Source organism: Sus scrofa, chromosome 13 (assembly GCF_054392235.1).
Source record: "Sus scrofa isolate SSC_HxYL_T2T_F1_AM1 chromosome 13, Sscrofa_HxYL_maternal_Yorkshire_Landrace_v2.0, whole genome shotgun sequence".
Lineage (NCBI taxonomy): Eukaryota > Metazoa > Chordata > Mammalia > Artiodactyla > Suidae > Sus > Sus scrofa.
In genome coordinates this window covers 219,908,114-220,121,520 of record NC_139395.1, presented here as the reverse complement: position 1 = coordinate 220,121,520, position 213,407 = coordinate 219,908,114, and the positions used below count along the sequence as shown (strand labels likewise).

General features: G+C 48.5%; 1 protein-coding gene and 2 long non-coding RNA genes across 8 annotated transcripts; 1 reads left to right on the top strand and 2 right to left on the bottom strand.

Moving 5' to 3' along the window:
- Positions 1-25,409: 25,409 nt before the first annotated feature.
- Positions 25,410-146,233, bottom strand: BACE2 (beta-secretase 2). Of its 5 annotated transcripts, none has more exons than XM_021071005.2 (10): positions 145,510-146,233; positions 107,939-108,027; positions 96,254-96,470; positions 91,834-91,962; positions 90,149-90,283; positions 87,900-88,001; positions 81,569-81,718; positions 75,463-75,631; positions 26,422-26,500; positions 25,410-25,437 (listed from the first exon to the last, which is right to left on the bottom strand). In XM_021071005.2, the coding sequence occupies exons 1-10, from the start codon at positions 145,807-145,809 to the stop codon at positions 25,425-25,427; spliced, it is 1,383 nt and encodes a 460-aa protein (XP_020926664.2). In that variant the 5' UTR covers positions 145,810-146,233; the 3' UTR covers positions 25,410-25,424. The 5 variants fall into 5 exon arrangements, with proteins under 5 accessions (XP_020926664.2, XP_020926665.2, XP_020926663.2 ...); XM_021071006.2 differs by having other exon boundaries at positions 25,410-25,434; XM_021071004.2 differs by lacking the exon at positions 25,410-25,437 and having other exon boundaries at positions 26,382-26,500.
- On the bottom strand, positions 62,831-68,122 carry LOC146397908 (uncharacterized). Its single transcript, XR_014825219.1, has 2 exons — positions 67,595-68,122; positions 62,831-65,572 (listed from the first exon to the last, which is right to left on the bottom strand). It is a non-coding gene; the product is annotated as an uncharacterized LOC146397908 (long non-coding RNA).
- On the top strand, positions 145,941-149,827 carry LOC110256492 (uncharacterized). Of its 2 annotated transcripts, XR_002338079.2 has the most exons (5): positions 145,941-146,501; positions 147,645-147,755; positions 148,133-148,254; positions 148,880-149,042; positions 149,472-149,827. It is a non-coding gene; the product is annotated as an uncharacterized LOC110256492 (long non-coding RNA). The 2 variants fall into 2 exon arrangements; XR_002338082.2 differs by lacking the exon at positions 148,133-148,254.
- The last annotated feature ends 63,580 nt before the right edge of the window (positions 149,828-213,407 follow it).

Here is a 213,407-nt window from a genome sequence, read left to right as displayed (position 1 = left end):
TAACAACTGTGGCTTGGATTCGCTCTCTGGCCCAGGAACCACCACGTGCTGTGGGCGTGGCCAAGAAAGAAACCAAGTGTGGTTAAAAAGAGGTCTAACAAAATGTATCACCTTTCGCCAAGTTAAAATTTTCACTTTTACACACACACTTCAGCAGTGCTAAGTATGTTCGCACTGTTGCACCACAGAACTTGGCAACGTTTCATTCTGCAAAACTACAACTCTGTTCCCACGAACCAACAGCCTCCACGCTTCCATCCCCAGCACCTGGCAACCACCAGTCTATTTTGTTTCCAGACTATAACCACTTTAGATACTTATTTAAGTGGACTCATGCAGTATTTGCCTTTTTATGACCGGCCTATTTCACGGAGCATAAAGTCCTCAAGGTTCATCCATGTTGTAGCCTGTGACAGGCCTTTACTCCTTTTTAAGGCCGAATAATATTCCCTTGTATGTATGGACCACACCTCGGTCATCCATTGATCCCTTGATGAACACGGGCTGTTTCTGCCACTTAGCTGGTGTGACTACTGCTGCGAACATGGCTGTGCAAATGTCTCTGAGGTCCTCTTTTCAATTCTTTGGGGTATATTCCAGGAGTGGGATTGCTGGATCATATGGTCATTCTACTTCCATTTTTTTCGAGGACGGCCACACTGTTTTCCACAGGGGCAGCCCCATTTTACACTCCTAGGAACAGTACACATGGAGCTCCCGTCGTGGCTCAGTGGTTAACGAATCCGACGAGGAACCATGAGGTTGCGGGTTCGATCCCTGGCCTTGCTCAGTGGGTTAAGGATCCGGTGTTGCCGTGAACTGTGGTGTAGGTCACAGATGAGGCTCGGACCCCGAATTGCTATGGCTGTGGTGTAGGCCAGCTGCTGTAGCTCCAACTGGACCCCTGGCCTAGGAACCTCCATATGCTGTGGGTACAGCCCTAGAAAAGACAAAAAGGCAAAACAAAAAACAAAAAAAACTGCACAAGTGTTCCAGTTTCTCCCCATCCTACTCAACACACCGCTGTTTGTTTTTTAATTGTGTAACGGATGTGAGGGGGTCTCTCATTATAGTTTGAGATGCATTTCTCTAATGATTAGTGATGCTGAGCATCTTTTCATATGCTTGTTGGCCATTTGCATATTAACTCTGGAGCAATGTCTATTCCTTCTTGAATAGTCCTTTGCCCATTAATAAATCTGCTTGCTTTTGGTGGCGTTGAGTTGCAGGAGTTCCTTAAATATTCTGGATATTAACTCCTTATCAGATATAGGGTTGGCAAATATTTCCCTTCATTCCACAGTTTTCACTGTGTTGTATCCCTTAATACAGAAATTTTAGTTTGATGTAACTTTTATCTATTTTTGCTTTTTTTCATCTTTTTTTAGGGCCTCACCCTCTGCACATGGAGGTTCCCAGGCTAGGGATCGAATCAGAGCTATAGCTGCCGGCCTATGTCATAGCCACAACAACTCAGTATCCGAGCCACGTCTGCAACCTACACCACAGCTCATGGCAACACTGGATCCTTAACCCACTAAGTGAGGCCAGGGATCAAACCTGCGTCCTCATGGATGCCAGTCAGATTCATTTCCGCTGAGCCACAATGGGAACTCCTATTTTTGCTTTTGTTGCCTGAGCTTTTGGTGGCATATCCAATGAATTATTACCAAATCCAAAATCATGAAGCTTTTCTCCTATGTTTTCTTCTAGGTGTTTTACAATTTGGGGTCTTTAATTCATTGTTAGTTAATATTGCACATGTGGTGTTAGGTGTGTAGACACACACATATATATTTATACGTATATTTGTCAACAATAACTTGATCATACATTCAAGGGATACTTTTAGGGCTCCTTGGTCTATACCACTGATTAACACATCTGTCTTTATGCCATTATCACACTGTTTGTTTTAATTTTATGGCTGCAACCATGGTATATGGAAGTTCTTGGGCCAGGGGCTGAATCCAAGCTGATGCTGTGACCTGTGCTGCAGCTGCAGCAACGTCAGCTGGGCCAAGGATGGAACCTGCACCTCTGCAGCCGGATCCTTAACCCACTGCGCCACCATGGGAACTACCAGTACCACACTGTTTTGATTACTGTAGCTTTATAACAAGTTTTTAAATCAGGAAGTGCAAATCCTCTGCTTTGTTCTTCTTTGTCAAGATTGTTTCAGCGACTCAAAGTCCCCTCAGATTCCGTATGAACGTCTATGTCTGCGAAAAACACATGACATTTTGATAGGTGGTGTAGTTTTCAGTGTACTTCCTTGTTTAGGTTAGGGTTTGCTTTCATTCTGCTTTAATCACACCACAGCCAGACCCCGCCTTTCTCACACGGTCTATAAGACACCTCCAGAGGTTCTTAGCAAGTCTCTGGAAAAACAAAATATAGTGTCTAGACTAAGGAATCTTTTTAAAAGAGGAAATACTGTGTACACTCAACAGTGAGAAAGGTGACGAAAGCTATAAGGGCGATGAAAGGCAGAAGGACTACTTCGATAAGTGACAGCGTCATCATCTGGAACTCCACTCAGGAACTGCAAATAACAGACGCCAAGATCATACATGACTTGGGATACATACGGAAAATGCACATGAAATGCACGTTAAGTGTAAAAGCAGGTGCAGTGGACATCTATGCATGCAAATAGACTAGAGACGCATACAAACGAAAACGCTGCTACCTACACTGCCCTGGGCATACCAGAAAGCCACGTTAAAGATTTTGAAAATACATGTGCACTGAAAGGTTATAAGCCCTCTGTCTCATTCCCCCTAATTCCTCGTGCTTCCCTGGGCCACTGGCTCCTGTCCAAAGCGCTTTTCTCTCTGACGGCCCCTCCCGCCTGAGCAAGCCCATGTCATAGGATCCCCCCCTCAACAGGCTCCCGGCCCCACCCTAGGCCCAGAGTTGCCTCCTCTGAGACAGACGCTGGGTGGAGCCTTTCCTGAAGCCTTCTCTGCTTTTTCTATTCTCCGCTTTCACCAGTCCGCATACACTGCCTTCATCCTTCTCACACACAAGCTGCCACATGCTGTATGTGGTGTTTAACAGCTTGGGATACATACGGAAAATGCACATGAAATGCACGTTAAGTGTAAAAGCAGGTGCAGTGGACATCTATGCATGCAAATAGACTGGAGACGCATACAAACGAAAACGCTGCTACCTACACTGCCCTGGGCATACCAGAAAGCCATGTTAAAGATTTTGAAAATACATGTGCACTGAAAGGTTATAAACCCTCTGTCTCATTCCCCCTAATTCCTCGTGCTTCCCTGGGCCACTGGCTCCTGTCCAAAGCGCTTTTCTCTCTGACGGCCCCTCCCGCCTGAGCAAGCCCATGTCATAGGATCCCCCCCTCAACAGGCTCCCGGCCCCACCCTAGGCCCAGAGTTGCCTCCTCTGAGACAGACGCTGGGTGGAGCCTTTCCTGAAGCCTTCTCTGCTTTTTCTATTCTCCGCTTTCACCAGTCCGCATACACTGCCTTCATCCTTCTCACACACAAGCTGCCATATGCTGTATGTGGTATTTAACAGCTTACCTTTCATAACACGACAGCATCAAACATAGGCACATACACACAGCACCGCGTGACTCGTGTACTCCACTGTCCTGTTGGACTCCTCTGCCCTTTTCCTGTTGGATGTACCTGTTCTTTACATGGGCTGCAGAACAACCTCTTTGGTTATTTCCAATCTTTTCTGCTATTAATGCTGCTGCCATCAACACCTTTGTGCATCCAACTTGGCACAAACATTGGGATGGATTTAAAATAAATTCCTATTGATTGATTGATTGATTGATTGATTGTCTCTTTGCCTTTTCTAGGGCCACTCCTGCGGCATATGGAGGATCCCAGGCTAGGGGTCCAATCGGAGCTGTAGCCACCGGCCTTCGCCAGAGCCACAGCAACTCGGGGTCCAAGCCGTGTCTGCGTACACCACAGCTCAAGGCAACACTGGATCCTTAACCCACTGAGTGAAGCCAGGGATTGAACCCGCAACCTCACGGTTCCTAGTTGGATTTGTTAACCACTGAGCCACGACAGGAACTCCTAAAATAAATTCCTAAAGGAGAATTCCTGAATCAAAGGGTGTGTGAATTCTGAATTTTGCCAGAAACTTCCCACAGCTCTCCAGAGAAGGGACACAGGCTACATGCCCACCAGCAGCATATGAGGACGTGCCTACTTGTTCATCCCTTTCCCATCGCCTCGGACGATCCAACCTGTTGATCTATACTAACCTGTTGCTGGAAAAAAAATCTTCGTATTGTTCTAACTGGGTCTCCCATTAAAGTGATTGCTTTGGCACCCTCTCCTAGGTTTAAAAACCATTTGTGAGGTTCCCTGGTGGCCTGGTGGTTAAGGATGTGATGTTGTCACTGCTGTGGCGTGGGTTCAGTCCCTGGCCTGGGAACTTCTGCATGCTCTGAATGTCGCCAAAATAACAATAACAATAACAATAACAATAACAATAACAATAGTGAATCAGTTTCTTTAAAATAATAAAAACCATTAGTCTTGTGTATTTCTTTTTCCAGAAACTATCTAGTCACAGACATTGCCTATTTTTTTTTCTTTAAAAAAATTTCTTTGGCCTCACCGTCTGCATGTGGAAGTTCCAGAGCCAGGGACTGAACCCACCCCACAGCAGTGACCAAAGCCACGGCAGTGATAATGCCGGATCCTTAACCCACGGTGCCACCAGGGAACTCCCTGCCCATTTTTCCATTCAGTTGTTGGTCTTCTTTCTGATTATAGAGCAGCTTTGAGAAATAATTTGTGGACTAGATAACACATTTCCATGTTCCGTTTTTAAAAGTACATTGAAGGCGGGTACTGATAGGCCACCTCCTTCTTCACCCTCTTTACCCAACAGAAAACCAAGACTATTAATTTCTTGGTGTCCTTCCAGGATTTCTTCGTGCAAATTCAACCAAATAAGAATCCCTCTCTCATCAGAGTTCCCGTCGTGCCTCAGTGGTTAAGGAATCCAACTAGTATCCATGAGGATGAAGGTTCGATCCCTGGCCTTGCTCAGTGGGCTAAGTAAGGATCCAGCATTGCCCTGAGCTGTGGTGTAGGTCGCAAATGCTCCTCGGATCCTGCGTTGCTGTGGCTGTGGTGTAGGCCGGCACCTACAGCTCCTATTGGACCCCTAGCCTGGGAACCTCCATATGCCGCGGGTACAGCCCTAAAAAGACCAAAAAAAAAAAAAGTGCCCTCACTTAGACTGTAACATACTCTCACCCTCGCCCACATCCTGCTTCTCAAGGTGCCCTGGAGAGGTATCTTCTCCAGGTATCGAAGACCTTAAAGGGCTCTTCCTCATTCTTTCCCTACCTGCAGGGAGCCCTGCAGCAAGGATGGACCACAATTTACCAGCTCCCTACTGGAGTGCTTCTTGTCCACCTTCTGCTCGGACCAACATTCTGCAATGAAACCTTCTCACACAGAGGGTGTCGCTTAGACACTCGTAGAAGAGCGGCTGCTGGGCTTGTATGCTGGTGATTCTGAGATGTTGCCAAGTCAACCTCTGGGTGGCTGCTACGTTCAGGGACAGGCCCCCTCCCCGCCCCCCAACATCTGTGCACGCGTCTTTCCTTTGAAGGAGCTTCCAAGGATAACCTCTACTACTGGGTGGTTCCCGCACTTGCTTCCTCTGGGAAACCACTGTCCTCTCAGAGGCTCCCCGAAGACGCATTCCAGTGCCAAGCAGCCGAGAGAGCAGAGCGGGGAGGAAGGAGACCCTCTTACGGATGTCACTGCAGGGTCAGGTCCTCACTCACTTTCCCACCAGGGGACCCCCTCCAGCCACCCGGTCCTATGATTCTCAATCGGGAATCACAGGCGTTACAAGCCTGTGTTCATTCGTTCCTTATCGTAGGTAAGTTCGTTTTACTTCCAGTGTGAAGTTTTCCCCCCAGACACTTTAAAAAATTGCTCTTTCTTTTTAGAGTGCTTGAGTTTTGTCTTGCTTATTAGAACGGCCGTTTTCTCCCTTTCCCCATATTTTCTGGTGTTGATGAAAATCTTTGCTCCCTCTCTGCTCAGCTTTGACGGAAATTCAAACTTACTTCCTCCTGCCCACTGTTTGTTGAATGATAACCTGTTGAGGTGAATTCAATGTCCCTTTGTCGTAGTAAGTCCTGCGGGTACCTGTGTCCACGCCTGGACTTTATATTCTGTTCCTTCTGCTTTACTTCCTGCTGCTCAGGCACCTCCTAGCGAGTCCTTGGTGTTTACTTTCCAAGTGAACTTTGCATTCAGCTGACTTTTCACGACAGTCACCACCCTCCGGCCGAGGAACCCCCGCCACAGCCATGCTCCGTGCTGGAGGTTGCACTGAGAAATCTTTTTCAAGCCATACGACAGCCTAAGGGGAAGCTGTCTGAACCATTTTACAAACGGCAAAATGAAACATCAAATGTCACCAACTTCATCAGTTAGAAAGCGGGGATTTGAAAGGACTCCAAGCGACTCCACACTTACGTCGACCCCCCCCCCATCACAGCAGGAGGACAACTCCAGGGTCTCCTAATACTAGAGCAGGCAGATAGCTAGGGGTGAGCAGAGAAAGGGGGCCCAGGGCTGGGGGGTACGGGGCCAGGCGGAGGAAACCATGCTTCATGTAAACAGCAGGGGGTTGGGGCAAAGAAAGCAGGAACCCCCAGACTGCCGGGAACCCTCACTTCTTGGGGTGCTGAGTGCCCTGGGGGCAGACAAAGGCGGGAAAAGGCTCGAATTGCCAGCATCCACAGGTAACCTGTCGCTTGTTATGCCCTCATTACAATAACACTCTTATGAAATTAGCCGTGCAGAGAAGAAGTGCCCCCATGCACTGGCACCAGGACATTTCTGATCAAAGCTAAATAGGGACAAAAATCCCTCCTCCCTTTGGGAAGGTGGAGCTGGAATGAAAATCAGGGACGAGGACCCCCACACCCCTCCTTCCCAGTGTTGATTCCGCCCTGCATGTGGCTGCCCCTCATAACTGCCCACGAAACAGGGCAGCTCCTCCTCACCTGTCTGCCCACGTCTCCTCCCCATCACACCTCACACATGGGGGCTCTTCAGAGAGGCCCCCCGCCCCCTCTCCTCAGCACCCCTTCTCCTTGCTTTGGGGTCTGTTTCCTGCCTCCCTCCGCAGAATAGCCGCTCCACCAAGTCAGGGACTCATCTGAACGCCTCTGGGGCCCCAGCGCCTGGGACAGAGCCTCACACTGGGTGGGGAGGTTTCTCCAAGGGCCTCCCAAGAACCCGTGATTCCACGGGAAGAGACGGAAGGTCAGGAGGGGGAACAACACGGTGGGCGGGGGCAAGTTACCAAGGCGATTCAGACACTGAGTGAGGGGACCACGGCTGCTGCAGGGGCAGGAAGCTGGAAGGGGTTAAGCATCTTCCACTTAAGAGGCGGCGAGGACCAGCCTCCCCAGCCTGGCTTCCTTCTCACCACACGGGTCACACACGAGACCCTCAGAGCAGAGGGTGGGTGCAACCACACCGTAACGTCTTGGGACCCAAACATACTAGGTGTCTTTTTTTTTCCCTTTTTTTTTTTTGTCTTTTCTAGGGCCGCTCCTGCGGCATATGGAGGTTCCCAGTCCAGGGGTCTAATCGGAGCTGTAGCCACTGGCCTACGTCCGAGACACAGCAACGCGGGGTCCAAACCACATCTGCAACCTACACCACAGCTCACGGCAACACCGGATCCTTAACCCACTGAGTGAGGCCAGGGATCGAACCAGCAACCTCATGGTTCCTAGTCGGATTCATTAACCACTGCGCCACGAAGGAAACTCCCTTTTTTTTTAATGAACCCCCAAATTTGAGAGGCACTTTAGGTGTGCAGCAAAACTGAGGGGCAGATACAGGAATTTCCTCTATTTCCCCTGCCCCGCCCAGGCGCACCTCCCCCATCACTAAGGCCCCTCCGGAGTGTGTATTTGTTAGAAATGATGAGCCTGCACGTTACAATAAACCACCAAGGTCATGATCACCTCAAGTCCACAGTTCGCAGTGGCCTCACTCTCGGCTTTACCCGCTGTGGCTTTGCACCAACGTATGAGGACGCGTGGGCATCATTACGGCCTCACACAGAGCAATTTCAGGGCCTCAACCGCCCCCCCTCTGTCCTCTGCCTCGTCGCCTTCCACCCCACCCCCCGACAAGCACCGATCTTGTCACTGGCTCTTTTCCGGAATGTCATGTAGTTGGCACCACGCCGCGTGCGGTCCTCTCAGACCTGCTTTCTTCACTTGATAAGCACACATTTGAGGCTCATCCGCATCCCTTTACGACGTATTAGCTCATCTGCTCTCAGCGCTAACATCCCCTCGTCCGCATGCGCTTGTGCCCTGTCCACTCACGCACTGGAGGACATCCAGCTTATTTCCGAGTTGGGGTAATTATTAATGAAGCTGCTAGAAACATCTGCGCTCGGGTTGTTGCACAGACATACGTTTTTAAGTCCTCTGGGTGCATATCAAGGCGTACAATTGCTAGATCATGTGGTAAGAAAAGGTTTAGCTTTGTAAACGACCACCCGACTGCTTTCCACAGTGGCCGTGCCAGGCTGCATCCCCGCCAGCAACGAAGGAGAGTTCCGACCACGCCTCATCCTTGTCGGCATCCGGTGTTGTCGGTATCCAGGATTTTTGAACAGGTATGCAGTGTCTTGCTGCTTTCATTGCAGTTCCTCAATGATATACAATACGGGGCCTCTTTTCCTATGCTTATGTGCCACTGTATATCTTTGGTGAGGTGTCTGTTGAGGTCTTTGGCCAATTTTAACAGGCGGTTTGCTTGTTGTTGACTTTTATGAGCTCTTTGTATATTTTAGACCACAGGCCTTTATCTGTCTTATAATTCTCTAGACATTGTCTTTTGCGGAGCAGCAGTATTTCATTTGAATGAAGTCCAGCTTACCAATCATTTCTTTCATGGGAGGTGCCTTTGGCATTACATTGAAAAAGACATCACCAGGAGTTCCCTTGTGACGCGGCAGATCAAGGATCCAGAGCTGTCAGTGCAACAGCTCGGATCACTGCTCTGGTGTGCGTTTGATCCCTGGCCCTGGAATATCCGCATGCAGCGGGCACAGCCAATAATAATAATAATAATAATAACTTTTAAAAATAAAAAGGCCACACTAAACTCAAGCCAGGTAGGTTTTCTCCTGCTATCTTTCAGGAGTTTTACAGTTTCGAGTTAGGTTGTCTAAAGGGTATAATGTCTGCATCTACATTCATTTCGTTTGCCTGCGAATGTGCAGCTGTTCCAGCACCACTTGCCGAGAAGACCACCTTTGGTCTGCTGTATCGTCTTTGCTCCTTCGCTAAAGATCAGTTTACTATACTTCTGCCAATATTTATTATTATTTTGTGTGTTTTATATGTGTTAATGTGCTATGTGAGTTCCAGAAGACCGAGGCTTCTGCCGTTGTTCCCAGTAAAGTTAAACACGCACTCCGCTTACACCGCAGCACGTCTGCCCCACTGTGCACATCCTGCTGCAGGTCTCTCTCCGAGCGCTCTGTTCTGTCCCATCGATCTGTCTGTCTTCTCTTTCACCAGCACCATCCTGCTTTGATTCCTATACAGTCGATTAGTGACAATCCTCCCGCTTTGTTCTTTTCCTTCAATCTCGTGTTGGCTATTCTGGGTCTCCTGCCTTTACAAATAAACTTTAGATTCAACTTCCCGACATCTGCAAAAGAAAGGTTTTGACTGGGATTGTGCTGAATCTACAGATCACGATGGGAAGAACCCACATCTTGACAATACTGAATTTTTCTGTCTACCCAGAAGAGCTCTCCACTTTTTTACTTTTTCTTCGATTTTGTTCATCAGAGTTTTCTAGGTTTCCTCATATAGATTTTATACATATTTTGTTAGGTTTATATCTAAGTATTTGATTTTGGAGGCTGCTAAGTTAATGGTATCGTCTTCTTAATTTCAAATTCCACTTGTTCATTGCTGGTGTATAGAAAAATGATGGACTTGTACGTCAAGTTAAGAAACTGCATCCTGCAGCCTTGCTATAATCACTTAGTATTTTGTTGATTCTTCTGGATTTTATATATAGACGATCACATCTGTGAACGAAGACAGTTTGATTTCTTCCTTGCCAATCCCTATACCTTTTATTTCTTTTCCTTATTAGTCTTACTGAATACATAGCACGTCCAGTACCAGGGCGGTGAGAGGGAACATCCTTGCCTCAGACCTGATCTCAGCGGGAAAATGTCAAGACTCTCGCCGTCAAGTATGATGTTAGCTGCAGGGTTTTTGTCGATATTCTTTACCAAGTTGAGGCAGCCCCTCTCTACTCCTGGTTTACTGAGAGTTTCAATCACGAGCGCTGTGCTATGTGTGTGTTGGGTTTTGTCAAATGCTTTTTCTGCATCTATTAATACAGTCATGTGATTCTTTTTTTAGCCTGTTCATGGGATGGATCACATTAATTGATTTATGAATACTGATTCAGCCCTGCAGAGCTAAGATAAAGCCCACTTGGTTGTAGTGTATAATTCTTTTTATATGTTGCTGGATTTGATCTGCTAATATTTTGTTGAGAATTTGTGCATATGTGTTCATGAGAGATACTGGTCTGTAATTTTCTCCTCTCATAATGCCTTTTTCTGTTTTGGTAACATGGTAATGACAGCCTCCCAGAATGACTTAGGAAGCATTCCCTCTATTTCTACCTGCTGTAAGAGAGTATAAAGAACTGTTACAGGAGTTCCCGTCGTGGCGCAGTGGTTAACGAATCCGACTAGGAACCATGAGGTTGCGGGTTCGGTCCCTGCCCCTGCTCAGTGGGTTAACGATCCGGCGTTGCCGTGAGCTGTGGTGTAGGTTGCAGACGCGGCTTGGATCCTGCGTTGCTGTGGCTCTGGCGTAGGCCGGGGGCTACAGCTCCGATTCAACCCCTAGCCTGGGAACCTCCATACGCCGAGGGAGCGCCCCAAGAAATAGCAACAACAACAACAACAAAAGACAAAAAAAAAAAAAAAAAAGAACTGTTACAACTTCTTCCTTGAATGTTTGTCGGAATTCACCGGTGAACTCATTTGGGCCTGGGGCTTTCTATTTTGGAAGGTTATTAATTACCTTTAATTAATTATCATTAATCAACTTCCTTAATGAATATGGGCCTATCTGAATTGTCTATTTCTTCTTGTGTGAGTTCTGGCAGGTTGTGTCTTTTCAGGAATGGGTCCATTTCATCTAGACTATGGAATGTGTGAGCACAGAGTTGTTCAAGGCATCCCTTTCTTATCCTTTTTCTGTCCGTAGCATCTGTAGTAATGGCTTCAATTTCATTCTGATATTTGTAATTTCTGTTCTCTCGTTTTTTTCTTAGCTAGCCTGGCTGGAAGCAATTTTATTGATTCTTCAAAAAGCCACTGTTTGGTTTTATCGATTTCCCGTTTTATATTTTACTCATGTCGGCTCTAATTCTTATATCTTTTCTTCTACTTTGATTTCCTCTGCTTTTTCTAGGTTCCCAAGGTACAAACTTAGATTATTAGCTTCAGATCTTTCTTTTTTCCTAATATATGCATTCGATGCTATAAATGTTCCCTAAGCATGGCTTTGGCTATATTCCACACGTTTTGATAAATTGTGTTTTCATTTACATTTGGTTGAAAATATTTTAAAATTTTTCTTGAGAATTCTTCTTCGACTCATGTGCTATTTAGAAGTGTGAAAACCCATGTGGTTTTGGATTTTCCAGTTAATTTTGTGTTACTTATTTCTAGTTTAATACCACTGTGGTCTGACAACACATAACATATAATTTCTATTATTTTAAATTTGGGGTTTTTTGTTTGTTTGTTTTTGTCTTTTTGCCTTTTTCTAGGGCCATACCTGCAGCATATGGTGGTTCCCGGGCTAGGGGTCTAATCGGAGCTGTAGCCACCAGCCTACGCCAGAGCCACAGCAACAGGGGATCCGAGCCGCATCTGTGACCTACACCACAGCTCACAGCAATGCCAGATCCTTAACCCACTAAGCGAGGCCAGGAATCGAACCCACAACCTCATCGTTCCTAGTCGGATTCATGAACCACTGAGCCATGACGGGAACTCCTATTATTTTAAATTTGTTAAAGTGTGTGTTATGGCCCAGAATGTGGTCTAGCTTGGTTAATATTTTATGTGAGTTTGAGAAGAACATTGTCTTCTGCTGTTGTTCCCAATAAAGTTAAACACACACTTAGCTTACAAGGCGGCACCTCCGCCCCAAGACTATGGCCTGGAAAATAAACTGCATGCAGTTATGTTCATAGCATCCACAGAAGATTATAGCCAAAACCCAGATACAACCTCAAAGTCCACCAACAGAGCAGTTGAACAAACTGTGGTATATTCCTAGGATAAAATACTACTCAGTGATTTTTGTTTTAAAGAATGCATTGCTGATGAATGCAACAACATGAAGAGCTCTCAAAAACGATATGCATACCTAGTGAATGACTGATTACATTTGGATGAAGTGCAGGAGCAGAGAAAACGAATCCTTGGTGATGGGAGACAGCACAGTGAACACGGAGGTGGAAGGAGAGTCAGAGGGACAGCTCCGGGGAAGGCTTACGGGTGCGATGGAGAAGTGCTGGGTGGGATGGGACCTCCAAGCGTCTCCAAGGAGATAAAACTCAAACAGCCTCCAGCCGAGATAAGAACCGTCACACCCTCATCACCCCACCTGCCTCACCGTCGCAGTCACAACGTTCCCAAGGAGCTGCCCACCCAGCACCCTGGCCTCCTCCTTCCTGCCCCCACTAGAAGGTAGATAGCCCACTCCTCACCCCGCCCCTACAGGGGCAGCATATGCCCCCAACCAACCAGTAAGTGTATCAGGAGACGCCATCCTTCCCCAACCCATCAGCAGGTCAACAGGTGCACGGCAAGACCACTCCTCGCACTCCTTTGTCTCCGGGCTAGAAGAACAGACCCGACCCTGTACCCAGGGCCGCCTCTCCCAGGTGATCAGGAAGTCGGCCCACTGCGTTAACAGCATCTCTTGCCTCAATACACTTGCCCTTTCTACAACTTAGTTTAAATCCGGAAACTTCTTTTCCCACCCGCGTGCAGAGACCACAACATTTTGGTGGCCTGTATGGGAACTACTGGGGATCTCCCCTGCTCCTTTTCTCTTTCTGGAACCCTCTGTGGACAGGTGAGCAGCTATGGAAGCAACTGAGGAATTCTGGCCAGGGTTACACTCTGGTGTGTTCTGAAGGCCCCACTGCTCCCCTGACCTTAGTAACTGCCGCCCTAAGGGGTGAGGGTTCCTCTTTTTTTTTCTCCAGGCCGGGGACCATACCGACTGATACCATGCGGGACAGGAGACCTGAAGCTGAATAGCACGCTCCGTCGGCTTGAAGACTCGCGTGAGAGGATAAGGGGGTCATGGAGCAGACCAGGCTGTGAGAGCGTCTGCCCCCAGCAGGACAACGTCCATGCAATGAGAGGCACATAGCGGCTAAAGCAAAAACACAGAGCCTGCCAGCCCTCGGCCACCACCTCCCCAAAAGGACTACAAGGCGGAACCCCCAGCCTTCTCTCCCTGGTAGCTTTGCTCTGTCTTCCTTGGCCCGGATTGGCTGTGGAGGACCTCACTGCTCTGGTGGCATCCTGAGAACTCCTTCCACGTCCTGGGGGGTCGCTAAACATTGAGTCAATTCCCCTCCCAGCTGGCTCCCCTCCCTGTTTTAGGGTGACCTAGTCCCACGGTCCCCTGACTCCCCAGTTTTCTCTGGCCACCTCTCCTCGTCAGACACGACTGTGGGGAGGGTGGGGGCCTTGGGCTTTAGTCACACAGAGACGTCCTTGAGACAAAAAGGGATGCCTTTTTGCCAGTGGGTGACTCTCGGTACCCCCGTTCTATGGCATTTAGGCTAAGGAAGGTTCTGGCACATCCCGGGAGCCCCCTGCAGATTCTCCCCTTGGCTGTATCCTCAGGAAATGGAAGAAATTTGATCCAATCTCAAAAAGAATAGGGTTCTTTTCTTTTCTGTCTTCTGTCTTTTTAGGGCCACACCCAGGGCATATGGAGGTTCCCAGGCTAGGGGTTGAATCAGAGCTGCAGCTGCTGGCTTACACCACAGCCACAGCAACATGGGATCCAAGCCATGTCTGCGACCTACACTACAGCTCACCGCAACGCCAGATCCTTAACCCACTGAGAGAGGCCAGGGATCGAACCCACTTCCTCACGGATACTAGTCAGGTTCATTAACCACTGAGCCATGATGGGAACGCCCTCATTTTCTTTTCTAACACAGCGTGGCCCCAACACAAACTGGGAAGCCAAGAACAGTGGCCTCTTAAGGGCACACTAAGCTATAACACAGTTCTCCATCTGGATCTCTTCTGTCGAAAACAAGGAAAGAACTCCGAGGTAACTTAGGTCCAGGCCTTCATGGCCCGCAGCCAAAACGCGGGCCTAAGGGACTCCTGCCACATGCGTCTCTCTGCTGCTGCTCTGTCGCCTCGTCTCCCCCCACCCCCCCACCAGACATTCTGCATGACCCTTCCCGAACTCGATCGCACCAGCCTCCCCCTCAACCCCCTTCCCCGGACACAAACTCTCCTTCTCCAGCCCCCACCCGGTCATGAAGGTCACAGACACCCCCGCGCTCTCAATCAAGGCCCAGTGTCCTCCCTCCAAGGGAAGCTGCTAACGGAGACTTAGGCATTATCCGGGTCCGTATCCTCTTTCCCACACTGGATCTCTCCCACATTCAGGGTAAACGAGGCTCCGTCAGCCAGGATCCTCGCACTTTTACTAGAGATTTCCAGGCACTTACCATGGCCTTTGACTTGACCTGGCAAGATATTCGTGAGGGTCTAACCACTTGCTGTCCCCATGACGAGAAGACCAGAATCGGGGCCTGGGCCAATGAGGCACATACTCAAAACCCTAATGAAACCAGTGCTGGGCAGAGGCCGTCCTGTGGGGAGACCCAGGATGCAGGTACAAATGAAAACGGGCCTACAGGTGAGCTTACCAGGAGAAATTGCTCAATGACCTGTCTCCTAGAGGGCATGAGAAAGGCCATCATCAAACCTGTTAGGAAGCTCAGGGAAGTCTCACAGGAGCCTCCTGAAAACCCAGGCCTTTTCCAGGCCTGACCAGCAGAGGCCACGAGAAGACATACTAAGTTGGAGCCCGAGACCAATGACGGACAGCCATTCCTGCAGCCCATGCTACAAGCCCAACGAAACTACAAAGGTTAGAACAGGGCACACAAGTCCCCCTCCCGGTCTTACTCCACACGGCCTTTGAGGTCTTTGACAACAGGAGGACGCTTCTAGGAATGGGTGGGGACAGAGAGAGGAGGGGAGATTAAAACGCCATGCCCACTTTATGGCTCGTGCCATCACTCCGTGTGCTCCACCCCAGGGTTCAATGGCAAACCTCCCCCCGGCCCCCGAAATCGCCAATGACCTGTTTCCAACGCAGTCAGCTGGGCACACTGTCAAAAACCGCCACGCTGGCCGCCTGACACCCCCGCCCTTCCTGTCATCAAGAGGGCCACTGGAAGAGGAGTTGTCCCTCTCGCTCTCAGGTGGGTGGCCAACACCTGAGCCACCGAACACTCAGGGACTTCGAGGCCCAGCCCTCCGAGCAGGGGCCAAAAGCCAACTGCCACGGTCGGTGGCACCTGACTACCAGGAACAAGAGCCAGATGGCGTCCTGGGCCTTGGCCTCCTAATTGTGGAGGACTGATGGGGCCCGGGGCTGAACTTACGGCCCGTATATTTCCCGTAAGACTGGAGGAGCCCCGGGTGACCCTGGACGCGACAGGGGCCATCACAGCTTTTCTAACTGACACGGGAGCCACCCCATCAGCCCTGACCTCCAGCTCCGGTTCCACCAGTTACTCCTCAATCCTCCGAACCGGGCTGGAGGAAAAACCCGCATGTGGCTGCTGTACCCCTCTCCGATCCGGTGCCCTCGCAAATCCTCTGTTCACACACTCTTAGTCCTTCCAACCTGCCCGCCCTTTACGAGGCCGAGACCTCTTGACAAAACTCAAAGCTACATTATCCTTTACTCCGGCAAACGTGGCCTTAACAGCCCCCACGGAACCTCGCCTAACTCACGTCCCATCCCCCAGCCTCCATCAAGTCCCCCAGACGTGTGGGACAGCTCTACTCCTGGCAGATCTACGGGAGCCACCCCAGTAGGCATCAGTGCAAAGGACACCAGCTCCTTTCCTAGAGTGTCGCAACAGCCTCTCGAGAAAGAGGCTGCGACGGGACTGAAGCCTCTAATTTCCAAGTTCCTCCACACAGGGTGTCTGAAGCCTGTTTTCACTGCTTGGCAACGTTCCCTCGAACTGACCAAACAGACTGCTAACCCAGCAGCCCAAATTAACATTTTTTTTTTTTTTTTGTCTTTTTGCTATTTCTTGGGCCGCTCCCACGGCATATGGAGGTTCCCAAGTTAGGGGTCGAATCGGAGAGGTCGCCACCGGCCTATGCCAGAGCCACAGCAACGCGGGATCCGAGCCGCATCTGCAACCTACACCAAGCTCACGGCAACGCCAGATCGTTAACCCACTGAGCAAGGGCAGGGACCAAACCCGCAACCTCATGGTTCCTAGTCGGATTGGTTAACCACTGCGCCACGACGGACCCCCAAATTAACATTTTAAAAGAACAAATCAACTCTCTAGTGGGTGTGGACTCGCAGAATAGAAGAGCTCTGGATTTACCAGCAGCTAACCAAGGTGGCACCTGCTCTATGCTAGAGGACGTGCTGTTTCCTCGTCAACCAGTCACACCAAGTCCAGGCTCATGCTTGAGACATGACTGATAGAGCAAAGAGGTTTTATAAGAGAGGAACCTCAGGCGGACTTGACTGGTGGGATTTTAAAACCGATGTCTAGGAGTTCCCGTTGTGGCGTAGTGGTTAACGAATCCGACTGGGAACCATGAGGTTGCGGGTTCGATCCCTGGCCTCGCTCAGTGGGTTAAGGATCTGGCGTTGCCGTGAGCTGTGGTGTAGGTTGCAGATGTGGCTCGGATCCCAAGTTGCTGTGGCTGTGGCGTAGGCCACTGGCTACAGCTCTGATTCAACCCCTAGCCTGGGCATATGCTGCAGGCACGGCCCAAGAAATGGAAAAAAAACAAAAACAAAAACAAACAAACCAAAAAAACCGATGTCCAGTCCTGGTTCTCTTGGTTAACCCCTCTTTTAGGCCCCTTGGTGGTCTTTCTACTTGTATTATTAACCTTTGGGCCATGTCTCTCTCTCTCTTTTTTTTTTTTTTTTTTGGTCTTTTTGCTATTTCTTGGGCCGCTCCCGCGGCATATGGAGGTTCCCAGGCTAGGGGTCCAATCGGAGCTGTAGCCACTGGCCTACACCAGAGCCACAGTAACACGGGATCCGAGCCACGTCTGCAACCTACAGCACAGCTCACAGCAACGCCGGATTGTTAACCCACTGAGCGAGGGCAGGGATTGAACCTGCAACCTCATGGTTCCTAGTCGGATTCGTTAACCACTGCACCACGACGGGAACTCCTGGGCCATGTCTCTTCAACCTCCTTGCTAAGTTTGTTTCTCTAGGATACCGTCTCCAAAAGGTAATGGGACAGGGATACCAACCCAGAAGGCCACACCTATGCTGGAACAAGCTGCCACATCATTCCGTGGCGCCACACCTCGCTCTTCAGAAAGACCCTGACAGAGAGAGAGCAGGCGGGGGGAACCCAGGACCCCACAATGCCCCCGTTCACCAGGAAGCAGCCAGAGCGGTCGTCACCCCTTTTCCCTGATACTTCGGGTGCCAGACGCCATAGAGGGAAATAGGCAGGTAGTTATAGACGTGAGCACGGTATTCAAAGGGGCCCAAGACTTGGCCCTTGGGAAAAAGAGGGGGCATGTGGGACTTCAAGGTTTCTCCAAGGAGATCAAACTCCAAAAGCCTCCAGGGCTGAGATAAGAACTGCCTGACCCTCATCACTCCACCTGTCCCACTGTCATTGCTACAAAGCGCCCAAGGCCCTCCCCACCCCAGCACCTTGGCCTACGCCGTCCTGCCCCACTGGGAAAGGTATGTGGCCCACTCCTTACCCCGCCCTCTAGGGGCAACAGATACCCCCAACCAGCCGGCGAGGGGGCCAGAAGACCCCGTCCTTCCCCAACCAACCGGCAGGCCAACAGGTGCATGGCCAGACCCCTCCTTGCACTCCCTTGTCTCTGGGCCGTAAAAGCAGACACGCCCACGCGCCCGGAGTCCGGCTCCCTTATCATCCGGGCGTCAGCCCACTGTGTGAACAGTGGCTCTTATCTCAACAACCTTGTCTTGTCTACACCTGGCTTTAAATCTGGAAACGTCTTTTTTCCACCTGCGCGCAGAGACCACAACAGGTGGGGAGCGCGTAAGAATCCCACATAAAAACTTACAGAGCTGTATCCGCTTCACAGCATGTAAATGATGCCTCAAGAACACACATTATCAGAAACACAGAAAACAAGTGGGTGCAAGTGACAGAGCCGGACGGGGCCGTGGAAGCGCATCTGCCGGTGCACCTGAGCCGCCCTGGTCAAGCCCCATCGCAGACCCCGAGTGGCCCCCTCTGAAGCCCGCCCTCGGCTCTGACTGGCTGCACACCCTGCAAGCTGTCTTCTCCAGGGAGATGGGAGGGAACAGTCCGTGGTCCTACCTCCACCTGGACACACGCCCCCACCCCACTGGGTGCTGCCCTTCTTTCAAGGCCTCCCCAAAGCCTCTCCTCTCTGCCACCCTCCCAGGGGCTCCCATGTGCCTCTGGTCCCCCTAGACTCCCCAGCACCCCTCGGCTCGTGGACGGCTGGGCTCCAGATGGCCTGGACATCAGGCCTCATCACACACGCACCCATCCACACACACACACACAGAATGAGCCCCAAGGTGTGGCGTTTTTCCTTAGTGCTTTGTAAACTTAAGGGCTCACTTCCTTTTTTTTTGTTTGCCTTTTCTTAGTTTCACAGACTGCACTAAACACACTTTTTTTTTAAGCATTAAGATCACTGAACTTAATGATCCATTTAATGATCCACTGAATCCACTTAGACTTTTTTTTTTTGTCTTTTGTATTCTCTCAACCTCTCACAGGGCTTTGGAGACAACGCCCATTACATTGCCCATTACATTACGAGTGGCGGTTCTCAAAGTGTGGCGGGGGGGTCCCCAGAGGTCCTAAGACCCTTCAGGGAGCCTATGAGGTCAAAACTCAGAAACTGTAGCATTAGTTGCCTTTTCCACCCTCCTGCTCCCAGGAGCTCCAGTGGAGCTTCCTGCTGGATGCAGAGAAGGTGTGTGTGGCTCAGCCACCCAGCAGTTTCCAAGTGCTGGGTGCAGACTGATCCAAGATCGTGCAAACACAACAGATCCATCCCAAACACCAGACAGACCAGTACGTTTTTCTTTTTTTTTTGGCGGGACTCAGCAGTATGTGGAAGTTCTCAGGCCAAGAATCAAACCCACCTCACAGCAATGGCCCAAGTCATACAGTGACAAAGCCAGACCCTAACCACGAGGCCACCAGGGAACTCTTAGCCCAGCACTTTGTAATGTAGCAGAGTAAGAAAAATGCATGTTCAGATTCGACATTGCAACGCATCTTTAAGAAACTACCACTCGGAGTTTCTGTCGTGGCTCAGTGGTTAACAAACCCGACTAGCATCCATGAGGATGCCAGTTGGATCCCTGGTCTCATTGAGTGGGTTAAGGATCTGGTGCTGCCGTGAGCTGTGGTGTAGATGGCAGACGCGGCTTGTATCTTGAGTTGCTGTGGCTGGGGTATAGGCCGGAGGCTACAGCTCCGATTGGACCCCTCGCCTGGGAACCTCCGTGTGCTGTGGGTGTGGCCCTAGAAAGACAAAAAGACAAAAAAAAAAAAAAAAAAAAAAAAAAAAAGAAGGAAAGAAAGAAACTACCACTAGGGGAGTTCCCGTTTCAGCTCAGTAGGTTAAGAATCCAAAGTAGTCTGTGTGAGGACGGGGTTTTGATCCCTGGCCTCGCTCACTGGGTTAAGGATCCGGCGTTGCTGCAAGCTGTGACGTGGATGCAGCTCAGATCTGGTATTGCCGTAGCTGTGTCGTAGTCAGGCAGCTGCAGCTGTGATTCAGAAACCTCCCTATGCTCCTAGCCCAGAAAATTCCATACGCCGCAGGTGTGGCTGTAAAAAGAAAAAAGAAAGGAAGAAAGAAAAAAAGAAAAGAAAGAAACCATCCTTTGCTGAGTTTTGACCTGTCAAAAATACTCCACACTGTTCCAGCTACAGAGCCATGAGAGCCCGGAGTTCTGCCAGCCCTTCAAGCCAAACACCGCACTGCAACAGACCGAATGCAGAAGGAACTTCGAGAAGAACCCAGGTGTCTTCTGTTAAGGACATTAAAGAGATTTGCAAAAGTATGAAACAATGCCATTCTTTTCGGCAGAGATTGCTTTGGAAAATAAAATGATTCCTTGTGAGAATATGTACGTTAACATGCAACAAGCATAATGTTGTTATTTTAACATGTTATTAGTAAGTCTTTAAAAATCTTCTCCCTTAGATGATTTCAAATGCATAACCTACAGAAATAGAATCTCTTCTGGGTCCTCGGTCACGTTTAAGTGTACAGAGGAGTCGCGAGGGGACAGAGTCGGAAGACTGCGGCCTCAGACCCCTGACCCTAATCCCGAGCATTGGAAAGGAAAGGGGCAAAGAGCTGGATTTGGAGTCGGACAGGCCTGGGTTAACCCTGATGCTGAGCCTGCACTGATGGATCTGGAGCTTACTGAGTATCTGCATTCCAGGCAGAGCTAATGCATGAAATGCACCAACACGAGGAACCTCGGGCCCCGTCGCTGTGGGACCTTATGTGTGTGTTGCCCCCTGGCCCATCCAGGTTCCAACCCAAACACGGGGCAGCAGCCCAGAATGGCAGCTAAAGGAAGACAGTTCGGCTTGGCTCTGCTCTCAGTTTGCCCAGCTTCCTGTAGCCCCATCAGCCTAAGAGGTGGCTACACCGTCCGCCAGGCCAGAGCTTGCTGGCCCGAATGTCTCTTCCTCTGCCTGCTGCAGAGGAGGAAGCTGCTGACGGACCTGTGATGTAGGAACAGGGGTGCAAGTTTCACCCAAGAGGGGCCTCCCCCAGCCCCAGGCTTCTTTCCCCTCGCTTCCTCGTCTGGCTCCAGGGCAGCCCAATGTCTTGCTTGCCATCACCCCAGCTTCCCTGGTCTGGGCGCCCCAGTGTCACCAGGGCCTCCCCATGGTACCACCTGACCCCACGCACAAGAGGCTTCACGGGTCACGGCATGTACCTGGCCCCTCTCCATGGCCGGAAGGTTTTCACTGGTTATTCTTCGGTCTGCAGGTGGGTTCTCCCCAGAGCCCTGGGCTGCTGCTTCACTTTCCCAAACTTTGCACTAGAAGGTGAGCTGCCCAGGACCCAGGTCTTTGTCAGTTTTGTTTTCTGATGCATCGTTAGGGCGTAAAGAGCACCTGGCATCCAGTAGGTGCTTCAGAAACAGGGTGTCTAATTGAACTGGATTGAACTAAGGCCCGACTCCTCCCCAGAGCCGCTCTGTCTGGGGTTTCTGGCCCCTGGAAAGGTACACACGTCTCCCCCAAGGGTGGAAGGGCTCCCAAGGGCAGCCTCTACCATCCCACGGCCTCTTCCCAGAATGCGTCCCAGCACACGCTGAGCCTCGCTTTCCTTGTGCTTGTCCAGCTGCCCAAGATCCTAAATGTCCCCCCGACTCCGAGCAGCCTCTGGCTGCCCAAAGCCTTCAAGGACCACGAGCAACGTGCATAAATAACCTGTCTCAGTGCGACCACCAGCATTTCCGTTTTGATTCAGAAAAAAGTAACAAAAGGGACGACCAAAGAAACACTGTGTGACACCTGTCCCAGGATTTTCCAAGGAGCAAAGGGGTTTCTGTTTTTTCATTCTTTTTTTAAATTTTTTTAAATTTTTTTTTTTTTTTTTTTTTTTTTTGTCTTTTTGCGACATATGGAGGTTCCCAAGCTAGGGGTCTAATCGGAGCTGTAGCCTCCGGCCTACACCACAGCCACAGCAACTCTGGATCTGAGCCACGTCTGAAACCACAGCCACAGCAACTCAGGATCCGAGCCACGTCTGAAACGTACACCACAGCTCACGGGCAACACTGGATCATCAACCCACTGAGCAAGACCAGGGATCGAACCTGCAACCTCATGGTTCCTACTCGAATTTGTTAACCACTGAGCCACGACGGGAATGCCTGCAAAGGGGTTTCTTAAAGGTAAATCCTTCCGGAAAGAAAACAAAAAACCACAACATCTTATGGATGGAATCATCTAAAAATGCTAAATGGAAGCAAACGGGGGACTCTATCGGCCACTCAGACTGGGCCGGGGACTGGGCTGCAGTGTGTTCACAGCTCTCAGCTGCGTAGGACTGTCCCTCTCCTTCCTGTACCCAAACCAGCCCTCAGCCAAGAGGTACGGCAGGGACCCGGCAGGGACCCCCACAGGGAACGCGCCACCTCCCTGTTCTTTTCCAGCCTCCTATAAAGATGGCAGCCCTGGGCCTGGGCCCCCAGCTGCCCTGCCCAGGGTGGCTCCAGCAGCTGCCTCAACCTGGGGGTCTCAAAATCAGAAATGCATCATTTGGGACCCTTTTCCTTGGGCAATTGTTGGGGAACTGAAAATACACGTAAGGGGAGAAAGGAGAGAAGTCACCAGCACAGGATCCCCTGCAGTCCCGACCACTCGGGGCCCTGACTCCTGTCACGGCGCCACGTGGCTCTGATGATGTAATCCTGACAGCCCCCCTCCCCCCAGCCCCCTACCTGCAGCCACCCTCCTTTCCAGAAGGCCTCTGAGTTTCTACAGCTCCTCCCACAAACTCCCAGGCCTGCCGATGCTGCTTTAGGGGCACAGCAGGGGCTCTGACCCTGAGGGGCTCGCCCTCCCCCACGGCAGCTTCTGGAACCCTCTGCCAGGGGCGCCATCCCTGGTCGCCCAAGTCGGGTCGGGGGGGCGCAGGTGGTGGCCAGCGTGAGGCCTTTCATCACCTGGTGTTTGGGCTCAGCACCCCACCCCCACCCCCCACTCGGGGGACGAGTGCGAGGGGTGGGGGTCGTGCAGGTCCCCCACTGGCTGAGGAGAAGGGCCGGGAGTCCGACCCCTGCACTGCATCCCCGACGTGAGCGGCTCATCCCGGAAACCCGCCGCGCCCTCAACCCTTGGGCTCGTCCTGAGACCCCCGCCCCCAAACAACAGCCCCGGCCGGCCCCTCCCTCCGACCCAGAGGGTCTCGGCCTGCGGCCCGCGCATCCCAACCGACCCCACCGCCAGTCAGACCCGACCCCCGTCCGCGACGTTGATCCCTCCCGTGCCCTCCCCACCCCAAGCGGTGCCCTGGTTCTCACCATGTGGCCACTTGTGGTTTCCGCGCTCAGGGGGCAGTGGGTGCTGTGCCCCTGCCATGTCCGCCCAGGCGGGGTCTACACCACCATCCCGCCGCTCGGGGGCAGCACAGCCAACGCACGTTGCCTTCTCCTGGTAGAGCCGTGCGGAGCCACTCAGGTCTATAGGGCCTCTCCGCACGCAGAGCCGGGTGTGGGCGTGGCCTGTGGGTCTCTCCCCGCCTTCCCCGCGCTCAGGCCCGCCCCCCACGTGCTCCCTGGGCTCCGTCACCTCCTTTCCCGCCCCACCACTCCCGCCCCGCCACGTGATCCCTCGGCTCCATCGCCGCCTTTCCGGCCAACTGCCCCCCTCCACGCGATCCCTCGGCTCCACCACCTCCTTTCCTGCCCTCTCCCCACTCCTGCCCCCAACGGGATCTCTAGGCTCCGCCACCGTCTCTCCCGCTCCTCCCCCTCCCGCCAGCTCCCGCCCCCCACGTGATCCTTCGGCCCCACCACCAATTTCCTGCCCACACGGGTTCCCTCGGCTCCGTCACCGTCTTTCCCACCCGCTTCCACTTGCCCCTCGGGCCCACGACCATTTTCCCTGCCCTGGGGGCTGGAGGGAGCCCAGGAGCGGCCTTCCTAAGGCGCCCTGCCCGGGCCCCTACCCTCCCTTAGGGCTTCCCTGGGGTTGTGTTTGCCGAAATTGCTCAAGTCCCCAGGTGAGGAGAGTGCGTTTAAGAAGAGGGACCGGATCCAGAGAAAACCAGGACTCGCAAAGACACATGTACTTCAATGTTCATTGCAGCACTAATTACAGTAGCCAAGACATGGAAACAACCTAAATGTCCATCGACAGAGGAGTGGATCAAGAAGATGTGGTACATATACACAAGGGAATATTACTCAGCCATTACAAAGAAGGAAATATCCGCATTTTTAGCAACATGGATGGACCTAGAAATTATCATGCTAAGTGAAGTCAGCCATGCAATGAGACACCAACATCAAATGCTTTCACTGACATGTGGGATCTGAAAAAAAGGACAGATGGAACTTCTTTGCAGAACAGATGCTGACTCACAGACATTGAAAAACTTATGGTCTCCGGAGGAGACAGTTTGGGGGGTGGGGGGAAGTGCCTGGGCTGTGGGATGGAAATCCTGTGAAATCAGATTGTTATGATCATTATACAACTACAGATGTGATAAATTCATTTGAGTAATTAAAAAAAAAAGTCAAAAAAAAAAAAAAAAAGAAGGGCCAGAAATGGCCCACTTTGGGGTAAGACGTGGCCACTGCACAAAGTCCCTAATTAGACAGGGAGTCGTGGTGCTCCCACTTCTCATCAGGGCCTGGCTTCCCCACTGCTGTCCTCAGTCCCTGCAGAACATGTATCATTAAAAAAGAGGGAAGAGGAGTTCCTGTCGTGGCACAGCAGAAACGAATCCGACTAGGAACCATGAGGTTGCAGGTTCAATCCCTGACCTCACTCAGTGGGTTAAGGATCCAGTGTTGCAGTGAGCTATGGTGCAGGTCGCAGATGCAGCTCGGATCCTGCGTGGCTATGGTGTAGGCCTCTGGCTCCAATTAGACCCCTAGCCTGGGAACCTCCATATGCAGTGGGTGCGGCCCTAAAAAGACAAAAAAAATAATAAGAATAAAATTAAAAGGAAAAAAAGGTCTGAGGAGCCTCGTTGAGGTGCTTTATGAATAACTCCCATGTCAAAGTGTCTCCTACCTCCCCTCATTGTCCTGACCTGCGCCCCCTGCAGTATCTTCAGGTATTTATAACAAAGCGGAGCCTGCATGGCTGTCACCCCTGCTGGCCTGCAGGTTCCTGGAAGGCAGAGACTGTGTTTATTTCTCTGAAGTCCTCAGTGTGCAGCCCAGGTGGAGCAGCTCATAAGCACGCAGGACTTCAGTATGTGTTGAAGGGATGCGGAGCTGGTGAAAAGGCCAGGCTTCACTGAGTTCGGCTCCCTGTGAGCATTTCATTCCTGGGCAGTTGGATGAGTCAGCACCAGCTGCTGAAACAAAAATACCACAGACTGGGGGTGTGAGGCTGGGGCTTCGGCAGGAGAAGTTCATTCCTTCACAGTTCTAAGCCTGGGTATCTCAGATCAAGGTGCCAGGAGATTAGGTTCTTGGTGAAGCCTTTTCAGGCTGGCAAGACAGCTGCCATGGTGCATGGCAGTGCACCTGCCTGTGTGTGTCTCTCTCATGCACGTGCACACACATGCACATGCACGTGCTCACTCTGGCGTCTTTCCCTTGTGGCTCAGAGTTAATGAACCCAACTAGTATCCGTGAGGACGAGGGTTCAATCCCTGGCCTCACTCAGTGGGTTAAGGATCCCACATGGCTGTGGCTGTGGTGTTGGCTGGCAGCTGCATTTCCAACTTGACCTGTTGCCTGGCAACTTCCAAATGCCACAGGTGCGGCCCTAAAAAGCAAAACCAAACCAAACCAAACCTGCAAGGCTGACCCCATCAGGAGGGCTTCACCCTCATAATCTCATCTAGATTTAATTATTACCCCCAGGAATCCATCTCCAAATAACAGCACATTGCAAGTTAGGGGTTCAGCACGTGGATTGGGACAGGGTAGCGGGTGGTGGGGGTAGGAAGGTGAGGGGTGAGGAGGTGGGCTTGGAACAAGCATTCAGTCTCCAACAGCGGGGATACTCCAAATCTAGGATCTTCCAGGAGCTGGAAGGAGGCCTCTTACGGGAATTCTGCAGTCCAAACCCTTACCTTGCAAAATAAGGACATCCAGAATTGTGGGCAAAGCGACTTGTCCTTGGCAATGTCTTCACACCTTTGTGTTCTGCTTACATCTAATCTCTCTTAAAGGCCTCATCTTCAGGGGCCTCGAAGTGGATTCAGTTGGGGGTTAATCCGATATAGTATGTTTGGAACAACAATCACTGCATAAAACAATGGCTGTGGCTCTTCCAGCCACTGTCATTCGAGCTCAGGCCACAAGTTCAAGAAGAGGAGTGGATGCCATACCTCAAATTAGCCTGGTCGTCCATGTTGACAGCAAGGTGTGTTTGATCAGCAGAGGATTTGGCTGGCGAAGAATGGGTTTCTGGAAGAAATAAAACCACCATAATCATTCCCAGAGCACAGAACAAAGGTCAGAATACCTGATGAAGAATGCAAAACAAAAACTCCGCGGTCATATGGCTTTTCTGTGATTGTGCCAAGGAACTCGGCTTGTTCTGCTCTTAGGATGGACGCCTCCCTTGCATTTTCTTTGATTTTTGGCTGCATCTGTGGCATGCGGAAGTTCCCAGGCCGGGAATCAAACCCGGGCCACAGCAGTGACCACACCGAAAACCACTAGGCCACCAGGGAACTCCAAGTACATCCCTTTTCGATGTGAGCTGAAAGTTGCTTTTCCCTCAAAAAGTCTAACAGTGATCAGTAGAGTGGCAAGTGGTTTCACACGCACACACACACAGAGCTTGTGTGTTTTTAAAGACGTGACAAGAAAAATTTTAAAGCCTGTTTAATAAACATTGTTTAAAAAAATTGAGTTGTGAGTCATTCATTGAATAATAATAATAACAATAAAATTGTTGTCCAAAAAAAATTCGAGAGCACTTCTTCACTGACTCAGGCTAGCCTGTCCCTCACCGCCGTCCCTCTGTCCCTCCAGTGTCTTAACAAAACGGTGGATGAATGAACACTTACTCGGACCTGCTACTTTGGTGACTCCAGGGAGGCTGGAGCTGTTATTCCCATTTTACAGATGCAGCGGCTGAGGAGGTGAGAAGTGTGAGTCGTTCAATGTCTCAAGGCTAGTGGACTCGGGCCGGGGGCTCTCGCCTTATATTCCTCCAGGGGCGTTTATCACACTGCGTGACAATGATCTGTTCCGGTTCCTGTGGACAGGACCGCTCTGAGACCTGTTTATCCGGCAGCTAAAACCATACTTCGCACACAGCGCATTTTCAGTGACTTTTGAACAAATGAACGATTGAACCATCAGACGAAAGCAAAGGAAGAAAGTCGAGACTGCGTCGGATGTGAATGCTTGAAGCCTGGGTTCCCATCCCAGCTCTGCCATTTTTCTAGCTAGTTCATCTCATTCTTCTGGTCCTAAGTTTTCTTTTTTCTTTTTCTCTCCTTGTCACTTTTAGGGCTGCACTTGCGGCATATGGAGGTTCCCAGGCTAGGGATCGAATCAAAGCTACAGCAGCCATAGCAACTTGGGATCCGAGCCGCCTCTGCAACCTACACCACGGCTCATGGCAACGCCGGATCCTTAACCCAACTGAGCGAGGCCAGGGTTCGAACCCGCATCCTCATGGATCCTAGTTGGGCTTGTTAACCGCTGAGCCACGAAGGGAACTCCCATACCTCCTTTGTTTTCATAAGGTTGAAATGAAAACTCCCCTGCAGTCCTTGTGGGATTTGAATCCAATGATGACAAATGTAATTTGTTGTTGCTGTTGTTTTGCTTTTGTCTTTTTAGGGCCGCACCTGCCCTTGGAAGTTCCCAAGCTACGGGTCAAATCAGAGCTGCAGTTGCCGGCCTACGCCACAGCCACAGCCACAGCCACAGCCACACCAGATCCGAGCCGCATCTGCGACCTATGTCACAGCTTGGGGCAACACTGGATGCTTAAGCCACTGGGCAAGGCCAGGGATGGAACTCACATCCTCACGGATACTGGCTGTGTTCTTAACCCTCTGAGCCACCACAGGAACGCCGACAAGTGTACTGCTGACTGGGGCTTCTGCAGAGGGGGCAGGAGAGAGCCCTGACCTGCTCCCCGTGTTGCTGGGATGGCGCTGGAACCCCCCACCCCCACCCCCATCCCCAAGTTCAGAGGGAGACCCTCACACTAAGCAGACCACAAAAACGCTTTGTCTTCAGGCTCCCCCCGTGCTGGCAGCCAGGGTCGGAAAAAACCTATGCTGGGCAATAAAGAGTAAGGAATAGAAAAGGTCCCCAAATAGCAGCCCTCTTCCCCAGCCTGCGATTTCTGCCGTTAGGGTCCATGCTGGTGGAGGCCGCTGGTTCTCAGCGGGAGACACACGCTGGAACCATGGGGACGCTGAAAAATGCAGAAGCAAGATCTTGTCCTGAGACGGTGAAGCCATCGTCCAGAAGGGACAATGACACTTTGCAAAAGACAGTCAGGCCCTGCCAGTGCTTCCTGGTGTGAACAAGAGGCTGCCCCCCAGTAGGCTAACGGTGAGCAGGGAGGTATTGGAGGGGGACCTGAGTGGGACTGGGACAGGGAGTGGGACTGCCCGATGGTGCTCTGTCTCCTGGCAGGACCAATCCTGGGGTTCCCTCTGTGCGGCCCCCCCCCCACCAGACATTTGTGCAGGTGACAGCTGGCGGCCTTGAGGGCAGGGGAGCCACAACAAGGCAGCCTGGGAGGCCTTGTGGACTTGGGCCGTGATGATGGGAGGGCGGCCATGGTATTTCTCTAAAGGAGCATCTCTCGTCCCCGTCGTCTCTCCCTTATTCACAGCACCGAGCATCGCCCAGCAGAATTTTAGGCATGTTCTGGTTAATTTGCTTATTATCTGGAGAAGCATCCCCTCTCCCCCAGACCACAAGTGCCGTGGGGACAGAGAGGGCGCTCGACCTGTTCACAGCAGAATACCAGGGCCTCCGACGGGGCCCTGTCACAGCCAGCACTCTCTCAATATTTGCTCAATGACTGAATAAACGAATGAGCAAATAGATAAGCCTGGGGTGTGTAACTGAACACCTCTTCCTTCTTCCTCTCCCTGGGACGGGGTGATTCACCGTCCCGTCACCTGCTTTGTGAAAAGCTCTCAGTAAAGGACTAAGAGGAAAAACCTCAATTTTACTGCCCCTGGGAAGGTTCCATCGTTTGGACTCATTCTCTTCCCAAGAGGTTCAAGACGGCTTATAATTATACCACCTGTTTCTTCCACTTTCATGCATTCATTCGTTCGTATATTCAGTGAAAGCGCATCCTCTGCGTTCCTCTACCTGTCAGGCCACGTGGCAGGGGCTCAGACAGCAAGATAAGCGCAGCCTGTGTCGTGCAATGCTGGGCTCCCGAGGTCGGGTGGCTGGGGGCATCCACATCGGATCAATCAAACCCTGTCCACATTGTCACATAGCTGCTCCATGGAAACCTTACGAAGAGCAGGCCTGAGACTCAGCACGTGGGCTAGTTTTACTGGATGAGGGACATACAGGCCTATTGATAACTTTTTTTTTTTTTTACTTTTTTTATTTGGACTTTTTACGGCTGCCCCTGCGAAAGGGCTGGAGGGCACAGGTGGACTCCCCGGAGGCTCACAGCATCCCTCCGGTGTAAAACCAGCATGTTTTTGCCAAGTGTGGGTACAGAAATGGCTCACACCCACACGCCTAGTACACTTAAGATACTTAAGGTTTTTTTTTGGTTTTTTTGGTTTTTGCTTTTCAGGGCCACACCTGCAGCATATGGTTACTAGTCTGTTCATGACCGCTGAGCCGCAAAGGGAACTCCCATTTGAGATTTCTACTGTCTAAAAAAAATGGAGTTCTCTGTCATGGCGCAGTGGAAATGAATCCGACTAGGAACCACGAGGTTGCAGGTTCGATCCCTGGCCTTGCTCAGTGGATTAAGGCAGCTGTAGCTTCGATTAGACTCCTAGCCTGGGAAACTCCATATGCCGCATGTGCGGCGCTAAAAAGCCAAAAAAAAAAAAAAAAAGATTTTTACTGTCTAGAGTTCCCACTGTGGCTCAGTGGGTTAAGAACCTGACATAGTGTCTGTGAGGATGTGTGTTCGATCCTTGGCTACTCAGTGGATTAAGGATCTGGCATTGCTGTGAGCTGTAGCATAGGTTGTAGATGCATCTTGGATCTGGTGTTGCCATGGCTGTGGCATAAGCTGGCAGCTGCAGCTCTGATTCAACCCCTGGCCCAGGAATTTCCATATGCTGCAAGTTTTGCCACAAAAAAACAAAAAGATGCTTAGTGTCTGAGGATTCAAAATGTTTTATAAAAGGCTTAGAGAAATATAGGCAAGCCAGCATTCATTTATGGATCCAGAAAAGAGCTATTTTTCTGGAGTTCCTGTCGTGGTTCAGCGGTTAACAAATCTGACCAGCATCCATGAGGACGCAGGTTCAATTCCTGGCCTTGCTCAGTGGGTTAAGGATCCAGCGTTGCTGTGAGCTGTGGTGTAGGTGGCAGATGAAGTTCAGATCTGGTGTTGCTGTGGCTGTGGTGTAGGCCAGAAGCTGTAGCTCTGATTCGACCCCTAGACTGGGAACCTCCATATACCACAGGTGTGGCCCTAAAAGGCAAAAAAAAAAAAAAAAAAAGAGTTCTTTTTTTCCCCAAGCCAAGCATACGCAGGATTCAGGTGGGACAATGGTGACCAGGCCTGCTGCCTGCTTCCTGGCAGGCAGATGACAGTCAGGCTGGGACATGGGCCAAGCTGATGCACATTATTGGGGGAGTGCTTGATTTTTAATCCCATCTTGGGGAGGTGGGTACCTGGAGGGCTTCCAGGGGGCGGTGAGGCGAGGCTGGGGCTGGAAGAATGAGAGGCAGTAAACTCGCAGGGTGTTTTCTGAAGGTGGGGTTTGGGGAGAGGGGGTAACCTAGACCTTGATACTTAAGGGGCCCCCAGGAGTGGCAGGAGGCCCTACCCCAGACCCACAGAACCAGAGCCTGCATTTCACAGGATCCGGAGTGCCGCGTGTGCATGTTAGACCCAGAAGCCCTAAGCCAAAGGGTTCTATGCACAGAATCTACAAAGTCCGGGGGCAAGAGAGAGTCAGGTCCAGGCTGGGGCCCAGCAGGTGGGCCAGGGAGTGAAAAAGACAGAAGTTTGAAAACCAGCCAATGCTGGGGGCGGGGGCGAAGCTGGAACTTGAGCTTCCTGCCTTGCATCAGGCCAGTGGTTCATCTTCCTTTTCCTCTCCTTCCCCAGGGGCGTATGCTGATGGATGAAATACAATCAATCAACAGGGTGTTGACCTGGCAACGCTCGGTGGAGAACTCAGAACTTCTTTCTGGGTCTGGCTTTCTGGGTGGGACTTTCTACTTGAATGTTTCTGCCTTCTGTCGGGGACAGGGCTCGGAACGCCAGTTCTGGAAAATGAGACACGGGCACACGGGGAGATCTCGACAAGGCTCTTTCCTTCTGCAGGAGGGCGCGGGTGCTCAAAAAGCCCCTGCAAAGAAGAAGAGACCCTCCCTATTGGTCCCTAGCGCAGGCGACGGACCTGTCCCCTTCCCATGGGTCAGGCCAGGGCGCAAACTCTTCTCGGTTGGCTTGTTTGAAACAGACTGTTGCTGGGAGAAGCGGGAAAGAGGAGGGGGTCGCAGGAGGGCGTCTCAGCCATAAGGGAGCAACATGGAGTCACCAAGGTTTCCTTCGATAGAAAAGACGGTATGTTCCTTTCCACTCCTCACAAATGCACAGAGTTCAGCCGACCTGTTAAAGCACCAACACTCTCAAGACGGAGCCAACTTGAAAGCCGAGTGAAAAAGGGGCCAAACAAAAGAAGCCAGGGTTCACAAAACACGTGATACAGAGAAGAAAAAAAAAATTAACCTTACGAACAAGCAGATGCCTCTAAAATTAGCACGGTTTCCTTGGAATACTACTTTAATAACAGATTATATAGTGTTCTTTTAAGCGACCGGCTGTATTTGCTTTTGGTATCTCTTATAACTTTGGTTAGAATTGTTTGGTATGTTAAAATACATAGAGCGCATTATCAAATGAGTGGTAAACCTCAGATTGCATTAATTACCCTAGCGATGCCATTAAAGGAATAGCCCAACAGCTGGGGCCAACTCGTCAAACGGCCTGGCAAAAGAGCCTTGCTTTAGACATGCTGCTGCCAGAAGAGGGTGGGGTCTGTGTAATGAGTGGTCCAGTGCTGTACCTTCATCCCAAGTAACACCGCCCCAGACGGCACCATCGCCAAGGCCCTATGAAGACGAACGACCTTAGCAGATAGACTTTCCAAAAATTCTGGTCCAAGGCCCTATGAAGACGAACGACCTTAGCAGATAGACTTTCCAAAAATTCTGGTGTTAATGACCCTTCACAGACCTTTGAAAAAATTGGTTTGGAAGATGAAAGGGACCAATAGCTTCAATCCTTACCCCTCTAATCGCATTAATAAATGTCCTTGTCTTAGTTTGATGTTGTCCAGGGGCCTTATTCAAAGATTAATAGACACTGCCCTAACACACCAACTGGGACCTCCTCCCCATCAAACCAACATGCTTCTGATGGACGCAATAGAAGGTGAAAGTCAAACTATGCTCATAGAGTCTGAAGAAAAGAATATCTGATAAAAAAGACGAAAGGAGGAAATTGTGAAAATTAACATGTCTCTTTTCTGGCAAAGGAAGCCTTGGTTCCTGCTTCCTCTGAGATGCCTTCCTCTGGCCCCTCCCCTTTTCCCTCTTCTCCCTGTAACAATTTGTTTCAAATGAGCCAACTGAGAAGAATGTGTGCTCTGACCTGACCCATGGGAAGGGGACAGATCTACCGCCTGCGTTAGGGATAAGTAAGGGGTCTTCCTTCTTCCCACGAGCCTTTTGAGCACTCACGCCCTTCTGCAGAGGGAAAGAGCCTTGCCGAGACCTCCCCGGCTCCCCGTGTTCGGGTGTCTCACTTTCTGACAGCGACGATCTGAGCGGGGGTCATTTTCCCCACCCATTCGGGGGCTCAAATAATTATATTCATCAGTGAGGTGACCCGTTTCATCCCTGGCTGAGTGGAGTGTGAATGGGAATAGCCCGCCCTGGCAAAGTATCCACAAAAAGCCCTGACCGGGACAGATCCCCCACTCCCTGTAACACCGGGACGACCTCTGCTCCAGCTGTGCGATGAGGTGGTCAGAGACGCCCCAGGAAACAGTGAAAGAGCAGAGGAAAGAAGTTGCAGATGACACAGAATCTGCGCATTTCCACACGCGACTGCTCTTCAGCCAATCAAAACACGGCTTGGATATCGTCATGGTTGCTGGGCAGAAATCTGAGATCCCTACTCTTTTTAGGCTCCTAAGCCGGACAAGTCATGATTTTTCTAGCGTGGCTTAGAACTGGTTCTGTCTGGACCTGGATACCAGGCTGAACTCCTGCCTCCACGATGCCTGTGTGCAAGCCGCATCCACTATACACATGCTCCATTTCCAGGAGAGCAGATCCAGCCAGCAGGCAGAGCCGGTGGTTTCAAGTCCAATTGTGTACCAGCTATTGCTGAATTTGATGACTGTTCACTCTTCCAGGTGCGGTGCCAGAGTGCAGGCTACCTAGACACTGGTGTGTAACAGGTGTGTCCTGGGATAGAGAGATTCGGGTCAGACTGGGGATGACCTTGAGTGCTTGCGACCAGATTTTTCTCCTGTGGCTGCTGAGAGCCACGTAAGTGCTTAGGCTGGGAGTGGTACAACCTCGGAGAAGGTGGTTTCAAGCTGGCAGAGGGTGAGGAGGAACAAGGGAACGAACTCGAGCTCCTGGAAGACGGCCGGCTGGAACAACCCTAGGGAGGGCGGAGGAATTTGAGTTCTTGCAGGAGCAAAGCAGCCTGGGGTGCGGAATTAAGGGAAAGGAGAGGATGGGTGACTCAGGTTTCCTGCCCAGGCTGCTGGTGGGAGGATTGCCCTCCACCCAGAGAGAGAGAGAGCAAAATACGAACGGGGTCAAGTGCAGATCAGGAAGAAACTAATTAATGGGCAAGGGTGTCTTTTCAATAGCATTTCTCATGATAAAAATCACACACACACCCACATATTTAGAAAACAGAAATTTAAAAAGAATATTGTAAAGCCCCTGAAGGTCTTTTGGAGATAATTTCTTTGACCTTTGGGTGCATTTTCTTTCGTCTTTGGTCTCTCTCTCTTTTTTTAATGACCACGCCCACGGCCTATGGAAGTTCCCTGGCTCGGAGTAGAACCAGAGCTGCAGCTGCCAGCCTCCACCACAGCTATGGCCACACCAGACCCCAGCCGCGTCTGTGACCTACGCCTCAGCTTGAGGCAACTCCAGATCCTTAGCGAGGCCAGGGATCAAAGCTGCATCCTCATGGACATTATGTCAGGTTCTTAACCCACTGAGCCACAGTGGGAACTCCTCTCTCTCTGTTTATCCTTATTGTAAAAAAAATTTTTTTTCATTGAATTATAGGTGCTTTTCAGTGTTGTGTTAGTTTCAAGTGTACGGCAAAGTGATTCAGTTATATATATATATATATATATATATTTTTTTTTTTTTCAGATTCTTTTCCCATATAGGCTGTCACAGAGTATTTGGTGCAGTCCCCTGTGCTATGTACAGCAGGTCCCCGCTGGCCATCCATTCCATAGACAACAGTGTTCACCTGCTCATCCCAAACCCCGATTCCTCCCCCTCCTTGCCCTTTGGTAACCATAAGCTTGTTTTCTATGCGAATCCATTACTGTTTTGTAAATAAGTTATTTGTATCGCCTTTTAGACTCCATAAGTGACATCCTGTGACATTTCTTGTATGTGTCTTGGTGTGTGTGTAGGTATGATCTACACGCCCAGCGGTTAAGAGGTGTGATCAAGGCACTAAACAGTCTTGATCTCACGGCTCAGACAGCTTTTACTTCTTCCCTTAATATAGTCATTTCCTGGCCTTTACGTGATTATAACGCAGGCAGACCTTGTTTTTTTGCACCTTATAGGTATTGTTTTTTTTTTTTTTTTTTTTTTTTTACAAAGTGAGTGTGGCAACTCTGCACCAAGCAAGTCTGTTGGCACCATCTTTCTAATAGGATTTGCCTGCTTCCTGTCTCTGGGTCACGTTTTGATCATTCTTGCAGCATCTCAAAGCCTTTCACTACTGTTATATTTGTCACTGAGATCTGCGATTAGCCATCTTTTTTTTTTTTTTTGTCTTTCTGCTATTTCTTTGGGCCGCTCCCACGGCATATGGAGGTTCCCAGGCTAGGGGTCTAATCGGAGCTGTAGCCACCGGCCAACGCCAGAGCCACAGCAACGCAGGATCCGAGCTATGTCTGCAACCTACACCACAGCTCACGGCAACGCCAGATCCTTAACCCACTGAGCAAGCCCATGGATCGAACCCGCAGCCTCATGGTTCCTAGTCGGATTCGTTAACCACTGCACCACAACGGGAACTCCCCGATTAGCCATCTTTGATGTTACTCCTATAACTCACTGAAGGCTCAGGTGACAGTTTTTAGCAAAAAAGTATTTTTAAATTAAAGAATGTATGTATTTATTTATTTACTTTTATTTTAGGACCACACCCGCAGCATATGGAGGTTCCCAGGCTAGGGGTTGAATCAGAGCTACAGCTGCTAGCCTGCACCACAGCCACAGCCACACCAGATCCCAGCCACATCTGTGACCTACACTGCAGTTCAGAGCGACACTGGATCCTTAACCCAGTGAGCGAGGCCAGGGATCGAAGCTGAGTCCTCATGGATGCCAGTCAGGTTCAGTGCTCATGGAGGCTAGTTTCCACTGAGCTGCAATAGGAACTCCAGGAATGTATACTTTTAATGATATAGGAGTTCCCGGAGTTCCCATCATGGCGCAGTGGTTAACGAATCTGACTAGGAACCATGAAGTTGCGGGTTCGGTCCCTGGCCTTGCTCAGTGGGTTAAGGATCCGGCGTTGCCTTGAGCTGTGGTGTAGGTTGCAGACGTGGCTCAGATCCCTCATTGCTGTGGCACCTCCAAGATCTGGCGTAGGCCGGCGGCTACCTCTCTGATTAGACCCCAGCCTGGGAACCTCCATATGCCGTGGGAGCGGCCCTAGAAAAGGCAAAAAGACAAAAAAAAAAAAAAAAAAAGAAGAAGATATAGGAGTTCCCGTCGTGGCTCAGTGGTTAACGAATCCGACTAGGAACCATGAGGTTGTGGGTTCGATCCATTGCCTTGCTCAGTGGGTTAAGGATCCGGCATTGCCGTGAGCTGTGGTGTAGCTCGCAGATTCGGCTTGGATCCTGCATTGCTCTGGCTGTGGTGTAGGCCAGTGGCTATAGCTCCAATTCGACTCCTAGCCTGGGAACTTCCACATGCCACAGGAGCAGCCCTAGAAAAGACAAAAAAAAAAAAAAAAGATATAATGCTGTTGCACATTTAATAAACTACAGAACAGTATAAATAGAACCCTTTTTATTTATTTTTGGCTGCACCCCTGGCATATGGAGGTTCCTGGACCAGGGGTCCAATCTGAGCTGCAGCTGCAACCTACACCACAGCTGTGGCAACTTCAGATCCTTAACCCACTGCACCGGGCTGGGGATCAAACCCTCACCTCCAAAGCGACCAGAGCCACTGCAGTCAGATTCTTAACCCAGTGTACCACAGTGGGAACTCATAGTGCAAACATAACTTTTATAGGAACTAGGAAGCCAAAAACATTGTGTGGCTCATTTTATAATGCTATTTGCCTTATTGTGGTCTGAAAGCAAACCTGTACCACCTCCAAGATCTGCCTGTATATTTTTAACAGTGGCTGAGTAGTCCGCCGTATGAGGTGTGGCAACTACTCTGCTTATCTCTTAACCATTGGACAGGTAGATCAATTCCGTTTTTCCCACCTTGAATAACACAGCAATGAAAAGGCTTGTATTAAATCTGTATCCGAGTTTCAATGAAAAAGTTTAAAAACATTTAAAGACCAAACTAGATATTCCCATAGAACAAACAAATAAGCAGACAAAAACCTTAAGTGATATCATCAGCTTTCATATTCCCCCCAAAATCAGCCAGTTAGAGATTTAATGGGAGTAAAGATTTTTTTTTTTTGCAATACCAAAGATTAAATACCTAGAAATACATCTCATAAGAAATTGGCAAGACCTATATCAAGGAAGCTTAATAATGTTATGAAGGAACAAAAAAGAAGTAACTAATACATAAAAACACATTTCCTCTCCTTGAAGAGGCTATCTCAACATCAGAAAGGTGCCAAGTCTAAGTTAAATATCGTATGATCCCTCAAAATCCTAGCATGTGTTTTCAGGGGCTTCTCTATACACTGATTCAAATGTTGACATGAGCACATAAGAACAGCCAGGGAGTTCCCACTGTGGCGCTGGGGAAACAAATCCAACTAGTAACCATGAGGCTGCAGGTCTGATCCCTGGCCTTGCTCAGTGGGTTAAGGATCCGGCGTTGCCGTGAGCTGTGGTGTAGGTCAGTGGCTACAGCTCCGATTCGACCCCTAGCCTGGGAACGTCCATATGCCGCAGGAGTGGCCCTAGAAAAGGCAAAAAGACAAAAAAAAGAAAAAGAAAAACCACATCCCACATCTTGCCTGAGCATATATTTCAAATGGATTAAAGAGTAAATGCTTTTTTTTTTAAGCCATAAATACACTGGAAGAAAACATAGTTGTAAGTTTCTTTGTAAACTTGGAGATGGGAAGGCTTTTCTAATAAAGTCCAGAAGACTTAGTAAAACATATTTAGTATATTTGAGTAAGTGTGTGTATACACCTTTCTCAAAGGCAAAAACAGAAACAAAACAAAACAACCCAACAGAAGCAAAGCCAGAAGTCATGACAAACGAAACAAAAATTGCCACTGATAACCTCACCCCTTCATTTTTTTTTTAAACCATCACATATGGTGCTTCTTATGTGAGAACTTAAAAAGATTAGCTCAGTTAAACTGTATACCAAGCCTGTGATGCAGAATTATTTTTAACTCCATTTCACAGTTGGGAAATTCAGGCATGAAGGGGTATGTAATTGGCTGAGATCACAGAGCTAATAGTACAAAGACACCTCCCTGTATGAACCCTGGAAGATTTATACCAATATATCTGATTCTTCAGAAACTGTCCAACAGCCCCGTAGAAAAACGGGCAAACGATTCAAAGTGTTCCTAGAAAAAGAACTCCATCTGGCTCTCAAATATATGAAAAGCTGTCTAAAGTTGCTTGTAATAAAAGATATGCAAATTCAAATTCACTAAAATATCATTTTCCACCCATCAGCAAAAATTTGAGACTTTAATGCCCAACTTCCTGATGAGAAACCAGGGAAAAAGGCACACTCATCCATTCCTCGTGGGTGTGGAAAGCGGACTAATCCCTAGAAAGGGCTATTTGACAGCGCTCCTAGGAGTACAATGTAGGTGGCTTCTGACCCAGCAGCTCCCTTCCTGGAAATGAATCCTACAGAGGCACCTGCCCACAGCACGATGTTTGTATAAGGTTATTCATGCAGCAACGTCAGCAGAAGCAAAAGATGGGAAACCGCCCAAGGATGTCAACATAGGACTGGTGACACCGGGACAGACACGGCCATGTAAGGGCTGTGATGCATCTGAGAAAAAATATGGGGCCATCTCCCAGGTAAACTACATGCAAAGGGAAGAAAGCAGCCCGCATATGTAGCTGGCTACTTTTTTATGGAGAAAGAGGGAAAATAAGAGTAAGTACCCATCACAAGACAAATTGGAAGGCTACATGGCAAACGCATAACAGGTCACTTTGGCAGAGGTGGGGTGCAGTGGATAAGGGGTTGAAACTAGGCAGATGAGTGGTCAGGAGTGGCAGGGAGATTTTTCACCATATACTGTTTTGATTTTTTTGTTTTTGGCTGTGTCTGTGGAACGCAAAAGTTCCCAGGCCAGGGATGGAACCTGTGCTTACAGCAGCAATCCAAGCCACTGCAGTGACAATGCCAGGTCCTTAACCCACAGAGCCACCAGGGAGCTCCAATTGTTTTGATTTTTGACTTTGCAAATGTATGACCTATCAAAATTAAATTTAAAAAGCTGGCTTAAACAGCGTGCTATATGCCACAAGGAATTAAAAAAAGAAGAAATGAACATAAAATAAAAGGCGCAAATATTCGAAAGGAGATAAATTGCCATCGTCTACAGGTTATATCATTTTCTTCTTGGAAACCCCCAGAAAATTAAAGCAGGACAAAAAAAAAAACTTGCTAGAAACAATAGTTTACTAATGTGGTCGATTACAGGATGAGCCTGGAAAAATAGGTACTTTCAAATATCTGAGCAATAACCAATTTTAAAATGTTATAGAAAAAAAATTGCACCCATAATGACAACAGAAAATTCAAAACCCTTGGGAATGAAGTTATCAAGACATAGACATGGAAATGTACATGAAATAAACTTCACTGAGGGAGGACCTTGAATGAAGGTAGAAAATAAGCTGCTGCCTTGAATTCAAAGGCTCAATTTTGCAACAATATAAATTCTCCCCAAGCTCTTCTATAAATTTAGCAGGATTCTAAAACAAACATCAACAGGATGTTTTTAGAAACATTATTCCATATCCAATCTCTCTTTTTCTTTCTTTTTCTTTTTCTCTTTTTCTTTCTTTCTTTCTTTCTTTCTTTCTTTCTTTCTTTCTTTCTTTCTTTCTTTCTTTCTTTCTTTCTTTCTTTCTTTCTTTCTTTCTTTCTTTCTTTCTTTCCTTCCTTCCTTTCTTTCTTTTTCTTTCTCTTTCTCTTTCTTTCTCTCTCTCTCCTTCTTTCCTTCCTTCCTTCCTTCCTTTCTTTCTTTCTTTCTTTTTCTCTTTCTCTTTCTTTCTTTCTTTTTCTTTCTCTTTCTTTCTTTCTTTCTTTTTCTTTCTTTCCTTCCTTCCTTTCTTCCTTTCTTTCTTTCTTTCTTTCTTTTTCTTTCTCTTTCTTTCTTTCTTTCTTTCTTTCTTTCTTTCTTTCTTTCTTTCTTTCTTTCTTTCTTTCTTTCTTTCTTTCTTTCTTTCTTTCTCTCTCTCTCTCTCTCTCTCTCTTTCTTTCTTTTCTGTCTTTTTAGGGCCATACCCTCGGCATATGGAGATTCCCAGGCTAAGGGTCGAATTGGAGCTGTAGCCACTGGCCTATGCCAGGGCCACAGCAATGCCAGACCTGAGCCACATCTGCAATCTGTACCACAGTTCGTGGCAACGCCAGATCCTTAACCCACTGAGCGAGGCCTGTGTCCTCATGGATGCTAGACAGATTCGTTAACAGCTGAGCCACGACAAGAATTCCATCTCCAATATTTCTAGAGGATGTCTAGCAGAGGAGGTCCTGTTCACGAGCCCAGCTAGCATCCATGAAGACACATGTTCGCGAGCCCAGCTAGCATCCATGAAGACACAGGGTGGCTCCCTGGCCTTGCTCGGTGGCTTAAGGGTCCCGTGTTGCTAGGAGCTGTGGTGTTCAGACGTGGCTCGGATCCTGCGCTGTGGTGGCTGTGGTGTAGGTTGGCAGCCACAGCTCTGATTTGACCCCTAGCCTGGAAACCTCCATATGCCGCAGGAGCGGCCCTAGGAAAGGCAAAAAGACAAAAACAACAACAACAACAAAAAAGAAACCTCAGAGCAGGCAGCACAGCACAGCAGGATCTACAGGTGGGAGGGGGAGGCAGGGGACCGCTGTTTTCCATGATAAGCCTCTCTTGAGATTATTTGAATTTTTAATGGAGATGTAAATGTGTTGCTTGAATACAATTAAAAATTAATTAAAAACCCCGAAACCATTCTTTTCCATGATTCGCACTTCTTGAGGGGTAGCGCTTCACGTAAATGTCATAAACTCACTAGACTCATATTTTATAGCCTCATATTCATATGAATATCTTTCCCTGAAAAATGAAGAAGTATTGATTTCAGCCGAGACGTGGCTCTTTTTAGGGCTCTAAAATGGTTTTTTCCAATTTCCAATTCTCATCAGCCAAAAAGGGAGATTGCTCACCTCTTAGGTGGCTAGTTGTCATTAAAAACTTGGTTCATTTGATTTTTAGCGACTTAACTACTTGGCAAACATTTTCTTTTTTTGTCTTTTTTTTTTTTTTTTTTGCCTTTTCTAGGGCTGCTCCCACGGCACATGGAGGTTCCCAGGCGAGGGGTCCAATCGGAGCTGCAGCTGCCAGCCTACGCCAGAGCCACAGCCACTTGGGATCCGAGCCACGTCTACAACCTACACCACAGCTCACGGCAACGCCGGATCCTTAACCCACTGAGCAAGGCCAGGGACCGAACCTGCAACCTCATGGTTCCTAGTCGGATTCGTTAACCACTGCGCCATGACGGGAACTCCTCCTGCAAACATTTTTAATAAGCCTGGACACTCTCATGTTTCTTGACCATTTGTATTTCCACTTTTGTCAGCTGTTGTTCACAGCCTTTGCATGCCATCACGAAGGAAGTTTGTTTTACTCACAGATCCCTAGCGACAGGAGGCTGGGCGCGTGGAGCGGGCCACTCGGGGAAGCACCAGGCCGAGGGAGGGCACAGAGGGAGGAGGAGGAGGAAAAAACAAGAGCGTTTAGGGTAGTTTCTGCTTCTGCAGGAAGGCTGGCTGAGGCAGGGTAAACAGCTTTAAGGCTGCCTAGATTGAATGATGACAACCGGATGTGGGGCAGGGACTGTCCTTCACTGTCGGGCACCTGAGCCCTGGGTGATGAGGGCAGGTGGCTGGGAGCCCAGAGTGTGAGAGTCCATAAGGGATAAAGGGGCTCTTAGAGGTGTGGGCTCTGGATTGGCTGCCTGCATATGAAGACACACACCTGAGGTGAGCTGCTGGCTTGCAGGTGACCTGCTGGCTTGCAGGTGAGCCGCTTGCTCTCTCTGGGGTTGGCCAGCCCTCGGAGTCCATTCTCTCCAGGCCCAGCAAGGTCTCAGATGTCAAAGCATCAGAATATTTGGATTATTTATATGGACCTTTTCCGTGTTGTGTTATTTATTTACCACGACACACCTAAGACTGTGGCCGGTGGAATCTCACCTTTGGTGGGTGGAGATTTCTTCCTACACCCCTGATTTCTCTGACTCTGTTCTTTTCGTGGCCCCTGCCTTCTACTGCAGAGATTTAAATTTTTTTTTTTTTTTTTTTTTTTTTAGAAACAATATTTACCAGCCAGGGCACTTCTGAGGATGGAATGTCATAATGCATCTAAGATGCCAGGATCTGCTGTTCGATCAATGTTAGCGTCTGTCCTTGTACTTGTTAGAAATCGTTTCCCCAGTAGCATTTTTATCTTCCCCTACATCCTTTTAAAGCATTTAAAAAAATAATTTTCCTTTTAATTTCCAATGTTTAACCTTACAGACAACAGCTGCATGGTTGAGACCATAGGTCTGGTACTCGGACGAGCTGGTTTTTCCAGTCTGGACTCTGCCACCCCAGCAACGACCTGGGGGCGGGGGGCGGCGTTTTGGCATCTTCCTGACACCATGGACTTCCCACAACCAAGTACACCGGCCACTTGCTCCAAGATTTGCTACACATCTAGACAGCCTGTTTTGCAGATTCGATTTTGGAGAGGAACGGAGGAATGGACAGCCTTGGATAATTGCTGAATGTGACTGAATTACAGGCACACTGGATAAAAGCTGCCTGTGAGAGCCACACAGGATGAAAAAATAATAAAGGCACAGATGTCATTCCGCAAAGTTTCACCACAGCGCCACCCAGTGGCCAACGTGCAAAAGCACATCTGCAATGCCACCCACCGGTGATGGAGGGCAAAACTGATAAGCCTGGGAATCCAGTACAAAGAGCCCAGGTGAAAAGTGAAATCAAATGATCTCCTACGTTACTAGAAGTTAAATCTCTTCTGTTTCCCCAATAACTATTGCTTCACCTCTTAATGGTTTTAGGGTCCTCTCTTTCTCCCCTTGTCCAGGTATTTTCAAAGAGCAAGTGTCCAGTGACTGAGTAGTGTCTTTTTCGCTGGTCGGTGTAGCAGTTTGCCCACAGCTCAGGGGTGATGTTTGTCTCCATGGAGCATCTCTGCTTTGCCTGAGCTGGGGCACAGCCCTCTCCAGAGACTGACCCATCAGCTAGATCCTTGTGTGTGACGTGGTGCTGTTCCTGGGAGAGTGGCGTGCAGAGAAAGGTTTGCTTTTGGAGGTGAACAGAGCTGGGTCCACTCCCAGGGCAAGCCATTTGCCGTGTTTTCCTGAGCACGGGACTTGGAGCTGGTTTCTCATCCGTAGAATCTGGAGAGCACCTCCTCCTTGCGAGGTGACTGGGAGGGGGTGGCATAAGCCAATTTGGCCATTTTCAGTCACTGTAGAACAGAACTGTTCCATTTTTTTTGGGGGGGAGTGGGGGGCTGCACACACAGCATATGGAAGTTCCTGAACTAGGGGTCGAATGGGAGCTGCACTAGCCAGCCTACACCACAGTCCCAGCAACACCAGATCCAGGCTGCGTCTGTGACCTACACCACAGCTCATGGCAACGCCGGATCCTTAAGTCAATGAATGGGGCCAGGGATCGAACCTGCATCCTCATGGATCCTAGGCAGGTTATTACGGCTGAGCCACGAATTAAACTCCAAGCCCTGTTCAATCCTTGAATGTCTTTTCCCGGCAGGTCTCTCCTCACTCCTCCCCAGGTTCTCACATTCTAAAGTAGTTGATTCTCCCATTTCCCGCAAAGTTCACACACTGGACTCAGACCCTCCCTTCATTCCTTTATCTTTGACACTTTGCAAGAACCCACAGGAGAGGAGCTGAGAAAGCACACACACCATGAAGGTCACTGACAGTAATTTCAGAGCTACTTGAACTTAGCATTAAAACAGATTCCAAACCCGACAAGTTGGAAGTGGTATTTATTCAAACAAAGCAAGCTCTTTTATTTCTTTTTCAATGCGACACATCTCAAAGTGGTGGAGCAAACAGGTATAAAAATAAGACTATTGTAGAAAAGTCCACGTTTGAGGTGCCTAACAATTTGGATCCTGGTCGGTGCCCAAGGAGGTCCCATCTAAAGATGGGGTGAACACCTCTGTTCTCCAGCTTCTGGTCCCATCACGACTTTGACTTAAATCAACACGACAGACTAGACACAGAGGAAAATTCCAACAGGGGAATAAAAGACAATCCAAAGCATTTTCAGAAACACAAGTTACACTTCAGTATTGTGTCTCAAGGTAGGTAAATCTGAGGCACACATATCAACACCTTTTCTAAAGCACTACTTGAAGGCTTTTTTTATTCTATTTTTTTAAAGAATAAAAGTCTTGCCGCTCTTAAGCCCAAACAGGAACATTGCTGGTGCAGAAAAGTTTGAGAAAAAAATGAGTGGCTGCTTTAAGTGACTGAACACAGGGATTTTAAACTTGAAGTATATTTAACGGGGTGAAAGAACAGAAATAGTAGCAAACACCTCATTTCAGATGACAAAAACACAAATCGTTATCAGCACATGGTAAATCCCATTCATTCTTTTCGCTTACATTATACAAATTCCAATCCTAAACGGAATTTACAGCCTCACTGACGAGAAGGTGTAACCTGACATCCACAGTTAGGAAAATGAGAAAAAAAAAAAAGTCCAAGTTGTTACCACTAGCAACAAAGAAAGCAAAATTGTATAAGACACTGGAATTACAGATATTTATTCTTGGTGATTTTCATTACAAATTAATAGATCTTTAGTTAGGCTTGCTTACTTTTTCTTTATCTCATAAAGATGATTTTTATTTTCCTTAAAAAATTTTTTTTGGCTTTGCTTGTGGCATGCAGAAGTTCCTGGCCAGGGATGGAACCTGGGCCACAGCAGTGACAATGCTGGATCCTTAACCCACTAGGCTACCAGGGAACTCCAATTTTTGAACATTTTCTTAACTTGCACTCAGAAACACTGACCACTTAGAAAGTAAGGGTCTGGTGACATGAAACAAGCTGAAACCTTAGTTATGTCAGGAGACTTTCAGCTACCTCCAAATGCAGCATTTAACAGAGGAAAAAATAAGCCCTTAAGACTTTAAAAATTGCTTCTCATGCTCTTGTGACCTGTGCATGCATCATGAATAAAAACACAATTATTCCAACCTAAGTGAAGGCAATTCTATGGAAAAACATCAATGTCAAATCAGGCTAAGTTTCAAAGATTTTCAAGGCTTCAAGTCTCAGGAATTCCCACTGTGGTGCAGTGGATTAAGAACCTAACGGCGGCAGCTCAGGTTGCTGCAGAGGCGTGGTTTCAATCTCCGCCCAGTTTAGTGGGTTAAAGGATCCCCATGTTGCTGCAGTAGCTGCAGCGTAGGTCACAGCTGCAGCTCCGATTCAATCCCTGGCTTGGGAACTCCCATATGCTGTGGCCATTAGAAAAAAAAAAAGGACTTCAAATCTCCTTTTAGTGGTATCATTAGTATGATAGCTGTGCTTATTTGAAATCTACTTTATACATCTATAATTTGTAATTGGATGGTTTGTAATTATAAATACACACTGGCAAAATATTCAACTCAGACTGATATGTGTGGGCTACACCCTTGGTACATACAATTGAAACTTCACCTAGTCGATCTTCTGTAAATAATTCTCCATCTGCAAAAAGAACCACCCACTTGTCATTGCTGCTCCCAGGGCACCGGCCAGCCCTGACCAGCCCATGTCTAGAGGTGAGATGGAGAGTTTATCATCACACACTCTCCTGCATCCCCAGATGCTACCCAGACACATCCAGGACCACTGCCCTGCCAGTGGTGTCCCAACAAGTACCCGAGGGCTTCACCCGACACGGTGAGGCTCCCGACGCCAAAGATCAGGGGCCCTGGAGTCACTCCTGCCGCGGGCTCCATCTGAATTTATCTGGATCCTTCACGTGCCTCTTGCCAGCTGTTGGTACCGGGCTCCCTTTAAGAGCATGTGCGCTGTGATGTCACAGGGCACACCGGAGTTTAGAAGCGCCGGACATCTGTCCATATGGCATATCTGATTGTAAGAAACCCGAGAAAGCCAGGGGTGGAAGAGAAAACACCATCCTGATTGGTCCAAGCCGTGTCTTCTGGACACACCCACTTAATCCCAGTGGACAGAGGTTTTGCAGATGCACTCGGAGGCCTGGCTTCGCTCTCGCGCCCACAGCCCCCAGCGCTGCCAACTCTCTTCTGCCCGGGGAGGCCATTCTCCTGGGGGCTGAAGGCCGGCTTTGCGTTCGGAGTCCCCCGTGGGAGCGCAATGAGCTGCACTGATTATGATTGGGATTCTGGGATGTGCTCGGTGACCGCATGGACCCGCCAGATTGCAGGTGCAGGGGCTCCCAGCGGGCACCACAGTGCCCTCGGGGACCCTTCTGCTGCCCACCCCCCCAAGCTCTTCTTTCTGGAAGTGCCCCTGACAGCAGGTGTCCCGGGAGCAGGCGTGTGGTCAGGAAGCTGCAGGGCTCTTTCTGAGTCCACGGGCTGGCCAGCAGGGCTGGGGGACGTGGCTGCTCTGATATCTCTGACTTCCAAGGTGACTGTCAAGCAGGATGGCTGCAGCCGGGAGCTTTCCCCAGATGCTCAGATCCCAAACTCTGTCCACTCCTCTTTGGCTCCAGACTCTGGACCCTGCCCTTTGAACTTCCCAGGGCACAACCTTGAACCCGCAGCCTAAGGACAAGGTCCCAATGGGGACTTCAGGTGTCGCTAGTTTTGTTAGAAGTGACCCGTGCCAGGCAAGCTTCTCTTTGACACATTATAAAGCCTGAGAGTTTGCTTTGGAAAATTCCTAAAACGTAGGCTGTGCCCCAAACTCAAGGAAATGAGTTTCCTGGGACATCGTGGAATGTTCTCCGTGTGTCCAGATCTTTGCTGTCATTTGCGGGTCAGGAGATACTGCTTCTTCCCCCACCGCCCTTCCTAGGTTCTAGAATTTTCTCACAACCATCACCTACTCTGTTCCTTGAATAAATCGATCTTCACCTGGATTGGGCAACACAGAGCATAAGGGGCCACCTTCTCTCATTTTTTCTGTGCGGACATCTGACACGTGACTCTAGCTTGAATGTTCGTGAAGTTTGGGGTTTGCAGCTGTGTGAACGAAATCACATCCCCAACGGATCCAGTTCAGGGTAAAAGATACCCGAGGAGTCCTGGAATTAGGGCTACTTTTCCAAAAGAGCTAATTCTGCTTATTTTCTTAGTTCTGTTATACTTTCACTTATATTTTTATGTTCCCTCCTCTCAAAACCGTATTTTTCCATCCTGCTATTTAATGGGTAAACTGTCTTAAGTTCAAATCTGAAATTCTTAAAACCCACTAGAAACGTACACAATAACTTCTGTTGTGTGGAGTCTTCTTGGCACCGGAATCTGTCTTGGCAAAACCCATTCTTTTATGTTTTATGGTGTTTGGTTGTCTTTCCCAAAAAAGAAAAAAATATCTTAGTGGCAAGTCTTTCCTCTGAACAGTTCTGCAATCAATTCTAATAAGTTCGTGCAAGAGAAAAACGCACTGGGATTCCGCCCAATCATTTGGTTTCTGCTAATGATCAAGTCTATGAAACTCAATGATTGTTTACGGAACAGGCTGTTGGGCAGCGATTTATTTCCAGGGACATCAAGTGGCTCTAGGCCAGAACTTGGAACTGAACCAAGCCTGGCAGCTCCAGCAGTGGGGACCTGGTAAGAGGGAATTAACAAAATTTCCATTTCAGAGGAGAACCTATCAAATAGAGAGAGTGGTCTCTCTTCTCTTAAAGGGGAAAATGGAACCCCCAGATCAAAACTACTTTGCAGGGAGTTCCCATCGTGGCTCAGTGGTTAACAAACCCAACTAGTATCCATGAGGGCTTGGGTTCGATCCCTGGCCTCACTCAGTGGGTTAAGGATCCAGCGCAGCTGTGAGCCGCGGTGTAGGTTGCAGACTTGGTTCAGATCCCGCATTGCTGTGGCTGTGGTGCAGGCTGGCAGCTGCAGCTCCAATTCGACCCCTAGCCTGGGAACCTCCATATGCTGTGGGTGTGGCCCTAAAAAGCAAAACACGAAACAAAACTACTTTGCAAAATCTGCTACCCAAAGCTCTGTGAGGTTGTTACTGCTGCAATGTCGTGAGTTACTGTCATAGTTTTGAATCTAACTGACCCCAAATTTCTCTCTAACCGAAACCTCTGCGTTTCCCAGAATCAGGTTAAAAAAAAAAAATCCTTTCAGAAGTTTGGGAGTGGGCTGTGTTCAGGGGACGTTTCCCACCATCACTGGCAAGGAATCTGTGTCTAACGCCAGGTGCCTGCTCTGAGGTGGTAAGAAATGCGAAATAGTGTGCGGTAAAATGCCACGGTGACCTGATACCAATCACTGTGGTTCTTTTACGTTCCAGTCGGGGGACACATAGAATCTATCCCCAGCTCATGTCTTGCTATTTTTCATACACAGCTTCCGTTTCTGAAGATAGGATTTCATTTCAGACTTCTGAATAACTTGTCAAGATATGAAGCATCGGCCTATTTAAGAAAACATTGCTTGTGTAGAAGGGTCTGTTTCCCATCAGGGAGGTGATACGGCTTTGATGACCATCTAATGCTAAGGTGCATCTTTCAGGAGCAGACCATCTCCCAGTACCTTCCAGAGTGTGCTGCGAGGTAAAAATGACACCCCAAAGGACTGGCACCTCCTTTCCTGTTCAAAGCAAGCCTCCTTGAAGGTCTGCCAAGCTAAGCATCAATTTACATTAACTGGAGAAGGTGGGTGTCACTAACAGTTTTGACCCCACGCCCAATTTTCAGCAGCAAGGCATGCCAGGAAAATGCCCCACTTCCAATTGTCTATTTCATTCTTGTTGCTAAGTTATGCTTTTGTAATGCAAGTCATTCCATTAAAATGTCACATCCAATGACACCTCAGATGAAAAGGTGATAGGAAATACAGATGAGAAATTTGATAGGAAATACAGAGCGTTATAGCAAACTCCATTCACGTACCCAAGGCTGGATTCTAACTTGCTATTCTCAAGTATTCTGGGAACAGTACCCGCTCATCTGTGGCAATAGAAACGGTCCCCAGCTCTCCTCCCAGAAACCAAACATGGAAAAACAGAACAGAAGACGCTTGCATAAAACAATAAGGAGCAAAACGAACCAGGTCATACTGGCAATTCCTTCCTTTGATTTCAGAGGTTCAGATTCTCCACAGCGAGGGGAAAGCGACATGAGAGGCTGCTGCCTTCACTTCTAGCTAAAGCGGCCCCCGAAACAGGCACCCATGGAAAGAGATTTGGACTTGCAGAGATTTCGAGCTTGGAAAGGTATTCTGAAACGATTACCTCTCAACCAGCTGAGACCGGAAATGATCATGAGCTTCCTATGACAGAATCTCCTGCCTTCATCCCATCTCAAGAAGGTGTCGTTCCCACCATGGCCATGCCTGCCCTGAGTCTGGAAGAACATAGAAGATCCATGTTCTAAGATGCAACTCAAACCTCCTCCACGAGAATCCCACGGATTCCTGGAGCCGCTAGAGAGTCTGTGAGGACAACAAGACATGTATAAGTGGCCCTGCATCTCTTTGGCATGCTCACATATTTCTCAATTTGGAGGTGACCCAGGGAGCTTGCGAGTGGGCAGGTGGCTGAAACATCCATGTGAAGCCTATCTGGAACACAGAAAACACTCCAGCCAGAAGAAATACTTCAGTTAGCCCTTCCAGGGGGATTGTATCATTTATCCAGTCCATCCCAACAGCCATGCAAAGGGAAGCTTGAACTTGGCATGCAGCAAGAGAAGGGATATTGGCTTTAAGCCCTTCTAATTACATCAAGTTAAAGACGTCTGCTTTTCTTTCTCGAAGGCCTCAAATAAATGACAGCAAGTGTGGATTTCCCCTAACAAGGATACCCCTGCACCCCCAATTCATCAACCAAAGACTGAACACACCAAAGGGAAGATGCCTCTAGGTGAGCTGCTTGACAGACTTGTTAAAGCTGTTTCAGATGGGTGTGTTCAAGCACATGGTTCCAAAGCCCAGGAAAATGTAGACGTTCCCTCGCATCCTTTGCATGTCTTGTGCTGTCTTTCCTCTGGGAGCTGGTCAGAAGAATTGGCATTGAGCCATTTTCCTATTTCCCCAAAGAGTAATCAGCAACCTACCTGCAGAAGAGACTTGGAAGAAGAACCAAACTAGTGAAATGGATTTTTTTTTCTCCTTAAAACAGTGTTTATTCATTTTAAGTAAGAGGAAGCATAGGTGATGAGAACCAGCTTGGTGACAGAGCGTCTCCAGGTTGATGTGGGGTTCAGCACCTGTTACGTCTCGCCTGCTGGAAAGAGGATTGAGGTGAGGGCAAGGCTGGAGCCAGGCTGCCTGTACCCCCACCCAGGCACAGGACCCTGGGCAAAGTCTCAACAGAGGTAGTTTTTACTTCTATACCCACAATACTATAGAAGTATTGAGTACAAGACTAGGCTTCCTTCTCCCTCGAAGGCCTTCTGTCTTCAGAAGAGGCTGGTGAAAACTTGAGTGGATTCCCGCTCCTGTTCAGAGCACAGAGACACCCAGAAAAGGGGCCTGCTGCTCTTCTGCTGACTCAGAAGGGGGCAGGATGGTTATATCATTAGGCCCCAGACTTCTTCCTCTGCCATCATATCACAAGCCTTCTTACACCACTCTGACCCAGGCTGAGGCCTGGTACAAAATACCCTTAAATGCAATTAAGACAAAAAAAAGCTTCCCATTAGCAAAGAAGAGTTATAAACCATATGCACTTATTTCTCAAGAGATGGGAGGGAGAAGAGAACTAGCCAAGGCTTATGAGTTTTTTTTTTGGTTTTTTTGGTAGCACACCTAGCTAGTTTGGCATAACCAGCTACGTAAAGCCTGAAGCCCAATTCACTCTGTTTTGATTACAAATGAGGTGCTTTCTTTTTATTATTATTATTGTTATTATCATTTTCTTTGGAAGTAGGGGAGAAGGAGGAAGCTTTAAAATCAAGAATCAAAATACAGTGCATCTGGAAGGCATCAGGAGTGGAACAGAGATTTAAGACTAAGGGACACAGGAAGAAACCTTGCCTTCTAACCCCTGCCTGCTGCACTTGAATTCAACTGTCTAGATTGTGGAGTTCAAGGTCATTGGAGTTCAGGCTTTTCTCTTCATTTCCAGCGGTGCCGGACGAGAGAGGACTCATCATTGACAACCTCAGGGTCCCGGGGGAGATGCCGACATCGGAGTGGAAGTAGCAGCAGGATGATTAAGATAAGAAGGATGATTCCACACACGCTCATGAGAGTATACGAGACAATCCACAAAATGGGCTCATTCACAGGCAGGGCTGGGACGCAGTTGCTGGCTACATCTTCTGTTGAGAAAGGCCCCGAAATTTCTGACACTGGAGCACCTGCAATTTCTGAGGAGACAGAAGGGGGAAAATCCACAGCTATGAAATGAGCAGTCCCTCTGTCTCACATGACAAAAGAGGCAACCCTTTGCTCTCTCAGCCCACAGTCAAGTCATGTTAGCACTCAAGTTCCAACAGCCCAGGCATCTGAGCCGGCACCAAGGGTGGTCTCGGTGGCCATGTGCCTTCAGAGGGTCTAGTCCCCTGCGTGCTGGAATGACAGCATGTCTCAAGGTCTGCAGGCAGAGGGCAACGTGTAGCAGGGCACCTATAGGAGCAGCTGGAGGGCTGGCAAGACTGGAGCACTACGTAGGTGAGAGTGTTAGGAGCCTGTTAGGAGCTGTGCTGGTGGTGCTTCCTCAGTTGAGATGGGCAAGGAAGATTAAGTAAGAAGAGTGGTAGTATCTAGAATAGAAAACTCAGCCGCACCTGCCAGAATCATGGCGCTTTCCCCTGGGAAGTCAACCTGCATTCACGCCCTGGGGTGGATCCCAGGAGAGGTAACACCTTGCATCAGCCTGACCCATAACTCCTCATGGCTTCCAAGCCCAGCTGAGTCAGCCTGGCCCAGGAGGCTCTTCCCCATCCCACACTTGTCCTATGTCACATCTCCCATAATCAAGAGTGGTAAATGAGGAAGTTCCCTTGTAGCAGAGTGGGTTAAGGATCTAGCATTGCTGCTGGAGCCGTGGTACAGGCTGCAACTGCAGTGCGGGTTCGATCCCTGGCCCAAAAAATGAAAATAAAACCCCAAAAATGCAAAAACAGGGCTACAATTCATCGCATGACTTCTGCAAACTGATTCTGGAAAAACATTCTTCTTGGGAAAGGAAGTTGAAATGACTACTTTTGTTTTTCTTTTTTTTTTTTTTAGGGCCGCACCCACAGCATATGGAAGTTCCCAGGCTAGGGGTCGAATCGGAGCTGCAGCTGCCAGCCTACACCACAGCCACAGCAACACCAGATCCGAGCTACATCTGTAACCTACACGTGCGGTTTGTGACAACACCAGATCCTTAACCCACTGAGCCAGGGATTGAACCCACATCCTCATGGATACTAGTTGGGCTCCTAACTCTCTGATCCACAATGGGAACTCCTTGAAATGATTTCTAACAGCAAGTTTGGGGATTAAAAGTATTTCATTTGTCTACACTAGTCTTACCTGCTCCTTTCAGAAGTGTAGAATTTGTTTGGTATCTTAAGTTTTACTTGGAAAAAGAAAAGTAGGTCTCATGACACATTTACTGTATTTAATTGCAGAATGAGTATTCAGGTGCCAGAAAATAACCTTGCTAAGCATTTAATTTTCCTGTAAGTAAAGCCTCAAGATCCTAAGACCTGCCAAGGAAGATCCATTTGTATGGAGGAAAGAAAAAAATCAAAATAACAATGGCATAAGAACCTTAGAAATGGGGTTTAAAATGAGGGAAAGACACACTGGAAGACTTTGCAAAGTGGTAACATTTTCTTGCTACAAACGTGGGTTCTGTTAACGTGGACCCATAGCTTTTTCTTAATGTGCTGGGAGAGAAAAGTGAGGAACAGAGCCTGCAAATAACTAAGAACAAAGGGGTGCTGGCCTTTAGTTAGTCTAGATGCCCAAATGCCCACAGCTGTAGTCCTTAAAGAGCCCACGGTCCAAATGCGGCCTGCCAGCTCCTTGTGAAAATCAAGTTTTGGAGGTCCTGTCGTGGCGCAGCGGAAACGAATCCGACTAGGAACCATGAGGTTGCAGGTTTGATCCCTGGCCTTGCTCCCTGGGTTAAGGATCCCGCATTGCCGTGAGCAGTGGTGTAGGTCACAGATGCGGCTTGGATCTGGCATTGCTGTGGCTGTGGTGTAGGCCAGGGGCTACGGCTCCGATTGGACCCCTAGCCTGGGAACCTCCATATGCCGCGGGTGTGGCCCTAAAAAAAAGGAAATCAGCTTTTGTTGGAACACAGCCACTTTCATTCATTTTTGTACCGTCTACAGTTACTTTTATGCTATCCCAGCAGAGTGCAGCCGTGGAGACAGAGCCAATCTGCCTCACAAGCCTCAAATATTTATTACCTGGCTCCTCATGGAAAAATATTTGCCAATACCTGGCCCGAAAGCATTTAACAAGCATTTTAAATAATGAAAAATAACCCCACTCCTCTTATTACCAAGGTGATACATATTTATGGTAGACAATTTGAAAACGTAAGTAAATAAGGAAAGAGAAACGCACTCATAAACTCACCACTCAGAAATCGTCAATATTCGCATTTCAGAGTATAATCATAGGCATCAATTTTTAAGACAATGATGGGATCATTTAGCACCTGCTGTTTTGTACGCTCTAGTTTTGCTTTACATGTGATAAAAAAAACCTTTTCATAGTGTTTAATTTTCAACCATGCTATTTTTATGACTACTCAGAAAACTGTATTATAGATGTATCAAATTTGCTTACCAATCCCCATTTGTGACCATTTAAGCGGTTTTCAATATTTCTAGTTATAAACACTGATGTGTGAAAGGCCGTGTACTCGTATCTCTGCCCATATTCTTATTTGTTGCAGAATGAGTTCATAAAGTAAAACCATGGGCGTTCCTGCTTGGGGTTAAGAATCTGACTGCAGCAGCTCAGGTCACTGTGGAGGTGCAGGTTCGATCCCCAGCCTAGCACAATGGGTTAAAGGATCTGGCATTGCTGTAGCTGCAGCACAGGTTGCAGCTGTGGCTCAGACTGAATCCCTGGCTCAGGAACTTCCAGATGCTGCAGGTGCAGCCATTATTAAACAAATAAAAATAAAGTACAACTATGGGTCAGATATGCATCTGGATATATGCTGCCAAAATGACCACAAGAAAGGCCAAGCCAGGCGTTCCCGTTGTGGTGTGATAGAGGCAAATCTGACTAGTATCCACAAGGATGTGGGTTCAATCCCTGGCCTTACTCAGTGGATTAAGGATCCAGTGTTGCCACGAGCTGTGGTGTAGGTTGAAGACATGGCTCAGATCTAGCATCACTGTGACTATGGTGTGGGCTGGCAGCTACAGCTCTGATTGGACCCTTAGCCTGGGAACTTCCATGCCTCAGGTGCAGCCCTTAAAAAAAAAGGAAAAAAAAGGCTGAGCCATACATACATACACGCCCGCCAACATGGGGTGGGAGTGCCACATCCCACGCACTCGCCAGCATCAGCATCTATAAGGAAGAATGCTGGTCCTCCATCTAATGCTGACAATTCTTTCATCACTAGTTGGGGGACCATTTAAAAAATATACTCCTTGGCCACTTCCCTTTCTGTTATAGCTTCTACCTTTTTCTCAGGGGTTTGTAAGAATTGTTTAAACGGCAAACACTTCCTTTTGTTGCAAATGTCTTTCCGCAGTAGGCCATTTGTCTTTCCAAAAATGTATTTACTTTCTACAGAGAGAAGCTTAAACAAATACAATTACGAAGGAAACATGCTGGCTGCAAAGATAATACGCTCATACAGTAAAGCACAGAGATGCGCAAAATCATTTGAAACCCCTTCTGCTTCCAGGCGAGATGGAAGGGGGACCAGATTTCCTCTCTCACCTGGAACGACTAAAATAACAGACAAAACAATATGAAAAAAAAAAAAAAAAAAAGAGAGACGCTGAAGATATTCAAAATTGGGCAAAGAAGGACAGTAAATCCTGAGAGATGGGAAACAGAGGACGTGAGCCCCACGGCTGCCCTACGTACCGCCTTGACCTTGTGTTTCCGACTTACGGCACAGGGAAGGGGACACCGGCAGAGGAGGGTGTCTCCCCTTGCTGGGGAGGCCGAGGCAGAAATCCAGGGGAGCAAGGCTGTTAAGAGTTGCAGGGAGGAGTTCCCGTCATGGCGCAGTGGTTAACGAATCCAACTAGGAACCATGAGGTTGCGGGTTCGATCCCTGGCCTCGCTCAGTGGGTCAAGGATCCGGCGTTGCCGTGAGCTGTGGTGTGGGTCGCAGACACGGCTCGGATCCCGTGTTGCTGTGGCTCTGGCGTAGGCTTGGCAGCTAAAGCTCCAATTCGACCCCTAGCCTGGGAACCTCCATATGCCGAGGGAGTGGCCCAAGAAATGGCAAAAAGACAAAAAAAAAAAAAAAGAGTTGCAGGGAGAGTGATGCAGGAGACAGCAACACCCCACACATCTCCAGAGGGCATCCCCTGAGCCTTCAGTTGAACCCTGACCATAACGTGTGTAAAGGCCAGTGACAGAACGGCTGGGAAGGAGGAAGAGGAACAGCGCTAGGACCTCACCCAGGGGTGAGAATACTGCCTCCTGTTGCCAATGATTTTCTGTTGACGCTGTTGCCCATAGTGAAAAAACAAAACAAAACAAAAGACAACAACAACAACAAAAAACCCATGAACAAACCCAGAAAAATAATTTCCTGGGTCCTTAGAGTACTAAGGACCTTTCCTCTGTGATAGAAAAGATTAATCATAGACTAAACATGGCTCCGATCCCTCTAATAAAACTTAAAAGCAAGACAAAAAAGGGTCAGACTCTTTCTAAGGAACTTAGCTGGAACCCAGAACAGAAATCCTTGGGGATTTTAAAGAATACAAAAGTCCTCGGCACCCTCCAAGGTAAAATTCCCAATGTGTGGCATCCAAATCAAAATCTCCAGGATGCAAAGAAGCAGGAAAACACAGCTTGTAATTCACACAGAAGTACGAAAATGCAATTCGTTACAGGGGAAAAATCAATCAATTAAAACTGAGCAAGAAATGAAGCAGAATTATTAGACAGGATATTAAAGCAGTTATTATAACTGTATTCCGCTCAAGAAGCTAGACAAAGCGTTAGCCATGTTAAACAGATGCACACAAACTATTAAAAAAGACCTATATCAAACTTCTGCAGATTAAAAACTGCATTACGGGAGTTCCCATTGTGGCTCAGTGGTCATGAGCCCGACTAGCATCCATGAGGATGTGGGTTTGATCCCTCACTCCATGGGTTAAAGGACCTGGTGTTGTCGTGAGCTGTGGTGTGGGTCACAGACAAAGCTTCGTTCTGGTGTTGCTGTGGCTGTGGTGTAGGCTGGCGGCTGCGGCTCTGATTTAACCCCTAGCCTGGGAACTTCCATATGCTGCCAGTGCATCCCTGAAAAGCAAAACAAACAAACAAACAAACAAAACCCAAAGTTGCATTATGTGACATGAAAAATAGATGAATGGTGTTAATAGCAAATAATACGCTGCAGAAAAAGACAAGTGAACATGAAAACATAACAATAGGAACTATTGACACAAAGCACAGAAAAAGCAAACCATTGGAAAAAAAATAGAAAATTTGTGAGACCACCCAAATGAGAGGAGAGGATGGGAGACAGAAAAAAACATGTGAAGAAATGGTAACCAAAATGTTTCCAAATTTGATAGAACCTGTAAACCCACAGACCCAAGAGGTTCAAAGAATCCGAAGTACAAGAAACAGGAATACACCACTGAATTGCTGAAAACCAGTGATAGAAGATCTTTGAAGCAGAGAGAAAGAAAAAAGAAATATTATGTACAAAGGAACAAGGAAAAGGTTTACAGAAGATTTCATGTCAGAAACAGTATAAGCTACAAGCAGTGGGTCAGCATCTTTGGCGTACTGGGGGTGGGGAGGTAGGGGAGAAACCTGCCAACCTAGAATCTGTCTGTCTGTCTGTCTGTCTGTCTGTCTGTCTATCTATCTATCTATCATGTCTATCCATCTGGGGCCGCACCCTCAGCATATGGAAGTTCCCGGGCTAGGGGTCGAATCAGAGCTGTAGCTGCCGGCCTACACTGCAGCCACAGCAACGTTCAATCTGAGCCACGTCTGCGACCTACACCCCAGTTGAGGATCAGCAATGCCTGATCCTTAACCCATTGAGGGAGGCCAGGGATTGAACCTGCATCCTCATGGATACTAGTCAGATTTGTTCTCACTGAACCACAATGGGAAATCCCTAGAATTCTATACCAAGCAAAAATATTTGTCAAAAGTGAAGATTAAAAAGATGTTTTCAGACATACGTAAGCCCAAAGAATTCATCACAAGCAGACACGTGCGTGCACGCACACGGCATGATGAAATATTATTCAGTCTTAAAAAAGAAGGCTATCTTGCCATTTGTGCAAAATGGATGAATCTGGAGGACATGCTAAATGGAATGAGCTAGACACAGAGGGACAATTACTGCATGGATCCACTTCGTGAAATCTAAAAAAGTCAAACTCATTGATTCAAAGAGTAGAATGGTAGTTGCTAGGGGCTGGGGGAGTGGGCATACAGAGATGTGTTGGCAGGGTCAGCAAAGTTTCAGCTGCACAGATAAATAAGTCTGGGGTCTATTGTCTGGCATGATATCATCGCCAACAATATCGTATACCTGAAATTTGCTAAGAGGGTAGACTTTTTTTTTTTTTTGCTTTTTAGGTTGGCACCCATGGCATATGGAGGTTCCCCGGCCAGAGGTCGAATCGGAGCTGCAGCTGCCAGCCTATACCACAGCCACAGCAACACCAGGTCTGAGCCACGTCTGCAACCTATACCCGATCTCAGCAACGCCTGATCCTCAACCCATTGATCAGAGTCAGGAATCAAACCTGTGTCCTCATGGATGCTAGTCGGGTTCATTTCTGCTGAGCCACAATGGCAACTCCCAAGAGGGTAGATCTTAAGTGTTCTCACCACCATCAAAAGGAGGGAAGGCAGGGAGGGTGGGAGGCAGGAAGGAGGGAGAGAAGGAAGAATGGAGGCAGGCTCTCCTGATAATGGGAGGTGGGGGGTATATTACCGAGCTGGAGGGAGGTGACCATTTTCCAACGTACAGGTATATGAGAGCATCAGGTTGCATACCTGCGAATGTACGTAACTTTCATTGGCCAATGACACCTCGATAAAGCTGAAAAGAAGAATCATCCCAGCAGATCTCCACCACAAAGTGCACTACAGGCAGCCCTTCAAGCAGGAGAAAAATGACATCAGGAGGAAACGCAGACCCACACAGAGAAATAAACACTGGAAACGGTAACTTGGCAGGCGATCGTAAAGCCCTCATTTCTGACGTTAAATGTTTTAAAAGGTAACTGACGGATGAAAGCAAAAAGAATAACCATGTCCTGGGTGGTTCGTAACACGGCCTAAGTCCTGTGTGTGACACACACAGCACCACAGACAGAGGGCAGAGGGAAGCAGACAGTGTAGACTCTTCTACCACGGGAAGTGGCAGACGTGATAAAGTAAACCGTAGACCCACTAAAATAGCACAGCTGAGAGTCATAGCTAATACACTAGCCGAGGAGATAAAAATACTCGATTCAAAAGGAGGCAGAAAGATTGAAAATAAGGGGAGAAAAGAGCAGAGGAGACAGAGAAAACAAGGAGCAAGACGGCAGAGTTAAATCCAACCACATCCATCATCACAGGAAATACACATAGTCTAAACTGCGGCTTTGCGAGCTTCTCCCATAAAGGACCAGACAGTAAACATGTTAGGTTTTTTGCGTCACACATGATTTCTATCACATACTCCTTTGGACTTTTTTAAACAACCTTTTAATAAAGTAAAAACCATTCTTTGTTCATGGGCCCTATAAAAGCAGGCTACATGCCAGATTTCGCCTTCCAGCTGTCATTTGCTGATATCTGCTCTAAATACCCCAGTTAAAAAACAGAGCTCGTTATACTCCATAAAAAGCAAGACTCAATTATATGCAGCCTACAAGAAACCCACTTTAAACGTAAATAGTCAACTATGTTAAAAGTCATAGGATGGAAAAAGAAGTATCGTGCCAATGCTGATACAAAGAAACCCAGAGTGGCTATATTAATATCAGAGCAGATCCAGAGCAGGGAATCAACATGGTAGCTTCAAAAGGTTAAAAGGGTTACTTCGTAACTATGACATAACAATACCAAACACTTTTGCACCTAATAACAGAATTTCAAAATACATAAACGAGAACGGTTAAGGGAGTTCCTGTCGTGGCGCAGTGGGTTAAGAATCTGACTGCAGTGGCTTGGGTCTCTGAAGAGGGGCAGGTTCAGTCCTGGCCCAGTGCTGTGTGCAGTGAGTTAAAGGATCCAACATTGCTGCAGCTTCTGCAGCTGGGACTCAATCCCTGGTCTGGGAACTTCCATATGCTATGGGTGTAGACATAAAATTTAAACAAAACAAAACAAAAAACCAAGAATGGTGAAAGTGCAAGGAGGGACAGATAAATCCCCAAAGACAGTCAGTGATTTCAACATCCTTTTATCAATCATAGAGCGAGTCTACAGAGAATAAGTACGGACGACCTGAACGATTCTATAAACCAACTTGACAATTATAGAATATTCCATCTGCACAGCAGTATACACAGTGTTTTCAAGAGCACATGGAATATTTAGCAAGACAGACTATAGCCTGGGCCATAAAACAAGTTTCAATACATTTAAAAGGATTTAGTTCATACTAACTACGTTCTCTGGTCAGAGTGGAATTAGATGTCAACAACTGAAAAGACAGCTGGAAAATCCCTAAATATTTGGAAACTCAATAACACATTTCTCAAACTATAACATGTCTAGGAAAAAAACACAGAAGGAAATCTTTGTGTCATTGTGTTAGGCAAAAAGTTTCTTAGCTATAAGTAACACCCAAAAGCACAAGGTGTAAAAGAAAAATATTGGTAAATTTTATTTCATCAGCACTAAGAACTTGTCCTCTTTGAAGGACAATATTAAGAGATGGAAAAGACTGGGAGAAAATATTTGTGAGTCACATGTGTGATAGACGGTTTGTATTCTGAATATAAAGAAGGCTGAAAATGCAAAAATAAGGAAACAAATAACTCAATACAAAAACAGGCAGGAGTTCGCTGGTGGCTCAGTGGGTTAAGGATCCGGCATTGTCACTACTGTGGCTCGGGTTCAACCCCTGGCTCAGGAACTTCGGTATGCCATGGGTGTGGCCAAAAAAAACTGGGGCAAGAAAACTTAAAAAGACACTTCACGAAAGAAGATGCCTACATGGCAAATAAGCACAGGAAAACATATTCAAGACTGTTAGCCATTAGAACAATGAAAATTTAAACAACACAAAGATACCCGTCACCACCTGTTAAAAAGAGTGACCATTTCAAAAGTTGGTGAGGATGTAGAGGAGCTAAAATCTCATAGGCTGCTGGCGGGGGTGGAAAGTGACACGGTCATCTCTGAAAAACAGCGGCGGTTTCTTACGAAGTGACACATGTGACTCAGCCCTTCCACTCCTGGGTACTTTCTCAGGAGAAAAGAAAACGATGTCCAAAGACTTCTCCATTAATCTTCAGAGCAGCTTTATTAAAAATAGCCAAAACACCTGGAAACAACCCACAAGTTTGACAGGCGAATGGGGCTTAAACCAGGTGCGATACATCTATGCAACTGAACGTGGCTCAGCATGAAAAGAAATGATGGAAATGGGACACAAAAAAATCAAAAAAAAAAATCAATCTCGAGGTAATGCAGAGGGAAGGACATCCAAGGTGAAGGAGTGCATGCTCCGATTCCATCTGTATGGCCTTCTGAAAGGGAAGACAGTCTGTAGTGACAGGGGCCGCCTGGGGCTGGGGCGGGGGAGCAGGGGCTTCGAGGGCGGCACAACAAGGAAGACCCAGGGAACTCTGGGGCTTGATGGAAAGGCTGAAGTCTTGTGTGTGGTGATGGTGTTTTCAGGTCCAACTGTCCCCACGAGCACGAGAGCTGCTCTTGACCAGATGATCATAAGAGGGCATCACCAGGATGCTTAGAACCATTCTGCACCCAGACACCCATTCTGCTTTTCACGTTCAGTACAGGAGCCAACAACTTACAGGAGATATCCAACAGCGTATGATAAAATAGCCTTCTGTTAGGTGATTTTGCCCGACTATAGGCTAATGTGTTGCCAGCATAGTCAAGACGGGCTAGGTGCAGCTAGAATGTTCCAGAGCTTTGGTGTATCAAATGCATCTGGACTTGATACTTTCAACTCGTCCTGGGTTTACTGGGAGGGACCCCATCATATGTCTAGATGAGGATGATAGGGTGTGTTCGGTGTGCATCTCGTATTTGAAAATGTGCATAAATGGACGCATTCCACTCAAAGAACAATACTAAAATCGGTCCCTGGGTACCTAGCAGACTTGGGGTTGGCTTTGTCTTTCTTTTTTAACCTAAATCCAGTCATATCACGTGTCTTAGTCTTTGACACACTTTTTTTGGACTGCCTTGCTCTTTTGACTAACAGCTTTCTTGAGATATAATGGGTGTAAAATGAACAGTTCATGTTTGCGGGGACAGTTGGACCTGAAAACACCATCACCACACACAAGACATCAGCCTTTCCATCAAGCCCCAGGGTTCCCTGGGTCTTCCTTGTTGTGCCGCCCTCGAAGCCCCTGCTCCCCCCGCCCCAGCCCCAGGCGGCCCCTGTCACTACAGACTGTCTTCCCTTTCAGAAGGCCATACAGATGGAATCGGAGCATGCACTCCTTCTCCTTGGATGTCCTTCCCTCCGCATTACCTCGAGATTGATTTTTTTTTATTTTTTTTTGATTTTTTGTGTCCCATTTCCATCATTTCTTTTTATGCTGAGCCACGTTCAGTTGCATAGATGCATCGCACCTGGTTTAACCGCCATTCACCTGTCAAACTTGTGGGTTGTTTCCAGATGTTTTGGCTATTTTGAATAAAGCTGCTCTGAAGATGAGTGACTTGTTGGCTCCTGAGCTGAAAGGGAAAAACAGAATGGTTGTCTGGGTACAGAATGGTTCTAGGCATATTGGTAGTTCACTCTCATGATCGCCTGGTTAAGAACTGCGGTTGGCGTTTCTGTTGTGGCGCAGCGGAAACGAATCTGACTAGGAACCATGAGGTTGTGGGTTTGATCCCTGGCCTCGCTCAGTGGGTTAAGGATCTGGCATTGCCATGCGCTGTGGTGTAGGTCGCAGATGTGGCTTGGATCCCGTGTTGCTGTGGCTGTGGTGTAGGCTGGCAGCTACAGCTCTGATTCAACACCTAGCCTGGGCACCTCTATATGCTGCGGGTGTGGCCCTAAAAAGCAAAAAAAAAAAAAAAGAAAAAGAAAAAAAGAGGAGCTGCAGAGCTGCATCTGCTGCCACCCAGTCCCCTTGATCATCAGGCTGCATATCACTAGTGATACAGAGAAGACCCAAATCCACAGCTCGGAGTACACTTTCTACTGAATGCGTATTGCTCTCCTTCACAGCATCGTAAAGTCGAGAAGTCTCAAGTCGAATCATCGTTAAGTCCAAGACCATCTGTACATACATATAAATACAATAAAAAAGGTTTAAAATAAAACCCTGCCGACATCATCACATTTTCTTTAGTGTACCCGTCTTATTTTTGTAATCGGAAAAGTTACGTATTTCTTTAAAAGTTTTTGAAAACTAGTACCAATTTGAGGTTGTCAGACAGAACGTATCATCTGGAAACACGAGCTTTCTCACGCTGGCTCACTAGCTACTCCTCTAAAAGGAAGGTTAGTGGCTTTAAAATGACTTCCGGAGGATGCTTTCTGGAGATGCCTTTCACTGGGCGCTTTGCACATTCACTGCCCACGCTACTAATTCTGTGGTCATAGAACAGAGTTTACCTTTTCACACTGGATCTAATTATGAGAGGCTACCGTGTGCTGTTGCCAAGAGCACGGTCGCTAGAGTTCAAATCCTAGTTGTCACTTATGCGTAAGGTCATTTTGGTCAAGCTACTTCTCTGCCTCTCGGGTTCCCCATCTGTACAATTGAAAATAATCCTGACAGTCTTGTGTGGATAATCGAGTCAAGAGCAGTGCAGCCCTTAGCCCAGCACCTGGAACAGAGGTCAGGGCTTACGAAGCGTCAGCTGTTAAGATGCTGTTATTTTAAATTCTTGCATCAAGGTCTTGGGTTAAAATGTTAATTATGCATGTTCCGTCTTGTCTCCTAGAAGGTCAGGACCTGCCTGATAATGGGTGCCTGAGGAAGAGATCTCTCTTTCCCAGCTATAAAAGTGATAAAGGTGAGGTCTTTTAATCACAGCATGCAACATGAAGTGACCTGTCCTCTCCGATGGGCCAGCTGGTATTGAGATGCTTTCTGAGTGCATGTGGTTTACTTGGAAGAGTGGCCTGGGGTCACAGGACAGGCGTAATGGACTCTGTGCTGTTTTGCTCTGCAACCCTGGAAGCCACTTACCCTCCCGAGGTCTCAGTGCTCTTTCGGGTAAAACGAGGAAGCAGGGCTGCCTAATCTTTGTCTTTGGGTTGTATTCTAAGTAGATGGCAGAGGCATATCTCTGTTCTTAACAGCTAACTTCCCTATTTTTAAACATGAACCAGATGATCCAATTGCAACCTGCAGCAAGGAAAATTCACAGTGAAACGACTGCCACAACCCATGATGCGTCTCAAATTGTCTAAGCTGAAATCTATACAGTTCTTGGGTGCTAAATGTCTCAATCTATAAAAAGAGATGGGTGGTATTTCAGAAGCTTTGGATACATTAAGAGAAAGTTGTCAATTTTCACAACTCTGTCATTTTTTTCTAGCTATGGGACACTTGGTCCAGGCAACAGAGAGGCAGTCGAAAGTGGCCCAGTCCCTGGTACCTGTTCCAGGTATGTAGGACTATGGGCTGAAGACCCAGGTTGGCCAAACACATGACACGCCGTGACCACCACCTATTTATCTGGCTCTGATCTGAGACCAGAATCGTGATGGTCCGTAGGAGGAGGGGGTGAGTTGAGGAGAAGCAGGGGCAGCAGAAGAGAAGCATCTGGACTCTTCTTCCAAAATACCCACCACCCTCCCACCCACCACCGTTCGGATATACCTTGGCTGAAAAAGGAGGTAAAATGTAGACCAGGCATATTTTAAGAAGCTCCCCAGGAGATTCTAATCAAAGAGCACCCACTCACTGCTCTCCTCCCCACCCCACCCCACCTCTCATAGAGAAGCCCAATCCTCTAGGCTAAGTGTTGTCTGACAAACACAGAGTATTATGAAAAACAAAATAAAGACACCAGGGAAGAAGGGCAGCTCCCCCCAATTTTTTTCAAGTGCTGGTCTGTGCAAAAGTAGAACTTTGTCCTGTTATGATACATGGAAATGGGGATAAAACAACCCTCGATTTAAAATATGGAGCTGAGCTCAGAAATAGGCCATAGGGCTGGGCTTCCAATACCCAATGAGGAGTGGGGGGCGGGGCTCAGAAGACTTGACCCCAGCGCCAAGGAGAGGGATACTAGAGCAGAGATGCCAGTTTGAAGCCTAGCCCATCAGTAAAAGAAGCCAGGAAGCCTCTACCAACAAGGAAGCTTCCTTCTGAGATTTGAGGAGGGTGGACGTCAAGGGCAAGACTTGCCCATGAGAAACAGAACCTCCACATCGCTAGCTCAAGCATGGCTGGCACCTGAATTTCTACAACTTGGTGTAGAAGCCCTATACTTCACACGGTCTGAAAACACTCCACAGAAAAATGCAAAGGTGCTTATAGGAACACTTTTACAACCCAAAGTGCACTGAACTCTCAGATGAAAAAAAAAAAGTACTCTCGATAAAGATTTGTTCACAACCAAAAATTACAAACCAAGTGAGAAAAAAATCCACCATGAGAGAATAGTCAGCAGACACAGGAACAAGGTTAGTTCTCCATCAATGATAAAAACACAATCATCTGCTTGAATTACATAATAGCCATGGCTAAAGTGATTAAAAACTCACTAAAATATCAATAAGATTTTTTTTTAAACTAAACAAGCTATAATTCATAAAGGAGGAGCTCACTGGTGGCCTAGCAGTTAAGGATTCAGTGTTGCCTCTGCTGTGGCTTGGGTTCAGTCCCTGGACTGAGAACTTTTATATGTTGCAGCTACGGCCAAAAGAAAGTAAAAAGGAAAGAAAAAAGTTCATAAGGGAAAAGAAAATTAAGGAGTTCCCACTGTGGCTCAGCAGAAATGACTCCAACTGGTATCCATGAGGATGTGGGTTTGATCCCTGGCCTCACTCAGCGGGTTGGGGATCCAGCGTTGCTGTGAGCTGTGGTGTAGGTTGCAGACACAGCTTGGATCACATGTTGCTGTGGCTGTGGCCAGCAGCTGTAGCCAGCAGCTGTAGCTCTGAATTGACTCCTAGCCTAGGAACCTCCATATGCCACAAGTGTGGCCCTAAAAAGTAAGAAGAAGAAGAAAAAAAAAAAGAATAGCAGGAAAGTTTTGAATAGGAAAAATATGATATGACCTATCAATGGAACAAAATGGGAAATCCAGAAATAAATATATATCTCCCAAATATTTATCGGAATTTGGTATGCAGTAATAGTGGGATTTCAAATTGGTGAAGAAAAGACAGATCACTTGATAAATATTATAGAAACAATCTGATAGTCACCATGGGGAGAAAAGACTGAATACATACAGTGTAGGCCAAAGGAAATCAAACGTAAAAGTACTTAAATAACTCACAAAATAATTTTAGTGAGGAACATAACTTAAAATGAGACAGGGCCTTCGAGTCATGGACTGAATATTGAAATGCATAAAAGTAAACATTTTTACACTAAAGTTCATCATAAGCAAAGTTTAAAAATTCTTTATACTTGAGATAGGAATCATAATTTTTCTTCTCTGGTTTGATACAAAAAAACTAAACCCAACAGAAAAAAATGGGTAAAAGACATGAGTGGATAGTTCACAGAAAAGGAAAAACAAATGCCCTTAGATATACAAAAGGAAATGCAAGCTCACCCATCTAAAGGAATATAATTAAAACTATACCGAGGTAATCTTTTTTTCACCCATCAGCTTGGCAAAATTCCCCAAAGTGTGTCATCGTGTTGGAACGTCTGACTGGAGAGAGAGGCCATCCCACTGATTGCTAGGGACCTGGAACAACCGGGTGTGAATGATATAACCTCTCTGGAAAGCCCAGTGATGGTGTTGATCAAGATGACAAATGCTACGCCCTTCCACCCAGGGATGCTATGCCTAGGAATCCTTCTGGAGGTATGCGTCTTATATGTGAATAGACCTATATGAAAGCATATCCACTGCAGAACTGTTGTACCAAAAAAGACTGGAAACAATGTAGATGCATATCAACAAGGATTAGGCAAATTATGAAACATCCACACCACAGGAGATCATGAGGCTCAAAGAAATGACGATGTGGGGACACTGGGTGAACTCACGAGATGGACTCTGAGATAGTGGGACGCTATATAAACCATTGCACCTTTTGAATTTTCAAACTGATAAAGGAGATATAAGCTACCACAAAATCATTACAGACCACCACAGAAAAGCAAACGAATACATTTGAGAAAGCACCAAAGGGAATTTCTGAAGATGAAAAATACAGTTGATGTAATTAAAAACTCACAGAATAGGTTAGATAGAGTGAACATGGCTGACGAGAGAACTAGACCAAGAGAAGATGCTTCCTAGGAACCTACACAAAATGCAGCAAAGAGAAAGAAAGGAACATGTGAATGAAAGTGCAGGGATATGAAATAATGAGAACCCCCCAAATTTATTCCATAGCAGATTAGAAGAGAGTAGGAAGAGTGGAATGTGAGGCAATAGTGGAGGAGATACAGCTGATAATTTTCTAGGGTTGATGGAAATCATGGAGTTCCCGTCGTGGCGCAGTGGTTAACGAATCCGACTAGGAACGAGGAGGTTGCTCAGTGGGTTAAGGATCCAGCATTGCCGTGAGCTATGGTGTAGGTTGCAGACGCAGCTTGGATCCTGCGTTGCTGTGGCTGGGAACCTCCATGTGCCATGGGTGTGGCCCTAGAAAAGACAAAGGAAAAAAAAAAGAAAAAAAGAAAATCATGAGTGATCAGGATCAGAGAGCATAATGAGTCTTGAACAAGATGAAAACACAACCTATATCTAGATATATCATGGTGAAAGTTCAGAACACTAAAAATTTTTAATTTACCTTTCACAGACTTTGATAAAAGAAATCCTAAAGTATATTCCTAAAAAAAAAAAAAAAGCGAAGTTCCCGTCATGGCTCAGTGGTTAACGAATCCGACTAGGAACCATGAGGTTGCGAGTTCCATCCCTGGCCTTGCTCAGTGGGTTAAGGATCCGGCATTGCCATGAGCTGTGGTGTAGGTCACAGACGCGGCTTGGATCCTGAGTTGCTGTGGCTGGGAACCTCCATGTGCCATGGGTGTGGCCCTAGAAAAGACAAAGAAAAAAAAAAAAGAAAGAAAGAAAATCGTGAGTGATCAGGATCAGAGAGCATAATGAGTCTTGAACAAGATGAAAACGCAACCTATATCTAGATACATCATGGTGAAAGTTCAGAACACTAAAAATTTTTAATTTACCTTTCACAGACTTTGATAAAAGAAATCCTAAAGTATATCCTTAAAAAAAAAAGAAAAAAAAAAGCGGAGTTCCCGTCGTGGCGCAGTGGTTAATGAATCCGACTAGGAACCATGAGGTTGCGGGTTCGGTCCCTGCCCTTGCTCAGTGGGTTGATGATCCGGCTGCCCTTGATCAGTGGGTTAACAATCCGGCGTTGCTGTGAGCTGTGGTGTAGGTTGCAGACGCGGCTCGGATCCCGCGTTGCTGTGGCTCTGGCATAGGCCGGTGGCTACAGCTCCGATTCGACCCCTAGCCTGGGAACCTCCATATGCCGCGGGAGCAGCCCAAAGAAATAGCAAAAAGACAAAAAAAAAAAAAAAAAAAAAAAAAAAAAAAGCACATTCTTCAGCAGGAAGAAAATTGCTGTGTAGTGTCCCACTTAATGGAGAGATGATCATTCATTTATCCATTCTCCCTCACAAGACTTTGGGTTGTTCTTAGTTTGAAGAAAATGATAGGCTTTTTTTCTTCTTCTTTTTATGGCCACACTTGTGGCATATAGAAGTTCCTAGGCAAGGGGTTGAATTGGAGCTGCAGCTGCTGGCCTACACCACAGTCACAGCAATGCCAGATCTAAGCTGCATCTGTGACCTATTCTGCAGTTTGTGGCAATGTTGGATCTTTAACCCACTGAGCAAGGCCAGGGATCAAACCTGCATCCTCACAGACACTATGTCAGGTTGTTAACCCTCTGAGCCACAATGGCAACTCCAGTTAGTTTTATGTAATTACTAAATGAATGCAGCATTCCGTCAGTTTTATGAATAAAGCTGTTTCTGGTCAAGTCTTTGAGTGGACATAGGTATTTATTTCTCCTTTGCACACACCTAGGAGTGAAAGCGCCAGGTCATTGAATGGGAGTATGTTTAACATTAGTAGAAACTGTGAAGCAGATTTTTTTCATTCATACTAAACAATTTCAGCAAATGGGAGCCCCTTAACTTAGGATTAGAAGGGAATTCTACAGACCTATCTCATATGTTATGCTCAATAGTGAAATATTCCCATCAAAGTAAGGAAAAAACAAAAATGTCCATCACTATTTCTATTCAATATTGTCTCTAAAAGTATCACAAAAAGAAAAGTAAATACAAGATGAAAGACTAGATATGATAAAAAATATATTATTTTCAGATCATATAATTTTCAAAGAAAATCCAAGTGATTTTACCAACTATTTTAAAATAGGAGAATTCAGTAAGGTGGCTGGATAGAAGATTAATATACAAAAAAAAAAAAATGAATGCCTATATACCAAACAATCCATTAGAAAATGCAATTTTAAATAATCTCATTTACAGGAATTGTAAGAGCTAAGAGGTATCTAGTATTAAGCATATGTATTAAGATTTTTTTAGAGAAAACTACAGAATACTGCTATAGGACATAAAAGATGACCGAAACAAGTAGAGTTTAGCACCTTCATGAGGAAAAGACTCATACAGTAGTGATTTGATATCTTCTCAAGTTATCTATAAATTCAGTGCAGTTAACAAAAATTTCAATGTGATTCTTCAGGGATCTTGACAAGCTGAATAAAAGGACAAAAGAAACCAGGTCAATTTTAAAGAAGAAAAAGGGGAAGACTCAAACCCCTACCAGATATTGAGTCTTACTATAACTACAGAAATTAAAACCACAGGTTATAACTCAGGAATATTCTACTATTCCTCTCGGCACCAGAATAGACTGCTCAGAAATAGACCCAGGTATTTTTACATAACGAAGATATTATTAAAATTCAGTAGATAGCTTGCAGAAAATACTTAACCTCAATCTAATCGAGCCTCTAGACCTAAGTTCAAGTTTATAGGAAATATGAATATGATATTAAACTGACCTATTAAATGATACCATTAGGAAATAGGCAAATCTGAATATGATACCTTCTGTAAGACACCTGACCTTCAAAACAATAAAAGCTAAGGAAAACATTTTTGGGGCAACTGGGGAAATTTGAATATGGCCTAGATATTACATATATTAGATAAATATTGGTACCTTTTTAGGTGTCATATTGATATTACGGTTATGTAGGAGAATGTCTTTTTCTTTTTCTTTCTTTTAATTTATTTTTGGCTGTGACTGTGGCATGTGGAAGTTTCCAGACCAGGGATCGAACTTGCGCCACAGCAGTGACACAAGCTGCTACAGTGACCTGAGCTGCTGCAGTGACAATGCTGGGTCTTGAACCTACTGCACTACAAGAGAACTTCCAGAATGTCTTTAGTTTTAAGAGATGAACAATGAGATATTTACGCGTGAAATATCATGATATCTGCAAATTATTTGCAAATATTTCAGCAAAAAACTCATACAGACTGATATACACACATGCCCATAAACTGACACATGGTCAAGTGTTAAAATTAAATTTAGATGGTTGGTATGCAGGACATTATGTTATTATTTTTTAGTCTTTTTTGTATAATAAAATTTGTATAATAAAATTTTTGTATAAGAAAAATTTTTGTATAATAAATTTTTGATAGAATAAAAATTTTCACAATAAAATATTGAAAAAACTGGATGGGAAAACATACAATCAATAAATGATGCTAGAAAACTGAATGGCCTCATAAAAATTAGATTCCTACTTCACATTTTAGAAGAAAATGAAAAAATAAGTATATAGTACCTTTAGAAGAAAAATGATCTCTTATTTTTTTTAGATTAAGGAAGAACATCTCAAAAAAGGTACAGAGCAGGAGTTCCCGTCGTGGCGCAGTGGTTAACGAATCCGACTAGGAACCATGAGGTCGCGGGTTCGGTCCCTGCCCTTGCTCAGTGGGTTAACGATCTGGCGTTGCCGTGAGCTGTGGTGTAGGTTGCAGACGCGGCTCAGATCCCGCGTTGCTGTGGCTCTGGCGTAGGCCAGTGGCCACAGCTCCGATTCAACCCCTAGCCTGGGAACCTCCATATGCCGTGGAAGCGGCCCAAGAGATAGCAACAACAACAACAACAAACAACAAAGACAAAAAAAAAAAAAAAAAAAAAAAAAAGAAAGTCAATCTGGACCATTGAAAAGAAAGTGCATATATACACATATATATATATTAAAAAAAAAAAAAAAAAAAAAGGTACAGAGCAAAAGCCATGAAAAAGGAATTGGTGAATTATATTTCACTAAGTAGACACTAAAACCAAGAAAAGTCAGAGAGATAAGGAGAAAATATTTGCCATGCACATAACCCAGAAAATTAGTATTTCAAGTACATGAAGAACTTGCGTATATCAATTAAAAAAATAAGTAGAAAAATGTGCACAAACTGTTAACAGAAAAATTCACCATCAGAGAAAAAGCTCAAACATCCCAGAAACATATCAACAGTTGCATCATCTCAGGAGAAAATTAAAATGCAACATTATTTCACACACATTTTGGCAAAAAACCAAATATTAATACTTTGAAGGAATGGAAATTCTTACATAACTTTGGTGGTCCAGCTACTTCTAAGACACATTGATGATGGCCAGTAACACGGAAGGCTGGCAGCGGAGATCATCAGAAATTCCATTTCTAGAAGATCTCATTTGCATGCACAGGGCTGTTCACTGCGGTACTGAGATGACAACTGAACATCTTATCCACATGCGCAGAGTTTGCCCCGGTACTGTTTATAACTCAAATGCAAGCAGGGCAGGACTGGGTGAATAAGCCGGGTACATTCATACAAGGGCCTACTATAGAGCCGCCCAAATGAATGAGCTGGTACTCATATCAGCATGGAGAATCTAGATTTTTTTTTGGGGGGGGGTCTTTTTAGGGTTATACCTGCGGCATATGGAAGTTTCCAAGCTAGAGGTTGAATCAGAGCTGCAGCTGCAGGCCTACACCACAGCCACAGTAACACAGGATCTGAGCTGCAACTGCAGCCTACACCACAGCTCAGGGCAATGCTGGATCCTCAACCCACTGAGTGAGGCCAGGGATTGAACCCGCGTCCTCATGGATATTAGCCGGATTTGCTACCACTGAGCCACAGCGGAAACTCCGTGCGTGGAGTATCCAGTAAATGTATCGCTGGACAATAAAAGCAAGCTGACAATGGCTATGTACAGCACCATCGCATTCATGCAAATTAAAAAACACCAAAACACCAAAACCAACCAACCTACGTTTTGTTACAGGTACTCCGTTATTGATCCATGGTAGGCAGCTTCTAAGATGCCCCCAGTGGTCCTGCTTCCTGGCATTTACTTGTGTGTCATTACCCCCAAGTCATATGGTACCAGGGTTGCTCTGTTTGACCAGGAGAGGAGGGCAGAAGTGACGGCCCTCAGATTAGGTTATAAAAAGGCTGTGGCTTCCCTGTTGGGGGCTCAGTTGCTTTCTCTGGGATCCCTTTCTTGGGAGTGATGTGTGCCCTGCCTGGAGGACATTCGGGCAGGCCTGTGGTGAGGGCCATACGGTGAGGAAAGAGGTTCCTGCCAGTAACCACGTGAGTGAGCGTGAAAGTGGACCCTCTGGCCTGTAGGTGGCTGCAGCCTCAGGAGAGACCCTGGGCCAGAACCACCCAAATAAGCCCCCTCTTGATTCCTGACGCTCAGCACCTGCACAAGGCCGTGCAGTGCTGTGAGGTTTGGGGGTAATTGTGACACAGTCATAGATAACTAATCCGATGTGGTTATAACCATGGAGTGAAATTTTAAGTGTACAGTACCTATGAGAGGGATATACACCAATTTCAGGATAAAGAGCAAGTCTGGGGAGTTCCCACTGTGGCTCCGTGGGTTAAGAACCTGGCTAGTGTCCATGAGGATGTGGATTCAATTCCTGAGCTCGCTCAATGGGTTAAGCATCAGGTGTTGCCGTGAGCTACAGTGTAGGTCACAGATGTGGCCTGGATCTGGTGTGGCTGTGGCTGTGGCTGTGGTGTAGGGCAGCAGCTGCAGCGTGGATTTGACCCCCAGCCTGGGAACTTCCATATGCCACAGGTGCAGCCCTAAAAAGACCAAAATGAAACAAAATAGACAGTAATTCCAGGGAAGGCAGTGGGATGGGACGTTAGCTGTATTTTATTTCTATGAAAAATTTTTGAAGGACGTATTACAAAATGGTGGCATTTGTTAAATCTGAGTGCCCCTAAGTGTATACACAGTACATGATTTCTTGCAATTGAAAAAATTTTGTTACTTAAAAGAGAACTTAAAAATAAATACTTTTTTTTTTTTCTTTTTAGGGCTGCACCTGCGGCATATGGAAGCTCCCAGGCTAGGGGTCGAATTGGAGCTACAGCTGCCAGCCTACACCACAGCCACAGCAATGCGGGATCCGAGCCACGTCTGTGACCTACACCACAGCTCATAGCAACGCCGGATCCTAAACCCACTGAACAAGACCAGGGATTGAACCCACATCCTCATGGATAATAGTCGGATTCATTTTCTCTGAGCCACAACAGGACCTCCAAAAATAAATACTTTTAGGAGTTCTCGTCGTGGCGCAGCAGAAACGAATCCAACTTGGAACCATGAGGTTGCAGGTTCGATCCCTGGCCTCGCTCAGGGGGTTAAGGATCTGGCGATGTGGTGAGCTGTGATGTAGGTCAGAGATGTAGGTCAGAGATGCAGCTCAGATCTAATGTTGCTGTGGCTGTGGTGTAGGCCAGTGGCTTCAGCTCCGATTAGACCCCTAGCCTGGGAACCTCCATATGCTGAGCGGGCAGCCCTAAAAAGCAAAAAATATAAAAAAAATTAAAAAATTAAAAAATAAGAAACACGTTTAAAAAGAAAAAGAAAGGCAGGGTATTTTCCACTTACGGTGGAGCTTGAGATCACTGTCTGGCCCCTAACCGCTGTCCTGAGAGAGGTAATCGCTTCAGTGGCGAAACATATCACAGTCCATTGTCGCCACTGGTAAAAATCTAATGTTTAAGTACCAAGACCTGAAAGACACTGCTTTTTACAAATAGCAAGGCAAATGTGTATAAGAGCATCTCACAAAGAATTTGTGATGAAATGCAGGAGAGAACGTGGCTCTGCTTAGAGACGCTTAATATTAAACTCTTTCTAACAGCAATGCACTCAGGGAACAGACGGTGATTATGCTCTGGGTGGCACGAAGTAAAGTGGACCATGTAACAGCTGTTGCCATAGTAGCCTCTGTTTAATAGGATTTAGCAAGAGAACAGAAATGGTGGGGAAACCTGCTGTAGTTCTTAGATCCTCTGGGTGAAAAGGAGAAAAAGAATCGCGCCTGGGAGATGCCCTCGTGTCCTGCCCCAGGAAACCCCACAGAGGAAGCTCCCTTTGGGGTGATCTAACAGGCTGAAAGGCAAGCATTTACTCAAGACCCAGATTTAAAAAAAAAAAAAAAAGGACAAGTTTCAAGGATACCGAGTCTGTTCACGCAAACAAAGTCCATGAAATCTGCATTGATATCTAAGGAGTTATATTGCAAGATATCAAATATGGTATCTTGGGGGTTGGAGAAGTTATTTATGTAGAATCTGGATTGGCCTGATGCTCCAGATGTAACTGTCCCCTCTAAGACTTCTCGTCCTGCGTTCTCCAAAGTGTCACTGTATTTTGTGGGAACACACAGTGTCTTGAAGCAAGGCTATGAGGCATCACTTCCCTGCTTTATTTACTGGCGCTCTTATTTTAAGACCACAACTTAATAGTAAGAAATAATACTTGAAACCTCCCCTCCTGAATAAATCAGCTGTGAGCATTTGGCATTTCATCTCACAGGCTCCCCTCCAAACTCCTCAGGTGATTTAAGATCAGAGCGAAGGTAAGGTCAGAGCTGAGGGTACCAGCATGGTCAGCAAACCTGCCTTGTCCTCAATGAACTGCAGCTAATATTTTTGAGAATGATGTAAAAAAATGTAATGTTTTTCTTTCACCAAATTCATATTTCCTTTTCTTTACTATGTGGTGGTCTTTTTTTTTTTTTTTTCATTTTTGGCCACTCTGTGGCATGTGGAGTTCTGGGGCCGGGGACCACATCTGAGCCACAGTTGTGACCTATGTCACAGCTGCAGCAATACTGGATCCTTTAACCCCCTGTGCTGGGCTGGGGAGCAAACCTGTGTCCTGGTGCTACAGAAATGCTGTGGGTCCTTTTGTCCCACAGCAGGACCTCCAAACTGCATGGTGAGCTTGAATTTCACTACAATCTCCAATTTTCTCCTGTTTCATCTTTTTTCCACAGCATATGGAAGTTTCCAGACTAGGGGTCAAATTGGAGCTGCAGCTGCCAGCCTACACCACAGCCACAGCAGTGCCAGATCCAAGCTGCATCTGAGACCTACACCACAGCTCACGGCAACACTGGATCCTTAATCCACTGAGCAAGGCCAGGAATTGAACCCGCATCCTCGCGGATACTAGTTGGGTTCATTACCGCTGAGCCATGATGGGAAATCCTCATTTTAAGTTTAACATGAGAGAGAGCTATAAGGCTAACATTTCTGGTATGTTTGCCATGTGCCAAGCCCTGGACTAAAAGTTTACATGGATTATTCTCAGTTATTCCTCTCTGCAAGCCCACAGTACATTTTGTTGCTAGGACTTTGATCACGGAGGATAAGCAGGAGAGAAACAATTCAATGGCAACTGATTTGCCATCAAGAACTGCTTCTGAGTCAGTGAACCGACATCAAGGGATCTCGTGAGGGGCCCTTGTCCCATGTGAGCATTGCTTACCGGCACAGGGGCTGGCTGCGAAGCCTACCCTCTTCCGAGCTCTGTCAAAGACCACGTAGAAGCCCTCCATCACGGTAGCACCAATCACCAGCGCGTTTGTGGAAGGTGAAATGCCAAACCGGTAACATTCATAATTCAGGCCAGCCCCCATCATGGGCTGGATGTAAAGCTGTTGAAGAGGAAAGAGCAAACAAGAAAGTGCACAACTCAGGCAAGGTCACAAAACTTTGTTCAGACCCTCCACTGGAGCTGCAGAGAGTGAACAGCACCAGATCAGTAAACAGCCACCCAGGGGTCAGGACCATAACCGTGGTGACAAACACTCCTGAGATAGGAGTATGCATGTGACCTCAGACTGCACACAGGTACACCCACACGGGAGATGTCCATCATCCATCCATCCGTCATCCATCCTTCATTCATCCATCATCCATCCATCATCCATCCTTCATCCATCCTTCATCCAACCACCCGTCATCCATCCATCCATCATCCATCCATCCAACCACTCATCCACCCATCCAATCACTCATCCATCCATCCATCCATTATCCATCCTTCAACCAACCATCCATCATCCATTATCCATCCATCATCCATCCTTCATCCAACCATCTGTCATCCATCCATCCATCCACCCATCCAACCATCATCCATCCATCCATCACTCATCCATCCATCCATCCATCATCCATCCATCCATTATCCATCCTTCAACCAACCATCCATCATCCATTATCCATCCATCATCCATCCATCCATCATCCATCCTTCATCCAACCACCTGTCATCCATCCATCCACCCATCCAACCATCATCCATCCATCCATCCATTATCCATCCATCATCCATCCATTCATCATCCATCCTTCATTCATCCATCATCCATCCATCATCCAGCTGGTCTGCACTCACTGAGCACTTATTTATTTATTTATTTATTTATTTATTTATTTATTGTCTTTTTGCTATTTCTTGGGCCGCTTCCGCAGCATATGGAGGTTCCCAGGCTAGGGGTCCAACTGGAGCTGTATCCACTGGCCTACACCAGAGCCACAGCAACACGGGATCCGAGCCGCGTCTGCAACCTGCACCACAGCTCACGGCAACGCCGGATCGTTAACCCACTGAGCAAGGGCAGGGACCGAACTCGCAACCTCATGGTTCCTAGTCGGATTCGTTAACCTCTGCACCACGACGGGAACTCCCCTCACCGAGCACTTAATACGGTCCAGATACTGTCTTGGTACCAGCAATACAAAGAATAACATTTGTGTGATCAAAACGTACATGATCAAACTGACACGCGAGGAAGATGAATGTCACCGCCCTTGCTACTAGCAGGGAAGACTAGAGGGAGAGGGGTTTCAGGGCAGAAAAGTGAGCTAGGACACAGCTGGGGTGGTTCCTGGAGTCACCACCTGCTGAGCATCAAGCAGCTGCCAGGTCTAGGGGGCGGGCCCAGCAGATAGAACCCTGCACTGATTGGCGTGTCTCTCGGTGAGCCCTTCTTCACAGCAAGGAATCATTCTGTTCTTCACTGTATTCTTGGCACCTGGGCATCTAGCATATGCTAAGCACATAGTGGGGCCTCAGTAAATGTACGTAAATGAATGAGCTTCATCCATGTAATGAAACAGACAAGTGCTCCTGAAGGTTGACATAAATGAGGACAAGGTGGCCGATACAATTAGCTGCTACTGAAACCTTTCCTGTTAGGGCTCTGAAAGCAGGTGTGTGACTACAAAAACGGCCCTAGCTTTGAATGAATTAATTCCATAACAACCCCCCCATCATCTGATGACACTGACACAAACACAATGCAGACTCAAGTTGTATCTTTCACTCTGTCCTGCGTGTCCCAGTTAACTTCCAAAAACAAATCTCAGACTGTAAATTTTGTAACCTGTTGGGAAAACTTCAGTGTTGCTGGATCTCAGAATTGAAAGCTTGTCCTAAAACTAAAATAGCACAAATAGACAAACCAGTGGTATTTAGACTGAAACTACTTACATTTTCAGGATTACATATGCATATAAAAAACAAGAATTAAAAAAAAAAAAAGAATTTGTCTGTGGGCTGGGATTGGAGGCCTATTCTTCAAACAGACCACACCGGATTCAGCCTAGGTGCTTTTAAAACATAGTGCTGGGGATGGAACCTATGCTTTGCTTTGCTTTTTGGCCATGTCTGCAGCACGGGGATGTTTCCAGGCCAGGAATCAAACCCAAGCTACAGTAATGACTTGAGCCACCGTGGTGATAACCCTGGGTCCTCAACCTGCTGAGCCACCAGGGAACTCCGACAGTTTTTGGACCCAGTTCTTCTGCACGAGCAATCAGTTGCCCATCTACTGCTGCCGATGCCTGAATGGTCCAGGGTACAGGCCTCTTTCTAAAACGTTGGTGCCAAGGAGCCTTGAGAGTTGCCCTGAATGTCAGGAAGGGGTTCCGTCGGGCAGAGCTGCAGGGTTAGGAGGGGACTCCCAGGGATATCCCTGACGGGGGGGGGGGCATCACCGGCCTGTGGAACGTGGGGGGGGGTCTCAGCAGGTGGTGTTCAGAACAGTCATGCTTTCCCACCAAGGCACTGGGAAGCATCCTTTCCCACCAAGGCACTGGGAAGCATCCTTTCCCACCAAGGCACTGGGAAGCATCCTTTCCCACCAAGGCACTGGGAAGCAAATGGGATGAGGATGGTGAATACGACGTCAGGGAAACAGGGGGCAGCATAGGTCTTTAAAAACTGAAAAAGTGCACATGTCATAGAGAACAGACTCGTGGTTGTCAAGGGGGAGGGGGACGGAGTGGGATGGCCGGGGAATTTGGGGGTAGTAATGCCAACTCTTCCATGCCGAATGGATAAGCAGTGAGATGCTACTGTACAGCACAGGGAACTCTATCCAGTCTCTTGGGATAGACCATGAGGAAGATAGAATGAGAAAGGGAATGTATATATAGGTATGACTGGGCCACTTTGCTATATAGCAGGTTTTTTTTGTTTGTTTTGTTTTTGTCTTTTTAGGGCCATACCCACAGCATACGGAGGTTCCCAGGCTAGGGGTCTAATTGGAGCTGCAGCTGCCGACCTCCATCAAAGCCACAGCAGTGCCAGGTCCGAGCTGCGTCTTTGACCTACACTGCAGCTCACACCAAAGGATCCTTAACCCACTGAGCGAGGCCAGGGATTGAACGTGTGTCCTCCTGGCTACTAGTCAGGTTTATTACTGCTGAGCCACGATGGGAACTCCTGTACAGCTGAAATTGGCACGACACTGTAAATCAACTAGACTTTGATAAAAAATATAAAAAAGAAAGAAAATGTGGACGTGTCAATGTCAAACAAAAAATACCTACAGTCTTATAAGTAAGAATACAACTGAATTTTTATGTAGAGATATGCAAATTAAATGAAAGGCTCCCAAGTCTTCCTCCTTACATTTCCGTGCTCACCCAGGGCTCGGACCCAAAAGGGGCTGATGCTCTCCAGTGGCCCGTCCACTCTGAGGGCTGTTGCCTGCCCTGAACCCAATAGGTTCCCCCAACGTCTGCTTTCCTCCTGCTCCTGACAAGTCCCTGACTGTCGACCCATTCACACGCCATTTATTCTCTGCTCCGCATTCACCTTTGTCCTCAAGCTGGGTTTCACCTTCAGCTCCAGACCACACTGATGAAATAACGTCCACATTTTGCTGTGAGACGGACCAACACTTCATCACAAAAAGCGCAGTATTTTAAAGATGCCGAAAACACATCATTCTAACGTCACTCTACGCAGTGCTGTTCACCCAAGCACACAGCGGTCTTCCAAACTTGTCTTTGGCAAGTATGATTATTTCTCCTTTATGGTTAAAGAGACAGACACAGAAAGGGCTAAGGGATGGGTTCAGAGTTACGGTGTGAGTCAAGGGCAGTGCTGAGACTATAACTCAGATGCCAGCTCTCAGAGTCTGTGTCCTCTGCTGGGCTGTATTTCTCTTGACGCTTCCAATCCTTCCCCCAACAACTGTCCATTTCCGGAATGCGCTCCCCGTGAATCAAGTTGAAAACATATCCTTTTCCTTCTCCTGCTGACATCGCCCCTCCCATCCCCCAACCCCGCTCCTTTATCCCCAATGCAGCCAACAGCAACAAAGACACATTGTTCCGTGCATGCAGCAAGCAGGGGTTAGGTACCACTCTCTACCACGTGGCAGAGTTAGGGGAGGAAGGATGATCATTACGGCTCATGGTTCTCGTCCTCCAGGAGTTGATAATTTAATGGAGGAAGAAATGTAAGTGTGTGCGTGTCACTCAAGAAAAAAAGCAAATGAAAAAAGGCAGCCGCGTAAACCATGCCCCGAAGATAGGATTCCGAGCGGATGAGTAGCCTAGAAAGCGCGCATTATGCGTCTGAAGGGCAAGCTCACAAACGGGTCATTCTGCCCAGCGGAGGTTTAACAAAGAGGGTTGTTTGTGCTGGGCCTTAAAGGATGGGAAGAATTCGGATACCCACACGGAGTGGGGAGGAGAGGGCATTTCAGGCAGAGCACGTTGGTGGGAGCAAACATTAAGAGACGGGAGCAGGCACCCAGGGCTGGAGGACAGACACCAAGAAGGGGGGGGATTCAGGGCTCAGAAGGGAGGAAATGTGCGGGAGAGGCAGCAAGGGTCCCGGGAGGTGGCAAAAGCCACGCGGAGAAGGAAATCTTCAGGACAGAGGGAGCGGGATGGAGATGCTGTTCAGGAACATTCATCTGGCAATAGTTTATTTATTTATTTTATTTATTTATTTTTGTCTTTTTGCTATTTCTTTGGGCCGCTCCCGCGGCATATGGAGGTTCCCAGGCTAGGGGTCTAATTGGAGCTGCAGCCACTGGCCTACACCAGAGCCACAGCAACGCGGGATCCGAGCCGCGTCTGCAACCTACACCACAGCTCACGGCAACGCCGGATCGTTAACCCACTGAGCAAGGGCAGGGACCGAACCCGCAACCTCATGGTTCCTAGTCGGATTCGTTAACCACTGCGCCACGACGGGAACTCCATCTGGCAATAGTTTAGGAAAGAGACAGGGTGGAGGGAGCTCTGGGTGAGAGGGGGGTGGGTGAGGGGCTCTGGGAACAGAGAGGAGGAGGAGAAGGTGAGACACGTGACAAGGAAGGATGGGACTTGTCTGTGTCACCAGACGCAGAGGATGAAGGCGGAGTCAATGATTTACTAAATATGGAAAATCTGACGTCTGCTTCGCTGAGCATCTAGTTTCATTTTTTTCCCCCTTTTTTGGCCGCCCCTCGGCATGTGGAGTTCCCGGGCCAGGGATCAGATCCGAGCAAGCTGTAGTTGTGACCTCAGCCACAGCTGCAGCAATGCTGGCGGACCCTTAACCCCCTGTGCCTGGCCAGGGATGGAGCCTGCATCCCAGCGCTCCCCAGATGCCGCCGACCCCACTGCGCCGCAGCGGGCACTCCGGGTTTCACTCTTTATTTATAAATAAGCCAGAACTAACCAGATCGGGGTGTTGTAGTAGATGCTGTCCAAAGTCCTCAATTCTTGACCGTGCAGCCACACCCTTGTGATGTGACTTGTCAGCTCTTGCCACTGGGAGGTAGCACCTCTGACCCTCCCTGGGATCTGGGCTGCCCTTGGTCTGGTTTGGGAAATACAGTGCAAGAGGTGTCGGCCACTCCTGGGCCTGGACTTCAGGACGCCCCATGTGTTTCTTCCTTCTCCGTCTCTCTCAGAACCCTCCCGCCCCTGTGCGAGCCAGCCGCTGGACAGTGACAGACGATGGCCTCATAATTCCATCAACCAAGCTATGAGATAACATGAGTGAGGCCATCTGAAACCATCCCAAACAGAGGCCAGCTTATTCCTGGCCAACCACCAACTGACCAGAGACACATGAGCAAGCCCGCCCAGACCAGCAGAGCTGCCCAGAAGCACATGTGGGAATAAAAGCCCATTGATTAAGGCCACCAGGTCTGGTGGTTGGTGGTTACACAGCCTTACTGTGGCAACTGCTATCTCATGCAGGTGTGATATCGAAATGCATGTGTCACGCGTGAAGTGCTTTCCTTCTGCACGGTCCACGCTGAAAGGAGAAAAGCACCAATTTGAGTTCATACCTGAGGCAGGATAGTTATGCGGAATGACCTGCTGGAGTTCTCGTCTCGCAGGTAGATGGAAATCTTAGGGAAGTAAGACCAAGGTGTCTCAGAATTCGTCCAGCAGGCCAGCTGGGACCCAGTCCAGAAACCGTCAGAGAATTCTGGAATCTAGACAAGACGAGAGCATGTGACACACAGTGATTAGTCTGGCACATCAACAGGAAGCAGCGCCCAGCTCTCTCATCACCTCGCCAGATGCCCACGGCGACAAACAGTGTTTCATTTGGACACTGACGCGAAGACATCAATCCTTTGGAAGAGTGACGGCGGTGACAAAATGACACTTATTAAAATTACCGAGGCGTGTGCAAGACTTCCTGGTATCAGGCACTGCTATGAGCGCTCTGCAGAAATGTTTACTTTAACCCTCAAACCCCTGCATTGGTTCAGTGACGTCATCCCCTCCACTTTACAGATGAGGAAACCACAGCCGAGGGAGGTGAGAGAACTCCGGCCGGGTCGCAGTGTAGTAGGCAACACCCTTTAGAAGAGAGGTGGGATCTTAAATGCGGCGCTCAAGGCCCTTTGGGGCATCATCTTTCCTAGGAATTCCCTGAGCCCAGGAAGTTTCCTCCGGGTGCAGAGCCCTGTGCAGCTTCTCTGTCTGCTCTTCTGGAACAACTTTCAGATTTCAGCTCTGATGCCACTTTGTCCAGGAAGCCCTCCCTGACTCCCCAGCACAGTGTGGGCACCCTGCCATGTGTCTCTCTTCCTGGGCCATTGCACCAGTTAGAATTTTATTGGCACAACTGGGGAAACTTCTCTTTCCTGCCCTAGACTCTGAATTTTCTAAGGACCCAGGTCTGCAATCTGTTCCTCTGTCTCCTTTCCATAATCCTAACATCTGGCCCAAAGGGAAGACTCAGTGACCGTTCATGGAAAAAAATAAATGGCCAAGAACACAGAGTGTTCGGAGTTCCCATCGTGGCTCAGCAGAAATGAATCTGACCGGTACACATGCAGACACAGGTTCGACCCCTGGCCTCGCTCAATGGGTTAAGGATGCGGTGTTGCCGTGAGCTGTGGTGTAGGTCGCAGACTCAGCTCTGATTCGACCCCTCACCTGGGACCTCCATATTTCTTGGGTGGGGCAGACAAAACACAAAAGACGCCCCCCCCCAAAAGAACACAGAGTGTTCATTTGTGCCTCTCATCAAGGGACCAGAAAGGCAATGCCAACGTCGCTTGTCCACTAGTTGCTGAATCTTTAAGTTACTCCTGTGCCACGTCACCAGGCCCAGTGAAGTTTCCAGGAGCAGAACTGCCCTGGGCCTACCAGTTCCCGGGTGGTGGGGGGGAACGGTCCCATGAGCCTCTTTCAACACGTCCCACACAATGCCCTGCTCACGTGAGAAAAAGGATGTGGTGAGGGAGGGGCTAAGAGAGCAGGTGTTGGGGGCGGGGCTAGGAGAGCACGTGATAGGGGCGGGGCTAGGAGAACACTGAAGGGGCGGAGTCAGGAGAGTACTAACAGGACTGGGGTGTCTGTCTCCGAGGCAGAAGCTCAGGAGCTGAGTTGAGGGGCAGGTGGGCACCGGGGAGATAGGGTGAGACAGGGCAGGCAGAGCAGGGAACCTGCCCCACTGCACAACATGAGGTCCAAGGAGGCTGGTGCCGAGGACCACACGGGGTGGGAAATGAGCTGGGAGGCACCCGCCGGCACTTTCATGCATTTATCAGAGCCCGTTCATTAAGGATCTGAGCTCTGCTGTACAACGGGTGTGATTAAGGCATCGGAGTGGGATTGGTGCAGGTCACTGGTTCCCTGAGTTTAACCTCCAGGGATTCGGCCTGGGCTAGACAGACGCATGTGAGAGGCAGTGAGCGGGTGGGAAGTCATAGATGGAATGGCTTAGGAGAGGGGACAGGCAGGAGGGCGGGGCAGAGGACCCACCCTGAGACCCCCCCGCCCCCAGCAGCAAAGGACCCCGGGCAGCAAAAAGAGACCCCCAGAAGAGGGGCAGAGGGACAGAAAGAAGTCCCCAGGGGAGGGTGCTATGGAAGCCAAGAGACAGGTGAGCAGGGGTGCCCTGGAGCTGCTAGGGGACAAGAACTGAGAAAACAGCTGGTGTCTGCGGATGAATACAGGGTGGGAGCTTCCTCTCAGGATGCGCAGGGAGGGGCTGCCTCCCTCGGGGCGGGACACGTCTCTTCACCCAGCCTCGCCTCCCCACTGACACTGGCAGTGCTGATTCGTGACATCTCTAACGCTGGCCTTAATATATTTATACATTTTATAAAAAGAAGTCAGATCGAAATATGGAAAACAGGGACATCCTTTGCCAGGTGAGGTGATGGGTTGGGATGGTCACGGTACCGGATTCCAGGAGGAGGGAAGGTCACTGAGCCTCCGCTGAGGACACAGAGCTCCAATTTCCAGAGGACGCATGAGGCTCAGAGGGGCCAAGGAACCTGCCTGAGGGGCACAGCTCAGGAGGGGATGGGGGGTGGTCTGGAAACGGCCTCCCTGGGGGCCAGACCTCGTGTCCTTGGGGGAGAGTCTGGACACTCAGACCCCAGAGTTTCAGGTCAGAAGTCACTTTACAGCAGACAGCATCCTGCTTCTGGATTTTACAGATGGAGAAGCACTGGGCCTGAACCAACAAAGGTGCCCTGGCTGGGCAGGAAGGGAACCCAGGTCCCCGCCAGACACAAAAGTCCCCACCGGGCTCATGTCAAAATACACATCTACAAACCACTCCTTTCTTTTCTTTTTAAATTATTATTTTTTCATTTTCTTTTCCTTTTTAGGGCTGCACCCACAGCATATGGAAGTTTCCAGGCTACAGGTGGAATCAGACCTGCAGCTTCCGGCCTACACCACCGCCATGGCAATTCCGGATCCCAGGCACATCTGCAACCTACACTGCAGCTGGCCTCCATGCCGGATCCTTAACCCACTGAGCGAGGCCAGGGAGGGAACCTGCATCCTCACGGATGCTGTGTTGGGCTCTTAACCCGCAGAGCCACAAAGGGAGCTCCACCATTCGTTTCTAAAGTCCCATCTGTTGCAGGCTATTGCCTTTGGAATGGCTTAGCAATGAGATCCTGCTGTGTAGCCCTGGAAACTCTGGTCACTTACGATGGAGCAGGATAATGTGAGAAAATAGAATGCATACATGTATGTGTGACTGGGTCACCATGCTGTACAGTAGAAAATTGACGGAACACTGTAAACTAGCTATAATGGAAAAAATAAAAATCACTTTATATATATAAGAAAAATTAAAATAAAGTCCCATCGGAGCAATCCCAGGGCCAGAGACAGAGCCCAACTTCGGTCCTGTGTTTAACTCTCCAAAGCCAGCTCTTTCCTTGATCAGAAAGAGAACCCCAGCCTAGAGGGCCGGCTGGGATTACCTTGCAGAGAGGACCAACAGGCACATCTCTGGTCCCCGACCAACCCTCTCAACTCTCCACTGAGCCTTTCCTGCCCGAGACTAACAGCCTCCCCCGGCCTCTCCTTCCTGATGCAGGCACTGAAAGCAGAGGATAATTTTAGACCAGGCAAACAAATGTCGTAATTTCATTCCTTCTACCTCGTGCTTTTCTTGCAAAATCAGCCTGCTGAACACATGCTGTGCTGACCTCAGGAGTGCTAGCGCCCCCTCGCCACCGCCGTGCTTGTCCCCGCTGAAGTCCCGGACTCTGCAGAGGCCCGGGCTGGTCATGGGCTCACTGGAGTCACACACGGATGCTGCCCACATGTCCTCGGGGTAGTTGGAAACCATTATACGCCGAATATTAAATTTGAGGACGCTCACGGTAATTTCGTGGGAGACATTTTCACTCGTGGAGAAAATCAGCCATTGCTGGGCATTTCTAGCAGAGCAACTCTGGTCTGATTCCCAGGCAGTTTTCTAAATTTAAGGCATTAAAAACTTTACCTGCTATTTTTTCGGATTCAGCCGATATGAGACAAGATAGAGGCTTTGGCTCTCTCGACCTTTCAGTTCATACAGGATCTTGGCGTTGCTTCGTCTCAATTTTCCCTCTGTGTTCTTAGATTTGCCTCCTGCTCTTCCTGCGGCAGTTGGAGGCTTTGAAGTTTGGGTCCAGGACAACCCCAAGCCTGCTCTTCCTGCCCCTCTTCCACTCTTACGAGTAGGAATGCACTCACTGTGCCTCTTCTACGAATTATTCCTTGAACTTGGCCAGCCCAGTGAGCAGTGGGACTGTCAGCCCCACTGATGAAGGCTTTGAGCAGGAAACACTCATTTTTGGTGACCTTGTAAGGATATGGCCCTGCGTGGACAGGTGTTTAGGAAGACACCCAAGAGGTCAAGAGAAGTGTTTATTTCGCATCCAAACAAACAGTAGCAGCATCACGATTTGGACACTACAATGACCATACGGGAGTTCCCGTCATGGCACAGTGGTTAATGAATCTGACTAGGAACCATGAGGTTGCAGGTTCGATCCCTGGCCTTGCTCAGTGGGTTGAGGATCTGGCGTTGCCGTGAGCTGTGGTGTAGGTCGAAGACGAGGCTCGGATCCTGAGTTGCTGTGGCTGTGGCGTAGGCTTGCGGCTACAGCTCCGATTGGACCCCTAGCCTGGGAACCTCCATATACTGTGGGAGCGGCGGCCCCAGAAAAGGCAAAAAGACACACAAAAATAATAATAATAAAATAAAATAAAATAAAATAAAATGACCATACGCTTGCTGTGCCAGGCTTTTACCCCAAACCCTCCTAACAACACCAGTGAGAACACAGAGGCTCTCCAGGGGGCACAAAAGCCTCCAGAGGTACTTAGCTAAGAAGTGGCAGAAACTAGATTCAATTCAATTCCATCTGACCCCCAAGGCCGTGGTTCTTCCAACCCTTGGGTTCCCCCATTGTCCCTGTTGAATGTACTGGCAGGTGGGGGGTCACACTGGGACTACTGCCGGGAAAGGCCTGCTGCCCTTGACTGTGATTTTAATTGTATTCCAAAGCTCAGCCATAAAGTACTTATTAGGCGGCAGATTGACCTTCGTCTTCTGTGAATCACATGCTTTTATAGACGTAGGAATTAAAAGCCCAGCCCAGCTTGATGAAGATCAAAAGAGGAGTATAATTTTTCTTTGTTTTAAAGGCTAAAAACATTCCTGGTTTACTTTAATACAGACTGTTACCAAATAGCTTTTATTCCCTTAGATTAAACAAGTACCACAGCAGAGTTTCCGCTGTGGCAAAGTGGGTTAAGACTCTGACTGCAGCGGTTTGGGTTGCTGTGGAGGTATGGGTTTGATCCCCAGCCTGATGCAGTGGGTTATAGGAGCTGGTGTTGCCACAGCTGCAGTGCAGGTCAGTCCCTGGCCTGGGAACTTCCATATGCTGTGGGTGCGGCCATAAACATAAAAATTAAAAAAAAGAAGTTGTGGAGTTCCCGTTGTGGCGCAGTAGTTAACGAATCCGACTAGGAACCATGAGGTTGCAGGTTCGGTCCCTGCCCTTGCTCAGTGGGTTAACGATCTGGCGTTGCCGTGAGCTGTGGTGTGGGTTGCAGACGAGGCTCAGATCCCGCGTTGCTGTGGCTCTGGCATAGGCTGGTGGCTACAGCTCCAATTCGACCCCTAGCCTAGGAACCTCCATATGCCGTGGGAGCGGCCCAAGAAATAGCAAAAAGACAAAAAAAAAAAAAAAGAAAGAAGTTCTATAGCAACTTTACTATTATTTGAAATACTAAAAAGCATTGCCCCTGCAGATCTAAGTTCTCTGAGATTAAAGTGAAGGAATTATTTGCTGGTTAACATCAAAGATTGTGAACTTAATACGTTAGAATAATAAAAAGGAGTTCCCCTGTGGCTCAGTGGGTTAAGGATCCAGCACTGTCACTGTGGTGGTTCCAGTTACTGCAGTGGAGAGGTTCCATCTCTGGCCTGGAAATTTCTACATCCCATGCGTGTGGTCAAAAATAAATAAATAACCCCAAACAGGAGTTCCCGTCATGGCACAGCAGAAACGAATACGACTAGGAACCATGAGGTCTTGGGTTCGATCCCTGGTCTTGCTCGCGGGTTAAGGATCCGGCGTTGCCGTGACTTGTGGTGTAGGTCGCAGACACAGCTCGGATCTAGTGTTGCTGTGGCTGTGGTGTAGGCCGGCAGCTGTAGCTCTGATTCGACCCCTAGCCTGGGAACCTCCATGTGTCGCGGGTTTGGCCCTAAAGAGACAGGAAAAAAAAAAAAGAAAAAAAAAAAGAAAAGAAAATTCAGAGACTGTTAGAAGACAAGGTTGTACTTCCCAGTAGGTGGTCATGACCTGGTATGACCTCCAAGAGTCATCAATTGTGCAGAGGACTCACCAGAGACGTGCGGGCCACAGCCTCCACCACGGCATTAAACACCTTCTGAGGCAGGCGCAGGAGTGTGGTACCGCTGTCCACGATGGCTTTGTCGGCGTTATACTAGAACAGGGGAGACGAGGTGGGGAAAAGGCGCATGAGCAATAAGGCACCCACATCACCGCACGACCCCAGCCCGCCATCCCCACACGTCTGCTACACAGCATCCCGTAGTCATGGCAACCTCCCAGGTGGCTACAGTTCATTGCCCGTTCTCGGAGCTTGGAAACCAAGAACTTCCTATAGCCCAATGTCTTCGTGGCAAATAAAGAAACTGAGGCCAGGAAAGGGAGGTGACACGGCCCCATCAACAGCCTAAGGCGGAGCTTTTCTCTTACTCGGCAGGGCCCAGATTCTGTCCAGGGTCCCTGGAAGATGTAGAGAGAAGACCCATTTGTCTTTAGGGGTTGAGACAACACATTAAGTGCCATTTATACAGATCATGCAAAATCAACGCTCTATTATCCAGCAAGGGGAGAAAGAGGAAGGACACGTTTTTAAGAGACACCTCGTATCTGCATTGAGAATGGAGCCAAAGCCACATTCAGCGAGAGACTCTCGCGCACACAGAGGCACGGTCTCGTCCCTGTCCCCACCTTGTCATTGTCATTCTCTGTGTAGCCGAGTGAGAAGAATGGAGGCAGTGGGCCAACACCAGGGAAGCCACCCCAGCCTCTTAGGACATAAGTGTGAGCAAGTCTGGCCAAGAATGGAATGAGTCGCGGGCAGTTTTTCTTTTTCTTTTTAGTCGCATGGCTTATGGAAGTTCCAAGACTAGGGGGCAAATTGGAGCTGCAGCCCCGGCCTACACCACATCCACAGCAATGCAGAATCCAAAGTGCGTCCGTGACCTACACCACAGCTCACGGCAATGCTAGAACTTTAAGCCACTGAGAGAGGCCAGGGATCGAACCCGCAACCTCATGGATACTATAGCTGGGTTCGCTTCCGCTTCACACAACAGGAACTCCCTGAGCTGCAGCAATTTAATCCTCCTGCTTCTACAGCGAATCCCTGAGCCACGTGATCAAGTACATTGACCAGGTCAAAAGGAAAGAAAGATTTGTGAAGCAGCAGGAGGGAGGAGGGAGAATTTTGAGAAACTGAAACATAGCAATTGATGCAGATTCTTTTCCAATGTAAAACTCATTTCGGTTTAGAAACGAATTTAACTATAATCTAGTTTGGTTGAATGAGCAAGAAAAGCTTGCACACTGAAATGCTGGGGTGGGCTGTTTGGGGTTTGGTGGTTTGCTCTCTTGTGGCAGAATGGGGATGGGGGCAGGAACGAACCAGAATATGAAAATCGAATCTCCAAATATATGCTTTTACTCTCCAACACACACACACACACACTCTCTCTCTCACACTCACACAGAGTCTGGGCTATACTCTAGGTTGCCCCATTTGATTCTCTCATTACACACTTTCGTGGCAAATAAATGCCTATGGACAATAACCAGATGTGTGGACTTAGGACTGAAACAGCAGCCCCGTGGAATGGACCATCATGTTATCAAGCTTTGATTGTTTTTCCCAGAGGCCTCTGTGTATGTGAGAAGTTACGGTACAAGTGATGGTTAAAAATGAAAGGGAGTGATGACAGGTAGGAACACAATGAATGCTGATGAAATGTGAGCTGGGCTGGGGGGGTGGTGGTGGTGGTGGTTAGAAACCATTCTGAAAATGCGGTAGAGGACCAAGCCCCCCCGTATCATCACAAACATGTCATTATGTGCCACCAATAAGACAAAACGCAGTGTGGGGGGGAGGCGTGTGAGTGAGGTTAAGGAGAGCTGCAGTTTCACTGCGGTTTCGCCAGGCAGCACATCTGCCTCCTTTTAGCATCCTCGAGCCACGCACATCTTTAAAGCATCATGTTTCTTCCCATGAGAATTGTCTGCTGGGGGGGGGGGGGATTAGCCGTGGATGGATGATAAAGCCGATGATTTATTTTTGGTCTCATTTGACTTCTTTTTTAGTCCCCCTTTGTCCCCTTGCACTGACAAAACCCTGCTTACTTCATCCTCTGGGGGGGCGGGGCGTGATGGAGATAAAATGATCTACCAAACGGCTCTGTAACTTTCAATGTCGTGAGCCTTGATTTACCTTGCAATGTCATGCACCCTCTGATTTCCTATTCAGCCCCAGCCGCAAGCGGCCCAGGCCCCCAGAGACAAGTAGACAGCAAGAGATCACCACGGAAATACCTCTCTGCAGTCCAGATTAAGGCTCTGGCCTCCGATTTCCAATTTCAGAATTTCTATCTGATAGTACCACTCCTCCTTAATAGGGGTATACCAGATGTCTCCTTTGTACAAAGTTGGTTCAATTCCACCCAGGACCTGGGAAGGAAGAATGTATAGATATAAGAGAAGAAGATAAAGAGGCGTGTAACAAGTTTCACAGAGACGCATGCTCTCCTGAGGTGCAACTTCCTGGAGTCCGGACTTTCAATTTATTAGCATAGTATAAACAAAAACATATGTCTGCCTGAAAATTAAACAGAACATTTTGGAATCAAGTGTCCAAGTGTCCAAGAGGGTTCTGCCCTCGTCTAAGCGAGGTGCTCTGGTGGTTTGCCTTCTCTCACGGAAGTGCACCCCCCGCCCCAGCTTCCCAGTACTGGAATCCCTCCACCCTGCAAAGAAACACAAGAGCCAGCTTCAGAGACTGACAATAACTTCGGTCCTCAGAAGACAGAGCATGACTCCCTGCCCCACGCATTTGCATGGAAAGCAGATAACGCTTCTGTAATCAAAGCGTCATTTTGCAAAACTGTCTAAGCTGACCCCACAAATCCCAGGCTACCCTCTCCCCTGAAAGGTGATTTAAAAAAAAAAAAAGGTGTTGAGAGCAGGTGTATGGTTAGCAAATGGAGGTAAATGAGACTCAGAGTCAGCAGCACCCCCCCCTGGGGGGCCCTTCTTGTATATTCTCCCCGTCATCTCCTGATTTAGATGTCTGGGTGTAGGGTCCATCAAGGGGACACTTGGGCCGTGGCGTGTCCCCCGCGTTGATTCTGCTTCCCCCCTGTGTGTGTGTGTGTGCATGTGTGTGTATGTGCATGTATGTGTGCAACTATGTAAAAGTGTGTGCATGTGTATGTGTAACTGTATATAAGTGTGGTGCATGTGTGTACATATATGGGTGTAAGTGTAAGTTTGTAAAAGTGTGTGCATGTAATTGTGTATAAGTGAAGTGTATGCACGCGTGCAGATGCATGTATGTGTGTATGTGTGTAACTGTGTATACGTGTGCTCATGTGTGTATACATATGTGTGTAAAACGGTACCAAAGTGTGTGTCTATGTGTGTAACTGTGTAAGTGTGCGCATGTGTGTGTATCTGTATGTGTGTATGTATATAACTGTATGTACGTGTGTATATATGTGTGTGTGTATCTGTATGTGTGTATAACTGTATATACGTGTGTATACGTGTGTGTGTGTGTGTGTGTGTACGTGCGCATATGTGTGTGTTGAGGAAGAGAGAAAGGATGTACAGGGGTCCCGTCTTTCCACCAAGTTTATGAGACCACAGGCACCCCCTTTGCCTCCGCTGCACCTGCCATATCCCCCGCTTTGCTCACATGCCCCTCCCTCAGCCAACAAAAACCATTGCCTTTCAAAGGAACGTTTTTAAAAGCTTTAATGGAATTTTGGGCAAGCAATGAGACTCATCTTAGTAGGTGGCAAGATGATCAGGAAGGATAAAAATAACACCCAATTTTATCCATTTTTTGAAAAGGTTCCCAAAGAAGGATGATCAAAATTTTACAGTACCTACGGATGCCTACATGTCTAATATCTCTACCAGGGTCTTAATGAAAGAGAAAAAAAGCAGCCCCACTGGTTTGTGATGATGTTCCCCCTTTAAGACTAAAAGATACCCACAAGACTACCTCCGTTGGTACCAGTTCCAGCCACTGGCAATCCAGCCCCACACATCTGCATGGAGAACACGTTGGGAATTTTCGCTTGTGCCACGAGGGAGTCAAAGAAGGTCTCCAGAGAACTTGACGGCTGCAGGAGGGATGGGCAAAGAGGACAGCTGCTTCAGGACTCGTGGTGGACAAGGAGTGGCCCCATTGCAGGTGCCAGGCATGCTCTACAACGTGGCATTTCTTCATGCTCCATATTTCTCATGGCTAAACAACAAACCAGCTTACGATTAAGTACAATAACTCAGACACCTCCAGCAGGACTTCCTACTACTTGGTATTTTTCCCTTTGGTACAGCTCTGTTGTAAAAATAAGACAGTATTTCCAGAAGCTACAGAGATGCTTGCCACATTTATCATCCTGACTGCCTTGTGAGGCAGGCGTGAGGTATGGAAGTGGGTTACTGAGGTAGGTGGTGGATTCTAATCTTAGACATCTCGGAGTAAGGACAGAACAGTGTCTCCCGGAGCTGCCTCTGTAGCTCCAGAAAGCTTCTATGCACCCCTTTCAGCCGTAGTTGTCCATCACGCAAATGACAGGTGCCTGACTCACAAGGACACATCACATCCATGATCCTGGACCCCCGGACATGGCTCAGCTCTCAGTCCGCTGAACTCGGCGACCAGGAGAGGAGCTAGGCTCTTCTCAAGTGGAAAAGCTCGTTATTCCCCACGGCCCTGTTTCTGTAATTTGCTCTGTGTCTATGTTCCATGTAGCCACGCCTTCAGACAACGGCCTCATTTCTCCAGGATTGAAAGAGAGATGGTAGGAATTCTGGTTGTAGCTCAGCGGGTTAAGAACCCAACTAGCCTCCATGAGGACATGGGTTCGATCCCTGGCCTCGCTCAGTGGGTTAAGGATCCAACGTTGCTGTGAGCTGTGGTGTAGCTCGCAGATTTGGCTCGGATCCTGCTTTGCTGCGGCTGTGGTGGAGGCTGGCAGCTGCAGCTCTGATTCGACCCCTAGCCTGGGAACTTCCAAATGCCGCAGGTGTGGCCCTAAAAAGGAAAAAAGTGGGGAGATGACGGTATGTGAACAGGTCCTAGTTGAGGGTGGGCCATGGGTGCTGGTAACCAGGAAGGAGGGAATGGACTCAGGTTCAGGTTTTGGCTTTCACAGCTGGGGGAGATTAGAGCTGGTGACTCTGAGTTAGTTCTGGTTGACGCTATGGGCATGTTCTGAGCATCTATGGTTAATGTAAGGAAGGATTCTTTGTTATCTGTAAGACCTGAAACTCTAATTCTTGAGTAAGTGAGAGGTATGTTATCAAATGGACAGAAACCTTCCCGTTGGTTTAGTTCCTGTCTATCTGGCCTCCCACCGGCTTTTGTCTCAGTTCCTGGGGACTCCGGCAGAACTCGGCACAGTCCCTGCCGCCATCTCTGTCTAGACACTTTGGGTTTGGGTCAAGAATGGAACAAAGGCCCCCTCTTGAAATGGGCTGGGTCTGGGGGTGACCCAGTTTCCGCGCACCTTCTTGAGAGGCAGCCAAGTAAACAACACTTGGAATTGAATCCCAGCTCCACCACCCACCTTCTGAGCGTGTGACCTGTTCCTTTGTTTCCTTGTCTATAAAACGGGGACCACAGTAGCTGCCGGGAGCTCTTCAGGGGTTTAAACGGGTCGGTGCACCCGGGTGCTCGGAATGGCGCCCGGCACAAGGGACAGGATCTGTGACTATTTTGTTTTGTCCCAGTCACCAGTCATTCTTCAGCAGGACTTGGGATCTCTTTAGAGCTTTTTTTTTTTTCTTTCTTTTTAGGGCCACACCCATGGCGTATGGAGATTACCTGCTAGAGGACAGGACAGATGTTGCTTAGGGAAGAGCTGGCATCCTGATAGAGGGTTAAGCTGGCTTAGGTGGAAGGGAACCCTGGCACGGCCACCAGCTCCCCAAGTGATCTTGGACTTACCTACTGGTCTTTTCTTTTTTTGTCTTTTTAGGGTCACACCCGCGGCATATGGAGGTTCCCAGGCTAGGGGTCAAATCGGAGCTGTAGCCACTGGCCTCCATCACAGCCACAGCAACGCAGGATCTGAGCCTCATGCGACCTACACCACAGCTCATGGCAATGCCAGATCCTTAACCCACTGAGCCAGGGGTCAAACCTGCATCCTCATGGATACCAGTCAGATTTGCTTCCATTGAGCCATGACGGGAACTCCCTCTTTAGAGGTTTAAAAGTACACAGTTGCCCAGGGCCCGCCCAAGGGAACATGATTCAGCAGGAATGCTGTTAGTCACAGTATAAGAGACCCCCCAGTGGTTCTGACGCACATCCTTGGGTGGGAAGCTTTTAGGATCCACTGGGGGCCGCCGCACACTCTGAGCCCCACCGGCTGCTCCATCAACTCATTTCCGAACCAGCTTTGGGCCACGCACCGAGACGGCCCTGCCAGTCCTGTTTCTGGCCAGGCTCCACTTCCTACTCGACTTCCTAAGAAACCTGATATTGTCTCTTCAAAGGGAAGAATGTGAAGCCCATTGCTGGTGACCTTGGCATTTCATAGTTGTGGTGGGGGGCAGGGTCTGGACACCCCAAAGAACCCTGAGGCAGTCTATTCTCAAGCAGGTGTGACATATTATTAACTCCAGATAATTTAGCTTTACGCCCCCATCCTGCAAATAATCAGCATAAAATCAATCCTACGGCGTTCACTTTCCTTTTTGTCTTTTTTAGGCTGCCCTGTGGCCTGTGGAATCCCTGGGCCAGGGATCAGATCCGAGCCACAGTCGTGGCCTACGCCGCAGCGGCAGCAACACTGGATCCTTGAACCCACTGTGCCAGGCCGGGGATTGAATCTGAGTCCTGGTGCTGCAGAGCCACTGCCCATCCCGTTGCGCCACAGCGGGAACTCCAAATGCTCGTTTTCCAAGTCACACGAAGATGAAATGTTTTGCCCAAGGATGACAGAGGATGCTGAGTCAGAAGAGGCTCCAGAAGCCGCCTCGGGTCCCCAGACAGAGTGGGAGGTGCAGCCGGGGCTCTGTGCTGACCCTCGGTCCTCTCAGACCCTCTGTCCACACATCTCTTAAAATGGGAACCACGGGGTCCCATTTTGAGACCACCAGCTTGAGAAATGCCCCCGCCCACTGCCCCACCCGCCCCGCCCCGCATTACCCACCCTCCCCATAAACCTGAGCGGGAAGACACGTCCTTATAGAGAGAAAACAGGCCTTGCTACACCCAAGAGTCTTTGTTCCACATTTAGCTGTGGCTCAAAGCCTAACCCCTAACAAGGAGAGGCCGGGCTGCGGTGCCCGGTTACAGGCCAGGAGGGGCCTGCATGACCTCTCAGGTAGACGCAGACCTGCCCTGGCATCCCGGAGTGGGGGCACACGGGTGCAGCGGCCACCAGCTTCGGGCATCCGTTCCCTGGGAAACGCCCCAGCCCCTCCCTCTTTGCGCCCATGCGCATTACTTCCTCTGGGTGGACCAAGCACGGGCAAGCAGAAGGCATCCGTCCTGTCTTTCCCTGCCCGCGAGGGTGCTGATGCGACGTGGGCAGGGGTTGCACAGTCTCTCCCTGGTGCGAAGCTACTTCGAGCACGTGGTCATCCCCCAGGCGCACTTGAAGGCTTGCCTGCGCTCAGCTCCGGAGTGAGGGGAAGGGGGCGTGATGCTGTCTCTGCCTGGCGGGGTTCCCTCCCCCTGGTGGGACCCCTCCCCCTGCTGAGGTTCCAGTATCCACCGGGGACTCTGTCTTTATATGAACCTATGAATTTTACAAATGTGTTTTCTCGTCATTGTACCTTAATAAAAACTCCTAAAGGAATACCACGAAGTGATTCAGATTCTCTTAACATCTGTAAACTATACAAGAAAAATAAACCAAAAAAAAAGACAAAAAATAATTCCTGGAGTTCCCCTTGTGGTTCAGCAGGTTAAGAATTCGATTAGTATCCATGAGGATTCAGATTTGATTCGCTCACTGGGTTAAGGAAGCTGCAGCATAAGGTGTAGATGTGGCTTGGGTCTGGCGTTGCTGTGGCTGTGGTGCAGGCCAGTGGCTGCAGCTCCAATGTGCCCCATAGCCTGGGAACCTCCATAGGCAGCAGGTGCAGCCCTAAAAAGACAAAAAAAAAAAAAAAAAAAAAAAAAAGAAAAGAATTCCATGAATGTCACCTTCATGACATGTCGCCTTCCTAACACTTGACGGGAAGGGTCAAAGCATCTCGCCATTTACCTTAACTTTTAAAATTTTAAAAATTCTTGGAGGTACAATTAATTGTATGAAACGGGTCTGTTCCAAGCACGTGATTCTCCCTGACTGTCTCGGACAGCCTGGACCCACTTGTGGCCCCTCCAGTAACTGGTTTCAGCATCTCGTCCCGTCAGTTGGTGTCCTTAGACCCGTGGATTCTTCTTACCTTGGCCAGGGTGGCATAAGCCAGTCCGAGGATCCCATTCCACTTAATCCCAGGCAAAAAGAAATTCTCCGACTCAAAGATGGTGGCAATGTTGACAAGAAAAGAGCTATTGAAGCCCTTGGGGATGGTGACAACGTCCTCCCCAACAAGGCCGGTCCAGCTCCCTTGCGTGTACTTCACGGTGACATCAAAGCCCTTGGGGCGGTAGGTGCTGGACCTGGAGAAAGAGAAGAGACATCGTGTCCTGTGTCCATCCTCAGGTCCCTGCTTTCACCGGATGGCCAGTCGTGGTGGCAGAGACCGCCGTCCTAAGCCCTGGTTGGCATAAGCAGGTCTTTGGGATGATCAGGGTATCTGCTCGCACGGCAGTGTTTCCCACAGGACACAATCCCTAACGTTTGGGTGATGGCTGTTTTGCTTAACTATATAGGCCTTGGACAACGATGCAGTGTGGACACCTGCCTGGCCCCCTGGCTCTGGGGAGGACACTGCCCTGCTGCTCTGTGACACAGGCAGGGGCTGGCAGCCCAGAAGGTGCCACCAGCTTATGCCCACCGTGGCTTGGGGTTTGGATTCATAAAAAACCCCACATGATGAATAAAGATGGAGCCACAGCCCCTTACACCAGGGCTGCTGGCCTCAGGGTCTGCATGACCTTGCGAGGGCATGGGTTCCTTCTCAAGCCTGTCCCAGTGCCCCAGAGCTGACAATACTCATACACAAGAGGAAGGATGATGCTAATGACACGCTATGACTTAAATCACTGCGACCCATCGATAAACCCCCACACAGACAGCCCTAAGGGAAAGAGCTACTGCAACCGTAACATGAGCAAGACCAGACACCAGGCGGGCAGGGCAGGTGGAAGTCCTGCTCTCAGGATTTCAGAGACACACGGTAGGCAAACGCACCCCTAAAATTCTAGGCAGTGACAGAGCGGTAGGAGTTACCCAAGACGATGGCAGAGTAAGGGACGCCAGGTGACCTGGTGGTCACTGAGGCCTCTCTGAAAAATAACATTTGTGTGGGACCTGCATGAGGACAGGGGGAGGGACACCCTGGAGAGAGAAGAGTAGGTGTCAAGGCCCTGGGGTGTCCAATCCTATAAGGTCATTTTCACACCCATCTGAGCTTGAAGCCTTGGCTGGAATAGAGGAAGGAACTCAAGGGACAAATCAGGGCAAATATCTAGGCCTTGAAACCAAGCTCCCCATGGGACAAGGGTGGCATTTCTAAAAGAAACACCATTTCAGCAGACAGAACACTGTGAAATGTCCCCGCCAGCCTGCACTTTTTTTTTTTTTTTTTTTTTTTTGCTTTTAAGGCTGTACCCATGGCATATGGAGGTTCCCAGGCTAGGGGTCAAATCCGAGCTGTAGCCACCGGCCAATGCCACAGCCACAGCAATGCAGGATCTGAGCCGTGTCTGCGACCTAAACCACAGTTCAAGGCACCACTGGATCCCTGACCCACTGAGCAGGGCCAGGGATCGAACCTGCATCCTCCTGGATACTTGTTGGATTTATTTCTGCTGCACCCCAATGGGAACTCCTGCACTTTTTATTTTTTTAGGATTTTTTTTTTCTTGGCCATGCCCGAAGCAAGTGGAAGTTCCTGGGCCAGGGATAGAACCTGCACCACAGCAGGGACCCACGCCACTGCAGTGACAGTGCCAAATCCTTAATGCATTGCACCACAAGGGAAATGCTGCCTGCAATTTTTAAATCTCTGAACATTAATACATGCTAATAAATTTTTGCTGTAGGGTTATATGAATTAACAAACAAACAAAAAAAGGAGTTCTCGTCGTGGTGCAGTGGAAACGAATCTGACTAGGAACCATGAGGTTGTGGGTTCGATCCCTGGCCTTGCTCAGTGGGTTAAGGATCTGATGTTGCCATGAGCTGTACTGTAGGTTGCAGACGTGGCTCGGATCTGGCATTGCTGTGGCTGTGGCGTAGGCTGCCGGGTACAGCTCGGATTGGACCCCTAGCCTGGGAATCTCCATAAGCTGCAGGTGCAGCCCTAAAAAGACAAAAAGACAAAAACAAAAAAAAGAGGATTATATGAATTGGTGTGGTCTTACGTGGAGTCAGGGAGAAAGTTAAGTCAGAGATGATATATGACTTTTTCTTGGTACATCTCATCATCTTTAAAAATGCTAACAGTCTTTTTTTTTTTTTTCTTTTTAGGGCCGCACACACAGCATATGGAGGTTCCCAGGCTAAGGTTCAAATTGGAGCTATAGCCGCTGGCCCACACCACAGCCACAGCAACGTCAGATCCAAGCCGCGTCTGCAATCTACATCACAGCTCAGAGCAACGCCGGAACCTTAACCCACTGAGCGAGACCAGGGATTGAACCTGCGTCCTCATGGATGCTAGTCAGATTTGCTACTGCTGAGCCACGACGGGAACTCCTAAAAATGGTAAGAATCTTTATTTAATTCAGTAACTGTACTTTTGAGAATTTGATTCTAAGGGAACACCCATGATGCACACAGACCTTCATGAACAAAGACAGTCATTGTGTTTTATTTATAACAGCAAACAGCTGGAAACAACCTAAATGCCCAGTGGAAAGGAAATACTTTGCTAAATTACAGCACATTCATGTGATGGAATATTATATATCACTGAAAAAGCTGTTGGCTAAGACCTTTTCAATGAGATAAAAAATTTAAGGTAAAAGAAACATTTGCATATGTGGCAGAATCTTTTTCAAAATAATTTACGACACTCAGATATTGACAGTGGTGACTCTGGGGTGGTGGGGTTCCGTGGGGGAAACTCTCATTCTTATGGTCAGACCCACATTTTCTGTATATGTAATTTGTATAATCGGAAGGGAAAAGGGTATTTTTAAAATGCATAGCAGACACATTTTGGAGAAATTTGATTTATCTAACTTCATAATGGGATGTGAAATATGAAGAATATTTAATTTTAATGCTTTCTGACGATTTTAGCTAACTCCACCATGATCTTAAAGAAAGAGCTACATAAGTGGACATTTTCTCTACATTTGCCTTCTCACAAGGGCAGACACAGACAGAAAAGTGAGTTGGGTGTTCCTGCTGTGGCGAAGTGGGTTAAGGATCCGACTGCAGCAGCTCAAGTCTATGTGGAGATGCAGTTCAGTCTCAGGCCTAGTGCAGTGGGTTAAGGATCCTGTGTTGCTCCAGCTGTGGTGTAGGTTGCAAAGCTATAGCTTGGCTTCAATCCCTGGCCCAGGAACTTGTATATACTGCAGGTGTGGCCAGGAAAAAAAAAAAAAAAAAGAAAGAGAGAGGGAAAGAAAGAAAGAAAGAAAGATGAAGATGGATGGCCCCAGGGCACACAGAGTGCCAAGAGACTCATCAGAAATGACACATACAAAGGGCATAGACAGGTCATTGAAATGCAGGCCCTCGAGGGTTGGTGTTCCAGTGCCACGCTTTAGTGCCAGCCTCAACTCACTTCTGCCTGGCGCACAGCAGAGCCTGTAAGCCGTCTAGGTTGAAAAGCAATGAAAATACTGAATGGTCAGTCCCTTTGGACAACCTGGGGTCACTCCTCAAGGTCAAAGCTGCACTGCTGCTAACAGATAAGGTCATGATTTTGAAAGGCTCAGAGAATATGATTTAGCACAGAGCTGGCACACTTCGTCTGCGAAGGGCCAGAAAAGAAATGCTTCAGCTTTTGTGGGTCCCATGAGCTCTGGTACCACGCCTCCACTCTGCCAGTGAGGAAGCAGCCTCAGATGACAGAGAAACAAACGGGTGTGGCTGCATTCCAATAAAACTTTATTTACAAACACAGGCAACGGGTTGGATGTAGCCTGGCAGGGCTAGTTGGCCAACACCTGATCTCGAAGGTTCTTACCCCCAGAAACATCCTATACTGTGATTCTCTTTGGAAACGCTGTTTTATGGTCACCCTGTCTCACCTGCAGAAAACTCATGAGAATCTGCTAATGTCACTGAGAAGAGCCTGAATCTGCCTGACCATCGATGCAGCATGCCCTCGGCAGGGGACCGTCCAGCCTGCTGGCTCCCTCTTGGGGGAACATTCTGCATATTTTGGTACCATCTGCAGAGAGATGAGAGGCAGCTGGCATTACACTGCCTGGGGTCAAACAGGATTTCAGCCACGTTGGAGCCAGGTGTGACCCTTGGCCAAGTTACCTAATCTCAAATGCCTCCGTTTCCTCTGCTCACAAGGGGGGACAAGAGAGCACCGGACGTCTATACGGGTCATACTAAGGACTGAAGAGCGAAGGCCATAAGCCACTTAGAACAAAACCCTGGAACTCAGCAGGTACCCACCAAAAACAGCTGCCATTATTATAATTATTTAATTGCTTGTGTGACCTTTGTTCACTGATGAACTACTACTGGAAAATGGAAGCATTAGTCTTCTAGAAAATATTCCTCTAGAGTGACTTTTCTTGAATATCCCCAAGGGTTTCGTTCTGGAGTCCCACAGCCTCCACGAAAAGGAGACATATCGGCTAAGACTTGGTTAAAAGGGTCGAGGAAGGGGAGGAACCTTCTAGATTTCTAAAAGATAGACTTTTTTTGGGGGGGGGCACACCCGAGGCATATGGAAGTTCCCAGGCTAAGGGTTCATCGAATTGGAGCTGCAGCTGCCAGCCTACACCACAGCAACGTGGGATCCAAGGTGTGTTTACAGCCTATACCACAGCTCACGGCAACGCCGGATCCTTAACCCACTGAGCGAGGCCAGGGACCAAACCCACGTCCTCATGGATCCTAGTTGGGTTTGTCACCATTGAGTCCCAATGGGAGCTCCAGGATGGAGTTATTCAGTGTTCTGGACCAGAGCTGCCCAAGAGAGCTTCGGCAAAGACAGAAATACCCTCTAGCTAGGCTTCTAAGACAGTAGCCACGGGGGGCAAGGGCGCCCCTGAAGTGTGATTGCAGGTCTTCCTCAACACGCAGTGGGGTTCCTTCCTGATCAACGCATCGCACACTGAAAATATCATTGCATCAAAATGCATTTAATACACCTAACCTATCAAACAACACAGCTTAGCTCAGCCTACCTTCAACGTGCTCAGAACATTGCATTAGCAGACAGCCGGGCCAGACCATCTAACACCAAGCCTGTCTTAGAACAAAAGGTTGAATATACCCTGTGATTTATTGAATACTGGAAGTGAAAAACAGAATGGCTGTCCGGATCCAGCACAATTATGAGCGGATCAGTTGCTCACCTTCCTGACCACGTGGCTGACGGGGAGCTGCGGCTGCCGCTGTGCAGACTAAGAGAGAGGATGGGCCCGAAAAACGCTGGCTCAGGAGAAGATCAAAATTCAGACTCGAAGCACAGTTTCTACAGAACGTGTATTGCTTTTGCATCATCATCAAGTTGAAAAATCCCAAGTCAAACCATCCTAAGCCAGGGACCGTCTGGATTGTCTGACTAAAGGACTGAACCTTCATTTAGCATTATTATTTTTTTTTTCTTTTTCTAGTGGCATAGGGAAGGTCCCAGGTGAGCAGTCGAATTGGAGCAGCAGCTGATGGCCTATGTCACAGCCACAGCAACACAGGATCAGAGCCATATCTGTGACCTACACTGTAGCTCGAGGCACCGCCAGATCTTTAACCCACTAAGCAAGGTCAGGAATCGAACCCACAACCTCCTGGAGCCGGAGTCGGGTTCTTAACCTGCTGAGCCACAATGGGAACTCCTGATTAATTTACATTTAAATAGCCACCTGTGGCTACTCTCTATCCTTGGAGAGGCGCAGTTCTAGATGACGTGAGAAAGAAGGAATTCTTAGCCCCTGTTCCCTGGGTTCCTTGAACTAAACCTTATAGAGCAAAAACCCTAGAGATGAATCGTTAAAGGCTATTAAGGTATAGTTTCCAACACTAGACTTTTTAAAAAAGTGTACTTGTCCATCCCAACTCTTGGCATTAAAATCCTTTGGCTCTTGATAGCTTCGCACATTAATTAACGATACCAAGAGCAAAGCCCGAACTGGCTGCTTCTTTGCAGTGTCTACTCTGGGTGCACAGAAACAGCCATCCATCACGGATGTGGGTAGCCAGGAAAAAGTCCACTCACAGCAATAAAATCCCTTTGAACCAAATGCAGGAGACATTCTGCCTCTGATGAGAGCATTCAGGGAATATGCAGGATTGAAAAATGAAATCAATAGAGCTGAGGAGAAAAGAAAACACAGAACATTTTATTATTTTAGGGAGACCTTCTGTGGTTTTCAAAGAACATATGGGGAGAAGGTGGGAGGGCAGAATTCAAAAGGGTGGGGTCCTGGGGCGGGTGGGCTCTGGTTCTCCTAAGCCTGGCATCAAGGGAATGCTGAGTCTCCTCAAACAGGCTGCCCAAGGCGTCTCCCAGGCTCTGCTGCACCTTCTCAGCTTGGGGTCTGTCTCCGGGGATAGTCGGCCTGGTGACCAGGTGACCAGCTACCCTTCTTACTCTTCTAGGGTCTGGACGTGACCAGATCGGAGCAGATGGGGCCACTGACAGCCCAGGAGCTTCTGCCCAACCTGGAGGGGCATGGGCATCCTCAACAATGGCAAACGCTTCTGGGCTCCAACACGGCAAGACCCCTCCTCGACAGGCAGGCAGCGGGCAGGCCCGAGAAATAATCTCCATCGTCAGGGGGAGTTCCCGTCTTGGCTCAGTGGAGATGAATCTGACGAGCATCCAGGAGGACGCAGGTTCCATCCCTGGCCTCGCTCAGGGGGTTAAGGATCTGGCGTCACTGTGAGCTGGGGTGGAGGTCGAAGGTGCAGCTCGGATGCTGTGTTGCTGTGGCTGTGGTGTAGGCTGGTGGCTACAGCTCTGATTTGATCGCTAGCCTGGGAACCTCCATAGGCCACGGGTGCCACCCTAAAAAGACAAAAAAAAAAAAAAAAAGACGTAATTACATCATCAGGCAAAAATATCTGTTCTTCGCACATGGAGAGATGGGGTGTTGGGTTCCAAGGATTCAGTTCAGCCTCGTTAAGGACACTCATTACCTGGGAAGTTTGATAATGTCTCAACTCTACGTAGAAGCATCGATTGAGGCAAAGAAATAGCGCCAATGTCACAGCTCCTCTGTGGGCTTCACCCCAGATGGGGGATAGGAGGAGGAGACATTTTAATGAAAATAGACTTAATTTCCTGAATAGGTGAATATAAGGTCAGGGCGTGAATATATTGAAATTCTCGTCAAGCCAAATGGCTGGAGGTGATTGCACTGGCTAAACAAGAAGTACACCTTAAAAAACCAAACCAAACCAAACAGGACTGTCTTTTTGCTACACAGTCATTCATTGGACTGTTCGCCACCAGGAAAAGAGGGCTTCTGGTGTGACAAAGCTACACCGATGACTAATGGCAGCCTGACATCTCATTCCATAAATGAAAGCGGTCTTGTCAGAGAAACCCCAAGTCAAATCTCCAATTACTGAGACGTGTTTCAGGAAGCATTAAACCTGAATATCCAGAGACTGGGGGACGTGAATCAGAGGCTGGCAAACCCAACCAGAAACCTTATTATAACTAAGAGAGATCAGAGGGACAAGCAGATGCAGAAACATCACAAGGCAGGGAGCTACAGCTCAGAAAAGAAAGCTTTGTCAAGCATTGAGGAAGAAAGTAGAACATTCTGTGGACTTCCATCAGCTCCAAGGGTGGGGGGTGTCTCTTAGGCCAAATCTGCAGTAAGCGGGCAGCAGTAGACAAATTCATCATGCATTATTTAAATTATGTTCATAGCTTCTATCTTGACAATGATAAGTCTGGGTTGACTTAAGCCTATGAGAAGCATGGAGGAAAAAAAAAAAAAAAAAAAACAGGAGAGAAGAGGAAGATAGGTTAGTATTAACCTAAGCAGAGATTTAACTTGCAAAGCACATGTGTGAGTAGAAATGCAGTTGATGGAGCAGAACTTGCTTCAGACTCAGAAATGTGATGGGTCATGTCTGATTGCGCTAAGAAGAAATATGACAGCCCTGTTAAAGAAGAGAACTCCCAGAGTTCCCGTCGTGGCTCAGTGGTTAACAAATCCAACTAGGAACCATGAGGATGCGGGTTCGATCCCTGGCCTTGCTCAGTGGGTTAAGGATCCGGCATTGCGGTGAGCTGTGGTGTAGGTCACAGATGTGGCTCAGAGCCCACGTTGCTGTGGCTGTGGCGTAGGCCAGCTGCTACAGCTCCGATTGGACTCCTAACCTGGGAACCTCCATATGCCAAGGGTGCGGCCCTAGAAAAAGACAAAAAAAAAAAAAAGAGAGAGAGCTCCTTAAAAGAAAGGCAGCACCAGAGCTAGGGGCCCCAAATGGGTCACGGTGCACAGAGACGAAGTAAATTTCAGCAAAAATTCAGTCAATTTGCAAATGAGGAAGGCAGGTCGAAGCTGGAGTGATGGATGTGCCAATGGGGTGAAACTGACAACGCAGGGGAGTCTGGGGCTTCCCCCACGTGTTGCCAGGTTCTGTTATTTCTCTTTTTATTCACTCCTAAGGGAGAAAGAGGTGAGAACCTGGAGTGCTCAGGACGCTGGGAGGGAGCCCCAAATGCTCCTGCGGGGTTACCAGGAGGGGAGGCATAGCCCTCGGGTGCTGTGGGTGTTCCCAGACGTCTTCACATCAAGTCAGGTGCACAGAAGCCAGAGAAGCTCAGCCTTTGAGGATGAAAGGCAGGAACCAGCTGAACCCAACCCTGGCTGGCAGGAACGTTAGAAGAACATGTCTCATTTCAGGCTGTAAGGGGACCACGGTCCACCCCAGCAATGGCCAACGTCGAAGACGCCTGAGTAAGACACCCAGTCATCTAGAAGCAGTTAAATATCACACACACATTAAATGGCACCTTATCCCGCGCCTGTAATGTTGACTATTATTTTCCCTGGGGTGTTTCCCTAACTGCACCTACAGGGCAAAGCCGTGACTGGGTTTAAAGTACTCTCTGACCCGTATGGAACCCCGGCTGTGCCCTTGATCTCCTGGGAAGGACATACCCCGCCACAGTGTTAGATTTGCACATTTAAGTCTATAAAGGGGCTACGTGCACCCCCCAAACGGTGGCTTTCCCGTGTTGTACTGCAGTTTTCTTGTATTGTAACAAGTGTCTTTTTTAAAAAGAGAGAGAGAGAGCTTTGGACAGACTTGCTGCAGAGAAGGAAAACTGCTGAAGACATAACTTCGGTCTAAGTGTGTCCATTCTGTCCACAGCAGGCAGAATACCCGGCAGGCTTGGGGGAAACGGGGCAACGCATAAGCTACAAAGAGGCTCAGAGTGAAAACACACAGGGCTGCGATTGCCTTGCTAAACATTCTTTATGTAGTTGAATGGATGCTGTATTTTTTAGGAATGTAACTACCATGAAAATTGAGGAAAGTGATACTTTGGAGCCGGGGGCCGGGGCGGGGGGGATTTTACCAAGACTCTTCCCTAGGCTGGAAAATCCACATCACCAAACCAAGCTGCTCTGGGGGTGTCGGAGTCTAACTGAATCCGACTTATCGGTCTGCGCTGGGTGCTCCACAGTGGGCATGACGCTCACAGCTTTCCACATCTCCCAGCGTCACACGCTTCCTCCCCAGACCAGAGTGTTGACACACTGAGGTGTGGGCCACCTTCCTAAAAATCCTCTCCTTTTATCCGCCCCCTCCCCAACCTTATTGCATCAGAGCATTTAGAATTACACATGTGGCTAAGTTCTATTTCCTTTACATTTCAGGTCAGGGCATTACAAAATGCTCGTTATAAAAACAGGGTGCCGGGGCTGAAGTTTGGAGATTTCTTGGCCTAAAGGCTTGAACTTGAGCCAGTTTTTTGGCTCCTCGACCTCCTGTGCTACATGAATAAAAATGAGAAGTTTTGGAGTTTCTGCCATGGTGCAGTGCCTTAAAAATCCCATTGCAGCAGCTCAGGTTGCTATGGAGGTATGGGTTCGATTCCTGGTCTGGTGGAGTGGGTTCGAGTTGTAGGTTGCGGCTGCAGCTTAGGTTCAGTTCTTGGCCTGGGGAATGTCCATATGCTGCAGTGCAGCCATAACAATAAAAATAAAATTTTTTTTAAAAAGAGAGATAGAGAGGTTTGGACGGACTTGGAAGTTCTGTTCCATGATGACGTGGTGGAGGGAAGGCAGCTGTTTGGGGCAGAGGGTTCGGACAAGCCATGATTTGAGCAGGAAAGGGCAAAGGGCAGCCAGTGCATCATAAGCCAGCCTCCTTCCCTGTCTGCACACCCCTCGCCCCACTTCCCAGGAACCCGAGGTTACACAACAACTTGAGAACACACACTAGTCTTCAGAAAGCAATCCCTGGCCAGGAGTTTCACTGCACATTTCAACAGGCAGCCTGGAGCCCTGTCTCAGGTCCACAGGCTTTGTGCTCACAACACACCCTTCCCACTGAGTCATGGGTTTCTCTCACCAGAAACACCTCTGCACACAAGCGCGTTCAGGTGAGAGTCACACCTCGACTGACGCCACTGGGGCAATGCAACGGTGGCTTTTCCGAGCAAGCCAGCCCAGACGGCTGCCCAGAAGAGCCTCACTGGCACCCAGGCTCCCCTCCTTGCTCAAGCCCACCTCCGCTTTAGGACTCGAGGGCTCAACAGACATCAAAGGGCCACGTGCTCCCTGCGACTCGGGTATAGCTACACAACTCCTTTCTGACTTGAGTTTTCATAAAGTGGACCTCATGAGAACATACCAAGGCTGCTAGGTGAGTCCTCCTGTGGATGCATCTGGAATAAAGGCCACCTATGGACACCGCACACAAATATACACAGCAGCATGTGCATGTACACACAGATGCCTACATGAACACAAACATACACATATATACACACGACCCCACACATGTACACAGACATCTATACTACGCGAATCTACATAAATATACACACCACCATATGCATGTACACAGATACCTACATGTCACAAACATACACTAACATACACACAACCTTAAGCACAGACATACAGACATCTACACACACACAAGTACAAACACATATATACAAATATACAGATATCTGCATATACACACAAACACGTACATATGCAAATATCTACACGTACTTATCTCCCTTAAAGTGAAACCGGTATATATACACGATGGAATACCACTCCGCCATAAAAAAGAACAAAACAATGCCATTTGCAGCAACAGGGATGGAACTAGAGACTCTCATCCTGAGTGAAGTCAGCCAGAAAGAGAAAGACCAATACCATATGATATCACTTATATCTGGAATCTAATATACGGCGCAAAGGAACAAAAGAAAATCATGGACTTGGAGAAGAGACTTGTGGTTGCCAAAGGGGAAGGTGAGGAAGTGGGAGGGACTAGGAGCTTGGGGTTAATAGATGCAGACTCTTGCCTTTAGAATGAATTAGCAATGAGATCCTGCTGTGTAGCCCTGGGAACTATGTCAGGGCACTTATGATAGAGCAGGATAATGTGCAAAAACAGAATGCATGCATGTATGTGTAACTGGGTCACCATGCTGTATAGTAGGAAAAAAATTGTATTGGGGAAATAACAATTACAAAAATAATAATAATAACCAAAAAACCCCAAATGTAAATATTAAAAAAAAAAAAATGAAACCGCCTTTGCTGGTGTGTCCTCCCAGTGGATTTTCAGGCGTGTCTGCGGTGTCCCCAAACCCAGCCAGGCCTGGACGAATCCCCCCATCACTCACCTCTCCGCGTCAAAGTAAGAGTCGATGTAGGGATGCGGGGCACCGGCCACGGCGAAGTTGCTGCTTCCAGTGTCAACGAGTATCTGCAGCTTTTATTTTGGAGGGAAAAACACACAATCATTAGGTTATGGCATAAAGCAACACTCTCACACACTTCTTTTAAAAATTAAGTACAAAGAACAACCTATTATTTGAAAACAAACAAAACCTTTCTATTCATTAGCAATTGTTTATCTTTTATAAAACAGAACCCTGAACCCAGTCCATTATGAAGCCTAACACAGGGAGGGGAGATCAGTTTTGCCTCAGATACACACAAAAACCTTAAAGAAAGGTAAATTCAGCGAAATAACTGGGATTTCCTTTTTCAGCCCTTGGTACTTGGGGACAAGGCTTTCTCACCCTGGGCTGTTGGCGGAGGCTGGTCCCTTGCCTGGGGCGGCCTCCTCCAGCCCTTCCAATCTCCCTTAGAAATTCTCATTCAATGCCCCTCCCCCATAGAATGCCTCCCCAGCCCCCTCCTGGCAGGTGGTATTCCCTCATCTCCACGGCACAGCACCTGGGAACCCCTGTCTCAGGTGTCATTATTATTATTAGTCTTGATGAGTTAGAATTTCCATACAATAAAAATACAAGCTCTTTCTTGGATTTGCCACTGGTGCATTTTGACAGAGTGTTCTCCCAAACCAAGACAGAGAAGTTCCTATTATTCCCAGAAGGTCTCCTTCTGTCCCTTTCTGGTCAATGCCTCCTATTTCTTAGAGGCAACCACTTCCTGACTTCTGTCACCACGAATTGGGTTCTCGGGTTCCTGGATGTTATATAAATGGAATCGTGTGGGGTTGTTTTTTGGGGGTGGTGGTGAGAGTGGAGGGTCTGGCTCCTTCTGCTCCACAGGTTTTGGGGGGCTTCTCACACTGAATAAAGAGACGACAAACGCCACGTTGTGCATCCTCGCTTTAGGAAATGAATTCTCCGCCCTTAGTTTCCATTTATGAACACGCAGTTGCTGGAAAAATTGCAGGGCCTCCCTCCCTTACAGGGATGTTTAGATTGATTTTGGACAGAGTGCAATTAAAACACATATGTTACCCATGAAGTTCCCGTCATGGCACAGCGGAAACAAATCTGACTAGGAACCATGAGGTTGCGGGTTCGATCCCTGGCCTCCCTCAGTGGGTTAAGGATCTGGCGTTGCTGCAAGCTGTGGTGTAGGTCACAGATGCAGCTCAGATCTGGTGTTGCTGTGGCTGTGGCTAAGGCCGGCCACTGCAGCTCCGACTCCACCCTTATCCCAGGAATCTCCATATGCCGAGGTGCGGCCCTTAAAAAAGCAAAAAAAGAAAAAAATATATATGTTATCCATTTTCTATTCAAATATTAGATGTTCAACAGCCCAAGGTCCCCAAGTCACAACTCGGATTTGATTTGACCTGAATTTCTCATAAATGTGCAGTGGGTACCAAGCAGAAGCTGCATGATCTTGTATGTTACTGGAGGGAAACTGGAGATGCAGGGGAATCCTTACAGGTACCATCCTCCAGGTGGCCACGGGGAAGAGAGGGTGGGCGGCTGTCTGCAGGCAGTGGGGCTGGGCCAGATGGTCCCCTTTCTTTCTGCTCCTAAATATTCCAATTTCCGGTGGGCAGTCATATCAGAATCTCTGCCTGTCTTTTTAAAAAATCTCTGTAACTTCAGTTCTTTTAAGAGATGGGTTCATCCCACTTACATCCAAGTGTACACATTTTTCTTAGTCCTATCACTTCCTGTCACCGTTTGTTTTATTTTTCTATTTTTTTGGCTTCTTAGGGCTGCACCTGCGGCACACGGAAGCTCCCAGGAAAGGGGTCAAACAGGAGCTGTAGTTGCAGCCTACGCCACAGCCACAGCAACGCCAGATCCGAGCCTCATCTGCGATCTACATCACAGTTCACAGCAACACTGGATCCTTAACCCACTGAGCGAGGCCGGGGATCGAACCCTTGTCCTCATGGATGCTGGTGGGACTCGTTGCTGCTGAGCCATGACAGCAGCTCCTGGCACGCCGGCACGTTTTGTTGTAATCCTGCCCTTTAGGATTTTTACGGAGGCCGCCCTCTGGAGGGATGATGGATTAGTCACCTGGCCAGGTGACCGGTTCAACCTCACCCCGCCCCACCCCTCCCTGGAAAGGAAGCTGAAAGGACCCACGCTAGTCTCAGAGGGGTTCCCCATTCTTGGGGCTTTTCCCCAAAACCTTGGACACAACTCAGGTGTGTTTGAAAGGCACTTGTGAATATAACAAAAGACACCGTTGTCACTCTTATCACAGAGGAACTTCCAGGAGCCCTGTTCCCGGAACAGGGACAAAGACCAAAGACGTATTTCTTTGTATAAATATGTACTTCTTCAAACAAGTCACCCTATCACTTACAGCCGGAAACAGGTCAGGTTCCAGGACCCCACCCGTACAAGGAATGAAGTTCAGGTCCTGACAGTCCGAGCTGACCTGATAAGGCCCGGAACTCCCAGGGCCTTCCGTCCTTAGCCCTGCCTCCTCGTCCTGGATGGAAAAGATGCCTAAAGGCAGGAAGAGCTTTTCGAGGTGCTGGGGTGAACGGAGCGGTGAAGAGGAGAGGGCAAGACACAACCCAATTCCTTCCGGATGTGTCCATGTAACAAATGCACAACCTAAAAGTCGACAGCGCAGTTTTATTTGGGGTGAAATTAGGACGGAAGCCCAGGAGATGGCATCTCAGGGAACCCCAAGAAACGGCTCCCAGGAGGCCAGGGGGGAGCTAGGATACAGGAGTTTTTGCAACAAAGGGAAGGTCGTAGGAACAAAAGATTTACAGGTAACTGGATTTAGAGACAAAAGATTTCCAGAAAGCCCGTTTCTCCGGGAAGAGGAGAAGGTTTGGGCTTCCTGGACTCACTCCTTTGATGCGACCTCGGTTGGGGGCCAGTTGCCTGTGTGTCTTTCCTGAGTTCCCTCAGGGCTCCCTGGCCCCTTCTTGGGAGCGGCTGTTCTCAGAGGTGACCGTGACACCTTTTGTTTTGTCCACTTAACTCCAGCCCAGGAGGCAGGATTTCAGATAGTTTTGACACACTGCCCCAAAGAGGAAAGGGGACGATCCAGATGGAAGTCAGAAAGGGGAGCGGGGAGGGGCCTACTGCTAGGCACACATTTTATTTTATTTTATTTATTTTTTGTCTTTTTCCCTTTTCTAGGGCCGCTCCCGCGGCATATGGAGGTTCCCAGGCTAGGGTTGAATCAGAGCTGTAGCCGCCGGCCACAGCCACAGCAACGTCAGATCCAAGCTGAATCTGTGACCTACACCACAGCTCATGGCAACGCCAGATCCTTAACCCACCGAGCAAGGCCAGGGATCGAACCCGCAACCTCATGTTTCCTAGTCGGATTCATTAACCACTGCGCCACAGCAGGAACTCCCAGGCACACATCTTATAGACGTTTGCTGCTGGTCTCATGCAGGTGACTGCTAGTCACAGACATCAAGTATCATTGATGGATTTTAGTGTTTTTTTCTAGATAGGCGGCGATGCAAGAATTGGGCTCATGAAATCTAAAAATATCTAACTCTCTGAAGACCTGCTCGTCCAGTTTTTCCGGCGCACAGAGAGCCTCGCTCCTGGTCTCCACCCTGAGCTCTGCTCTGGGGGTGCTGCCGGTCGGCAGGTGCGCTGGCTCCCGTTTTACTCCGCGGAGAGGCCGATGGCGAGCGCCCAACTTCAGTTCATAAAGAGGCAAATCAGGGACTGTCGGGCTTTACGAGAAGAGTATGTGGCTGTCAGACAGGGGGACATCTGTTTCCCCTTCCCCACCCGCAACTGCACAACATGAGCAATGCTTTTTCTCGGGCATCAAAAGTCACAAATAACAAGAGCTGTGGATCCTGCACCAGGCCAGCCTTCCTCTCCAGGCCCCCAGCAGTCATGAAAACGGGCTATTTTCATAAGCTTTTCCTAGGTCTCCCTGGCCAGCAGGCACCCAACAGCCCAGGAGGATGTGACGGGTGTGGAAAGGTCAGGCCGCCTGGTAGCCTGGGTTCCCAGGCTGGTATGCCACGTCCACACCCCACTCCTGCACGACCAGACACAGGACTACTGTCCTGGGCACAATGGCCCCAGTGACGGCGGACTCTCTCTGCAGACATTTCATTCTGCTTCCCTGGGTGTGGAATTCCACCACAGCCTCTGCATCACATCAGAACCACGACCTCGATTGGTTATGCACCCCCGACCTCACTTCTGCCATGAGGCACAGGGCCCCCCTTGCAGAGGCAGGCGACACAAAACAGAGAAAGTCACACCAAAACACAGCCTGCCCTATCTTACACAGGCTACTTCTAATTGCCCAGGTGTTTGGCGCAACCATACGCCGAGCTATTTTAGCAAGAGCCAGGTTTCAAGAAAATTCAGTTTGGGAGTTCCCGTTGTGTCTCAGCAGTAACGAACCCAGGTAGTATCCACGGGGATGCAGGTTCGATCCCTGGCCTCACTCAGTGGGTTAAGGATCCAGCATTGCCGTGAGCTGCAGTGTAGGTCAAAGATGCGGCTTGGATCTGGTGTTGCTGTGGCTGTGGTGTAGGCTGGCAGCTGCAGCTCCAATTCGACTCCTAGCCTGGGACCTTCCATATGCTGCAGGTATGGCTCTAAAAAGCAAAAAGAAAAGAGAAAATTCAATTTGGAGTCCCTGCTCAGCCATGCTGGTCACCACACCTCGGCTGTTCCTGGAGTATAGGATTTGAGGCATGAGATCACTCCATAAAGGAGGCAGCACAAAGTCAGGCAAGGAATGAATTTCCAGGAAGATGTGAATGCTCTAAATTGGGCTTCAAGTCATGTTTCTGAGCCACCAACACCTTTTTCTGTGTGATGATCTGGAAACAGCTATGTCTCAGGTTGACATCTTGCCAGGGTTTTGACTTTCCTTTTGCAAGTCCCACCCTCAACCACAAAGGAAAAAAAAAAAAAGAAAAAAGACAGTCACTTGCACTATGAATTTTATAGGATGGACGCCGAAACTGCTGATGCCAAGTCTCAGCCTGTAGGTTACGTTTCTTCTGGACGCCTCACACGCTCATTCCACACACAGAAGGGCACCTGCTGTGTCCTTCATCTGGGAATTTCCAGTATCATTTCCTGCCCCCTTGGGTTCAGCTCCAGGGACACGGGACAGAGCACGTTGTTCAGCCCCATGAAGGGATGCTCAAAATACACACCTTATCTCACATTCGGGAAATGCTTTGCGCTTTCAAAGCACAACTGAAAATGACTCAGAAGCGTGTAAGAAACAACATGCCCACTTTACAAGAAATGCAGAAAGGCCGCCAAGTGGCGGAAGGTCCCACATCCTTCCCTAATCAGCCTCCTGGATTTAAATGGTTCCTAAAAGCACGATGAGATTTTATTATTTTAATTAATGTATTATTATTATTATTTTTTGCCGTGCCTACTGCATGTGGAAATTTCCAGGTCGGAGGTTGAACCCACACCGTAGCTGTAACTAGATCAGTGACAACACCCGATCCTTAACCCATGGAGCCACTCGGGAACTCCAAGCTGAGCTTTTAAAGCTGCTTGGATATAGGGTATATCCAAGGATACAGTAACAATGATAAACATCTGTCTGCATAAGAGCGAGCATCCTGCATTCTCAAGGTCACTGGCTTGTCGCTGCTCCAATGTTTTGCCAACATTAGGGTGTCAGGGGCCCTTTGATGGAAGAAGCAGGTCCCCAGTGTGCATCATGTTCACACTGGAGCCCGTCTTCTCCAGAAAACATGCCCTGCACAGGGCGCCCCATGACAACGCGGTCCGCGTGTGGTTCCACCATCCTTCATCCGTCCAGCACCTTGGACAGTGGTCGGGGCAGCACGGCTACTCAATCAATGAACAGTTACTGAAACAGCGGAAAATTCAGAGAACGAGAGAATGTCCCTAAACGGAAATTACATAGGAGCGATGCACATTCCAGCAAACAGAATGTGTTTATTCACTCACAAGAGCAACCTGCATGGCACACCAACCAATTATACACCAAATGTGGAGACTGAGGGCAAAAGTCTCGGACCACCTCTTCCAGAAACAAGAAAGTGAACGTGGGAAAGTCCTATTTTCCTGCCAGTGAACGCTTTCTCCTTAGGAAGATGTTTTTGACAAGAGTCCCCAATTCCAGCAAGTCTCGCTCAAACTTGCAGAACGAGAGTTTATAAAATAATCATGACATGAGGGCAGCCCTTAGGCCCATGTCACTGCTGGGCGGGAGCCAGACAGGGTGGGATGGTGAATGGTTATCTCTCCATGTCAGGAGGGCAGTCCTGTCTGCGTGTCACCACGGCCCTTCACTTTGCTGAGCAGTGACAGAGCACCCAGAGGGTGGTCCACCGCTCGGGAGCCCAGGAAGGGGGTGACTGACCCCGCTCCAGGGGCCTTTGTAAGGTGAGTAGTAAAGGCTAGCATTGATCACACATGCCCCTTTCAGCAGGAGGTGGGGAGACGGAGGTGAGCCACAGTGGCCACTGACACAAACTCTGGGATACCCCAATGAACCACTGGCCCAGAGCAGGTTCGGCAGCAATTTGAAGCTTACAGGTTCTTCGGGAAGATTCCTTGGGAACGTTTTGCGGACAGCGAGGGCTTTCTCGCGTGTCTTGCTCTGACGAGACCAAGATTACTTGTTTTTAAAACAGCGCATCTTGTGGGGTTTTATTTCCCTCCTCTCGCTTTGGCACAACCAGAAGCTCCCTCTCGCGCTTTCTGCCAGGTTAAGGGCAAACCACACCCAGTGCTTTCCTGGAGACCCAGGCTGTCCCACATCCTCCAAGAGGACTTTCAGCTGCAGCCCCGATTCCCGCCTCTTCCCCGCCAGCAGCAGTGTCCTGATTTTTGGCTCCCTTGGTTGTCTGAGGCCTTTTACTGGCCTCTCATTTCTCCTAGGTTCCCGTTTTTCTACCGCTGAGCTTGTAAGTTGCTTGGGGGCAAAGCCATTTTCCTCCCCTCTTTAGGACCAGCTCCGGGATGACTGCCCACCTCTAAGAGGGATTCACGAGTCACCTGGAGAAGAAATACACCAACGTTCCACCCAGGAGTGGAAAGCTGATAACAAAGGCTGACCTGCCAAGAAGTGGGCAAGGGGGCACCGGGCCAACCCCCTGTGCGCAGCCTCTATTAGGCTTTTCTAGCATCAGCTAGGGTGGCTCGCGGAATGTCCCAGCTGCGACAGCAAATAATCACACACTCCTCAGTGTGGAGCATGGGCTTCCATGCATTCTTTGCTATGGCCATTGATGAATGTTTGTGGCTTAAGGGCTCCAGGGAGTAACATGCCCACAGGCTTGGTTTACTCTAGGGAGTGTATCTGCGACCAGACAGACATAAATTCCTAACCCCTGTGGCTCAGTTTACGGGAAGAAAAGGGCAAAGAAACAATGAGACTTAAGGGACATGTCCACCCCTAAGGCCCTACTGGACAAGGACTGATATGGGTAATCGAACAGGCCAATGGCAGAAAACCACATCTTTCTGGACCCCAGGTTGGTGCCCATCTTTAAGGGCTAAAAACCCCTATAAGACAATAGAGAGGGGGGCTCTTCTCCCCGCTCCAGCAGCCCTGTGAGCTATTTGCTTTCCTGTAATAAAGACTTTGCTAGCTTGCTGCCTGTATCGCGAAGTTCTTTCTTTGGCTGCGTGAACAAGAACCCAGATCCCGGTAACATCTTTCTGGCATCACTTCCTCTTAAATATTCAAAGCTAACCAAAGGTAGCAGCGAGGGGGTCTTGGGAGTCATTGGTGCCCTCCATGTGCCCCACACTCACTCCAGCTGCGGGGGTTCTTTCAGCGTCCAGGGCAGGCCTAAAGTGCCAGGGAGGGAACGCTCGCTCCTGGGAGCAGCCCCGAACCCCGGCAGCTGATGGGTGAAGCCTTCTATTTCGGAGATGCTCAGATGGACGGCCCCGGCCTCTGAGCGGGATGGAGTAGGGTAGCCACAGAGGTGGTTGTAGAAGTCCCAGCAGGGGACCTTAGATAGAGAGGGAAGCCAAAGGGACTTTGGGAGACCACCGTTAATACCTTACTAATGGCTCAAGAAAGCCGTCAGAACGAAGCAGCCTTGCTTAACTATAAAACCACAAATGCCTCAGGTCCTTAAGTAAAAGATAAAATGAGTCCTGAGTTCAAGTTCAGCAAGACAATGACCCTTAGGACCAAGGACAGGAATTGAAGGGAAAGAGGACATCCCACAGTGGGAGACCCTCATTACAGGGAAGCCTGAGAGTCACATATTTTGGCACCTGTTACCATCCTTCTGCTGTTTTTATTTTTGTTTTTGTCTTTTTGCCATTTCTTGGGCCGCCCCCATGGCATATGGGAGGTTCCCAGGCTAGGGGTCGAATCAGAGCTGTAGTTGCCAGCCTATGCCAGAGCCACAGCAACGCGGGATCTGAGCCGCGTCTGCGACCCACACCACAGCTCACAGCAATGCCGGATCGTTAAACCCACTGAGCAAGGCTAGGGATCGAACCCGCAACCTCATGGTTCCTAGTTGGATTCGTTAACCACTGCACCACGACGGAACTCCCCTTCTGCTGATTTGAATAAGCACCACGACAGTCCTAGTTTGACCTCATAGGGTCAAATACTCCCTTACCTGACACGAAGGAGGAGCTCGTGATGTAAGAATGAGGAAGAGGTGGTCTCCCTGCTCCCCACTTTCCTTGGATGATAAAACTGTAGTCCGCCGAATCCTCAGGGCAGAGTCTCCTTGCCTGCCCGCTTGTACCTCTCGCAGCATCCTGTCTTAATAAGTCTGTCTGCCTATCACTCTGCCTCTCACTGAATTCCTTCTGCACTGAGACACAAAGGACCTGAATTTCAGTAAGTCCAGACACCAGGCGAGGGATTTTAATTAAAAAACTGTGGGTTCAAGTCCCAGCCCGTTGGTAGTTGAGTCATCAGTGTTGTCAGTTTCGGCTCTGGGTGTGTGGGCCGCAGGACTGCCCCGTGTTAGCCTTTTCCTCTTTCCTGCCACGCTGCCCTGCCCCCACCAGTGTCCGGGGTAGAGAGAAACCGAGGAAAGCTGACTCACACAAGCCTCGTGTGCCCCAGAGACCAAACATCCACTGGAGCAGCTCCCACGCCACTGACGCGCTGCCCATGGAAACCTACAGCCAGTGCCCATCTGCCCCTGTCCCCTTTCCCCTGCTGATGCACTGGGCTGTCACCGCACAGACAGCCATTTGCTAAGGGCTGTAATAAGGTAAAAGGCTGCATTAAAGGAAGACCCGGTTCTGTGCATCTAGTTCGTGATTAGCAGCCTGAGATCTCTCAGATCTTGTTGCTGCCTCTTTTTGTCAGCAGGTTAATAGATAGGAAAATTAGCAGATAATTTAAATAATGGCTCATTTCACACAACGATTCCTAATTACATTAGCAGCCCATCTGCTGAAGTCTGCCTGCAAGCAGAACGCACAGCAGCGGGGTCCTTGCCGGCCTGGCTCCGAGGGGCTGTTTGCCCACAGTTATTACATGTGATTGCAGGCGCTGATCTTGCTAATTGCGTTCTTTGAGGGCTTCCATTCTGGAAATGAATCTCATTTACTTAAACATGTCTTGTTGAAGAAAGCAAAAATAATTGCCACGCGCCATTTCTCCATGTTCTAAAATTAAGGCTGTGTTTATAGAGAAGGAAAAAAAAATCATTTTCAAAGGGCTCCGCTGAACACCAAACAGATGTTTCAGAAGTTAGCTACGAGGGGCTTGATGATACAGTCTACTCATACCGTGTGCGTGTGTGTGTGTGCGCGCGCGCGCGCGCGTGCAAGTGCATGAGAAAGAGCAAGAGAGAGGGAGAGAGGGCATGCTTCTCTCTTGTAGACAGTGCTTGCACTAGACAAACACAGTCCAGCGACCTGCAGATTCCCTAACGCCTTCGGGAAACTTCAATGGCCAAGGGGCACCCTGGAGAGAGGGGGATAGGTCAGTCTGATCTGAACATGGTGGCAGTTTTCCACGGAACGCTGCAGGCTTGGAAGGCTGGGAAATGCTTCGGAGGTTGTAGGGTATAGGAGGAGTCGTGTGAGGGGTCCCTGTTTTGGAAAACTAAATGTCGCCCCAAAATCAGACTCCTTCTGGACACGGGAGCTGCGGCTACCTCTGTAGCAGCAACCTGTCTCTGGGGCAACAGGACAGCTACTAGGGGGAGGGGCGGCTGTGTGATCGAGTTTTTAAAATTTTCAACCAAGCTGTCCCCATTAGGATGAGTGGAAAGGTTGGATTTCTAAGGGAAGGGGGGTGACACCCCCACCGGCGAAGCTCTTAGAAGTGCTGGGTCCATTCATTAGATGGTTTCAAATTCCCTTCCCACTTGTGGGCCCAGGGTGCTCCCTGCCCTAAAGCTGAGTGCATGAAAATAGTGGCTTTAGCATCAGTTAGACCTGGATTTGAAGCCAGGCTTAGCCTCCTCTGGGCTGTGGAACTTTAGATAAACTCCTGTCTCAGAGCCGCGGTGTCCTCAACTTTATCAGGATGCTCAAGTGATGCTCTCGGTGTGTGTGACGCACCCAGAAGAGGGCCTGCCACCCTGGGGGTGTTTCAATTTCCCCAAGAGAGGCGGTATGACGTGCTCTTTCCCCTTGCTACAGGGCGGATTTCTCCAGACATCACTGTGTCAAACGGGACACGCATCCAATTCCCCACCAGACTTTCAGTCCGAGTCTCCGCACGGCAGCTGGTCTGACGGCAGCCCAGAAGTGACCTGCAGGCGGAAACTCCAGAACTGGCACTAGGCACTTGGTAGTGGCCCACGCACGGTGGCTGGTCCCGCAGCAGATGATGCTGAGACGTGAGCAAGCACTGAAATATTTGGGAGTCTCCTGTGCCCGTAGCAGAGACCCATCCGGAAACCCTATGACCCATCTGGAAACACTGATCTCAGGGCCAGGAAAGTGGTTTTCACTGGGCCGGCCTTTTCTTCCCCACGCTGCTCCATCCCCGGAGATCCCAGCCTCCCTGTTTCCTGCCCTTTCTCTCGGCCTCCCCTTGCAGGAGTCTGCATCCCATGCAGGGGGTTCCAGGGGGTTCCAGAGTGTTCCTCTCTCTCTCCCCTTCCACCTCCTTGGATCACCCCGGTGTCTCTGTGTCCCCAGCTCTGAGCGCAGTGCCTGGCACACAGTTAGTGCTCGGGAAAGGCTGCTGATGCATGGATGACGGGTGTCCAAACATCACGGAGACCAGCGGTCTCGAGAGACTCAGTCCAGCCAGTTTCTGCTCTCCCGCCTGGGTTTTCTCAGGGTCCAGGCCCTCTCTGGGTTTTTCTTTAAAATTAATTATGTCTTCATATTTTATTAGCACATAGTTGATTGACAGTGTTGTGTCAATTTCTGCTGTACAGCAGAGTGAACCAGTCGTACACAGAGACACATTCTCTTTCTCGTATCATCTTCCGGCATATTCTATCCCGAGAGTCTGGACAGAGTTCCCCCGCACGGTACTGTGGTCTCTGGGGTTTTGGCGAGTTCTGGGGTCTCCTCATTGCAGTGCCTCCTGGGCTCTGCGGACAGTTTTTAACAGTGGGGTAGCAACAGCATTAGAGTACACTTGAGTTAGAACAGGAGGCCGTCCTCTAAACCCACGGCCCTGACAAAGCTGCATCTGCAGCTCTCATCCTTACGCATGAGTGTTGAGCTGGGTTTGTTTCCCCTGATATTCCCAGGGTCCGGTCATCTGTTCAGGCTGCCGAGAACCAGAGACGACATCTGCATGCAGGTCCAGGGGGTGTAATCACACATCCAGGGTGGCCCCTGGACCGGGAGAACCAGGGCCAGAACCTGGAGACACTTTACTCCGGGCATGGAGCTCAGGGAGTGGCTGGTGTCACGCCTGAACGGGGCACCTGGTTGTTGGCCAAGAGGCTGCACACGGTGCATTGTCTCCAGGGATCACAACACCAGCAGCTGGTTCTCGGCCTCCTGATTGCGGAAACCAATCCTGGACTCAGGGAGCTGCTATGAGCAGCCTCACGGCCACAAGCTTCTGGAAGGAAGAGCCAGAAGCCACAAAGTGCTTCTATGTTTGCAGGGGGATATTCAGAGATAGGTAGGCTGGATGCTTCCAGCTGCTTGGCCAGCCCCTCCCTCTGGGTAGGCAAACTCTGGGGCGGGGGGGGGGGGGGCGGGCAGGGCGGCAGAGAAAACACTCTGGGCTCCCTTTCTAGAAGGACATCATGGCCCCCAGGGAGTCTCCCTCAGCCTCTGAGGTTACACAATCCACCTGCTGGCAGGAAGTAATCCCGCTGACTGAAGAATGAAGGCGGATATTTAAACAGACACGGATGAGAGTCACAAGGCTGGGCCTCATTCATGGATGCCAATAAATGTAATAACCCTTTTTCCTCTGGAAAATTCACACCAAAACCGCTTCTCAGAAAGCACTACTAAAAAGGACAGGAGTTCCCGTCGTGGCGCAGTGGTTAACGAATCCGACTAGGAACCATGGGGTTGTGGGTTCGATCCCTGGCCTTGCTCAGTGGGTTAAGGATCTGGCGTTGCTGTGAGCTGTGGTGTAGGTTGCAGACGCGGCTTGGATCCTGTGTTGATGTGACTCTGGCGTAGGCTGGTGGCTACAGCTCTGATTCGACCCCTAGCCTGGGAACCTCCATGTGCCATGGGAGTGGCCCTCAAAAAGGCAAAAAGACAAAAAAAAAAAAAAAAAAAAAAAAAAAGGACAAAAGCAGATCTGTCTCCATATTTTGGTGACTGAGACGGAGGGGCCAGGTATGGAAACTTCTGCTAAAAGAGGGCAAGCTAGCCTCTTCTTTCCCAAAGAGATAACAAGCCACGCCCCCAGACCCATTCCACATTTCTAGGGATTTTTGGAGACATCACTTTAGCTAAAAATCAGTTCTTTCTGCACATTTTCCAAAGGAGTTTAAAGAGAGTCTCATCAAAGGGGGTAATGTCTTAACTCTCAAGACATTTCTGGAGTTTCACTGAATTTTTCCCTTTTGCTCAAGAGTTGATAACTGCCAACGGAAAGCCATTTCAGATCCGAATTTTCAGAAAAAAAGAGATAGGGGATTAACTTCATCCTAGTTCCCAACATTCAAATACGGTTACAACTTTCAATATTAAAAAAAATAAAGATAAAGCACATTCACTCACTGCAGCAACAGGCAAGATCTTCAAGTTACCATCATTATAAAATGGTTACTCTTCGCTATTATTCTAGGTATTAAGGTTCCTTTTAAAAATTGTGGTAAAAAGCACAAAACATGAAATTTACCACTTTAACATTTTGAAGCATGTGGTTGAGCAGAGTTAAGACACTCACACTGCTGAGGAGCTGTCATCACCATCTATCTCTAGAACTTTCCATCATCTCAAATAGAAACTCTGCACCCACTAAACAACTGACTCCCCCCTCCTCCTCCCCCAGCCCCTGGAACAGACCTCTACTTCCTTCTCAATGGAGTTGACTCCTCTAGGGACCTCATGGGAGTGCAATCCAGCATTTACCCTTTGGCAACTGGCTTATTTATTTATTTTTTTCCACTTTGCATGTCCTCAAGGTTCACCCATGTCACAGCAGGAGTCAGAAAGTCCTTCCCTGTCAAGGTTGGATAATATTCCATTGTATGTACATTTTGCATTTTTTGGGTCCATTTATCCATCAGTGGACACTTGGGTTGCTTCCGCTTTTTGGCTATTATGAATAATGCTGCTACAAACATGGGTGTACAAATGACGCTTCAAAATCCTATTTCAGTTCCTTGGGAAGATTGATCTTACTCTTTTCAATGAATATGTAGTGAACAGCCTGGGCCATGGAGACGGAGGGTATGGGGCCCCGTGTGGAATTCATCACCTCGCCTTCAGACCAAGGACCAGCCTCCCCTTCCATCACGGCTTCCAGTCTCTGTTGAATTGGCTACAGGGCTGGTGAGAATAAAGCACAAATAACTATAGATGACTTACTGGAGGTTTTTCCACGGAATTGAAAGTTTAGTTTCTAAGTCCTTATCCACATCAATCAATACACTAATACAAACCAACCAACCAACCAAAAAAACCCTCCTCTGTTTATGATATTTATCAAGCTACCATAATCAATTTTCTTTCTTCTGTCTTTTTAGGGCCGCACCCGTGGCATATGGAGGTTCCCAGGCCAGGGGTCTAATCGGAGCTGTAGCTGCCGGCCGACACCACAGCCACAGCAACCTGGGATCCGAGCTGCGTCTGTGACCTACAGCACTGCTCGTGGCAATACCGGAACCTTGACCCACTGAGCAAGGCCAGGGATCGAACCTGCATCCTCATGGTTCCTAGTCGGGTCCATTAACTACTGAGTATAAAGGGAATTCCAATTTTAAGACCGTGTAAAACATAAAAGAATTAGGAAAGTCAATTACCTAATAGGGAAATTGACTGCCAATGACATAACCCATTATTTTGCGTTAAGCACACAGATGACTAAATTATAACTGCCCTGGATCTAAAACTGACCTGTCAAATGGCCCTGCAAGGTTGGCCTCTTGGAGTTTATTGGACATTAACTCCACGTACGTGCCGTGAAAATAAACGTGCGGTATTATCATTAAGTGCTTTGAAAGCAGAAAATGCGATTTAAGCCCCAAGTATCGTAAGAGCACAGACACCCAGAAGCCAAGAGACGTGTGGCACAGGTACGTTCCCAGTAGTGGCTGATCAGCTCACATCCCTCAAAGCTGCCTCAACCTGCAGCAATGGGACCTTGCTTTTACAAGGATGTCTTAAAATCCCAAACGGTTCCCTCGGGGCTACAGACCCTCTTCGCATGCCTATCTGATCAGCTCAAACTTGGAATGTATAACACAAAAAAGCCACTGTTTTCGGAGTCCCTATCCTTTGCTAATTTCAATCCAGCCATTTAAGAAACGGGCTATCACTATGTGGTTGGGCAAAGGCTTTGATGTTTTTTTTCCTTATTAAACCCACGAGGGAAGAAAAAGTATTTTCATAGGCATATGGCGATCAAAGCTATCATTCTCTGTTAAAATGAGTTTTTAGAGCCTTTCCAAGTAAATTTCTCTCAGGAAAGACATTAAATCGCCACACTTTTATGGTGTTCAGATATTCTGAAAGAATGTTAGTCCAGAAGAGACATGATGTCTCCTTCTTTTGCATGTATGCCAGGAAAATACAGATGTTTTCCTAATTAGGGTAGAGAACGGCCCCACGGAAATCTTCTTTCTTTCTTTTTTAAATTAGTTTAATGATTTTTCTTTGTTTCCATTATAACTGGTTTACAATGCTCTGTCAATTTTCTACTGTACAGCAAGGTGACCCAGTCACACAGGAAACCTTCCAGAACATTTTAGAGAGAGGAGAAACTAAGATCCGACAAAAAAAAAAAGCAACATATCAGCCTTGGCAAAATCTCCAACATATACATGAGCGCTCTTGGGCGTTATCCTTAAATACAATGGAGGCTGCAAAAGTAGAGACAGAACTGCCTCCTGCTCCTTCCAGCCTCTTTGCAGACGCTGGACCCGCCCCATCGCCTGCTCGGGACAACGCATCCCCAAGTCCCGCATCTCTTGTTCCTGCTCTGCCAGGACCACTCCACTGCCACTTGCCTACAAGCAGGTTGCTGTCTTTCCCATCTTGAGAAAGACAACACACAACTGTGCTCACCCACATCTTCCTTCCCGGCCCCATTTTTCTCACTCCTGTTACAGCAAAGCCTCTACGAGAGTGGATGGTGGTCAGTCTCCAAACCCTCCCCTCCTGTTCTCCGTGGACCCCACTGCCTCGTGGAAACAGCTCTTCTCTGTGTCAACCATGACCCTCCTGTGCCTGGGCCAACCGCTGGGCCCGCTCCCCGGGGCTGTTGCGGCTTTGGCACTGATCTGCTTCCCTCAGCTTCCCGACGTCCTGTCTTCCATCCTTTTCCCACCCCCTTGCTGCTCCTTCTCAGGGTCCCGGCCCATTCCTCCTTCCCTCCCCAGCCTCCGGGTTTAGGCACCCAGCCCCATCCTTGGAGCCCCCCCCTCAGGATGGCCTCCAGTCTCCTAACTTGATACATCTCTTCCTGCGTGACCCTCAAAATCAGGTCTCCATCTGGGACTTTCTGCCTGAACTCCAGATGCATATACAGCTGCTACTGGACCACTCACCTCGGATGTTCTAAAAGCATCTCAGGGAGTCCCCAACGTGGCTCCGTGGATAGTGAGCCTGACTAGCATCCATGAGGACGTGGGTTAAGGATTCGGCGCTGCTGTGAGCCGTGGTGTAGGTCACAGACGCAGCTCAGATCCTTCGTTGCTGTGGCTGTGGTGTAGGCCGGTGGCTACATCTCCGATTTGACCCCCAGCCTGGGAACCTCCATACACTACAGGTGCAGCCCTAAAAAGACAAAATAAGTAAGTGAATAAATGAATAAATAAAGCATCTCAGTTTGGCTTTTCCAAAACGGAGCACTTACTTGACCTAGTAAACCACGTAACACGCATCAGCAGCAATCCCGTCCCCCTTTTCTCTTACGTCCTCTCCCGCAACCCACTACGCTCCTGCTGGAGACTCCTTGGGTTCCTCCAAAGGCGAACACACTCTTCTCAGGAAGGGCCTTTGCATCGGCTGTTCCTGCTGGTGGGAACACGCTTCCCCACATACTTGACTCTCCTCCAGGTCTTAGCTCCCCATGAGAGGTGCCTTCTCCAGCTACCCCATATAAAACATAGCATTCCCCCCTCCCAGCACACCTCTGCCCAGGCTTTTTTTTTTTTTTTTTTTTTTTTTTTGATAGCACCTACCACCCTCCAAATGCAATGCCTTGACTTGATCTGGCTTTCCTCACTAAAATGTGAGATTCAAGAAGGCAGGATTTTTGTGACCAGGCTCATTGCCGTGTCCTCTGTGCCTAGAATCAGGCCAGGCAAGGATGTGGTACACGTCAAATGTTTATTGAACATGTTTAGCCATATGTGAATTATGGGAACCGCCTTAACAGTAACCAAACACAGAATTAAGAAATACAAATATTGAAGAACTGAAATGAATCTTGGGGGCCATTGCTTTGCTCATTGGAATCCCTCCAGCAATTAAAAAAAAAGAATCTCCAATCCACAGGTGAGAGCCTGGCATTCATATACTTAACAAGGTCCCGCATGACTCATGCTCAGCCAGGTACGGGGACAACCCATGTGATCCAGCGTCCCCGTAATGCAGCAGCGCCGTCTAGAACCACCCCGAGAGGCAGTCCCGTTTCTGCTGGATGCCTCAGAGAGGGGAGGCTCAGGACCACACGCCCTCACCTGTTACAGGATCAGGACAGTCCTGTTGCAATGCTGTTCCTTTGTCAGTTTAGTTCGGCCAATGTGTTTTGAGGACCCCCTGTCACGGAGCAGGGCCCTGTGGGGCGCCTGGGCACAAAAGCCTGTCTGTGTCCCCCATTTCTTGTTCTTAGGAAATGGGGTCTCATTCAGCCTCCATGGCCTTCCCTGAGTTCCTAGGGGCAGGTTCAGACAGTTGCTGATCAGGGAATGCAGAGCAGAGGCGGAGACCAGAGGAGAACAGGCAAGAAACAATAGCACAGCCTTGGGGCAGGCACATAGGTGTGCACATAATGACACAGGCGTCTTAGACACCTAAGAGAGAAGTGATATTCCTTATGCTTCTTCTAGAAATGAATACTTTAAAACTGAACAGCTTAGAGGCCTTCCTTGTCCTTCTCCCTGGCTTAACTGCACCCTAAACACAATCACCCACAAGCGAAAGATGAGGCACCCTGAGCACAGCTGCTTGTGGGTTAAAGATGATTAGCATGTGCTGTTTTTCCGAAATGTTTCTAGTTTATTCTAATCTCTGATGAATAATAAGCCCTCTTCACAAGTGCTGTTACTCCAGGAAATAACCCAGGATCAGGCTGAGACCTTCTGACACCAGCTTCGATGACTAAGATTCCCCCAAAGAAAGAAGAATGCGTGTCTGCCCCAACCCTGATTCTTATCTCAAACCCGTTTTTCTCTTTTTTAGCCTATAAAACGCCCTGCAATTCTTCCCCCAAAGAGGGCCCGGTCTTTAAGGCATTACTCTGCTCTGGCCTCCTCTGCCTGGCAAAGCAATAAAAGCTATGTTTTTTTCCTTCACCCAAAACTCTGCTCCTGCATTTCTGTTTGGCACCAGTGGACAGAGGCTGAGTTCTGGCAACACTGCCCTGTGCCAAGCAGGATGCTCCATCCTGGATGAAGGGGTAGCAAGAGGGGATAGGTGCCTGTCCTGGGGAAGCTTCCAGTTGGCTAAAGAGTTCATGGTCCCCGCCGCTTCCCAGCAGACCCAGCCTGCCCTCTGCAGCAGTGCCCCCTTCCTTGAGGCAGCTTGCTGAATATTTGCACTCGGTAGATGGAGGGTGCCCTCCACAGAGCCCGTGGCCTCTCTCCTCTGGGGCAGTGGGCACCGTGTACGTCTCCCAGATTCCTCCAAGCATCGGTCCTGTGACATGACTTCCTGTCCCTTCTGCACCAGAGGAGCTTCTCAGGGGCTCATTTAACACCCAAATTAACATCCAACCCTCCTTCATATCACCTTCCAACAATCCACTAATCAATCATCAAATGATCAATTTCCATGCACGTCAACGCATCATTACGCACGTTGTGTCCACACAACAAACACTGAAGTGCAGTCACACCTGCCATTTGGCACAAAGACCTTGTAAAAATAATTCAGAGCAAAAGCTGTATCACATGACTTCACAATTCCCTAAAACATTAAAAGCTGTTAAGAAGCCAGTGTTGGACAAAGAGGGGATGTGCCTCGGATAAAGAGGTTTTAGCATGCCAATACACCCTGCTCCATCCAGTCAGCACCTCTGACTGTTAGCATTCATCTGAAGTTTTAAAATAATCAAGTTTTAGTCCTTGACAATAATCCCCCCCCCCAAAAAAAATGCTGGGCTTGTGAGTTTGGAAACTAGGGATTCTTGTCTGAAACTGCCAAAATAAACTCAAACTTTATCTCATCCTCTGACAAAATAGATTTCCTGCAGCCAGAGGGTGAGTGTAGACTTTGGAAAAGAAAAAAAAATTTCCCCACACAATTTCCTGAACTCTGATTTATAGGCAGAGTCTCGCAGCCTCACCACAGAGCTAATACGCTCTTAACGAGGGTGCCCGTTACACCTCTTGGTTTCTGGACAAAACGGAGATTTGAGCTGCTCAGTCTTAAATCTTCTCTCCCTAGAGGAGGCGGCCAGGTTTGCAGATCAATGAACTTGCCGGGATGGAGACAAGAGCACAAGAGTCACAGCTGAGAGCCTCAGGCTCTTAAGGGCCGGGTCTTGTACAAAAAAAATCTCAATCCTTTTGGTTCCAAGTGCTCGGAAAGGCAGGCTATGAGATGGGCTTAGGCTTTGGATAACCGGCTAGAAGAGAAGCTGTAATTTTCAGATTCACCTGAATGTCACGATTTTGCCCCAAGGGGATGTGTCTTGATTTGTGAAAAACAAATAAACTTAACTCTATTAAAGGCGTTTCCCTTAAGTCTACCTTCTGTGCAAAAAGCCAGCCGAATGCTGCCTGGCACACAGTGGATGCTCAGTTGGTCAGGGGACCAGGCCCGCACAGCCCAGGCATAAGGCCCTGAGACCCTGTGGATGACACAGTTTTGACCCAAGACCCTAAAACCCTATAGGACAGAGCACTGAGGTCCAAATCCTGAGTGGGAGGGGATGGCGGTGAAAACAGATTGGCCCCTTGCCTTGGCTGAGTTTCTACCGCTCCGTCTACTCACTAAACAGATTGCGGCCTGAATTTAAACGCTTAACAGATTTAGACAGACTCTTTTTTTTTTTTTTTTTTTTTGTCTTTTCTAGGGCTACATGCGCATATGGAGGTTCCCAGGCTAGGGGTCTCATCAGAGCTTCAGCTGCCAGCCTACACCACAGCCACAGTGGCTTGGGATCTGAGCCGCGTCTGCCACCTACACCACAGCTCACGGCAACGCTGGATGGATCCTTCACTCACTGAGCAAGGCCAGGGATGGAACCTGCAACCTCATGGTTCCTAGTGGGATTTGTTCCTGCTGCGCCACGATGGGAACTCCACAGACAGACTCGTGAACAGAGGTTGGTTCTCACTGTCATCACCACCAGCTGCAGGGTTGTCCTGGCCACCGGAGCCCAGCAGGAGGCTTCCCTAGAGGGTAGATGGACAGCTGGGTGTGGGGGTGTGGGCTGGGCCTGTGGGCGGGGCGTGGAGGTGTGGGCGGGGCAGGCAGCACCAGCTCCCAGACCAGCCACAGCTGTGGGAAGTGTGGGACACGCCCCCTCCTGGCTTGACAAGCAGGCTGGAAGCCCAATCCCAAGCCAGAAGAGCAGGGCGCTGGAGCCATACGGGTGCAGAAGTGGGCTGAAGGGCGGGCCCCGGAAGACTCCCTACCTGTCTTGGGGGAGGGGAGGCTGTTTTCCTCCCCCGCACCTGATCAGATGCCTCCTGCTGCGCTAGGCCAGGCCCCCAGCCCCACCTGCAGAGGCTCCTAGCACCTTTTGCTTCTCGCCGGCCTCCGTCCCCTCCTCCTCCCTCTGGCTTCCATTGGAAGCGGGTGGGGAGAGGGCCGGACCAGTAGCAGGAGGAAGGAGCGGGAGCAGGCGGGGCCGCCGACCCACCCCCCACATCACACAGGCGGGAAGAGATGAGCAGATGCCACTTTGGCTTCTGCGATTGTCCGGGGAAAAAAGTGGGCGCTGCCAACACTCACGGGGTGTAGCTGCTACCTGCTAGTTGCAGAGGGGGAAAAGCACGCACACCGCAGGGCCACCGCCGCTGGGAGCTGCTATTTATAGTTTAGATAAAGCTTTCAGTTGTTGAGTTGTGTTCTGGGACTGCCCTGGTGAAAGAGCTTATTGGGCCAGGCGGCCGGTCTGCTCCAGGAGGTCGAGTGGCAGCGACAGACCAGCGGATGAACAAATGAATGGCTATTCTCTGAGCATCTGCGCTTCTCCAGGAACTGGCCTAAGGACCAGACACATGGGCTCAGGGCAGCAACCGGCAGTTTCTCTGGAATCAGACCAGACCCACAATCCCGTACAAGGCTCCGGAATTCACACAGACTAGTGACTCTGGAAATTTCTGGATAAACTGCCCCAATCAAGAGCGGCGGCCCTCTGTAGTTGTGTACCGCCATAGAGGCAGCCTGGAGAAGTGCTTCAGAACACGGAGTCTGGAACAAGCCCACCCGTTTTGAAATCCTGGCTCTGCCCTCATGCAGTGTGTGGCCTCAGCCATGAAACTGCCTGGCTTCTGCTTATACATCTGTAAAATGGGGGTAGTGAATGGTAGCAAATTAAGCAAAAGGTGCAAGGTATCTCTGATTTGTTATTTTCCTTAAACAGCTGAAATTCTCTGGAAGATTTTTTTACCCAGGTAGAAAATTCAGTTTCCAGGTTAAAGGTTCAAAACTGTTTATTTTTTATTAATAGTTGATTTACAATGTTCTGTCAATTTCTGCTGTACAGCATAGTGACCCAGTCATATATATACATATTTTAAAATATATACTTTTTCTCATACTCTCTTCCATCATGGTCTATCACATGTGATTGGATATAGTTCCCTGTGCTGCAGAGCAGGATCTCATTGCTTATCCATTCTAAACGTAATTGTTTGCATCTACTAGCCCCTAACTCCCAGTCCATCTCTTACTCCCCCTCCCCACTGGCAACCACGAGTCTGTTCTCCATGTCTGTCTGTTTCTCTTTTGTGGATAGATTTATCTGTGCTATATTTTAGATTCCACATATAAGTGATATCATATGGTATTTGTCTTTCTCTTTCTGACTTCACTTAGTATGAGAATCTCTAGTTGCATCCATGTTGCTGCAAATGGCATTATTTCATTCTTTTTCATGGCTGAGTAGTATTCAATTGTGTATATGTACCACATCTTCATCCATTCATCTGTCAATGGACATTAGGTTTTTCCATATCTTGGCTATTGTGAATAGTCAAAACTGTTTTGAAAAGTCCAATCATGAAGGAAACATTTAAAGATATCTTCAAAAGACTCTCCATAGCAGGAGTTTCTGCCACTTCTAATACCATGGTAAAATATCCTCTTAAAAGGACATGTGTTAATTATATTTATCTTTTTTCAATAACTACAAAGTGGCATGTTGCTGCCAGCCACTTGTAATCTCAACAGAAGTCAGCAAATCTGGAACTGTGGCTTTCTGGGAAATAAAAGCATGCAACTCTTTGTCAGAGAGCTTGTTTTTAACAGCCAACCAGTCCGATGCTGCACTGAGGCCTGAAGACTTTCTCAGCGGCTGTAAGAAGGGAAGCATGTGCAAGAACAGAGGCCACACTCTCTCAGCTGTGTAATCGCCCAGTGTTGGAGACTTCTGTCCTGTCCTTTTCTCCACCTTGCTGTCCCCACTTTTTAAATTTTTTTAAATTTTTAATTTTTTTTCCGCTGTACAGCATGGGGACCAAGTTACACATACATGTATACATAATTTTTCTCCCATGGTTGTGTTGCGATATAAGTATCTAGACATAGTTCTCAATGCTACATAGCTGGATCTCATTGTAAATCCATTCCAAGAGCAATAGTTTGCATCCATTAACCCCAAGTTCCCTATCCCTCCCTCTCGCCATGGGCAGCCACAAGTCTGGTCTCCAAGTCCATGATTTTCTTTTCTGTGGAAATGTTCATTTGTGCTGGATATTAGATTCCAGTTATAAGTGATATCATATGGTATTTGTCTTTGTCTTTATGGCTCATTCACTCAGTATGAGATTCTCTAGTTCCATCAGTGTTGCTGCAAATGGCATTATGTCATTCTTTTTTATGGCTAAGTAGTATTCCATTGTGTATATATACCACCTCTTCCGAATCCAATCATCTGTTGATGGACATTTGGGTTGTTTCCATGTCTTGGCTATCGTGAATAGTGCTGCAATGAACATGCGGGTGCATGTGTCTTTTTTAAGGAAAGTTTTGTACAGATATATGCCCAAGAGTGAGATTGCTAGGTCATATGGTAGTTCTATGTATAGTTTTCTAAGGTATCTCCAGACTGTTCTCCATAGTGGCTGTACCTGTTTACATTCCCACCAACAGTACAGGAGGGTTCCCTTTTCTCCACAACCCCTCCAGCACTTATTATTTGTGGACTTATTAATGATGGCCATTCTGACTGGTGTGAGGTGGTATCTCATGGTAGTTTTGATTTGCATTTCTCTAATAATCAGGGATGTTGAGCATTTTTTCATGTGCTTGTTGGCCATCTGTATATCTTCCTTGGAGAACGGTCTATTCAGATCTTTTGCCCATTTTTCCTTTGGTGGTTAGCTTTTTGGCTGTTGAGTTGTATAAGTTGCTTGTATATCCTAAAGATTAAGCCCTTGTCCATTGCATTGTTTGAAACTATTTTCTCCCATTCTGTAAATTGTCTTCTTCTTTTTGTTTTTGTTTTGTTTTTTTTTTTTTTTGTTTTTGGTTTCCTTTGCTGTGCAAAAGCTTGTCAGTTTGATTAGGTCCCATTGGTTTATTTTTGCTCTTATTTCTTTTGCCTTGGGAGAATGACCTGAGAAAATATTCATGAGGTTGATGTCAGAGAATATTTTGCCTATGTTCTCTTCTAGGAGTTTGATGGCATCTTGTCTTATATTTAAGTCTTTCAGCCATTTTGAGTTTATTTCTGTGCATGGTGTGAGGATGTGTTCTAGTTTCACTGCTTTGTGTGTAGGAAAATTCCTCAGAACTGAATCTCATGAAATTCCAGACCAAAAAGACCAAGCGTAATATGACATTTACAGTATTTCAGGATCTAACATACAGTTCATGTACAAAAATCAGAAATCCCAATTGCATTGGGCTTATCAAGGCAGAAGACAATGTAAAAAAGAGGTTCAGGACTCTGAGGGTACTTTATGTCAAAAACCCTAAGGTCTCCACCAAAAAAAGTGATTAGACCTGATAAACAAATTCAGCAAAGTTACAAGATACAAGATTAATAAGATATCTGTTGCTCTTCTATACACTTATAATAATAAACTACCAGAAAGAGAAAGTGAAAAAAAAAGATCTAGTTTAAAATCACATCACACACACCCACACAAAAAACTAGGGATAAACTTAACCTTGCCTTTCAGACTTATCCTCTGAAAACTACAAAACACTGATGGAAGAAACTGTGTTCTCGGACGGGAAGAAGGAGTATTGTTCAAATGGCTACACTATCCAAAGCAGTCTACAGATTTCATGGGGTCTCTGTTGAAATATCCGTGAATTTTTTGCAGAGCTAGAACTAGCAATCCTAAAGTTCACGTGGAACCACAAAAGATCCCGAGTCGCCAAAGCAATCTTGAGAAAAAAGAACAGAGCTAAAGGCATAACCCTCCGTGACTTCAGACCATACCACAAAGTAGTCAAGACAGCACACGGTACTGGCACAAAACAGACACATGGATCCATGGACCAGAACAGAGAGCCCAGAATTAAACCCACGCACCTATCGTCAATCAGTCCATGACAAAGGAGGCGCGAATACACTATGAAGAAGACAGTGTCTTCAACAAGGGGTGCCCAGAGAGCTGAACAGCTGCATGTAAAACAATGCGACTAAAACATTTTCTCACACCACATACAAATATAAATTCAAAACGGATTAAAGACCTAAATGTCAGACTTGAAACCATAAAACCCCTAGAAGAGAACATAAGCAAAATACTCTTTGATATAAATTAGAGCAATATTTTTTTGGATCTGTCTCCTGAGGCAAAAGAAATAAAAGCAAAAATAAACAAACAGGACCGGATTAAACTGAAAAGCTTTTGTGCAGCAAAGGAAACCACTGAGAAAATGAAAAGACAAATCTCAGAATGGGAGAAAATGTTTGCAAATGATATGACTGACAAAGGGTTAAATATCCTCCCCCCAAAAAAAAGAAAAGAAAAAAAAGGGCAGAAGACTTGAACAGACATGTTTCCAAAGAAGATGGCTCCCAGAAAAAGATGCTTAACTTTGCTAATGATTAGAAATGCAAATGAAAACAACAATGAAATATCATCTCACACCCGTCAGAAATTGAAAAGTCTGCAAATAACACATGTTGGAGAGACTGTGGAGAAAAGGGAACCCTAGTACACTGTTGGTGGGACTATAAATTGGTGCAGCCACTATGGAAAACAGTAGAGGTCCCCCCCCCAAAACTAAAAGTACCATAGGATCTAGCCATTCCACTCCCGGGTATGTATCCAAAGAATACAAAACAAAAACAAAAACAAAACAAAACCCTGATTTGAAAAGGTAGGTGCACCCCAATGTTCATAGCAGCACGATTTACAATAGCCAACATATGGAAGCAACCCAAGTGTCCATCAGTAGAGGAATGGATCAAGAAGATGTGGTGTATGCACGTGCGTGCACACACACACACACACACACACACACACACACACACAAAATGGAATATTACTCAGCTATAAAAAAGAATGAAATTCTGCCATTTGCAGCAATGTGGATGCACCTAGAAAAATATTAGAGTGAGATAAGTCAGAGAAAGACACTGTATGTTACCCCTGTTATGTGAAATCTAAAAAAATAATATGAAACAAAGGAATGTATAGAATAAAACAGAAAGAGACTCACAGATACAGAGAACAAACTAGTGGCTACCAGTGGAGCAGGAAGTGGGAAGAGGCAAGATAGGGGAGGGTATTAAGAGGTACAGACTATTACAGATAAAATAGATGAGCAACAGGATATATTGAGTAGCACTGGGAATGGAAGCCATTATCTTGTAATAACTTTTAACAGAGTATAATCTATAAAAATACCCTGAGCCTAATATAACATCATCAGTCCATAATAAAGGAAAAAAGTCTTTGAGGGACGGGTGACGGTGATATTGGCCAGAGGAGCCAGAACTGCCTGGCTCTGTGTCTCTGCCCACTCTTGGGTGGGGACCGGAGGTGGTGCTGATGAAAGGAGTTGCAGGAAATGGAAGAGGCCACCAGTGGCCGCAGAGCTCTGGTGAATCTGGGTTGGAGCACGAGGCTTGGATTGGAGGCTCAGCAGGTCCCTGCCTCCACCGAGGCCTGAACACACACACATGGGATTTCTCAGTTCTCCAGCCAGCATCCTGGGTCATGAGCCTAGGACAACGAGGCATGCGTTCAAAGAGACAGGGATGAGCAGGCTCCAAAGGCAGCGGCACTTGCTCAGCCATGGAGCAGAAGGCGAGGTCTCCAGCTCTATAAACAGCCCAGCCCGATGCCTATGGCAGCATCCCCTCCTTAGAGGGAATGAGCAAGAAGGTGGGGGCAGAAGATGCCATGACCTATGGGATGAATGAGCCAAAATGCCCATACCCTTACCGATCAAAGCACCACAAAAGATATTTCATATATTTCTGAAATTTATGTATACTGAGGAACTGACGTTCTGGAGATTATAAGCAACCTATTAGATGGTATATTCTTATGCACACGAGCGCTAAGGGACCCGCACTCGGGTGGGCGTGGCTATGGACTGGACCACACGGAGGTGTCCCTGGACCAGGAACTTGGCAATTTTGTGACCTTTGCAGCACTGCTTCTCCACATCACAAGGCGCTGGCCATTCAAAAGGTTTTGAAAACCCTTATGTTCACAGCATTCGATCTTCAAAGGCGGTTTTGTGGTTGTTTTTAACCTCAAACACAATCTCCCTTTGCCCCCCAACCATTTTCTCTCAGGGCTCACACATCACATCTTCCTCTTCTAGGGAAAAAAAGTTCAAAGCACGCAGAGCGATGAGAGGCTCACTCTAGACTGACTCACAGAGGCTGTCGTGAGTTCGATTCTAGAACATTCCAGGATGCTAGGATTTTAAAGCAGAATTTTAAAACTCTTGTTTGGGGACTCCTGGCTCAAAATGATGTTCTCAGATACATTTGGTGGTAGAGAGAATCATTCTTTTATTCCTCAAATAGTAGCCTAACCTGTGCCGGCCACAGTCCCAGGCAGGAGAGATGCAGTGGCCGCAGCAGACTCTGCTGAGCCCAGCCATTCTGTGTGCCTGACCCCAAAGACCCCTGGACTCTGGGCCATCGCAGGACCACAAACACTGCCCCCAGCTAGCCCTCACCCAGGGCTGACAGGAGTGGGCGGTGAAGGCCCCGCTCCCTTGCCTGTGTGTCAGCTGGGACAGCTGAGTCTAGGTGCCATGCCCTCTCAGAGGTCCCAGGGGACTGAGCCCAGGCCCACACCTGTCCCCTCTCTCTCCCCAGCCCCTCCCCACCCCCTGCATGCCATTCCTGACCTCAGCTCCCACGTGAACAGCCCAACTCACACCCTCGTCTCAGTCTGTTTCTGGGGAGGGTCCCAACACAAGACAGGGGTCTAAGTGGGCTCCCACCTCCCCAGGGAAGCCTATATTTTAATTCCCTTCCCACCGTTCTCACCCCTGCACACCAGTGCGATAAGCATGCAGGATACGAAGGTTTCACACCTGGCAAGGCCCTTCTTCTAACGCAATTTAGCCTTAAAGCCCAATTTTAAACCAGATGAATGGGGAACTGCTCCGAAGACCGGGCCTCTGAGAGCAGCTCCCCGTGGCCCTGTGCCCCCATCCCCGGCCACAGAGCCACCTGCCTGGCTTCTCCCTGGAATACGGCCCCCCAGCAGCTCAAGAGTGGGTTCTTTCCACCTGCTGATCACAGCTCGATCAGCCCTGAAACTTCCATATGCTTGGGTGCAGCCATTAAAAAAAAAAAACAGTATGTTTTTTCTCCTTATTAGTGATTTATTTATTCATTTATTTATTGGTCTTTTTGCCTTTTCTTGGGCTGCACCCGCGGCATATGGAGGTTCCCAGGCCAGGGGTCTAATCGGAGCTGTAGCCACCGGCCTACACCACAGCCACAGCAACTCGGGCTCCAAGCCGCATCTGCAACTTACACCACAGCTCACAGCAACGCCGGATCCTTAACCCACTGAGCAAGGGCAGGGACCGAACCTGCAACCTCATGGTTCCTAGTTGGATTCGTTAACCACTGCTCCACAACGGGAACCCTTTCATTATTTTTTACAGCATTTTTTATTACTCGATTACATTTATAGCTGTACAATGATCATCACAACCCAATTTTATAGCATTTCCATCCCAAACCCCCAGCACACCCCCCCTTCCCCAACCTGTCTCATTTGGGAACCAAAGTTTTCCATATGCCTCGGGTGCGGCCTTTAAAAAAAAAGTATGTCTGCTGAATCTAATAATTTTAAAATGGTGCTTGTATTTGCATGTCTTTTAAATGCTCTTTTTCCTAGTAATTCATTTTCATTGATTTAAAATTACTGCCCCGAGACGGACTGGAAATTTAAAAAGGACACAGTCAGCCTAGGACTTTGAACGGCAGGCCTGTGGAGCACTTGCACTGGAGGCATCACACTCCACCTCGCCAAGCTGCCAAGTGCACAGAAGCTTCTAGAACACGACCTGCTGGAGTGAGTGTCTTCCGTCATGGACAGAGTTAATACCTCATCACACAACAGGCTTTAGGAAGATGAAAGAACCTACGGATTCCACACAGGAAACCACCCAGCAGAGGAGAGGCTGACCTTGCAGGGGCCAGGCTGGCTGCTTAACGGGAGGTTTGGTAAAATGCAGATTCCCGGGCTCCGACACAGACTGTCTTACTCAGTCCGGACTGGATCTCGGGAAACTTTTTTTTTTCTTTTTTGTTATGCTTGCCATGTGTGCAAGTTCCTGGGGCAGCAATCCAACATGGGCCACAGCAGCAACTGGAGCCCCAGCAATGACAGCGCTGGATTCTTAGCCTGCTGCGCCCCAAGGGAGCTCTGGGAATCTGCATTTTTAACCAAGGTTACCAGGTGCTCCTGCGGCTGGCCGGTCTGAGAAGCAAGGACTCCAGTTGTGGCCTTCAAGCCAGCAGCACACAGCCTCCCGGCTCCCCGGGGCCTAAATGGGGTTCCACACCTTAAGAGACTGCCCCCCCCCCAAGATGATGCACCTGCTTACAGCTGCTGAGAATGAGAGCTATCAGAAGCTCTCACCAACATAATGGATTTTAGCCATTGAGTGTCAGGGCTTCTAGAAGGCATCTCGGGGCAGCCCGTCAAGTCTCCTTATTGACAGAGGGGGACACTGAGGCCCCAGAGATGGAAGAATTTGCTCAGCCACTCCAGTGTTTGGCGAGCAGCCCATCTCTGGGATCCGCACTAGATAGGCCGAATTCCCAAAGACTGACAAGCATGCAGACCCGCTTGCTCCTCCCGAGGTGGCTTGTCCCGTGGGAAAAAGCTAATGCATTTCCCCAGGAGGCAGCACAGAGCTCCCTCTGAGGCTTGGGGAATCCACATCCGCTTCAGAAAGCAGAGCTTCCCTTTGGGTAACACACATCCTGCTTTGAAAAGCAGTCAGAGGAGTTCCTGTGGTGGCGCAGCAGAAACGAATCTGACTGGGATCCACGAGGATGCAGTTCGATCCCTGGACTCACTCAGTGGGTTAAGGATCCGGTGTTGCTGTGAGCTGTGGTGTAGGTCAAAGATGTGGCTCGGATCCTGCATTGCTATGGCTGTGGCTGTGGCATAGGCCAGTGGCTACAGCTCAGATACATCCCCTAGCCTGGGAACTTCCATATGCAGAGGGTACAGCCTTAAGAAGAAAAAAGAAAGAAAGAAAGAAAGAAAAGTGGTCAGACCTGATTATCCCGCCCACCATAGGCTATATGGAAAACTTTGTTTTTAGCGGTCATACCTGCTGGTCTATGACACAGCCATAGCCACACTAGATCCGAGCTGCATCTGTGCCCTACACCACAGCTTGCAGCAATGCTGGATCCTTAATCCACAGAGCAAGGCCAAGGATTAAACCCACATCCTTAGGGAAACTATGTCAGGTTCTTAACCCACTGAGCCATGGCGGGAACTCCAGGAAAACTTTTTGATTCAGTGCTTTCCATGCTTCTGCCCTGCGGTGCACAGCTGCCTTGTGGGTGTTTCTCTTTGATTTCTGGCAGGAGGGGGGTGCAGGGCGGACAAGCTCAGGTGGTTCCCAGCCCACTGCCAAGAAGGCCATGTATCCAGCATGGGGTGGGGGGTGGGGGGGCTGGAGGGCTCCTGGGGGAGCACGAGGCCGTCCTCAGGGAGGCCGGGTTATAAATCCCCCTCCAGGACCTGCCTTGGGCTCGTGTGAACCGGAGGGAGAGGCTCCCAACCGGCCTTTACGGCTCCAGGAACGATGAAGCCTGCCCAGGGCATCCCTCCTCCACACGGCAGGCAATCCTCTTCATCTTCCCAAAACGGCTGGGCTGAGACTGTGTTTTAGGTACAGGTATATGGTATTCCGTGTAATAAGGCTGAAACATCCGACCTGAGACCTGTTCAAGGTAGCAAGCATCGGCTCAAACACATACCTGTTGGTTTTGTCTTTTTAGGGCTGCACCTGCAGCATGTGGAAGTTCCCAGGCTAAGGGTCAAATTGGGGCGGCAGCTTGGGGCCTAGACCACAGCCATGCCAACACCAGATCCGAGCTGCATCCACAACCTACACTGCAGCTTATGGCCACACCAGATCCTTAACCTACAGATCAAGACCGGGGATTGAACCCGCATCCTCATGGATACTAGTCGGATTCTTAACTGGTTGAGCCACAACAGGAACTCCCACACCTGCTAGTTTTGTTTCTTTAACATGGTGATGCAGGCAATCCAAGAATCTCTTACCTCTTTGAGAATTCCCAGAGCCAAAAAGCAACCATTTTTTATTGAGTAGCCACAGGCAAAAAAAATCAGATAGTCCATCTATAGGCCAGGGGAGGAGCAAGGAGAGTCACGTGACCGCCAATTCAAGCTGTGTCACACACAGACTCCGCAGCCTAGGAAAGCAGCCCAGGACGTGGGACATGCCCCCTTACTCACAACCCAGCCGTCGAAGGGGAGGCACAGGGCTCAGAGGTCCAGGTGGCCCATCCACCTGCCTCCCAGGTGTGGTCTGTCTTCCGGGTGGTATCCGTTGTCACTAACAAACAATGGGGCCCAGTGTCAACCTCTAGCCCGGGTTAGGCGAGCAGAACAAAGCGAGTGCAAGGAGGCATCTGTGACAGGTGGCAGTGGAGCCAAGGGGAAGCAGAAAGCCCATTGCTGGTCCTAAAAGGAGGCTCTCTGAGGTGCAAGGGAGACGTGCCTTGTTCTCTTCCCACACCCACCTCTGCTGCCCTCTGCTCGTCAGCAGTCACCACCCCACCCTCGGCTCAGGCGGACTCTGAATCCAGGACCATTCAGCATCAGAGACATGCTTCCCACACACTGTGAAGAGGGGAAAATGCAGTCTCACAATTCCTTTCCTGGGGTCCGACAGGGCCCACCACGCAGGAGAAGTCACTCAAGCCACTGTCACTGAAGCCAATGGCTTGCCTTGACCTTCCCTTTTGGTTTTCGTTGGAACGGGGTCAGCGATCATTCTAGGGGGAGACGGGGGGCCCATAGGTCAGGCTGCCTACCGACAGCAGAGGGGGTCGGGCAGGGGTCAAGAAACAGCCGGGATGCTGGAGGGGAAAAGGAGTGTATTTCCCATCAAACAGATTCCCTTGAAAAAAGGTGACATGTCTTACAGGGTCTTTAAACGATGAAATGCACGCTTTCCACATGAGTATCTGTGACTCATAGGTGTTTAAATACTAGCCATCTGAGTTCATCTAAGTGGGCTTTTCCCAGGTTACACAATAATTCCAGCCATTCTAGAAGTAAGGCAACAGGACAAGAGACACTTTAAAAATGTAAGTAAGTGACTTACACTCTCGCGAGGAAACTGACACAGAAATACAGAAAGTAACCCCAAATCCTCCCCTCCCCAGCCTCCCGCCCTGAGCCCCGGCACACTATCTTGTCACAGGCTCCATGTCAGCACACCACCAAAAGCACCAAATGAAAATGACACTTGAATGCCAAATTAAAATTATCAGCAATTAAGAGTTCCTGATGTGGCTCAGAGGGTTAAGAACCTGACACAGTGTCTGGGAGGACCGGGGTTCAATCCCCGGCCTTGCTGCAAGCTGCTGCAGATCACAGATGCAGCTCAGATCCCGTGTGGCTGTGGCTGTGGCTGTGGTCGAGGCCGGCTGCTGCAGCTCTGATTTGACCCCTAGGCCAGGAACTGTCATATGCCTCAGGTGTGGCTTTAAAAAAGAAGAAAAAAAAAAAGTATCGGCAATTAAAGGATGGGATAGAATGAAAGGAAAAAAAAAAAATCCACAGAATGGTAAACCGAGAGTGGACTTGTTGCGGGTTACACTGTGTGCCCCCAAAGAGCTGGGTGAATCCCTAAACCCCGGGTCCCATCTTGATGGACGTAATCAAACTCCAAAGAGGTCAGGCTGGATCAGGATCCGATCCAATCACTGGTATCCTCATAAGAGGCAGCAAATTTGGACCCAGACACACAGGGTGGGGGAGGGGGAATGTTCCGTGAAGACAGAGGCTGAGGTTGGAGGGACGCAGCCAAGAGCCAAGGAAGCTGGAAGAGGCAGGAAGGACCCTCTCCGAGAGCCCTGGGAGGAAGTGCAGCCCTGAGAACACCTTGACCTTGGACTCCTGGCTTCCAGAACTGTGGGATGGTGCATTTCTATTGTTTTAAGCCTCCTAGTTTGTGGATCCTTAAAACTTAATAGATCATCAACACGTGAAGAAAGGGAGCCTGGGAATCTGCCACCTGCCCACCATCGAAGTCACATGTGTCACGGCCCTGGCACCCAGCACCCTGCAGTGGGTCCAAGACGCGTCCCACTACCCCCGAGTCATACACAGGTAAATGAAGATTTTTTTTTTTATTCTCTTCCAGCTGCACCCGCAGCATATGGAAGTTCCTGGGCAAGGGGTTGAATCAGAGCCGCAGCTGAGGCCCATTCCACACCTTGCAGCAATGCCAGATCCTAACACACTGGTGAGGCCAGGGATCGAACCTGCATCGTTAGGACACTATGTCAGGTTCTTAACCTGCTGAGCCACAAAGGGAACTCCAAAGGTGGTTCTTTTTAAAAAAGTCACTGGAGTTGCTGCTGTGGTGCAGTGGGTTAAGGATCTGACTGCAGCAACTTGGATGCCTACAGATGTGTGAGTTCGATCTTCAGTCCAGTAAAGGGTCCAGTAATGCTACAGCTGTGGTGTAGGTTGAAGTTGAGGCTTGGATTCAATCCTTGGCCGAGCCACTGCCGTATGCCTTGAGTGTGGCCATTAAAACGCAATGCAATGCAATACAATACAGTGCAATACAACACAATACAATGCAACACAATACAATGTCCCTGCAGCTCAAACAGCAGCATGCAGAGCAGTGACGAGCTCAGGCTGTGGACCAGGATAAGCCAGCAGGGCCACTCACCAGCATGACCTGAGACCAATGACTTGGCGTCTCTGAGCCTTAGTTTCCCCATCTGCAAGCCAGGTCAAATAATAGGGCTGTGGTGAAGAAAAAATGAGGTGTTCTGGGCAAAAAGCTTGGCATGGTGCCTGGCTCCTAATAAGCCTGAAATCAAGGTTAGCTATTAAGACCCAGTTGTCAATGATTTCGCAGACTCTGAGTCTCCAAGTTGTTTGGAGCGGATCCCTGGGCCTTTGATGTGGAATTCTTGCTCCAAAGCTCAGGAACGGCACCTTTTCCCCCAAGGAGCTGGTGGGAACCCAGCTGGGACTTTCTGGCTGTTTTCATCCCAGTAATCCACTCCTTCTTCGTGGAAGACTGTTTATGATCTCACTTTGTTCCATCAAATTCCTTCTTGCTGGCCTTTTTTCAGCCTCCTCCGCAGTGAGCTTACTATAATTTGGGGGAGGCTGGATGGCTTACTCTGAAAAAGACAACCTTTGAAACTGTATATGACGGATACATATTTTCAATCCAAAGTCTTCCAGATACTTGTGTACTAAGAAGCTGATGAGCCCATGTGCCATGATTAAAATGCAAGTCCCAGGAATCGTGGTCCAGCGGAAACGAATCCGACTCGGAACCATGAGGTTGCGGGTTCGATCCCTGGCCTCGCTCAGTGGGTTAAGGCTCCCGAGTTGCTGTGAACTGTGGGGTAGGTCGCAGACGCGGCTCAGATCCAGTGTTGCTGTGGCTGTGGTGTAGGCTGGCGGCTACAGCTCCGATTCGACTGCTAGCCTGGGAACCTTCATATGCCATGGGGGTGGCCCTAAAAAGCAAAAAAAAAAAAGCAAGTCTCACATAATTTGTTAACCCTTTACATTCAAATGTTTGAATATGCAAAGCATCTTGCTGTCTGTTTCACCCATATTAGTGGAGATGACAGAAAACCTTCCCACAGAAACCCTAAAAGCCTTTTGGAAGCCATTACAAGGGATATAGCCACAGACCTTTGGCTTCTGCAGTTGGATTGACTGTGTTAGCATGAACGTCTTTTTTTTTTAAATAATGGAAATTGCTGTAATTATAATCACTTTAGAACACCCTTATTATTATTAATAAGACCAAATTACATGGTTCAAGCAGATGCTGGCTCTGTGCTGTTAGAAAAAAGTCACGCAATGGTACCAAAGCCCCAGCACTCATCTCCATGCCAACATGGGGCTGCTCACAAATGGGCGTCTGGGCAGACGCCTGTAATGTCTTGAAAAGTGTCAGGCAGAATGAGGAACCCTCGTTCTTGATTAAAGCATTCAGGGCACAGGCACATTTTCGACAGCTGCCTTTCCCGGGGGAGAGCGGGAACTGTGGGGCTCTGATTCCTGTTGAATCTTCTCTCGCCTTCTCTCCCATGCAGGCCTGGATCCAACTATTCCTGATGCCGAGCCTTGAGCATTGCCCTGAAGGAAGGGGAAGAAGAGAGGGATGGTGGGGACTGGGAGAGTTCACTTTTGGTCACATGTTAAAGTTTCTAACTCCTGGGGGGGTGGTGGTTACAGCTCAAGGATCTCTAGCTGAAAACTGGAGGCCAAAAGATAAAGATAAGGAGTCTAGAGGGAGGAAGGAAAGGGAGCGGGCATCTCCCAGTTCTTGAGAACCTGGGTCCTGGAGTCCAGCTGCCTGGGGTCCACCTCTGGCGTTTTCCTTTTTTTCTTGTTCTGTTGTCCTGGGAAAGTCATTGATTGAACCTCTCCACGTTTCAGCTGTCCCACCCCCTAAATGGGAGTAAGAACGTGGGGCCATTTCAAGGATTTTCAGGGAGCCTGCCCCCCTTGCTATTAGGACTGTGAATTTGGGAACAATTCCTGGTTCTCTACTGCTTGAAACTACAATCCCATTTTTCTCTCCCCTAAGCAAGTTTTATTTTAGGCTCCAGAGGATCAGCACAGAACATATGCCTGACTCTTGGCCATTAATAAATAGAGCAGGAAAATTTAACTTCAAGTTCAGAAGTCACCACCCAGCTGCCCCCTCTTGCCGGCTGCAAACACCCAGCTGGTGGTCAGAGTCAGTGCAGGAGGACACAGGCAAGAAGTAAATCTTGATTCGCTTGTCACTAATACCTAAGAGTTTACAGTAGGCGCTTGGAAAGCATGTACATGGATCCTGCTATAAAGCAGCTTATTACTAAATCAGGCCAAGAAGAAGGCACGGAATATTTCATTTCCTGTCAAATGTAAAAATTAAATCTGGATTGTTAAAAACAGCTTCCCTGGAAACATGCTAATGTTTAACTGAGAACTAACCTTGAATGAACTGCTTCCATGGCCAAGGTAAAGATAGCAGCATACGATACGCAGTGCATTCCTGTTGATTCATTAAACAATCATTTTAAAGTAAAGGTCATTAAACTAATTAATAAGGACAAACTATTATTGAGGAAAGCTTTTTTTTTTTTTTTTGAGCGCCTAAGAGAGATTTTTCTTTTATGGCCATGCCAGCGGCATGCAGAAATTCATAGGCCAGGGACTGAACCTGAGCCAGAACAGTGCCAATGCCAGGTCCTTAACCCACTGAGCCACCAGGGAACTCCCTCCTTTTCTCCCCCTTCTTCCTGATGCTCTTTTCCTTTTCCCTCTGCTCTAGGAGGAGACAGGCATCAGGACCCAAAACTGCCCAAATGTACTTTTCTCTAGTAGAGAATCCCCTTCCACTCAAAAATCAACAAGGAGCTTTTCTTCCATCAAGGCACACATTTCCCAAGTGGAGAATGACTGAAGGCCCGTTCTGGAAGGATTATCCTGAGGCCACACAAAAAGACGTTCATCCTCAGTATCTCATGAATCTTGTGAACAGCAACATAAGCGAGGTTCTCACCACCAGCGCGTGTTCTCACGTGGTGGCTGTTACCAGTCCCAGCGTCTTGTGGTCAAGTTAAGCTTCCTCAGCTGACTTCCTCCCCCCCTTCCCCAGCCACCATCCACCCTAGATGCCAAAGACAGCACTTAGATGAAGGGCAACTAGAACCAAAGTTTTGAGCCGAGTTCCTTTCTGAAGGCTTTTCTTTCCTCAACTAATTAAACAAGTAGAGAAGTTACTCAGTCGAGTTTCTTTTTTTAAACGGATTAGCATGTCTTTCCTCTTAAGAAAGTCTTGAATAATTAGAATTACACCAAAGTCATGGGTATATGCTATTTATGGGGGAATCATAGCTGAACTAAAACCGACATGACAATGTTAAAAATAAAAATAAAGTCTCTGCAGACAGCATAGTCAATTGATAAGAAAAACCTGACTTCAAGTCACACTTTGATTCGGGAGTCTGGAAGGAAGAGGCCCAAAGCCACGGCTGAGATTTTGCTTTTCTAAAGATCACCGAGCCTGGGCACCTTTGGGTCTTGCTGCAGAAACTGCCACTGCTGAAACTCTGGATACGAGAGCTGCTTGATTTTATTATTTTGTCATTGGGAGACCGCTTGGTCCCCAGAAACCTAACTCAGCCCATATTTTTCCCCAGTGCCTTCCCTGCATTTAACACATTCCACACGCGCGTGTAGACTCTTTGATCCGTGCAGAGGAGCCGGGCAGCCGGGCCAGCCCAGAGGAAGCCGACAAGCCAACTCCGAGAGGAAAGTAGCACCGCCAGGGAAACGAGGCTCCCTCCGCGGGCAGCGAGCAAGCCTCCTTGGACAGGGTTGCTTTCAGCTGAGCTGAAGCCTGAATCCCTTTCAAAGGGTACTGCGCCTTTGGAGGCCGTCCACGAGGCTCCAAAGCGATGAGACAGCATGGGGGTGGGGGTGGGGGGTGGAATATTAACGCAAAGGGATTTCCCACCAGGAACCACAGCATCGCGTCCAGGCCCCACCGCACCATCTCCTCGCCGAAAGGAGGTGTCGCTCGCCAGAAGGACATCCCGTTAGAGGCAAGTTACAGGTCTCTCGCCGCCCTGCCACTCGGCGAGGAGAGCGAACAAGTTCTGAAGCACTTGCACACACCCCTGGCTGCGCCCCGGGCAGGGCTGCCACCGCTCCGCGTCCCGAGTGCGCGCGCCCCGGCTCCCAGCCCGACGGAGTTCCTCTGCGTCCCCAAGATCTGCTCTCCCGAGACAGCCACTGCTTTGGGGGCGACGGGAAGCTACGCGGAGACACAGCTGGGCGCCCCCGGGAGCCCCGAAAAGCCCGCGGCAGCAGGGCGCAGGGTCCGAGCGGGCGAGCGAGCGCGTAGCGACCTACCTTCTGCGGAGGGGTCCCGATCAGCATCTCCAGGTAGTAGCCGCGGCCGGAGTCCCCCTGCAGGTTATCCACCATGGCCAAGAAGTTGGCAGCTCCCCCGGCGGGCTCCAGGGCGAGCGCCAGGCCGTCGGCGCGGGGTTCGGCTGGGGGTCCGGGCCCAGGGGTGGGCGCAGCCCCGCGGCTGGTGGTGGAGGCCACCCGGAGAGGCAGCGTGAAGGGCGCCGGGGCCAAAGCCGGGGCCGCGCGCAGGAGCCACTGGGCCAACAGCGGCAGCAGCAGCGCCCTGAGCAGCGCGCCCATGCCCGCGGCGGGGCCCGGGGGGCGCGCGCGGCCGGGCCCGTCCCGTCCGGCGACAGGGGCTCAGCGACTCGGCGGCGCGCGGGGCTGCGGGGAAGGGCTGAGCGTGCGGCGGGGCGGGAGGCAGCAGCAGCGGCGGCGGCGGCGGCGGCGGCAGCGGATGGGAGGAGGACTGGGGAGGAGGCGCGGCGGGAGGAGGAGGAGGAGGAGGCGCCGGAGCCGCCCCAGCCCGCGCCAAGTTAAGCAAGTTGGTCGCCGCTGCCCCCTCTGGCGGGCGGCGGCTGCCCCGCAGGGGCCGGGCCCCTCCCCCACGGCCAAGGTCAAAGCAAGGCGCGGGGTCCGCCGGGGTCCTCCCAGACCTGCCCTGAACACCCTCGCTCGTCTCGGGCCGCGCCTCTTCCCCGGGAAACTCGAGTCCCCAATTTCCTCGGAACGCGCCCCGGCGGCCACGGCCAACGGATGTGACGAGGCTCATCTGATACCAGGGGGGAAAGTTTCGGGAACCCTTAAAGGGGCAGCGAGAGCCTGAATTGGCCCCCTGGCCCCGAGCGCCCTGGTGCCCTGCCGGGGTTCCCTGGCCCCACAGGGGCGGGGGCTGCCAGCGGGTCACGTGGGGGTCAGAGAGAAGAGGAGGGAATCGAAAAAAAGCCGCGAGCATCTCAAGGAGTCAAAGAGTCTGCGCCTCCGCTTGCCAAGTATGTCCCTGCAGCCCTTCAGCCCTCCAGGGTCCTGCGGCTTCTCAGGGCATTTTCTGGGCGCTGCCCACCCGGTCCACCCCCGTTCCTGCCCATTCTCCATGTCCACTTCGGGGGGCCCGGAGCGATTTTCAAAGAGGTCGGAGTGGCGGCTGGGAGAGTCCAGGGTTGGGAGAGCCAGGCGAGGGCGGAGAGCTTTGGCGACTTCTCCCTAGAACTCGTGGGGGGAGACGAGGGGCTTGGCTGCCGTGGCTCTCTCAGCCTCGCGTCTCCCTTTGTGCCCACCGTTTGAGGCTGGGGAGGTGGCACTCGCAACTGGCCTGGAGCTTGGGCATCTCGACACCCCCACCCCCTCCGCGCCCCGCCGCTCGCCCGTAATGCAGATGCGAGGCTGCCTGCAGCTGCGCCTTCACCTGCCCCAGAACTCCCTCTGTCCGCTCAGCAAGTTACAGTCAGGCATCCACAGTCTGGGCCGCTGAATCTACAGCGCAGCATCCATCCCTTGGCTTCCCGCTTCCCCCAAGCTCTCCGCGGATTATCCAATTAATACTTGTTTAGCCACAGACACCGAGACTCAGAGCGCATTCAGGGATGCAGGCAATGAAGGTTATTTTATTTGGGATGCTAAACGCAGGGGGGACCATTACACCAGCTAAAGTACATCGATTTCAAGTGAAACAGGGAGGAGAAAAATCTTTTTACCTCCTCCAGCTGAATTATGTTGGCCGTTCAAACAAACAAACAAGCCCATCTTCAAACAGTGGGGAGGCTGGAGCAAAACTTCCCTCCTCGCTGCAGTTTCCAGGTGCTTTTACTCAAGATTTGATTTTTATTCCTGTCTTCCTTATTTGAGAATCAGGTCTGTGGCTCTGCAAGGGACCCTTATGCCAGAGCTCTTTCCTGTGCTGATTTTTCAGATGACTTTAACCGTAAATCACATGTCCCCCAAACTATATCCCAACTTCACCAAGTCCCCAGCCACACAAAGAAAGGCCTAGTTGGGTCCCGTGATGTAACCTAAGTTGATATTCCTCATAAATCTACATAGTTATTCCAGCGCGATTACATTCATATATTCACATTTCCAATTCAAGGTTGTAGAAGAAGTGTAATTTTAAAAAAACGATTATTTATACTCTTCAGTGTCCAGTCTTGAGGGTTCAAGAAGACATTCGGACGGCTCTCAGTAGAACGTAATCTTCTAAAGAGCACATGCAGTTTATTAAGGACAATGCCATCGTGGCCACGTGACTTGTAAGTGCAACATTCGAGACGTTTGCTGTAATAATTAAACACCACAAGAGAACTTTTTAAAAACTCGAGTCTAATTAAGGTTTGTCCTTCAGGAAAAAGGTGACTCCATCTCTAATGTGAGTATTCATGAGCTTTTCATTTTAAGAGGGCTAGTTTGTGGGTAAACAGATGCCTGAAGAGACGGTCACAGGAGGAGCTCATGCAGTTTTAATAGATGGCAGTGCTGCGGCATCAGAAAATGATGCCGGCTGGAGTGACAGCGTCTGATGACTGTACCCTTGGTCGGCTCTGTTTTTATGAATGGTCTTAGGGTTCTCCCTTCCTGCCCAGGTCGGTGATGCTGGCTGGATTTGGGAACCCATCATTTTATCTTCCAGGTGACAGTCCTCTCATGGGGTGGCATCCGTTTTCTCCCTTAGCATCCTCTAAATGCTTCTCCAAGAAGCCACCTCCCACAGGGCTCGTGCAGTGAGGAAGGAGGAAGTGAGGAAGGGAGGAGGTGAGCCCCTCCTGCTCCGTAGCACCCCCAACATCCGCCTCTCTCTGGCCCAGGCTCCTTTACTGCTCCCATAGCTTCCCCCCCTCCCCCTGACCCCTCCCTCCCCTGACTTCTTCCTCCCCCCTCCCCCTTCATTCTCTTCTTCCTCCCCCCCTCCCCTCCCCCTCCTCCCCTTTCTCCCCGAAGCCTGGGAGGCCTCCATTTCAGCCACACACTTCCTCGGTCCACTCAGGAAAACCAAAGCCCTACAGTGATGGGCCCTCCCTCCTTGCGAAGAGCAAACCCCATCACTCTCCTGTCCCTGGACCACAGAAGCTGGGGTGAGGGTCTCACCCTCCAGCCCAAGGAGCTACCCAGGGGTCCTTTCCAGGAATACCTGGCACTTGGCCAGAAAGATTGTCACCCACATGCAGGTTGCTGCTCCACGGCCCTTACTGCCAGCTCTGGGTTCCTTTTGTTACAGGCTTCAAGTCCCCTTCGAGAAGATGAACCCCCAAAGCCTCAGGCCACGTCTCCTTGCAATGCTGCTTCCCCCACCTTGACCCGCCTGGGCTGCTCACTCCCTGCTGGGAGAGGTACGTGGCCCAGGCCTCACCCGCCCCTGCGTCACCTGTTCTCCATGCAGATAAGGCCTCCTGCCCATGACCAATCTGAGCATCACGCTGGGTCTCCACCCTGGTCGCACCGTGGGTCCTGGAGACCATTGCAAGTGAGCCGGGCCCTCTGGGAACCTGCAAGCCTCTGACTCCTCTCTCCCTCTCTGAAAGTGTGCTTTCGCCTTGATAAAGGTATAAAGCATCTGCAGTTCCCGTGCTTTGCCTTGGTGAGACGGGGAGATGGGGAGACAGGGATCGAGCGAGGAATCTGTGATGTATCATTTTAACACCAGCAGTTCGCGGATTTTTTAATCTCAAGTCCGCTTTACACTCTTTAAAATTGAGGACCCCAAAGAGCTTTTGTTTATGAGGTCATTTCTATTAATAGTCACCCAATTAGAAAGTAGAACTGAGAAAGTTGAACAATATGTAGTCATTCATGGGAAAATAACAATAATAAACCCGTGACGCAGCACCCCTAAGTAACGTTTTAATGAAAACTAACTTTACTTTTCCAAACCTGAGAAGAATGGCGTTATTTTACATTTTTGCACTTTTTGGCAAATCTCTCTCTGGCTTAGGAGAAGGCATCTGGGTTCTCTTATCTGCTTCTTCATTCAGTCTTCTAGGAAGCATCTGGAAGATTCTGTCCAGCAAGCAGGAGAGAAGGAGTGTGAACAAGGCAAATAACATTTTCCTATTATTAAAAGAGCTAATGGAGGAGTTCCCGTTGTGGCTCAGCAGATGAAGAACTTGACTAGGATCCACGAGGATGTGGGTTTGATCCCTGGCTTCACTCGGAGGGTGAAGGGTCAGGCATTGCCGAAATAGGCTGCAGATGTGGCTCAGATCTGGTGTTGCCCTGGCTGTGGCATAGGCCTGAGCTGTAGCTCCAATACTGCCCCGACCCCAGCCTGGCAACTTCCATATGCTGCAGCTGAGGCTGTAAAATAAAATAAATAATAATAATAAAAAAAGCTAAATGACCCCTCTGATCTGAAAGGCTGAAAGGGTGTGACTGTACGTTGAGAGCTTCTGTTTTGCACTGTCTTTCTTTGGTTTCTATGTTTGCATCTTCAGTTATTTTCAACACCTAATGAATCCTTTGTACCTGGCACTGTGTCAGCAGCTGGGAGGAAAAAGCAAAACAGGAGCTAATCCTTATGTTTGCAGACTAGATGCAGGAGGCCTTTGCTCTATTCTAGCGCCCTTGAGACTTAGCAGGAGGGGAGCACCAGCCCTCTGCAGCCCAGAGGAAGCTTCTGGCTTTACCTCTTCATTCTACATTTTCCACCTGCCCCTCTGCTGCCACGGCCTTGCCCCCCCATCCCAACTGCCCCCCCAACTCACTCTTCACCTGCAGTTCTCCACCCACCCATCAAAGGCTCTGGCCCTGTGGGCAGTTCTCCCTCCTGAGCCCTGCCCACCCCCTCGGCAGCATCCCCCCCAGGGTCTTTATCTCTGCCCGGTTTTCAAGCCTGGCTTCTCACTAGAATCACCAGGCCATCCTGCCTATGCCTCTTCCTGGGAGGAGCCCATTCAGCTGCTTTGGGGCAGCAACCCCGGAATTGCCATTTCTGGAAGCTTCCAGGTGACTCTGGAATTTGAGCCTGGGAGCACTGAGATAAAATGTCAGACTGAAGAGGGCCGGTGGCCTCATCATCTTGAATTGGTTTGGAAATTTCAGTATGCATTCCTGAGGGCTTTCGTATTGAAAACACTATTCCTTCCTGTGTTGACTGGAAAAACCTAGAAACCAGGAGCATTCCTACTGCCAGAATTAGGGTTTCCACATACCCTTTCCCTCCACACCAGGGCTCTTTGGAGAAGAGTGATTCTAGGCTTGGAGCAGCAACTGAACAAGATAAGCCTGGGACATCTTGTCATCTCAGAGAGCAAGGATGTTGTCATACCCCCCAGGTCCTGTCGAGAGCTGGCACAGAGATGCAACATCATTAAAAGCAGTCATTGCAGTGGCTCCGAACCCTCCAATTATGGTGAAACCTATTCGTTCATCATGTTCTTTTTAAAAAGTACATTGGTTATCTTTGAAGAATGTTAAGGAACCCAGCTCATTTTTTGGAAAACCTGGCAGAGGAAGGAAAAGAATCCAGCATTTATTATCTTGACTTTCTTGTACAAACCATTTCTCAGTAGAAGCAAATAATTGATGAAGGGAAATTTCTCTTTATGGAAGTTATCGCAGCTAATAAATGAAGGAATGATGAAATTAGACAGTTGCCATTTCACAGCCCCTAATGAGTGGACGGATCCGGGCTGATAAAACCCCACACAGCATTCTGTGTTCCCGATGGAAGGCCGCAGTGCTACCTGTGAAAGGGTCTTGCCCAAACCTCAAACCTGAATCCCATGGTCTCTACACCACAGCTTGGCACACCCCTTCCTGGGGACCAGACCTGGCCTGCTGCCTGTTGTTGTAAAGAAAGCTTTGTTGAAACACAACTATACCTGTTTGCTTAAATCATTGCAACAGAGACTGTCTGGCCCTTAACACCTAAAGTGCTTAATGCCCAGCCCTTTATAGACAGAGTCTGCCAACCCTGCCCTTGATCGCAAGCATCCCAAGACTCTTCTCCATCCACTGCAGTTTTGGGACCTGATTTAGATCCTGATTTGAACAGATTGAAAAAGTGACGTATGAGACAATTAGAGAAACTTGAACACCAGCTGGATGATGCTATGGAATCCTCATTAATATTTTTGATGGAATATGATGTCACGTGTGTGTGCGAGCATGCGTGGGTGTTCCCATCTAGTGGGGCATTTGCTGCCATGTTTAGGAATGAAATGAGGTTTGTTTCAAAGTAATATGGGTTGGTGGGGAAGGGGCCAGGCAGTGTTCTCAGTAAAATATAGACTCCTAGTCGTAACACTATCGGCAGGTGCCAATACCTTTCCCCTTTACAGATGAGCATCGAGACACAGATCCAGAATCCGAGGTCTGATTTCAGATCTTGTGTTCTCCCTCCAGTGGCTTGGGCCACCCCTTTGATGTGCCCTTTCTGTGAAGCTGGGGAGGACCTCCAGGTGGCACCTGCCCGGGAGATCGTACCGACAATGTCCACATCACTCAGGTAACAGACACGTTGGGGCGCCCCTGTCAGATCTCACATCACGGCCGGAGCCACGTGGGCCCATAAGACCAGACAGCCCCTTCCCTCAGGGGCCACAGTGTAGCTGGAGACACACTGAAAATACACTTCTGTCTGGGAGACACCACTCCAGCTTCCTTCTGTTTGCATGATGCTGAGCCCTTCTGTTTTTAGAGAAGTGTCACAAATCCTATCCCACCTTGATCCTCAAGGCGGGAGGTGGAGAAGGTGGATGCCTCTGTTTATGAAGGGACATTGAAGGACCGGAGCACCGAGCTCTCACCACATCCTGGATGCTCTTGCCTCTAACGTACATCCTCCAGCTTGTTCTCTGACGCTCCGAGGGGGACATGATGTCACGGAGGACAGTGGACGTCAGGTGCCCAGGCCATGGAAGAGGCTGTGCAGCAAAGCGTTGAAGGTCGTCCTGAGGTCACTGTGGGTAAATGGCCAACCTGATTTAAACCTGACCCATCCACTGCCCAAGCCTATGTTCATTTTTTTTTCTTTTTTTTGGCTTTTTTAGGGCTGCACCTGTGGCATATGGAGGTTTCCAGCCTAGGGGTCGAATCGGAGCTGTGGCTGCTGGCCTTTGCCACAGCCACAGCAGCCAGATCCGAGCCACGTCTGCCACCTACACCACAGCTCACGGCAACGCCAGATCCTTAACCCACTGAGCGAGGCCAGGGATGGAACCCGAATCCTCATGGATCCTAGTCAGGTTCATTTCCGCTGAGCCACAACGGGAACCCCCCCCCCCAAGCCTATGTTCTTCTCCCTAGACCATGTCGCCTTTCTTAAAATGACTAATCCGGCACATCTTGGTCCGAGGGGAGTAAGGGCTTCCTTATGCCAGCGTCCTCTCATGCATTTCAAGCAGGTGGCTCTTACAAACAGCCAAGGAGGCATTCAGGAACACAAGGGTTGGATAAATATGACCCCTGGTATTACATTACACTAGCTGGGTCCCACCTAGGCAGGGCTCTACCGGGAGAGGGGGGCTGCCAACATCTCGGAGTTTTCCGAGTGTTTGCCTACTGCCAACCCTGCTTTTTGAATGAGTGTGGAGGTAACAGCCAAAGGCTCTGAGCCCAGAGACCCGGATCGACTTCTGCCACAGATGGTTGGAACGTCCCCGGGCAGCTCTCTTCTGTTCTCTGAGCCTTGGCTTCCTTAAGTGCATGTGTACTGCCTTCTTCCAGGGGCGAGTTCTCAGAGTCAGCATGAGTGTGCTCCCTGGAGTTGGGCATCAGTACAGTTTGTTTACCTGCTTTGGGAAGCTCCTTGTTAGGATTACATTATATTCCATTGCCCATCAATTCTATTTGTTCACATTTATTTTATTATTTTGTTTTATTTTATTTTTATTTTTAGGGCCACACTCATGGCATATGGAGGTTCCCAGGCTAGAGATCGAATGGGATCTGTAGCCGCCAACCTACACCACAGCCACAGCAACGCAGGGTCTGTGACCTACACCACAGCTCACAGCAACGCCGGATCCTTAACCCACTGAGTGAGGCCAGGGATCAAATCTATGTCCTCATGGATCCTAGTCAGATTCATTTCTGCCACGCCAGGATGGGAACTCCTATTTTTTCACATTTTAACTGCTCCAAAGCCAGGAGAAGCATGTCTCAAAAGTCAAGGCTTGGAAAGGAAAGGAAAGGAAAAAAGAAAGTAGGAAGGAGAGAAGGAAAGGAGGGAGGGAGGAAGGAAGGAAAGAAAGAGACACCTGGGAAGGCATGCATTTGGTTGTTGTTCCTATACCCTGAGTGGAAACCACTGTCCCTGGCATCTCAGTCTCCATGCTACTGTCCCTGGCACCTCAGTTGCTGTACCACTGTCCCTGGCATCTCAGCCTCCATGCCACTGTCCCTGGCAACTCAGTCTCCATGCCACTGTCCCTGGCATCTCAGTCTCCATGCCACTGTCCCTGGCACCTCAGTCTCCATGCCACTGTCCCTGGCACCTCAGTCGCTGTGCCCCTTATTTGAGAAAGGTGGATGAGAATTGGGATTGTCTAAAACTTCCTGTTGATATTCAGGTAACATTCAGGAAGCTCAGCCTAAACGCTTGCAAGAAGGTGCCAGGGCTGGGGAATTCCTAGAGACCACGGTAGGAAACCACTCTGGTGGCAGGATAATGGTCCCCTCAAGACGTCCGTGTCCTCGTCCCCAGAACCTGTGAATAAGTTGCCTTGTATGGCAGAAGGGACTTGGCAGATGTGACTAAATTAATGCCCTAGAGTTTAGAGGAGCAGCCTGGATTATCCATCTGGGTCCGGTCTAATCATGTGCATTCTTAAAATCAGAGTACCTTTGCCAGCTGGGGTTGGGGGGAGCCATGATTACAGAAGAACTGCCAGAGAGGTGCAATGCTGCCAGCTTCTGAGAGGGAGGAGGGGACCACAAGCCCAGCTTCCGAGAGGGAGGAGGGGACCACAAGCCAAGGAATGCAGATGACCTGAGACCCTTGTCAAGGTGAGGAAACAGATTTTCCTCTAGAAGCTCCAGAAAGGAAAGCAGCCCTGCTGGCACCTTGATTTTAGCCCAGCCAGACCCAGGTGAGACTCTGACCTCATAAAATACATGCTGTTTTAAGCCACCACATTTGTGGTCCTTTGTTACAGCAGCAATAGGAAACTAATACGCCCATCTTAGGAACCTCTATCACCTCCTCTCTTAGCGGCACAGAGAATGATGTTGTAAGGAAAAACACAGATACTGATGACTGCGAGCCCAAAAAGGATTCAGGAGAGTTGGCTGGAGTGTGAAAAATTTTAACAACTTACCAGTTTATTTCATCCATATTTTGTGTGTATACAGGTATACAAATTGGACTGAAAACCTCTTTCCCTGGGCATAAAACAAAAAACCTAAGTGATAAGAACGTATCATGTCATGGTATAACAGTAACATTTTTTCCCTTAGTGGTGTACAGAATAGTGGTTCTTTGTGCTGAGGCACGTAATCTTATTATGATTGGAGTCAGTGGAACAGGTGGAAGTACTGCAGAGTAGTCATTCAATAAACATTAGTTTACCTTCCCTGAAAATGTTGTCTTGGATGTTAAGACTGTCACCCCTACAGAGGAGTGGATAAAGAAGATGTGATACATATACACAGTGGAATATTACTCAGCCATAAAAAGGAACGAAATAATGGCATTTGCAACAACATAGATAGACTTAGAAATTATCATGCTAAGTGAAGTTAGACGGTGAGACACAAACATCATATTCTATTACTTATATGTGGAATCTTAAAAAAAGAATACAATGAACTTAGCAGAACATATACTAACTCACAGATTTTGAAAAACTTATGGGGAAGTTCCCTTTATGGCTCAGTGGTTAACGATCCTGGCTAGGATCCAAGAGGACTCGGGTTTGATCCCTGGCCACGCTCAGTGGATTAAGGATCCGGCCTTGCTGTGGGCTGTGGTGCAGGTTGAAGAGACGCAGCTCAGATCCTGCGCTGCTCTCACTCTGGCATAGGCCGACAGCTGCAGCTCCGATTAGACCCCTAGCTTGGGAACTTCCATGTGCCACTTCCAAGTGGGGCCCTAAAATGCAAAAAAAAAAAAAAAAAAAAAAAAAATCAACCGCATACACATAAAAACTTACAGTTTCCAAAGGAGACGGGTTGGGGTGAGGGGGGAAGGATGGGCTGGGGGTTTGGGATGGAAATCCTATACAAATGCTTATAATGATCATTGCACAACCATAAATGTAGTAAAATTCATTCAGTTAAAAAAAAAAAGACTGTAGCAGTTCCCGTCATGGCTCAGTGGTTAACAAATCCTACTAGGAACTATGAGGTTGTGGGTTTGATCCCTGGCCTTGCTCAGTGGGTTAAGGATCTGGCATTGCTGTGAGCTGTGGTGTAGGTTGCAGGCGTGGCTGGGATCCCGCATTGCTGTGGCTCTGGCGTAGGCCAGCAGCTACAGCTCCAATTGGACCTCTAGCCTGGGAACCTCCATGTGCCCCAGGAGCAGCCCTAGAAATGGCAAAAAGACAAAAAAAAAAAAAAAAAAAAGAAGAAGACTGTAATCCTTTGGCCATATACATGGGGTTCTGAGGTTGCCTATCAGCACACCGCCCGTCCTGCCCCTCAGCTCTGGGCGGGATCGCGATGTCCCCCCCTCCCCTCTGACTGCCCGGCTCGCTCTCCCATCGCCCTGGAAACGGATTCCCTCCCTCATTGGAGAGGAGAGTTGGAGGCATTCAGTTATGATCGCACAGGTGGGAGTGGAATCTTCATCCCAACCAGCATCCTTGGTGAGTTCACAGCTCGCTCGCATCCAGCGACGTTTGCATCATCATAATTAATTAGTACCCGTGCCAGTGCGGGCAGAGTCTTGGAGTGGGGGAGTCAGAAGTGGGTTGCCGGCCGCAGACCGACTCATTCGCTGCACAAATGTTTTCTTTAATGCACCGTATTTATCTTGGTCACCGTTTGAAAATCTTAATCGCTCCCCTTTCCTGGGAGAAGTCTGGAGAACGACAAATTCAAGCTAGCGCCTGCAAACGCATCTCTTCTGACAGGGGTCGTTTAGAGAATGAGACTGTCCTTTGTGCGGATTTATGAGTTCATGGGAGGAAGACAGACGGGAGGGAGAGAAGCAGAAAGAATAGGGAAGGAACGGCGGGAGAAAGTGCACTACGGCTGGCAGTGGGAGTGGGGTCGGCGGTGGCGGGGCGGGAACCTGCATTGCCCCGCCCCCTCCCAGGGGGATTCCTGTGCCCAGTGGAGATTCCTGTGCCCCAGGCTGGTCCAGGTGAATCCGATCAGCTTCCTCTTGCATTGGAGAAAGAAGCCATGGGGGGGGGGCCAGAAATCATGGTCTCCCCCAAACTCAGGACACAGAACCCCTCCCACCCCCATCTCCCAAGCTCAGGACACAGAACGCCCTCTCCCGCCCAAGTTCTGGGTGCAGCAGCCCTTGTGGGTGAAGGCAAAGGACCTCAAGGGGCACATAACCAGAAAGACCTTTGTCTCCAAAAAGCATCTCGCCTTGGCCCTTGAGCCCAGACCACCCACACATGGGTGGCCCGCTGTGTGATGGGGCAGCTCTGGTCTGGCAGAGCCCTTAGCAGACCAGGAACTGGAGGGCAGGGCCACAGTCCCTGCAGGATGTGCTTATAAAAGGTGGGATAGCCCTGCAGGCAGCAGAGGAATGGCCGAGCCCGCCACCCTGCCTGGGCTCCCAGCCCCTCTCTTTAAAATCTCCCAGCAGAGACAGCCTGGGAGGGTGGGTGGCAAACCTGGAGCAGCTGTGGGAGAACCCATTAAAAAATCTCAGAAATTCCACTGGAGCATCACACGCAGAGTGACTGTCCAGCTGTAGCCTGCAGACCCAAGGGCCCTTAGGCACCCCCACACACACACACTGGCTCAGAATGGCACTGCCCCTTGCACACTGGTTCTTAGCCTTGGCCACCTGTCCCAATCCTGCCTCTGCACCATCCCCAAGAGGAAGGGTGTGGGCTGATCCTGGCCCCCATCCCCTTCTCTCCTCCCTCCCAAAGACTCTCCAGAGGGGGAGACCATGGCAGCTACTGAAATTCATCAGTCACCAAATTTATCAGTCTTCACTTTTATTTCAATATGGGGAGACAGCGAGGAGTTTCCAGGCAGCTGAAGGGGAACCACTGAGCTGAGGGGACAGTAGGGTACTTAACATGGGGTTCTAAGACTTTTTCCTCAGAGAAATCTCAGAAGCTATTCTAAGATGATAATAAGAAAGACTTCCTGTTGTGGCTCAGCGGGTTAAGAACGAGACTAGTATCCATGAGGATGTGGGTTCAATCCCTAGCCTCACCCAGTGGGTTAAGGATCTGGTGTTGCTGTGGCTGTGGCTGGCAGCTGCAGCTCTGATTCAAGCCCTGGCTTGGGAACGTCCATAAGTCGCAGGTGCAGCCATAAGAAGAAGAAAAAAATTGCAGTTGGAGCTCAAAGAATCCTTGGAGACAAAAACATAATATTTGAGAATAAAAGAAAAACTCATGGAGGCAGTAAACAGCAGAAAGGACAGCGCTGAAGTCTGAAGTGATGAATGAGCAGCTCAGTGTAACTGAAGGAATATGGTCTCCACCCCTTCCTGGCTGAGAGCGGGGCCCGACAAGGATGATGGGAGGGCTGTGGAAGGGCTTGGGAGGAAGCATCCAGGTCCCATGGCAAGGACAGACTCTTGACGCAGGATTCCCCAGCTGTGTCACCTCTTTGGCCTGCCTCAGTCTTCTTGGCCATAGGATGGGAACGGACACCCACTTCTTGGGATACAGTGACTTGAATGCATAATGCATGCGGATCGCTTCATTCCAGAGCTGGCGTGGTTGAATGGCTTGATGGTCACTAGCTTTTATGTTAATTAACAACAATTATTGACAGTGATAGGAAAATACAGGTCCAACCACGCTTCAATTTTTTTTTTTTGAATTTAAAAACCCAGAGGAGTTCTCTGGTGGCTCAGTGGGTGAAAGATCCAGTGTTGTCACTGCTGTGGCGCGGGTTCGAGTCCTGGCATGGGAACTTCTGCAGGTCAAGGGGTTCGGCCGAAAAACTTCCCAAAACCTAGAATATCGGTTGTCATTATAAAAACTTACCAGAACTCTTGAGGAGAGCCCTGTGCCCGTGTGGAGTCCCATGGAGGAAACACCTCTCCAGAGACCCGGGCAGGTGGGCAGACGGGCGGGGCGCCCGGTTTCTGAGTGAGCCAGGCAGGTGGAGCCGGCGGGGTGACCAGCTTGGGTTGGGTTTGGAGGGTGGAGTTTGTTTGACTTTTCCTGGGAGGTTGGGGCCTCTCCCAGTCTGGTGGGTGGGGGCCACGTCCAGCGCAGACAGGAAAGCACCCAGAGAAGAAAGTCCCACAGGAACCGTCTCCCTTGGGGCAAAGAGCAGGGTGTCCAGCTGTGTACACAGTGAGCTGGCAACTCTCAGCTTGCACACCCCAGGCGTCGGGTTTGGCTCACAAGCCGACACTGCACTCAGGAGCCCCTTTCAGCCACCCAGAGTCCTGTAAAGGGCCTCACTGTCCTGTATGAAGAAGAGACAAGGGCAAGAGTGGCCTCTCCCACATACCTGGGGGCCAGATGCTCTCATCAGGGTAACCCCTCCCCCCAATAAGGGTCACTGGGGACAGTGGGGGCTTTGGTCATCAATAGCGGCTCCAGCGCTGTCAGGATGGACTCTGGGGCTTTGGGGACGAAGATCTCTGGTGAAATTGATCTTCTTGGGAAGTGTTTAAAGCCAATCACTGGAGTTCCTGTCGTGGCTCAGTGGTTAACAAATCTGACTAGGAAACATGAGGTTGCAGGTTCGATCCCTGGCCTTGCTCAGTGGGTTAAGGATCCAGCATTGCCGTGAGCTGTGGTGTAGGTCATAGCCTCGGCTCGGATCCCACATTGCTGTGGTTGTGGTGTAGGCCGGCAGCTACAGCTCCGATTAGACCCCTAGCCTGGGAACCTCTATATGCCTCGGGGGACAGCCCTAGAAAAGACAAAAAAAAAAAAAAAAAAAAAAAAAAAGGCACATAACCATTACAATAGTTACTATTTCTCAGCTGCTCCTGTGCCAGGCTCTTACACATTTTATATCATTTAATCCCCCCCCTTTTTTAATGGCTGCACCCACGGCATATAGAAGTTCCCAGGCTGAGGGTCAAATTGGAGCTGCAACGGGAACCTACACCACAGTCATAGCAACGCAAGATCCGAGGCGCATCTGTGACCTATGCCACAACTTGCAGCAATGCGGAATTCTTAACCCACTGAGCCACAGCGGGAACTCCGATCTCACTGAAGGAACGGTGGGCAGTGAGCATTACCGCCCCAGCTAACCCATGAGGCAACTGATTCCTGATAAGCTAAGAAACTGTCCCCATGGCAGGGGGAGGAAATGCTGGCCCCCAGGCTGGAGTAGCAGATCTGCTGTGAGTCTTCAGGAAGAATTTGAAACCATGTATTTCCTTAAGCTTTTCCTTCATCAGTGCCTTTGGATGACTTCCATGTAAGTGAAGCTTTTATTTGGTTTTGAAAGAACATCCTGGAATGCATCTGTAGTTTATAAGGGCCTTGAGCAGTAATGCACTCCCCCTGCCCCGACCCCCGCCCCCCCGCCACCATGAGATGAAACAACCTTGCCTTGTTGGGTCTTGAAGGCTGATGGCTTTCTATTTATGAATAGCGATGGTGAATTTGCCTTTTTTTCTGCTTGGGGATGTGAGAGCTGCAGTGGTTTTCTTTTTTGAGCGCTTTGTCCTAACCTTGGGCTGGGGCATTTTGAACTCGAAGCTCAAGGCTACATACATAAGCTTCTGCTCTGGAGTCTCTGTTTTCACCACACTGGACATTGAACTTGATGGAGTCCCTTGGTGGAAACCAAAGTGAACCCTGGGGTCAAGCTTGCACAATCCAGGGAAGGACAAACAAGGGCATGGCCACAGTCCTAGGTTCCAAGCCCCAGAACAGGGTTGCTGGCTTCCCGGCTCCCGGCTCGGGAAAGCCTTTGGTCCAGGGCTCAGCTTTCTCCCTCACTCTCTTTTCTCCTGACTCCGCCACCTCTGCTCTCGTTGCCCCCCCCATCCCCACCCCCATCTCTTCTCAGATTCTGGTTCCTCCCTCCTCCACCCTCAGGTGTGGGGGACCCCAAGGTGCTGTCCTTGGCCCTCTCCTGTGCCCTCGGGGTCTCATCCAGATGGTGGCTTGAAATCAGGCCAGTTTAAGGGACCCGACCAGCCCTCCCCTCCGCTCCCAACACTGGGACCCCACAGCCTCTGCCTCCGTGACAGTCCGCTGGGATTTCTCATAGACGTCCCAAGGTCAACGTGATCAAACCAACTTCCGCGCTCTTACCCTCTCTGTCCACCCCCCACAAATCCTCCGCCTGCCCTGTTCTCTACCTCAGTTACCATTCCAGCCATTCTTCTAGCTGTTCAGGACACAAACTCAGGAGGCGGCCCTGATTCTTCTTTCTCTCACACCCCACATCCACTCAGGAGTCATCTGACTCCACCTTCAAAATGTATGAGAAAGTGGAGTTCTCTTATGGCTCAGTGGGTTAAAGATCTGGCGTTATCCCTGTGGCGTCTTGGGATGCTGCTGCCTCGTGGGTTCAATCCCTGGCCCGGGAACTTGTGCGTGGATGTTGGCTAAAAAAGAAAAAAAGTTATGAGCAACTGACCACCCTCTTCTTCCACCACTGCCATCTGATGGTCTGAGCCACTGTCATCCCAGTGTCCAGCCTCCCAGCTGCTCCCCAAGCTGTCATTCCTTCCTCATGCTCTGGTCTCTGCCCAGCTGCCCCAGCAATCTTGTTAAAATTATGTCGCTCCTCTGTTCAAACCTCTGCAATCGTTCCCAAAGGACCTGTCTTACTGTGACCTGTGGGGGGTGTCTGGGGTCCCCACCGCCCCTCCTCCCCAAACTCCCAGCATGGGAGTTGCCTGAGAATGCTTGGGGGAGCTGCCCCCTTGGGGCCTCTTTGCTGCCTCTTCCTTCTGGAATGTTCTCCCTCTGGACAGATCGACAATACCCCCCATCACCGCCTTCAAGACCTCACTCAGAGGCTGCCTCGGTTTCCAAGCACAGCCAGCCCCTGTCCCCTTCAGCCGGGCCCGGGTGCTCCCTGACGCTAGCCCTTGTCTACTTTTTGCTTTTCCAACCTTCTTTCTTTTCCCTTCCCACCCTTCTTTTCTCCCTTCCTCCCTCCCTCTTTTCTCCTTCCTTCCCTCCTCTTTCTTTCTTTCTTTCTTTCTTTCTTTTTTTTTTTGCTTTTTAGGGCTGCACTTGTGGCATATGGAGGTTCCCAGGCCAGGGGTCCAATCGGAGCTGCAGCTGTGGGCCTACACCACAGCCACAGCAACACAGGATCCAAGGCGTGTCTGCAACTTACACCACAGCTCATGGCCACGCCGGATCCTTAACCCACTGAGCGAGGCCAGGGATCAAACCTGCGTCCTCATGGATTCTAGTTGGATTTGTTTCCACTGCACCAGGATGGGAACTCCTCCTTCTTTCTTGTCCTCTACAGCACTTATCACTTTATAACAAAGCAGACAAATGAGTCCCTCATTCTCTTTGCTCATCACTGCTATCTCCCTTGCATACCTCCTGCCCACAGCTCGTCATCTCCACATGGGCTGCAATCCTTGCCTATGTTGTTCGTTGGCATATCCCAAATGCCTAGACAGAGGTTGGCATGCTGCAAACACTTGGAGCATACTTGTTGAAGGAAGGAGTGGCCACCTAGAGCCCAGGGATGTTGCTCCCAGGTGTGGGAGGCTGCTTGCTTCCCAGTTGAGCTGAATTGGCTCAGCTATGAAAATGGTGGTGCTTTGACCCCAAGACATGAGATTGGAACTCACTCTTCATCTTTTCCTGGGCAGGAGATTTTCCAGGGGGGAACCAAAGGAAATATCAATCGGGAAAGAGCTAGAAGTAAACAAGATCCCGTTGTGGCGCAGCAGAAATGAATCCAACTGGGAACCATGAGGTTGTGGATTCGATCAGTGGGTTAAGGATCTGGTGTTGCTGTGGCTGTGGCGTAGGACAATGGCCACAGCTCCTATTTGACCCCCAGCCTGGGAACCTCCATATGTTGTGGGTGTGGCCCTAAAAAGACCAAAGTAAATAAATAAATAAATAAATAAGAGGTAAACAAAATCCTACTGCACAACACAAGGAGCTATATTCAGCATTTTGTAATAAACTATAACGGAAAAGAATAGGAAAATGAATGTATATGTGTGTGTGTAAGAGTTGCTTTGCTGTGCACCAGAAACTAACACAACATCATAAATCAACTCTACTTCAATAAAAAAATTAAATGAAAGGCTAGAAGAGCAAGATGAAGACAGCAAAATCCTTCTTTGGTTGCCACAGATATTAACAAGAATATCCTAGTAAATTAAATTTTCATTAAAAATAATGCTGTGGAGGATTAAGTCAATTTCAAGTTAAGTGGGCACTAAGCTTCTAATCTTTGGCAAAAGATTGATAATACAATTTTCCATCATTTCTATCACTAAATATTTAGTATATATATATATATATATATATATATATATATATATATATATAACCGCCTCTTACACTTGTTCGTGTAAACCAAGTTGATTCATGGAATATATATATATGTTAAATATTTCTCTAAGGCATGATTTTTTTTAAGTTCATTTATTTCCTTTTTTGATCTTTTTTTGCCTTTTCTTGAGCCGCTCCCGCGGCACATGGAGGTTCCCAGGCTAGGGGTCGAATCAGAGCTGTAGCCAGCAGCCTACACCAGAGCCACAGCAACGCGGGATCCCTCCAAGCCGCGTCTGTGACCCACACCACAGCTCATGGCAACTCTGGATCCTTAACCCACCCAGCAAGGGCCAGGATTGAACCCGCAACCTCGTGGTTCCTAGTCGGATTCATTAACCACTGCGCCACGACGGGAACTCCTAAGTTCATTTATTTCTTACTATACCTATTTATTATGTAGTTTTGTGTTAACATGTCTAAAAAAAATCCCCATGATATGTTCCCTTTGCACCAATGTTCATAAGGTTTTTTTTTCAAATACTTTTTCAGTGCCCATTGAGATGATCATGTGGTTTTTATTCTTCTTTTCATTAATGTGGTGTATCACATGGATTGATTTGCAGATATCAAACCATCTTTGTATCCCTGGAGAGTATAGTGTGTGTGCGTGTGTGTGTGTATGTATTTATATATTCATACACATATATACATATACACCATCTTTCTATCCCTGGAAAATACACACACACACACACACACACACACACACACACACACACACACACACACACAATGATATTAGCCATAAAAGAAGAATGAAATGGACCGAGAGGTAAGTGAAATAAGTAGACAGAGAAAGGCAGCTATGCTTGTCATCACATGTGGAATCTAAAAAATGAAACAAATGAATATAACCGAATGGAAACAGAATTACAGATCTAGAGAAGACACTAATGGTTACCAGGAGAAAGAGGGAAGGGAGGAGGGCCAAGTTAGAGGTAGGGGGTCTAAGAGGTACAAGCTACAATGTATAAAATAAATAAGCTACATGGGTATTGTGCAGCACAGGGAACATAGCCAATAATTTATAATAGCTTTAAATGGAGTCTAATCTATACACATTTTGAATCACTATATTGTACACCTGAAACTAAGAGGGTATTGGAAATCAACTATTCTTCAGAAAAAAAACCTAACTAAATAAAAAACTAAATAAAAAAACTAACTAAATAAAAAAAAACCTAACTAAGTAAAAAATAGTCATTGTGTTGTTGTAGACTTAAGGTAAACTCTGAAAATACTGTTAATGGGAGTAGATCTGGACATGGACATTCACAGTAGATGGTTTTCAACTATACGCCTGGCCAGAGAGAACACGGGAAGATGCTGGATTTGGCCCCAATTTCTGTATACTGGGAAATTCTGCCGGGGAGGATTTCTTTCTTTCTTTCTTTCTTTCTTTCTTTCTTTCTTTCTTTCTTTCTTTCTTTCTTTCTTTCTTTCTTTCTTTCTTTCTTTCTTTCTTTCTTTCTTTCTCTCTCTCTCTCTCTCTCTCTTTCTCTCTTTCTCTCTTTCTCTCTCTCTCTCTTCCTTCCTTCCTTCCTTCCTTCCTTCCTTCCTTCTTTCTTTCTTTCTTTCTTTCTTTCTTTCTTTCTTTCTTTCTTTCTTTCTTTCTTTCTTTCTCCCTTTCTCTTCCTCCCTCCCTTCTTCCTCTTTAACTTCTTGTCATTTTCTGGGGTTCACATTCATGGGCCTCTCCTATCAACCAGGCCATCTGACCTGGAACCTCAGAACCAAGCACTTGACATAGAGCAGAGAACCTGCCCAGGGGACCAGCCTGGGAGGCTGGCTACCATTTATCGGACTTTCACTCTGCACACGGGTGTAGACACTTTACTTTCATTAAGTCATTTTCAAACCATTTCACAGAAGAGGAAACTGGGTTCAAAAAGCTTCAGTAAGTAGCCTGGACAGTAAGTGGTGGGGAGCTAGGTAGTATGAGATGATTTTTCATTTGAGAGTATTTTGCAATGTAAAACCCTAACAAACCTACAGGAAGCATCAGGGCTTTTTATTTGTGCATCTCTAGAGAAGAGGAAGAATGGATTATTCCAATGCCAAAATCAAATATTTTACCACACACAAATATTTTAAGAAGATTGTTTAATAATATCATTAAGGGCTTCACTGGTGACTCTTTGGAGCTCAGACAGTGTGGCAGGAGATTATAAGCATCCTAACTCTCACATCTTATAGGTGAGGAGACCTGGGCTCTAGGGCTGTTACCTGCCAGGCAGAGCAGAACTCACCACTCTCCATCAGGCTGCTGTTCGTGATCCAGCTGTGCTTCCCCACAGCCTTCAAACAGGGCTCCGTCCATCCTCCTGTTTGAGAAGCACCTGCACATTCTAATGTGCTCCAAAGGCTTCCTGACCTCCCTGGTCCACAGCGACCTCTGCCTTCCGCCATCACACCCACACACCCACACACTCCATTCCATACCACACCACACACACCATATCACACACCACAGCGCACATTGCACACATAAGCAAACAGACGCTCTGTTGCTGGCTTATAAGCCACAAGCGCCTGGACATCTGCTCTCAGCACGGTCTCTCCGGCCCCGCCCAGCACTCTGACTTGGGAGAGACTCTCCTCTAGAATAAAGGAGAGGGATTCTTCCCAGAGCATCCGTAGAGATGGGCTGCTCGGAACCTCTCCAGGCCCTTGGGGCCATGATTTAGCACCGGGGGGTTCTAATCTCAGAGGATGGGGGATGGTCCCCTACCTGAGAAGTTGTACACTCGCCCTGCAGAGGAGAGTTCAGTCACATGCCCCCATCTGTGCCCTGCTCCTCATCCCAGGCTCCTCACACCCGCTTCCAGCCATGGCTGCTCTGGCAGGATCCTGTGAAAGCCCCTGTGTGTGGTGTGTGTGGTGTGTGTGTGTGTGTGTGTGTGTGTGTGTGTGGCGGGGGGGGGGGGGAATCAGACATGTTGCTTACCCACGATGAATCCACCCACTGTAGGAACTTACAAACTGGGAGCACATCTTGTCTGCAAATATTCCTCTCTCCTGACTTGACTGACAGAGGGTTGGAAGACCCGGCCAGCTTGGCAGTTCTCATCCATCACCTGGGCGGAAGGGATTAGCCCAAGTTGTCTGCAATCCACTTTTACAACTGAAGAAATAGTTGAAAACAGTTCAAGCCACAATTTTGGGCCAGTTTGTCATCAGGCCTCTCTAGGGAAATCCCTCTGCTGTCAAATTCTCACTTCCCCCAGGGTCCCCTGCTTGTGTGGGCATGGTGCTTGTGCCAGGGGATTCCTTTTTTTTTCTTTTTAGGGCCACACCCGTGGCATATGGAAGTTCCTAAACTAGGGGTCAAATCGGAGCTGCAGCTGCTGGTCTACACCACAGCCACAGCCATACGGGATCTAGGCTGCATCTTCAGCCTACACTGCAGCTTGGGGCCACACTGGATCCTTGACCCACTGAGCGAGGCCAGAGACTGAACCTGCCTCCTCATGGAGACTATGGCATGTTCTTAACCCTTTGAGCCACAGCTGTAACTCCAGGGGATTCCTTTTTAAAATATGGATGTGTGGAGTTCTCTTGTGGCTCAGCAGGTTAAAGATCTGGCCTTGTTGCTGCTACGGTTTGGGTTCGATCCCTGGCCTGGGAACTCACCCATGTTGAGGGGCAGAATGAAAATATGAATGTGAATTTCAGATCCATTCAAATACGTCCAATCCCTGGATGCGTTTTTCCTCTCCCTGAATCAAACTTTTTTTTTTTTTTCCTGGCTAGAATATTTTTGTAAAAAAGAAAAGAAAAGGCGTGCCTTGGTCTGTCTGCTGTGTGCCTGCCTGTTTTCAGCAGGGCCGGTGAATTGTGCTTTGTTTGCTGCTACAAGCCCCGCTTTTATCTCCCCCGTCTTGCATCCACGTGTATCACTGTACCAGGTAATGAAAGGCGTTTTCTAATGTTTCCGTTCTTTGTTTTCAAGGAACAACGAGGGGATATTTCCAGACAAGGAAGTCAATTCCCAGAAGCAAGTGGCCGGGAAGGGAATCCTGGGGAAGGGAGCCGTCTACCTACTATCCTCTGAAAACGGGCCAAGCTTGTCGCTGCCAGGGTCATTCTCTGCCCACAGGGACCCGCTCCTGGAGGGCCTCAGGGGACCATTCCTAGCACACTTTGCAGGAATGAGGACCCTTGGGCCAGTGCTGTACACACCCTGTGACTCATTGGCTTGGTGAACTGGAGGCTCAGAACCATGTGGAAATGCCATTTTTTTTTTTTTTTAATTTAGGGCCAAACCTGTAGCATACGGAGGTTCCCAAATTAAGGGTCAAATCGAAGCTACAGCTGCCAGCCTACACCACAGCCACAACCACACCAGATCCGAACTGCGTCTGCGACCTACACCACAGCTCAGGGCAATGCCAGATCCTTAACCCACTGAACTGAGGCCAGGGATCCAACCCACATCCTTATGGATACTAGTCCAGTTTGTTACTGCTGCACCACAATGGGAACTCCAGAAATGCCACTTTTATCAGGCTAATTCATTAATGATCCAGGGCTGTGACCTCCCTGCTCAGCAGGACCACGAGGGAGCACAGGAATAGTGGTGATTGCAGGAGAGACAGCCCCAGGAGTTCCTGTTGTGACACAAGCAGAAATGAATCTGGCTGGTATCCATTAGGACGCGGGTTCGATCCCTGGCCTCACTCAGTGGGTCAGGGATCTAGTGTTGCCCTGAGCTGGATGCTGTGGCAGATGCGGCTTGGATCCCATGTTGCTGTGGCTGTGGTGCAGGCTGGCAGCTGTAGCTCCATTTCGACCCCTAACCTGGGAACTTCCTTATGTCATAGGTGTGGCCCTAAAAAGCAAAAAAAAAAAAAAAAAAGAAGAAGAGAGAGACCCTGGAGAACCCTTAGCAGCCTGTCTGCCCCACCCCCAAGAATGCACCCAGAAGTGATCAGCTCCCAGAGGGCACCTGTCAGCTGGCCCTGCCACTCCCCTTGGGTGTCACCTGCTCTGTTATCCTCTCCTGGTGAGGTGCTCCAGGACGTACCTGTGACACCGTACCTGCATCATCTAGCAGAAGTGAGAACCAGGACAAGCCCTGGCTGCTGCGTGGGCCTCCAAGATCAGGGAGTAAAGCGGGCAAGCACCTCATCGCAGGACTTTGACTGATGGCTGGACAGTGTCCGCTGAGGTGGGACAGGTGTCTCAGAACGAGTTATGCTTCATGACGTTCCTTGGACCCAAAGCTCCTGCCCGCTGTCCAGGGGTGCCCTGCTCAGGTGCAGCCAAGTCCAGTCTTTGGACTGAGGATAACAGCATCCATCAGGGGCCAGGGAGGGGCCCTGCTGGCCAGCCTCTGTGCACTCTGCCTCCTTCATTCTTTCCCACCTTCTCCTCTCTCACCTTTACCATCCCCGCCACCTGCACCTGTCACTCTGAAGCCTCCAGCGGCGATGTTAACCTCTCCTCCCAGGGCACTAAGAACTGGCCATGTGTTGCCTCCCAGGTCACATGGCCAGTGACAGCAGCAACGACCATACTTGAAGAGCTTGCCAGAGTTTGAAGCTTTCAGCTTCACGATGCCACCTGCACCTCACAATAGCCCTTCGAAAATGGATCGACACGGATGATGTGTCTCAGGAGGCATTTATTAGGTTTTCATAAACAGGTTGCTTTCTTTCAGATGCGACATATTTGAAAAAAGGTGTTGCGCTTGTTGATCAAAATCGAACCGTAAAGCTTTTTAGGGGCGGTACAGTCTACACGGCGTCTTTGCTGTCACAAACCCTAGGAGCATAAAGTGAATACAATCACCCCAAGTCCTCCAATGTGCTCTGTTCTTCAGGGTTAGGATAAGCACCGTGCATTTTTTACAGCTCTTTGTATTGAAAAAAAAATCCACCTTCAATGGACACTGTAATTGGATTGTCTCAGCAATCTTCCTGGGGGGATATTATTATTTTTAATTTACATATTGAGGAAACAGACTTCTATCAGCTAAATGATGTGTGGGGAGTCACAGAGAACTAGTAGATAGCACGGCTAAAATTTGCTTCTCGTTTCTGGCTTTTTTTTTTCTACTATAGACCTCGATTTCCTTCCCAAGGTTGTGGCTTCTGGATATAGATGGAAAAAACACAGTGTCCATGCATATTCTCCCAATACCAGAAGCAGCTATTCAGAGACCTCCCTTCCCTCGAATGGCCATGGGACATGTGCTCCCCCCCGCCTTCGGTAGTTTTTCCTGCTTTCTCTAGTTGTTTCCACAGAAACTGCTCCTTTCATGCACACACACACACACAAAGCCCTGGTGGCTCCTCTGTCTCTGGGGTGGCTCTGGGGATGCAGCTCTGGCCCCAGAGTTTGCAGAATGTGGGAATGCCCGCTGTGGTGCAACGGGATTGGCAGCATCTCTGCAGCACCAGGACGCAGGATCGATCCCCAGCCTGGAAAAGTGGGTTAAAGGATCTGGCGCTGCTGCAGTGTACTGCGACTCGGATCTGATCCCTGGCCCGGGAAATCCATATGCTGCAGGGCAGCCAGGAAAAAAAAAAAAGTTTGCAGAATGTGGCCTGGCCAGACTCGCTTCACCTCATGACCTAGAAAAGGAGACTCTCTGGACAATTTTCCTGAAGAAGAAATGAGAGCAGCCACGTAATCTGGTGATTGAAGCAAACGCTCCTCCCCGCTTCTCCCCCCTGAAGCGCTGCCGGTGGCACGGAATCAACAAGGCAACCCCTTTTCCTTGGCCGTGGCCCCTGTGTCTTGTCTACTCAGAGCACCATGAGCCAGGGGGCTGCGAGATCCTGGAGGAGGGAGGGGGATCCTGGGGAGGGGCTGTCCGCTCAGCAGACGGGGGCCCCTGGAAACCCAGGAAGCCAGGTGGGGGCCTGGAGAGATGATGAGATCACACCGGTGCTCAGGAGCCCAGCGGGGTTACCTCGGGTAGGAAGTCAGGTGAAAACAGGAGTGACGGTGTTAGACAGTCACAAGGAAGGGAGGGCGAACCCAGGAAAGTCACAGCTCACAAAGTAGAACCACAGGCAATGGAAGAAATTAACACACGCTGGACAAGCTGAAGAACCGGAGAGTGAATTTCGGAACCTGCTGTGTTCTCTTCACTGATGAGTGGGAGAAAGGTGACCTCTCCCCGCCCCCCCCCGCCCCCCGCCCCGGGTCTTCCGGCGGAACAAAGGGTGGGTCTCAGTAACTCATGATTTTTAAAGAGCAAAGGATACCGAGAGAAGTGACTGTGATCAGGCAAGAGAAGTAACCAGAGCAGATACAGTGAACCAGGCTCAAAGACTCCGGCCCGTTTCAAAGATAAAGATCAGCCCGAGGCACATTCTTGAGCTGTTTTGCAGGATCCGAAGTCCCTTAAGCGCTCAACCGCCAGGCTAACGGGAGCCTAAGGATTGATGACTCGGACCTTTGCTGACCCTTGGACTGCACTCGGCCGGGTCCCTGGATTTTGTCCCTCTAGAGTAAACTGTCTCATTTTAATGCTGAATCTCCACCCCATTTTGGGACTTATCCAAAGTTCCAAAGACTTCTCTGAGCACGTTGCTGTCTAGAGCTTCACCTCTATAGGAGGGTCACACCCACTCTTCCACGAATGTGCCTGCACCCTTGGCATAAAACTTCCCTGATTCTGGAGTTCCCGTTGTGGCTCAGCAGAAATGAATCTGACTAGCATCCATGAGGACGCAGGCTCAATCCCTGGCCTTGCTCAGGGGGTTAAGGATCCGACATTGCTGTGAGCTGTGGTGTAGGTCGCAGACATAGCTTGGATCTGCGTTGCTGTGGCTGTGGCATAGGCCAGTGGCTACAGCTCTGATTTGACCTCTAGCCTGGGAACCTCCATATGTCATGGTTGTGGCCCTGAAAAGATAAAAAAAATAAGCAAACGAACAAAACCTTCTCTGATCTTGCTGTTGGGGGTGGGGGCACAGGGGGCAGTGCTTTGAGAGCTTCTCATCACAGTAAGGACACCTCTGCCTTGGTTCAAGGGGCTCAGAGTGTTCATTGGCTGTGCCCCAAGCAATGGACACACGGAGCCCAGTAACAATGGCTGTTGGATCAGAGACACATGCGGGTTTGGGGAAGGAGAGAGGGGAAAAGCAGGAAAACAAGATGGGGCTTCAGCAAGAGTCTGGGGGCAGGGGGGGAGGACCAGCTGGTGACAGTTGAGGTCATCTTGAATGAAAATTAATAGAGACCTCAAAAAAATGTAGTTGAGAGACTGGAAGGGGGAGCTCGGGCCTTCCTACCCCTGGTGACCAGTCCAGATGCCAACAGGAAGAAAAGAGCCCTTTGCCACCCCCAGCAGGAGGAAGGAAGATTTCCTCCTTGCCCAGCAACAGCTCAGCCAATGACAAGCTACTATCTTTCCCAGTTTCTTCCAATGAATTTTCTGTTTATGATAGCCCCTCCTAACTCCCCATCTCCTCTATAAGAGCTTCCTCTTCTTTGTTTTTCTGGGCTAGTAGGTGGTTCAGCATAGTTGCCTAATTATGCAACTACACCCCCACACCCAACAGCAAAATCAGGGAAGGGTTTTTTTGTTTGTTTGAATTATAATTCCTTGCTGCTCCCAAGTAAACCTTTTTTTTTCTGGTAAAATAACTGGCTATTATATTGTTATAGGTTAGTACTTGTCAACCTGGTCCTTGCTGATTTAGGAAGGCTGCCCCATGGTATCCCCAGGGCTACTAAAGTCACTTGGAGATTTTAGGCAAAACCAGAAAAAACTGCCTAGGGACCGGATACATGTTCTTCTTGTCTGTAGTTTTTTTTAAACTGAACTCTGAATACTTTGCTACAGGAAACATTGGGGTCACCTCCTGCCTGGCTGAGCTGGCCCTTCCCCCGGCACAAGCAAGGGACCTGCACTGCAGTGTTTTTTCTGTAATGCCCTGTCAAGTGGGTCTTGGTCATTACCCCAGCCTCCTTGATACCTTCAATCTGCAAACTTCATTCATTAGGATTTTTTTTAAGGCTCAAATGTTCTCCCTTTGTTTTTGCACAGAACAACCCCACAATCACACCCCCGTTTCATCATAATTCCCTCCATGTGTCTGCTTCTGTCCACTTAAAACATATGCACAAGTTGAAAGTCGAGAGTCAAGTTATTTGGGGCAAAATGAAGACTATAGTTCGGGAGACAGCCTTTCAGAGAGCCTGAGATACCACGCCACAGGGTCAGGGAAAATGTCAGTAAAGATTTGATTCTGGTGAAGGGGAGACCCATGAAACTGTTACGGCAGATACCCAGCAGCCCTGCACTGCAGCGTTATCAGCTCTGGTGACAGCCCCGTGGCTGTAGCGTACCAGCTCCAGCAGCTCTGTGGCTGCAGTGGATCGGCTCTTTTACCCGCGAGAAACCAAGCGAGCACTTGGAGGGGTGGAGAACTCAGGTTTATGACACCGGCGGGCTCAGAGGAGATCGCTCTCCAGAGTCTGAGCCTGGAGGAAGGGTTTCACAAGGCTTCTGTGGGCTACGTCTTCTGGGTCCAAGCTTGGCTGGTTGGACCGGAGTGACATCAGGCAAGGGAGTAGATGCGGAAACAAATTGACAGAAGCAGGTGCGTGGAGGAGGGGTGGTTGGGGCCGTTGGCTGGACTTTGCTTAGTCACCATGGCCGGGGTCTCTCCTTTCTGCCTTTTTATCGGGACATTTTCTCCTACAAAACCAAGCACACATTTTGCAGAAGGTGGCTGATAGTTGCATGAAGGTTGCTGCTCATCACGATGAAAGATTTCAGTGCTTTTCTAGATAAGAGGAGATGCAAGACCTGGGCTCATAAAATCTTCTCCTGGAAACATCCATCTGAAGACCCTGTTCTGCCAGTTTTCCCAGAGCACAGAGGGCCTCACTCCTGGTCTCCACCCTGAGTCCCCTTCATCGGGGATTGAGGCTTGGCGGCTGCAGTGGCTCATGATTCAATCCGTGTGGAGGCAGCTGGCAGGGCCCGTGTCCATTTCACACTTCCTATGCCTGCCTCCTTAGATGCGAATAGTGAACTGGTTTTTGGAAACTCCCTGACTGGCTGGCTTAGTTTTTTTCTTTCCTTTTTTTTTTTTTTTTTTTTTGTCTTTTGTCCTTTTTAGGGCTGCACCCACGGCATATGGAGGTTCCCAGGCTAGGGGTCTAATTGGAGCTGTAGCTGCCGGCCTACCCCCCGAGCCATAGCAACGCCAGATCTGAACCGCATCTGTGACCCACACCACAGCCCACAGCAACGCCGGATCCTCAACCCACTGAGTGAGGCCAGGGGTTGAACCCACAACCTCATGGTTCCTAGTCAGATTTGTTTCCACTGCGCCACGATGGGAACTCCCCATGGCTTAGTTTTATTAAGGTCTGGAGGAGCAAATGCATTCCGCTTTGGGTGGTAAAGGGCGGTTTTGTGTCATACAAAGAGCATAGACTTCGGAGCCAAGCAAGCCTTGCTTCCCAGCTGTGGGACTTTGGGTGAAGTTTCTCCCCCTCTCTGGACCTCAGTTTCTGCCTCTGAAAGTCAGAGCAGGAATGCTCCCCTCCTGGTATGGCAAGAACTCCACGTGCTGTTGAGAGTAAGGCTGGCACATGGCGTTCCTGGGCCCCCTCTTCCCACCACACTAGCCCAAGGACTCAGGACATTGGGAAAAAAAACCCCACAATTTATTCAGTGAATCATTGAAAAAGTGTCATTACCAACATGACTAAAATTAGGACACACGTCCACTCTGTGCTCCACTGTGTACAAAAGGGACACTACAGAAAATGTTTGGTTTTTAGAACAAAAGTCCAGGTCTATGAGATGCCATAATTCCACCATTGGGAGTTCCCACTCTGGCTCAGCAGGTTAAAAACCCTACACAGTGTCCCCCAGGATGCAGGTTAGATCCCTGGCCTTACTCAGTGGGTCAAGGATCTGGTGTTGCTGCAAGTTGCAGTGTATGTTGTGGATGTGGCTCGAATCTGGCATTGCTGTGGCTGTGGCTGTGGCTGTAGCTGTGGCTGTGGTGGGCGGCTGCAGCTCTGATTCCACCTCTAGCCTGGGAACCTCCATATGCTGCAAGTGGGGCCCAGGTCACATGGCCTGGGGTCCAGGGGGCTCTCCTCCCCACCTGCGACCTTGAGGAGACTGGCTCTGTGCGCCGAGGTCCCCTCGGACAACCCCGCTCTTTCGGGCGTGAGGCCATGGGTGTTTTCCTGGTGCAGAGCTCTCTCCACGCCCCTCTTTCTTTCCAGAAGTGCCCTGGACACAGCTGTACCCCTGCTTCCTCCTCTCATTGCTCCAAATGAAGACACAGCCAACCCCTTCCCCATTTTTTGTTTGTTTGTTTGTTTTTTCTTTTTCCCACATCAAGATCAAGGTCACGGTGCCCTAGGGCTGACAGCTAGCTGTTTGGGAAACAGGTGGGGGTTTATAACCATATAAATATCAAAATAGTCCACAAAATAAACATTAGTGATGACCCACAGCAGTAAAAGTGACAACATCAGGGACGGTGCCTTCCTAACCTTTGGTGCAAGAACCACGGCCAAGCTCTGGGCTTCCAAGGGTGCTAGGAAACCCTCCTTGTTCCCAGACATCACTGCCCCCTCCAGCCTAGCCTGTCAAACTGTCATCAGAACACAGCAAGGAGACGAGAGCTGTCTTGGAGTCTCTAAGAATGACCCATGCGATAGAACCTTCTAGGTGCCCCTTGACTTGTGGGCATGGGTTGAAAGTAGCCAGAAAAATATCCCCTCCCCCATTTAAAGTTGAAATGGGAGAGAGTGGCTTCTGAAAGGGTCTGGGTGCAGAAGCTGCTAGAGACTGTGTTCTAACTCCCTTCCTTAGCAGCAGGACGAGCAGACCAGCCCTGTGCCCACCTCAGATCCAGGCTGGTCCAAGACGTCAAGGCTGAAAGCCCTCTAAGGGTTGGTGGAGCACGTGGCCGTCTGGAGCAGAGGCCTCCGTAGGGATCCTGGCTCTGCCGTCTGCCGGCTGTGTGGCCTCAGACAAGTCCCCGAGCCTGACCTTCAGCCTCCTCATCTGTAAAATGGGTGTAAGGATATCAGCCTTACAGACGGTATATGGTTCCTACGCACAAGGCCCTTTAAACAGTGCAAGAGTGAGTGTGGTCCTAAGTACATGTTTGTGAAATGAGTGTGCAAGGCAAGCAGCTGGCTATAGGCGGGGGGCAGGCAGTGACGGCCCGGAGGCCTGGGTGACAAGAGGGTGTACCTCTGGGTGGGGACAGACCCTGTCAGGAGAATGCAGGCAAACTGCCCCTGCCTCTCCATGCGCTCTCCTATCCCGTTTCTCTCCATCGGACTGGGGGTGTCACATCGGACTCACGGCCTGGATCCCTTTTCCTGCCAAGACGCCTCTTCTGAGCCGCGAGCAAGAAAGTCGTTGGAGGGATGAAGCCCATTTGGCAAGAAGGCTTGTTTTGGAAAGTGATCAGCCGTGTGGGTTGGGATGAGGTTTCCTGCGTATTTTCATCGTTGCTTCGGCTTCACGTCCCCTGACTGAGCAACGTTCAGCTGAGTGGAGGCTGGGCAGCAGATGGACGGAGGTTTTTCTCAAAGTTCTTTCTGAGCCAATTTCAAAATCAAGGGGGGAAGGGGACAGAACCCTTGTTTTCTCTTTTTAGTTTGGAAAGGGTTCCTATGTAGACACAATTTGAAAGTCCTTTCCCCAGTGAGATGTTTGAGGATGGTGATACAGGAATGGGGAAGCGTCTGTATTTGTTGAAGAATTCTCACACCCTTTCCTGTACTTTGCCCAGAATTCAAGGAGCAGATGGGTACAGTTTTTGCTGAAGAGACAGAGACAGAGAGAGACAGAGAGACAGAGAGAGAAAGATGTTTTGGGTAGATGTTCAAAATGACTGTAGGGAAAATAGCTCTAGATTACTTCGATGAGAGTAAGTGCACAGTCAGGCGTTCTGATCAGCCATCCCACTGATTGATCGATGGATTCAAATATGTATTGAGCAGCCACTGTAGACAGACACTGGGAATTCAGCAATAAACAAAGCAGGGAAAAAGGCCCACTTGTGAACCTGACTTTTGTGGGCAGGGGGTGGGGAGCAGGGGCACAGGAGATGTCACGTGGCAGACAGCCGTGGAAGTGAGCCACACCCCCCCCCCCCCCCCCGAGGAGGCCCGGGGATTGGTCCAGGATGCGCCACGCCCACCCACGGCCACGTGCTGCCATGTTCCTGTCAGCGTCTCTGTCTCAGCCCAAGCTCTCAGCTTCCTATGGAGACGAAAAGGGTCACCGCTGCCTTCTTTTGGGAGTCAGACACAGTTGGGCTCAAATCCAGGCTCTGCCACTTACCAGTGGTGGCCCCGGGGGAGGTCTGTCCCGTGTCTGAGACTCGTGTAAGTAAAGACGGGGCTGACAGCTTTCCATCCAGCTGGCAGGAGAATTGGAGCCTAAACCCAAAGTGCCTCGATGGGGGCTGGTGTGGAGTTCACGTGCCCCAAGTGCCCAGTGTGCTGGCTACTCTCCCTGGCATCTCGGACCGAGGAACCTTGATGGGGAGTTTCTGGCTCCCACCACTGCAGGACCCTCCCTCTCCCCACCCCCTGGATGCCGGGGAAGGCCTTTGCAGCGTGGGGTCTGTAACTTGCCTAGAACCCAGGAACACAGACGGAGCCATGGCCGTTCCCTGCCTCTGGCAGGTGTACCAGAACAGCAGTAAAGGGTAAAGGGGTGGTGCCCACACCCCGCAGGTGGCCCCACGCCCCACTCCTGGCCTGAGAAGGTCAGGAGAGGAAGAAAGGAGAATCCTTGGCTTTTCTAGCAACAGGACCAGCAACGCCCTTCCTCTGCGGATGCCTGGCTCTCGTGTCTGGTGTCTGTGGGCACTTGTCCAGGGGGGCTCATCCAGAGGTGGTGTCAGAGTCCAGCTGGCCCCACCCTCAAAGGGAGGACCTGAGGCTCCTGGGCCGCTGCCGCCGGGAGTGCTGAGAGTCACCGTCTCCCCCCAGGGAAGGGTCGAGTTTGGGAGGGGCAGGGACTCCCCCTGCCAGCTCTCAGGCTTGACTCTCTGCAGACCTCTGGGCGGCCCTGCAGGGAAAGTCAGCAGGTGGAAGACCCCTCCCCCCCCAAATTTCTGAACTGACAGACTTACTGGGAGACTAAGAGCTGGCTTCCCCTTCTTGTTGCTTCTCTCCTGCAAATGGGGCACAAAGAACATTCTAGCAGGTAACCCTCAGCTCAGGTGCCCCATGAGCCAGGCCAGTCCTTCCTGTAGAAGCCACCCAGCTGAGCCGTAATTGGGGGTGGGGGGAAAGAGGACAGTGGCCCCGATCCTGTACCCCCAGCAGCAGAGTGCCCAGCCCTGGCCCCAGGGAGCCCCCAGTGTCCAGGGCATGGAGTGCTTGCCATGTGGGAAGGAGCAGAGCAAGTCACCAGGCAGATGGAACCTGCTTGGGTGGAAGAGGGACACTCCTCACAGGGACGGCCCTTGTCCTCCACGAGCCACCTCTGTCCCCTCTGCTGCCTTTGGTTCGCCTTCTGGCCTCAGGCACAAGCTAAGCAGCAAATACGCTGTCGTGTACCTGCTGGTGCTGTTCATTTTTTTTAAATTTATTTTTTATTAGGGTACAGCTGATTTACAATGTTGTGCCAATGTCTGCTGTACCGCAGAGCGACCCAGTCATATACATATCACACACACATTCCTTTTCTCATATCACCCCCCATCCCGGTCCATCCCAAGAGACCGGATAGAGTTCCCCGTGCCGTACAGGACCTCATTGCTTATTTATTCTAAATGCAATAATTTGCATCTACTAACCCCCAACTCCCCATCCATCCCACTCTCTCCCCTCCCCTTTGGCAACCACATGTCTGTTCTCTAGGTCCATGAGTCTGCTTTTAATTGAGTAAGATTTTCTCTCTAGGAACATCCTCCATCAGTCTTAGTTTTCAGAGTCCAGGGCATGTGCCAGGCAATGTGGGAGGTAAGGGGTGGCGGGCCGGGGGAGGAGGGTGCAAACTTGGTGTTCAGAGTGCTGGAAGGTTTCAGATCAGAAGAGTTCTGGGTTCTCAATGATCCCAGGACTGAAACAGCAATGACAACAATAGAACCATAACACACAGCTACGCAATAGCCCCACAGCTCCACCAAGGACCCCACCCAGGAGGTGAGCAGCCTTAGAGATGAATCCACGTGCCCAGTGGCCCAGGGTGAAAGGCTGCTTGTCAGGGCGACAATATCGTCCAAAGCCTGAGCTTTCCCCAGAACAGCTGAGAAGTGCAGTGGTGGAGTTTCTGTCGTGGCTCAGCGGAAACGAATCTGACTAGTATCCATGAGGCTGCAGGTTTGACCCCTGGCTTCGCTCAGTGGGTTAAGGATACGGTATTCCTGTGAGCTGTGGTGTAGGTCACAGACGCGGCTCGGATCCCGAGTTGCTATGGCTGTGGTGTAGACCAGCAGCTGTAGCTCTGATTTGACCCCTAGCCTGGGAACCTCCATACGCCAAGGGTGAGGCCCTTAAAAAGCAAATAATAATAATAATAATAATAATAATAATAAAATAAAAATAAAAATGCAGAGGTGACAGGGGTCGCACCCCAGGTGTGGTTCCACTGGAATCAAGGTGTGTCAGGAATTGTTACAGGCGGGGGTGGGTGCGGGGGTTCTTGGCCTCCGTAAACAATAGAAATTGCTAAGAAGCCAGATGTGTGAGCAAACACAAGGAAGAGTTTCCTTTGCTCGCTGCCCTCCCCCGGCCCCACCCACCCCAGGGTGAGTTGGTTTCTTATATGGGGTGAGGGTAGGGGCGGGTCCAGGTGTCAGGCCACAGGGGTGGCTTAGGTGGTCTGCCCACCCTCTTGGTGGTGTCCTGGGCAGCGGGCAAGCCCAGGACTCTGCTTTTGCTCTTGGCTCTTCCGAAGCGGCAGCTGGTTTTTGTTGTCTCTGTTGTTCTGGTATCTTGTCCGTAATTTGTCCCGACTGCACGCGCATGTAGTCATTCTTGATCCCTAAAAATTTCTTTGTATTTTGTTGCCAGAGGAGATGTTTGCAAGCACTGCAGCCACTGCAGCCAAGGGTCCCGGGGCCCAGGTCCCAGCCTGCTCACTCCATCCAATTCAGATCTTGAGGTACTTGTGCCTCCAGTTCTTTGGGGGTGGGTCTGGCGGCTGCTCTGGGCGTGGGGAGAATGGGCAAACACCCCAACAGTGCCCACTTCTGTAGCTCTGGTGCTTCTTCCCTCCACCCCAGCTTTGGGCCTCACCACCCTCAGTGCCTCTCCTGAGCCCCTCGCAGGGCACCCCTTTCTTAGACGGCTGGGTGGGGCTCCCCTCTAGGGGATGCTCTTTCGTGAGGTGGGTCAGGCTTCTCAGGGCTTCCTGGGGATGGGCAGTCTGCTGCAGAGGCCGCAGGATAACGGGTTTTCCTGTCCAGTCTCAGCTCCTGGCCTCACTCCAGGTCCTCCCCTCAGTGTGTCCCTGGGTCCGACTCAGCCAGAAGGCAAACGCTGGGAGCACCCCTGGGCTCCCGCTAACTGTGCCCCATGGCCCCACGCATGGAGTCCTGCCAGGTTAGGGGTTACGTGGCATCCGGTCACTTACAGGGCGGGGAGGACAAGCTGTTCTGCACTGCAGGGAGCCCCACGAACATCTCTGTTTAACTCGTAAACGTGGGAAGGAGGTGGGACCTGGCCCAATTGCGAGATGAGAAAACTGAGAGGCAGTTCAAGGACTTGGTCTCCAAGGCTTTCAGTGGGTCTGGGGCCTGAAGGCTGCTGCTCCCCAGGGAGTAGGGGTGGAGGGAGGGTGGTCAGGGTTCCCACCGACCCCGCACGCCCTGAATGGTCCGTAGGTCGCAGGCATAAGCAGAAAACCTGTGTGTGCGTGTGTGTGGTGTGAGTGTGCATGCTGCTCAGGAGTGTGCGCGTGTGCCCGAGACTGAGCTCAGTCTCCCGTGTGGTCACGCTGGCTGGTGGAGCTCAGTATCTCATGGGCTCCTGGTGCAAAGGGGCTTGCAGGGCTCCCCAAGCCCTGGGGGCTGAGCTGTGCGGGGCATGCCCTGGAGAAGTGGAGAAAGGGCCGAGACCTGCAGAGCGGGGTAGCTGGGTTCTCGCAGGCTGTGCCTGCAGGCAGTGTGGGGGCGACCGTCAGGCCTGGGGGTGGAGGGGACCGGAGGTCCAGCCTGGCCCGCACCTGGTGTTCATGTCACATCAGACAGGGGACAGGGCTTCCTCACCTGCAGTCGAGGCCACATGCCAATGCCAAACCTTCAGAGGGGCAGGCAGCGTATGTCTTGGGAAGGATGCACGTGGGCATGCTGAGGTCAAGGCCAGCTCAGGCCCTGGCCTTAGAACCCAGCCCGAGAAAGATCTCCGCCAACACCCTGTCTAAGCTTTCCTCATCCACAGTCCTAAATTAGAGCCCCTGGGCAGGTGGTTTTCACCTTGGAGTGAGTTTAAGAATCAACTAGGTGCCTCCGAGAAATTCAGATGCCCAGCCCTGACTTCAGAGGTGGGGAGATGCTGGGAGGGGAGGGAGAAGTGGGGCTGGGACAGAAACGTTTCTTTGTGTTTGGGGGGCCGCTGACACTCAGAGCTTAGCTCCCATTCCCTCTAAAAGCAGACCCAGCCCCATGAGCACACCTGCCCATCATTTATTTGGGGGAGCAATCCCAGGGTTTGGAAAGACATGAAACACAGAAGAAGGAAAGCCACTCCATGGTGAGTTGATTTCCATCGTGGGCCTCTGGGCTCAGTCCCGCTGGGGAACGGGGGAGGAGCGATGTGTTCACTCACAGGCTCCCATCTCCCACTCTAAGTGTCTCCCAAGGGGTGTCCTCTCCCTAGCCCTCCCCCCGGCAAAGTGGGTGAGCTTCTGCAGGTGTTCAACGTTACAGCAGCAGAAAGGCCCTGGGACAGAAAGCGGAGGTGGTGGGCGGGGGGTCCCAGGGGCAGGTGCTCCCAGCTCCTCCCCTGTGCATCTGGTTGCCAGGGCAACAAGGGCCACAGAGAGAGGGGGGCTGCGCTAGTGATGTGCTGCATAAAAGATGTCCAGCACAGCATCCAAAAGGCAGGTGCTGTAAACAGTCAGACATCTGAGCCTGGAGCTCAGGGAGAGGTTAGGCTGAGCTATAAGTAAATGCAGGAGTCATCTAGGTTCGAGAATATTTAGAGCCATCAGTGGTCAACCAGGGAGAACCCTGGAGAGGAAAGGTGAGGGGGCCCAGGATGGAGCTCTGAGATGTTCAAAGGGGATCTGAGGCGTTCCCATTGTGGTTCAGCAGGTTATGAACCCAACAGTGTCTGTCTGTGAGGATGTGGGTTCGATTCCTAGCCTCAATCAGCGGGTTCAGAATCTGGCAATGTGGCTTGGATCTGGCGTTGCCTGTGGCTGTGGCTTAGGCTGGCAGCTGTAGCTCCAATCCAGCTAGGGAGACTGAGAACTTCCATATGCCACAGGTGTGGCCCTAAAAAGACAACAAGAGGGGAATCAAGGAGCGGAGTAGAGGGAGAACCAGCTGATTGGGTGTCACGGACTCCTAAGAAGTTCAATAAGGACAGAAAAATCACGGGGGAGTCCTGGTGAGCTTGTCAGGGGTGGTGTCAGTGCAGCAGGGAGGAGGATCCTGACTGGAGGGCAGAGAAGAGCCTGGAGACGGCTTTTAAGGTGTTAGCTGTGGGGGGAGCAGATGCTGAGGCTAGAAGGAGAGGACAGAGGCTGGGCACCCGCTGTGAGGCTGAGCTGGGAAACTGCATCCCTACTGTGCGCCAGGAAGTTTCTTCCTGTCCCACTTTACAGGAATTCTCCTTTCCTTTTGCATTACCTGATGGTTACTCAAATCTGATGACTGATGAAAGTGAGCCTTAGAAAGATGGCATTATTTGCCCACATTCAGATGGGTAAGGGGCAGAGAGGGACTGTGAACCCAGGGTCATGGATGTTGAAATTGACCTCTTTCCATGATCACACTCTCCGGGAAGGGGCAGGAGGCTGGGTGACCCTACCAGGGATCAGTAGGCACGGAAGGATGAGGAACAGGAGTTCATTCGCTGGATGATTTTTCTTTGTAGGAACTTGGGATCAGGGCGTTCACCTTAGCATCCTAAGCGATTTCCCCTAAGGACAAATAGCAATTTAGTTTTCTGCCAGTGAAGTTTCTCTGGTGGGGCCAACCTGCAACAGATGCTGTCAGGACAGAGCGCGGATGGAAAGCAAAGGCTGGCTTTCCACAAGATAGTCTTAAAACCATTCTCCCCCACCCCATCCTTCCAGTGTCCTTATTAATATTTTTTGCTCTACTGAGGACCTAAGCGCTCAGACTCTGAGGATCATTTGTAACAAGAAGGTAAATGGATACGTTTGTGAAAGGTTTCCATTTGTCTACTTTTCCCAGCACCAACGCTCCCAGGATGAGAGCTGAATGATCTCAGTTAGTCCAGCCAACAGCAAGTGGCAGAGATGGATGAAATAGCGATTGAGTAAAACCATGTCCAAAAGGCATCTATTCAGTTAGGGACACAGCTGCCCAGAGACCCGGGTACCTCTCCCTGATTCAAGCCTTGAACATGGAATAGAAATGAAGGTCAGTACCCTCGGGGAAAACCACCAGGAGTGGCTGTCTCCACTTGCATGGCCATTTCCCATGATGACCTCCAAGTGACCAGCAGATGTCACTATGATATAGGTCTAGACAGACCTCGCCTCTAAACAAGGAGATCTGCTCCAGGAGAACCTGCTCCCAGATTCCCGAGGCCCCAAGAATAAAGGACCAGCCTAGATCTGCAAAGTCATGCTGTCCTGTGTTCTTGCCTTTGCCACAGTGAGAGCAACTGCTTGAGAAAAATAGTTTCCTCTTTAAAAGAAAATGCCGGAGTTCCCGTCGTGGCGCAGTGGTTAACGAATCCGACTAGGAACCATGAGGTTGCGAGTTCGGTCCCTGCCCTTGCTCAGTGGGTCAAGGTTCCGGCATTGCCGTGAGCTGTGGTGTAGGTTGCAGACGCAGCTCGGATCCCGCGTTGCTGTGGCTCTGGCGTAGGCCGGTGGCTACAGCTCCGATTGGACCCCTAGCCTGGGAACCTCCATATGCCGCGAGAACGGCCCAAGAAATAGCAAAAACAGACAAAAAAGAAAAAAAAAAAGAAAGAAAAGAAAATGCCGAAGATAGTTAAAGAACCAAAGAAAATAGAAAACAAAACATTTACTTACCTTAACCTCATTCAAAGGTCTGAAAGTAAATATATGTTAAAAAGAAGGCAAAGAAATTCCATATAATATATGGTATTCTGGAACATTCTAGAAATATGTGGCGATAAATGGTGTCCACAGCATAGTGCTGATATGTTTTAAAAATAGGTTAAGTTAGCACATATAACATCTTTTTATATAATGTACATACTACATAATTTTAAAAAATTAAATACAAATATTTCTTTTGCACAAAAATAATACAGTTTTTTTTTTTTCTTTTTTGCTATTTCTTGGGCCGCTCCTGTAGCATATGGAGGTTCCCAGGCTAGGGGTCCAATCGGAGCTGTAGCCACCAGCCTATGCCAGAGCCACAGCAACGCAGGATCCGAGCCTCGTCTGCAACCTACACCACAGCTCACGGCAACGCCGGATCCTTAACCCACTGAGCAAGGTCGGGGACCGAACCCGCAACCTCATGGTTCCTAGTCGGATTCGTTAACCACTGCACCACGACGGGAATTCCAAAATAATACAGTTCTTAAAGAAACACACCGTGTGGCTTCTCGCCCAGAAGTTACACACCTGGAACCGTTTCTGCATTTTCTGAGTGGTGACAGGGGCTTCAGGTTGGTTGTGCTGGGTGTCCTTTTCTAAAGCTGGAAAGGGGGTAGACCAGTTTCTCCCTTTATTCTGTGTCCCGTATTTCTTGCCCTTAGATTTTTCAGCCCAGCACAAAAAGAGCCAATGCGTGAGAAAGGTTAGTTGAGTAGAAAGATGGACAAGATTTAAGGTTAGTTGAGTAGAAAGATGGACAAGATTTAATCACTGCCCCATAGGAATTGATGCCCAGTTGGGAAAAAATTAACTACATAAACACATCTCATGAATATGGTTGATGTGGGCCCTTTCCCTGGGATGCTCCGCCCCCTCCTCTTCTTACCTGACCAGGTTGTGCACTAGCACCTCTAGCAAGTCTTCCTAGGCCCCCACTTTGCATAACGGCGGCATTCACTCTTAGACGGATTCCTCTGTCCTATAGCCTTGGAGGGACCGGAGCCCAAGACTAAGTGAACTGTCAGCGGAATGGGTGTGTCCAGAGGGGCCCTTCATCAGTGATGGATGGGAGATGGTGTGGGGGCAGGGCAGAACAAGCTGGGGGCTGTACACGTGGTCTCCCAGGCATGCGCAGTAGGTGGAGACACAGGTGCAATGGGCAGGGGCTCCTCCCACTCTATCTTATTTCCCACCCCGCCCTACCTGTGCATCTTGGAATCGTCTCCGAAATAAACCCTCATCTCAAGGTTTAGCCTCTGAGGGCGTCCAGCTTGGGAATAGGGAACAGCTCTGTCCCAGCGTTTCGCAGACTGGGTGAGAGTCCTGGTCTGTGTCCTCCCAGCTAAGAGCTCCATGAGGACTGGGCCATATCTGGGTCCAGCATGTCTCTGGTCCTTAATGGTGTCTCAATAAATCTTTATTGTCCCCTTGAGTCTCATCAGGACTCACAGTGTAATCAGCAGCCTGAAAGAAGAGGACCTTGAGCTTGCACCTCCCAGAACGTTCTTTGCCTAGCTGATTGTAAAAGGGTTTTGTTGAAAATTTATTTCTGATCAAATGGGCCAAGAAATCTTAGATTTGTTTCAGTCCATGACCAATTTTCCTCTTTCGTTATCCATCACATCCCACATCCTCTCTCTTGTGGGTTTGAATACCAACGCCACCACATACCCTGTGGGAGCTGGCTTGTTCCCACCACGGTGTCTGTGCAGCTGCTCCCCTCTACCTGGAATGTTCAATCCTCACCCCTTCCCTGGGGTGACTCCTACTTATTCTTCCAGACTCAGAGCACATCACTTTCCCTGAAAAGACTTCCTTCATTAGCAGGCAGGCAGGTTGCTGTTTTCCCAATCTGTTGTGCCTTTTGTGGTACTAACAACACTCCATATTTATGGGTTTAAGAGGAGACCACCGTCTATGTTTATGGGTTTAAGAGGAGACCACCATAACAGAACGGCTAAGGATACAGACCCTAGAGCCAGGCTGCCTAGTCCTCACCTCCGCTCCATCACCCACCACCTGTGTGACTGGAGCAAGTCACCCAACCTCTTCCAGATCACAGTCTCTTTATTTAAAAAATAAAGACAATAATAGTTCCTGCCTTTCAGGGCAGTTGTAGGGTGTGGGGGGGATTAAATCAATGCATTGGAAATACACATAGAAAGTATCTAGTCTCTAGCATATATAAAGCACTCAATATATACTAGCTATTACATTATACTCTCATGACGTAAGAGGAAGTGGTATGGCATTTGCATATGTGCTGAAGGTGTGCTATAAATCTGCACTCAGTTCCATTGTGTGTTTTTTCCTCACACCAAGCAATTCCCCAATACCAGCTGGTGTCCTACAATTTTGGTCAATTCTGACACCACCTACCTGGAGACAGCATCCGAACCCATGGGTGAAGGGCTCAGTCCCAGAAGACTGCCCCCCAGGTCATAGGTCCAGGTTGTCACCTGTGCTTCTGACCAACCAACTATAAATCAAAGGTTCCCATGATCCCCTGCTCAGGTTCAATTAATTTGCTAGAGCAGCTCACAGAACTCAGAAAAACCAGTTCACTCACCAGACTACCAGATTATTGCCAAGGATACCAAAGACATGACTCAATAGCCAGATGAAGAGACACAGAGGGAAGTTCCTGAGCAAATGAGCTTTTGTCCTCGTGGTGTTTGGAGCCTGGAACCAAAGCATGTGAAAGCATTCCCTTTCAACCTAGAAGCTCCTCAGTCCCCATCCTTTGGAATTTTATAGTGCTTTCATTACATAAGCATGGCTGGTTAAATCATTGGCTATTGGTGACTGACTCAACCTCCAGCCCCTCTTCCCTCCCAGAAAATCAGAGGGTGGGATGGAAAGTTCCAAATCTCTACTCCTGATTGGTTTCCCTGGCAACGGACTCACATCCCTCGGTGCGTTCCAAAATTTGCTGCAATAATTCAAACTCAGTGGTGGTGGAAAACGGCTTGTTATGAATATTGAGACACCCTTCCCCTTTGAGAATCTGAAGGGATTTCAGGAACTGAGGACAAAAGATTGTATATTATAACAAGAGATCCTGCCATTGCTCTTATGCTCAGGAAATTCCAAGGATTTGGGGAGCTGAGAACTAGGAACATCGGATAAAGACCAAATATACATATGCAGTATACCCATAATCAAGGAAGGCTGACAGTTCTGTGCCATTTCATAAAAGGGCCTTAAGGATTTACATATCTGAGGGGACCTAGAACAAATTCCTCCATGGGACAACCATATTTATTATAGATCACAATATCACAGGTGCATTTCTATGGAAAACTCTGTTGAATGTGGACTTGGTCAGTTTCCCTTTGTACAGGATTTAGGAATTCTGGGGGCCTGGGGCTGGAAGAGCTTGGAGATGAGAGACTGAGCTCCAAGAACTGAAGACATAGGCACCCAAGAGTGAGTAGCACCTGGGTGACACATGTCAGTCATATCAGAGCCAGGCTCTCTCACTGCTAGCTCCTTTGCATGTGCTGTTCCCTCTTCTCAGAGCTTGTCCTGGGGTGTCCCCTCCATCTGTTCCTTGGGGCTGGACGGCTTCTCCTTCCTGACAGCTCATGGCACCCACTCTGAACACGCTTCATTAACACAAAGGCCTGTAGACGCTGCCCACCCCGTGTCCTCTCACGCCGTGCCTGTCTCTGTTGCTACCCTGACAGGGACTCTTTGCTGTGGTTCTTGGCTTTCTCTCTGACTTTCCCACCAGACTGTTCTGCTTTTCAGGAATTGCTCAGTTTACCCTAAGCACCTTCCAACAGTGTAACTCCTCCCCCAAGCTCCCTTCTGGTGCTTATACCCTATATCTTCTCAAATGTTATAAACCCCTTAGTTATTGTTGCTGCTTTTTTTTTTCTATTTCTTGGGCTGCTCCTGTGGCATATGGAGGTTCCCAGGCTAGGGGTTGAATTGGAGCTGTAGCCACCGGCCTACACCAGAGCCACAGCAATGCTGGATCCGAGCCGCGTCTGCAACCTACACCACAGCTCAGGGCAACACTGGATCCTTAACCCACTGAGTGAGGCCAGGGGTCAAACCCACAACCTCACTGTTCCTAGATGGATTCGTTTCTGCTGCACCACGACAGGAACTCCTCACATTTATTTTTGAATGACATTTTTTCTGGATATAAAATTCTAGATTGATAACTTTTTTTCTGTTCTTTAAAGATGTTTCATTAAGGTGAACTTTTTCATTTCTTCTGATGAGAAAAACTGAGGTGTTCTAATCACTGTTCTCCTGTCTGTAATCACTTTTTTCCTCGGGCTGCTTTAAAAATGATCTATTATTAGTTCTCAGAAATTTGATTACCATGGGCCTTGGTGTGACTTTCTTTGTGTTTATTCTCCCTGAATGTTTGTGGGTTTCTGTTTTTCATCTAATCTGGAAATATTTTGTCTATTATTTCTTCAAATACATTTTTAATAATATCTCTTTCCTCTTCTTCTGAAATTCCCATTCTTTGTTTACTATATCACTTTGTTTTGTCCCATAGGTTACTGAAGTTGTCTTTATTTTTCTTCAGCTCTTTTTTCTTTGTGTCTTTAGTTTGGATTGTTTCTGTTACTCCGTCTTCATGTTGAATGATCTTTTCTTCTGCAGTGTCAAAGCTGAAGAATATCCAGCCAATGAATAATTAATATTAGTTTTGTTTTTCTTTTTGTCTTTTAAGGGCCTCACCTGAGGCATATGGAAGTTCCCAGGCTAGGGATCAAATTGGAGCTATAGCTGCCAGCCTACACCACAGCCACAGCAATGCAGGATCTGAACCACATCTGCAACCTACACCACAGCTCATAGCAACACTGGATCCTTAACCCACTGAGCAAGACCAGGGACAGAACCCATGTCCTCATGGATACTAGTCGGGTTTGCTACCACTGAACCATGATGGGAACTCCTAATTTTAATTTCATTGTGTTTTTCTGCCCAGAATTTCCTTGGTGAGCTAACAGATACCTCAATCCCTTAAAAGTTTTGACTAATTAGATATGGAGCCAAGTGAAAAACTTTCAAAAGATAAAGAGCTGAAAAGAGGCAGGAAGAGACCTAGAATGTCAGTGTTGTCTGGGGAATGGGGGCTGGGAGGAGCTGACTTATGGCAAAGGGAGGAAATATTTATGATATGAGATTGATGTGAGAGTTGGGCTTCCCCTGTATCTGCTAAAATAATCCTTCTACAATACCCATCGTCCAAGTCTTAGCTCTGTTCTTTGGAAGCAGAAGATCAGGCACCTTTCATGCAGAAGTCCTAGAATATTCGACTACATTAGTAGGAATGGAAACAGTTGCCCAAGTACATTGCATTTTTTTTTCAATGGCCACGCCTGCAGCATACGGAAGTTCTTGGGCCAGAGATTGAATCTGAGCCACAGCTGCAAACTACACCACAGCCCTGGCAATGCCTCGATCCTTTAACCCACTGTGCTGGGTCCTGGGTTGGACCTGTACCTCCAAAGTGACCCAAGCTGCTACAGTTGGATTCTTAACCCACTGTGCCACAGTTGGAACTCCAAGTACATTGTATTTTATAGATGTATTTAAGTGACTTGAATAATCTCACACTGAGGTGGGATTTATATGGAGGCCTTTCTGACCCTAAAGCTCCTTCTGAAATTCCTCTTTTGGTATCCACTCTTCTGCAGAGAGCTAAACTACTCAACAGAAAGAGAGTGAAAGAAAAGAGGCCTCAGGGCTCTTTTCAGCCTCACTGCTCTCTTCCAGGAATAGCTGTGGTTTATTGCTAAAAGCCCTGCCCTGGATGACAGTCCCCTGGGAAAACATGTCCCTTTCTGGGAGGCCACAGCTCTAAGAGCTCTCACCTGTGGATGGCATGAGCTCTTCTTCCCATAACTGGCAGCTGCCCTCTTGTGATGCTTCATTGAAGTCTCTGTCCCTGAGCTAGAAATGACTCTGCCTTTGTCCACACCTACTGTAGCCCCAGTCCCAGTGTGATTATAAATAGCCCTACTTGTTCCAGGACAAGTAATTCAAGACTCACACTGTGGTTTCCATTCGATTGTAATTATATAATCACATCTGTGTGTGCACAGCATGAGTTTTTTTTTTTTCAGCATGCAGAAGTTCCCAGGCCAGGGATTGAACCCACACCACAGCAGCGACCCAAGCCACAGTAGGGACAACACTGGATCCTTAAGCCACTGAGCCACTAGGGAACTCCCCGCATGAGTTTTAAAGTGAGGAAGTGAATATCGGCTAGATGATGCTCAAGACAGGTACCTTGGCTAAGGCATCTGTGTTTCTCTTCATCCCCAGGAGACTGACATCAGTTCAGATGTGATTATGGAACATTAATACCTAAGAGTCAAGCTGCCACCTGGAGAAATCAGAGAAGACCTTCTGGTATGTTGAAAGTGGATCTTTTCTGGCATACCTGAAAGAAAGAAGAGCACGGGATAGTTCTTAATTAAATCACAAACAAAATGAGTGCTGGATGGGTGCTAACTTAGAAAACATGTCATGCGCTTGGATTGTGGGGGATGATTTTAATACTCCGTGCCTGACTTTTAAATGCCTCGCTGATGATTTTATTAAGGGCATCTCATGGGGACACATATTAATTTGCTGCTTGCTCCAGCAGCCAGATGCTGCAGATACTGGTCAGGTGCACGGCCCTATTTCTGGCTAGACTGCAAAGCAAACAGAGCTATTCCTAAGACGATCGTCTTTGCTTTATTTATGCTATGTTCTCGTTAGCATTTAAAATCAACTCCTTATTTTGATTTGGTCTTAAATATCAGATTCCCTCTCTTTCCTCCAAAGAGCAGAAACACTAAACAGCTTATTTCAACACCCGATGGGCTCATCCCCAAATTCAATATGAAAAATAATTGGTAATACATGTGCTCTTTGATTTATATTCAAATTTTGACAAAAGCAAGATACTTATCTTACATGGATGACTGAAATGTATTTTTCCTTTATCCATTTGGACGTGTAAGCAGCTCTTTGCAGGAAACCACCCTCAGTGGGAAAGCAGGAAGCCCCTTTTCCTGTCACTTGAGCAAAGCTATATTGTAACTACCTTTTAAACCAGGCACCCCCACGCTCTACTCATCTCTGGCACCTTTCCGATCTTTTGAACACACAATGCCTTGCCTAGCTTGTCGGTTCTTTCCGTAGATCAAAGGACTAGAAATGAAGAGTAAGTAATGAACAGATGACCAGGTCTCTTCCCCAGCTTCTCCTTCAGTCGTCTTGTGAATAAACCATGTGAGTGAGACAGAATCTAAAGAAAGGTCACGAGGCGTCGACAAGCCTGCACACAGGGGCGGATGGCAGTGACTCTGACCCCCATCTCAGTGATTAACTGGGATCACTTCCCTTCTTCCCTTTCAAACTTTCATGACCCAGCAGAATCTTCAGAGATGGTTTCTGGGGGACCCTGAGTCCACCATCTCCCCAAATTGCCAGCATTCTGATGGAGGTAACTTTTCTTTCCACCACTTGTGAGTGTTGGTTTTGTAGGCGACAAAAGAATCAGCCGAGGGACTGATTCTTGCAATAACAGGTGGCCACCTCCCCACATGCTCTTGGAGGATGCTCCTTGCCACAAGCCCTCAACCTCTCCATGTAGCATCAGCTCCCAGGCGATAACCGACCCTGGTTCATTAGCTGCTTTATTCAGTAAATACTAAGCATTTATTGTGGGCCAGGCTGTGTTCTAGCCACAGAACGCAATGACACACCTCATGAAGCCTGCATTCTAGTGCTTCTGTTTTTAGACTAGTTGAGAAGTAGTTAGCAACCCTTGGTCAAGGCCGGAATACTTCCTGCCGCCTTGGCTCCGCTGTGATACCCTTTGTTCTTCTGATGCAGAGAACACCGTTCCGTCTCCAGCACCTTGAAAACCATCCCCTTTCTGCCGTCTTGAACACCAGCCCATCTCCACCTTCTTCACCACCAGCCCGTCTCTGCCATCTTAAAGCTCCTGCCTCTGTTCCGCGCCAGCTCAGGGTTGGGTCAGCTGTGCTCATCACTGCACGCATTGTCACCGTGTACACATATTTGCAAGCCCCCATGCTTCCTTTTTGTGTTCACATCTTTTTGGCCTCATGCCCCCCCCCCACTTCCATTTGCTCATTCTCCATAGGCAATCATCCCATAGTCATGGGCTTCATGGGTTTCTTTTGATTTGAAGGTCATCTTTTGAAAAGGTGTACTCTCGCTTCATGAATACATATTTTAATTTTATGGAACTGATGAAAGATGGGGCCTCTTAAGCCAGGCCGTTGGGTTCACCTCCACGCTGTGCCCCGCACAATCTGTCAACCTTGATCTAGCTGAATTACCTCTCTGGGACCCTGTTTCATCATCTACAAAGTGGAGCTGAGAGTAGTAACCCACACTACTGGATTGTTGCGAAGATTAAATTGGTTCATAGGAGTAAGGTGGTTTAGAGGGAGGTCTGGTGGGCAGTCATCCTCCAGAGGGGTTAGCTACGGTCCTTGCTAATCTATCTTTAGAGGCAGGCTTTGTATTCTCCACCAAATGCTAGAGAGACTCTGATGGGCTTAGCTGGTTAACATTTGTTCATCAGGCCCCTCAGTGTCTCTTACTTGCTGATGTGTGGGCCTCCTGGGGTCACTGCCTCAGCCCTGTGGCCCCTCTGGGCAGAGAACAATTCCCTGAGCAGATCTTTGGGGCAGGACCATGGCGGATAGAAGTCTAGGTCCAGTGAGGAGATAGAAGCCACATGGTGGGGGAAACGGGACATTTGAAATAAAGAACTACTGATGAAATATCAGGCAAAACATTGACCAGCTTAAACTGATTTTCCTTCCTTACGTGAGCTGATTGATTAACCAAACCAGGAGTTATTTTCCAGAGACTAGTACGAGATGGGAACCCACGCCTCCCGGATGACCCGGGAACTCAGAGACTAGCACTGTTCCCACCGGGGACTTAAGCAGCAAGAAGTCTTCCAAAAATCTGGCTTCTAGCAGCTGGAGTAGCTTATGTGGACTGATTCGAGACTAGTCAATCAGTGGGGAGTTCCCGTCATGGCTCAGTGGTTAATGAATCCGACTAGGAACCATGAGATTGCGGGTTCAGTCCCTGCCCTTGCTCAGTGGGTTAAGGACCCGGCTCAGATCTGGCATTGCCGTGGCTCTGGTGTAGGCTGGTGGCTACAGCTCCGATTCGACCCCTAGCCTGGGAACTTCCATGTGCCACGGGAGTGACCCTAGAAAAAAAAAAAAAAGACTAGTCAATCAGCTTCTAAGTTTGAAATTCCCTAACTCCTTAAATTCTTCTCCCCCCCCCCCCCAGAACCGTGGATTAAGGAGACAGATTTGAGCCTTGCCTCCTGTCTCTTTGCCGGTTGACCGCAGAATAAAGCTCTTCTCAAAAGCCAGTGCCACAGTACTGGCTTCTAAGCACACAGGGCAGCAAGCTTTGGTAGATGATGCTTGTTATGATGAAAAGAGCATCATAAGGAAATACCAAGGAAGGACAGACTCAGGAGGAGCTCAGGTCTCCTTGATGAAGATGCGGTGCAGCCACTAGACAGCAGGAAGTTTGCTTGTTTGGCCAGCCCAGGGCTGCTCTGGCGCTGCCATCCCCGGGGGATGTGGGTGTGGTGGGGCGGCAGCCCTTCCGAGCAGAAGGCTGCTGAAAGACTGCAAGGTCTCAGAGGGACGAGTCCTGGGCACACGCCTGGGCTGGTCCCCCAGCACATCCTCACACGCACATCTAGACCCCTTCTCCGCGGGACCCGCAGGAAGCCTCGTCCTTCTAAGTGTCCCTCCAGCGCCCTCTACTGGGAAGCTCAACACAGTGCTTGCTGGAAAGGAGAAACGCAGAAAGCAATTCGGTGATTGGTCTCTGGGCACAATACACAGAGGGGTGTGTTCAGTGCCACCGAAAGGTGATAACGTGAAGCTGACGCACGTGTCCACTCCACACTCCACTTCCTCCAGAGGACGTTGCCAGGCTAAGTCGCGGGGGAGATCATGCTTCCTCATCTGACACTTGGCCCTTTCAGAAAATTGCTAGACCGTGTCCAGTATTGACCGAGTGCCTACTCTGTGCCAGGCGCTGTTCTAGGGAATATAGCCATGAAGATGGACAAGGGTCTTGCGCTCCTGGGGCTCACATACTAGAAAGGGAGCTAGTAAGCTAATATACAAGGAAGTGAGTAATCGCCAGTGCTGTGTTCAATGACAGGGGATGGCAGCTGGACCAGGAAGCACTTGCTAAGGGAGGGGTGTGGTGGGACGTGAGGTCTAACCGTCAGGAAGGGATGCGCCAGGCGAAGACCCAAGGCAAGTGTCCCAGGAACAGGAGCTCAGGCTGAAATGCTGAAAAGCATCCCTAAAAGCCTACAATTCATTATCTAGCCCCCCCCCCATTTTATAGATTAAAAAGTATGTGTATGCATTGACAACAGAATCCATTACCTTATATATATATGTACACTTTATTTGAATTTGCATTTGAAAAGCTTAAACCAGGTTGCTGTATTTCCTTAGAGATGCTTACGTGATTCAGGTGAAAATATATTTGTGGCCCTGAGCAGGTCCTGGGCAAAGAGAGTCTACGGGAAAAGGTGAAAGGTGCCTTTTAGAATGTCCCCTCGCCCACCGCTCACTCCCGAGGACAGACATTTATACATCCCCCCTGCTTTCTTCCTTCCCACCTTCATCCTCCGAGAACCACAGTCTCAGAGGTAATCTGTGCCCTTCTGCTCCTTTGACAGAATCTCCATTAAGGCTCTTTTTTCCTAAGAAGAGCTCCACGAGTCAAACCCTCTCTCATCTTCCCTCCCATCTCTTCCCGTCAAATCTTGTATCTTATCAATTACCACTTCTCAGACAGCTGTCACAGGGAGCGCTGGAGGCCACCAGCCATTCCGCTCCAGCCTTTTACAGAATGACGCACTTTAACGCAGTACTTAGTCCCAGGCACCTCAGGGAACAAAAAGATGATTGTCTACAGTGATGCCTTTGGCATTAACCTCAAGCTGATGGAAGACATATTTGTAGGTCAGGGTAGGGAATTTGCTCTTCTGTGTATGCACAAGACAAGTTCCAAATAAAGAAAAATGAGCCTTTTGTTTCTCGCATGTGTGTGTGATCCAAGAATTGTGTTTCTTGATCCCATTGGACTCACTTATTGATGCAAATAATAAATAGCAACAGAAGAATGAATAAACAAAATGAGGTCTATAATACAGTGGAATAGTATTCAGCCTTAAAAAAGAGGGAATTTTTTTTTTTAATGGTCATACCCATGGCATATGGAAGTTCCCTGGCCAGGGATCGAATCAGAGCCACAGCTGTGACCTACACAGCAGCTGAGGCAACACCAGATCCTTTAATCCACTGAGCTGGGTGGGGATCGAACCTGCACCTCGGCATCGACCCGAGCCACGGCAGTCAGATTCTTGATCCACTGCACCATGGTGGGAATTCCTATATGTATCGAAATAAAACAATCGAAATAAAACAGGAAGGACCTGAGTCCTGAGGCTGCTGACTGCTGGTTTTAGCTGAAAGAAGGAGAGGGAAGGAGATGTATTTATTTATTCCTGGAGTATTTATCTATTTCCTAAAGCAGTCAGGACACTCTGTAAAGATGACCCTGAGGCCTCTGGAATAGCTCCTTTTCCTAGAACAACTCCTTGGCAAGCCTGGCCAGTGCTATTTTTACAAATGTCTTTCCTCATATCCTAATGTGGCCTGAGCCCAGAGCTACCCCTCAGCTGATAAGCAGCTGTGGCTTTAAAGGTTTTCCCAGCCGCGATTTTGGCAGAGCAGAGGGGCTGGACATTCGAGGAGGATGAACTGCCGGCAGGGGACAGACTCCACGGATGGTTGACTCTTTTGGGGGCGTTCAAACTCCCCCCCATCAGTGGAGCTCTCGTGGGGTACTTCCTTCATGCATGGAACATCCTAAGAACGTTTGGAGACATAAATGGCATTTTGGGGCAGATTGTAACTCTCTGGAACGTGTCTGCCTCTCATTTGGCTGAGCCCTGAGCGTATTGTAATATCCCCCTTGCCCACAATATTTTTCTGGGTTTCTGCCACTTCCCAGAATGTGTATAAAGAGATGGCTCTTCCCTCTGACTGCATCCTTCTCAGACAGATATAAAACACCTATTTGCCAATTAGCAAGCCAGGGAGGGGTGGCCGGATCTTAAGTGTCTGATTGAAACCATTCCTAAGATCAGGTCATTAGCCACTGATGACCGTTATATCTGACGTGATAGATTATTTCATATCCCTTCTTACGGATATGTTCTTTTAGTCAGAAGTCTATGTGCTCCTTGAGGGAGTAAAAATTACTGAGATTTGAAATCCGAGAGTAAGATTGCTCTGGTACACAGAATCTCATGTGCCAGTGAAGTCGTGAAGACGTGCTTTGGAAATTCAGGCACTTGGAGCCCCCCCTGTGGCTCAGTGAGTTAAGAACCTGATGTCACCTCCGTGAGGATACAGGTTTGATCCCTGACTTTGCTCAGTGGCTTAAATATCCGTTGTCGCTATGGCTGTGGCGTAGGTTGCAGCTGCAGCTCCAATTCGACCCCTAGTCCACAGGTGTGGCCCTAAAAAAAACATAAAAAGAAAGAAATTCAGGCACCCAAACTGTGCATTTTGTGAGTTTCATTTCCCTCTGATTTGAGAGGAGCTACACTTGGAATCAGCAGCCGGGTCTGACCATGATTTGCCCCTTGTGGATGGCACACATTCTCCTTACCTGCTTTTCTGTGTTTGCAGTAGAATTCATAAGATGAAACTCAAGCCACAGCTCATTCTTTCCATGTGTCTCGTCAGACTTGGAGCCAGTTTTCTGGTTTTGGTCAATTGGTCCATCAGATCCACCTGCCCCGAATGCTGTGTCAGAACCCAGTGTTGAAGGAACGTCACCTGCATCAGTCTCCTGGTGGGTGGGACAGGGCCACATGGGCCTTGGTTCCAGAACGGTGTTTTCAGAGGGTCTAATGGATGGCGGAGTGTGTTCCCTGTGGTGGAGCCGTGCTTTTCCCGCCAGAGCAGTTCAGGATGTGTGCTCTGAGGTGCTGTTCCTCCAAACCGCCTTCCCTCATCCAGAGAGAACAACCTAACACCCTCATGAATCTATTTCCTGCTCCAACTGGCCAGAGAGCTTTCTGCTGTGTGCAGCCAGTCCCACACCAATCCAAGGTTGTGTCCAGATGCTTATATTTGGAGGGTCTTTAGGAGGTTGTTTGGAAAAATGCACACCAAATTCACAACCATGGTTTCTCTGGGGAAGGTGAGGAGGAGAAGGCAGTCAAGGTTAGGGGAGAAGTGGACTTCAACTCTCTCTGTCATGTTTTCATTCCATCCTATCCTGCAACGGCTGCTACATCCAGTGTCTCTTTGCTGGTCCTTCTTCTTTCACCTGCCTTCCTGCATCCTGCCCACTGAGGACAATACACCCTTCCCAGGCCCTCAGCACACTTCCTTGGTCTCCTGTCCACACCCCAGCTGCTCCTTCTCCAGATGTTTGCAGCTTCATCTTCCTGCACTTGAATTCCAAATGCCACTGCTCCCCAGGGGCCGTCCAAGGACTACTTTTCCATTTGCCCAAACTCCTGTACTACCTCAAACATGTCTGTCGTTTCAACGATAACTCGTCCCAATAACCAGCCCCACCAAACTGTGTTCACATGCTAGACTTTTTTCCTGAGGCTCAAATGAACCACCTTTTCCCCCAAGACAACTCCATTTGGTTGTTCCATGGGTGTCTTGAACTCAAGTGTGTTCAGCATGAAAATAAATTTCCTGCCCCGGAAACCCGTATCCCCTCCTGGAATTTCTGCCTCAGGGAACAGGGTGGAAGACAGTGACATCCGCCAAGCCGCCTGAGCCAGAAGCCTGGGTGTCTTCCTTGACTGCTATCTCGGCCCCCCCACTTCCCACATCCAACCCTTCACCTTATGTTGTTTCTAGAAGCATCTCTTGCCTGCATCTAGTTCTCTCCATTTCCATAGCAACTACCTTTTTCTGCCCTCTTGGACCTGGATTATTGTGACAGCTCCTGACTGTGGTTCCAGACATGAACCTTTTCCCAATGCGCTTCTCTCTGCAGCCAGAACAGTCTGTTGAAAATGCAAATGTGTTCATGTCTCAATTGGCTTGAACACTTCGAAGCTTCCTTGTGCCCTTGTTCATGCCATGAGACATCTTCCTCTCTGGTGCCACCTCTCACTTCCGGAACACAACCCTGTGGTGGTGGACGGCTCATAGCTCAGGACATGGCGCCCTCCTTCTTCTCATTCTTTCTTTCCCTCCCTCATATCTAACTGCTAAACTCAGCCTTTGCCCTTAGATTGTCTGCTGCCTAGGCAATCTGGCCCTCCCTCTGTCCCAGTCCTTTGATGACCAGGCCAGCTCTTATCATCCATCCATCAGGACCGAGCTCATCCTTCCTCTGAAATCGTCCACTTCCCCGCACGTGCAACACATGCTTCCTACTCACCTCTTTGTAACACTTGCATGCAGTTTTCCTGTGTCTCTCCATGTGCTGCACCCTGCCCCCAAACCTGACAGCTCCACTGTATCACCGTGTTCTGTCCTCTGCTCTGTCATTGGTCACTAGCCCATCTCAGGCATTTAGTTAAGCATCTGTTCAATGATTGGATAAAAGGGGCTTTGTGGCTCGAATTCAGCCCATACAAAAACAGGTTGATAGTTTGACAATTTCAGATCCTTTGCCTAAGTGTGATTCTGTAGTTCTTGCTCTTCTGTGTCTGGCTTATCTCCCTCTACATAAGGTTCTCCAAGTTGATCATTCTGTCGTATATGGCAGGATTTTTGTCTTTTTTTAAAGGCTAAGAGTGGGATGGTGGTTTCCAGGGACTGAGGGGGGAGGGGAGGGGAAATCAGTCAAGGTACAAAGTTTGGGTGCAAGATGAATGCATCCCAGAGCTCCGTGTCCAGCCAATAGTTAATGATTCTGAGGTGTGTAGTTAAACATTTGGCAGGAAGGTAGATCTTAGGTGAAGTGTCAGGAGGGCAAAGGCAACGTCCGGAGATGCTAGATCTGTTTATGGCATTGATGATGATGGTGGGTTTGTATACTTACCTGCAAGCACTAAGGTGTGTACTGAATATGCACAGCATTTTTGCAGGTCAAGTGTACCTCGATCACGTTTTTGTTAAACAGGTATTGGTATTAGTACCATGAAGAGGGATGATACGAGCCCCGGGTGTCTGGACGCAGTACCACTCATGCACAGCCTTCGATGGGTGCGTGAAGGTCGCACCGGGACCGTGCCTTCACAGTCCAGGATGCAGGAGTCGGGGCCGGCAGCATCTTCGTTGTCCTGACAAAGTGGTTCTACTCACAGCTGGATGCAATTTCCTGTCTCTCCTGGGAAATGTCACCTTGCTTTACATCAAAGTCTGCGCCAGCCCCTGCTCAGGGGGACACTGGCCCCACTGACGTGGGCTCCAGTGACGGTGGCGGGTGCACGCGTGGTTGTTTTATTGACATTAATGTTGTGTTGTCTTACCGCAAACTCATTCTACAAAAACGTTGCCTCAGAGGTAGGTCATTACATGAAAGCCTTCCTCCTCTGCTTCTTTGTTAGACCCATACTTTTAAAATAAATTTATATACATAAATTAAATGCGACATTGTTCTAACAGATTCAAACATAATTGTTCTAATAAGTTAAAGCCAATTCACTTTTAAGTAAAAAGTGAGTTTCCCACCACATCCTAAACCACTTATTCTCTTATTGCCAGGCTCCCTCCTGGGCCCTCACTTCCCTACCGTCACAGCTGCTTTTGACTATTTTTCTCACCCTTTTCCTCCTTCTTCCCTTAACTACTTAGCTATTTATCCGCTTATCTATCTTGACAGTTTCCTCTTGTTAATTTAATAATACATTGTAATCATCTTTCAACATCACAGCGCACACACCACTTTGAAAACAACTGCATTTGGGTTCAAGGTACAAATGGAGGTTTCTCCCATTATTAGCACTATTTTTTTCTTTATTGGCCGCGCATACGGCATATGGAAGTTCCCAGTTCAGGGATCAAACCCGAGCTGCAGTGGTGACCTATGCCTCAGCTGCAGCAGCACTGGATCCTCGACCTGCTGTGCCACAGCAGAAACTCTAGTATTGTTTTCAGTTGTTACCAACAAAGCTACAATGAATAACCTTGTACGCTATGTTTTTGTTTACTTGTGTGGCTGTTTCTCTGGTTTGGAGATGCCATTGCTCTAACAGAGAATGTACATATTTAAAATTTTGGAACAGAGACATCCCCCCGCCCTTAAATGTTTGCATCCACTTACACTCCCACTAATAGTATGTGAAAAATAATTTCTGTATAGCATCACCAATATTCATGTTCTAATTTTTGAATTTCATGTCCATGTCATGGGTAAAAATATACCATCTTCCTATTGCTTTAATTACATATCTCTTCACTTCTTTAGTAAAAATGTGCAAGCATTTTCCTCCAGCCTGCTCCTTGCCAACGTGGTTATGCTGAAACTCTCTAACCCCAAATCCATCCTTGTGGATACCAGTTAGAAGCAGCCAAAGAGGAGTTTAGGGGAGATTTGGGAGAAGAAATAAAGCCTCCTTTATCACGCTCTCTAAAGACAGTTTCTGTAGACGAGGGAAGACAGAGGCAGTGGTCCAGCCGGCCCCAGGGGGTCCTTACTCTCCCCTGGTGCTTGAGCTTTGCTGGGAGCTTTCCTTTCACAGCCAGACGGGCGGTCTGGACGTGCCCATCCCTGAGTCACTGGTTCTTCCCACCTTGATCCTTCTCCTTCTCTCTGTCCCTTTGCTGGTGTGATTTTTTTCTCAGGGGTTAAAATAGCGTTAGTAAATCATTGAAGGAGAAAATGATGACTTAAAGATGTCTGTGATTGGTCAATCACTGTCTGGATCCTACCATAACTCCCCTATCCCAAAACACACACAAGTAACTCCACTCCTCTGCCTGCTCCCACTTTTTCGCTTTGGTCACGGATCTTTTGCCAGGTAGGGTTTTGCACTTTTATTTTTAAGTTTTATTGTAAAATGTTGTATTAGTTTCAGGTGTACAGCAAAGTGAATCAGTACTACATATACATATATCCATTCGCTTTTTCCCATATAGGTTGTTACAGATATTAAGATTTCCCTGTGCTATACAGTAGGCTCTTGTTAGTTACCTATTTATACACAGTAGTGTGTATGTATTATTCCCATCCTCCTAATTTATACCCCTCCACAGTTTTCCCTATCGTAATCTTAAGTTTGATTTCAAAATCTGTGAGCTTGCTTCTGCTTATTTTTATGTATTTATTTATTTTGTTTTTAGGCCCAGACCCACAGCATATGGAGATTCTCAGGCTAGGGGTCGAATCAGAGCTACAGCTGCTGGCCTACACCACAGCCAGCGAAACACCAGATCGGAGCTGTGTCTGCGACCTACATACACCACAGCTTACGGCAACGCTGGATCCCTAACCCACTAAGTGAGACCAGGGATTGAACATGCAACCTCATGGTTCCTAGTCAGATTCATTTCTTCTGTGTCACGACGGGAAATCCTTGTTTCTGTTTTATAAATAAGTTCTTTTGTAACATTTTTATTAGATTTGACATATTCTGTGATATTTGTCTTTGTCTTACTTTACTTAGTTTGATAATATCTAGTTCCATTCATGTTGCTGCAAATGGCATTATTTCATTCTTTTTCACGATGGAGTAATATTCCATTGTACCTATGTACCACTTCTTCTTTATCCGTTAGGGTTTTGCGCTTTTAAATACTCAGTTCTGTCACTTTCCTTTATGACTCCTAGCTTGTGTCTTGCTGCCAAAGACTTCCTGCACTCTAAGGTCCTTTTTTAAAAAAGTTATTTAAGAGTTCCCATTGTGGTGCAGCAGAAATGAATCCAACTAGGAACCATGAGATTGAGGGTTTGATCCCTGGCCTCGCTTGGTGGGCTGGGGATCCAGCGGTGCTGTGAGCTGCAGTGTAGGTCGCAGACACGGCTCAGATATGGCATTGCTGTGGCTGTGGTGTAGGCTGGCAGCTGCAGCTCCAATTTAACCTGGGAACCTCCATATGCTGTGGGTGCAGCCCTAAAAAGCAAAACGAACAAACAAAAAACCAAAAGGTTCTTTCACATTCTTTTTTCTAGTACTTTCATGATTTGTGAGATGATATAGATCTTCAGTTCACGTAGACTATCAGCCCATAGCGTGAAATAGATTTAACTCATTTTAACTACACGATTGGCCACTTGTTCCAATACCATTTAGTGAATAAGTCATCCTTTCCCCATGGATGCGAGTGGCCTTCTCTGTTCAAAGTCCCACTCTGCCACTTACCAAGGGATCCTCAGATCACTTAGCCTCTTCCTGCTTTTGTTCTCTTTCTCATTTGGAGGCTGAGGACTGTGACTGGACCCTGCCCCTAGAAGAGTGGGAAGTAAATGGGCTGATTTCTGGGAAGTGCCAGGTACATACTCATTTCTCGGTCAAGGGTAACTCTTCTTGTAACTGTGGTTATAAGGCTTCTCCTTGAGGAATGTACATCTCACCCATTATTCAGAACTTCTTTCTCGTCCCTTGGGAAAGGTTTGTAGTTTTCTGCATAGGTCTCATAGCTTGTTGTTTGACTGATTCTTAGCTATTTTACACTGTGTGGTTTCTATTGTGGATGGCTGTTCTACTTAGTCACATTTTGACAGCATTCTTTGTGTGTATATACTTATTTTTGTATATTTATGTTATATCCTGCCCCTTAACCAAACTCTGTTATTGGTTTCTCACAGTTTCAGAGGTGACAGGGTTTGATATTTTTGGTAGATATTATATGGAAACAACCACACTTTTAATTGCTTTTATTCTAACAGTTATACATTGTATTCCCTCTACCCTCCATCTCACGGCATTGGTGAAGACCCTTAGACCAGGGTCATGCAACATAAATTTCTGCAATTGTGGAAATACTCTATATCTACACAGTCCAATAGGAAAACCACTAGCCGCATGTGGCCATTGAGCACTTGAAAGATGGATATTGCTACTAATAAATTGGATTTAAAATTAAATTAAATTTTAATTAATTAAAATTAAAATTTATATAGATGTCTTGCCCTTCTGCTTCCCCCCCCCGTCTGTTTCTGTGCCACAAAGGGCAGTATAAATTTGGATTCTACAACCATATGAAATGCAGGCATGAATTTTTGCTTGTCAGGGGACTAACCAGAGTGCTATGCTGCTCTCAGCTCTCTTGCTCCTCGGGAGAAGTGGACAGAGCATCTTGAGTCCCATTTCTTCAAAAGAGTGACTCCCAAGGGTTCTAAGTCTGTGTAGGGGTCTCAGTTGTTGTTCTTCACCCCATGTAAGGTCATAAGGTTACATCTCTTGGCTCAGCTTGAATCTAGTTCCCAGGCTCCAATCCCTGGGCTAAAAGTCTGTCTCCATTACTCTTACTCCTATTGGCTACTGTAGGGTCTGCTCATCTTTACTAATCTGCTTAGAATTTCTGCCTCATTTTGGGCACTTGGCAATTTCTCCTTGGAGATTGCTGTGTATTTAAAACAAAGGACAACTTTTTGTTATATTTTATCCAGCACTTCTCTTTGTTTTTGCATAGCATGTGGTGGAACACATTTCTTCACAGTTCTCCATATTGCCAGACATTTTTCTCTCCTTCTCATCTTTAATGTTATGTATGCAAGCCAGACTAGAAGTTAGTCTATTTTATTAGTCTTCGTAAAGAATTAGCAGTTGATTTTATGCATCAATCTGCTAACTTTTCAAGGGGGTTTCAATTTTTTTTTTGTAATTATCTCCATTAATTCTCTCCTTTAGATTACTTACTGTTTAGTTGTTTTGACTTCTTGAGCTGAATGCTTACCTCATTTATTTTCAGTCTCCATGGTTTTCCAGCTAGGCCATAATTGTTCTTTGAATTACTGATTTTCTACATCCCATGGGTGTTGATAACTAGTGTTCACATGGCAGTTTCCTTTTTTACTACAGGAGCTATTTAGCAAACTGCTTTTAAGATTTCCAATTGACGTGACTCTTTGGGAGTGTTAATTTAGAGTATTTGACATTGTGAACAGAAGTCATACTAATGTAAGGTTTCCCCTGTATGGAAAATAGTGAGCCTTATTTTTTGGAGATGGCTTTTCTTTTTGACACGTGGGGAAAAGACGGAGAAAGTTAGGGTAGATTCGGAAAGGGAGGGGAGTATGGAAGGAAGAGCCGGAAACCCAGAGGAGGCAAGCATAGGTTCACCTCCTGGCAGGTATGGAGACAGAACTTCCACAAGGAAATTTATCAAACAGGCTCCGATGTCTGTGCCCTCGGAAGAAGTGAGGCACAGCCAAGGGCTCAGCTATTTCCTCCTCACTCATTCCTTCTGAGCTACATATTCTCAGCTCACCTCAGTGTTTCTTGTTGCTTGATGCTGTAGGAGGACACACATCATGACCAGGTGAGGAGCTGGCACCCGAATTTCCCAGGTGTGCATTAGTAGGAAAGGGCCACTTATCCTGCTATGTTCCCTACCTTGTTGTAACAAGAAGACTAAAGAGATGGGAACAAAACTTTCAGTCACACAAACCCATGTTCCAGACACTGTATATGCTGGACTGAACTCTGTCAATCAGTCCGTACTACACCCGTAACACAGCAGCATCCCCATGTGCTACACCTGTAACACAGCAGCGAGTGATGGCTTCTTTAGGACCTGAGGCTCTGCAGCTTTCTGAAGGGCAGGAACAAGTGGGGCATAGACACAGAGAAGCACATGGCCTAATAGAAGTCTTGAGAAGCAGATCAGCTTGGGCTCACCTACACATCCATTGTGCATTAGCTCTGCGACCTGCTGAGTTTTCCACATTTAAAGAGCTGTATCTCATAGGGTTGATGAAAGGGGTCCCTGGCTTGGCTTCTGGGAGTTCAGAACTCTCTTAGCACAGAATCAACACTAACTCCCTTGAAAGACGTGCCTTCCTGGAACTCCCTGCAGCAGCGAGCGTGTGGCAGTTGTATCCTCTGGAAGATCTCTGGCACCCAAGCCACTCTTTCTGGTTCCTGCAGCTGCTTCTCCCTGTGCCCTTCACTGGCTCTGCTAGCTGTCCAGCTCTCTAAATGCAAACTTCGTCAAAGACTTCCCCAGGTCTTCCTCCTTTCCCTTGCCAGGTTCTCTTCTTCACTCTTTTAATTTTTACATTTTGTTGAAGGACTCCTAAATTGGTGTCTATTATTCTGATTTGCCCCAATATCCAGCCCCTCATGTCCACTTTCCTTTCTGACCGTCATTCTGCAGTCTGGGGCCAAGCACCCACCTGCTTTCCTGAGCTGAAAACCTCTGAGTCAGCCATCTTTCACGTCTTCCTCCTCACCCGTTCCACGTTCCATCAGCTGTCACATGCTGTCAAGGGTAATTCTGCCGCCTTTCCCATCCGCTGTGACATCTGCCCTCTCTTTTCTACTCCCGTTACCATCCCTGTAATTCAGACCTTCATCACCTTACGTGGTAATGGACCCAGGCAACTGCCTTCTCATTTCTCTCAACACCCTGGCTTCTGCCTTTCCTCCATCCTCCACACTGTGGTTAGGCAAATCTCAAGAAGATTCAGATTTTATCAATTCCTTGCTCATGTATTTTAGTGGGATCCCATTGCCTACAAAAAAAAAATGGCCATAACCCATATCCTTCCGTTCAGGTCCTTTAGACTGGAACACTATCGCTGAGTCCAAGCTGCTCCTCCATGACTTTCTTCCAGTGTCTCTATTCCAGCTACAGACTCTTTTTCCTCCTTAACGCATCTCAAGGGGTCTCCATCTGTCCTGCGGTCCTCACTCTTCTGTCAGTCCAGCATCCTTCCTCCAGCTCTCCACCTTCTGCATTCTATCCCTTCCACCTGTTACCCCACATGGTGGCATCTCCCTCTTTGGTTCTTGCACAGAACTCATCTTGCACTTCAGAGAAGACATCAGGATGCCGAGAAAAGACACTAGGAAGTTTGTAACCCAACTTTGCCACCATCTAGCTGTGGGAACTTCAGAGGCTTGCTTTCCTTCACTGAATCTATGTATTAATCAACAAAAAGATGTTATCTCATAGTGCTGTTGAAAGAATTAAATGATAAAATGTAAGGCAGCATGTTAATTTCTTTCCCATCTAGAATCTTTTATTTCTTACTTGATATTACCATCCAGAGATATAGTGGTCTCCTCTAAGTCAACGTATGCATCCAAATGGTTCAGCCTAGAACCTGTTACATGCTCAACAAATGCGAATTTTTTTTTGTTGTGGATTTTGTTATTGCTGGAGTGTAGGATCTATGACTGTGAAGGTGGCACTTTATTTCCTGTGGTTAAGTAAGAGAGAGAAAAATAGAAAACTTTGGTAATCGCCATGAATATATTGATGCTTTCAAATTTGAATATTTGAATTTCTAACTTCAATTCTGCCTAATTTTCTTTTTTAATTTTCTAATTAAAATATAGTTGATATACAGTGTTGTGCCAATTTCTGCTGTAGAGCAAAGTGATGCAGTCATACATATACATAAATTTCTTGAAGTTTATTTTCCTCTAAAATCACTGGATTTGATAATAAGCCCAAGTTCACCTGCAGTACCATCCTAGCATGAAGCCATAGCTAGGTCATTATCAAAGAGTGGTTCAATTTATTGCTAGAATTATATAATTACAAAATATTTGTGCATTATTTAAATAGAAATATCAGCGCATTTTTCCCCTGGTATACCAAATAGTTCTCATTCTCCTAAATTCTCTGATTCCCAAGGGTTAGAAGAGAGAGTTCTAATCAAGTAATTGTTTGCTGTAAACATATGTGTTAGCTCAATTTCATTTTGAAATACCAAGAATTTGAGGTGGAAATTGTTGATTTTTTTTTTTTATGTGATGCTCCCTCTTTTCCAACCTGTTATCCAGAATTCAAGGCAGCATCTCAACCTCAACCATCTTTGAGGTTGTGGTTGGCAGAATAATGGGCCTCAAAAGAGGTCCACGCCCTAATCCAGGGAAACTGAGATTATATAAATTTACAAGGCAAAGGTGAATTGTGGTTGCAGATGGAATGAAGGTTGCTAATCAGTTGACCTTCAAGGAGGAGGTTTATCCCAGATTACCTGAGTGGACCCAGTGTAATCACAAGGGTATTTAAACCTGGAAGAGAGAGTTGGAATCAAAGTCAGAGAAGATGTGACATTGGACACTAGCCCGGTGATAGGATGCGGTCTTTGAAGATGCAATAATCAGGTCATGAACCAAGGAATGCGTATGTACACTAGAATCTGGAGAAGACAACAAAACAGATTCCCCTTGGGGTTCTAGAAGGAATTCAGCCCTTGACGATGCCTTGATTTTAGTCCAGCAAAACCCATTTTTGGACTTCTGGCCTCTAGAACTGTGAAGATAATACTACTGTTTTCTTCTAAGTCACTACATTTGCAGCAGTTTGTTGCAACCGTCATAGAAAACAAATACAGACTTTGATGCCAGAAATGTGGTGTGGATATTAAAAAAAGTCTTAAAAAAACTATAAATGGGCTTGCAATTGGGTGTAGGGCAGAGACTAGAATTTTGAGGGGCACAATACATGTTCATAGACATGTGGATGGGAACGACCGCTAGTGAGGGCTCGGAAAAGAGCGAGAAAAGTAGTAGAGGGAAAACCAAGCATCTAGTCATCACGAGCAGACTGCTGGTAGAAACGTGGCTGTTAAAGATGCTTCTGGTGAAGGTTCGTAACGGGTGAGGAGCACGTTCCTGGAAACTGGAGGAAAGGAGATCCTTGCTAGGTACTCGCAAGAAACTTGGTGAAACGGTGTCCTACAGTTGCGTGAAAAGCAGAACTTGGAAAGGATGATCTTGGAGAATTAGCTGATGAGATTTATGAGCAAAGTGTGGAAGGGGAAGCCTGAATTCTTGTTGCTGCTTAAAGAAAAATTCAAGATGAACCATACAGATTAAGAGAAGAAATGCTGGAGTTCCCGTCGTGGCGCAGTGGTTAATGAATCCGACTAGGAACCATGAGGTTGCGGGTTCGGTCCCTGCCCTTGCTCAGTGGGTTAACGATCTGGCATTGCTGTGAGCTGTGGTGTAGTTTGCAGATGCGGCTCAGATCCCGCGTTGCTGTGGCTCTGGCGTAGGCTGGTGGCTACAGCTCCGATTCGACCCCTAGCCTGGGAACCTCCATATGCCGCGGGAGCGGCCCAAAGAAATAGCAAAAAGACCAAAAAAAAAAAAAAAAAGAGAGAAGAAATGCTAAACAAAAAGGAATCATGACTTTGTGATTTTGAGAAGTCTCACTGTATCCACAATGCAGAAAATGCTAACATTTACTGTCAGAAAAGCATGTTTTAGAGAAAAATTTGAGGTGGCTGTACGACCATTTAATGTCTTCAAGAAATCAAAATATTGGAGTATTCCGTCACATCGAAGTTTCTTTGAAGAAATTATGAGAGTGACTCCCAGATTCCCTAGATCACATCAGAGTCCATCTAGGAGGCTGGGAGCATGATCCCACAGCCATCGCAGCAGAAGCCAAAGACAGAGATGTATTCTCTAGGAGACACTTGCAGAGGAGAGTTTTGTCGGATGGAATAATCCCAAAATATAGACGGAGACCAACAAAGTTTTTGAGAATTTAGTATGAGGAAAAATGTTGCCAATGTGGACTAAACGTTCCAGTTTGGAAAGACAGTGTGAAAATAAAACCAAAAAACAACCAAACAACAACGACAACAATGAAATGGCTGGTCCTCCCAAAGCCCACAGGCGAGCAGCAGATTGATAAAACTGCTCATGCCGTGCTTCACGAAAAAGGAGTCCCCAGCTCGGAGGGAGCCCCAGGGATGTTTCCCAGACACTGAAACCTAATGGAGTGTGTCCAACACCGGTGATGACTTTGGCTCTTTCCATTTTCACCCCTTTGAACTGAATGTCCATAACTGGCACCCTGTGTTTGTTTCTTCATTGTGTCCTGGGAGCAGGTAACTTGTTCTCTAGTTTCATGGACCTACAGGTGGGGAGGCGTCTTGTCCCCAAATGGATTACACCCAAAGTCTCACCCATACCTGTTTATATGATGAAATTTGGGACTTTCGTTCTGATGAGATTTTCAACTCTGAGCTAATTTTGTTGAGTTGAGACTTTTAGGGACGTTGGGATGGGGTGAATGTACTTCTCCTTGTTATTTGCAAATGGGGCAGGCTGTAACAGAACCGGTAAAAAATGAAGCTGTGTGAGTTCCTGTTGTGGCTCAGTGGGTTAAGGACCCCACATTATTTCTGGGAGGATGTGGGTTTGATCCCTGGAATTGCTCAGTAAGTTAAGGATCCAGTGTTGCTGCAAGCCGCAGCATAGGTCGTAGATGTGGCTTGGATCCTGTGTTGCTGTTGCTGTGGCATAGCCTGCAGCTGCAGCTCTGTTTAGACCCCTGGCCTGGGAACTTCTATATGCCATGTGTGTGGCTGTAAAAAAAAAAAAAGAAGAAGAAGAAGCTGTGTGGTGTAAGATTATAGGTCACGGTAAAGGTTAAATAAAAGAGTTCATTCTGTGTAAAGTGAGAAGTCTCCATAAAGTGCAGCAGTGGACAGGAATGGGATGTGCAAAGCCAATGGAATTCTTGAATAAGCAACCCTCTGTGACTCCAGAGGGTTCCAACCTTAGCAAGCAACATTCATTATTTAAAGGAAGTGGCTGGGGAAGAATTGGGAGAGTGGAAATCACACACACACACACACACACACACACACACACTACTGTATAAAATAGATGATTAATGTCAACCTACTGTACTGAACAGGAAAATCTACTCAATAGTTTGTAATAACCTATACAGGAAAAAAGAATGGATATATTTATATGTATGACTGTTTCACTTCGCTGTACACCTGAAACTAGGATAACTTTGTAAATCAACTATACTCCAATAAAATAAAATTAAAAAAATAAAAACCACTAAAAAATAAAAAAGGAAGTGGCTGGAGGGTTGATCTCAAACTCTTAAGACTGCATAAACTCTTCTCTAGGCTCTTCCTCTGTCCAGAACAGGTGCTCTGGTCCAAGAGCGCTGAACATCTCAGAAAGTTAGCAATAACACTTTAATTATGGCTCTCAAAGGAGACAGTGTGATTTTAATAATAACTATTAGGTCAGAACCTGGAAGTCAGGTGAGTGGACAGAGGGCTTCAGGTCGCTCACATAGACACCCCTGAATTTAGAGTGAAGATTTGCCTTGCTGGTGTTTGATCACTTCACGATGGGTGTGTTTTACACACTTTCCTGTTGTGCCTTCCTAGGTGTAAATCTGGTTGATCCCTAGGTCCGTGCCCAACCACAGTGCTTGTATTGATCACGTGGTTGGAAATAAGTGCCCCCACCATGCTTCTCACTCTGCTCCCTCCTCCTCCACCTTCACCACTTTGTCTTCTCTGTACCTGTAATTGCCTCCACCAGGCCAATAGCTCTCAGATCTCCAGCTCTGGTCCAGGCTTATCACCTGTGTGACCTGTTGCACCTCCCCCTGGAGACTAGAAGATGCCCTGCAAGTTCTAGCTGCCCCGACACGTACACTCTACCTTCCCTGAAACCCGCTCTCACCTTTATCCCCTGATCCCCCCAAGTGAGTTCTCCATTCACAGAACCGTCCCGAGTTAGAACACTTTCTTGACCTCCTTTTCTATTTTATGCAGTTTATTCAATCAGCCTCAAGTACTGTTAATTCTGGTTCTTAAACACCTCTCAATTCCAAACTCCTTTCTTACTGCTACAGCCTTTGTTCACGCCTTCATCGTCTCTCTCACTCTTTTTAATTGAAGTATAGTTGATGTGCACTATTATATTAATTACAGGTGTATCATAGAGTATTTTTCAATTTGTAAAGGTCATACTCCACTACGGTTATGAAATATTTGGCTACATCCCTCATGCTGTACAATATATCCTTGTAGCTTACTTTACACAGAGTAGTTGGCTTCTGTCTTCATCATCTCTTGCCTGGATGACTGCTGTAGACTCGTAAATGCTCAGCGAATATCAGCCATCAGACTCCCCAACATTCTTTACCCCTCCTCACACCTGCTCCTTCCTGTCCACTCCTTTCTTGGCTCCAGTGGGGTGGTCAGTCAGCCCTGACTCTGGGTGTGGGGATGGTGGGGACATTTCCTGGATACCTTTATGTCTGGATGGAGAAGTATCTTTTTGTTGAATGGCAGAGCTCATCAAGACACAAGTTGGGGGCGGGGGAGGAGTTCCCCATCCTGGCTCAGCGGAAATGAATCTGAGTAGCATCCATAAGGATGCAGGTTCGATCCCTCGCCTCGCTCAGTGGGTTAAGGATCCAGCATTGTGTGAGCTGTGGTGTAGGTCACAGACACGCTTGGATCCCATGTTGCTGTGCTGTGGTGTAGACTGGCAGCTGCGCTCCGATTTGACCCCTAGCCTGGGAACTTCCATATGCCAGCAAGAGTGGCCATCGAAAGACACACACACACACACAAAGACACAAGCCTGGGGAATAGGGAGAGTCATTCTGCCAGCCCCAGGCAAAGGCAGAGGGCCAAGGGGAGGTGAGGGGGTGCTGACCGGCAGAGAGAACGGAGCCCAGAAGGCTCAGACCCAGGCTGTGGGCACTGAGTCCTCGCAGCCAGCGTCTCTGTGGCGTCCTCCTCTCCTCCTACCTGAGTTCACATTTCCTCCAAGAGTTTACCACGTGCTTCCGACCCCTTTGCTGTCTCCTCCCCATTTCTAAAGGGCCCTTTGGTTTCCCGTTGCTGGTGGAGAGAGTTCCGGCAAGGCAAAGACCCCCCGACTTCCTCTTTGTCCCGATGTCCCCGATGTCCCCTATCCGAGGAAGAGGAAGACGAAAGGGCAGGCGATGGCTTCCTGAACGCGGGTCCTCTCATATCTGAACAGCGCTCCCTCCGCTTGTCTGCTGGCTCCCTTCCCCCACAACCCCACCCCTCTGCCTGCCGAGCTCCGGGCTCTTTCCTTTGTTGGAAAATAGTTCTTCCTCCAGTTTCCAGCTCCAACCTTCTCTAGGATGCTTCCCTCGGCCAGCCACCCCCTCTGGGTCCCTCAAATAAAATTAATTATTCAACTCGGCATAATCTCGGTGGCAGGCATTTCCTTCTCTCGTTGCAGTTCTCATATTGTAAGTTAACTTGTTTGTTTAGCTGCCCGATTTCCTTAGGGAGACGTGAGCGCCTTGGAGCCGGAACTGTGCTTGAGCACAACACTTGATGTGCAGCGGGCGCTCAACAAACATTTGTGAATACGCAGATTTCATTTGGAAAAAAAGTAATGAAGGAGATTTGGCTCCATTCCTGTGAATGCGTGCTGACTCTGGAGGCTCAGAACTGTTTTTTCTCCAAGTGCTTTCAAAGTCAATGACTAATAATGCATCTCACAATTTTTTTCTAAAGATCAAACTCATTGATCTCTAGTTTCCAGAATCTGTCCTTGTTCAAACTGGACAGCCACCAAGGTCACTCTCCTGAAGCCATGGTCACCCACTGGACTGGATTCTCAAGTAACCAAGAGAGATTTCTGGGGCTGAACTCTGCCCCCCGCCCTGCCCCCCGCCATTCCTAGTTGAAGTCTTTACTGCTAGGACTTCAGTACGTGACTGTTATAGACTCATCCCCCCCCCATTTTAAAAAGTTTTGTTGAGTATATTGATTGACAGTGTTGTGATAATTTCAGCTGTACAACAAAGCAATCCAGTTATACACACATCCATCCTCTTTCAGAGTCTCTTCTCACATAGATGATCACAGAATACTGGGTAGAGTTCCCTGTGCTATACAGCAGGTCCCGGTTGGCCAGTCATTCCATATACAATACTGTGCATATGCCAGTCCCAAACCCCCATCCATCCCTCTCCGCCACCCATCCCCTTTGGTAACCATAAGCTTTTTGATGTCTGTGAGCTTGTTTCTGTTGTGCAAATATGTTCATTATGTCATTTGCAGCCACATGGATAGACCTAGAGATGATTATACTAAGTGAACTTAGACAGGGAAAGACAAACATCACATGACACCACTTATATGCGGAGATAGACTCTTTAAAGGGGTCACTGGGGTGCGAGCTTAGTCCAGTCTGCCTGGTGTCCTTCTAAGAAGAGGAGATCAGGACACAGGTCCACACAGAGGGACAACCGTGTCAGGACACTGAGAAGACAGCATCATGTGTCAGGCACAGAGGTGTCAGGAGAAGCTGGCCCTGCTGACACCCTGGTCCTGGACTGCCAGCCTCCAGAACGGTGACAGAACCCATGCCCGTTGTGTAAGCCCCTCGGTCTGTGGTATTTTGTATGGCAGCCTGTTCTTACTAATACAGGTGCCTGTGGCTTCACCTCAATTTCACGCCCCGGGGCAGAAACTTGATCAGCTCAGAGAAGTGAATGTATTTCGGATGTTCAGATTCTCCTGAACACTGACGGGCCATGGGCTTTCACTCCTTGGACTGTTTATTTGTTCGTGTCTGCTTAATAGTTAACATGTAAGAGAGAGAAGGAAAGAAAGGAAAATGAATGGGAGAAAATTTTTACAAATTATATACTAGTTCAGTTTTTTTTTTTTTTAAATTAGGAGAAAAGCTATCACATTTGAATGTAAAAGTTTCTAGTCCTGCTCAGAGACCTGCAGGTCCCAAGGGAGCAAAGTTTGGGAACCACTGCTCCAAAAGATGCCCTGTTTGCTTTTCCCTAAGCCTCTTCATTTTCATGTCTCTGCCAAGAGCTGTTATGACTCTCGTTTTCCATATCCAAGTTCTCCCATCCCTCAGGACTCAGCCTGCATGCTCCCTCTGTGACATCTTCCTGGACGCCCCATCTCAGTGGGTCTCGGGTCTCTTTGGCTTCTAACACATCTGAGCTGGGGGCACATCGCAGGAGGAGAAGCCGGGAAACCTGGACCAGCTGCATATCTAGAAGGAAAGTGGCATAGCTTGGTAGATGGTTTAGCTGGTCTCTGCCACAGTTCTTTCCAGATGATTCTGTCATGTCCTCATGGGGGGGTTTCTCCCCACAGTTAAGAGTCATTGCCCCAAACTGGCTGCCATCTTTCCCTTCTTAAAGTCCCCAAATAAAAGTAGCAGATGCAAACTAGTATGCATAGAATGGATACACAAC

Excerpts from the sequence above, each read along its gene's own strand:
- BACE2 (XM_021071002.2), bottom strand. The coding sequence starts at position 145,809 with ATGGGCGCGCTGCTCAGGGCGCTGCTGCTGCCGCTGTTGGCCCAGTGG. Across the intron at positions 96,471-107,938 it reads TCTTACTTTGACGCGGAGAG|GTCCAGCACCTACCGCCCCA; the intron begins GTGAGTGATGGG and ends CTCTTTCTCCAG. Across the intron at positions 88,002-90,148 it reads TTAATCTGGACTGCAGAGAG|TATAACGCCGACAAAGCCAT; the intron begins GTATTTCCGTGG and ends CCCCTGTTCTAG.